General features: G+C 33.2%; 19 protein-coding genes across 31 annotated transcripts; 10 read left to right on the forward strand and 9 right to left on the reverse strand.

The window, feature by feature from the left end:
* Positions 1 to 1055: 1055 nt before the first annotated feature.
* On the reverse strand, positions 1056 to 53153 carry LOC144850547 (uncharacterized). 4 transcript variants are annotated; one of them, XM_078707834.1, is made up of 20 exons: positions 53055 to 53153; positions 51603 to 51680; positions 40571 to 40699; positions 16678 to 16963; positions 14589 to 14840; positions 14007 to 14125; positions 10910 to 10998; positions 10057 to 10086; positions 9522 to 9614; positions 8822 to 8926; positions 8312 to 8338; positions 7777 to 7800; positions 7043 to 7081; positions 6047 to 6148; positions 5439 to 5497; positions 5041 to 5153; positions 4305 to 4513; positions 3231 to 3543; positions 2446 to 2477; positions 1056 to 2165 (listed from the first exon to the last, which is right to left on the reverse strand). In XM_078707834.1, the coding sequence occupies exons 4-20, from the start codon at positions 16948 to 16950 to the stop codon at positions 2146 to 2148; spliced, it is 1899 nt and encodes a 632-aa protein (XP_078563960.1). In that variant the 5' UTR covers positions 16951 to 16963; positions 40571 to 40699; positions 51603 to 51680; positions 53055 to 53153; the 3' UTR covers positions 1056 to 2145. The 4 variants fall into 4 exon arrangements, with proteins under 4 accessions (XP_078563960.1, XP_078563959.1, XP_078563963.1 ...); XM_078707833.1 differs by lacking the exon at positions 53055 to 53153 and adding an exon at positions 52241 to 52367; XM_078707837.1 differs by lacking the exons at positions 40571 to 40699; positions 51603 to 51680; positions 53055 to 53153 and adding an exon at positions 31234 to 31349.
* LOC144850548 (uncharacterized) lies at positions 18624 to 49244 on the forward strand. Its single transcript, XM_078707838.1, has 17 exons — positions 18624 to 18746; positions 33858 to 34127; positions 37019 to 37264; positions 37481 to 37587; positions 37853 to 37941; positions 38730 to 38759; positions 39797 to 39889; positions 40203 to 40310; positions 40840 to 40866; positions 41236 to 41253; positions 45237 to 45338; positions 46509 to 46567; positions 47060 to 47172; positions 47692 to 47900; positions 48460 to 48682; positions 48964 to 48992; positions 49106 to 49244. The coding sequence occupies exons 2-17, from the start codon at positions 33873 to 33875 to the stop codon at positions 49165 to 49167; spliced, it is 1770 nt and encodes a 589-aa protein (XP_078563964.1). The 5' UTR covers positions 18624 to 18746; positions 33858 to 33872; the 3' UTR covers positions 49168 to 49244.
* LOC144850550 (L-methionine gamma-lyase-like) lies at positions 51075 to 60113 on the forward strand. 3 transcript variants are annotated; one of them, XM_078707842.1, is made up of 10 exons: positions 51075 to 51137; positions 53785 to 54027; positions 54612 to 54770; positions 55451 to 55585; positions 56332 to 56507; positions 56774 to 56885; positions 57392 to 57505; positions 58797 to 58931; positions 59264 to 59409; positions 59738 to 60113. In XM_078707842.1, exons 2-10 carry the CDS (start codon positions 53794 to 53796, stop codon positions 59799 to 59801), a joined length of 1275 nt encoding a protein of 424 aa, XP_078563968.1. In that variant the 5' UTR covers positions 51075 to 51137; positions 53785 to 53793; the 3' UTR covers positions 59802 to 60113. The 3 variants fall into 3 exon arrangements, with proteins under 3 accessions (XP_078563968.1, XP_078563967.1, XP_078563966.1); XM_078707841.1 differs by lacking the exon at positions 51075 to 51137 and adding an exon at positions 52074 to 52189; XM_078707840.1 differs by lacking the exon at positions 51075 to 51137 and adding an exon at positions 52718 to 52881.
* Positions 60114 to 62263: 2150 nt separating this feature from the next.
* LOC144850553 (glutathione peroxidase 2-like) lies at positions 62264 to 64347 on the forward strand. The gene is made up of 2 exons (XM_078707844.1): positions 62264 to 62903; positions 63641 to 64347. Exons 1-2 carry the CDS (start codon positions 62595 to 62597, stop codon positions 64133 to 64135), a joined length of 804 nt encoding a protein of 267 aa, XP_078563970.1. The 5' UTR covers positions 62264 to 62594; the 3' UTR covers positions 64136 to 64347.
* Positions 64301 to 76556, reverse strand: LOC144850549 (beta-catenin-like protein 1). The gene is made up of 12 exons (XM_078707839.1): positions 76416 to 76556; positions 75185 to 75340; positions 71313 to 71419; positions 70821 to 71058; positions 70334 to 70427; positions 69401 to 69565; positions 68930 to 68988; positions 68304 to 68452; positions 67493 to 67674; positions 67111 to 67289; positions 65913 to 66126; positions 64301 to 65444 (listed from the first exon to the last, which is right to left on the reverse strand). Exons 1-12 carry the CDS (start codon positions 76443 to 76445, stop codon positions 65356 to 65358), a joined length of 1662 nt encoding a protein of 553 aa, XP_078563965.1. The 5' UTR covers positions 76446 to 76556; the 3' UTR covers positions 64301 to 65355.
* A 73-nt stretch (positions 76557 to 76629) lies between these two features.
* On the forward strand, positions 76630 to 78651 carry LOC144850551 (STE20-related kinase adapter protein alpha-like). Its single transcript, XM_078707843.1, has one exon. The coding sequence runs from the start codon at positions 76777 to 76779 to the stop codon at positions 77821 to 77823; it is 1047 nt and encodes a 348-aa protein (XP_078563969.1). The 5' UTR covers positions 76630 to 76776; the 3' UTR covers positions 77824 to 78651.
* Positions 78652 to 78999: 348 nt separating this feature from the next.
* On the forward strand, positions 79000 to 84438 carry LOC144850546 (uncharacterized). The gene is made up of 5 exons (XM_078707832.1): positions 79000 to 79347; positions 79527 to 79750; positions 80038 to 80175; positions 80586 to 80788; positions 80928 to 84438. The coding sequence occupies exons 2-5, from the start codon at positions 79598 to 79600 to the stop codon at positions 83809 to 83811; spliced, it is 3378 nt and encodes a 1125-aa protein (XP_078563958.1). The 5' UTR covers positions 79000 to 79347; positions 79527 to 79597; the 3' UTR covers positions 83812 to 84438.
* Positions 84439 to 86454: 2016 nt separating this feature from the next.
* LOC144850199 (uncharacterized) lies at positions 86455 to 90891 on the reverse strand. The gene is made up of 2 exons (XM_078707431.1): positions 90757 to 90891; positions 86455 to 90342 (listed from the first exon to the last, which is right to left on the reverse strand). The coding sequence occupies exon 2, from the start codon at positions 90285 to 90287 to the stop codon at positions 88728 to 88730; it is 1560 nt and encodes a 519-aa protein (XP_078563557.1). The 5' UTR covers positions 90288 to 90342; positions 90757 to 90891; the 3' UTR covers positions 86455 to 88727.
* Positions 90892 to 90947: 56 nt separating this feature from the next.
* LOC144850057 (uncharacterized) lies at positions 90948 to 95481 on the forward strand. Its single transcript, XM_078707233.1, has 3 exons — positions 90948 to 91030; positions 94090 to 94500; positions 94970 to 95481. The coding sequence occupies exons 1-3, from the start codon at positions 91013 to 91015 to the stop codon at positions 95102 to 95104; spliced, it is 564 nt and encodes a 187-aa protein (XP_078563359.1). The 5' UTR covers positions 90948 to 91012; the 3' UTR covers positions 95105 to 95481.
* Positions 95482 to 96731: 1250 nt separating this feature from the next.
* LOC144850056 (exosome complex component RRP42-like) lies at positions 96732 to 99833 on the reverse strand. The gene is made up of 5 exons (XM_078707232.1): positions 99668 to 99833; positions 98734 to 99167; positions 97998 to 98121; positions 97264 to 97422; positions 96732 to 97114 (listed from the first exon to the last, which is right to left on the reverse strand). Exons 1-5 carry the CDS (start codon positions 99722 to 99724, stop codon positions 97010 to 97012), a joined length of 879 nt encoding a protein of 292 aa, XP_078563358.1. The 5' UTR covers positions 99725 to 99833; the 3' UTR covers positions 96732 to 97009.
* Positions 99834 to 99939: 106 nt separating this feature from the next.
* Positions 99940 to 106764, forward strand: LOC144850035 (palmitoyltransferase ZDHHC3-like). 3 transcript variants are annotated; one of them, XM_078707197.1, is made up of 8 exons: positions 99940 to 100019; positions 100556 to 100730; positions 101525 to 101710; positions 102042 to 102187; positions 102634 to 102709; positions 103244 to 103325; positions 103636 to 103772; positions 104209 to 106764. In XM_078707197.1, exons 1-8 carry the CDS (start codon positions 100015 to 100017, stop codon positions 104371 to 104373), a joined length of 972 nt encoding a protein of 323 aa, XP_078563323.1. In that variant the 5' UTR covers positions 99940 to 100014; the 3' UTR covers positions 104374 to 106764. The 3 variants fall into 3 exon arrangements, with proteins under 3 accessions (XP_078563323.1, XP_078563324.1, XP_078563325.1); XM_078707198.1 differs by having other exon boundaries at positions 99940 to 100016; XM_078707199.1 differs by having other exon boundaries at positions 99941 to 100007.
* A 1676-nt stretch (positions 106765 to 108440) lies between these two features.
* LOC144850405 (uncharacterized) lies at positions 108441 to 117331 on the reverse strand. The gene is made up of 7 exons (XM_078707677.1): positions 117175 to 117331; positions 112980 to 116108; positions 112485 to 112625; positions 111829 to 112069; positions 111143 to 111327; positions 110494 to 110599; positions 108441 to 110375 (listed from the first exon to the last, which is right to left on the reverse strand). Exons 2-7 carry the CDS (start codon positions 116082 to 116084, stop codon positions 110164 to 110166), a joined length of 3990 nt encoding a protein of 1329 aa, XP_078563803.1. The 5' UTR covers positions 116085 to 116108; positions 117175 to 117331; the 3' UTR covers positions 108441 to 110163.
* Positions 117332 to 117397: 66 nt separating this feature from the next.
* Positions 117398 to 158952, forward strand: LOC144850407 (membrane-bound transcription factor site-1 protease-like). 3 transcript variants are annotated; one of them, XM_078707679.1, is made up of 23 exons: positions 117415 to 117503; positions 118568 to 118627; positions 118722 to 119138; positions 119519 to 119673; positions 120392 to 120506; positions 148383 to 148501; positions 148733 to 148853; positions 149157 to 149377; positions 149474 to 149590; positions 149942 to 150009; positions 150674 to 150776; positions 150896 to 151047; positions 151182 to 151346; positions 151434 to 151530; positions 151746 to 151838; positions 152061 to 152198; positions 152427 to 152599; positions 152711 to 152826; positions 153173 to 153329; positions 153863 to 153987; positions 155347 to 155562; positions 155757 to 156006; positions 157003 to 158952. In XM_078707679.1, exons 3-23 carry the CDS (start codon positions 118928 to 118930, stop codon positions 157325 to 157327), a joined length of 3237 nt encoding a protein of 1078 aa, XP_078563805.1. In that variant the 5' UTR covers positions 117415 to 117503; positions 118568 to 118627; positions 118722 to 118927; the 3' UTR covers positions 157328 to 158952. The 3 variants fall into 3 exon arrangements, with proteins under 3 accessions (XP_078563804.1, XP_078563806.1, XP_078563805.1); XM_078707678.1 differs by lacking the exon at positions 118568 to 118627 and having other exon boundaries at positions 117398 to 117503; XM_078707680.1 differs by lacking the exon at positions 118568 to 118627 and having other exon boundaries at positions 117398 to 117503; positions 148386 to 148501.
* LOC144850425 (uncharacterized) lies at positions 124202 to 137663 on the reverse strand. Its single transcript, XM_078707701.1, has 6 exons — positions 130418 to 137663; positions 127034 to 127246; positions 126258 to 126392; positions 125787 to 125999; positions 125572 to 125624; positions 124202 to 124367 (listed from the first exon to the last, which is right to left on the reverse strand). Exons 1-6 carry the CDS (start codon positions 137498 to 137500, stop codon positions 124202 to 124204), a joined length of 7863 nt encoding a protein of 2620 aa, XP_078563827.1. The 5' UTR covers positions 137501 to 137663.
* Positions 158953 to 159883: 931 nt separating the features above from the next.
* On the reverse strand, positions 159884 to 166719 carry LOC144850408 (uncharacterized). Of its 2 annotated transcripts, XM_078707683.1 has the most exons (14): positions 166559 to 166719; positions 165288 to 165434; positions 164638 to 164874; positions 164307 to 164419; positions 163826 to 163917; positions 163558 to 163587; positions 163302 to 163397; positions 163036 to 163152; positions 162851 to 162946; positions 162564 to 162653; positions 162017 to 162127; positions 161589 to 161612; positions 161258 to 161281; positions 159884 to 160995 (listed from the first exon to the last, which is right to left on the reverse strand). In XM_078707683.1, exons 1-14 carry the CDS (start codon positions 166688 to 166690, stop codon positions 160895 to 160897), a joined length of 1410 nt encoding a protein of 469 aa, XP_078563809.1. In that variant the 5' UTR covers positions 166691 to 166719; the 3' UTR covers positions 159884 to 160894. The 2 variants fall into 2 exon arrangements, with proteins under 2 accessions (XP_078563809.1, XP_078563810.1); XM_078707684.1 differs by lacking the exon at positions 163558 to 163587 and having other exon boundaries at positions 163302 to 163423; positions 163822 to 163917.
* A 4841-nt stretch (positions 166720 to 171560) lies between these two features.
* LOC144850944 (putative leucine--tRNA ligase, mitochondrial) lies at positions 171561 to 181829 on the reverse strand. Its single transcript, XM_078708462.1, has 19 exons — positions 181761 to 181829; positions 181033 to 181160; positions 180788 to 180883; positions 180335 to 180463; positions 180160 to 180251; positions 179952 to 180012; positions 179395 to 179535; positions 179034 to 179126; positions 178734 to 178844; positions 178261 to 178435; positions 177622 to 177830; positions 177061 to 177225; positions 176561 to 176846; positions 175893 to 176066; positions 175253 to 175435; positions 174456 to 174607; positions 173526 to 173756; positions 172387 to 172464; positions 171561 to 172019 (listed from the first exon to the last, which is right to left on the reverse strand). The coding sequence occupies exons 2-19, from the start codon at positions 181138 to 181140 to the stop codon at positions 171840 to 171842; spliced, it is 2664 nt and encodes an 887-aa protein (XP_078564588.1). The 5' UTR covers positions 181141 to 181160; positions 181761 to 181829; the 3' UTR covers positions 171561 to 171839.
* Positions 181830 to 184295: 2466 nt separating this feature from the next.
* Positions 184296 to 188684, forward strand: LOC144849862 (large ribosomal subunit protein eL13-like). Its single transcript, XM_078706949.1, has 3 exons — positions 184296 to 184565; positions 186538 to 186711; positions 188402 to 188684. The coding sequence occupies exons 1-3, from the start codon at positions 184320 to 184322 to the stop codon at positions 188624 to 188626; spliced, it is 645 nt and encodes a 214-aa protein (XP_078563075.1). The 5' UTR covers positions 184296 to 184319; the 3' UTR covers positions 188627 to 188684.
* Positions 188685 to 192888: 4204 nt separating this feature from the next.
* Positions 192889 to 216043, reverse strand: LOC144850945 (uncharacterized). Its single transcript, XM_078708463.1, has 4 exons — positions 215262 to 216043; positions 196237 to 196620; positions 195184 to 195397; positions 192889 to 193164 (listed from the first exon to the last, which is right to left on the reverse strand). Exons 1-4 carry the CDS (start codon positions 215751 to 215753, stop codon positions 192986 to 192988), a joined length of 1269 nt encoding a protein of 422 aa, XP_078564589.1. The 5' UTR covers positions 215754 to 216043; the 3' UTR covers positions 192889 to 192985.
* Positions 196164 to 213274, forward strand: LOC144850947 (uncharacterized). 3 transcript variants are annotated; one of them, XM_078708465.1, is made up of 3 exons: positions 196164 to 196300; positions 211215 to 211649; positions 211983 to 213274. In XM_078708465.1, exons 2-3 carry the CDS (start codon positions 211241 to 211243, stop codon positions 212396 to 212398), a joined length of 825 nt encoding a protein of 274 aa, XP_078564591.1. In that variant the 5' UTR covers positions 196164 to 196300; positions 211215 to 211240; the 3' UTR covers positions 212399 to 213274. The 3 variants fall into 3 exon arrangements, with proteins under 3 accessions (XP_078564591.1, XP_078564592.1, XP_078564590.1); XM_078708466.1 differs by lacking the exon at positions 196164 to 196300 and adding an exon at positions 210265 to 210312; XM_078708464.1 differs by lacking the exon at positions 196164 to 196300 and adding an exon at positions 210539 to 210677.
* Positions 216044 to 217419: the final 1376 nt, after the last annotated feature.

The raw sequence follows: 217419 nt of genomic DNA on the forward strand, positions 1-217419 counted from the left end.
CATTGGTAAAAGTTTTGTAGAAGGCAAACTATATGGGATCCTAAGAAAAGGATGAATATTGGCAAAAAATATATATGACGGTGAATACAGGTGACAAACTTATCAAAGTAAAAGAGGACTCCCATAGAGATTCTTTGTCGTATCACATAGTCAGCTGGTACAGTACTGTATATAAGAACGTATGAGCATTTGGGGGTGAAATGAGGTATTGATTGCAGTACTTTTGCCAATTTGTTTCTGAACAAACTTGTTGGGATCACAAATCAGTCTGTTGAAGTTTGATGGATACAATAGTAGAGAACGAAGGAAGGTCAACTTACTATATTGCATGCATAATATATGCATTCAAGACAGCGCACTGATTAGAAATATTTCATTTGGCAGAGTTAGTTAATCACCATATTGTTGTAGGCATATCATTTTGTGTCATTTCAATCTAATTTAATTTAACTTACACACGTTTTAATAAGAAATTTAACCCTTTTTAAAAAAATGGCGGCCATTTTGAAATTCAAAATGGCCACCATTTTGTGTTAATAACCGTGTTGTTGTCATAGGCCTATCATTTTATGTGATTTCAATCAACGTCATAACTTGCACATGTTTTAATAAGAAATTTAATCCATTTTTTAAAAATGGCGGCCATTTTGAAATTCAAAATGTCAAAATACTAATTAATATAGGTTTATAATAATTTTTATATAGCAGAGAACCCATATAGCATTAATTTTAACTTAAAATATTATTCATAATGGGTGTTACTTTGTCCAATATGGTACATTTATTGGATATTTTACGTATTGGCGGCCATCTTGGATTTGACACCCTTAAGCTTTTTTAAAAAAATGGCAACATATTTTTTTTATTACTTTACATCCTAAAGACACTAAATCAGCTGGAATTTTGCTTTTAACAAAAAAATGACACGAAATTACATAGTGGCCTACACTACTATCGCAAGACGACTCGTTTTATCGGGATTGAACTATTGGCAGCACCGACGAGTAAAGACATTCGTCGAGCCTCGTCGTACGACTTTGTCTGAGTTAGCCCTAATCCTAATTACCCTTATACTTAGTATAACAATTATTGCTTCTGATTTTGTGTTAAGAACGTTTATAAAGTGAAATGTCTTATGTGTTACTGATAACAATTATTAGTAGTGTTGTATATAAAAATTTACTTTCACAAAAATGCAGACAATTAATACGTTTCTGTCACATTCACATATATATTTAAGAGTTAGTTTAGATTCATTCTTCCCTTATTAATCAATACTTATTAATTAATATTAATAATTAAATTAATAAATAAATAACAATACTTAATCTGTTATTCAATCTCACAATTTCCTTTCTCCCAATCTCCTAAAAAAATAATTACAGTTATAGGCACTAACAAAAAGCACTCTATAATATCCAATATATATATAGGCCTACCGTATATAGCTTTCCAATGGACGGAAACAGTAATAAAATACAATTGCATATTCTTATTCTATTTTCGAGATCTTATAATAATATTTTAAACAATTTAACAAAACATCTAACAATACACCATAGCGTTCCAATGAACGGAATAATAATAACCGAATTACTTAATAAGTTCTATCTTTTGCCGTATTTCCGCAGCCAAAAATTAACCGATAATGAACCGATACAAATTAACCGATAATGAACCGATACAAATTAACCGATAAACTGCCTGTGGAAACGGGGTTTAACCGATTCAACTCGAACAAAATTTTCCGATAATTATCTCATTCAAATCGAATAATTATCGGATAAATCTTTGACCTAAAGGACAAATCGTTGCGTTGTGATTGAGCTCTTGGTTGTTCGGTAATGTCTGATCATGCGCACTTTATATTTTTCATTAATTAGGCCTATCTGATTGGTTTAAAAATTAACCGATAATGTTGTTATGGCTGCCGCGGAGGCACGTCCTTTGACAAACGCACTTTAATACGTTAAAGTCAGAAAAAAAAACTGTTTTATTCTATTATCTTTAAATAGATCATATAATAGTATATAATTATATTATAATAAAAACATATAAAAATCTCAATACACCAATGCCATAAAATATATACGTTTAAAAGTTACTATATCGAATGTTTATCGTTAACCGATGATGTTATTCTTCCTAGGTTTCGGGTAGTGGTTCTGAAATTAAAAAAAATATGTTGAGTTTTGAATTAAATTAAACAACAGATCGAAAAAGCGGAACATTCACCTAACAATATATATATAAAGAAAACAATAAAGCAATTTGTATAGGCCTAGTTAACATAATGATAATATTGAAGTCGATAAAATGTGTGTAAAAAAGTTTAATTATAGAGAAAATTATTGTTTGTCTTTATTGTTTATATTTGGAGAAATCGAATTAGTAAAAGTGAATGGATGAAACATAATTTAGAATTACTACAAGTGCAAACCTTACCAGCGCTCCCAATTCTTCCCTTTTTATTATTCCTGTAAAAAAACACGATTAGGTTAGCAGATGGGCCAGAGAAACATGACATGTATAAATATCTGAATATAGACATTAAGCAAAATATTAAAAAAATAATGCTAGCATTATAACACACCTGAGTGTATCTTGTAATTCGATTAGTTAATTACGCATATGAGTTGTAACGGAAAAGTGATATCGTATGGTGATAATTAATGCACCTTTAGCTTTTTATCAATATTTTTCGCCCACGTATGGAAACAAAATATCGCAGATATATTGTGATAGTCCATAGGTTGTTCGTATCGTTACTAAGGAAGACAGATTGCCTTCTACATAAAAACAGTCCATGAACATGTTGAATTAAATCATATTCGTTTAATGGAGAGAATATTTCATTCTTTAAAACATTGACTATTCAGCAGCTCGGTTAAATATAACAATCGAATGAAATATTCAGCATTGTTACACTTACTAATACCTAACCACACTTACTGTTCATCAAGATATTGAATTTGTTATCAGTGACATTTAGCTATCTTTATTCAACAAGAATCTTCATCGACAGTAAACAATGCCATAGTTTCTGGCCAGTTTACATTTCACAATCCTCTCTGGACACATGGTCTATGTTTGGCCAGTCCACACCCAGCTTTGAGACAATGCTATTGTTTTTTTTTCAAAGCATATTGATCGAAACGTCGAGAAACTAAACGGTTCTTTTCAGAAATAATATACGTGGTGTACCGCAAACTTTATATCAACACACTTACTTAGTAATACACACTATTGCAACAATGACGATAACAATAAGAACAATGACACCAGCGATGATTCCGATTACGAGTGCTCCATTTTTGCCATCATCATCATCTTCTTCATCTTCTTCTTCTTTTTCTTCTTCTTCTACTTCTTCTTCTTTTTCTTCTTCTTCTACTTCTTCTTCTTTTTCTTCTTCTTCTACTTCTTCTTCAATAATGGTCACGTTGCCCTTCTTTATTTCACCAAGAGGCACTCCACATGCATGTGATATGTTCCCCTCATTAGCTACTACAATGGCTAAGAAAACATCTTGGTCCAAATACACTAATAAATGAAGAAAACAATAACATTGTGGATATTGTTATACTATTTCAGATAGAAATAAGCAAGAATTGTGTGAAAATAAAGTTTAACACAATTCTATTTTGAGAAATGAGAGGCCGTGGTCAATCGCTGTTCTCATATCTCCAATGACAAAATGGAAGTAAACAACATTGCTATAACACTGACATTACATTAGTGTTAATGTCTTCAAATGGCACGTTTAAATTAATGTTTAAATTGAATCGATATGAATAAAAAAAATGAAAGCACTCAGAAACTAAGTGAAGAACTTGGCAAAATATATCAGGGAAAATATTCGGAGAGAGAGAGTGTATATTATATATCCGATATTTATTTTTGGTCCATGTTAAAAGAATACAGATGGCGTACTATTTAATATCTCTGTATGAATATACAGGTTAGGTTAACATTTTTCATTTGTTTATTTGTGAAGTTATTAATGAACCGATTTTCTTTAATTTCAATTTAATTTCCTGTAAGTAAATACCTATTTACACCGCAAAATAGAACGATAACTGTAGGTGCTATCGTGCTAACATACAAACAAAGCAAGTACTGTACTTAGCTAACTTAAGTACTTTGCAAAATATAAATAAAAATAGAACGATAACTTTCAAAATTGTAGGTGCTATCGTGCTAAAACAAACAAAGCAAGTACTATTGCCTACTTAGCAAAATTCTATTGGAAAGCAAGAAGTATACTTGGCAAAATTGTATTTTGCCATTAAGTAAAAATTTACCCGTTACATCTCTCTTTACCCGTTGGAATATTAACATTATTTCTCGTCGTTTGCGCACATCGGTAGAGCTTGCGTCTGCGCATAGTTCATTGTCTTCTTTGGGAGTTACATAAATCATTACAAAGAATGAAACACTCGGATCATTTGATTGAGGATACCCATCTGCTACTTGAACATCTTCTGAACCAAGAAAGTTCAGATCTCCATCGCTATAAAAAATAATACATGAATACTAGCAAATGTATTTTATGCGACCTTTGCAATTTATAATATGACTTCCAAGAAAGACAATCTAACAACAATGCACAGAGCTCGACTTGCTAAAATAGGATCTTTAATCTTATATCTGGATGCTGCAAACAAATACCAACATTACTGCAACTATGTATATATTTTGATTGTGTCGCAGCCACCGATAAACCCTTTGATATCCAGAGCTCATCATCCTGTTGTTAGATTGTCTTGTTTCAAGAAAGCAATTAATAAATGGTCTCTAGAAATGGCAGAAGGGGTTTGTAACGTGATTGCAGATATATTGTCCCTTTCCACATTCTTAAAGGAATGATATAGAAATAAATGTACTGCGTATATTTAAGCTCATTTGTCTAAATTGATACCTCATCCACCATGAGACCTAAATGTTCAAAAAGCAAACTTAAAGTACCAGAAATATCAAAACAACTTAGTATTGATCCGATTATAGTCTGACTGGCCAAATAGCACTATGGACATTTACCTATTTTTGTCGCCACTGTTCGGACAACAAGTCGCATAATTTTCATCAATGTTGCAGTGGTCTTCAACCGCGACTTCGATAGCTGTTAAAAAATCTTCACGTAGGTCATCCCACTGCAAAGCAAGATATAAGTAAGTTAAGACGGTAAAAAGAAGCGGAGTAGACTGAGGGTTCAGGAATCGCTGTAGCATCAGTTAGGGCTGGCTGGGCGTCTAGGTGGTATAGTGCCTGAAGATTATACATCCACTTCTTAAATTGTTGGATGTTGTTTTTTAGGCTGACGCTAAACATAATTAATCCCACCTAGTTTACAAATTAATAAAAAAAAATTGGTTTTCGTTGTTGAGAAATATTAACTAATATTTGTTTACAATGTATAGTAATTTGAACACACTTACGTCTGATAAGGGAGTTTCAATATCAATGACAACCCCATTCTCAACCTGTTCTATAATTTCTGTAAACAAAAATTTTAAAGAGCCATGGAATACATGGACATGATTGATCGGTATCCTTATGTTTGATATACAGTTGAATGAAATTAGTTTTGTGTGTAAAATTGTTCGTCTAATTAAAACAACGGTTTGATTTAAAGATTTTAAAAACATAATCATATAATAATAATAAATATTCATTGTAGTATATACCATATTAATAGGGTATAGGGTCTATTATCAGGTAGGTAAGACGCCGCAAACCATAGCCACAAAACCGGCATAAATTAAAACATCTCCTCAACCATACTTCTGGTGGTTGAACAAGTCTTTTTTAAGGACTTTCGGAAGAGTAAGGGTATATGGTGCATCTCAATCCCTGTGGTTGTGGACAGACGACTGAGCGTCGTTAGATAGTAGCAGCATTCGACACGAATGTTCACTGCGTTTTGAGACCGTTATATGGTATAAAGTGCAATTAAAGATGAATCCGCTATTACATTATTCACGAACAAAAAGCTCAATCGGAGGCAAAATAATAATTTTGTAAAGACAGAATTTTCAAAACAAACCTTCACACAAGTTCCCTTGATATCCACTTTCACATACGCAGTCGCAAGCATCGTCGATTGTTCCACCATTGTGACACGGAACTGGACATACGTCAGGATCCGCTAAAAGCAAAGAACAACAGAAAGGATATCTAGTTTACGAGAATACAGTAATATTATATAAAGATATTTGTTTAGAAGTGCCCAACACAAATGATTACCAGTTGCTTGTCCTTCCGTAGTCATTGTAGAAGTTGTGGTATTGGTGTTAACTGCAACAAAACCATCACAAAATAAAAATAATTGATATTAATTGTGTATCTTTGTTTCTAAGAGGGGCAGTCGCGTGTGCAAATTTGAGTTCATGTTACCGACCGACCAAGCGACCGAAATAGTGAGCTAGCTATAGAGTCGTGTTGCTCGCGACTAAAATCGAGAGGCAAGACATGATTCAAATATTACAAATAAACGCCTCTCTTGAATAAACGCCACATACACAGGTGTGTCCCGGTTGTTACAATGTAGGCCTATTATTATATACAGATATTTTTAGAAAGTGGCCAATGATTACCAGTTGTTTGTAGAAGTTGTAGAATCTGTTGCAGTATTGGTGTGAGCTACAAAAAACCACCACAAAATAAAAATAATTGTTAGCATTTTCCTCTTCACCTAAGTTCGTCTGTTGTCAGAAGCTCGAAAACATAATAAGCAAAAACGGAGATCATTACAATTGGGCCAAAAGCCAATTTACACAAACGAACGGTAACGGTAAGCGGAAACCCGTGTAGAATCTGTATCCATCATCTGCTGAATGAACGGAAACCGCCCGTCCGCTCCTCTGGTCATAAGGAATAAAATAGATTCTATATTAATTTGTGTTAACGTTACCGCTCGTCTATGTAATTGGCCTTTAGAATGTCGCCTACAACGTACTATTTTCCAGTAGATTAATAAATCTGATTTCATTCTAAATAATAATTATATTGCTTTGTTTTCCAATTAATTAATAAGACTTACCAGTTTTACTTGCACTCGTTGTCGAAGATTGTTGATGACCTAAAAAAAACACAAACACAAAATGCTGGGTTAAGGAAGAGGCGCCGCAAACCATAGCTATAGGCCCACAATCGGCACAGGTCGAAGGAATTCTTCTTTATTCCCGGATAGGGACATTAAAGAACCTAGTTCGTCTTTCGGAAGAGCATCTCAGCTTAGCCCTGAACGGAACAATGAGCGCCGATTGGTGGCAGGACACAAAGGGACTCTTAGGGGCCGGGAGAAGAAAGTATGTGTCGTCCAGCCTGTACACAATTCAGCCAAGTAGGCTCCGAGTCACATGGCATTTTCCATGACCATCATTTAAGTTATTTTAAGTTCTCAATACCGATTATTCAGACGTACGGTATTACAGTACTTTACATACCGACACATTAAGATGGTTATTTTCCACACACAACACATGTTAATGTTTAAAAATAATTGTTTAAATAATAATTGAATCAGAATATTTAGGCGTGTTAACCAAGCCTTGTCAGTAGGCCTATGCACCCGATTCTTAGTGCTGTATCTTCAACATTTCTAGTAACAAGGCACATTCCGTAACACAGTATCATATGTGTATCTGCCTGCATGTTTCATGTCGGATTAGTCTCACGTAATGTGACATATACAGATACATCACCGAGAATCAGCTAAAATTTGGTTTAACTCAAGATCTGCTTATAATCGTAATTATACTGTTTGTCACATACCCGCAGTGGTGGCTATGTTTGCATCTGTAAAATAATAAATAATTATAATCAGTTCCATTTCTTGGCACTAATTTCGGTAACTAATCTTGTAATGAGAACATTCCAAAATCATGAACAATGAAGATTAATAAAATAAGATTTTAAATAAGATATTTTGCAGTTTAATAAAGTCATTTGAACTTCTGTCAAAAAAATAAATTTAAATATGCATTATTTACACTTATAAAAAGACGAAAAAACTCATTGGCTGCCAGTCAACTATTTGTTGGCTTTAAATTACAGTCACCGGCAAAGCTTAGCAATTCAGTTTAAGCCCGTACAACCATATAAATAATATACCACTGAACACAGTAAAACATTTCCGATTCAATACTACTACTTTTTCTATACTAACTATCACTGTCATTGTAAGGTTTATTTGTTGCTTTAAAAAAAGAATAGATAATAGTGCACAAAACCAGGAAATAGGGAATTTCACTCTACCCTGATAATACATTGATCCAACAACTTAATTTAAACAAAGAAAGACACTTACCACATACATTATCTGACGACGGACCATCTACAAACAAAATATAATAATAAAACAATTAAATCACTACAAAAATGTTAAATATTTAGCTACCATATTGTGTTTGAAACTTATCATTGATTTTTTTTTCTAATTTGACAACTTATGCAGTCGACAATCGTCGTCGTCGTCGTTATCGTTATAGTTATCATTATCATTATTCCACATACATATTGATGGTTATGCTTCTCTATATAAGTCGTCTGAATAGTTTTTTCTCATGATCAAAGATATTCAGGGGAAAACCCTAGTAAGGGGAACTTTTGTTTCCTTAATAGGAGTTCTACTGTATAGGCATAATGTTAGTAGGCCCGAGAATAACCTGAAAAGCATGCAACATGTCTCTTTCCGAGAAACTCGTCAGTTGTGTTGTGTTGCACTCATACTAATATCAGATGTAGTTAACCGTTCAACCCCTAAGCCCAAATTGCCACAGGTATACTAAAAACGACCACATGGTTCTCAAATACGTACCACATAAACCGCACATAAGATGACAACCTTCCATGACGTAATCAATATGACACTGTGCAGTATACCATCCAGCACCACAATAGGTACTGGTGTTTTCGCAAACATCTTAAAATACACAATCACAAACATTTATTAAAATCATATGATGTGGCAGTTTTCTAGAAAGTGTGTCTTAAGCTCTGTCTACACTATCAAACTTTATGTGACAAAGAAATGGGATGTGCCCATATATAGACATGATGATGTCATATCTCACTACCATATTTGAGCATATCACTACCATATTTGGGTACATCACACTTTGTTTGTCAAACTAGTTTGATAGTGTAGACCGAGCTTTAGGTCAGAAAAATTGTGTTTTTTAGAGACACGTGTTGCCTCGGTAGTTTGTATATTTGTTTGTAGGAGTATATTAAAAGCATTTAAAGAGGTAGAGGAGAGACTATCTTTCAAAAACATGTTCGTACTCCAGTCTGTTTGCACTTTTTTTCGGATGCCATGTTAAAACGGTTTTAAATATGTTAAATTCATATCCCTCCGGTGTTTTTCATACCATTATCTATACATTTACAGGTTGCAATCGATTGACAAGGCAGACGAAATAATGTAATGATAAGCATACTCTAATAAACCATCCAGCAAGATTAGTATGCCTAAAAGGGATTGAAACGTGAGGTAAATCATTTGTAGGCACACTTACCTGAACAATCAACTCCTGTGTATCCGACAAAACAACTACATCTACAGGTTGTAGTATTTAAGGTTCCACAATTGTGGCATTGTTGTCTACAAACTAAAAATAAAGAATGTGTGTTATTTCATATTACGATTTTGTAAACATAAAAAAGCAACTTAAACAAGGCAATGACCTGGTTTAGTAAGTAATAATAATATGATCATGTTTACGATACGTCAACAATTGCTGGAAAAGAAAATGGATTTTTCGTTCTGAATCATTTTTTTTATGTTTAGCAGAAAATGTTCGATATTGCACCAATATTTATTATGGAGGTCACCTGCTCTTGGTCCCCTGTTCACGCGCCTATTGCCATTATATTCTATTTAATATATAAATCTCTACAGCAAATTCACAAAAAGAATAAAGAAATTTCGCACTATGTTACGACAAACAAAATTCATTAATCATTATTATTATTATTAGTTTCTTTACATACAAACTAGAAATAAAAAAATATATAGGATAGCCATAAGTCAATCGTTATGATAAAACCTACCACATTCCTCGTCGTGATCGGAACATGGACCTATAAGATATAAATATTATAAATATTAACTTCATTAAAAATAATACTGGTGGATCGAAGTTAAAGGAACTTAGGTGCAGGCAGAACATTCTATCGGATCATAGAATAACATCTGTAAACCTACGCTAAAGTAATCAAACAAACAAATAAACAAACGCCCTCTTTCAACACTGTCTCTTGCCGCAGCCCGACAGAATTATTTTTTTCCTATCAGGTTAAGGCAGAAACTATAGAGGGCCTGAATCCACACATGAATATACATGATGTGACGGAAAACCCTGGAAATAGTTTTCACGCGGTAACCGAAAATGATCTCTCGTCGCTGCTTCTAGGGTAGCTGCTGCAAAACACCGACCATGTAGCCGCACCTACGTACGTATAGTAATAAAAATTGAGTGTAAATGAAATTGATTAAGAATTTGACACTAAAATTACATACATGTTTCATGTTAGTCTAACACTGTACTTTCAGACATAACATGAATTATTCCCTCTATATACATGGAAAATCGTTGTAACTGCGTATTCAAAAACAAAATAAACAAAAACAACGTTATTAAATGTATATGTTGCTTATGTTTCTGAAATATTTATTTTTTGGACATCCAACAATGTGCATATTAAATGAATTAATTAAAACTCACACACTTAGAATCAATTGTGATTTTACAGGTTTAATTATATCATATAATGTATCTCTCATAAGCGGTACTTTGACAACAAGTGTAACTTATAAACCTCCTAAAGCGGACATTGTTCAATACTTCATGCGTACGGGGGAGTCTATACTGTATGAATAAAAAAAAAAACGAGCAAAACATACGGCATGTGTTGTTGTAGCATTGTCCTGAACCAGAAGCACACTTCGTACATGGTGATCCAGCAATGTATGGCTGTCTTGGGTAGTTACCACTAAAAGCAACGAAAACAATTCAATGACATAATTAATTGTATTATTTATGTAAAGTATTGATTTGTATTATATGATATTTCTTTTGATAAAAACCAGTTTGGCCAATTAGCAGACAAAATATCAATCGATTCTCGTACGGATATGGATGTCAAACGACAGCACAGCTTGTAGTACCGTGTCTCCTGACGGCAATAGGCCCATGCCAATGCATCAAACACCAAACTTAACTTAACCTTACTCTCTAAATAATCTCTCACTATTCTAGTATCATGGGATGAAGATTGTTGTTAGAAGACGTGATACTGCTCCAGGATTTTTATCGTCGCTTGACTTGATTTCGCTCCTGTATCGGGGCTATAGGGTCTAGTTGAAAAGTGGATTATATTCATTGATACATGGCAGTCAATCAGCCAATTAAAGGAAGAGGAGGATGTCAAAATATTTACATCAACAAACTTCTTGAAAGTTGTAATCTATATTTTATTTATTATTATTATTCACATTAAAAACTTAATTTAACTGGTAAAAGGTGACACTGAATAAAGGTAAAAGGTAAAGGTATTAATACTGGTCCTAAAGCTTAACCGGAAATTCGGATTAGGCTTTCTATGGACCAACGGCAGCCAGCAGTGCAGCGCCTACCAGAGATCAGCACACCGGGAGAAGATCTCCTACTCTTTTCGAATAGTGTACCAAATGTTTTAACGTGAACTATATGTAGGCCTACACAGGAATCAAAAGCTTTACGTCCCATCCGAATATTATTGATGACAATATTATATTCTGACGTTTAATAATACTAATTTGTCTGATGAAACACAATCTCACGACACACAGATTTATTTATATGTTTACACGCTCTTTGATCTATCGGAGTTATACAGTTTCCAAAGTGGTTCAGTAGAGAAACATATATGAAATATATAACAATATAATAAAAATAATTCAAATACAACTAACAAAGTAATTAGTTATCCGCATCTTGTAATCGTCCTGTTTCTTTTTTTTTCTTTTTATTTATTCTTATTTCTTTCTCCTCCATTTTTGTGTCTCGTGTATCTCAAACACTTGTAAACATAAAATGTCATAACCTTGTCTGCATATGGACATTTACGTGAAGTTGCACACCTCTTATTTTTTAATAACGTCAAAGTTGCGCAACGTGACTTACGCGTGAATTTATGAATTTCAAGGATTGATCATTGCAATTGACACTTATAATATAAGCACATAGGCACTTATCATAATTATGTTGTTGCTGAGATCATTTCCTTCCGAAATTGCTATCTTAGTGTTTCATTTTGATACCTTCGTCATGTTAAAATTAAAAATAGGAATAAATGGCGGGTCCCGTTATTTCACCTATTCTACACTGTATGTAATATGAATACTGAAAATACTGTTTATACTGTATATACTATATGACACAAAATTGACAGAATTCAGCAATAACAACATATCATATTCTTCAGTTCAGGTCATAATGCTATAATCTTTTTCTGTGTGCAATTTTCCAACGTATGACGTGCACGTGGCGTTTGTCGTGCGGATAACTAACTCGTCAAAGTGACGAGTTCAAATCTAGTTTACATTAGTATACACACATTTACAAAAAGGTAACTATCTATATAATTATGTTGTTGCTGAGATCATTTCCTTCCGAAATTGCTATCTTAGTGTTTCATTTTGATACCTTCGTCATGTTAAAATTAAAAATAGGAATAAATGGCGGGTCCCGTTATTTCACCTATTCTACACTGTATGTAATATGTATACAGAAAATACTGAAAATACTGTTTATACTGTATATACTATATGACACAAAATTGACAGAATTCAGCAATAACAACATATCATATTCTTCAGTTCAGGTCATAATGCTATAATCTTTTTCTGTGTGCAATTTTCCAACGTATGACGTGCACGTGGCGTTTGTCGTGCGGATAACTAACTCGTCAAAGTGACGAGTTCAAATCTAGTTTACATTAGTATACACACATTTACAAAAAGGTAACTATCTACAAAACACAGTATATATATATACTTTTTCTCATTCTCACAGATTTCCTCATCTTTATCGTTTCAAATTAATTAATTAAATTTCAGTATATCACCGAGCGGTTTAGAATTAATGTTCTTTGCCTGTTGTGTTTATATATATAAAAGTATCTCTTCGGAGATCCCGCCTCGTGAATAAAAATACTGAAAGATGAGGGCGTATCAATTTGATCTCTGTTGCGCGTGCGTACAACTGAGGACTAGTGCTGTTCCGCCGTACCACGCCGAGAATGTTAAAGAGTCGCTATCCAATAGAGTTCGAACAATACCATGAAAGCCCCAGTGGTCTAATGGTTAGGACATCTGCATATCAAGCAGGCGGTCCGAGTTCGAGTCTCGGTTGGGGCGACTTTTTCTCATTCTCATTCTCACAGATTTCCTCATCTTTATCGTTTCAAATTAATTAATTAAATTTCAGTATATCACCGAGCGGTTTAGAATTAATGTTCTTTGCTTGTTGTGTTTATATATATATATCTATCTATATATAAATCCAAAGGCAAATTACTGAAAAAAATGACAATGCTGTGGGTATCAGTGGCTGGATCTCAATGAAGATACAAATAAAAAAGCGAAAAGCTAAATCAAAACGATAAAGTAAACAGCCAGAAAAGTTAGCAGAGCTTTCGGGCAACACTAGCCCTTCATCAGTGCAAGTGATATATATATATATATATATGGAATGAATTCAAAGTAAAAGATACTTAATCAGTAATATTTTGGATCGATTTTTTAAAAGTTGAAAGTGTCATAGATTTACAGTTTGTTTTTGTGTCATTTGAAAGTTTGTTCCATAATTTGGTTGATCGATCGATCGATATACGTCGGTGTTAACCAATCACAAGAACACGTACATCGTTTGTAACTCTGATACGATTCCGATCAGCTTAACTATATTCTATTCACTATTAATTTGGTATGCGTGTGGACACATCTTATGATTACTTACGGGTTTCCATAATTACACGTTATAAGCCACGCATTTGATGGACCTTCTTCTCCACCTTCAACGGTCTCACTGCAGAAATTTACACCACATCCTACTGCATAAGAATCATCCCAAACAACCTATACACAAACAGGTAGTAACATACACTTGGTGGTTTGAGGTAATGGGAGGGAATGTGGATGGAATGGAGGTGCAAGTTACCGAGCAAGGAATGGCAATACTAATTAAGTACAGTTCTTAAAATGTAATGCAAACATTGCGCAAAATGGCTGTTTAAAGGCATCGATATTTCGAGCGTTAATTAAATGTTAGGTGATCAGAAGGTTAATGTTGATTTTCCGCTATAACAATGTTGTATCTAGCTCCCTCTATAATGTCCTAATTTATGCCATGGTTAATTTCATAAATTATTCATGATTTCTAAATCAAAACAGGTCTAGAAAAAAAGGAATTTGTATGTTACCCATACCAAATGTACGTACACCCATACGCTAACTAAGGTCAACCTTTCTCTTTATAAGAATACTAGGAGAAGATTATAATGCCCTCCGTATATTATGTATGGAATTGTCTTAGGCCTACCTGGGTATAATGTCCACAAACGCCGCTACATGCCCTTGTCTCAAATGTATACTGGCTCACTTCATTGTACCAGGCCTGTGTTGCACCTATACCGTTGGGTGTTGGGTCGTTTGCCGTACCGCCGCCAAGCCACAGATTTTGTCCTAAAGTCGCGAAATCAGTCAGGGTTGTGTAGTTGTCTGGCTGTCCATGATCCCAAATGCACTTTTCAGACCATGTCTGAGCTATTGTCGCAAGATCTTCGTCCCAAACCTAATAATAAAATACATATCTGTGAAGGAATACGTATAGGGTATGTGTATTACACATTAGTCTAATGACTAATAACATTTTTAATTAAATATCTCTTTTAAAATTACCTCCACTTTCACTGTGTTATGATCAAAATGGCCAACAGTGCGGAGTAGTACAATTCACTAAAAATAAAAAAACTTGCTAATATTATCTGATTCTACAAAATCTAGATAACATCAAATTAATGTTGTAGTCATGTATTATTTAATTCTAGTGCTTTCCAATATTTTCCCAATTCATAAGAATAGGGAAGTTTAGTCTTCTCTGATAAGAAAAACAAATTAATCTGTAACTATCGTCCTATAATTACATCATTGCCTTATTAGGCCTACTTTAGATATTTGCGAGCATTGTGCATCACAGTTTGTATCTGTATCTTTACGTTTATCAATCCTGTGTGGCGGTTTTAAAGGAAAGTCATGTTTTTCTTGCTGCGATTTCTCTTACACACATTTTATTTATGTACATTAAATCAGATATTATTATTTAGAATTCATGCCTTTCCTAAGTCACATTGATTGTTATGTGTCTCCCTCTATCGGTAATTATCAAATATACTCAAAGTACCATGCCATCAAATTTATCCATACAATACATAATATTAATACCTTACTTCAAACACCTTAGACTAACATTTGAAAGTGTGAAGAACATTTTCGATTTCGAAAAATAGATTAATTTAGTTGTGGGTGGTTCTCAATGATCGGTGTAAAGCTCTGTCGCACTATCAAACTTTATGTGACAAATAAAATGTTCTGTGCCCATATATGGACATGATGATGTCATGCTACTACCATATTTGGGCATATCACTACCATATTTGGGCATATCACTACCATATTTGGGCACATCACAATTTTTTTGTCAAACTGTTTGCCGTCGTAGCTCTAGAATTTCCTTTTATTTTGTAAATATAAATACAAAAATCTCTAGTATAGCCATCATCGTCAATAACATAACATGGTAGTAACGATGTCCAAGCATTACACTTTGACATACATTATTATATAACAATTTTACAAAAGATACGTTATAAAGTGCAAAATACAGCGAGATTATGTAACAATGGCAACACAATATAATTACACAATTTCCATGACAACGGTGTAAACACAGTCAACGCATAACAAAAGAAAGGAAGGCAATCAATGTTATACAATATTTAGATATTGATCGTTTTAAGTGAAATATGAAAAGTTTATAAATTTAAAGATAAATTTAAGTGCTCTGAAACTGACAGCTAATTTATATATGGGAAAATGCAGAGAGCGACAGAGGGCGCGTTATTCAATATTTCGGCCCATATTGAATTTTATTAAGGTTATTAGGTTTTATTAAGAAAACATACAAAGGAAGTAATTATAAATTTGGAAAATGCTTCGTGTTCTTAACTTATTTTCTGTATCTTTATTAGTATACAGTATTTAATCCAAAGATAGAGGTTAAGTTCAGTGCTTAATGTTAGGTGCCAAACACTGCAGCTTGAGAAGACAGTTAAGAGTCTACATAAAATCAAGGATTGTGTATCTTCAGATCTGTGCGTGAAAGAAGCCGTCAGGAAGAGTAATATTCGAAATATTATAATCGTTTCTATTTTTTTTAAAACATTTGTTTGATAATAATGACATAAAGGGAGCATTACAAAAGTATATGAGTACCGAATGCAAGGAAAGTAATTGAATTTTAGACTGGTGGTGTTTGGTAGTAGTAGGAGTATTCGGGATGTGAAAGGAGTTTCTTTCATTGTAAAGCTAAAGAGGGGAGTGTGTAAACAGTAACTACTGTTACTACTTGCCATATACTGCATGTTGGCGGCTTCTGGATCCACACCACTCCTGAGTTCATTGTGTTTGTCCGCTATAGCTTGTTTCTGGTCACTTGTATAAACGCTGTTTACCCACCCGTCATCAGTATTCCGTTTCTGTCGAGAGTGAACCTGGTCGACTTTCAATTTACTCGTACCCACGTATGGATTACTATCAATCACTCCTGTTGGTGTGTATATGATATCTGCGTAGCAAACAGTGAACATGTACACGGCTAGCATGAATACACATTGGGCTCTCATCTTGACTATGAAACTTAAAGAAAGAAGACATTAAAAATATCAATAAAATGTACATCACGTATATAGGCTAAAATAAATTAGGTGTACTGTGGCACCAGCATCAGTGGGTAAGGGAGATGAGTCAACGTGAAGGCACTATTCTGTTGTCATATAAGAGTATTAAATCTGTTTATTTGCTTTTTCTTGCAGGCAACCGTATAGTCACGTCGGGTAACGTGCACTGGAGTCTATTAATTATCATAATTATAATCACTTTTCCGTTATATGTAGAACTGAGTGTTGACTAATTAACCAATCAAATTGCAAGGATAATATCATGTGTATTACAATTATGTACACGTTTTAATATCAACGTTTAAAACACGCGCGTAAAGTGCAAGTGTCTCGATTATGATAGCGAACACAACTAGTGTCAACAATTAGCACACACAAAAACAATATGATTATAATGTCATTATAAAATATTATCAGCAAAATGCTTTATCTTTATGACTATCGTGTCTAGTAATGAACTGAATCCACTAGTAGTGAGATACCGTAGTCTATTCTTAAATTCAGACTTACTTACGTAGATGATTAATAACATATAATAAACATAGGCCTACTCCAATAATATTTTTGTTTATTGGCATGGTAATACAATTTATTAAAGAAAAGGTCTCATTTGTATTTATGCTGTTTTATTCTTTAATTTGTAAAGGGGTTTAAAGAACCGATTATATAAATATATTCATTAACCCAGCTATATTGTATATTATTATTATTATTATTATTGTCTGCTTTTTGGCAATAAAAATGTATTGATTGAAAGTATACAGTACCTATCTACAGTGATATTGTGTTGTTACCTAGGTGACATAACAATAGTAATATTTCAACACGGATAGAATAATATTTATATAAAGCTTATGTATATAATTAATAAAAAGCCTATAAGCCTTAACTCGATCGTTAACAAAAATGCTCTGTGTTGTTAGTTATCACAATTTTTTTATTTACACAAACGTCTTTTTTTAAATCGTAATTTTTAAATTTTCGAGGTTCGAATCCAACTCCCGCCGCATTGCTTGTATCCTTAGGCAAGATACTTTAATTACGTTTGCCTCTCTCCATCCAGGTGTATAAATGGGAACCCGGTTAGATCAAGATTACTAGCTGCATTATGGGAGTATGTTTCCACACGTGTTTGATCAGGAAAAGAGGTTTCACAACATTTGGCGCTATATAAATCCAGGATACCACCATCATTCTCCGTTATTAATATTATTAATTAACAAGATAAGATCATATTGGCGATATCTTTTGCCGTGATTGGCTGATAGGATTGTACATAAGGGCGTGTGGCGCAGTGTGTTGGACGTTCGACTACTGATCGTGAGATCGAGGTTCGAATCCAACTCCCGCCGCATTGCTTGTATCCTTAGGCAAGATACTTTAATTACGTTTGCCTCTCTCCATCCAGGTGTATAAATGGGAACCCGGTTAGATCAAGATTACTAGCTGCATTATGGGAGTATGTTTCCATACGTGTTTGATCAGCGCTTAGAGGTTTCACAACATTTGGCGCTATATAAATCCAGGATATAATTATTATTATATTTAAGTATCTTTTTTTGTATTTCATAACAATGAGCAAATCGCCAATTAAGAATGGATAAACAAACTTAATTTATTATGTATCGTGCTTATAAATCATTGGAGGCTTAGGCAGTGGAGTTGAGTTACAACCCTGGCACCAGGTCAGGATCGAACCCTGGCACTAGGTCAGGATCGAACCCGGACCCTATGATTGGAAGGTAAGCACGTTAACCACCAAGCTACAGCTTCACTACATTGTTGTTATTTTCATAGCTCATTTTCGCTAATCTGGAACCTTAACTTTTAAACTATTTACTTTGAAAATGTATAAATCTTTACTGGTGATTAATATAGGCTCTTAGATAGCAATTTGTCTTATTGGTAAAAAGATACTTAAGTCGAGTAAGTAATAACATAAGTATTTTCTACAACATTTGGTAGAACTCCAGAATGTTATGAGTTTTTAAATGGTATGAAGAAAGTCTACACAATGGGAAACATAAAATAATCTAAGAAAAAAAAACCAGTAAAGATATATTTTTATATATTTTATATATATATTTTTTCCAATTTTTTGTTGAATATGCCATTTTAATGTCACGTAATAGTTTTACAGAAGTGAATAACTTTATTAAAACTGCAAAATAGCTTATTTAAAGTCTGATTTTATTAATCTTCATTTTTCATGTTTTGGGGAACAACATCTTTAAATAGAAATTTCTGTGTAATAGAATTATTATTGTTGAAATGAATGTGAAAACTATAATGAGTAAATGATGAATATCTCTCAGAAGACAACACAAGTTGTTTCCTATTGCATTTAGCTTAAGTAAGTATATTAATATTACAAGATCGCCTTTTTTAAGAGCATTTTTACTACAAATTATTATGAAATGAAAGTGAAATGAAATTCTTTGTTCACCTAAATAATCGCAAGGCAACTTTATAGCCTCAATCATTCTGTTATGATAAGTATCATGAAACAATCTGGGACAAGAGAACCCAAGTACGAGTACCCAACTATTAGTTGTGTTTAAAAATGATCTTTCAATTTTTGTTAGTTCCGCTAATAGTCTAATCAGATCATCAGACTGTTATTGCGTGACTACCATTGCCTCCTGGATACGTTTTTGTAAACTCAGTATAATGGCAAGCTGTTTTTATTCTCATTTTGTTACACAAGTTTGTTTGCTTGTTGACTGCACTTAGACTTAACCTTTGATGATAAAGGCTCACATCCGACAATAGGGCATACGCTGTCATGGTTAATTGAATTAGGTATGCTTCTAGAAATTATTACAAAATATGAAATGTGTGTCAGAAATTTAACACAGCATGAGTTAACATTCATGTATGAACGACTCAGTTTAGAGGATTGACCTTCGTCTGTGAAAACACGCATATACAGTAGGCGTGTAAACTAAGAAGTGTATTGTATAAACACAGCCTTTGAGAACAGTAGATGGCTGGGCCTCTTGTTTCACAATGTTATGGAAAGAAATATAAAACTAAAATAGTTACCGTATACAAAGTTATTTAGGCTTATATGATTATTTAAAAGCCAAATGAAAGATAATAGGGTGTCGGCGAGGCATTGATAACAGTAGTTAGTTTGGCCGTCATTTTCATTATGGAATGATATACAAATAGAAAACTAAATAGGCCTAAGCCTACACAAAGTTATTTATTTTAAAACGCCAAATGAACGACTATGTGAAGTTTGAGGCATTGAATTAGTTGGCTGAACCGTATTTTAAATGAAGTTATGAAAAGAAAACAAATTTAAAACAAAAGTATCTGCAATCAGAGGTTATATTTTATCAGACATTTAATGTTAATTAATATTTTATATCTATTTTATCTGTTCTACAATCTGTTTTTTTAAATGTGTTTTATATGTGACAAGCAAGACAATATTGAATAACTGAATTGGATTAAATAATTATACAAAGTTATTTATATTAATATTAAACCCAAAATAATGATTATTAGGATGTTTCGGTTGAGGCATTGAGAATATTAGTTGGATCGTGGATTCCATAATATTATGGAAAGAAATACAAATATAAACTAAAATAGTCTAATATAATTATTTTTTTTTAAATGGAAGATTATAGGAAGTTACAGTCGAGGTAGTGAAAACTGTAGTTGTGCCGTCGTTACATAAAGTTATTGAAAGAAAACAAATATAAAACTAAAATTTTAAACAAAGTAATACTATTATTATTATTTTTTAAATGAAAGATTATAGGAAGTTACAGTCGAGGTAGTGAAAACTGTAATTTTGCCGTCGTTACATAAAGTTATGGAAAGAAAACAAATATAAAACTAAAATAGTTAAACAAAGTAATACTATTATTATTTTTTAAATGGAAGATTATAGGAAGTTACAGTCGAGGTAGTGAAAACTGTAATTTTGCCGTCGTTTCATAAAGTTATGGAAAGAAAACAAATATAAAACTAAGTATTATATATATATATATATAAACACAGCAGGCAAAGAACATTAATTCTAAACCGCCCGGTGATATACTGAAATTTTTAATTAATTAATATATATATATATGTTATATTTTGTTTGAAGGTTTGCATGGCGAAATCGAATGTTGATATAAAGTTTGCGGTACACCACGTGTATTAGTTCTGAAAAGAACTGTTGAGTGTCTCGACGTTTCGATCAATATACTTTGATCGTCCTCAGGAGTGAGAATGCAGAGAGTCCAGAAAACTTGGAATATATATGTTGTAACGTAACATTTCATTTTTTATGTAAAATTTTACATTTTTGATCTTATCTTATTTCAACATATTTGTTTGATTAAACTACGGAAAGCTATTTTTAATCGGTCAATTTTACATGATTTCACCTTGTTTGATAAAGTTCCTAAAGCCCGTTTTCCAGTCGACGTTGAGTTACATTGAGTTTTTAAATAGTTAATGTTAAGAATAAATACTTTTTAAACGATCTCTTTTCTATAGTTGGTAAATGCATTCAATCTTATAAAAAATATTAATAAGGTGTTTTTTCAGCAAATTATCATTTCTTATTCTTATTATCTCCCTGAAAAATTTTTTTTTAATGTTTTGGTTTAATATACCATTATATTATTCAACACAAATTTGATTTAACATAATAATAATAAAAATAATATATACCTGAAAAAACTATACTTTAAAGCAAAGAAAAAAAAGTCAACTTGACTTTTGGTTGAATTTAACCACTTATTGTTTCTTTTTATAAGTGAAAAACATTGTTGGTTTTTTTCCCTCTTTTTTTCTACAGAAGTGATTACCTTGATTAAAAATGTCAATTTTATTATTCTTCAATTTCATGTTTTTAGGGACAATACATCTTTTAAGTGTAGCTCTGATAAATTAAGAAACTTGATATCTTGGTCATATAGAAACATATTTGGGACCTAATTTTTTTTTTCTTATCGTTTATTTTATTCGAACTTCATTTCCACACAGTTACAAAACATACGACTTTTTATGCTTAGAATAAACAAATTTTATGCAGGTAAATAAAATACCCCTGTAGTTCTTTTGAACAATTATTGTAGTTTCAAGGTCACCAGTTAGCAGGTAAATCACTTTATCTTATAGTTAGTTTGTTCACCGACCTATACATGTAATAGGTCAATGGTTTGATATTGAACTTCCCTTGAACTATATTTAAAATATAGTAAAAATTAAGTACTGTGGTAGTACAGGAGGAATACATAATTATATTTTATTTGTTGTATTTTGTTTGCAGACGGCCTCTTCGAGACGAGTGACTGGTGTAGCTGTATTTTATTAAATAAATACAAAAGAGAACTTTAGATTTGCTAAGACCGACGATAGATCAAGTACGATCAATTCATTATGCGCATGCGAGAAAGTTAAGATTTACTTTTTTACTCTATTCACAGTTTAGTGGTGTCATAGGTCCAGGCGACGACCGAAGATGCGTACCGTCGTAGGTCTTAAGTCGTCGACGTTAACATAAATCGGTTGCTCCCCCCTCCCATAATACACATAACTGGTTAAATATTTGTTTAAAGATGTATTTCCCCAAAAATATGAACATGAAGATTAATAAAATCATATTTTGAAAAATAAGCTATTTTGTAAGTTAAACACTTATGTAAAAAAAAACGAGATAAATAATAGAACAAGGCTACCGATGCTGTTGCCGAAACGTTTATGGTTTATCAAAAAGAAAACAATAATTTACTAATGCTGTTAACATACGATTTGATTTAAAATCTTTTTGTAAGGTGATACATAAGATCAGCAAATGAAAACATAATGCCAATTTACACAGAAGAGCGGAAATGGTAATAAAATATGTTATTCCTCCTCAACGCGAATCGGACGGGCGGTTTCCGCCCAGGATAGATACAGATTCTACGTGGGACAGTTTTCACTTCCGTAGAAAAAAACCTAAACTAATAATTTTCCATTTTTAAAAGGATAAAGTAAACCAAAACCCCATTGACTTCCAGTCAATTTGACTATTTTTTCGTTTAAAATTACATATATTTTTTTTCGATCCAATTCTTGGTCAAAGTGAATAACTATTATGTGACATTAAAATGACATTTCAAAAAAATTATTTTTTCAGAGGGAAAATATTATTTCTTTAATGTTCCAAATAAAATTCGCTATAGAAATTAGTACGATAAATTTTGATAATAATTTACTAAATAAAACGCGATAAGAAAATTAAGCAACCTACCTGAAACTGGATCTATTAGTATAATATTAATTTAAATACAAGCCGACAATAATTGTAATGGTTTGTTATCATCGAGGACGCTGTTATGACTACATGCAATACATCGAAGCTTAAAAAGTATCATTACACAATGTTACGCTTCATTGAGGATTATTGATAGCCTATACGCAATAGGGTAGCCTACATGTATTATAATATTAAAGATGTATTGTCCCTTGAAACACAAAAAAAATGAAGGTCAGAATATTCTAAATTTAAATTGGCCATATCAAAGTAATATTAAAGTTATTCACTTTAAGTCGAAAATTCGAGTCAAAAACAACAATTTTACGTAATTAACAGCTAAATTAACTTGATTACATTTCTTCTGGAAAATCATCGCGAGCGAAAGTAAACAAAGATTTCAAACCATGATTATACATTATGCATGATGCTAATTAGGATTGTTTACAACTCGTCACGGTTGAGAAGGTGTTTTCACACAGATCGCGAGGAAGTTTTATGATTATGCATACAGAGTAGCCAAATAAGCGCGTTGCATTATGAGATATGTTTTGATCGAAAACTTTGACTGGAAGTCAAAGTTATTTTTTGAACCAAAAAACGTCTGTATTTCAGTTAAATGATTTTTTTTTCGACTAATTTTTGGTGAAAGTTAATAACTATTATGATACTTCAAAATGACCCACTTTTTTTCGAAATCTTTTATTTTTTATTTTTTTGGAATTTGACAAAGGGACAATACATCTTTAATGTTATTTGATTTAAGAATGACGGCATAAGAATGATTTTCAAAGATGTATGTGTCCCCAAAAACCTGACAAATGAAGATTAAATCATACTTTGAATTGAAGTTTGATCACTAATGGTGAGTGAGATGTAACTGCCCCTCACCCTTTCTCTTTACATTCTCATTCATAGTTTGTTACTGAACTTAGACTTATCACTGTAAATAATGATCATCTCTGGAGAACTGTGGTGTTTCCTTTATTTCAAGCATGGAGTGTCGATCGTCTGCGCGTGCGCGTCGGGATCTCGGTTTACAGCGAACGTAATTAATATGAAATAAAATCATGTTCGCAGCAGAACTTTATGATTTCGTGGAAAAGTTGGCAAATTTGTGTTCAGTGCGTGCTTCTTCGTGGCGCTACTATAGAAGGCCGGCCGGTCTTGACTACTACGTATTTGTCGTAAGTTTAGTAAGTTTATTAAAATGAATTATTTTTGTTTCGAATGAGAGTAACTAGTTTAAACTTGGCATTCTTTTTAAAATTAATAATTAAAATGTCATATTATTTATTACAATACGACAAAAACACAATAATACTACTTATAGGCCTACTAACTAGGCCTCCTAGACCTAGCCTAGGCCTAGAGGTAGCTAGTTAGGCTAGCCTAGGCCTAGGCCTCCTAGGCGAGGCCCCCTCTAAAGGCCCGGTTTTAATTAGGCATAGGGCCTAGCCGGCCATGGCATACCACGTCCAGTTTGGGCTGGGTATTGGTGAAGTCGTCTTTTTTTCGCCGGTTGTAAAGATTCAGATGCAATTGCAAAATATTGATTATTATTATTATTATTAGTTTTTAAAATTAAAAAGGACACGCACGGCACGGATCGTATTAAACTTTACCATCGACGTCGTACGTACGTACATACGTACACCCCCAACCCGCACCCCACCCCCACACTTGTATTTGTAACTTATTGAAGACGGCGTGTCACGCCAATATCGGTCCAAATTTGGTCCGGCGGACCGATTTTAGCCGCCAAATTCAGTCCGGGCGGACCGATTTTGGCCGCCAAAATAGGTCCGGCCTGGATAAAACCGGTCCGGGTGGCAGGACTGCTTTTGGCCGCAAAATATGACCCGGCCTTGCTTAAATATGGTGCGCCAAATTGGTCGCAAATAAGAAAGAGTTTATTATAGTCACAATATGACCGCAATTTTACTGGTTTAAATGTTTATATTGATAAAAATTAACACGCGAGTGAGGTGTTGCTGTTACTGAGTATCCGAATGAAATATTCGTATCATCCCCCGTGCAGGATGAGCACAGTAATTATGGAGTATCCCAATTGTTGTTTTAGCACTCTGTACTACGGTATATCGACATATATAAACCAAACGAATTTTTAGCCCCAACCATGGTGGGGCTATGGTTGGGGCTGAGTTGCTGTGGACTCTCTACAGGCAATGTTTTGTTTATAGAACGATCATCCACCACTCTCCTGCACCCGTGAAACTGAACGTGTGAAAGTAGCTTTATGTAACGAATTACAAAAAATAAAGATCTAAAAAAATACATTCGGGTTATATGCGTGGTTATATGCTATTACATGATATAATAAAAGTATTGCGTTGGCCTTAGGTGTCATAATAAATCATAAAACAAAGCAGCGTATAATACTACAAATACAAAAGAAAGATGATGTTGAAATATATTGTATTGTAATAGTAATACCCCACATAGAGACAATAATAATAAATGTAGGACAGGTCAGGTCAGGTCATAAATAATATCAATTTTACTTATTTTGACATTTTAAAAATGTTGCAACTACATGTGTATAATAATAATTATTTAGTAACAATAATAATTGACTTTTTATTGTATATAATACAACGTCTATCTTCTACTATAGATAAACATTGTTATACGGAGCAACGAGCTTGTTTAATAGTAATAAGATAAAATTATAAAGTTTTTTAGCTATATAGTTCCCTGGGAATTGTTTGCAATACATCACTATGATGTGCTGTCATTTGTAGCATTGAGTGACTCCCATACATGCAATCAAGACAAGTATTTTAGTCGTTAATGGAACTGATCGTGTCGCAGAGACAGATAACCCATTTGATCTCCGAAGCTCAGCATTCTGTTATGATTCTACTATGTATTTCTCTTTTATTTTGCAGAATCTCATTCACCAGCTTACAATCTTTGTAAACAGCCTAGTTGCTGCTGTTCATATGCTTCTAATAATACGTTACAAACAATATCTAGGCCAACTGAACCTTCATATTGTAGGCCTACGTTATATTATAGAAAAAACTACAGTTAAAATATTAATACATAACAGCTATATTATTATGTAATAATTCGTTTACCGACATTTTTTTCGGTCTATAATATAGCGCCTCCAACGCGTGGATTGATTTTATTAGACGTGTTACTTTCTTTCGTGCTGAATGAAAACACACACAATGTTTTCACACAAACTTAACTAGATACAATAACACATCCACCGCCTATCGATATCTGTTAAAACGTGTTAATAAACAGTATGTTAGTAACATAATTTTATTTACTTTTGAGACGACTTGAAATCTGCATTTGCTCGTTAAATCGTTTGAAAAATAAGGTAGGCGCCAGATATGTTATTTTGCCATTTAAGATAATACTTAACAATATTTATATGCATTATGCATTTGAATAATTATTTATTGTTTGCTAGTGCAACTTTGTAAACAAATAAACACGTGTTTAGATAGAATAAGCAGATTTGTATGTGTTTTGTGTGTATTATTATGTTCTGATTATGTGTTGTATTACTAGCGGCAGTTATTTATTATAATATTATTAATAACCTCAAATCAAAGGTAGGTACGCACTATCGATGTGGGTGTTTTTTTTATCGAATTAATTATTATTGAAGTATTTTATTTTATTCATTGGAAGCGTTGTTACACAGGCTAACCCCATACGTTTAAACAGGTATGACAAGCCGCGTAAAAGTCTCTCCCTCTCTGCCTCAGCAAAAACACGGTATATATTCATATTACATTACATTGTTTACAGATATGACTGTGAGAATCCGATTTCTTAAAGCTATAAATCAAATTGATAAAGTAAAACAGCCATTTTTTCTCAATTACACGGTGTTATTAACAGAAAAACGCATTGATATGTTTCAATAAATTATAATATGAATATATAGGCCTATATAATATTTTATATATAGGCTAAACACAACAGGCTCAGAACATAATATGATATTATTATATTATAATTTATTGAAAATATGCGCCTTTCTGTTTGAATGGATTGTCTGTGCTAATCAAATAACACCGTGTCATTGACACACATTGGTAAAATAATTTCAAACACCAAAACGCAACAGTTCTCACTAAATGTGATACATTATTGATTTTACACGGTTTACACCCAACTATTCATACCTGATTAAACGTCCCGAGTAAAATACATCGACTGGGGTTAGCCTGTGTAACAACGCATCCCAAATTTACAGCGTAATATGAATGAAATAAAATACTTGAAATTTGATTTTAAAAATGCGCGCCCTCGTACGTAGATTTACGTGTGCTTTAGCCACTGACATGGCATTAACCAGTGACCGATCCAGAAATAGTGAGACTCTAAAATATTAAGAGCTTCTCGTGGTCAAGAAACCAGATTCTCGGGAAGTCGGATTTGAAATCCTTTCACGGACAGCAATAAATGAAGACAGAGAGACACTGCGCATAACACTAAATCGGAAAGCAATTTATCTACACACTTTATGTGACAAAAACATGTGATGTGCCCATATATGGACATAATGATGTCATATTACCACCATATGTGGGCACGTCACACTTTTTTGTCAAACTAGTTTGATAGTGTAGACAGAGCTTTAGATATGAAGTGCAGCTTTTGGAAGACTCCTCAACATTAATAATAGGCTATATTATAAGTAGGCCCAGCAGTACCAGAATTCACAAAAATGTTAATCTTCATAGTGGGGATCAAACTCTAAATCAAAAGTATTATAGAAATTCATTCTTCCTTTATAATATTTCAATACTTATGGTACTGTCTGATCGAGCGCGAACGAAATATCATACAAAAAGGAAAGGTGTTAATGAAAAATAGATCCTTCATTACCGTCAATTAATCGATTGTATTCATTGTATTGTCTGAATGGATCCGTTAATTTTCCGCTCAAAATTGTTTAATGCTGCAATTCATAAACTAGAATTTACACGGTCTGTTAACTATTGATCTGAATATAGTTTATTTACGATATATAATGACATTTGGTAGTCGACGTATATCGCCGCTTTATCCGATTACGACGCGGTCTTCTTCTAATTAAACACCTATGCCTATCCAATTATAAAGATCAATGAAGTTTTAAGTATCAGGCTACATCTAATCGGTTTCATTATTAACAAAATCCGTTGACATTGCAATTATGGTTAACACGAGGTCTACGGTACCGGTAGTAGAATATTGAACCTGCAACCGAATAATGAGAATTATATCTCATTTTTAAACCGTTATACGTTCATGAGTGATTCAACATTTTTGATTGCTTTTTTGTGTGTTTTCATTTGCTTTTTGAACGTGCCTGCTCCGTGTTGAACCATATAGAGAACACAATCTTTCAGGCCCTTTTATATTAATTTTTATCAATATTTGTAAGAGGGTTCGCCGCGCATCTCATTGCAGTTCTCATTGTATTGCAATAATGAGCATAAGCTGAGGCCTACTTAATTTAATAGCATCGAGTCATGTTACTTCATTATTCACGTATAAATAGCCCTTATTTTAGACGAAGCTAGCTTCTTGATAATGTGTTTGCCTACTTTAGATAGCTGACATTTATTAACACTGTACTTTAAGTTAGATTCGTCGGGGAGAAAACAAAAGATGAGAGTGTAGACGAAAAGAGGCAACACTGACATTGAACGCTAATAATAGAACACATAAGAAGGTGGTAGGCTTTATCCAATTTAGTTGTTAAATATAATCTATATAAGACTGCATAATTGTGTCAACGGTCCATTGGACGGACACTAACGGTAATTCACAAACATACAGTTAATTATTCAGTATGAATCTTATACAATTTGTTTTTCATATAACCAGGGAAGATTAAAAACGCTTCACTGATTTCGGGAGAGAGGTTAATATTTAAGGTTCAGATTGATATTCAGGAAAAATATTCAGGTTTAAATTGGAATTCGGGAAAAATAATCGGGTTTAGTGTAATGTAGTGATATAGATTTATAATTGAAAAATCAACCTTACTGTAGTATCACACAATTGGGTTTACCAATTTGCCCCAGTAAGTTCCAGTGAAGAAATTGTCCAGATGTTTTAATGTCCATTAGGCATAATTAAACCCCAAAAGAAAACAGTTGATTTGAGCTTATGATCTCTCCCATCGTAAAACTATTAGTTTTAAGCAGAGATTCGATAGGGCCAATCCATCATTGTAACCCCCCACCCCCAGATAAAAATCAATCACTCCCATCCAAACGTACCTGGACAGACTTAGGACCAATCATTAAGCTCACAGATGAATGACATATGCTGATGAACATAAGCCGATATATTCCCAAATTTGAGAATAGCCAAACACACCTTACAGAAACTTCTTCGAAGACACACCTCATAGACACTTCTTCGAAGAATACCTTACCGACACTTCCTCAGAAGCACATCTACAGCCACACCTCACTTACAGCATCACTTTGTTCCTGTTTCTGTATAATTGTATCGTATTGAGTATTATAACGTAGGTCGTGCCCACAGATGGTTCTCGAATACACACGGTAATTTCAGCGTGATCATTTATGTAGTCAACCAAACTTAGCACCCTGGGAATTACTTCCGAGAAAGAAACTTGTCACAAAATGAGTCCAATTTTTTTATTTGGACTCATTAACGAAATATTTGTTATAGTCCTATAAATAATATACCACTAAATACAGTAAAACATTTGCGATTTAATACTTTGTTAAAACTCTCACTGTCATAGTCAATTGAAATAGTAAAGTACATGTAACCATGGAGCTATAAAATTAGCTCCATGATGTAACGATACACCACTACGACGTTTATATATTGTTTAATTATTAATTACTACAAACGTTGAGAGGCAATTGTCAGTAATAAAGTTTATTATTTGTATATTATGTGTTTATAATCTAACAGTAGGGCCTACCCACACTCACAGTAATAAAGTTTATTTGTATATTTGTTTATTATATCTATCAGTACCAACACTCACAGTAAGAAATTTGCGATTCAAAATGGCGATCAAAAGTGGTTAATACCTATTTACAGTATTGTACAGCATTGCAATACTATGTTTATTCTCAAAGGGCCCACAAATTTACCTACTTGTGTTAAACCATGGAGGTAAGCCTATACCTCTATGGTTAAACCAAATAACTTGGAATGTTCCATTCATCACAAATCAATACATTTGTATAAACATATTAAACCTATCAAAATAGTACTTTTTTAAGAAAATCGGTCTGTCTTCAACATTATGATGATGTAAACCGGTTTTCAGCTATTAACAACAATTATCGTAGGAGGAGATAGGAAAATGCGAAGCATCCTCGTATTATTGTGAGTGGGTATTTTTCAAGATAGACATCCATTAGACAGTGTATACCACGATCGCAAAACACCCCTATTTGGGGCAAATCGCTGAACCCAAATTGTCAATAACTAATTATCTAACTCAATTTAATTAGTAAACAGGGTTACATCAGGTGGTTAAAATCAGTACCGAAAGTACGAACCAACTTTATATACCATCGAGTAAACATTCTAGAAGTAACGCGCGATTTACCGAATTTTGCCCTTACGTAAATTTATATATAGATTATTGAATAAACAACTGTGATATTCAATCAACCAAGCCAGTAGAGTCTTTAATACAGTAAAACCTCCACACATTATATTACATTAGATTGGAATTCGGGAAAGGTATTATTTACATTGGAATCCTGGAAAGATATTAGGTTCAGATTGGAATTCGGGAAACATTTAAGAATTATATCGGAATTCGGGAAATATTAAAAATCGAAGAACTATAATATGATACTATAGGCCCTAATAGGATTGTGTTTTTATGTTTATGCATTTGTATATTTTATAAAAGCTACGTATTTTGCATAGCTCTGGATTTTGTAAATAAAAATTACTAGGCCTGTTAAATTAAAAATAGTAATAATACTGACCTCTGGTTTTGAATTTTAATCAATTCTGATATAAAAACCTGTCAGATTTAAATGCCTGTACCGGTAACCATCAATTCTTGCAAAATAAAATAATAAATATCGACCAAGCAACAATCTTTTTCCCCGACGATTAGGCCTAGATAGATTCTTCCTAAACGTATATTACAAGCCTACAGGTACAACACGCAAAGCTTTGGTGTACCGCTACCGAATCCAAAATTGTATGATGTTTTGAAGATATCTCAATAATACTGTTACAAGGTCATAATAGAATGCGTCCTACTTTATGTACAGTAAAGAATCAGTCATGTAAAACCAAAAAATCATTTGTTCAAATACACACTAAACTTTAATTTGTTAACACAACTTAATTGGATTCGGACTAATATTCAGGTTATTTGGTTGTTGAAGTGTGGCAACTCTCTTAAACTCAGATTAACATATCATAAATATCAATGTAAATTCAAAATGAGGGCGTGATAATTGTGGAGATAACATTACTCAAACAAGTTTGAACATTTTAATTAAAGTATACCAGAGAAGAGTGCAATCACTCAATCCTTTATTGAACAAGATGTGTATATTTGACTTTTGACTCTTAATTATAGTTCACTCTGCTTCATAATTGGCATAGGCAAATTCATATTTCCAAATCGCAAACATGACATGTTTATATAAAACCTAATAATTCGATCTAGTTGTAATAATGGGACGAACATGTACCGTCATCATAAAATTGTATCTTAAAGGTTATAGTTAACAAAATCAGATACTGAACAAAACGATATACAATTGGGTATTTGTGCCATTTCTAAAAACATCTAATCCCATTAACCCCTAGAATGTACTAATTTTAAATCCAGGTCGTTCTCGAAATTCAAAGGGGTTGGGTAATGGTGCGTAAAAAAGCCAATTTTTATAATAATCTATAAATTTAAGTGGGTTGAATATACATAACTTTAGGCCTAATTTGACATTCACCGGCTTTGTCATGTGAACAATATATAGTTATTTTCCAATTGCTGCTATTTATAGACCTGTAGTACACACAGGAGTTGGGAGTCGAGTGGTTAGGACACTTGACTGTTGTCAGAGAGACCTGGGTTCAATTCCCGACAACTCCCAGTCTATTCAGCTGTAAATGAGTCCGGAAATGAGTTGAAAATACTGACATGTTGACCTACATCGACTTTTTTTTTTATTGTAATTGTAGTTTACTATATCATAATTTTTTTATATATTTCTTATGGATGCACCTTCCACTTGGTCGAGTGCCACTGTTGTAAAAGTGTAAACTCCAAATAAATTATTATTATTATTATTATTACTTAGGGAGGATAAGGCGGCGTGGAAAGTAACTGGCCACCCTACCACACAATGCCGAGGCTCAAGTAAAATGAGCTCCTAACAGCTCATTACCCTATGTTCAAAATTGAATACGGGACCGTACCTTTAGTAGTACACAACTATCAAATTGTGATTAACGCCTGTTTTTGTTTTTCGTTTGTTATACGCATGCGTAGGCCTATATCATATTCTAGGCTAATTTTTACAGTGTAAATCAGCCGATATCAGGCGTGAGTATTATATAATAACCTCGTGTTTATGTTTTATTACCTAATAACGATTAGAAAAAAGTACAACTAATGATATTATTGATCGTTTAGGTCGTAAAGAAATTATCGATTAAGTGATAATACTTGTAAAAATACCAGAACATTTTTTTTTTGTATTTTCTGTTCAGAAAGCTGTCCAAAAGAAAAGATGTTTTACCAAACCCTACCATAGTTTTACCCAATACTGAGTATTTTCTCAGTGGGATTTTGTTCTCAATGTTTGATGATAATTGTGGAATAAGTCAGATGCTGTATTTCCGCAGCATAACAGCAATTATGAGTGTTTCTCGGATAATAATAGTATCGGTTCTTTTTTTGACTGCGGAAATACGGCCAGAGTGGCGGAAATAGACAGCTACGAAGTTGTAACTGATACATATAACTGAAACATATAATATTAATTACCACGCTGTTCATTTTTGTCACTCAGTCACCGTTAATAAGTACCGCGGTAAAGGACAAAACGAACGCATCGATATTCCGGACAGAAGAAGATGGTCCGATATCCAATCGAACTATAATAACTGTCATAAACGATTAACGATCGAAGCTTGTCACAGGTACGACATCCTTGAGTTGGTCGGTTGGCTTTAAAAGGCTACTTTACGCATGCGCTTGGCAACCTATTGGCGATTAATAATTAGTGATATCGAGTAGGCCTAATGTGCATGCGAGAGTGAAGCAATTGTCCCAAATATCGGGTACACATTGGCTTGGTTACCTAATTCGCTGGTGGATGTGTAAATGCATGCTAGTTATAGCATTCAGTGGACTTTGATGACATATCGGTACGGTACGGTAGATTATTATAAATAGGCATGTACCATTCGGTACTGTATCTATAATTTGTACAGTATCATAAGAAAAACTATGTGATACAGAGTCACATATTTATCACATGATCATAAGCCTAACCTAACAACACATGCATATTATAATGGACATATTGCTGTTACTATTAACAACGAAGATTATTAATTTATTCTCTTCATTTATCTTTTTTTAAAGCTTTAGGTCAGAGCCATGAGAGCAGCACAGTGTGTAATCCCGTTGTTAGCGTGGATTTGTTGTAATAGCTACGCAAAAGAGATCATCTACACATCAGTAGGAGTGATAGACCCTAACCCATATGTTGGTACGCAACGAGCTAATGATACAGTTAACTCACGAAGAAGACGATCTACCGTATATTCAAACAGTGAAATACAAGCGATTTTGGACAAACATAATGAGTTGAGATCAGGAGTGAATCCGGAGGCATCGGATATGATATTTATGGCAAGTTTTGTTTTCAATTCACTATTTTTGCCATTCCTAATTCCTAGGGTATCAACGTACGGTACATGAGACGTTATAATAAAATTGAGTTTTTAAGTAACATTATTTGATTAAAGATGTATTGTCCCTTTGACTAATTCCAAAAAAATAAAAAATAACAGATTTCGAAAAAAGGTGGGTCATTTTGAAGTATCATAATAGTTATTAACTATCACCAAAAATTTTTCGAAAAAAAAATCATTTAACTGAAATACAGACGTTTTTTTGTTAAAAAAATAACTTTGACTTCCAGTCAAAGTTTTCGATCAAAACATATCCCATAATGAAACGCGCTTGTTTGGCTACTCTGTATGCATAATCATAAAACTTCCTCGCGATCTGTGTGAAAACACCTTCTCAATCGTGACGAGTTGTAAACAATCCTAATTAGCATCATGCATAATGCGTACTCGTGGTTTGAAATGTTTGTTTACTTTCGCTCGCGACGATTTTCCAGACAAATGTAATCAAACTAATTTACCTGTTAATTACGTAAACTTGTTGCTTTTGGCTTGAATTTTCGACTTAAAGTGAATATCTTTAATATTACTTTGATATGGCCAATTTAAATTTAGAATATTTTGACCTTCATTTTTTTGTGTTTCAAGGGACAATACATCTTTAATTTAATTTGATCTATTTAATTAATTTGGAATTTTTAAAAATGTTAAACGAATGCACACCAGACATTTACGGGTTATAAGAATCGATTATTGTTTGTTACCAAGGTAACTAACTGATAATTACTGCATACATAACATCAAATAAAAATAAAGGGATTAGGGTTGTACTAAAATTGGAGAATGCTCTCCGATTATCATCAATTCTGTTTTCTTTCAGAGTTGATAATCTTTCGTTATTCCATTTATTTAAGATAGGCCCGCAACATGATGTGATGGATGAGAATTCGGTGATAAAAAATGTCTTACTAAATATGAACACGTATTCCAATCAAATTATAAAGACATTTTTCTAAAAAAAATATTGTTTTAGAGTTAGGCCTATAGAGATTTATAATTCCACTAGACCTCCTATATGTTTCTTAATTGATGTTAACATACTTTTTAATTTACTTATTGATGCCAAAATAAGAAACTGCAAATGATCGCATTGCTTAGATCATTGATTTTTATTTAAAATTATTAAAAATCAATAGAACTAATATTTGTAAAATTGTATCAAACAAAAAGTCTGACATCGCGTGCTGATAATTGCATTTTTAATAAAAAATGTTTTTATTTAGATGTCCAGTGTATGCATTAAGTTTCTCTAATCATCTTCTCGTTGATGTAACTAAATTAGTTGCCTATGTTTCGTACTGAATGTATTGATTATTTCAGAAAAGTGTTATGATAAAGATTCACATGTTATTAAACTAATTGTAATTCTTTCAAACGTAGTATTAAGAAATATTTTACTGATTTACGGTAAATATATATTTTTGATACAATGTTTATTTTTAAAAATATGTATTTCTTTGCATGTATTTCTTTGTGGAGAGCCCGTGTCGACTGATATTTTGTTTTTATAACATTTAGGTAATTCTGCCTCATTGGTTTACATTGTTCTGTCACTATGTTTGTTTTTGTTTTCTATATGGCGAAATAAATGATATTGTTTAAGGTTAAGGACAATTTACAGAGACGAGCGGTCGGAAATAATATAGAATCTATCTATCTATATATTTCTTACCAACCATTTACACAAAGGGCAGATGAGCGGAAACTCACCAAGGATAGATACAAATTCTACGTGGGACAATCTACGCGCTTACCGTAACCACTCGTCTGTGTAAATGGGCCTTTAGGCTATAATAATTCGTTTAAACACTAACAATAGGATGATAGAATACTATATATTAAGTACTTTGAAACTATATGTTATGGAGCTAAGTTAATTGATCAGATGTTTGTTTAATCTTACGTAATTGTACTTGTACAATAAGTACATTTGTGAATAGACATGTTGCAAGTAATTCTCATGTGGGACTTGAACCTATTTCTAGCCATCAGCCAAAGCTCTGTGGTTTGGAGGTATGGACGCCGGGGCTTGAATCGGGAGATTACATGATACTGTACAGAGTATGACTGCCTAGTCAGCTAAATGACCAACGTATTGATTGCTCTTTTTTACTCTTTAGATCATTAGTATCAAAATCGATACATCAACACAGCTAATTGATACGGCAAACATCGTAGTATTGTTTCCGAAAAACCCCAACAAAATGTTTGTACTGCTACCTTATAACATAGTTGTATAAGGGCTGTAATCCTATAAAAACCGATAAATAATTCACCATCAGATTATCAACGCCTTTCTAATAGGGTAGCTTTGAAAACTCTATGTATTGATTTCGTCTGCAATTAATCAAATACTATTGGTCGTTGCAGAAAGCTCCTAATTAATTATTAAAGTGTTTGGCAATGGTATCATTTAATTAGGAAAATAATAGTCTCGTCTAACGTAGACTTACTCGGGCTTTAAGTTGTTTATAATATTAATCAAATATAAGAATTTGGGACTTTATTTATAATGAATAAATAATAGTTAAAAAAATCACAAAATTGCGCCAAATAAGCACTTCGAAAATATGGTATAAGACTTCTTTAAAAAAAGATTACTGTAATTGAAAAAAATACGAATGAGAGAGTTAGACATATAAATGAATTGGTAGTTAGTTTTCTAGATGTATGTATATTCTTTACTTTACCTACAGACACTTAATGAACTCTCGCACAACGCTTAACATTTTTTAAACTCTAAATACTGATTTTTGTAAACATGTTATTCAATTTATATTATTAATAAATTTCATTACATTTCACTTACATTCTTTAATTGTAAAAACATAGAAATGGGATGATGATTTGGCTACATTGGCTCAAGAGTGGTCGGACACTTGTACTTGGGATCACGGACAACCAGAGAGCGACACTACATCTGTATTTAACCCGATAGGGCAAAACCTATGGCTTGGCAGCGGTACTGCCGATGTCCAACCTGATGGAGTCGGTGCTACGCAGGCCTGGTACAATGAAGTGAGCATGTATACATACGAATCAAGGGCTTGTACCGGCGTTTGTGGACATTATACCCAGGTTAGAAAATCATAATGAAATTGAAAAGTATAGATAATAGGCCTACACATCTTTGATAAGAAAACTCAAAATTCATTCCAGGCGACGGTCCCAAAGGCGTCCTGATTGACCTAATTCACTTGCGGTACATGCGCTTACGTCCTTGCGTGGGAACCAAGTTTTAATGTAGTAGAATAATAATGACTAATATAGTTAGCGTTATTGTCTTGATTGCAGGTGGTTTGGGCTGACTCCTATGCAGTAGGCTGTGGTATAACATTCTGTTCGGAAACAAGCGAGGGGCAAACAAATGCCTGGTTACTTACGTGTAATTATGGGCCTGCGTAAGTTTATTTTTATTATTTGTTTCGAACAAAAAGTAACATTCGAAAATTGATTCGATATAGTCAACTATTACAAAATTCCTCACGTTGTTTGTATTAAGCTTTGTCTACATGATCAAACATTATGTGAAACAAAAATTGATTATTATTAATCCATTATATGGACACGTTGACGTCATGATTGAAGCACTACCATATTTGGGCATATCACACTTTTGTGATCATGTCAATGTTTTAACAGGACATTTTAATGTGATTTTTACAGAGGTAACTACCCGAGACATCCATACCTCAGTGGATCAAGCTGTACAGAGTGTTCCTCTGGATCAGGACAATGCTACAATAATCAATGCCGTATGTATAAGTAAATTAAGATGTTTTACTAAACACGTTTAGACCTAAACGCGTCAACGTACAATCAATGCCGTATGTAGGCCTATAAGTAAATTAAGATGGTTGACTAAACACGTTTAGATCTGAACACGTTTAGATCTAAATGTGTGACAAATGTGTGACGCTTGTATATCAATGCGTATAGAGTATTTGCACTTTCGAAAAGCTAAACATACAAAGGAAAACAGCGGATCTTTACGTTTAAAATAATCTGCTGTTTTTAGAGTGTATTAATATAACGATTGTAATCCATTGTGACATTACCATCATATTATTATTATTATTAATTATTTATGAATTTAAGCAGAGAGTCAACATTTAATTCTATTCAAATTATTTCAATAAATATAATGGATGTAATTTAAAAATAATCAGTATACCGACACGCTAAATATAGACGAAAAAACTAAAGTCAACAGCATTACCAAATACACTCTTCACTTCATTATCTAATCCTCTGTGACAGAAGTATGATGTGCCCACTTTATGTGACAGAAGTGCTATGTGCCCAAATATGGTAGTGATATGACGTCATCGTGTCTATATATGGGCACATCACAGGTTTTTTGCCACATAAAGTTTGATAGTGTGGCCGTGTTCATCAGTCACGGTATAGTCACAAAATAGTTTTCTTGAACACAGTGATGTTTAGGATTTCACCTAATTTAAGTCTATTTAAATCTATACACACTGAGGTTTATTAAATTGTGAGTGATTTGTTATTGAATTATTGTTTAATTTTGTTTCAGGTTCGTGTACAGAACACGAGGAAGCCTGTGGTATGTTAATTAAAAATATATTTATCAGTAGGAAAAATTGAAAATAAGAGGCCATATACATGGCTGCAGTCGCGTACTTAAATTTGAGTTAGTGTTTACCGACCCACCGACCGACAGAGTGAGCTGTAGAGTCGTGTTTTCACGCGACTAATGATGATGATGCTTTCTGTCTCGCTAATCAAAGCATATTTGTATGTTTACTTGTACTATTTATTTCGAACACGTACTCATCAAAAACACATTATTTTTTTATATTTTAAGGAAAACAATATATTACGGCCATTAGATTTAAAGCAAAAAGGAAAAAGCAAACATTTAAGAGATCGTACTTATATTATTAATTTGTTATTTCCAAGTTTAATAAAATAGCACCGTTTTATCCGGTTTTATGTTTAATTCTCTTCTGCTATTCGATCCTCTTCACATTTATGGCATTTATCTTTAATTTAGACATTGTAACTATCCATCTTTCTGAGATCATGTACAGTCTAGACCATTTTAATAGTATTTCCATGTATTTAATTTGAGTTGTCCTGCCATATAAATATAGAAGGTTCACTTGTAAAACAAACGTTAACAATTGTTTATATTCTTATAACCACCTATAGAAAAAAAACAGATAGCTCTAAAAATCGTACCCATCAAAAACGCATTACAAGCACTCATGTATATAATTATAATTATAATTGATTATAGACACACCTAAGTAGATTCTTGTCATTGATTGGACGATTGTGGGTCACATGATACAAAATAAATGTACTGTAGCACTCTCGAGAGTGCATTGAAATTGTCAAATTTTGCCTAATTAAATGGGGAGTATACAAATCGTGGAAGTGTAATTTGACCCGCTGCTTGATATGATGCTGTTTAAAGGCAAAATCATAGCTGTTCAATTATATTGGGAAAGTTCCACGGACCCAGCCTACTAAATAAAACTACTTTTTTTTCTCGGAAATATCAGTTTGACAATTGGATTATAATGTGGACCTTTAATTGAATGTAAACCTAATATTTTTATGATTCTTATTCGACAGTTTGCAATCAAGAATGTGCTAATTGCGGCACATTGAGTGAAACTCACTGCAACTGTACCTGTCCAGAAGGTTACATGGGGAAGGACTGCTCTGGTAAGTATACCATCCATCAAACTGTTAATGATCGGACCGAGAACTTTAATTCTTAATAACTCTAAAATTAGACCCTACCACTTCCAATTTGTAGTATAACATTAACTTAATATTCTCTATTTGCCCAATAAATCGTACTTTAAAGGTGAAAAAGTCAAGTAAACCGTAAGTCATTTTTCTGAAAGACAACCGCTGGTTAAATGTAACCGTTTATTGATAGATGATAGGTGGTAGATGGCATTTAAAAGTTATGACTTTAGTTTTTTGCTTTGCGGGACAATAAATGTTTAAAATTGTATTTTCTTTTTTAAAGAACTATGTGAAGACACTAATGCCTACTGTAATGCGGGATGGTATCCAGCGCAATGCGCTGGTTATGACTACGTACGAGAAGGATGTCCACTTATGTGTAACGAATGTAGTAAGTACACAGTATGTACAAATAAGCGATTTGTCCAATCACAAGCAATGGATTATTTGACTTTTCGCTTGTCATTGGTCAACTCGCGAATCACTAGGCGAATAGAAACATCCTTACAAAAAAAAGTTTCTATCTAAGTGAGTGTCTCTTATTTAATTTCTTATTGACTTAGGGCCTATTGTTTATATTTTAAGAAAACAATAAATTACGGCCACTAGGATTTAAAGAAAAAAAAAATAAAATTAAGAGATCGTACTTACTACAATATTAATTTGTTATTTCCAAGCTTAATAAAAAATAGCACCGTTCTCTTCTACTTTTCTTCTCCACAATTACGGCATTTATCTTGAATTTAGACATTGTAACGATCAACCAAATAGAAGGTTCACCTGTAAACAAACGTTAACAATTGTTTATTCTTAAAATCAATAAACATAACGAATTAATTTATTTGTAAGTCGGATAAATTACATAGAACACCGATAAAACAATAGATGTAATAACGTAATTAATTTATTAATTTTTGTAGGTGCATTGCCAGATGATTTTGTATGTGGTATGTATAATTGAGTCCTATCTTCCTTTTATCAATACTACTGTATGTAGGCCTTTTTCAAACATGTGCTAATTATTATTATTCACTTTCTTGCTGATGACATCGCGTTGTTAATTTCGTTCTATTCAACGGCAGTGCGTTGTCGTCCACTAACTTTAATTAGGAAATACGAAAATGAAATACGTCATCATCTTGTAATCATAATAATGATAATCAATGTTGAAATATTGACTTCTGACACGATGACGTCCAATTGATTGGAGTAAGAAGTAAATGGAAATAAATAATAAGTATTTAATGCTGTAAAATAATCAGATTCTACGAAATTACGATTCCAAAATAAATAATTTTTGTTTTTTATTTTAACAGAAGAAGAAGATGATAGTGGTGAGTATATATATATATTACAATGTTTTCAACACTTTATGTACAGGGTAACAATAACAATGGATTGTAATAACTCAGTAAAGATGAGGGCGTTGGTAATATTTGTTGGTGGTTGGTGTTGGTATGGTACGCTAATGGTGAATAAAGTCGCGACGATGAAGGAAGCCCCGACGACGATGGCTGTGGTATAGGAAACCTTACCGACATGGTTATGATTATAATATTAATATCGGAATTTGGCTTTGTGAGAAATGGGATAATAAATGGGGGAGGAAGACAGAGATGCTATTGACAGATACAAATTACGACCATTTGTTTCCTTAATTTTTCATTATTGTTAATGTTGTTTTTAAAACTTCAAACCTCAACCACATACAGTATTAATATTAATATATAGATATTACAATATAGTTTCCATTTTGCGAGCGCATGCGTTAATGTTATTTAATCTATAATGTTTGTGTTGCCAAAACGTCATGTTAGCTTCATTCATGTTTATGTAAAAAATATACATAGGTACAACGCAAGAATCAATTGAACCGATGTCCACTACTGTTTTAACCCAAGAACAACAAACAGCCTACTGGTGAATTGAATACACATCCCGTTTTTAACATAACACTAATTGATTTATTTGTTTAAGTTTTTTTTTTTTTTTTTTTTTAATTCATTATTTCTTGATTGTAAATTGCTTTTAATCGATCTTAAAATTCTAAACTTTTTCAAAAATCATCAAAGTATAATTGGTTGATTTAATAACGTTTGAACATTTAATTTAACTAAATTAGACATTTATTTTTCTTAATGTAAAACATTTCTTTTACTTAATAACACGTGAAACTTGTTTTTACTTAAAGATGTATTGTTCCCAAAACATGAAAAATTATGATTATTTATATCAGACTTCGAATATACAAAAAATGTTTTCACTTATAAAATGACAAAATAAATGGTTAAATTCAACCAAAAAACCCATTGGCTGGTAGCAAATTTGACCATTTTTTGCTTTAATTTACAGGTTTTTTTTCAGGTAAATACATTTTTTTTTCGATCCAACTTTTGGTAAAAGTGGATAACTATTATGTTACATTAAAATGGCATAAAATATTTAAAAAAATGTTAATTATTGAATTATTTTTTCAGGGGGACAATACATCTTACAATTTCTTTTAGTTAACTTGTCAACATTTCTTTTACTTAGCATGTAAACATTTCTTTTTATTTAAATAACATGTAAACATTTCTTTTACTTAACTTGTCAACATTTCTTTTACTTAACATGTCGACATTTCTTTTACTTAACATGTCAACATTTCTTTTACTTAACATGTCGACATTTCTTTTACTTAACATGTCGACATTTCTTTTACTTAACATGTCAACATTTCTTTTACTTAACATGTTGACATTTCTTTTACTTAACATGGCAACATTTCTTTTACTTGACATGTCAACATTTCTTTTACTTAACATGTTGACATTTCTTTTACTTAACATGGCAACATTTCTTTTACTTGACATGTCAACATTTCTTTTACTTAACATGTCGACATTTCTTTTACTTAACATGGCAACATTTCTTTTACTTGACATGTCAACATTTCTTTTACTTGACATGTCAACATTTCTTTTACTTAACATGTCAACATTTATTTTACTTAACATGTCAACATTTATTTTACTTAACATTTTAACATTTATTTTACTTAACATGTCAACATTTATTTTACTTAACATGTCAACATTTCTTTTACTTAACATGTCGACATTTTTTTTACTTAACATGTCAACATTTCTTTTACTTAACATGTCGACATTTCTTTTACTTAACATGTCGACATTTCTTTTACTTAACATGTCGACATTTATTTTACTTAACATGTCAACATTTCTTTTACTTAACATGTCTACATTTCTTTTACTTAACATGTCGACATTTCTTTTACTTAACATGTTAACATTTCTTTTACTTAACATGTCAACATTTCTTTTACTTAACATGTCAACATTTCTTTTACTTAACATGTCAACATTTATTTTACTTAACATGTCAACATTTATTTTACTTAACATTTTAACATTTATTTTACTTAACATGTCAACATTTATTTTACTTAACATGTCAACATTTCTTTTACTTAACATGTCGACATTTTTTTTACTTAACATGTCAACATTTCTTTTACTTAACATGTCGACATTTCTTTTACTTAACATGTCGACATTTCTTTTACTTAACATGTCGACATTTATTTTACTTAACATGTCAACATTTCTTTTACTTAACATGTCTACATTTCTTTTACTTAACATGTCAACATTTCTTTTACTTAACATGTTAACATTTCTTTTACTTAACATGTCAACATTTCTTTTACTTAACATGTCAACATTTCTTTTACTTAACATGTCAACATTTCTTTTACTTAACATGTCAACATTTATTTTACTTAACATGTCAACATTTCTTTTACTTAACATGTCAACATTTCTTTTACTTAACATTTCAACATTTCTTTTATTTAACATGTCAACATTTCGTTTACTTAACATGTCAACATTTCTTTTACTTAACATGTAAACATTTCTTTTACATAACATGTCCACAATTTCACTTAATAACATATACATATTCCGTGCTATTGTTTTTTTATTACTTAGGAATAAATATTAAATGGTGTCTAATAACACATTGTAATTATAACTTGGTTAGTTTAATCGTAATTTCATCTGTTTTTGAAGAAAAGTTCTACTTCTAACCTGGGCCCATACTTATATACTTTATGCCAATAAATGTTCAAGAATTGGGATTTTTACGTAATAACAAGAACATATTTTCTTTTGCAACATTTCTTTTGCTTACTAACATGTAAACATTTCTTTTAACTAATAACATGTAAACATTTCTTTTAACTAATAACATGTAAAAATGTCTTTTACTTTTCTTGTACTTATTAATAGCATAAACAGAGGAGGAATACAGAGATTATGCTGGCAGACACAAATTACCACAATGTATTTTCTTATTTTTTTCGCAGAAACATTGTTTCGAACGTCAAACTTCAACCATATAAATATTGATATACAGTATTATACTGTATTAAAACAATATGTATTACTATCAAGTTTCTATGCGAGCGCATGCGTTAATGTTGTTCTATGCTAAAGGTTTTTTGTTTCCAAATGCCATGTTTGTTTTATTTATGTTAAATATATACGCAGGTACAACTCAAGAATCAATTGAACCGATGTCAACCACTGGTTTAACCCAAGATCAACAGCCTACTGGTGAATTCATTACACATTCTGTGTATATTTGTTTACAGATTTTTTTCTTTAACACATGGTTTATAAGTTTATTTATATGGATGATATTTCCGAAATAAAATGAAATTGAATTGAAATTGATAACACCGATTTGTTTGATGTGTAAAGTGCTTGGCGATTGTTGATTATTCAGTTTACTTTTTGGTTTTGCTTTCTCTTTTTAATGTTTTTTTTTATTGACTGTGGACCCGTTCAGATTATTTACTCGGATAAGTTGGTTTCATGGACCAATTAATTGTTATGTATAGGTCACCAACTTACCTAGGTAAATAACTAAATCTCTATCTACACTTTCAAACTAGTTTGACAAAAAATGTGCCCAAATATGGTAGTAATTCTAATTAGCATCATGCATAATGCATACTCATGGTTTGAAATCTAATCCATATATGGACACATCACATTTTGTTCACATAAACTTAAGTTTGATAGTTTAGACAATATGTTGTATTGGTATGCATTTTTCATTGTATATGTTTATGAGAAAAATAAATTAAATGAAATTATGGTGTGATGTGTTAAATGATTAATTCGGTTTTTTCCTAAGTTTTTGTCTGAAGTTTGAATTAACATTTTTATCTCACATTTTCGTACAATAGTTCGCAAATTGGTTTTATTTCTGTAAAGTTGAGTATATTTATTTCATTTTTATGCAGAAGCTGCTGGCTGCAGTAATGAATGTGAAAACGGTGGGACTCTCAACAGCAAAACGTGTGGTTGCTCATGTACAAGTGAATATCAAGGCGATAATTGTGAAGGTACGATTAAATTGCTCATCGGTATCAAACTCTAATCCCAGAAGCGATTTTTTATGGACGTCTAAGGCTGTTCTTTTGTATGTCCAAGCTTGGACCTATAAACCTCATGGTCCGCTTATATTCTCTCTCAGGTTCGCGACCTGAAGTCCAACCATTGAGCTACACAGCTGGTTTCTTGTAGAAAACCATTGACAAAATGACTTGATCAATGTCCAATGGTTATATATCGCCCCTATAATGTCATAATGTATGCATAATCATTCAATTATTCATGATTTGTACTTCAGACGTCCAGAAAAATTAATTTCGCGACTCAGAATCAGATTTATGTTTCATACGCCCAGAAAAATAAACATCGCGCCCGATGATCGAAAATTAAACTCAAAGTAGGTCCTACCGGATATTTCATTATCCAGCTTTGGCAACTGTTCTTTCGGAATGGTAGGTTTCAATTTAATATAAAATGTCTGTCTCACATACAGGCCTAGCGTTGTACGAAAAAAGATATACATCAAAGTCCAAACTGTGGCGAATAAAAAACATGAAATTACTATAACGTAAAACAACCATAATCTAGGCTAACGTCTGGTCAACATTTTATCAGTATACACGGACCGAAACTATGGAACGAGCTCTGTAGAAATCACTTAGATATTCGTTAACAAAAATTATAAAATACTAAAAAAATATGTAAAAAGAGACATTTTATCGAATTACAGAACTTAAAATGCTTCACTCATAAAATATATATGCATATATTATGCGTTGTGTTGGTGTGTGTGAGTATACACACATAGCCTGTTTTATATTATATGTATTCATACTTTTGCTATAAAATATAAAGAAAGAATTCACATGTACTGGAAGTAATAAACTGAATATTTCCTTTTAAAGAAAAATAAATGTATAGATAATCATGTTAGAAAAACACTATTTATCGCTTTATGCTGATGAACAACTCTAAAATGTATATAGGAAATGTTTTTTTTTTATTTTATATTTATTATGTTGTGTTTATTGTTTTTTATGTAAAAGGGTCCTGCAAAAACAGAAGTGTAAACTTCTCTATGCAGGATCCTTGCCATCATTTATATTATGAAACTATATTTATAAACGATGAGTAAATAAATGTGAATTGAATTGAATAACATTACTTATTGTATCTTACAGAAAACGTAGAACAAGTTCAAAACGGTGTTCAAATCACTATCACTGCCGAGATATCAGCAGTGAGTAAACAACCCGTTGTATATTACATTATTAATCATGGGCGAAAATAATTACAGGCCTGTAAATTGTATAATAAGAAAAGCTTTTTCCAAAATGACATATGAAACATCAATATAGCTTGGTTCCCAGGACGCAGCGCAAGAAGTAATAATGTAGACGCAACACAATTGAGTTGACCAATCACAAGCGATGGATTATGCTAACTGTCGGTTTTCATTGGTCAACTCGCTTAAGTTGCGTCTACGTCCTTGCGTTGCGTCTCTAGTAGGAACCAAGCTTATTATACAATGAATCAGATTTACGTAAGATAAATTTGACGCGCAACGCAATCGCTAGGACGTAAGCGCAACAATGCAAGAAATTTGACCAATTCACAAGCGATGGATTATCCGATCATTGGTGGTCGCTTTATTACGTTGCGCTTAAGTCATTGCGTTGCGTCCGTAGTGGGAACCACGCCTAATGAAGGTTTTATTGTATTTTACTTTCAGTGGAGCAGTATTGAATCCAATTTGCTGGCCGCCGTTGAAACAGCTATTGACGAATATTGCAATTTAGACGAAAATTACCAAACCTGCTGTCCGTCTAGCGGATCCAAAACTGGGTAATGCCCGTGGGAAAACAACAGTGAAATGTCTATATTGTACCATGTGTTATTACCATTTTTAAAATGCTATCATACAACCCAATTAATACAAAACAATAAAAAAACATACCATGGCGTAATCATTAAAGATACATCGTCCCCTTAAAAAATAATTCTTAAAACATTTTTTGTTGAATATACCATTTTAATGTCACTTAATAATTATCCACTTTGACCAAAAATTGGATCGAAACAGAAATTATTTACCTGAATAAACTGCAATTTAATGCAAAAATAGTCAAATTGGCCCGCAGCCAATGGGTTTTTTGTTGAATTTAACCATTTATTTGTCATTTTATAAGTGAAAACATTATTTTTCCCGGTTTTTTTCTACAGAAATGATTTAAAACTTATTTTATTAAAACTACACAATAACGTATTCAAAATCTGATTTAATTAATCTTAATTGTTCGTGTTTTAGGGGGACAATACATCAATGTTATAACACAAAAGAAATCTTCTTGTTCTTCGTTTCAGAGATGGTTCGTACAACTACATAGATACAAACAACATCTACGTAGGGGATGGGTTTCCCGTAAGTATAGATCCAAGTTCATTCAACATTCTGATTTACGCTGTGCCAGAAATGGACAACGAACTGTGTTCAGCCGGGAGCTCCTCGGTTAATCGAAAACGACGAGATACTGACCGACTGCTTCACCAAAGAATAAAGAGAGATGTAGTAGGTTCGTATTTTTAGTATTTTTAAAATAATGTATGTATTGTAGGGGTTTACTGTACAAATCATAAGGAGGAATCAATCGACCTACCCAGAATCGTCACGTCAAATCAGTCTATAAACGACAGGACACAGAGATCCTTTGATCTTATGTCTGACTGCGACAAATATCAACAGTACTGTACTATGTACATATTCTCCGCGGCATGCGGTGTCTGTTAAAGCTTGATTCCCACTAGAACGCGGGTTGACCAATCACAAGCTTTGGATTATTCGAACTTTCGCTTGTCATTGGTCAACAACACGCTTGCGTTGCGTTACGTCCTTGCGTCTTGTCGCCAGTGGGAACCAAGCTTTAGGGGCGTGGAACTGATCGTGTCACAGCCACAGATAAACTTTCTGATCTCCGGAGCTCAGCATCCTGTTGTTAGATTGTCTTGGTCACGTCACCTCGACCTAAAGGAATAGAGCGAGGAAGTACGTCCAAATGTCCAGCGTGGACATAACAATATTAACAATATCTAACTCGCATGAGTCACCGATTATTATTTTTCTTAATTACGTAGTATATTTTGACCAAGACACCCTCCTAGCCGTTATTACGGATAGCGTCGATGATATTTCGGCAGCTATCGGCGTACCGGTAGAACAAGTACAGAGAGGATTAGTAATTGAGGAAGAAGAAGATGAAGATGGCGGCGGAATCTCCGACGGAGTTATAGCGGCGATCGTCATCGTGGTCATCGCCGTTATTGTCGCTGCATTCGGTGTAGTGTACCTTGTTTTCAGGTAAACCGAATGTCTATATTATGCTTTTCATTTGATAAAAAAGACCTCCCACGTACTATGCAGTTTACAATCATCGCCTGTAATAATTGATTTCAACCGCAGAGAACAAAAGCTTTAAACTTAGCCTAAGTTGTCTTAGGCCAATTGCTTTGTAGACAAACAACGAACTTTCGGATCTGACAAGCAATGAAGCGTTAAATTGCTGTATGGAATATAAATAGATGCTACGCAGCAGTCAATGCAAAATGAACTCATTTTTATTTATTGATTATATTTTTTAGGGAAAAGAAGTCGACAAAAGTTGAAAACGGTAATGAGATACATTGTTTTCTATTGTTTTTCAATTTATAGTGATAATTTATAAATCATCATCATCTTTATATTTTAATTAAATTGTACTGTATTTGTTTTCCTTTTTTCAAGTTCGAGTTTCGCAATCCAAAAACAAAATCGAGGATATGGAACAACAAGACGTCAATATTTAGCAACCAAGTTTCCAAGCTGTAACAATTGCATAATTGATTGTTTTCAACTATTCCGTCCAGTGTCTTATTATCTTCAGTATTAATAAAATAAAAAAAAAACATTTACGATAACTAGATAAATATGCATTTTTCTTACATAAAACACAAAAGGTTTTCATTTTAGAACTATAGAATGTCCAATCAAATGATCAATAATATCAAGACGATACAACGATTTTATTGCTCTTATTGATCATGACGTCATTTGAATGGATTTGTAAAATTATTATTTAAAAACCTCGAGGCCTAATTCATTTTCAACAATTAGGCCTAATAGTAAAATAGGACATTTTGCAATAAGAAAATGATTAGGTGTGACTTAGGCCTAATAGGAGAAATATCTCACTTTGGTAAATGTTATTTTTGCGGTTGGTGACTGGTGTGTTAATTACGTTTAGATCTAAACAGCATCCACCACAACCTAGAACCTCCTCCCCCACCCAACCTCGGACAAATGCTTAGCCTATTTCGACAAGCAATACAAGTTGTGTTACTTAAATTGTACTTGTAAATACATAATTATTTAATATTATATCAATGTATATAGTTTATAATTTATTTATTTTTAATTCTCATTATTTATATGCAAATAGTTACGTTTTAATTTTACGACGTTGAACATGGACATATTAGTTGTCATTGCGTTACGGCCACGCAGTGTACTGAACGTATCGACATAAATTGAAATACTAGATCTATGCAATCAAACGGAATGAAATGACGGTGTTTCTAGCCTGTTCAGTTGATACAAAGTTTTACGAAGCTCACTTGGTAGTATTGTATTTATTATTATTTACAGTAGAACCCATATTAAGGACTCATTCGGGACCCAACATGTCCTCTTAAAAGGATTATAAGGCCTAGGGTTGGTCCATATTGAGCCTTGTTTTTGTCCTCTAAATAGGAGTGTCCCCTAAATAGGGTTGTCTCAAAGGAGTTCTACAGATTTTTATTTAGGACGACAAATTACGTAGATAACACACGCAAATAATTGAATTTAAATATTTTGAATATTCATAAGCCTACTGTAGTGCTGTTGTTAAATAATTTGTTATTGTTTTCTAAATTCCAATAAAATCTACAGTTAGTAAGCGTAAAGTCTACACAACCTAGTCTGTTTATTGTTTTTCTTATGTAAGTGTAACATTTACGAGTAAAGCAAGAGATGTCAACTCAATTCTGATTGGTCGGTTAAAATGCTTACCTGTACAATTTTTCTCCATTCAGTTGACGTCTTTGCAATTACGCTTTCTGATTGGCTGACGCTTTTTACGATGAAACAGGATGGCTTCCACCGTAGTTTTTCGAATGAACGTTTCAACATTTTGTGAATATTTATGAATTGAATCGATATTTTTATCCATATATTTTTAAAAAAATAACAAAAAATATAATATTATGTACCATACAATGATAATTTTCGAATAGTTAGCTGTTATTGAGAGATAATAGCGAGTTTTGACAGAGTCTTGTCGCGTTGATCGGCGTCGCTACTTCATTGTTGATTTTCTCAAAATGAAGATTTCCTGAGCTAGAAAGTGACTCGTATGTTTTCATTAATAACTCTTCATATAATAAACCAATTTTAATAAACAACGCCTCATTTTAAAGCTTATTAAATATAGATTATGAATATATAAAATCAACAATGTACATATTAAATGAATTAATTAAAACTCACACATAACCTTAGAATCAATTGTGATTATACTGGTTTAATTATATCATAGCTAGGCCTACATATTAACGGATTCTGCCAAAAAAGGGAAAAAACAATTAATTCAGCAATGCGACAACAGCTGGATAGGCCTATATAGCTATCGTACGATGTTCGTACGCTGCCGCTCTTTACCAGCTAGGCCTACAAAACTAAGCCCAACTAAGCTGACCTAGAAACGTATACGAGAGAACTTTTGACGCGAGCTACTTAGGTATTGTTTTACTCTTTTTATCATAATTATTAACCTTTTAACGCACATTTGAGACAAGAAATGTTTATATATTATATGCATTATTTTTATAAAACGTCAAAAATTGCTGGTCAAGTAACTTTAACATCGAGAGAGAAAAAGAGTAACTCCGATCTGCACTGCACTGCTATGCATGAACGTGCATCAGACCATGAGGTATAAAATAATCAGACAGTGTGTTTTGTTAATCTCCTAACAAATTTCATCTCCATTTTCTGATATGATATATTTACACGAGAAGATCGGCTATACTCTCAACGTGTAAATACTAAAGCGTGGTTCCCATCGGAATCGACGACGCACGTGGAGGTGGCAAACACAACGATTGGAAGGATTTTCCTACGTTGCGTAAGTTGCGTCGCTAGTGGGAACCAAGCTGTATGGCCGGCTATATAAGATCTTTAATTTCATCTTCATTATATTTACCTTTTCCATCATGTCGTGGATCGAGTGCTGCTTAAAATTAAATTGTGGTTTCTGGAATATCCTTGACAGACTGTACCCCTAATAATAAAAGCGTATTGTAATTACTATTCACCATCAATAATATTGTGCTTTATAATATTGTTTTTTAGACCGATATAATATATTGCTAAGCACAGTATCTACTAATATTATTAGTAGATACTGTGCTTAGCAATGTTCAGGACCATGAGTGATATCACAAATCAGTAGGTGAACATCATCATGTCTCTCAACAGTTGAAACTGAACCAAATCCTAATTAACCTAATAATAATAATAATAATAATATGTCATCATTATTTGTATTATATGCCAATTTGAGTCAGTTATAATATAGGCTTCTTCATTCTCAATAATATATCAATAAATGTACACACTCTATGATGATGAGTGTTTACGCGCTCGCTCGAACCACCTATTGTATTGAACGGTGTGCATTCTTCCACAACCACACAGGTGTTTAGCCATTCTGTCTGCATGCTTACTAAGCTTAGAGTGTTACTTTCGGTCTTGTATCTTCTTGTATAAGACTAATATTTTACCGCACAAGTAACGGGATTTTACTATATTATTACTTACTTATATTACTTAAGTACTTACTTATGTCTATATTATACATCTTATTGTGCATGTATCTATCTAGGCCTATATAAGATACGTTAACGTCAGCAGAAACCATGGTATAATTCGCCCCTCCTTCCCGTCAATCTTGCATTGAAAAATGGCGCCGTCATAATAAATGGCGCCATCACCAATGTCGTGATAAAAACAATCTTTCTTATCCGGGGTAGGCCTACTGTACGTATAGGCCTACATTCGATAAAAATCCCACCAATCCTATGTGTACAATCATGTGAAAAAGAACATGAGAACAAAATGGAGTACGAGGAGTCAATTTGTTATTTACATTTTTTGTGCATTCCCATGTCTTATATTACGCTGTCAATATTGTGTTTCAATAAGCAATTTATGGATATGTGTAATTCAGGGTATACCTAGGCATAAAGCAGTAAACAAAATTTCCAAGGAAATTTCTTGGACTCGGATTTTAACCATAGCATAAATAAGCAAGGCTATTGATTGCCTTGAAATAAGTAAATCGCCCTCTTTTGTATGAACGGCATTCTATATATAACGCCTCATGGGTAGCTATCTTGATCATCATACAAATAAGTTTAGCCTACCATACTTGGCTTCCCGCACTACTACACAGCAAGCCTACTATTACTAACTATAGGACGGTAAGCGTTATTGTTTGTTTGTGAATAATTAATATAATATGTGACATTAAAATGGCATTTTCAACAAAAAATGTTTAATATATCTTTAACATTGAAAAGGGTCCTCTTCTGAATCTAGTAGGCTATCTCTTTTTGATGATCTGCCCCGGTCCGCATTATTTTTTATCAAATACCTTGTATCAACCGGATTTGCAATGCCAAACAGTTGGTCGACAGGCATAGACACCGGACTAATGATCTGGCGCTCTGGGTTCGATGCTCATCAACATCATCCGTATATTTGTTAATAGTTGAGAGAGATTATTTAGAAGGTTAAGTTATATCAGGGAAGAGTTAGATAGTTATTAACTCTTCCCTGGTTATATTTAGGAGGTATGTCAGCTATCCTGTAATTCTTTGTTATATAAATAATTAGGTTCATGAATTATTCATCCGTCATCTAACTCTGTGGGTTAATTACATTCTGTAGTTATCGGTTCATGAGAGGATATTCATAATCCTATCATTATCATTAAGCAGCTGATACAAATAGCGGAATGTATGCAGCTTGACACTAGTTGAAACTCATCTATAGCTCTATCTACACTATCAAACTAGTTTGACAAAAAAAGTGTGATGTTGCCAAATATGGTATATCCCCAAATATGGTAGTGATATGACATCATCATGTCCATTATATGGGCACATCACATTTTTTTGTCACATAAAGTTTGATATTGTAGACAAAGCTCTGTCTACACCATCACATATTATGTGACAAAACAAATGTGATGTGCCCATATATGGACATGATAATGCTATTACCACTACCATATTTGGGCATACCACTACCATATTTGGGCACATCACAAATAGTTTGATAGTGTAGACAGATTCACTGACAAGTTTTCACATTTTTTTCAGATACACAAAATGGCAGATAAGGATCAAAAGAAGTTTGGCTTTTTGAGTAACTACCCATTTTGTAGTCCAAGAAAATTGGAAAACACTCACGAATACGACGCAGACACGAAGCTTGATACGATTGCTGTAACTGCTCAATGCAAATTGGGGGATCAGAATCTGGCCAGCCCTGTAGTGCCATCAATAAGTCTATCGTCTACATTCAGAATTAACAATGTTGGCGAATATAAAAAGTGTGCAGAGGTACAGTGATACTATCGGTTACTTATTATTAATGTAAAACTTTGTTTCTGTTGAATAGGCCATTTTAATGTCATATGACTGTAAAACTGTACTTTAAAGGAAAATATAGTCAAACGGGAGACTGCCTGGACAGAAGTCAGTGGGTTTTTGGTTAAATATGTTTATTTTGTTTATTTTTATAGACGAAATCCTTGGGTGTTTTTTTTTTGGTAAAAGGGAATGAATTTAAAACTATAAAATGTTAAACCTATTCAATGTGTTATACATCTTTGGCTTTCGTGTTTTTGGAGGACAAAACCTGTAGCCTACACTTTTAAGATTGGTTCCCACTAGGACGCAACACAAGCGAATTGACCAATCATAAACGACAGTTCGAAAAATCCACCGGTTTTGATTGGTCAAGTAACTTGCGTTGCGGTTTACGTCGTTGTGTTGCGTCTCTAGTGTGAATCACGCATTGAAAAGGTAGTAAGCCCTAAAACGTACTAGGAGTTGTATATTGTACCTTATAGCTTGCACAAAATACTGTTAACAGGATATATTATGGCAGTGTACCAACATTGATTAATTTTAATTTCCCACAGGAAGGCTATATTTATGGTAGACTGGCAAATCACTCATGCGAATCTGCTGCTGAGGCTATCAACTTGCTGGAAGGGGGAACAGGGGCCTTAATATTCCCCAGCGGCATGTCTGCTATCACAACAACATTATTAACTCTGCTCCAAAAAGGGGACCACGTGGTAAGATATTTATACGTCGAAGTGTAAGCACGTGAAGCATGTGACAACAAAACAATATAGGCTATGTTTAAAGATATTGTCCCCTGAAAAAAAAAACCTTTTAAAAATGTTTTTGTTCAATATGCCATTTTATATAACACCTAAATAAATTCCTGTCATTTGATTGGACGATTGTGGATCACATGGCGTGCAATAGTATTATTGTATATGCCATTTTAATGTTATTTTCACTTAGACAAAAATTGATCGAAAAATTCCATTTTACATCTTTAATTGGAAGAGCTAGCTAGATAGGTTAATATACTTTTATTCAATGACCTAGTTAGTGTTGGAGCCTAACGCACGACCATTTCTACCCCACCCTCTAAAAAAAGCCTATACAATGGTTTTTTCAATTACATTGTCAGTTTAAAGTAATGATACACATAATATATAGTACATATTTATATATAAATCCAAAGGCAAATTACTGAAAATAATGACAATGCTGTGGGTATCAGTGGCTGGATCTCAATGGAGATAAGCAAACAGCTAAATCAAAACGATAAAGTAAAACAGCCAGAAAAAATAGCTGAGCTTTCGGGCCACATCAGTGCAATTTATATATAGTTATTTTTTTTATATTATTTTATATACAGTTATATATTTATCTAGAAATCACGATTCAATCTTTAATTCAGATATTTCCAGACCCGTTGTACTCTGGTACCTATAGGTTTGCTAAAGATATGCTGCACAAATACGGCATTGAAATATCAATTGTTGAAGCGGGTAACATTGAGGCTTATCGGAAGGAAATACGGCCCAATACAAAGGTGAGATTTAAAATTATTCACGAAAAAAGGAACTAGTAGACTCCGACCCCCTTATCAGTGGCACAGACTACTGCACCAGGCCTACCGTTTATTAATTTCTTTGGTAAACATGTGATATACTGCGTGAAATATCTTATGTGAGTCACGTTTGACCAGCACTTCTAAATGTGACAAAGCACATTATACGAATCCATTCGATGATAAATTACGATTGGAGTAGCTTTTCTAGACATTCATTATTACACCATGAATTTAAAAACCTCAAATTCTGAAATAGGTCTCTCAACGAAATCTTAAAGATATTGATTAAGATTATGAATATTCTAGAAGCTCATGCGTATCTTTCGGAAGAGGTTTACCGTGATTAAGGTCCATCTCATCGTGGACGAATGAACACCGTTTAGTCGCAGTTCGAAATGAATTGGCCCTTGGGAAAATGAAAGCTCTTATTATGTGTTAATATCTTTGTACAAAGCGAATTATCTTTATGAATTATGATATGTAAAGCACCACTCTAGGCCCATAAGCAACATTATATTACATTATTAATACGGTATCATCGCCTGTTGATTAGCATAATTTGTCGGCATTTCTTTACTATATCAGATGCATCCGTGGCTGAATGGATAGACTGATTCCTGATCCAGAATAACCCCACCCTATGTCCCCAAAAGCAAGTTATAAGCCTACCTAGTAATGTAAATGTAAACGCAAGGCATTACACGTATTGAACTAATGTTCCCCAGGTTCTGTATGGTGAGACGCCTACCAATCCTACGTTAACTATTCTTGATCTTGATGCTTTTGTTGAACTTGCAAAGAGCGTAGAAGGTGGTTCCCTGACAATAGTGGATGCAACGTTTGCAAGTCCCTATCTACAACAAACGTTAAAACATGGTGTGGACATATCAATTCATAGTTGGTAAGTTATACTTATACCATCTCTTTAGAGCAACGGCACAGTGGATTCTTCACACCATAATCGTATTATTTGAGAAATGCATAAAACCCACTGGAGGACGCATCATAACGACTAGTCAACGAAAGGTACCGTAAATTTGAATCGAAATCACGGTCTACGGAAAATGAAATGATTTTACAAAACAGCGTAAGCCGAAATAGACATCTCAATTTGATTTCATTTCTTCTTTTGATATCGTATATTTTGTTTCACATTTTACGTTATAGTACAAAGTATATTGGTGGACATAGCGACGTTATTGGAGGCTCAATTTGTACTTCAAATAAGCAATTGTATGAATACATTGCTGAACTACAACGGCAGATGGGTAACATACAGGTAAGTTGCCGTTCAATTGTTTTGTGTCATGGCGCTGTATAACTCGTTCGTTAAGCTCTGTCTACACTACCAAACTAGTTTGACACAAACAGTGTGATGTGCCCAAATATTGTAGGATATGACGCCATCGTGTTCATTATGGCCAGATCATTGCTGTTGTTGTCATATAATGTTTAATAGTGTAGGAAGAGTTTTACGCGTTATTTATAGAACATTCTGTAATGTATACCGGTATTAATGCAAATTTGGTATCTATAGTGTCCACAGCTGGTATCAGAATATGTAAGTAGGCCTACTTGTTAGGATGCCATCATAGGAGGTAAATTCGGAATGAAACTAATTTGTCGTTTTGTACTCGTACTGAAATCACAGAAAGGGTTTATTATAATATGTACCTTACTTAGCACTTACTATGTTTAATAGTTTGACATTTAACAAGTTGGCATGTGTCTAAATAAATTATTAAAAAATAAAAATAATAAATACTTATTTTATTTTTGTTAAAGTCTCCGTTCGATGCTTTCCTGATGCTACGAGGAATTCGAACACTTCCTTTGAGAATGGTGAAACACAGCCAGAATGCACTGACGATAGCACAGTACCTGGAACAACATCCGAAGGTATGTACTCGGGTATGGCAATGGAGAAACGAAACACAACGAGAATGCACTGGTGATAGCCCAGTATCTGGAACAACATCCGAAGGTAAGTACTCGGGTATGGCAATGGAGAAACGAAAAACACCGAGAATGCACTGGCGATAGCCCAGTATCTGGAACAACATCCGAAGGTAAGTACTCGGGTATGACAATGGGGAAACACAGCTAGAATGCACTGGCGATAGTCCAGTATCTGGAACAACATCCGAAGGTAAGTACTCGGGTATGGCAATGGAGAAACGAAACACAACGAGAATGCACTGGCGATAGCCCAGTATCTGGAACAACATCCGCCGAAGGTAAGTACTCGGGTATGGCAATGGAGAAACGAAACACAACGAGAATGCACTGGCGATAACCCAGTATCTGGAACAACATCCGAAGGTAAGTAGTCGGGTATGACTATGAGGAAACACAGCCACTGACCAGTACGCCAAGGATGGTGAAACACAATTAATAACCAATAGGCCTACTGACCAATACATACTGCGCTGAGAATGATCAGACACAATCAATGACCAATGCTGACCAATACATAGGCCTACTGCATTAATAATGATCAGACACAATCAATGACCAATGCTGACCAATACATACTGCATTGAGACTGGTGAAACGCACTAAATAATTGACCTGCACTAGGCTGAGAATTATGAGACATAGTCAATTACTAATACATACTGCGCAGTGAGGATTGTGAAACACAGTTTAGACCTTCATTACGCTGAGAATGGTGATGATGAAAAGACAGAATGCACTGGTGATGAACCAGTATCTGGATATCAAGATACGAACAGTACTGCATTAACAAAACAGACGCATTGTCCAGACAGATATGGCACCACGAGAAAAAAAAGATACCTATGAACACGGGCAGTGTACACTGGGCCTACGGTTTATAATCCTCATCCAAGAAGAAAGTCAGCCTCGAGTACCCATGCTGATATTGTTGACTTTTTAGTTACGGTAAACAGCGTTCTGCCTTGACCGCTCGGCCATTTTACTTTTAACACAACACATTTAATCATTTTTTAAAAGAAAAGATACACAACCAATGTTACAAAAATAGGCACTCATGGAACAGTGTTAGCAGGGTAGAATCTTTACCGGTAACAAAGATACATTGGCGCCATTTTTTAATAAAAGTTATAAAATATACAGTATAAATGGTAAACCCGAAGCTTCAATGCACGGTCATTTTGGTAATTCTGCGCATTGAAATGAATTATTGTCTAATGCATTGTTATTACAGATTAATCGGGTTTTCTACCCAGGCCTTGCTTCACATCCACAACATGAGATCGCAAAAAAACAGATGTCAGATTTCAGTGGTATGGTAGTTTTTGATGTGGCGGGAGGATTGGAAGCTGGCAAAACGTTGGTAGCGGTAATGCAGTTTTTTTCAATATTATGCTTGTTTGGACATTACGGGTACTTTCTAATCTGGCGTAAACTGTCAATATGTTCATGAAACGTGCAACTTCCTCAAGGCCTTACACGGACGAGCGGTAATATAGAATAGAAATGTTATTCCTTAAGACCATTTACACACAACGCGGCTTCAGCTCAGGATACTAATACAGATTCTACGTGGGACAAGCTACGCGGTTTTACGCTTACTGTTACTGCTCGTCTGTGTAAATTGGCCTATAACCGCACCAACATTTTAAAAATAAAAATTATTATACCAATAATTATGTTTTATTGTTGTGTCTCTAGAACGTGAAGCTAATCGTTTTGGCCGTGTCATTAGGAGGCCATGAGAGTCTGATTGAACACTCGGCATCGATGACGCATGGTGAGGAAATAATGTCGAAAAAAGAACGAGAGGACGGCGGGATTACGGATGGCATGATACGCCTCAGGTAAATAGATTTCGGGATAAAGTGGATGTATTGTAGTGCACAGTGTCAAAACTGTCTCTTTGTAAAGCGTGGTTCCTACTAGAACGCAACACTGCGACGTACTGACGCTGCCGATGACACGCTGCCGATGTGACCCTTAGGGGAGAAGAATGTTGTTGAAAAGGTGTAACATCTAAGTCCACAGCACTCTGATCTTCATGAAATAGCGCTATATAAATGTCGCATTACATTACAAACAAGACAATACTTCGTCATCATAAGCCCAACTACATATGTTAATAATAATCATTCCGATTGATATAGATATTATTATTTTTTCTTATTTCAGTGTTGGACTTGAGAATGCGAGCGACTTGATTAAGGATCTTGAACAAGCTCTAGCAAAAATGTAGTTTTGTTATCTAGCCGTAACTTTCTTTACAAAATATCTTTCGATATTCGTAGCATGTTCGAATGGAATTATTACTGTATTAGTTATTGTTGGAAAATAACCAAACGTTACCATGGAGGTAAAAAAAGATAAACATTTAAAAAATAAGTAAGCATTACCTTATATAAGGATCACTTATTTATTTAAAAATAGATACAATTAAGTATTTGTTATAATAAATTGAGTACTAACAACTTATTGTGATATATTTCACTTAATTATGTTTCAGACGATATAGTTAATTGTAAAATTGAAACATTAAACGGCTAAGTATGATAACATAACATATTGTTCCCAGTTATTGTATTTTGTGTCTTTTATGTGTAAACTGACTTTGGGGTTGTTGGGTCAACCGGCTCAGCTACGATTAAGTTCACCCTGGTCTCCTCAATTTCATTTTTTGTTATGTATATACTGAAATATACCGAATAAATAATGAAATGAAATTGATATTAGCGTTAACAAGGAAAATTACAATTGTACTAAAGGCAATGTAAAAACAGGATATTGGGAGCTGGCATGGGGAGGGGTTTGTTTTGGTTATTAGCAAATACATACAATGTTGTATTTGAATTGAAAACTTTTTTCCCACAAATCAATGGTAAACACAGATAATCGCTACACAAAAAACTCTTTATTCGCGCAAACGCACAGCATTCACGTACGCCAAAATATGAGCGCGAACGAAAAGATGACGCATGCTATCCTATGACCTGAAGACGTTTGAATTGTGCTGAATTGTGTCTATAGTGCAGCATAGGTTAGACTATAAGACCCACTTGTATGACATAACGTCATGAAAATGAAACTTGAACATTACAATTTAGGAACATTTGGAAGCATCAACGACCATTCATGCATGTGCGAAATAGATGAAAATCCTACTTCTAAATTCGATTGGCCACGTAGGCCTATAATGACGTCACAACACCTGATTGGCAAAAAGTGTATGAAATCATATCTAATTCAATCGTTTCCATGTTTTAAATGTGAGAGTAACCGTTTAAGGTGCGGGTATCTTTTGACAGTATACCGTACGGTAAGGCAATGTGAAAACAACGAATTCCAGAAAATTTTTAACATGCCCAGCATCGTCACTCTACGAGATTTCAAGCAAGGGGAAATCTTGCCATTCCAAAATACAAAAGTAATGTTGGTCAATTTTCTGTCCGATATTCTGGTGCTAATTCATGGAACGAGATACCAGAAAATATTAAACATGACTCTAAAATTATATTTAAACGGAAATTAAAGCAATTCTTACTTTAGTTATACAATTATTTATTTATCTTATTTATGAAAAAGTGTAGTAATATTTAAATTTTAAAATATATAAATGGGATTGTTTTAACTTATTAAGTTTTTATTTTTAGGGCTGTGTTAATGAAATTATTGACCATAGTTGTAAACATTTAACTAGTTAAGTATAATTTATGTAAAAGGGGCTGGACTTGATTAGTGTTTACACTATTTTCTAGCTCCTTCCTTATGTTTTAAAATGTAATATTATTTATCATTGTAAAACAAAATATTATTTGGAAAATAAAGTTGAAGTTGAAATATAACTTGAAAATAATAATTTACGAAGAATATGTCAGTCGGTTGGTCGGTAAACACTAACACAAATTTGAGCACGCGACTGCAGCCATGTATATGGCCTTGTTAATCGTATAATTACAATAATACTTTTTACTGTCGATTTAAATATAAACACAAACTGTATGCTAAACAACTTCGCTATGCAAACGTTCAAACAATAATCCACCATAAATAGCAAATGTATGTTGTTAAGGCGAGTTCTTTACACGGTTGTTGGGTTATCAAATATGCACTGGGCATTTCTTAAAAGTAAATATTATTAACACTATTGTGTAAAACCTTGAAAAAACTGTCAATGAAAATAAGAAGAACAAAACATGAATCTCAATACGCAGGCATGTGAAAGAGTTGCGGTTGCTGGGCTAGCCCCAGTGGTTATAGAAAACAAATTTAAACAGAATTAGCATTCAAATAACTAGATAAGACTGAAAACACTTCCACGAACAATCACTGCGCATGATTGTGATCTGAAGACATTTTGCTGGATTTAAACCCGTTTAATAATGACATTCATTCGGGACACGTGATAGAAGATGGGAATTAATTAGGCACATATATTACAAATGTATAGGTATATCATGTAGTGTTTGTGATGGAGATCATGATATGAACAAACCCGAATACCGCGTGAACGGTAGAGTATCAATGCCTAGTTGGAACAGAAAGAAGTCATTTTCAAATCGTGGTCAGATCTATGGATTTATGCAAGCAGATAAAGTTGTTGTAGAGCTGTAACAAAACATATATTTATACAACTTGGAAATACAGTTTAAAACATCTACAGTGATTTACTGTTACTTGCGTCGAAGTCGAAGTTAAATAATAAAGACATAGGAAGAAGAAAAAAAGAATCCGGATAATATGAACATTTGAAAATATCACCTAATTATTTAGCGCAGATGACCAAGCGGTCAATTTGTTTTAAATTACGATTAAATTGTATTTATTTGTGTCCGTGAACCTTTGAACAATATTTGTGTACTGTATTTATCTTTGAGGGATATTTAACTACCATCAGATATAGACCTAATAAGTTGTAGATCGTAGTAATAATAGTAATACTTAACAAGCGCTTAACCAAATGGATACTTAGAAATAATATGTCATGCCAGGATAATGATATTTTAATCACGTTTTAATACTAATCGGGTTTACAATGGCAGCCGAAAGAAAACGGCCATGGCAAACGGCTAGAGTAGCCACATTGGTATCCAAGAAACATTCGCAGAAAAAGTTAAACCACCAGGGCTCTGTTCTACCTGGGATACCTCGAAAGATAGAAGACAACTTTACACAGCCTAGGCCTGAACAACTGTTACCAGTACACGTTGTGCGATCTCTCTACGAACTTTCTGGTGTGATGTTGGACGGAAAGATAATGTCTTTTGCCAAGTTTGAAGGCAAGATGGTGTTATTAACAAATATTGCAAGTGCTGATAAACACTGTGTACGTGAACTAAATCAGGTAAATCATAGTTTACACAATATTAATATTGCGTGCACGATTTTAAATAACACTGTATTTCCACACGAATTCATAAATAACTGTTCATGCCAAAAATGTTGCATACCAATTATTATGTTATAGGTAGGCCTATTGATTAATTTGTGAATATACGTACTTATACTACTAGGTTCAACCATGAAGTAATGTCTTTTAAAAATGTATTGACTCAACCGATCCCCCCCTCCCCACCCAAAATATGAAACAAAACAATTTAAAGAATAAAATGAAAGTTTGAATAGGTCATATTGTGGTTTTAGTTATTCACTTTCACTTAGGCCTATAACAAATTAACAGAAGTAATTTTTTTTTAAAGACTAAACCGAACATTTAACAATAAACTATTATGTTAAATTAAAATGGCTTATTAAATTATAATATAAAAAAATATCAGGCGACATGTATCTTTAATTGTTTGTTCTAGTCTTACTGTTCCTTAATCGCTACTGTACTATTGGTTCTCAACAGCCCATAGCTCCCTTTAATTGTTTGTTCTAGTCTTACTGTTCCTTAATCGCTACTGTACTATTGGTTCTCAACAGCCCATAGCTCCCTTTAATTGTTTGTTCTAGTCTTACTGTTCCTTAATCGCTACTGTACTATTGGTTCTCAACAGCCCATAGCTCCCTTTTACAGTAACAAAAACAAAGTTTGCAATTATACATGAAATCTGATCATTATTTTTTGTTTTGTTGTAGCTTAATGAATTAGCTACCATGTATGGTAGTCGCGGTTTGACTATTCTGGCTTTTCCATGCAACCAATTCGGACACAATGAACCATATGAGAATGACGAGATCTTGAAGTGTCTTCAGTACGTCAGGCCCGGATGCAACTTCATTCCAAAATTCCAAGTAATGGCAAAATGTGACGTCAACGGAGGATTTGCAGACCCTATATTCGAATTTCTAAAACATCGTATGCCAGTCACTAGCGATAATTCGGAGAATCTCTTTCGAGAAAATCAAAATGACGTCACGTGGTCACCACTAAACAAATCTGACATTATGTGGAACTTTGAGAAGTTTTTAGTTGGACCGGATGGACTCCCAGTAAGGAGGTACACAGTTAGAACGAGAGCATCTGCCCTTGGCTATGACATAGAACTTCAAATTAAGCGAATAGCGAAAATGAAGATTGAAGGAAACAAGTTCTTTCACTATGAACCTCAAGACAAATCATATAAAGACTGAGTAGTTATAAAACGAACCAATAGGAGATCCGGTTATATACAGATTGGGTACTCAATTGTTAAATGAACCAATAGGAGATCTGGTTATATAAAGATTAAGCAGTTGATTGTAAAACTTGTTATACAAAGATTGGGTACTCGAAAAAATGAACCAATAGAAGATCTGTTTAAATTGAAAGTAAAATTACTTCATTCACACTGTAGTGCTGTGTGCATCTTCTCATAAAATACCTCAGATTGTACAACAAAACTTAAATATATATGGTACATAGTTAAATAATATGTCCGACAGCAACATACAAAATCTTTAATTATATTTAAAAAAAACAAATAGTTTGTTTAGCTTTTCGACTGATGTTAATTGTTGTTTTTCTTTCTTAAAAGACTATAAATAAATGTTCTTTTTGATTTTGTAAAAAAAAGTTTATCAAAACAGTATGCCTTTTTACATTTTGCTATTTTTAATTTTACTTTCTAGTTTTTTTTATCTTCAGAATAACCGCTTGTATTATTGGTGCATTGTTTCTATAGTAGTAGCAGAAGTAACACAATTTTTTTTCTCTGTAGTTGAGATGAAAAAACACCACTTTTCTGTAAATTCTCCGTATAATTTAACATTTTCCCTTAATGTGACGAAGGTGCTAAGCTATTTTTAGCTTTTAGAAAAAAAATGTAAAAACTCATTGCATGTGTAGATGATCACTGCATATACGCTTCAATTAAGTCGCATAAAATAAAAACAGCAGCATTTTCTCGGTTCTGTACCAAAATATTTTGCACGACTCTAAATGACCTGTGAAAACTAATGTATATACTGTACCTTAATTGCCGCGAACCATGGTTACATTACAATTTTTAGAAATGTTTTCAGGATTTTGGTATATTTTTACATACATTTCACGCAACAAGGGACATTATTAGACTACTACAGCCAGTTCATGTCCAAATTCAGTGCATCATATTTGCAGTGGCTTAACGCAGAGGCCAGAGATCCCGGTTTAGGACCGCTAAGTGGCCCTCAAACGTTGGAGGCCTTGGGTGTTTTTAGCCATTTTCTACATATTTTAATCCATGTTTTTTCCTCTGGGCACTGCTCAGGGGCCTCTATAAGCGCTGGGGCCCCTGGGTTTAGCCTGTGAGCGCTCATAGCCATTACGCCACTGGATATTTAGTGTCACATGTGCTGTAAAAATTATAAATCATTTACTCTGCAAATATTTCTTAGAATCTGTTGACAAGTTCCAATAATCTCTGTCGTTCTGCATCTCCATGTTCCTTGCTTTTTGCATCTCCAATATTACCAGCATACTCTGTCAAAAAGTTAAACACAGTGGAAAATATTACTTTTAAAGCCCTGTTCACATTGAACTTTAAAGAAACATGGTGGAAAATATCACACTGAACTTGAAAAAAAAAACAGTGGAAAATATTACTTAAAGCCATGTTCACACTGAATTTTAAAAAAGCAGTGGCAAATATTACTTAAAGCCCTGTTCACACTGAACTTGATAAAACAAAAAAAATTTAGGTAACTTTACTATACTTATACAAGGCCATCAGTAAATTTGTTCTCACTTGGATAATTTTATCCAGTTAGTTTTACCAAAATGTAACTTGAAGCGCATGGTGAAGGTCATGGGTTCCTGTGTGTAACCAATCAGAAGTCATGAATCTTTGACTCGTGCGAATATATGGAACACAGGCTTAAAGGTGAAAAATGCTTTAGCGACGCATTTTCCACAATGCACATGGGCATATACAACACTTGAAAAACATACCTCGAACAACATTTCTTACAGCCGTGATTGAACCCTTATGCATGTTGAGTAATTGTAAAATACGTTGTTTAATTGTTGACACACCGGATGAACACGATAATTCCAGCATTATATAATCAATAAGTTGCAGTGTGAATAACCCAGCATCCAATCGCCGTAAGTAATATTCATCCTCTTGATCATCGTCTATTATATCACCACCTTGCAGTCGTGCCTGGACAGGTGTTAAAATAACAGTGTTTAATATCCTATTGTAAATCACACATGTAATTGGCATTTCACACGTGCCAAGTCTTAGCAACACTGTTTACATATACTGTCCAGTCAAGCACTCAAAATAGCACAAATGCTTGGTTGGTTTTGATATAATATTCTTGATCTAATTCGAAAACAAAATTGTTATGTATATATATTCATTTTCTTTCCGATTTCATTCTTATACCATCCAAAATTTATAAATACATAAACACATTTTGTATATTATATATTATTTTTTTATTTATTTATATATATAAACAGGCACAAACATGAATTTTTAACTGCCCGGTGATATACTGAAATTTAATTAATTACTTTGAAATGATAAAAATGAGGAAATCTGTGTGAATGAGAAAAAGTCGCCCAACTGAGATTTGAACCCGGAAATTTATATTTTCCTTTTTTTTAAATGGCGGCCATGACTTAACGATTGGTTTCAATCTTATTTTGGTGACCTACCACACACTGTATAATCTTTGTAGTATATTTCTATTGGTTTAACTATTCAATATTATTTGTATACAATGTATGGTAAAGTAAAACAAACAAACCTGTATTAATTACCCTTCTTTACAGAAATTAACAAAACCAATGTTGATATTTTATATTGTTTTAATACAATTATACATGCAGTATTTACCCTAATAGATGAATTTTCTTGTATAATAGAAACAATGAATTACAAGAATAGAATGACCTAAATATTATTATTATTTATTCTTTAAACTGGGACGAAATTGTTCTCCCAGAGGTCCTATTGATATAGGTATATGATATCAGATCAGCACAACAGGAGACGATCCTCATATCTTTTTTTAATAGTTTACTTTATTGAGCACATGAGCAAAGTATATACACAGGACCAACATCTTTGCAGATGAGAACCACTGTTTCAACATGGTAAGGCCGTAATAATAAATGATTGAATATATGCACATACCTGTTTTTCTTTCTCGATCCTGTCATCAACATTCTGTACTCTTGTTAAGTATTTAAAGTGCAACTCCATTAGTCTATCCACTTTTGCATGATCATTTTCCACAAATTTATTGATAACTCGAAGTTTATTTGCCGCTGTGCAATGTTTTAACATTGAAGCAATAATTGAACCAACATGCTCTGTCAAAATAAGAATATTATAGAGATGGTTATTAAATACTACAGTATACAAATACTCGCCTTGCCAAGATAGGAACTTGTAACAGTCCTTTGATCTTAGGATTGGATTCTACAAATTTTGACTACTTGCGGTTTTACAGTACCAATTACATTATTTTTTGGTTTTGTGGCATGGAAATGATCATGTCGCAACCACTTCTTACCTTCATGGTCGTCTTCACTTATGCCACCTTTCTTGTGTTTTTTGTGTGTTTTCATAAACAATGGGAAGACACTACGCAGGCCTAAGATCTCAACAAATTTGTTACAATTCTCTGCTCCCTCGTCACCCGTCATAGCATGATCTAAAACCTTCAGGGCACTAAAACGTGACAATTTCTTCTCTCTGTAAACAAAAATAAATGTTTTGATGAAATTTTATATCGCGCCATATCCGCAACAACATTCATGGCACTGTTGACTTAGATGTTACATCTTTTCAACAACATTCTTCTCCTCTAAGGGTTGTGTCACCTGCTGCCAACTATGGGCGCCATTGCATCTGTTGACGACAGTGGCTGTGTGAGCTAATACACCCCCTACTTGTCTCAAAAGATGTACTAGGTTCTTTAAAGTGCATACATGCATTATTGCGTACACTGGGCCCACAATTTATAGCCCTTATCCGAGAAAATAAAGATAAAATGTAGAGTTATTTTAATTTTAACGGACTGACAAACATCTACTTCAATTTCCTTACTATGGTTAGATTTGAAGTCAGTATAACAAGGTAGAATGATAAACTCCTTAAATTTGTAATCATATTATTAAAAGATAAAAACAGTATTTTAATAACACAGGGTTGTTTTTTTTGTTGACATAGTCAAGGACTGCTAACAGTGGAACGATAATGTTCACCTAAATGGTGAAATATTCTAATTCAAAGTATTTAAATCTAAATAAAGACTGAGAAATAAAACCTTGTAAACTATTTTGAAATGAGAACAAGTGATAAACATATTAAAAATGACATACCTTAACATAAGGTTCATAAGCTGTACCCCTTCTCCCTTTAGGAACCTGCCACGGTTTGAAGGCAACATTAATGCAGAACACATGCAGTTAAACAGGTTCTCCATCATCTCTATCTCTTCAGTAGTAGTTGGATCATGTCTTTTGAAACCCTACAGAAACATATTATATAATTAGTTTAGTGCATGAAAGAATTACTCTATAAATTACACCTCTTTTACCTGCATCATGTCTGGATAAATTTCCACTTGACTCAGTAACTGTATTAGTCTCAACTCCACATTTATGATTGTGAACGAAACCATGCAGATGGAGCAAAACTACAGTTACTATACAATGTATACTTCTACTACTTTTAAGCGCTGTCTACATTATAAAACTAGTTTGACAAAGTATGATATACCCAAATATGGTAGTGATATTCCCAAATATGGTAGTAATATGACATCATCATGTCCATATATGGGCACATTTTTTTTGGTCTCATAAAATATGATAGTGTGGACAGATCTTTACTTTTTTTTGTTGATCCAATAGAACGAAAGTAGTAAAAATGTAATCAAAGGTTGTGAAACCATGAAAAACATGTCACAGCGCCCTCAATAGCTTATAATAGGGTAAGAACTTACTGCAAGACGTTGAAGTAAAGAATCGATTCCATTGACTTCACCTAGTAACTCACGGTTTTCTGAAATAAGAAAGTTACACCAAATTAAACACACAATGGTTACATAGAGCTATAGATATATTATAAAAACTAGATGGTAAACTCCAATGCAATCACAGATCAACAAGTGAGTCTAGAGTGAACATTGAGAGCTGCATCACATTGGCCAATCAGATACGCCAGTTTAAAGTAGCTCTCCGATAAACCTGTGTTGCAGCGTGTTCATCATATCATATATGGCCCTTGTAGGCAACCAAAATCTATCATCTTTTAAATATTTTATAAAAACTGTATTTGGAAAAGAATAATGTGTTCATCATCTGTCAAAAGGTAATGGTTTAATAATAAAGTGGCAAGCTTTTTCACTTAAGTAGTTCTTAACTATATTGACTTAAGTAGAAAGATTGATAAATGCCAGCCTCTCTGTCCATACCTGGTGTATCCTGCAATAGAATAGCTAGTATTTCACTACAGTAAAGTTTGTTAGCGTCAAAAGCTAACTTTGATTTGAGTCTTTTCAACAGCCACTGCATTAAGCCCTGTTGGCCGGCATCTACACACATCTCAGGGCGAAACTCTGTCATATTTTCAATAATACCTATAAAAAAAAGCGCTTTTAATTTTAAATTTGAATATTATTATATCATCATGATAGACATGCAAGGATGTAAGTGAAAACAATTTTATCATGAGACAGCCAGAGGGCAGAGGCTTATACCAAAATAATGAATAATTATTCTGACAATAAATCCATTTTGGGCAAAGATGCTATATAATTAGCTAGAGTCATAACTTCTATGTAATCTTTAAAAAAGTGATTCACCACAGAGAAAGACAATGTGATATGGCTGAATCACCATTTTGCTCTGTTGGTTCACTTAGTTGGTTCTCTAGCCTTTATATAAACTTATAAACTCTTCCATTTTTGTAAAGGTGCTGTATAATTAGTTAGAGTCTTAACTCCAATGTAATCAGCTTACAAAAGTGATTCACCATGGAGAAGGGTCATATATATATCACCATTTTCAGTGTCCCTTGCTCTGTTGGCATCACTTACTGTAGTTCTCTAGCCTATATAGTTTTGTCAAAGATGCTGTATAATTAACTAGAGTGTTAACTCCTATGTAATCACAGCTTTAAAAAAGTGATTCACCACAGAGAAAGACCATGCGATATGGCTGAATCTCAACTTTGCGGTGTCCTTACTCCGATGGCATCACTTAGTTCGCTATCTAGCTTTTATATAAACTCTTCCATTTTTGTCAAAGATGCTGTATAATTAACTGCATCACTATTTTGGTGTCCCTGCTCTGTTGGCATCACTTAGTTTGCTCTATAGCCTTTATATCAACTCTTTGATTTTTACCTAATGTGTTGTGAATGGCTTCTGATTCTTCTTTGAGATTGTCATCGAGTCTATCTAAATTTTGTACTAATGTTGCCACTATTTGATCTTCAAGCTGAAACAAAAATATATAGAATATTTTAAAATACTAACTGTACAAGTAATTGTAAAAACTAAATACAAAATAGCATAAAGAAAACGTTTACAATACATCTTACTACAATCCCAAATATAAACACACTATTTTTATAAACTTGAGCATCTTTTTAACCTACAAAAGTAGAGGAGCTGGATCTAACCAATAGGTAATACATCTAAGATTTTGTACAGACAGATTTTCTGTTGTTTTATTTTCTTAAAAAAAGTAAGGAGTTCAACTGCAGTAGAATAATGTTTATTACTCGTCTACACTATCAACTACCATATTTAAGCATATCACTACCATATTTGGGTGCATCACACTTCTTTGGTCAAACTTGTTTGATAGTGTAGACAGAGCTTTACTCACCAGTGCATCAACTAGAGCCTCTGCTGCTTCCTCACTTTCATTTAAAGTATCAACATCTGTGAGTTCTTGTAGAAGGTCTATGACAGCAATAGAAATGTCTGTATTGCCATGAGAAATGAGTCCAAGTAAAGATTTTACTGCATTCAGATCCACCAGGTAATGGTACAGGTTTGGGTTAGTGGCTATGACATGCATTTCTTGGATTGCATCATTTAGATCCACTTCAGATGTCATGAATCTGCAAGAAAATAAATAATATAACACAACACCACTTTTTGGTCAAAGTGGATAACTATTATGTGACATTAAAATGGTAATACTTTATACAACAAAACATGTTTAAGAATTATTTTTTCAGAGGGACTATACGTTATGAGTGTATGTATGTATTTAAAAACAATTTTAAATAAATTAATATCATATAAATATAGTAGCAACCATATACAGTTATACATATTGTTTTTAAGTTGCAATACATGATTGATTCCCTACTTTTCAGGCTGGTCTGGATATTTGATTCTCATTTCCTGGTTTTTGTAAACCTTTTTTTCAAATCTGAGTATAAGTTGTCTTAGGTCTGCCTCATCCATTGCAGGTCCCTAGATAAAAACAAGGTAAACAAAATACTTTTGGTTAAGCACATTTAAAAGAAATTAACTGTTTGTGGTTTACTCATCAGCCCAAAGTTATCAACCATTGAAATAAAATTATAAATCAGTATAAACCAGTTATCTTGCTTTGCTAGCTTAAACCAGTTATCTTGCTTTGCTTGCATAAACCAGTTATCTTGCTGTGCTTGCATAAACCAGTTATCTTGCTTTTCTTGCATACACCAGTTATCTTGCTTTTCTTGCATACACCAGTTATCTTGCTTTGCTTGCATAAACCAGTTATCTTGCTGTGCTTGCATACCAAACCAGTTATCTATGGGCGGCCATTAGGGCCAAAATAGACAAACGTTGCCGTACGAACAATTCCGCTCCCGTAAGGCAAACTAATGGCGTTAAAGACACAATTCCTCGAGTGACAAACAAATATTGCCGTACGGACACACAAACACATTGCCATATGAACAAATTGCCGTATGGTTAAATTGGCGTAAGGACAAACATTGGCGTAAGGACAAAAATTGGCGTAAGGACAAAAATTGCCGAAAGGACAAAATTGCCGAAAGGACAAAAATTGGCGTAAGGACAAAAATTGGCGTACGGTCTAACTAAATATAAACGTTGAGGGCAGCATAGTAATTTAAAACCACGTGACTGAAACCACTCTGTTGTGTGTCCAGTCCTGATGGGGAATAAAAACATAATCATGGAAGGCTTCTAGCCAACAATATAGGCCAGCCGACAATAAGCCAGCCCACTTTTATTTTTTCCAGCCAACAATAACTATGAAACACCGTTTGTGTATTTTTTACATTTTCTGTGTTACTTATGGTTTTTATGGTATTAAAAATGAAATATTTGTGAGAAAACGGCGGATTGCTCCTGGGAGTCACTTGCTGGGATTATACTAGGGTACCTCTTTAGTCGTCCAGTAAAAGTTGGAGTAGGCCTATGACCGCTGGTCCCGTTTACTCAGCCCTCATCTTTTAAATCTGAGTGTAACTCAATTACGATTTTTAATATTATAGTGAAATTTGATACTGTATTTGTGAGAAAACGGCGGATTGCTCCTGGGAGTTACTTGGTGGGATTATACTAGGGTACCTCCTTAGTCGTCCAGTATAAGTTAAAGTAGGACCGCTGGTCCCGTTTACTCAGCATTTATCTTTTAAATCTGAGTGTAACTCAATTACGATTTTTAGTATTTATCTTTTGAATTGTATACTGTATTTGTGAGAAAACGGCGGATTTAAAAGATGAGGGCTGAGTAAACGGGACCAGTGGTCATACTCTAACTTTCACTGGACGACTAAGGAGGTACCCTAGTATAATCCCACCAAGTGACTCCCAGGAGCAATCCGCCGTTTTCTCACAAATAGCCTACAGTATAAAATTTCACTATATATAAAAAATCGTAATTGAGTTACACTCAGATTTTTAAAAGATAAATGCTGAGTAAACGGGACCAGTGGTCATACTTTAACTTATACTGGACGACCAAGGAGGTACCCTAGTATAATGCCACCAAGTAACTCCCATGAGCATTCCGCCGTTTTCTCACAAATACAGTATCAAATTTCACTATAATATTAAAAATCATAATTGAGTTACACTTAGATTTAAAAGATGAAGGCTGAGTAAACGGGAACACTACAGCGGTCCTACTCTAACTTATACTGGACGACTAAGGGTACCCTAGTATAATCCCACCAAGTGACTCCCAGGAGCAATCCGCCGTTTTCTCACAAATATTTAATTTCTAATACCATAAAAACCATAAGTAACACTGAAAATGTAAAAAATACACAAACGGTGTTTCATAGTTATTGTTTTGGCTGGAAAAAATAAAAGTGGGAAGGCTTATTGTCGGCTGGCCTATATTGTTGGCCTTCCATGATTATGTTTTTATTCCTCATCAGGACTGGACACACAGAGTGGTTTCAGTCACGTGGTTTTAAATTACTATGCTGCCCTCAACGTTTATATTTAGTTAGACTGTACGCCAATTTTTGTCCTTTCGGCAATTTTGTCCTTTCGGCAATTTTTGTCCTTACGCCAATTTTTGTCCTTACGCCAATGTTTGTCCTTACGCCAATTTAACCATACGGCAATTTGTTCATATGGCAATGTGTTTGTGTGTCCGTACGGCAATATTTGTTTGTCACTCGAGGAATTATGTCTTTAACGCCATTAATTTGCCTTACGGGAGCGGAATTGTTCGTACGGCAACGTTTGTCTATTTTGGCCCTAATGGCCGCCCATAGTTATCTTGCTTTTCTTGCATAAACCAGTTATCTTGCTTTTCTTGCATACACCAGTTATCTTGCTTTTCTTGCATAAACCAGTTATCTTGCTGTGCTTGCATAAACCAGTTATCTTGCTTTGCTTGCATAAACCTGTTATCTTGCTTTTCTTGCATACACCAGTTATCTTGGTTTGCTTGCATAAACCAGTTATCTTGCTTTGCTTGCATAAACCTGTTATCTTGCTTTGATTGCATAAACCTGTTATCTTGCTTTGCTTGCATAAACCAGTTATCTTGCTTTTCTTGCATACACCAGTTATCTTGCTTTTCTTGCATACACCAGTTATCTTGCTTTGCTTGCATAAACCAGTTATCTTGCTGTGCTTGCATACCAAACCAGTTATCTTGCTTTTCTTGCATAAACCAGTTATCTTGCTTTTCTTGCATACACCAGTTATCTTGCTTTTCTTGCATAAACCAGTTATCTTGCTGTGCTTGCATAAACCAGTTATCTTGCTTTGCTTGCATAAACCTGTTATCTTGCTTTTCTTGCATACACCAGTTATCTTGGTTTGCTTGCATAAACCAGTTATCTTGCTTTGCTTGCATAAACCTGTTATCTTGCTTTGATTGCATAAACCTGTTATCTTGCTTTGCTTGCACAAACCAGTTATTCTGCTTTATTCTGCTTTGCTTGCATAAACCAGTTATTCTGCTTTGCTTGCATAAACCTGTTATCTTGCTTTGCTTGCATAAACCAGTTATTCTGCTTTGCTTGCATAAACCAGTTATTCTGCTTTGCTTGCATAAACCAGTTATTCTGCTTTGCTTGCATAAACCAGTTATTCTGCTTTGCTTGCATAAACCAGTTATCTTGCTTTGCTTGCATAAACCAGTTATCTTGCTTTGCTAGCTTAAACCAGTTATCCTGCTTTGCTTGCATAAACCTTTTATCTTGCTTTGCTAGCATAAACCATTAATCTGCCTTTGCTTGCACAAACCAGTTATCTTGCTTTGCTTGCACAAACCAGTTATCTTGCTTTGCTTGCATAAACCAGTTATCTTGCTTTGCTTGCATAAACCAGTTATCATGCTTTGCTTGCACAAACCAGTTATCTTGCTTTGCTTGCATAAACCAGTTATCATGCTTTGCTTGCACAAACCAGTTATTGCTTTGCTTGCATAAACCAGTTATCTTCCTTTGCTTGCACAAACCAGTTAAGTTATCTTGCTTTGCTTGCATAAACTAGTTATCTTCCTTTGCTTGCACAAACCAGTTAAATTATCTTGCTTTGCTTGCATAAACCAGTTATCTTCCTTTGCTTGCACAAACCAGTTAAATTATCTTGCTTTGCTTGCATAAACAAATTAAAAATAGATAAAGTACTGAAATTAGGCTGATCAGCCTGCTGTCAGAACATTAATTTACTGTTATATATTGTACTGTAATATATTCATTAAATTAAATAATTGATTTGTTTGAATGTTAAATATTTTAAATTTGTCCTTACATCGGGTTCTTGTTCCACCATGCGTAGTATCTTTTCTCTTTCTTCTTCTGTAAGTTCATTGCCGGTCACTTCACCGGCTGACCGCTTCAATTTTGATAATTTGTCAACAGATGTTTCATCATTTGTTGTTTTTCTTTTCAAGTCTGGCTTGTCAGGCTGTGATATAATTAAATATACATAATTTAATAACTAGAATATAATAAATAATACAGACTGTGAAAGTGAAACAGGTGTTTATCTAATGTAATGTAGATCTAATCGGATTCCCATCTATGATCTAGGACTAGGCCTAGCCTAGGCCTAATCTAGCCTAGGTAGGGCCGGTAACGGGACGATTCGGCCCTGAGACGATTCGGCCCGGGACGATTCGGCCCTGGGACGATTCGGCCCGGGACTATTCGGCCCGGGACGATTCGGCCCTGAGACGATTCGGCACACTTACATTTATCGGCTTTGATATGCATTTATAAGCATAAAATAAGCTTTTTTCCCCAAACTTTATTTTCAGAGAGACTATGGGGTAGCACTACTAGGGATAAAGATGCAATAAAGCAAACATTTTGAAAACATTGTCGAAAATAATCATTTTTTAGTCACGCGAACGATGTAAATAAGTTACGCCCTCTGTTGGCCGCTTGGCGAATGCACGAAATAAACAAGGTTTTCGAAGTAATAAATTGAATATAAAATTACGTTTTTTTAGTAATTTATTATATATATTATATCAACTTTGTCAATATCAATAAAATACGGATTGTTAAACACCTTTAAAAACTTGATAAATAAAAAAAAAATGAATATGAATTTGGTCTAAAGTGAGACGTTTCGGCCCACAAAGTGGGATGTTTCGGCCCAAAAGTGGGCCGAATCGTCCCACCAAAAGTGGGCCGAATAGTCCCGGGCCGAATCGTCTCAGGGCCGAATCGTCCCTGAACCGTAGGGCCTAGCCTAGCTAGCTAGGATACTTTAATAAATAACATGATGTCCGCCTGGTTTGGCAAAAAGAAAATTTCAATAATAAGGTCGATCGCGCAGCCCATACACGCGCTAGGCCAGGCCATCCAATCCAAACAACAATGCACATTCTTTTCTAACAGAAGCTGCAGACAAAGTCTTCTTCCCGCCGCGGACGATTCGATACAACATCGTCATCGAACACGGACCAGGTCCAGCTAAAACTAGCCTAGCAAATTTGTAAAAAAAATTGTATTTTTAGTACGAAAAAACTTACGTTAAAGCGTAGTAATTCTCCAACATCCATTGTTTGTAATTGTAGATGATTTTTATGATATGTAAATGCTCTTTATGATTTTCAATAAGAATTTAAAACTAAAAACATGCGATATAAATCACACGTACAAACAACAATCGCTCGACTTCTTTAATTTTCTAAAAAAAAATTATCACCGATAGAGGGCCTCCTCTGAAAATCCTGGATTATTTTTTCCAGGCCATCCTTTTTTAAAGAAGACTGTTTTGACCATGGTTATTTACCTGTTGAAATTTCTATTTTCTGAATTTTGAACTTAAAAGTAGCACTATTTGCAACATTAGATTTTCATCTTGCTATTAAACATAATTTTGGGGTTAATATGGTTGTCTACGAACCAGATGCCAGTCATTATAAATTGCTGTCAAACATTGGGCTAGGGCTCGGCCTAGCTAATGCAGTTTATGTAGCTCACCACACGCCATCGAGCACTTTTGTTGCCGTGCGGAAAACGAATTTAGATTCGGACACCACATCATTTACAAACTTGCAACATGAGTTTCATCAGAAGAGGCTTTTACAGCATGAACATCTTCTTACCTATCATTGCGCATTTGTAAGTGATCACGAATTATGGGAAGTTATGCCGCTTATGAATTACGGATCTGCGCAAGACATTGTTGCAGCAAACTTTCCGGATGGATTGGATGAAATTTCGATTGCGTACCTAATCCGTGATGTTCTTACAGCACTTGATTACATTCACAAGATGGGATTTATTCATCGCAGTATCAAAAGCAGTCACATTCTCCTGTCACAAAATGGTCATATTGTTGTAACTGGACTCAACACAGCAGTGAGCATGGTCAAGGATGGTCAGCGACTGCGAGCAATTCATGATTTTCCGAGCAAAGCTGTCAAAAACTTACAATGGCTTGCTCCAGAAATACTAGAGCAGAATTTACTTGGTTACGACACAAAAAGCGATATCTACAGTGTTGGAATTACAGCATGCGAACTAGCCAATGGCTGCATACCATTTTCAGATATGGTATCAACTAAAATGTTACTGGAGAAAATCAATGGCACCACACCAAAACTGTTGGATGCTACCACTCTTGGAGAGGAACAATTAATGTCCCAGGCTGATTCAGGTATAGGAAGTGGCACAGTTGGCAACCGCCCATCGTCAAGTAGAAACAGTTCAAACCCCTATACAAGAGTGTTTTCAGCGCAATTCCATCAATTTATTGACGTCTGTTTGCAGAGAGATCCTATGGAGAGGCCGAGTGCTGCCATGCTATTGGCTCATCCCTTTTTTAAGCAGGTTAAGAAACGAACAAGTGAATTAATAACCTCTATATTACAATATTTAAAACCAATAACAGACACAGAACAGCAACAGAAGGGGATTGATGGACAGTATTAAATTGCTCATTAAATAATCTCATTCAATGTTTAAACATAAAAAAATGATGGTCATATAGATTATTTAAATGTATTTCAGTATGTAATCTGCATTTTATTGACCTTTATTTAACTAAAACTATAATTTTCAAGCCTGTAGGGTGGCTTTTTCTTGAAATTTCCATTTCATATTAGCAGTGAAAGTATGGTAAATAATTAATGTCTAACTAGCCTAGCTCATGAGTGTTTGCCCTTTTTGTGGAAAAACGAACCCCAATGTAAAAATCTTATCTTGTTACAGGGTTGGTTTCAATTGCATTAAATGGATAAATTGTACTTGAATTAAGAAAAATGGTGAACCATGATAATGTCACTAATTTCAAGTAAAACTAGATGATAAACAAAGGGAATTTCCCTATGTTTGGTAGAGTTTAAAAAAATAATACTGTATGTAAAAATATATAAGAAATGTTTACAGAGGCACAGAGGTATTTTAGGAAAGGACATTATATATATTTTCTTAGCTGTTGCCTGATTGATAATAACCTAACATTAAAAAAAATGTCCTATACTCACTGAATATTCCATATTTTCAACTTACCTTCCAAAATGCATTCCACATTCATCAATGTGAATTTAAACTGAATTCAATTTCTTCTCCATACTAATTATTATTTAACAAATAGTTGTATAAACCTATGATAATAATATATTATAGAAAATATTATTAGTCAGTTATATATTATTGTCAAACAATAAATGTTAATAGAAATTTATGACTTCAATTTTAGAGTATAGTTTGATTATAAATATTAAATGTATTACATGTCAAAATGTAAATAGTCTATTGTTATATACACTGTATAATTGTTTTTCTTCCAAAGTCTAATGTCTGAATTTAGCCTAAATTAGGGAGTGGGATTACACTAGCATCTTCTGAAAGAGTAGAGGTAAATGCAGTGCTTATCATTGTGTTGTGTTGTGGTCAGATTTTTTTTTTCTTCTGGCCAGCAGTAGTTGGTGATTTTGTCTATTTTTACCTCTAAGGATAATATAATCAATCTATGATTCATCCTACATTTAATGTTATGTTTCGTTTTTTTTTTGTTATTTGGACTTTTGTATACTGTATATCTTGACTATGATATCTCCAGAATAACAGAGAAAAAACACAAAAAAACGCTATTTATTTTAGAATAAATGGTTAAAGGCGTTGGCGGCGTTCCATAGATATTATAATAAGCAAACAACACTGAAAACCTAGCTGCTAGGCCTAAACTAAACAGAATATTACGGTGCAAAATGTGAATATTTTGGAAAGAGAAGATCTAAGTTATAAACATAAAACAGATATATTATTATTTATTGAATTTCAGTAAAATTTAAGATGTAGTTGTACAATAATATCCATAAAAATAGTAACAAACCTAGGCCATTACGACGAGGATGTTTGGTTTAAGATAAAGTACGCGGAAGAAATCGTTTTTAGTTGCTGATGAGGTTTTCTTGATAGTCGGTTCGTTCTTTCTTCATTACGGTACAGTAGGTAAGATTTTTGTATATACAGTTAACATATTGTGGCAATGTGTTTAATCAAATATTGTAATAATAAGAAAAATAATGTCATGAGTGAAGTTCTATTGAAAATTAATTTATTAGGCTAATAATAATTATTATGAATATGAATTAAATTATTTTCATATCTATCTTTTTTTTTAACTACAGCACAATCATGGTTACAGGTTAAGAAGTCCCATACCAAATACTTAATACATACATGGCAAAAATTGATTACAATGGATGATGTTGAGGTCGTTATTCCTACTGTGGAGGAGCTGTCCCGTCAGCCTGAAAAAAATGTTCCTTGTCCTGAAGAAGGATGTGATATGATCTTTAAAACTCGTCCATCACTTCATATGCATGTTGTGAAAACCCATGGTTTGGTTCAGGTACAGTTACAACTGTTAGTAGGATTTCTGTAGTCTTGATAAAATATTTCTGTCTTCCTTTATGCGTCACATCAATTAATAAACCCACTCGTGTGCACATATTTCTGAGTGTCTGCAGAATGATCTTCAAATTTGACAGATATATAGTTTTGCACATCATGAAAACAGAAGTGTTTTTTGTAGTAATTATGGACATTCAGTAGTAATGTATTTGAGAATATAAAAGCAGCCTACTATATTTGCCTTTCTTATATGTAATGTACTGTAAATATCTTGTTTATATGCAGAACCAGTCAGAAAGTATTACATATGGACGTGGCGGAAAGAGAAAAAGCAGGGTCAAAGTATTTTACTGTCCAGTAGAAAATTGCTCGAGAAGTGTCACTTTGCAAAAGCCATTCAATCGAAGAAATTCTTTACGCCAGGTAAAGTATATTATTACTGCACTTGTTAGTCGAGTATTTTATTGTTTTACTTCTGTAACATATACATATTGCGAATATATTTTTTGTTTTCAATTGTCTGTACAAACAGACTATGCCTATTGGTTTTCCAGAAAAATAGACATTGGTGATGTAAGAAAAAGCTTATATAAAGTTCAGTGTTCTCACAATATAAAAATCAATTCTGGACAATTAAGCGAACTACCGAATTAATGATATGCTACAGTATATTAAATAAGGTCTATGTTTTTAATGGCTAGGCTTAACTATCACTTGCTTACACCATTTTTAATACCAATTTAAACCTGCTTCGGGAGAACACTATTATTAATTAGTTATACTGTAATTTTTTCTTTGTTAGCTTAAGTTCTTAACATTTATTTTTCTTTTAGCACTTCTTTGTTTGCCATGGAGAAAAGTCATTTGTGTGCTGTAAATGCGGACGTGGCTTTGGGACAGCAACAACACAAAAGAGACATGAGACTATATGTGGTCAGATTTTCCATTGCTCTTGTCAGTGCCCCTTCAAATCTAAGGAGTCCCTCCTAATGCATGCTAAAAGACAAGGACATATAGTCCCTGTGCAATATCAAAAGTAAGTATATCACCTTATACTAAAGATAATGCCTAAAATATTATTGCCCAAGCCTGAAATACGACGACATCTAGGGTCACTACTGGTAAGATATTATTTTATTTCATATATTTATAAAATTTTAAATTTGTTTTTATAGTTTGCAGTTACCAAAGAAACCAAAAACAACTAAAACCAACCACCAAGTGTTAATGAACGTTCTACCAAAGTGTGCCCAAAACCAAGTTAGTAGTTCAACACCAAAACTACAGTTTATCCTCCCAAAACCGAAAGTCCTGTGTGTATCCCAGGCAGCTTCATTGCATCCAAAAAACACCACATTAGTGACTGTCAACAATGGTATTATTACAGATATCAAAGAAATCATGCCTGTACAAACTCGGCATGCAAACTTCCCACAAACTGTCAATTTGGACATCAAAAACGTTTTTTCCAATGAACCCTCTGTAGAGAGGCCTCAGTTAAGTGATGCTCAAGCCCAGTGGAGTGCGATGGACACGGCGGACTGGCGGCAAGATAGTACCACAAGTACGCATTTGAACAATCAAGTTCTTCCTGAAATGTTGACAGTTGGAACAAACTTTCCTGGCATTGCCGAAACAGATGCTCACACTCAGACAAATATGCCAGCAAACGCAGATGTAAATTTTGCATCAGACATGAACCTTGGTAATAGCGTGAGTGATGCATTAGTGCAGACCATGCCATATTTTCGGGTAGAATCTGTTGCACCAGATTCATTAAATCCTAGTGGACAGAATATGGAGACTCAGACTTCCAGTGATCTGCTTGTTCAGGCAATGGTTTCTGCAATTCTGCAAAGACAGGATGTTAATCAAGATATAATAAATCAACATTCAGTAGTCGTAAGTCCACAAAACTATGTAAATCAACCATTGAATGTGACACCCAACAACTTTGTTGGTGCAAACTTGAACATACATCGTTGTACATCTTCAAGTATACATCCAATAACTGTGAGAGCTTCATCGGAGACGCAGACACAACGCCATTCAACTATGATAACTCAACCCAACTACGTCACAAGTTCACAATATGTACCTACAACCAATCAAGGAATTAATATCCCACAGACAAATCAAGTAGCTGTTGCTTCTTCATTAAGTAAACGAAAAAGATCATTTAAAAATATTTCATCTCTGAACTCAAAGGTGTCTTCTAATACCCAAACTACTATGAATTTGGAGAACACTGACCACTTATTAGGAGAGTATGATGAAAGAGTATTGAACTTGTCACAAGAATCAAGAAACGAATGTCATGACAAGTCCATTCGTACAATAACATCATCTCCCAGTTACTTAACAGGGTTAGAGCACCAGAGATCATGTTCTGCAGAAGCTCCACACAAATCCACAATACCTTTGAATATGGAAGAATGTCAAACTGAAAGAAACACAATAGGGATACAAGCAGAAAATGACATGCAACATGGAAACAATGAACAGAGTGGTTTTTCAACTATCGACTTGATGGATCCATTTCCAGATTTTGGTGATGTGTTTCTAGAAAGCATTGCTACCCAAACATATTCAAATGAACAACTTAGAAATTTCAATGATTTTTTGCACGAGTCTCCTCATAGCAATCTAGCGGACAATAGGGCGCCAGCTTCTCCTTTGCTAAAGAACATAATGGGGGAAAGTTTTGAAGATTTACTTCATACAGATTCTGGAAGTCAAACGGATGAATTTCAAGATTTCATTTTTGAAAACCAGTTCATAGAAAATACAGTCAAGTCTGTCACAACAAACTATAGTAGTGGTGATAATCAAGATAGTATTTCAATGAAAGAACATCCTTTAGATCAGGATGCTGTTTCTGTCCATGACGATGCACACAGTGAATGCACTAATAGCAGTGTTGAACAAGTTAAAGATATTTCAAAATCTGGAAAAGATAAACTATTAATGTCGGAAACCATGTCTAAGAATAACAGTGAAGTAGTTTCCAGTATTGTCTCAGATTTAGATAGAGCTACAGCAGCCCACACAGGTGCATATTTAAATAAAGCTGTTGTCTGCGATAAAGAGGGAGATAATGTAAATGAATATATTACTACAGATAAGATGAAATCTTATGTTCATCAGACGATTGAAAGAGGAGAAGTTGAGTTCAGTGATGTGGAAACACAAGCTGATATTTATCCTTTTAAACGAAGTAGACTTTGTAATGCTGAGAAGAGCCACAATGAAACGCAGACAAAGTTTAGTAACATTCCAATTACATCGTCCAATAATCCAATGACATCATCTAGTAGTGTTGCAATGACATCATCTGGTAGTGTTGCATTGACATCATCTAGTAGTGTTGCAATGACATCACCTGGTAGTGTTGCAATGACATCATCTGGTAGTGTTGCATTGACATCATCTAGTAGTGTTGCAATGAAATCACCTGGTAGTGTTGCAATGACATCATCTGGTAGTGTTGCATTGACATCATCTAGTAGTGTTGCAATGACATCACCTGGTAGTGTTGCAATGACATCATCTGGTAGTGTTGCATTGACATCATCTAGTAGTGTTGCAATGACATCACCTGGTAGTGTTGCAATGACATTATCTGGTAGTGTTGCAATGACATCTGGTAGTGTTAATCCAATTACATCATACAGTAGTAATCCAATTACATCATGTAATAGTAATCCAATTACATCATGTAATAGTAATCCAATTACATCATGTAATAGTAATCCAATTACATCATACAGTAGTAATCCAATTACATCATGTAATAGTAATCCAATTACATCATGTAATAGTAATCAAATACCATTACCTGCTGCCAATCATCGCAAAGTGACTACATCTGAATCTGTACACAATGCACATCGATCATCAACACAGAACCAGATAAGAGATGCCCCTACATACTGTAATGCCGAGATCCAAGCAGATATTATTGTAGTCAATCGAAACAAAGATGATGCCGCAAGCAGTGCTGGTACCACAAGTGTGGAGACACAGACTAGATGCGTAGATTGTGTAATTTATACGTAACGAATTATGGTTACCGTGTAAAACAGTTGCAAAATAGAATGGAAGTGGATATATACAATTAAGTACGATAAAACCGTTCACGTTGGGTGGTAGTGAGAGCTTTAAAAATATGAGCAATGGAATCTACGGTATTAATGCCGTACGTGTCGGGAGTAAAAATGTCCTTATGCTAGCTGTCTTTCTCCATTAGCTTTAAATAGCTATATACTGTAATATGAAAGAAAGACCAAAAATATATTTGTCATTAATTATAATAAACATTGCGCCACACTTATAATTTATGCGTTATATTTTCGTCAATGTGTGTAGAAAAAAAGATATGTTGCGAACTGTAGGCCCTAATATGATGAAAGAACGGTGAAACTACTGTAAACTGAAATTATTTAAAAAGCATACAAATATATGTAATAACATTTTGCTAGAATTATCAATGGATTTTCACTTTTGAACTGTTATAGTTATCTATATATATATATATAAAGTATATTTTAATAATTAAAATTCCTTCCATTTATGTTTAATTTAACTGAAATGTACTGTTACTGTGTGGTGCAGTCATGCTTAGTACATTGTTTTGTATATTGATAAACTCAGCATATAGCTTCATGGTCATGTGATAAAATAAAAATAGGCAGCAAAATGTTATTTTATGTACACCATTTCCGATGAATATTTTAGTTTAGTCGGTAAGTAGCGATTTTGAAGACAAAAAAGTTGGATGTAACGTCTAGGGCAATATAAAGAGGTGGACTAAAGCTCTGTCTACACTATCAAACCAGGGAGTTGTAATTAACAACTCCCTGATCAAACTACTCGGTGTACAGCAAAAGAACCTGTAATGACGTCATAAGACGGGATGTAATGTTACATACACGTCAATAACCTCGCTACCAAATACGGCTATATTCCGAAAAGTTACGTCACATAACCGGAAATGGCATAATTACGGTAAATTATGAAATCTCAAAGTGATTTTTTGCTATTTCCGGGAGCAGCAGTGACGTCACAATATCGATCATAAATATGTTTTACTGTATATATTCTTATTCTCCAAAAATGAAATGACATCAAACACGGCTATATTATTATTACGAAAATCGTTTGGCACCATCTTCGAGACGTCATATGGCTGTATCCGGTTTGAAATTTGAGAAATCTGTTGTATACCCATGCCAAATCCCAGCTCAATACTACAACGAATAAGGGAGGTAGTAATATGACGTCATCATGTCCATATTACGGGCACATCACGTATTTTTGTCACATAAAGTTTGATAGTCTTTGAAGTCGTCGTCGGCGCTCTAGTTTAACAATGGTCTTTGTGATGAAAACACAAAGTTTTTCTTTTGATTATATATATCCTATCGAACATGGAAATTACAATCTTTTTCCAAAACTAGTAATTTCCTGTTGCTGATGAGACAACTATTGATTCGGAAGTGTTTTTTGTAGGCTACAGATGCATCTAAACTGCAAATGCAATGTATATTTTGAAATATGCGCGCGTCAATATGCTGCGGTACATATAATTTTGTATTTGTGATGATAATGATTATTCTATATTATTTATACTTTTTTGTTTGTGGCATCACAGTTTATACTCGGGTAAATTTTGAGATTCATCTAAATGTATATAACAATGTAAAAATAAAAAAGCTATTTCAACATTAAACAGCGCGCCTCTAATTAAAAATAGTAAGATTGTAAGAAATCTCAGTTAAGTGCGTTGAGTTCGAGTCAGCGAAAGTCACTAACTTGTTAGCTACAGCTCGGTCGGTCGGTTGGTCGGTAAACGCATTAACTTGAGCACACGACTGCAGCCATGTATATGGCCTTGTTTATTACCATTTTCTACAGTAATAGGAACAGTTTTGCTTAGATTTATCAATGGATTTTCAATTCTTAATAGCAACAAGCCTATTGTATGGATTTCTTAATGTCGTATAAGAGAATTATAAGGGCGTATGATTATAATAGCCTCCGATGGCCATATTTGTCGGCATCCCATTCCTCCATCTCACCGGATCAATAATGTCTTTTCGTTCGTCTCCTTTCAATAGTCTTTCGTTCGTGCTTTGTTTGAATACGCAATGGATTAAGACGAGCTGAACAATGCTTGTTTATATTCTATTAATTATCCTTTTTTTACAATACATTATCGTAAATTATAAGTGCTTCACCATTCAGCTATTTCTGTTGATTCACCTCATCGTATCCGCTGACACTACCACCACCACCACTACCACCATCAGAGATGACATAACATCTCAAACATATTTTTCCTACTGTGTTATGGAACTAATGTAAGGGAGCAATATGGTTTATTCATAATGTGCAAACAGGTTTATTGCTTTTATGTAGAGATGTTGACAATTGAATATTTTAGCCACGAAATGGTTCCTCCATGTTTTAGCCAAGCAAACCAATTATATGGATGGCAGTGAACCGCATCATAAACGTATATATTTCTCCTTGTCTAGATATAACATAATAAACCAAGATTAAACACAATCAAAACGTTTTATGTTATGTGTATAGATTGTTATATTATCCTCCTTTATCGATTCAATATAAATAGTTTCTTTCCGTTTCCATGCCAATGAAAACACACACATCAATCGTAAACAACACTGAAGTCGAAAATAGTATATTAATAATTATATTTAATATCAATTCAATAAAATTCCAACGTTTTAAAGTCCATTTTGCAATATAAAATATAAAAATAACTTCATACATCCATCTGTAACAATAATTAACTCTTAAAAACGATAATTTTGTCTGGATCGGCCTACACACTGTTTTAATACCCAATAGATATACTTAACTATTAATGTTTATATTGGTTATCGAACACCGAATTTTAAAATATACAGTATGAAACATAACAATATTATACGATTTTTCTATGCTTTACGTATACACACACTCGGTTCAGGCATGGAAGAATAATTTATTGTAACAATACATCGGGAATTTAGAAAACTATAAACCGGGCGGATGGTCAGTGCTTTGGTAACGCGAGGTTTTTCAGATTCGACCAAATACTTTTTAAAAAGTAGGCCTACATCTCGATGAAAATATGCTATTTACTTTTTTAAGCTAATGCAGTCTCACTTTTCCAATTCACTATTTTTAATTGGTGTAGTAAGAATTGTTCCTAGCATTAACAAGGTGCAGCCATAGATTCACTGGAATGTAACATACAAAATATAAATAATAATAATAATTCAAAATGTTATAATAACAAAGCCAACAGCCATTAGGTCGCGTGCTACAATGCATAGTGATACCGGACCGACCGACAGACCGACCGAGATAGTGAACTATAGAGTCGCGTCCACGCGACTAAAAAGAAAACTGAAAATGCATATTTCCATAGAGGCATAAAATATTATACCTCCATGATATTTCCCACCCTTTTTTGCAACATTTGAAAAGTGATATTCACTTCCTTGTGTAACTCGAGCATTTTTAAAACATTAATTTAAGATCACATTTCGCACATTACAGTACTGCTCTGTACTACTAGACAATACATTCTTTATTTCACAAGAAGTTACCTACTGAGTGTATTGTTAAAATGTACATGTGACTACAATGAACACTGTGTATACAAGGTTTTATAGTGCCTTGTGGTAGTAGTTGTTAGGGAAACAGTACAGTATTTCTATAAACACCTATTTTTATATCATAAAGCTCTATCTACACTATCAAACTACAAAAAAGTGTGATGTGCCCAAATATGGTAGTGATATACCCATGGTAGTGATGACATCACATTTTTTTGTCACTTAAAAAAGTTTGATAGTGTAGACTATAATAATAAAGTATATCTACAGTATTATATGATTATATGCACACATCATCAGGAAATACTTTTATTCTGCTTTGATATAAACTGTTCTATACTATTGACGTTTGGTACATGTTGAAAATAAACTTGACATAGCCTGGAATTGAAGGATCATAGTTAGACATACTCTTTATGAAGTGGCGGATTCTTTTCCCACTCCTAATGCCCCCACCCACTTTCCTCAATAATTTGAATTTTTTTTATATACCATAAAATCATATTTGATCAACACACAATTCAATTTTGAATGTTAGATGTTCTTAATAGTATATCAATATCAATTGTAATAGTGTTACTACTATCGTATTTTTTTGTTATTTTGAAGCTACTTATTAAATAAAATATTTTATTTCACAGCCTCTAAATAACTAAGCAGTATTAGTATTGTTAAAATACTGTTCTACCTGAGTTTACATAAAGACTGCCCATGTGGTCTCTTATTACCAATCAATATTGATCTAGAGACATTTATTACAACCATACAATACAAGTAGATGAGGGTGGTAATTAATTGTATTGTATGCACTGTGAAGTATAATATACAGTTGTAGTATCTAAACCATGGAGAAATAATATTATTAAATAGATTATATTATATAACACCTAAATAAATTCCTGTCATTTGATTGGACGACTGTGGGTCACATGACATGCAATATAAGCCAGGTAATCTATAAGATATGGAGAAATAGTGCTGCAATGTATTAAATAGTACATAAGAATAAACCATAAATATATTGTATACTATCAATACAGTAAACTTTAAAATCTTTATAAATAATTGTAGATAAGTAAGATATAATATGCAAGGAATATTACTTATTGAATGGCCATTGAAATAAACTATTATGTTACACAATATAAAATATAAAACCACCATAACTGTGTAAAAACATTTATAATTATTTTTAGAATAAACTGTATTAGTAACTTAAATTATTACTTGGTTGAATAAATCGAATACAGTTGCAAACAAGAACTGAACTCTATATTTTTGCAATTTTTAGGAAGCATTGATTGAATTAATTCTCAAAGAACTCAAAGACATTATTTACACAACTTACAAAACACGATGGCTTAATACGGGAACACCAACCTTACGACCACTTATTCCTGGAAGAATCTCGGATGCTATGGCAGTTGCTGCGTCTCTTTCAAAGGCACCTCTGTGCAGGGAATGAAGAGAGTTTGCGGCATACTCGCTGGGCTTACCAAGACTAGCAAGTCTGTGAGGAGTTGTTGGTGTTTTTCTAGATGGCTTTGTATCTTTTGTAACCAATCTAGAAGATGTAGTACCTTTCAATTTTCGTAGATTTCCTGGTGACACAGACTTACCACTTATTCCTGAGTGTATAAAATTTTTATTTGGAGCATCTACTGTAGTGAAATACTGCTGCGGAGACTCTTTACTAACAGTTGACAACGCTGGGGGCGCTGATGACGGAGAAGAGTCAAATCGGCTGCCGTTTAAATGAACCATAATAATTTCATTATCATCCGAAACTCTTCTCATAGATGGAGTCAGTTTTTTCAGTGGATTTAGATCTTGCTGTGGTATTGTGTAGGCTGGAAATTTTTCAAAACTCCTACAAGCTAGATTTGATGTAGGCATGTTATCAGCGCTATGTCTTTCTGGAGTTTTCTTTATTCTTTTAACAACATTGTCCTTTTTTTCTTGAATGTCACAGGTCAGTGGATTCACAGATAGAACTTTATTGTTATCCCCCACACCGTCACGATTTATATCCATTTGTTTCTTTGATATGACTGTGACAAACGGTAACTGTGGATCTTCAAGTTTGGAGTTAAAATCGCCGCCTGCCCTTGCGACTTTGTTTGAGTTCAAATGGCAAGGCTGGGCATCCTGCAATGGTTGTATTTTTGTCATTGAAGACTGTTGCAAAACTAATGATTTATCATTTAAACTCTTCAAATCCGTTAGACTTTGTGAGACGCGCACAGGCATGTGATCAGACTTCTTCTGGTTGTGTTCCGACAATTGTGATATAAAATCTTGAATATTGGTTTTATTAAACTGCAGTGTTCCTTCTTTATTTAAATCTTTTGTTACTTGCCTGGAATCTTTCTTCATAAGTGTTTTTTCAAGATGTTCGCGAACTCTTTCGATATGTTCTACCAATTGCGGATCAGTTGCTCGTTTTTGGATGTTGGTATACATCCTTGTTGTATTGTGTCCCTGAAACTTCCACGCATAATCTGGATTATAGCGTGGATTATACCGATACGTCCCAGGCTCAATCTTGTTTCGCCATAATAATTCGTGATTAAGACCCTTTCTGTGGTTTTGTCTTTCTTTTTTATTCTCTTTATCCTGTCGTTTGTTTGATTTCTCTTCTTGTGGTGTAGAAGAAAGAGTTATATACTTAGGATTAGGCACAGTTGCCTTCCATCCATTCACTGCTTCTGCCCATTCTTGGCAATTGATAATCTGATGAAAGTAGTCCTCATTTTCACTAAATTGTAATAGCGTATTGATAACACTGCGTTCTTCACAGGCATCTTCCGGACAATTTTTTTGTTCCCATGGTAAAGGTGTTGCACTGAAGCTACATTTTTTGTTATACATATTTTTATTTGTTTTGTCATCAGACAGACCCATTTTGTTCAAGTTTATAAATTCAACAATGATTCGATGGCATTCCGCAGACAACCTCCTAAATAAAAAAAATAAAAACAGACAGTTGATTTGGCTAGTAGAGAGTAAAAATTAATAAATATCTGGCAGTCCAGTAGTGTAAAGATATTTTGTAGGTTAGTTAGGCTTAAAAATTGCCCTGTCTGTCTGGTGTGTAGTATAGTAGACAGATGTAGCCTAGTAGTAATAGTAGGCCTCTAGGTAGAAGTACGCCTAGGCCTACTCTAGCCCCCTCTCTATCTAGCTAGCTAGTAGGCCCTACTATCTAGCCAGTAAGCTAGCCTAGCCCCTAGGCCTAATAATAGGCCTAGGCCTAATCTATATACTGTAGACTTAGTAGTATTAAATAAGTAGCCTAGGTAGAGTGTAGGCTAGCCTACAAATCAAACTAAATATGTTCTTTTATAACAGAGGTTAATTTATATATACATACCTTATGTATTTTACTAGCCCATGTTGTCTATTTAGTGTGTATAATCAATATATTAGGAACCAAAATACATGGTTTTCTTAAAACATTTTCGCATTATTTTAGCTAAAAACAAATTATCACTTGGCAATCATCAATAACAACTAGTCTTTTATCCAGTCGTTTCACTCATCATATCATACGCCCTCTCTAGCCCTCGGCGTGAATCGTGTGTGCGCGCGAAGCGAATAAAAAACACGAAAGAGGGAAATTGGAAAAAATGGATGGTGTGTACGAGGTAATTTATTAGCGGTTAGGCTTGTAAATATTAGGGGTTGTTGAAAAATTATAAATTGAAGATAATAATAATATAGTACTGTACTAGCCTACCTATAGGCCTAGCTAGTAGTAGCCAGTAGGCTATGCTATGTAATGTATGTAGCTCCTAGGCCAGCAGGGAGGGTAGGCCTAGGCTATGCCTCCAACCAACAAACACACACGGACACATCATAGGATAGGCCCTATATCATAATCATTTAGATTAGGCTAGAGTAGAGGGGATAGCCTATCTATGGCTAACTAGCTAGGCCTAGGCTAGTAGCTAGGCCTAGGCTAGCCCCTAGTACTACTAGTTAGGCTAGGTAGTAGTGGCGCTACTGAAGTTTCGCACCACACTTTTATTTATATCTTCGATTTCTCACCTAACTAAATCTTTTCTCACGGGTGCAGGTCAAGTCGGCCCCAAACCGTCTCGGCCAAAGTCAAGTCGGCCCCAAGGCAACTCGGCCCCAAGGCAACTCGGCCTCAAGTCAACTCGGCCTCACGTCAACTCGGCCAAAAACTAATCGATCAACTCGGCCACAATAAAGTATGGAACGCAAAAAGTGCTTAATATTATTATGATTATTACTATCCACACTTTAAAAAAAATGAAGAAATAAGAAAAATACTCATATAAAAAAATGATCTCATTGCCATAGAAAAAATAATCGTACATATCGTTTTTGTTCATGATTTGCATTTTTAAAAAAGGGGAATCCCTCGGTCAGCGAAAATACGTAGCAGTTTTAGATATCGAAATAGCTGCCAAAGGCGCAGAGCTAGGGAGGCGCAGCTACGAATTGGTTTCAGATGTTGTCGCCTAATCAAATGCATACACTGAAAATTTCTACGCGTGATTCAACCATGGAGTTACCATTATTTTATACCTCAATGATTCAACCAAACAATCCTATTACACCTAATAAATGTCCTCGCATATCGGACATGTTTATTGAATTTTGACGCACGAATGAACATACGCGCCGACGTACGTGCATCATCATTATTGGGCCTATTTATTATCCAAATGTTCATTGTAATCATTAATAATAGCATGAATGCTTATCAATTGTTTGTTAGGCGCAATTTGTGCAATTTGAAATTTTATTAAACGTAAATAAAGGAAAGTTGGTGAAATCATTCTTATTTTTTTTTGTTAAATGTATTATTGTCTAAATATTAATATTCATTAAAAGTCAGAATTATTCATAGGTAAAAAAATGTGAAGAAATATCAATCCCCTTTCTTTGCACTTTTTCCGTTCCATACTTTAACAGGGCCGAGTTGACCGATTATTTTTTGGCCGAGTTGACTTGGGGACGAGTTGATTTGGGGCCAACTTGACTTTGGCCGAGACGGTTTAGGGCCGACTTGGATCGAAATCTTTCTCACACCCACATCAATTTCAATTTTGGGCCATTAATTATTAATTTAATATTATGTAATATGTTCACAATCATATGATGATTTAGCCACCGTTAAATTACCTTTATCACAATAAAAAATGCCTTTTCCTCGAATACTTCAATGTAGGCCTATGTTTTATTTTCTGTTTTTATTTTTAAACTCTAGGCCTAGGCCCTAGGTAGAGATATATTAGAGTGTTTTATAAAGAACCAGCTGTAAGTACATATCAAAACGGCGACGATATGAGTCCGTACATACAACATTTAATTTTTTTTAAACAATGCTGTTCACAGTTTTAAAAATCATAAACCATATTTCAATTTCAATATGTAAAACACATATCTAAAATTGTCTATCATCATAGCAAATATTGCTATCTCACTGTATTAAAAAATTGTAAATGATTTGTTTTAGTGAATGTATTGATTAGTTTAAATATAAAATTTATTGACAAAAAGTGAGATCAACATTTCGGTACCATCATAGAACCATTTTCAAGATCAAGTGAATACAAAACAATAATAATTATGTGCACAAAGCACCAAAGTTGGTGACAGGAAATGCTACTGAGGGCTAATTAAGTAATTAGCTCCTCCTACTGAGTTACATAAACAATTTAGCTTTGATGGAATCCGATTGTTTATTGAGTGTAGGTTTTAACTCTTTGATCCACAGCATCTCCTTAATTAGGTAAGTGAATTAATGATTCTGGGTTTCATTTCTTTTGGTTTTAAGGTGTCAGCTATCTTACGACTAGTAGATACTGGTAAAATATCATTTTCAATCTTCGCACTAAGTTGTTTAGTAACCGTGTTAGAACAAGTTAGTTATGTACCTGTATTTATCGAAATGAATGAATTATTGAAATTCAATACCTACCTTATTTAAATACCTTATTAATTTATATTATTGTTATAGTTTAAGAAATAAAGAAATAAATGTTACCTTGAACTTGAACTATATGTGATACTTAAATGTACTACTGTTATCTATTATATTTTGTATTTGTAACTGGAATAAAAATCTATTTCTTTATATACTTTCTGTATCTATAAAAATATTCAATATCCATGTGAATCGAGTGAAGGATACCTACAAATTATAGAGAAATATAAGAAAGAGCCATAATAGATAAGTCTGTATATACTGTATACTGTATTAACTTTGAACCTGCAATTAATTCTACAGCGTACAGGGCGTAGTTGATTTCCCTTTGTTGGGGCACAAACAAAACATAGAAGCTAGAACAAAAACAGCAGTATTTTAACAAATTAGCACACCAAATTAATGAATTGGACACCCCTATTTTCCCATTTTTTTATAATGATATAGTCGATACAGGTTAAAGTGGCCCGAAAACGGCACCTGATCCCCTAGCCCTACTAGCTCTAAGCTAGTAGTACTACTACTATATAGACCCTATATTTTTTTATATTAAGTTTAGCCTACTAGAACTACAGGCCTAGCCTACCTCTAGGCCTAATTATTAATAATAAAAGGGCACCTTATTATATAAAATTCAGATCCCCCATGAACACCCCTCCCCGCCCCCACCCCAAATATGGATCTGTCCCAGTACTGACTAAATAGGCTAAAATTAACTGTCAAAAAAATTCTTTCTTTTATTAGGTTGATTCAGTTTTAGATGTTAGGGTTACAAAAAAAGGAAAGAAATACCTTATTCAATGGAAAAACTATGACCACAGCAATGACTCATGGGAACCAGAGGAGTATCTTACAGACTGTCAGGAGGCCATTCAAACATTTTATGCCAAAAGGGAAAAAGAAAACAAAAAAGGGAAAACAGAACTATTCAGTAAGAAGACATTTAATAAAAAGGAAAAAACAATAACTGCAGTAACGGCAAAAAGCACAAGAAGAGTTGTGAAATTCACGAGTGAAACAGAAATAAGACCCACTCCATTAACCAGACGGTCAGTGAGGTTGCGGAAGATGAGTGAGAATGTACAGACATCAATGCCACAATCAGAAGAGCTTTCACAAATGACATCATCAAAGCATCAAGGAGGTACATCAAAGGTACTGTATTATATATCTCTATTTTAGTGTAAACAAATAACAATTTAATAATCTGATTGTTTTAAAACATACCAGGAACAATTAAGAGGAATATATCTACTGTAGAAAAATGATTTTTAATTCAGGTGATGTTTTTTTATATACAAGTCTACGTTTTGGCCATTCTTTGCAATATTACAATCATAAAAATGTGTTTGCTTTCGTTTATTGCTTATTATCAAGCAGTACAGCAGTAGTTCTAAAAAAAAAATTAGTTTTAGGTATTTCATAAAAATACCAACAATATGGCAACATATTAAAGGATCTTTCACCCATGTATTGGTCTGATGCACCACACGCATATCGAGTAAAAGTATATTGGCACGTGGGGGATCTTGAAAACAAAACAAGATTTTATTTGTCACTGAACCAGAGTTTAGTTAATGGTACATAATTACTGTTAGTTATAGAGTTTTGTTTTTTTTTGCAGGTATGTTCGAATACAAAGACGTGCCCTGTGAAGTATTTCTTTTATGTATTTTGTTTGATCATGATATTTGTTCTTGTTTTTCTGTCATTACCAACTGAGGTCAGTGATGAGCATCAAATAACATTTCAGAAATGAACACATAATTGTTGGGTAAAGCTCTGCCTACACTATCAAACTTTATGTGAAAAAAAAATTTGATGTGCCCATATATGGAAACAATGATGTCATATCTCTAACATATTTGGGCACATCACACCTTTTTTTGTCAAACTAGTTTAGATAGTGTATACAGAGCTTAAGAGATCATGTCAAAATCACTCTGACTGCAGTAACTAACATCTTTTTTTTTGCAATAAAGTATAATCTTATAATATAAGGATAATGATTTTAGTTATGAGGCAGTCACCGCAATAAACAGTAGTGTGCATATATCATTTTCCAAAAAAAGCTTACTAAATAATTGCATATAAACACAATATAGTATTTATATTAATAACTGCAGTAAAATAATTTTGACATGGTCCAAAAAATGGCCCACAAAAATTAAAAATTATAATAGTGCTTGGATTGAAGTAGGCAGCCTACTAAACCACTCAGGAACATAAAACAGTATTAATATATTAAACTAGGTGAAAAAATATGTGAATATTCAATATCTTTGAACTTTCTTGAATTTGCATAAAACCAATCAGAAACCAGAAGTGAAGTGGACTGAACTATTTCAAAGCTGAATATTTTTTTAAAAAGAAAGAAAAGATATAAAAATTTATTGATAAAAATCTCCCAAATCCAATTTAAAATGTTAGGTCCAAATTATAATAACACAATAATAGCCATAAAGTATATTACTTAATACAGTATATTTTTTTAAAATTTTTAATCAAACATTTAAGACCAAGTATTTTACTATTTTGTAAGTAAGAGAGATGCTAAAAATTAATGTTTTATCAATGCTATGTATTTGTTACAGTTTGTCTTTTTAATTTATTTTTTTTAATGTTACTTATGCAGGCATTAGGCTGGATGTGACATAATATAACATCCAGGGTTTTTAAGATTGTGTTTGTTTAGGGTGCTTCTACTAAAAGAAAGCCATATTAACCTTCTTCATGTTAGTGTTTAATAATTAAGTTTTTTTTAATGATAAAGACACTTATGTTTAATGGATGGGTGTATGATCGATTACTGTTAAAGTACCCTCGTTGGTGTACAATTACCTGGTTTTTATCAGTTGGCATACCCTGCTTTTACACCCACCCACTGCTTTTTGATTTAGAAGCCTAGAGTCTATTACGTGCCTGCTTACCTGGATAAACCCGACAGTAGCCCTTTTCCACGAATTATAACTATAATGCAACAGTATTTTTGCCCGGTTAGATCTACAAAACAGGGCAACGTTTTCCAAGGTATCTATCTTGGCCTCGGCTAGCTTTCTTCATGACTTGTCTTCACGACAGTACGAAAAGAAATAATGACTGTAACACGTGGGAGTGGTCCGACGAGCGGACTGTCACTCAGGAGGTGAACTACGGTAAAATTCTTCTTTTTGTAATTGTTTCGCACTTCGTGGAAAAGGGCTACTGTCAGGTTTATCCAGGCAAGCGGCACTTACAACACCATTTCTGGTTTGTGTAATTTTGCTACAGTGTAGTGTTTAACTAGTAATTTAATGTTTGGTAAAATTGTAAGCATTTTGATTTCATTTTGTAATACTGTATAAATGTGAAGATAATCATGAGAAATTCTGGTTATACTGTATAAGGTTTTATACTACTGTAGTGATATTGTCTTCCACATAATATTTAAACCAAGTGTATTGGATTTAATGTACAGTCAGCTATGGAGTAATAAACGTTTTTACTGTACTTATAAATAGTGTCCTCTCGCATTGTTTGTTTCATAAGCAAGATTATAGATATTATGCATATTTTAACCTGCAATCAAATCGATCCTTCTCAGCAATATATCCTATCATCACTTGACCTGCTATTCCTCATTGCAAACAATTTCACAGACAATTTGGTGCAATCGAACAATCTGTTATGCTAAGAAACCAACCTTCTCTACATTGTCTCCAGACTTTTCAATCTCCAACAAGGTATTTCTAAGTTTTGTATGCAGCAAGTCTGCAACACGTTTTCCACACTAACAAAATAAAATCGATAAAAGTTTAGCTCTCTACAATCTTCCCACTAGGCAAATCAACAGTGTTGATTTGTTGTACTTTACCAAGCAATATTTAACTCATAGCCATTACACCACTGGACCAATGCAAGACCAAAACAAGTACCCACCTGTATCATATCTGTTGTGCTGTCTGGATCTAGGCTTCCAGATCCTTTTTTAACGATTGATGTTATTTTACCAGTTTTCGGCATCATACTCATTATTACACAGGCTAGACTACAAGCCTCCTCTTCTATTGTCGCATCTATTATGTGTTTTTGATTTACCTAATTATAAAAAGCAAGGAATAAGATAAGAATTTTAAATTAATGGATCAGATAAAATGATAATAGGGAGAAGTGAAATACTGCTATTGGGATGCCTTCTGCGTCCAAAATTATAAGCTGTTTTGATTTACGAAACAAGATCTTATTTGCCACATGGGAATATACAAAAAAACTACATCGTGTTGCGTCCCTCCAGGTAATGACAAAGCCTGTTCCCTTGTGAATTGTTAAAGTGTTCTTGTACAGTATCCGCAAGCATACTCGGTCACATTTTCTTTTTCAAACTATTACTAATGGATTGAACGTCTGCATGGTTAAAAAAATGCATTCAACACACAAATTTATGGTGAGTAGAAATAGAACATCAGCCTTTTTCTGAAGATAGGATTGACTTCTTGCAAATACTGTAGCACCTTTTATTGTCGTCCTACATTAATAGTCATCAATCCATAGTAAAACAAAAAGTCTTTAGAAGTTGAGTTGAAAAAAATATCAGACACCGCAGCAACTTGACGACTCACTAGACAATAGCGTATGACGATTTTTTGTTTCTTTGTGAACTTATGATACTGTACCTTGTTTATTGTCACCAGTAGTGGCACCATATCTGTTTGAAATCTGTAGCAGTCATCTGGATCTTCAGATACATCCATCTCCTGGTTTCCCTCATCGTCCATCTGCACAGTCACCTTGGGAATTCTAACCAAAAGGAACCGTTTTATAATATTAAGTAATTAATATTTAAAACAAATTTTACATGGAAGGTCAACTTGTCACTCTGGACAATTTATTTCAAGAAATTAACCTAGATTTAACAACTATTGGTCGGGTGGTGTGCAGTAGCAGAATGTACTGAAGAGGTCAACATCCATGCCCTGTGTGCCCCTTAATCTCTGGGTTTAGTCAGTGAGCATTCATAGCCATCATGCCACTGGTGGTGTATAATATATGCTTTGATTTTATGCATTCCAGATTGTTGTACACAACATGCATGGGAAATGTAAAGGTTTAATTGATTTAGTCATGTATTAGACAGGAAATTGTTGATATAAGAACATAAGTTACATCATACCATGAAAAAATCGACACAGGTTCGAGGTTGTTCTCGACCATAGTTCATTGTGGACAGACGAATTAGCGCTGTTTGATGGCTGTTTGACACAGAGGGGCCCTTAGAGGAGATGAAAGCTGTGTCAACGCAGTGATTCTGCTAAACAGGTTATTTTTTTCATGCATTTTCATTTACATTAAAAGAAATGTTAATTGAAAATTTAGTAATTGAAAGTTTTATCAAGTTAAAGACAGTCCCACCTTGCATCAGCTAGGGCCGCTTTAATTCCCAGTGAAACCGCATCAAATAAGTTACCCCCACATTCTAGCACCACTACATCAATGTACAAGACCCAGCAGCATTCTCCAGACAAAATACACAAGTCCTTAAGGTTCAACGTCTTAGTACTACCATACATCCTTGCCATGGTAGTAGCAATCTCTGAAGCCAGGTCCTCTCCTCCTCTTCCATCAAATTTTGGAGAAGCTGTTGCAGAACAGTCAACGAAAAACTCTAAATAACCCTCATCAGGTAGGTTGGTTTTAGGAGTTCCCATCTCAGCTTTGATTCCTACAAGAATGTCAGTGTTTGAAAGCTTGAGTCTAGCTGACCCACTGCAGTTGGATACAAGACCACATTCCAACTCTATCAATCTGTAGGTTTCGCATTCTCGGCCATCACAGCGTAAATCATCCTACATTTCAAATAGAAATTTAAAAGAAAAAAAAGATGAGGATTTAATTGCTGTTTATAGGTTCCTGTTTTACAACATTTTTAATTGTGAGAATCACATCTGAGTCTTTGCTGCCAAAGTCAATACCATTCATTCATTTGGATCTAAAAATCTACTTTATACTACTACCACCTTATTTATTAGCAACCCCCCCCCCCCCCCCCAAACTGTTAAGGGGTGGGCCAGGGGTGTGGAGGTTTACTAATAAATAAGGTAGGGCCTAGTATAAAGTACGAGATTTTTAGATCCAAATAGGGAGTACTAGAACTAGACTAGAGATATATTCATTGTTAGTGTAAACATTTCGTAATACTGTACTGTAATAAATGTGATTATAGCTAGGCCTAGGCCTACACCGTCAACAATTAGGCAGCGGATACCAGACGTTTCTCCCGGTATCTGCTGACGCGAGAAACAAATGAGATTGCGGAGCAGAGCCTAGCATAAATGTTGTGGCATACCTGTATACCATGGATTATAAATGTCTTTTCAGCTTCACTTAACGATACGGATGCCATTTTATATGAAATATATTACAATTAATTTAAATTTGACATTTTACACAAATAAATCAGCAATATAAATTAAAGAGTGATCTCTAAACACAAACCATGTGTAAAAACAACGTTTGAGACCGACGATGGGAAAACGTGAGACGATTGGAGAATATTATATTGTTGATCGTTGCGGACTGCAAATTTCTAATTTTGAGTGGTAGCAATTATCCGGGAGTGAGATCATTGAAAAATCATAATCCGATGTTTTGTAGGACTTAAAAAGATAGTTTTTACTTGTTTCACGGTAAGTAATGTTGTTGAATATAATATTAAGTTTATGTTTACTATATACAATTCCTGATAAAAAAGATAAATTCATTTTAGATTATAATAAAAGGGTAATAATAAAGCAAACACTTTATTTCGTTTGCCCATCCCACTTCTCACATCACACACGACAGACCTCATTCACCAGTGATCAGGTACTTAAACTTTGTTTTTCCACCCCAGTGCTATTTTCCAAGTCGTTTCGTACCATTACATTTAAAAAAACCAGAATGGAACATATATTTCCAATGCTGCTGTATATAATACTGTATAAAATAGCCGGTTATTTTGACGTTTTCTAAATAAAGACTGTGTGTGTGTTACAGATAAAATTAAAATATGTGCGATTGGAAGGATTTGCGCAATTTCAAATTGCGCTACTCTCTCCGCCTTGTCTTCTCTTTTGTGTCTTGTAGCAACATGTACGTTTATGTTTACTATCCGCTGCATAATTGTGGATTGTATAGGCCTATGTTAACTGATGATAGTACTGAAGCATTTTATGTATTTTCTAATAAATAATAGGTTAAAGATGAATACAGCACTTCGGTTGCAACCTCTAAATCCAGAAGAGAGGGATGAATTGGCAAATGTGGAAAGTGCAGCTATCAAGAAGTTGATCGAAAAAAGAACTAACCAGTGCTGCAATTGCTGTGGAGTTACAAAGAAATTGGGAATTCGAGATAACTGGTTCGTACAGGTAATTATATAAATAACACTTATTTCAATAATACAGTAATAATAATAATATAAAGGCCAATTAACACAGACGAGCGGTAACGGTAATACAAATATAGAATCTATGTTATTCATTATGACCATTTACATACAACATGGAATGGACGGGTGGTTTCCGCTCAGCATAGTAAATACAGATTCTACGTGGGAAAAGCTATGCAGTTTTCCGCTTACCATTACCACTCGTCTGTGTAAATTGGCCTTACTATTATTTAATTGTTGAATAGAACTACATATATGCTGACATATCTTAATAAATATAGCTGCTAGTACATACATTTTTACGAAATTTCTAAACTAAATATATAAAATTCTATTAAACTTTTATTTTTATACAGTATTTAGAATCATGGACCTACATATAACATCTGTTCTACTTTTAGTAGACCTATCATTATAATATCATTATTATTGTTTATATAAACAAACATTGTTCGTACCCAGATCCCCCAAAACGTCTATACAGTAATTATATAGTATTAAAAAAGTTTCATATAAGCCATTTAACTTGTTTTCAAATCCATTAACATCAAGCAAGCAAGTATCAAGCAAGTAAGGAGTATTAATAAGGAAAAATAATACTATTATAAATAAAATTGTGTTAATATAATTAACAAACTATAATACTGTCACCATATGTTTTTGTTTCAAGTGGTTTGTTAAAATGAAATTTCCAAAATCAATTAATTTACCATGTACTGTGTTTTAATATATGATATGACAGACAATGTTAAAGAGACTAATTGCTATTTACAGGATCCATGTGGAATTGTATGTGTAGTGATTACATACCTGCTGATGTTCTATGGAGAGTTTGCAGTGATGCACGTCATTCTATTACCAATTGGATTCAATATTTATAGCATATCGCAAATGATCATATTTAACTTCTTCACCATCATGGCTTTCTTATCACACCTTAAAGCTATGATGACAGACCCGGTAAGTCCAAATTTTAAACAAATACAATCAAATTCAAACACACACAATTTCCCATACTGTACAAAATATAATAATACTGTATCTTAGTAATATTCTGTTATACAGTGTGACATGTTTGTCACATACTGTATCATTTTAATTTTACTGTTAAAATAATGTCAAAATCGATGTCACATGTTATACTGTATTTAGGAATTTCCCTATACAGTATATAGTATTTAAATTATGATTTGCCTAGATACACTAGATGAAGCACCATGAAGCATTTGCATACCTTTAATGATTATCCTAATGATTTGTCAATGGAGTCACTTTTATTGATTTTTTCCAGGGTGCTGTACCCCTAGGCAATGCCACGAGAGAAAAGTTAAATGATCTAGGTTTAAAAATTGGTCAAGTTGTGTATCGCTGTCCAAAATGTATTTGTATCAAGCCAGATAGAGCCCACCACTGTAGTATTTGTAGAAGGTGTATACGGTAAGTAACATTGCCAACCAGGCCTAAAGCTTTGTTTCCACTACTAGGACGTAACGCAAGGACATAAATGCAACGCAAGCGTGTTAACCAATGACAAGCGCCAGTTCGAATAATTGATCACCTGTGATTGGTCAATTCCCTTATGTTGCGTTATGTACTTGTGTTGTGTCTCTAGTGGGAACCTAGCCTAAGAAGATGATGTTTAAAAAAAAAAAAACAACCCTCAGCTTCCTAAATCGCATCACATGCCACGCCAAGCCAGTAAAATTAACCAACCAATCATGATTTGATTGATGCCCGTTCTCTACTCTAATTAAGGCTTTCATTATGACGTCACACTTGTTAACAGACTATATAATACTTACCTTATTATGCCTCATGTATCTAAACCTTTCTAAAATATGATTTTGTGCTTGCTTTTAAATTGAATTGTTTTAACATTACAGAAAAATGGACCATCACTGTCCTTGGGTTAACAACTGTGTTGGAGAAAACAATCAAAAGTATTTTGCATTATTTACAGTAAGTATGACACTGGCCTAAGCTACAAAAAAATGGTTCAAAAGTGGTCTTTTCCATTTTGTAACTTTTTTAAATGCAAAATATTTCCATGGAAGAGTTGAAATAAAGATTGAATGTTGAGGTGAAGCCAAGTTTAATAAAACAGTCAGGCTTTCAGTATAAAGGCAAGCCTGTAGTCAGGGGGATTAGTGGGGTTAGAAAGAACCCCCTTTTTCCAGAAGTGCTCTTTTCAAACAGAAACTATCGGCGAAGTGCTAGTAATTAGGCCTAACTCATGACAATATTTTTTCCAATCCTATACCTAGCCAGAAGACTTCTACTAGACTAGGCCTAAATTTAATTTTTCAGTTGCTTACACTTGTACTTGCCCCCTTTAAAGGGGCCCCTGTACAAATCCTGGCTGTGGGGTTGAAAGGCCTGTGTTGTTATGGTATCTCGACTTTTATTTATTAATGACGAAAGTTTCTTAGTTTACACCTACACTATATTTTCCTATTTTCTTGCTACACTATATTTTTCTGTTTTCTTGTATAGTTATATATAGCTCTGATGTCACTTCATGCAATATCTCTGGCAGTTACACATTTTGTTCTTTGTGTTAGAGCAAATTGGGCAGGTAATATGCAATTTTAAATGTCACAATAGTTATTCACTATGACCAAACACTGGATCGAAAAAGCAAAAAATAGTGAAATTGGCTTACAAAGGCAATGTTTTTTTTGGTTGCATTTAACCATTTATTTTGTCAAGTGAAAACATTTTTTTTCTGCAGAACTACAAAATGGCCTTTCAAAGACTGATTTTATTCATCTTCATTTTTCATGTTTTTGTGAGACAATACATATTTATCTAAAACTAGAGAGATTCCTGCAATGGAAGCAATAGAAAAATGATATGATAAAATGTAAATAATTTTTTTTTTATAGTGCCCACTTGTTCTACAATTTCTCCAGCATCTACCACTGTCTTCCTTATCGTTTTGGGATTTGAATCGTTACTCTTCGGCATTTTCACAATTATAATGTTCTCAACTCAACTTCATGCAATTTGCACTGATGAAACGGTAACAATCATTAATATTTTATATACTATTGATTTCTCCATTGATTATTGTTATATAATATATTTAAAAAAATTATAAATTACCAAAGATAAAATATACTTGAAACTCTATGTTTTTCATGAAATCATTTTTTTTTTTTTGTATAGTTTTTTAATTATATGTACTGTTAATGATAACTTGTGTAAATATTTTTGTAATAAGTAACGGCCTTGTGAAAAACACCAATATGGTGATAACCAAGTGTTGCATCCGTTTTTAAATAAAGTTGTTATTATTATTATTATTATTCTGCGGGGGTGGGGTGAGTAATGGAGTATGGAAATTGTACTAGGATGGTTTAAACTTCATTTGAACACCGCCAAAAGGGGAAGAGGATGATGAGAGTTGAACGTATCCATTGTCAGAATATAAATACTGTACTACTCTTGTATTGTAGGGTATTGAGCAGCTGAAGAGAGAGAAGGCAAAATGGGAAAAGAAAACTCGTTGTTTGGGAATGAAGGCCGTATTTGGAAGCCCAATGTCAATACACTGGTTTAATCCACTTGCTACGCCTAGAAATCATATTGGTAAAGAAGAGATATACATGTACAATGTATAGATTTATTAATATCATAAAGAGTGCTAATATGTTTATATCTTTGAGCTCTGTCTACACTATCAAACTAGTTTGATATCCCCAAATATGGTTGTGATATGCTTTATGGTAGTGATATGACATCACATTTTTTTGTCACATAAAGTTTGATAGTGTAGACAGAGCCTTACAGTAATTTAATGTAGCATATAATCAACAGACCATTGAGGTATAAAATACCTTTATTCAACCACAGTATAATAGAGAGTATAGTTGCTACCTTCTGGTAACTGCTGTTTCGTGTCTCTTCTTTTTCTGCGATTCCTGACTCCGAAACTGGTTGTATTTGTGTATGATCAGTTCAGTTCTGTCGGGTGCTATACTGTAGAATGTCAAATATTTTGACTGCTGAAAATGCAGTTTAGTATAGATATGCACTAGAAGTCAAATTCAATCATTTAGATGGATCAAAACAAAGAAAATTTCTCTAGGTGACTTTATGAACATCTTGTCAGAATAGTACCATGGAGATATACAGTAACATTCATTTTATACCGCCATGGGTTGAAACAACAACATCATTTTTATAGCATTACTGGACATTTTGTTGCAATTTAAATTACTAAAAAATAGATAAACATTGGACAATAATTAGTCATTTAAACTTATATTTCTATAAACATTTGATTTTTACTGATCTTTTTATTACAGGCCTTTTTTACAGTGATTTTGAAAAACAATTTAATTAAAAATGATTTAGAAAAACAATTTATTTAAAAATTTGTCTATAAATCTTTATTTTATAATATAAATTGTTTTTTTTTTTAACAAGGTGCCAATTTTTGAGGCACCCTAAATAATATAATTGACACTCTTTCTGTGTATAACCATGGTGAATATTTTTGCTCCTAAAATGCTAGTCAAATATATCAAGAATAGCCAATTTTGGGAGAAAAATAAAGTGACAGCAACTTTAATACATTCTAAGGTCAATGGTTAGTGATGGCAGGCAACTTTTATACAAACAGTAATAGTTATAGCAGTATTGGCACATAGTTTTATAGTCTTTTAAACCTTGATCGAAAACAAGTTGTTTTTATATGTTTTAGTGCACTTTTAATAGTGGTGCTTATTTTTTAAAGTAAAGTACTGTATAATACTGTGACCATCTTGATATACCTGTATCAACACAAAATCACAAATATATTATATCTCGTATCAAATTAAATATAATTGTGTAACTTATGTAGGTATGTATTTCATTATATTATAGTCTATAGAACAAAGAATTTAGTCAACATTGGCGATGGAGTTACATTTGGGTTTCACTTTAATGGTGTACTCGATCACATGGGATTTTCTAGGTCATATACGTAACGGTACAATCTTTTCTATAGGAAGTCTGTATTTTACCACATCATTATGGTACTGTATCCGGCTCTGAATTTCAAAGTTTATCAATTATACATACAAAATGTTAAATAGGGGTGTAGGTCTACAGTGTGTAAACCTTTTATTACTCTGGACAGAGATGTTTATATTTTATATGTTTTGTTGTTTCCCAATTCTCTGTACTGTATCTCCACACAGAGTATGGCATAAATCTGTAAGTGTCACATACTGTACTGTATGTATCAAATGTGGGGGTTGCCTGTATTATGTATTATGTTTAATATGGCTTATGTTATAGGTGTCCATTACAGAATTTGCCTATGATACTGGACATAATGTACATCGAGAATAGGCTAATTTCCACCTTGTTTACTGCTAATTGTTAATCTGTGACCTTTGTTTGTATCTTATATTATGTACATTGCATATCTATTGTTGGATTATAGTGGTGTGTTGTAGTCCAGTGTATTATTATTGTTTACAACACACCACTATAATATTACTGTGGTTTAATGATAGTTTTATTCACTGTATTATAGTTTTCAGTAATCATATATTGAATGTTTGTTATGTAAATTAATGGTGCAGTAGATGTGAGGACAATTTAAAGAATCCGTCACACAGCCATGTTGTTAATAAAGGTGAATAGTGGGCACACATAGGCTTTTTACAGCACAAATCTTTTATCATTATCTCCTACAATCATGATGCATTAATAGTATTTATGTAAAACTTAAATGTCTTTTCATATAACATGTTTCCCTCCAATTAAAGACCTTTAGTAGCTTTGATTGCTGATTGGAGGGAGACCTGTATTTTTATGTACCTTTTTTTTTCTCTCCTAATGTTAGATAATATTGAATACACATTTTTGTTGCTTGCCAAAATATGTATCATACATTCATACAGATGTAAACTCTACAATTGTTGCCAATACAATATACAACGTTTACATTTTGCTGTTTATATTCATGATAGGCTTCACTTTCAACTGAAAATAATAAGGTTTTTTTTTCAACTGTTTACGTTATTTTAGAATATTAGATGCTCATATAGTTTGACCAAGATAAATATTTTGTCCTCCATGGTTTTATTAATTTAAAAATCAATTTCTTGTATCCCAATATTGAACAAATTATTATTTAGAAATGAATATTTTGAGACTGTATTAAAGCTGAAGACCATAGTGTTTTGATGATAAAAATTAATTAATTCTGATTAAAATGTATGTATGTATATATTGTTGTATTGTCCTTATGAAAACATGAACAAATTATGGTGCATTGTCACTTATATTATCTCAATTATTGTTAAACCCTTTTGTACCACAGCACTTGGCACATCCCTATTATTTTTTACTCAAGATTCTGTAGATACATTATATTCCTAGTGTGGATAAATAAATTTAAATCAACAATTTGAAAGAATGTTGTCATGTTTTACTCAAGTTATTGTTTCAGTTTCAGTATTGTCACTTGGAAATTTTAATTTAAATATCGTAACAGATGCATTTTGAAAGGGTTACTGATGATTTAGGGTTGGTATTTCCATTATTAAAAAATGGGCCAGACCACTGGGGTCTGTCTAATTACCGAAATCAACCGGAATAACCAAAAACAATATAGACTGACCGAACCACTGACCAAATTGTTTGACCATGTTCCATAAATTATTTTTCCATGGTCTGACCATTGACAGATTAAGTTATTTCTCCATGTTCTGACCAGAGAGTCACGGTATAAACTCAATTTTAATTTGAGTAGTATAGTTATTTTTTTGGAGCTAAACTAGGCATGGTCATGTAAACATTTGGAAGAGGTAAGTTCCTATTTTCTTTATGAGTGTTGTCAAATGCAAAACAAAATATCAGAATGTGTGAGAAAATGTATTATATATATCACAATAATCATCAACATTATTCAACAAAGCACATTCATATATAATTTTGTTCATTTTCAATATTTTTTTCAGAGATTTGTAATCATAAATATCATAATTGCTGCTTTAAACAATATTTTCAAACTAAACATCAGTCTGTAAAGCTACTGTAGTGGCAGACACAGGAATCAACCATATTAAGTTGTGATTATGGTAATTAATATTCCTGGGGTTTCTGTACAACACTATCTGTCTGTATGACTTAGGCCTACTGACTGTTCCTCGGAGAAGTTCTCAGACATCTCCGCTTCAGCTCCTCCTTTAACGAGGATTTTCTTGTGATTTTCATTCCTTGCAATTTCTTTTAATTTTTCTAAATCTGTGTGTTTTAAATTTATATAAGTCACTGTCTGGTTAAATAGTTTCTTAAGCTGTCTACACTATCAAACTATTTTGATGTGTGATGTTCCCAAATATGGTAGTGATATGACATCATCATGTCCATATATGGGCACATCACATTTTTTGTCACAAGGTTTGATAGTGTAGACAGAGCTTTAAAATCATGGCTTATTGAGAAGTGTTTATCTTGGTCTTCGTTTAAATTGTTTGCAATTGTATTTATTAAAATCTGCTATAAGCTCAAATATGCAATGTTGGGTCTCGAGAATTCCCAAAATAGAATCATGGGGTCACTGCAAAAAAGGTTGCGGAACGCTGACATACAGTATCTGCTTCTTACCTAAGAGTATGCCTGTCTGTATGTGGAAACCACAATGTTGTATAAAGTATTAACCACAATACATGTTTTGTATAATCGCTATGCTATTTAATATTTAGGCATAATAAATAAAATTACAATAGTATAGTACATTTTCCACTTCTCTACACTGGTATTTTCCAATTGATTCAACAATTTCCCATAGGAACGTATAAAAACGTAAAACTAATTTATTACATAAAACATAACCAAACTTTTTTCTTCACACTTGATAACAAGTAATTTGTTACGACAAAAATGTAATAACATCTATCTACAGTATCTACTGTATAGTGCAGAAATTATGTTTTTATTATTTTAAACCAACTGCAAAATAATCAGAGAACCAGCAATCGCGTGACTAAATACATTAATCACCTATCACATTCATGGAGGAATTATTATGGGCCAATTAGATAGGCTAGTTTGATCATGAAATAGATACAGTGGCCATTTTGAATAATGCCTTTCCAGTTAACTGTCTATAGTTATATAATACAGTACTATGTTTTTACCTCTATCATTTTATGGATAAAGATTTCATTTAGCTTAATAACAATTATTGTAAATAATTGAACTTTATGCTATCTAGGTCATCAATTCACATGATAAATACAAAATACTGTATTCAAAACTCAATGGTAAAAAATAAAACCCATGCTAAGATGATTACAAAATTAATTATTGTTTGTTTTATTTAGTTTACATTACGTTGTACATTATAAACATTATCAGTGACTTTATAATTTTGTGAAGGGCTGAAATTAGCATTTTAAAATGAAAACAGAAAAGCTGACAATATATTAAAACAGTAAAACAATAGGATTTTACCATAACTACCTTTGTCAGTAATTTAATGAGAATCACATCATCAATTGTGACATTTTAGTCAAGTTTTCAAGCTCAACACAAACTTAGGAAACTGTTAAAGCAATTAAAATGAAAAAAACATGCACCAAAATCACTGCATTTGGAAAAATGAAATTTATGGCAAGATTTATAATTTAAAAAATTACAAGTACAAACTAGGTTGAGGAAGAACACAATACACCAGTTTTAAAATGTATTTTTTTAAATAATTAAATTCAAAGTTTATACTTTATATAACTGTGCAAAATAAGGAAATTTTGCATTTCATATAGCCTTCAAATTTACATACCAATGTTTAGATGTTTTTCCAGCTGTAGTTCTAATTGTTAGTAGAGAAATGAGTATACTGTAGTTATTATATTCCATTGACTATCCCAAAGGAAACTACTATATAATAATAATAAAATCCTCTTTTCAATATTGCGTTAAACTTCATAATTCATTAAAATAATCAAACAATGTTAAGTAAGTGACTGCACATACATGCATTAGAATTTACATTTCTGTGTTTGTGAAGATAGAAATAAAATTTTAGGTCAAAATGTGAATCAACAGTTTAACATTGCTGCTAACATTAACTCTTATCAATAGTTCACAAAGTATGTCATGTGAATAGGACCATAATGATGATTCACAAGGTATTTCATGTGAACAGGACCTTCGAAATGATGATTCACAAGGTAATTCATGTGAACAGGACCTTCATAATGATGATTCACAAGGTATTTCATGTGAATAGGACCTTCATAATGATGATTCACAAGCTATTAGAAGACTCATTATCAGAAGTATTCATTTCACTTCAAAGGTCAATCTTTAATGACCTGCATTGACCTTTTACATAACACACAGTTGATCCAATTCCTTATAATAAACAGCTATTCCTATTGTGTGTAGAACATAGGCTTCGTTCTTCACCTCAATGGTAACTCTGGAGCATTTTTTACTGCATCGTATGCCTTCTTGTCCTCTTTCTTAACACATAATGTGATTCCACCTTTATAACAGGCAGGTATCTGTACATGAGTAGTACGCCGTTGCTTGAGAGGCTTGTAATAGTACCGTCTACTATAATCTTCGTGGGGTTTCGGGGCACTTTGCTCTCTCATTACATTCACAACTTGCCCTGTAATGCAAAGAAATTTGATTTACATGTTTATGAATGCATCTGTTGTATTGAAAAGTGGTTGCACACAGTGGCGGATCCAGGATTATAGGGAATTAGGCATTGAAACAACACTTACCTAACACATTCATTTGTATCCACCTGGAATCATTATCAGGTGGTTGTTTCAGATCACCTAGCCTAGATCGCCTATCCCATCGGTTTACCACCTCCTCTCTGGCAACCTAAAGAAAACAGTTAAGTGGAACAATAATCAGTAAAGCTCTGTCTACACTATCAATAGTTTGTTAGTGTGATGTGCCCAAATACGGTAGTGATATGCTTAAATATGGTAATGACTCATCATCATGATGTCCATATATGGGCACATCACATTTTTTTGTCAGATAAAGTTTGGTAGTGTAGACAGAGCTTAAGATGAAAATATTTCTATTTGATTGACCGAAGAAAGAATAATGAATGGCCAATACGTTTCTCTGTGCCACTGGTAACTGTCTAAATTCTGAGTTTTGTTACCGGTCATAGCTTTGACGTTTGATTCCAGATGAAAGCTGCTGATTAATCGAATAAAGCTTAGAAATGAGTGTCTTGGGAGAATATTTTCATTTGTTAAAAGTCTTACCATTTTCTATATTAAATTCGGCTTGGCTTCACTCACTGAATACTGTCAATTTTTAAAGCTCACAAAATATTCTACACACTCAACTTATCACCATTCATTATTATGTGAGTGAAAAATTAATTAAGTTTTAAAATTCAATGCTTACTAATAATACTGAATCACTGCGTAATTGTGTCTCTATTTTGTTATAACTTAATGTTATGTTAGGTGTACACAAGTACACTTGATGCTCATCCAATCCGTAAATCATCTGATGGTGCCACTCATGAGGAATCGGACAATCAGAATCAATTCCAACTTGTGGATTGAAAGATGCAATTGGAACCACACCTGTAAAGAAATTAAAATGTTACTATACAATCTTCCAAGTAAAGTATAAGGCATTTACATGTATACTGAAATCGGTATATCACAGCAGGTGGGAAAATGAATGATTTCCAAATTAAAGTTTAACTCATTTAAAATTGCAATCCAATAACACAACTAAATTTTACATTTGTAAATTTATTAAACATTTCTCTTTTGTATATCTTGAAATATGTATATTTAAATGAATTGTCAACCATCATTTCTTTTCATTTTAATACCAATAACTAACATAAAGTGTTAATTAATTAATTAACCTGATGATGATCAAATAAAGATCGAAAAGTTTAAACATGGCTTGCCCCTCGATATTTTGATTAATGATGACCTATGACCTAAGCATTGTCTTGGTCTTCGTCTGAACATTGTGTTGAGAAATCAAGTAACAGTACAATGACTGTGTAACTTGACTGTAATTAGTTGTTAGAAAAGCTGCCTATTCTCATTATTCTTTGCTACCCTTACCTAATGATATCCATTCTTTTAGCCATTTGTAAAGATTAACACTCCTTTGTGGAAAAAAAGGAAAAAACCGTGAGAACATTTCATTATTTGAATGTTTGGATAAGGTAGCTATGATATCCTCAGGAACTCCAAAATGCTTGCGACTGGAAATAAGAAATTTTGGAACTGTTGAACAGTTCTCCTTGATGTATTGTGTTAAGTTCTGTTCATCCTTTATGTTTGGGTTGTATCCCAACGCCACCTGAAAATAAAGAAAACATCATTTATCCCCTGTTTATCTATTAAATATACTATATTACAACATTGTGATGAGACATTAGAGGAGTGATTGTCAGGATTACACTATTAATATTATTCTCATGGCAGAAGAAACATTCTTTTATTTGTACTTGTCTTACATAAAATAAATAAAAAATTATCTTAGTAATTTTGAAAAGGACTGAGAATGTTTAGGCCTAGCCTACAGGTAGTACTGTAGATGAAAAAAATTTGTTTGTTTGCTTGGTAGGATTGGCCAAAAAATTGTCATGAGTTAAGCCTAGTATTACTAGAACTTTTGCTGCTGGTCTCTAGTTTAAAAAGGGCACTTCAGGAAACAGGGGGTTCTTTTGAACACTATGAACCCCTGGCTATGGGCCTGTGCCTTCAATACTCACCAAAGCATTTCTCACAGCATTTGGTAGGTAAGGTAATGGTCCTTTATGACATTTTTGTATTCTCTCAGCCTTCCATGGTGTCCATATAAAGGCTGAGTTTTTTGGTAACTTCTCTACAGGTTTTGGTCTCTGTTTTTTAACCTAAAGTATTGCAAAAGTATAAAAATAATAAATTACTAAACTATTATCAATATTAATCAATACAAATGTTTACTAGTATTTCTCTTTCTATAGAAAACATTGTTCAATATTGGCCCACACACTATAGAACAAGTTAGGTTTGTTATTTTAACTGCAGGGGTTGATCCATGGAGGTAACTCCATAGTGATCCAGTGGGTAGCTCTAGTGCGTTCACTTTTCACCTCTTCACCTTTTGACATGAAATTATTAATACTATGCGATACCTATATTTGACAGACTATTAATAAAATATTAGCGCATAACCATTTAAAAAATTATAATTTCATCAATTTTAGCTCAAACTGTGAACTTACCCGTACAATATTATGGGTTAAAGTATTATCGTCTTTTCCTACACATTTAGTATTATTACAAATATTAATACAATCTTCAGGTAACTCGCTCTTAAGTTCATTATGTTGTACAAAAGAAGTCCTATTTGCCACATGTGCCGAAGCTGTATCTGATTGATGTATGTCTGTTAATTCATTAGAAGTGCCAAGAACATTCCTTGGATGTAAACCATCCCAAAGAGGTGCATCTGCATCATCTTTTTTCAATGCTAAAAGTCTGTCACGCAAAACATTCTCCTCAAGTTCAACTACACTTTCTGGAGATTCAATTTCTTCATCGTTTTGATTATGATTAAAATCTTCGCTATCTGGCATACATTCTCTGTCTGTATTACCAGGTTGATTTGCCTGACGTTTTCTTCGTACCACAAACTCATTATTTCTATCATTAACGTAACCTTCCAGATCACTTATTTGATCATCATTGGGTTCGTGTTCTCCTTTCAATAATGAGCGACGCCATACAATGAATGGCTGATCATGTTCTCTTTGTTGCTCCTCCTCATCCATTGTTTCTTCTCCAACATCCTCATTTTGTAAACTATGCCAAGTACTACAATTACTCTTTATACAAGGTTGTTGCTCGCTTTTATTACACGAAGAGGCTTCATTGGCTAATTGCTCTTCTTGGAAACACCAACATGCTCCTTCAGTTCCTGCAAAAGCAAGATCATCAACAGCAAAACTAGGATTGGATTCTATTACATCCGACAATTCTTCCTCACTGGCTATTAAATCTTCCTGTATTAGATCTCCTACAACAAAGTTACTAGGCCTCAGCGGCAATTCATCTTCTTCGTAATCTAATTCAAGGTCATCTTGTTCCTCCTCTCCAAACTCTGCCTGTAGTACTTCTTCAAAACGTAGTTCTTCCTGTCGACGTTCATCAAGTCTTCTCAACTGCAATGCCATTTGATCTTTTACCTCTTGCAAAAGAAGCCTTTCTTTGCTATGTTTTTCATCCTCTTGGTCATTATTAGATTGATCCCGAATACCACCAGTAGCCATACCAAAATATTGTCTCTGGTTTATAGATATGTTGTCATTTTTAATGGACATCATGCCATCTTCCGAAAGATGACAGTTCCGGACACCTTCTGACAGAAATGATGATGCACTGTTGCATGTGCTGCTAACGTTTGGATGATCTTCAGTACTTAAAAATGGGCTTGACTGATTATGGGAGACTGACGTGGAAAACATTTCATTAATACCCTTGTTTTTAGAATCCTTATACTCTCTATGCATGCTCTCCAAATGATGATTAAACCCATACTCTGTACCAGAGACATTAGACATGTCTTCTAGACTATTTTCATCATCAGTCCTATTAAAGGAATTAGGTTCAACATGTTCACCTTCTGAAATAGATTGCCTAAAAGAAGGTTGATGTGGCACCACCTGAAAAGAATTCATTGAAACTCTACCAAACGAGGCATGAGTTGCTTCCAAAGATATTGGCTGCTCATTCAACTTATTACAGTCATGACCAGTAGCTAATGATTGTCGACAAGGTCTGTGAGTATCAAGATGTTCAGAACACTCAGAAAAATCTCCAACAAAATTGGTACTATGTTGGAAGTCGGAATGATGTCTTAAAAGTTCATTAAAAGCTCCATCATTATTGCCATTCCTACATAAATTATCATTGTTAATCAATGTATAATTTTCTGGTAAATAATCAAGAAAAGACATAGAATTATTATCAATAAATCTTTCTTGTTCGTCTTCATCAAATTCTGGTGCTATTGTTTGTGGCATGTCCCAAACGTCAAGACAGCCATCATCATCTCCATCATCCATTGGTAGATTCTTAACCTCATCATTATTTGATTCATCTTCACGTTCGCTGACATCATCACAAACATCTGCCTCTAGTCCTTCATCACTGTCATCTGATGAATTCGCTCCTGGAACACAGGTTGGCGTCGCTCCTGATGATGTAAGCAAACGGTTTCCCATCTCTACATTCATAACCATATCACCAACAATATCAGATGATGATGATGACGATGAAGAAGAGTTATCCTGAGTTCCTGCATCAAGGTCACTATCAACATCATCACCCTTGTCCTCACAAACAACATTATTTTCTTGCTGCTCTGAAAAATGTTCAAGTAACAAGTTATTTAGTTCAACTTCAAGATCACTGTTTTTATGACTTTGTCTTTCATCAAAATCTTCAACTTCTCCTGAAATGACATTAAGAACTGATTCTGTAGCATCTGCACAACATCTACGATTTTCTTCTGAAACCGCATCAGAAGGATCTAAATTGTTCTGAAATATTTCTGAAGTTCTATATTCATTTAAATAATCCTGATTGACTACAGCATCTTCTTCCACAGAATGATGTCCATTTTGAACGAACTCTTCCCTAAAATCCTCATTTAAATGTTCGGAGGTATTGATGTCTTGTTGAGGCAACACATTTGATTGGAGTCTAAATGTATCTCTTCTTTCATGTGGTGTGCTCTGTGTATCAAATTGATTTTCATCAATTTCATAAGGCAAGGTATCTGGCAGAGATGTACAGTTGCTTAAATTACTATCAGAAGTGCCAATGTGGTTTATATGTTCATTCTTTGTTTGCACATCATTGTTAGAAGTTACATCTGCAGAGGTTACATGATCTGCAGAAGTTCCATTTGTCATTTGTGGCATTAACCTGTCTCTACTATTTATGTCTGTGAGAAGGAAGCCATTTAAATGTATGGGATGATGTGATTCATTATTGGACATATCTCCATTCAAGTGATCAACACACTCTGGATCAACATGATTTCTTGCAATATGCTGTTCATTTTCAAAATCAAATGGATAATCAGTTCTGGCTTGGGAAGGAATGGTATATGACGGCCTCTCATTCAGTGTCCTTTCAATGTTCCTGTAGCCTACATGAATTTGGCTTAGAAGGCTCATCCTTGTACCGTGCCAATCTTCAGAGTTGTTGTTTTCCATAAATTGAATTTGAATATGTTTCTTTTTTGTACCATTTGTTTGCGAGGATTCCGATAACTCATCTCTTATACCACCATTCTCTTCCATATCCTGTTGTGCTGCCATTTGAGTTTATTTCAAGATTTTGGTCTGTAATAATAATATTTTAAGAGTGAAGTATTGGCACAGTTTAGAAAGGATGATTTCATTTTAAAGAATTATATATTATGCACTTGTCAATTGTATGACCCACTATACGACCCCCGGGAGAGGTGCGTCATACCATTGAATACCATGACGCACCCGTGCGTAAAAAATGTGACTTACCTTTATGTGACCATGACGCACCCATTTTGACGCACTGTGACCATGTTGTTTATGATATGGTGGGTGGTAAAGTGACGGACATTTACACACCTTGTTCATTGATGTGATGTGACGTACCATCTAGGTTTTTTGACGCACCCCTGCGTCAGTAATTATTTGTAAATGACGCACCCATGACGCACCTCTCCCGGGGGTCGTATAGTGGGTCATACAATTGACAAGTGCATTAGGCTACAGTTATGCGAGGATTGTGATTGAATGAAATTTAATAATTATATTATAGGCTTAATAAATATATTACATGTTATGTGCAATTTGTTGAACACAAAATATAATAACACAAAACATTTTATCAAATAATTATAAAACTGAAATACTTCGTGCAGTTTGAAATTTTATGCGCAATTTGAATTGAGTATTTTGATTCAAATTGCATAATTGCAAATTGTGCAAATCGTTCAAATGCGCATAACATACAGGCCTTTTTCTTCCTCTTCCATCAACCTAGTGTGCGAGCATAAAACATTACATACATAGGGCCTATAGGCAGTATACTATCTATATAATAGCATCAATATGTGCACGAAAAACAAAGAACAATTAAATAATAATAAACGTTTAATTTTAGTTTATTGTACTAGGCCTAGAACCTAGCCTACTTTACTTAGTTTAGTGTATTAGAACATAGGCCTACGCGAACTTTTATCTACTACAACTTTCGTCAGGCAATCCAGGCCTCACTATTGGCCTAGCTAGGCTAGTATAGCCGCCAAAGCATTCAATTAAATGAGCGACTTTCATTATTTCCTGTATGGAACTTGGGCCTACCACACACTTCAGACTCCCTCCGATATCTATTTAAAAAATCCTAAAAACACAGTCTACTTACAATTTATGTGACATTTTTTAGAATCTCTATTGCTTCCTGATTAATTAATCACCAAAATATGACTTTTAAATCGCATTTAAACTATGTTTACATCTGTTTTTTATTGATATTTCTTAGGCCTCTTGCCTTTAATATTTACTACTGTACATGATTTTGTGATGATGACCTCCTGCTGACCTTTCACTAACAAACAAAATGCATCATGGGAATTCACAAGAAAAAAAAAACATGGAAAAAGAGAAAGTGAGGAACAATTAAGTGAAGAGTTTAAAAAATCGTTTTTTTATTCATAATAATTTAGACTTTTACACATTGTTATGATAATAAATGTAAGTTCAATACACAGATAAAGTATAGAAATGTTTCGCTGCCATAGGTATATTGGTTTTGTGTATAATATAGTTGAGTAAAACAAGACCCATCATCGGGCCAGCTTGCTTGCCTTGCTGGCCTAGCTAGGCTTAGGCTAGGCCTGAAACTGAGTCAGAGAGCATGCAGCAGGGTAGGGAGACAGGCGGGTCAGGTTTTATAGGAGGCCTGGCCTAGTACTATAGTATTGGTAGTAAAGTCAGCCTAGACCTCGTAGTGAAGTGAACCCAGCAAGTTAATGTATTTCGGTTTGACCGGAATATTATTTGCATATTTTGGAATTTATTTAACAACTTTATAATATAGGCCCTATACAGACTATCTTAAATCTACAGTATTATAATTTGCGAGTGGATTGCGTCTATATACAAACATTATAAGCTCTTAAAAATTACGTTCTTCTTTCACCAATCTCAATAGGCCTTTTTCACGAAATGGAAGACTTCTTCAATCGATGACAATGCTGTGCAGGGAACCGTACAGTACCAACAGAAATAACATAGCACTGCGAACAAGTCAATTCGTAATTCCTTAACGGACAGACTTTAATGGACAACATTTTTACTGTAAAATGTTTCTAAAATATTAGCCTATATCTCTGTATGTATTATTAAAAAAGAAATGTGTTGATTGCTTAAAATCTAATGGAAAAAAGATGATAAAACACAGTGTACAGTTTAATAAGCATATGCACCACAATAAAATGGTGTGGACAGTATGCCTTGATGCTTCAACACTGTTTCTTTTTTATGTTGGATTTTAGGCAATCAACAATTTTTTTTTTAATCATGGCCAATCTTTTAAGAACATTTTACAGTAATACCCTCCAAACATAGTGTCCTGAAATCCCCTTCAAACGCTATGTTATTTCTGTTGCACAGCATTGTTTGTCATTGATCAAAATGTCTTCCGTTTCCTCAAAAAGGCATATTGTTTTTCTAAATTTGTAATAAAATTCTGTTGTTTATCATGCCTAGAATCACCGATATTAGGCCTCATCAATGTAAAAATCATTTTTTTTTAGAGTGCTGTATGTAATGCATAGGTATGTTACAGGCCAGGATTGCCGAGTGTGTTTTAGTAGGTAGGATCCTTATATCACACTGTATTCATCAATGTTTTGCCATATTTCAATTTGTAGATTATTAATTTACTGTGAATGACATTATATTTTACAGATCTGTGGTTTAAACAATACTACAATTACACCATTAAATAATCCCTCGATGATCAGTAATAAAAATATACAATTTTAAAAACATTTTGTACATTAACATTGAGTGTACTGTATAGACATTGTGAAATGAAGAGGAGAAAAAGTACAATTTGTTTCAATAGGTAACACAAGGTTTTATAGATATAAACATTTAGGCTGAATTAGAACATGTATATGTTCAGCTCAACTTCTTTTGTGGTGCTATTTTTGATACTGTGGACTGGGACAATAGCAATAAAATTCAATAACGATGATGTTAGCCTCAATACATCTGATAGCGTTGACGTGTTGCAGTTTTTACCTTGCCTTAGTAATGTTACCACAGATGAAGATATACCAGAATTAAAAATAGAATTTTCATCAGAACATGTTGAACATGGTAGGTTTTATACAATATTCTCTTTATTTTCAAAAAAATACTGTAATACAATACAATGTATTAATTTAATACAAAAATATATTTATGTTTACACTACAGTTAATCAAAGCTTTAAAAAATATGAATAATATATCATCTTTAGGTCAAAACAATTTTTTCCATATCTCTAATATTTTTTCTTATCGTTTTTTCTTATATTACAGTAAATACAGTTAACTTTATTTAAAACTGTAACTTTGTTTATTTTGTACTTTAATAAGTAACTGTTTATCTATAAAACTCCCCACTTCCTCTGAAAAAAATAGTGATATTTAAGTTTCTATTATTTAAAAAATATGGCCGACAGTCCTATTCATTCTTTTCATTTATTTTTTCCAAAGAATATATTGTGATATTTGACAATTACTATTCATCAAAAAGTCGATATAACTACATAGAAGCAGCAATTAAAAAGTGTCCCCAAGTGGTAACATGGAGCATACTTAAAAGGGACAATCCTGCCACTCATTATCCTAGTGATTTTGATGTTTTAAAGGTAAGGGCTAATTTTTTTTAAACTTATAATTTCTCCATGGTTGCACAGTACACTTTTCAAATTCTTTACTAAGCATAAATCATTTAACTATATTATATTTGACACATTAAAAATAAAGATTGGATACAAATTTTTGGCCATTATGTAGTTTTAGTAAAGTTATTCACTTCCACTGTGAAACAAAAATACTGATTTTAGTTCTAAAAAATAAAACTAAAATATATTCAGAAACATTTACAGTACAATTATCTTCCATACTATTAAAAAAAAAATCACAAATGTGTTGACAAATATTCAACAAAAAACTTTGTAACAATTATTTTTTAAAGGTAAAAACTGTATCTTAAGTAGTTGTGTATTAAGACTTATAAATAAAATAAAATTGTTGTAATAATAATACGAAAAGATGAATACATTTGTTGCTACTGTAACTCTGAGTTAAGTTTGAAATCTCTCATACAGTAGGTTGCTTTTTAGGCTCTATTAAGCTTTATAAAGCTCTGTCTACACTATCAAAACTTATGTGACAAACAAAATGTGATGTGCCCATATATGGACACGATGATGTCATAATTACTATTAGGCATATCACTACTATATTTGGCCACACAGCACTTTTTTTCGTCAAACTAGTTTGATAGTGTAGACAGAGCTTTAAGTTTATCCGTGTTAATTGCATTTGAACTTATATTCTATTTTTTAATTCCCTTTGTTAAAGTTGGTAAATGATGATGACAAATCTTGGTTAGATCTGTTATTGGACCACCCAGCTGTAAAACGTGTAACACCACAACGCAAGGTTATAAGAGCACTAAAAACAGTTCATGAAACAGGTTAGCATGTTCTTTTCAAACAATTTTTAAAATCTTCTACATATTTTCCCTCCACATTATTACAGTAAGGCCACCACAAATATTATTATGTTTACCCAAGTGTAGTATTGAAAATCATGTTTGTTCAAATTTGTTAATTTCAACTAAAAATGTAATGCTAGATGATTAAATTGCTTGAGCAACACTTGTTAGTTGTTTTTCCAGCCTTTATCTACCTTCCCCAGCCTCACTCCTAGTCTCCCCTTCCCCACCTCTAGTCTCTCCACCCTCACCCCAGTCTCCCCTTTCCCACCCTCACCCTATTCTCCCTTCCCCACCCTCACTCCTAGTCTCCCCTTCCCCACTCTCACTCCTAGTCTCCCTTCCCCACCCTCACTCCTAATCTCCCCTTCCCAACCCTCACTCCTAGTCCCCCTTCCCCACACTCAAGTAAATTTAATAATGGTTGTTTTCTAAGCTTGATTTTCAATACTAGTATTCATTCTATAGGAACCCTTTGTGCACTGAATATAACAATATTGCCTGTAGCTATATTACTCAATACACATAATATTGATGTATAGTTCTATGGAACAATAGTAATTGTAATTCAATTCATGTCATCTGTTACTAAAATTATAATAACAAACTTACATAAAACCTATCTAAACTGAATACAATTGCAAGGATGCTTACTTTATCAAATGAAATGTTATTTTTCCCTTGCCAGCACCAATATCTAAGCTTTGTGATAAGAACTAATATAAAAAGCATGATTTTTATTTAAAACGTCAAAATTAAATTTACTATTTTTTACTAAAGTTACTGTGCTAGTGAAAGTTGTTAATCATGGATTGGATTAATTAATTAAATTAATTATTTGGTTGCATAAAATACAGAATGCATTGTGTATCATAGGTCAATTGGATACAAAATGATTAAAATGCTAATTTGAATGCCCAAATATGGAGTTGTCTTATTCATCCAACATACACAAGATTTGCTTTAAACCTACAGTGTACACATATAAGCTGCTTACATTGTATAGTATAATAAAACATTTGCTATACTAATTATTCGCAATCAATAATAGTAGTTATACTGTACATAATTAATAAACTAGCCTCATTATGTGAATGAATTATGTATTAATAATACTATTATATCCAAAGGCAGATTGACAATGAAATATATTGCCAGATATTTTGGGCAACACTAGATAGTATTACTAACCATTCCTTAGTGCAAGTATATACAATAATTATATGTAATGTATCTTGTAATTTTTTTTATTAGGTGATCATTTAGAATAAAATGATCACCTATTGTTATTGTATGAAATCTTTATTGGTTTTCCGCAACGAAGTTGCAGGAAAACCTCTTGTGATTGTACGAAATCATCATCATCATCATCATCTTTTTTTAGTTATCCGCATTCAGCGGATAACTCCTTGTAACTGTCCTGTTTCATCATCTTTTTTTTTTTCTGTATTATTCTTCTTTCTTTCTGTCATTTTTGTGCAGAGCGTATCTCTAAAACTTGTAAAGTTAACATTTCATAACTTTGTCAACATGTGGGCATTCACTTGAAGTTGTGCTTTTTTATTTTTGAATGACGTCAGAGTTGCGCAACATGACTTACGCGCGTTTTAACGAATTTCGCGTATTTAACATAAATCGAAAACCATATAACATTTTAAATTGAAACTTAGTAAAAGTTTAATTTATATCTTGCGCTAACTGACTGTGAAAAAAAAATGGCATGTTTCACACAAAGTTACGCGCGCACGCGCGTTTAAAATTTTAAAATGCGAAAAAATAATTTCTAATCAACTTTCTACGCGTTTCATGTTATTTTAAGCATGTCAAAAATTACCACGCGCGCGCATTTTTTTACGCGCGCGGTGCGCACGTAGCGTTGATAACATACTTTTCCCGCATGATCTATGTTTTTCAAGCCTTTTACAGTACTTTTACCAACTTTTAAACAATTTCGACTTAAAATTACGTCATACGAGCACGTCGAATTGGATAATTTGCGCGCGTTTTTGATGAAAAAGTTCAAAAATTCGTCAAAATGATGCATTTTTTTAAACCATCGTAGCTTCTAAACTAAACGGTAAAAATTATTTTTATTACATATTCTGGAAGTTAATGAGTTGTAGATATCGGATCATGCATTAATATGGTTAACCGGACATTGTGACGTCATCGTATGGCCACGCAAATCTAAAAAATAGGATTTTTGTATCTTTCGTCATAGCTTATCACATTTAATAGAGCGCATCTCCACTTATTCGTTGTCCATTTTCACCCCGGTTTTGATATTTTCTAGGTCAATCAACTATCTTTTGCATGAGTAAAAAATATTTTAATTTTATGACGTCATCATGTCTAAAAATGTAAATAACTTGGGTCACTTATTTTCGTCTTTACGGTAAATTTCAATATGTTATAGCTCGTAAGAATAAAACGTGATAATCATGATTAAAACGTTTTATAGAAGCTATTGGATTGTAGATACGAATTCATGTAAACATTTTGCCAATCGGATGTTGTGACGTCATCATATGGCCAGTTGAATAAAAAAAGTCGTATTTTTATATTTTGCGTAATAGTTCATCACATTTAAAAGGGCGCGCATTTATATTTTACGTATTCAAATTTCTTCTACACGTTAACATGTTGTTGCTGAGAAAATGTACTTCCGAAATTGCTCTCTTAGGTTTTCATTTTGATACCGTCGCCATGTTAAAAATTGGAATAAATGAAGGGTCCCCTTAATTTCACCTATTCTACACTGTAGATTATACTGTATTTACTGAAACGGAATTTGGTATAGCCCAAATCATATATATTTCTACCTATTTCTATAATGTAGCAGGCCAAATTAGACTAAGTTCTGATTGGCTAATTTACTGTGCGTTTAATGTAACTACACGCTAAGGGTAAACAACTAATAACCAGAGGGACCTGGCACTCTTCGTTTTGATATAATACTATATGACACAAAATAATCTTTTTATGTGTGCAAAATTCCAATATATGACGTGCACGTACCGTTCGTTTGACGAGTTCAAATCCCGTAATTTCACCTATGGTACAATGTATGTAGTATTTACATTATATACTGTGTATCCTATGGCACAACATAGACAACGTTCAGCACAAGCAACATATTTTCTTCAGGTCATAATGTTCATGTTATCGTCATGTTTCATTTTGTGAAAAACTTGAATAAAAGCGACACATTTTTGGTACATAATGTTTTAAAATTTGTAATGCATTTTTACATGATAGAGGGCGGCAAACAATAATTTGCTCGTATCAGAGCCATTCACTTGTGTTAGAAATCTGCTAACCTATAACATGTTATAGGTTAGCAGATTTCTAAAGATATTTGTTTTATATTCCATTTTCCTGTTGGTTTGTCCGTTGATCGTCTATCCTATCTGTCCACGTCTTTTTCATCTTTGAATATTATGCCAAATCGACGATGTTTGTTAATAATTACAAGAAATCTTTAGATTAACTTCATCTCATTTATTGTCTACCATATTACGTCTGTGACGAATTGTATAATGGTATAACGTATTAACAGTTTAAAAGAGTATAAAAAAAAAGTAAAAAATCAAAGTAACTTCTTTTAGACCAAATGAACGAACAACGTTATCCACACAACCTTGTTTTCCAAAATCACTTCTTTTATCAACGCATTATTCTTCTTCGTTAATAATGTCCAACGACATTATTTGTTTGTCCACTTTTGTGACCAGACACGTTAATGGGAATAGGTCCAAAATGTTGCCTGCCACTTCTTTCAAGATGTCTTTCTTACAAAAGTACTCGGTTTCATCTTCACTGAGAAGAACATATCCTGATCTGCACAAGAAATATGTAATAATTACAAAACAATCTGTTATTTTTAGAAAATACAAAAGCAAAAAAAAAATTAATCAACATTATTTTCTTCCCGAAAATGAATCAATTTCATTTTCTTCTTTTATAATTTGTGTATGAAACTGTACAAATTCGTTACCATGTCCATATGTCCACTAAAATAAAAAAAGAGGGAAATTGTATAATAAATATTATGAAAATATATTTAAAGAAATCAATACTAGAAGAAATGTGTTAAATTATAAGAAATATATATATATATATATATATATATATATATATATATATATATATATATAATAGAATAACATGTGTTTAAAAAAAACCCAAAAAATACAAAACATTAGTATGTATGTTAACAAATACAAAATATGTGTTTTTTTTTTTAAATAAGAAATGTTCAAAAAATATGTTATATGTGTATATAATATATATGTGGAAGAACAGTAGTTTTCTACTGAACAGGCTCCCCAATATAAAGAATAAAGAAGAAATAGTTAAAATAAAAAAGAAAACAATTCAAACAGAAAATATGTGTATGATGATGATACAAAAAAAAGAAGATTTTTAAAAGATTATTTAAAAAATGTAATGTAAGTGAAAATATGTTTATGCTATAAAATATATGTAAATGCAAAAACAAATGTATGTTAACGAATACAAAATATGTATGTTACTGGATAACTAGAAAAAAAAGCATGTAATAGGAGAAGAATACAAGCATAGTAATAATACAGAAAGTTTTAAAAAATAAAACATGTTGATAAATTATATTATGAGTTAATATAAAAGTAAAAACAATACAAGCAGAAAAATTTGTATGATGAAACAGGAACAAGATTTTTAAGATTATTAAAAAAATTTAATATAAGTCAAAGTATGTTTATTCTATAAAATATAGGTAAATGGAATAACATTAGTAGAAATGTATGCTGAAAATAAATTATGTATTTAGTTGAAAAATAAATTATAGATTTAAAAAAAAAGGTAGAGTGTTAAGAGATAATGGAAAAGAAGAACTAAAAAAGAAAGCAAATATGCATGATTAAAAACAAATGTTAATAGGATAAATATACACGTTAATGGATAATAATGGATGTATTTTTTATATATATATGTATTTATGGAAATAAAAGTGGGATGAACTTTCACATGCAGTAATGTGATAACGTTAAAGTATACGTACTCATCTTCATCTACACCGATGATGGTCACTTTTACCTTACATTCTTCTACGAACTAAAATAAACACACTTCCTGGTTATTTCAATAATTAAAGAAATAGGTAAACAGGTCTTCATTTGCATTGAACAAATTGTGACCACCTAAATAACATATTTTCTGACTAAACATTCATTATAATGACAATGAAAATCATAAAAAACCAAACAAAAACCTTACCTCCACCGTGGTTATATCAGTTGATTGTACACTTTTCACGTTGTTGAACATGTTAACCTCAACGTTTTTAACTATAATTTGCTTTCCAACACTTTCTTCATCAACTTGTGATGCACATTCATTCCATAGTTTGCATTTAATGCTGTTGCTTCCTCCATCCGAAATTCGGAAATCCAGTCGTTTCCATTTGGCATCAATCCTCATAGGGTATACCTGCAACATTCAAAACAACATTTATTTCACAACATATCTCTTAATTAACAGAACATCAATTTCCATGTCTTGCATGAGCATTCAACATCACACGATATTAGTCGTTAAATGACATGTCAGTACATGACAGTACAACAATACAGTTGTACCATTACTCCTAAAGGTCGATTCACAACCTTCAATCTAACTGACATTCAACATTATATAATTCATTTTGCTTCTCTATTAACCCTTGTAATGTATTTACAATTCAATTACCTCTTCCACAACTCCGGATACGGACGTTTTCCTCTTAACAGGTGAATCCATCACCGCCGCAATCGTTTCAGTCGCCGGATTCAAGAAATGTTCAACAACTTCATCTTGTACATGAAATTCTGACGTCTTGAACACCTATGCGAAAACAAAATTTACATTAATTTAAACCATAAACTGATATATCATTAATGCTGTATACTCACAATTAATTAACAAATCATTTTTACAAATGATAACAAAAAAACAAAAAAACATAATATAAGGATAACCAACCCCAACTAAATTATTGCCCCAATTCAAATTTAAGTTGAACACATTCCACTTGATATTCACACGTCCAAACCAATAATACAGATTTACTTTAATACTATCATTTATCGCTAGAATTACCGGGAAACCCAACATGTGAACTGAATTTTAATTCGTCATTTCCACATATTACTTTACTATTACTCTTTGTTCCCTAATGTACTACAATTTGTTATACGTATATATATATATAGTGATTGTTACCATTTCCAAAATTTGGATATGAAAATTACGGGGTCCAGATAAACATTAAACAAATAAACGGCAATTATATACATCGTTCCCAAAATAAAATACTAAAACCCAAATGATTGTTCAGTAATAGCCTGACTAAAGCACCAACAACAATAATATATTTCTGGGCCGAAAATGTTATGAACAAAATAATTATAATTATTAGGCCTAGTTTAACATTAACCATATTTATCATCATAGAAGAATTTCATAATAAAATTTAATTCGCTTACCTTTGACTTTTCATACATATTTACGTAATTTTTACACGGCTTCTTTGTCACTCCATGCCCAGTTATAACTACAAAAGTCCCTTTAATCACTTTTTCCCGCAACTTGTCTGGCATTGATGTATCGTAAATGTCCTGGGATTTGTCAATACAGTAACAGTTATATCGCACGCCATGACGTACAGGCTCTGTCAGGACATATAGCGACAACGACATCTGTACAATTTACAAAAACATACAGTATTAACAACCTTACATTCGTTAATCATTAAAAAAATACTATCAAACAACACAATTATTTCCACTTGCTTTTTAAAAAGCATACGCCTAATATCACAATGACATTTGTTTTAAAACATCATCATATATAGATTCATTACTTTTTACTACAATAACATTGACAAAAACATTATTATTCCGACACAATTATACAAAACTAATCTCATATTACTACAACATTGATTGTTAATCTTCATTATAAAACGATACATCATTCATTAAAAAGCATATTAAATTATTCTAACCCAACTATCAGAAATAGAACAACCGGTACCTTTAATATATGACATCAGTCAAAATATTTCTCTACAACTAAGACTAAAGTGATACAGTACAGTATAAAAAACTACACTTACCTTGAAAAGATTCTTTAAAAAACAAGACCTTCCTTATCAAACCAACAAACGTCCAATAATGCCATCACCATCCAGTTTCTCTTCATGTTATCCGAGTTTCGGTGGGGTCAAATATATGACCTTTACTTGTTGTTGTTATCGAAAACACTTGTTACACGTATTTTCAATAACAACAACAAGTAGTAGTAGTAGTAATCTATGGAACTTGTTTACAAGCACCACGTCTAGGGAACTGCCCTGGACTGTCCTGGATAGGTTGTTTACTCGCATACTCTCCTTACTAACAGAAGGAGAGAGAAAAACAGAGTGGCATGTAACAGTGACTTGTTGATTTTCCCCCTATAACAGCAGACGTGTTGTTTAGAGAGATACAGAATATTGTTGACCTATGTATTATGTACCGGACTGGACTGTACTGGAACGGATCATTAACATATATATATAACATTTATTTCCCACAAAGACAGGCTGATATATTTTCCAGAAGTCCATTATCACTCGCCCTGATCTTATTACGATTACAAAGGTATTGACCAAAATCAAAGATGACACCGTCAAATCAAACGTAAGCCTACTAAATAATTTAACAGCATCCAAAACCCACAGCCACAGGGTTCAAGCACCCCCATCCCCAACCATTTTTTAAGCAAATAATATATATAAAAAGATAAAACCAGATAAAAATGTACAAACATCCATTTACGTTTATTTCTTTAAGCAATTCACTTCAACAGAATTTCGGGTCAGTCTAATTACCGAAAACAACCGAAAAATAACCGAAAACAACCGAAAACAACCACAAACAAACGAAAACAACCGAAAACAAACCGAACACAAACCGAAAACAAATTTGTATAAATATTTTATTTTAATGTCGCTAAAACCACGTAGAGAGAAAACCGCGTGCGCAAAACCCAAGGAAAACATTACGAATTAGTAGTGTGCACAAAATACAACTCAAGATCGTACAAATTCAATGATATACACCTTAGACTACATTTACTTACATAAACTATAAACACATTTCGTTTTTAGCCTTTAGATTTTTAAAAGCATGATTTTACCTAACATTGCGTTTTTGTCAGGCTAAGTTAATTCTGAAGTGATTAAGGATAAAAACGTTATTTTATAACTCGACTACGGTAATTTAACTGAATAGTATTGTGAATTCTTTATCGTGAGCTTGTTTTAAGTATACTTTATAGTTCCTAATATTATCAATATCCTTAAAATGTAATTTTTGTATTATTATCTTTGAAAATCTATAATTAACTCATGAAGGTATATTATATTGATACCTCCATGAATAAATTGATCATGATTAACCATAATTAATTTAATTTCTATTGACTATGGGTTAACGTATTTCATAATTAATGTGAGTAAATGCGTTGGTTTCTGGGTCAAAAGACAAAAATCTAAATATTTTTATAGATTCTGTAAGTAAATGCGATGTTATCATTGATTGATTGTACGATTTTTAGTTGTATTTTGTGCACACCACCATTTCGTAGGGTCTTCCTTGGCTTTTGCGCTCTGTCATGATCTTAGCTCTAGAAACACCCATCAGTAGAGGGCGACATTAAATTACACAAATTACAAAAGTTAAAAAAAGACAATAGAATATTAAAAAGCGTTCAGTAAAAAAGTAAGCAGCAGAATAAAATTATGAACATTAAGAATAAAACAGTTAAGTTGATTTCGACCAGGATAGCCCAAAAAAACCAATTACCTAGGTTTATTTCCGTTGGGGTCCTGTAGTATTGTATTGCACACATACGCACACATATGTTTATATAGGTCCCTATATGTGTATTATGTATTATGTATATATTTATATTTATTTCTATCTTTTTACACATCTATATACTAATTAAAATGTTTAAAAACCTTAAAAAAATAATTTTGATTCAATGTTAATAAATGAGTAAATAATTATACAATAATTGTATTACACACAAACATTAAAAAGGTGAATGAATGAACAATCTGATTACTGTAACTATTATTAGTGATAATCTAATGTTAAATGATATTGAATAAAGGTGATGCATGCCACAAGAAGAAAAACACAAATGATGAGGCTACTCCTGCTTCAAATGCGCTTCTTTGAAATTATCTGTAATCTATGTAAAATTCTCGTATATTATATATAGCCTACATTCATTTTACTGGGTATTTATTTATAAAAAATAATTTGTCTTGTTTTTTTGTTTTTAGCTTCAAGTTCTTTTAAAAATTGTGTTTTATTTATCCAGTTCTACAGTTTTTAAAGTTCGTTGTTATGAATTTCTTTTATTGAAATTTTTTTGCCATATTTTTTCAAGCCCTTTTCCATAAAAGTAATACTAAAATATTACATAATAACAACATATCTAAGTATATATACAGATTATAATAACAATTTAATTTGAATGGCCTCATGGTAACTATAATAAATTGGAATCACTTCTGCCTGTATTGAATCAAGACCTTTGCTATAAACATGGTCAATCAACGTATTATTTTCAGTAGTAGAACTTGTAACATGTTGTTGATAACCATTCTGTGTCATTATATCATTCACTTTGGAAGGTTGTTTGAACAGATTTTCATTAAAGTCACCCATTATGATACATTTTGTACTTACTTTATGCAACTTTTTTAATACTTTCCTCAAAATTTGACAAAATTGTTTAATATCATAGCTCGGAGGTCTATAAATTACTGACACAGCAACTGAAATTGGACATGTTATTAAAAAGGAAATTACCTCTATATCGTCAATACCTATGTCTAACCTGCTTGTAAATTTGTTCTTGGTATAGACTGCAACTCCACCATGAGCCTGATTTTTTAATTTTAGAGTAAAATCATTTCTATTAGAATATGAGTCGTATCTTGCTTGGTGATACAATTTATACGGCTCTATACTTAAGTAAAAAAAATCATCATCCTTATTTAGCCATGTTTCAGTTAGACATATGATAGTAGAATTCATAAACAAATCATTGCACTGAAGATCAGCAAAATGTTGTTTAAGCCCTTGAATGTTATGTAACATTATTGAATAGTCAGAACCCGAATTAGTAACTTCTTTATCACATTGTATGTATGAATTCATCTTGTTTAAATATTCCTTAATATTTGGATCACAATAAATCAACTTGGAATTAACATGTTCAATGGTAAGTCCAGATATTGAGGTAACACGACTAAGTGCTACATATGCTTGTCCAGGCGCAAATGTATTTTTAAGGCAAACTAGTGCTTTATTCATTGTCATTCCTTGTACTTTATGAACTGTGCATGCATATGCTAATTTGAGGGGGAATTGCTTTCGGCTATATTTTTTTCCAATAGATTCTTGAAACATTTCAATTGCCTGAATACCAATGTCATTGTTATCAAATTTCACTTTAATTGATATTGGTTTAGCGTTTTGACTGGGCTTAATTATTTCTTCCACATGTCCCATACATCCATTTGTTAAGCCTTTTTTAACATCTACATTTTTAATCAACATCACTCTGGCATTAAGTGCAATCCACAGATAATTTAATAAATTAGTTTGACATGATTTCCGAGGTTTATCACAATGTTTGTCTTGTTTCTTGCTGTTTACTACAGTATCTTCTGCTTCAATGCATATAATATCTAAACATGTTTTATGCAACATTTTTTTATTCCATTCATTAACCTGCTTATTACATGGGTATATATGAACAGCATCGTCACATTGTTCACCTGTTTCACATGATTTTAAGATTGATAAATCTTTGTCAGGCAAACAATCATTTCTTTCTTTTGTGCGCAATTTGTTTAACAATACAGCAAATTCTTTATCTTCTTTTTGCCTCATGATTTCATCTAACTGCACTTTTTTAAAGTTATCTACCCATAATGAGTTTTCCAATGTGTTTTTATACAAAGAAGTGCCCCTTACAGGCGGTAACTGATAAAAATCACCAACAGCAATTATTGAAATATTACCAAATGCACTATCATTACGTACTTGCTTTATTTGCCGCAATCGTCCGTGGATGTACCAAAGTAACTTTTGATTTACCATTGATATTTCATCTATAATAACAATTTGCAATTGACCTAACTGATTACGAAGTGCACTTATTTTTTCTTCTCCAAGTGGTTGATATGGAAGTGAAATATGAATAGGAATAGACAAAGCACTATGAATGGTATGACCTTTAATATTATATGCTGCAATCCCCGTAGGAGCTAGTTTCAATATTGACATATCATCCGGATTTTCTAACATTTTTCCGAGAATACGTGTTGCTTCATTATAAATACAATTAACCAAATGGCTTTTTCCAGTGCCAGCGCCTCCAGTTATAAAAGTGTAAAACGATTCAGGTTGTTTGCCATTAACTTTATCTAAGCACCATTGCCTTGTCTTATAAAATATTTGTTTTTGTTGTTCATTTAAAGATCGAATCATTTTGTTCAGTACCGGTCTTGAAATACTAGATGAGTTACACTCTATTGTAGATGTTTCATTTTTTTTTAGACCAAAATCTGGAACAAAAAATTCATTTTCTTCATCATCAACGTCTACATTTGGCTTTGGATTCTCTAATCTTTCCTTTTCACTTTCCGGACATAATAGACCCCATGCATCTTCTTGTGGTCCAAATTTTGCTAAAACCCCTTCTGCATGTTTAATAGCATCTGCAGTTTTGTCATACTTTTCCATGTTTTTATCAACTATAACATTTACTTTTTCTAATTTACTGCCACATAATTTGACAGATCCTACCTCATAAAATTCTTGATACGTTTGAAATTTCGATGGTTTTAACTGTTTATCTGTTCGAAATGGCAGAAATAACTGCAATATACTCATAAAATATTTTTCAGATGCTGTATTCATTGGAAATCGAGGGTACCTTATTATAGCATTGTCAGTCCGTGTTCTTTTTTGAATAAATCCTAATTGTTTTTGTAATTGGAATACGTTCTTTCTTTGCACGTTTCCTTTCATTTCTGATGTACTTAACATTCTATAATAAGAGCAAAATGTTGCAAGACACATTGTATTAAATTCAGAACTATTTGGTCGAGCTTTGTATTTGTCGAGCTTATTTGGCAACCATGCACTTTGATTATCATCCACTTTGTTTTTAATTACGCTTAGTGGTAAACTCATTCTTACAGGATTAGGTCCTACTGGGATAAATTCAACTTTCCTTGAACATTCTTTCAATCTCAAGCCACAAACACGATAAACACTTTCTTGCGCAGATACTTCTCGATTGTTCATGTACACATGACCAAGTTTACTCAAGCTTTGTCTGGCATTTTCATTTCCTTCTTTCACTTCTGATGCTGCATGAGATAAAAGTAAGCCCATTTCCCGTTCAGATTTCGACATATATCCTATAACATACGTAACACATGCATATACACTGGTAATGTACTGAATATCCATATTAGCATTCCATGCTCTAAGTAAAGAAGGATTGTATTGATTTACCCACACATCTTGGGGGTTTCTCTTTAAAACAATCTTTTCTTCAGTAGTTATACAATTATTAGCATCCTCATATGCACTCTGAGTAATATTTAAACTTTGAAAAAGTTCCTTGGCGCTTTGATACGTTTCTTCATTTGTCAAAGCATTTTTTACCGAGGTTAATAATTCTTGCGCTTGTTTATTTGCATCACCATCATCATTATCATCATCATTGTTTGTATCCACAATTGTAGGTCTCATAACAAATGTTCTTTCAGAAGGCTGTCTCGGGAAGTTAAATCTGCAATTTGTTCCCTTTTTTTTACACGATTTCGAATGACGTTTACTGTGAATCTGCACACTGGTAACAATTTCATTCATTTCAGAATCCACAAATTGACGTGGCACAGAACAAGAAATATATTTGTCAATAAATTCAATAACTTTTTTATCTTCATCTTCATTAAAAACAGGAGCATTTTCGACCCATACCAACATATGAACATGTGGACTTCCTCTCATTTGAAATTCAATTCTGTAAAAATAATCTGTGACTTTACCAATAGGATGTGCTTCAGACAAAATAACTTTTTTCAAAAAAGTATGAAAGCGTTTGTCAAACATTCTGGCAACAGTCACTGGATTTGATTTTAGCAAATTACATTTGTCTGCCCATTCCAATTCATCAATGTTTCTTTTATCACCTGTTTGACTCAACAATGTCGTCATTATTTCTTTCCAACGTAAGTCAGCACTTGAGAATGAAAGAAAAAATGTTGGTTTTCCAATCTGTCTAACCATTGCTAATACATCTTTTTGTGTTGCTTGCCAGTAAGGTGGAGTTCCACGTATTTGTTTTAGAAATTTATAACCTTTATCAGATTTTAAAATCTCCTCAATTTTGTTTATGTTTTTTAAATCAGATACAGTTACTTTACTAAAATCATCCTTTTTACTTGACCCTTTTCGCAACGCTATGGAAATACTTGATAAAATTTGTTGAAGTTCATATATAGATTGGGCATAAAATATAAATTCTGTATTTTTTGCAAACCTATTATCTACATGCATTAATCTATTGTGTAAATATCGTCCAAGTGTTATCTTAACATCTCTTGTATCATGGAATGTTGGTTGACCTGTTGGAAATAGTGCTGGAAAAGATTTTGCTTCATTGTTTTCATTACTTAATAATGCAATAGGGCTATTATTTTCACATGGTGCACAACAAATTATATCACGAAAATATTCATCAACTAAATTTTGTCGCCTGTCAACAGGTTGTAGACTTGTATCAAACGCAACACCACATAATCGATCTTCTTCATCTTCTTCATTGTTTTCTACACATGTTTGTTGATTAGTAGTTGTACTTTCAATGTTTTCTCTAGACAAATAATTGTGCCAATTTTGATCAATTGCTACGTCAAAATACCATTTGTTATGATCTTGTAAATATTCAAGTGCTTCAATAACATTGGCTGTGTTAACAAATTTATATTTATAATAACCTTTGTACGACAATTTTCGCTTCAATTTTACGGATATTAACTGATCATCAGCCTCTGGTCTAGGCAGAATTTTTACAGTTTCAATAGTATTTGATGGTACGCATACAACTGGTCCATGTATTCCATGCTGTCCACCTTTAGGTAAATTCATTAATTTCATAAAAGGAATATTTAATCCAATCAGATGTTGCTCTAAATTATTTAAACATTTTAGCTCAGGAGGAATATCTTGTAGTTCTAAATTGTTTGAATTGGATTCTGCAGGGACTTTTCCTTTCAGCAATTTCTTGTGACATGTAAAACAAATCCATAATTTGCTTCTTGGTGAATTGGCAAATTGACAAGGATTATTACATTCATTGTTGCAGATATGTAAATATTTTTCATTTATACATGTCCTATACTCGTACTTAGCTTTCGTGCATTTGACAACTTGATTTTTGAATAACATTTTAAAGCATACGCAACAAACATATTCAGGACCATGAGATGTTGATTCTCTGAAGTTTTGCAAAACAAATTCAAAATTACGCTTTTCTCTCATCCACATTTTACGATATCTCATGTTTTTTTGTACAACATTTTTTCGGAAAAGTGAATCACCATGATATTTTTCGGTAAATCTTTGATTACAATTTTTTTTAAATTTTGGATCCCCGTGATATTTGTCGTTAAACTTTTTCTTACAGCTTTGACGAAATGTTGTGTTGCTATGATACTTTCCAGTAAACCTTTGCTTACAACTTTGACGAAATTTTAAATCAATACGATATTTCTCTCCTAATTTCCGCCTTACGTTTTGTCTGAATGTTGAATTATTGCGATACTTTGCTGCTAGTTTTTGACTCAGGTTTTGTCTGAATGTTGAATTATTGCGATACTTTGCTGCTAGTTTTTGACTCAGGTTTTGTCTAAATTGTAAATTATTCCTATACTTTTGTGCCATATTTTGTTTATTGTTTTGTTTAAAGTTTTGTCTAAATATTAAATCAGCATAATATCTATTTTTTCTTTTCTCTTTTAAATTTTGCCTAAACCTTTCATTAAATCTATAATTTTGCACACTTTTAGCTTTTTTAGTTGTTCGATAATCCAAATTAATGTTGTAATTTTGCTTCATCTTACTTCGTACTTTGAGATTATAATTGGGTTCACACCTGTACGCCTTCTGTTGTCTTTCTCGATTTTCCTTTCTTTTAGAAAATTTATAATTTTCATCAGCATATTTTATTTTCTTTGCCTCTTTAACTTTAAGTTTCTTTTCTTCTCTGTATACAGAATCATTTTGATATTTCTTTCGTTGTATTTCCGCTTTATTATGTTTCTCTACATTCGTCGTACTGTCATTTGAACGTTTTATCCTCATTCGCCATTTGTTTTCAAGTCGTTTATTTCTTTCAGTCGTTGTTTTATTATCTCTTATTGTCTTTATTTTGTTTGAACAACTTCCTTCAACATTTTTACTCCGTTTCTGTTTGGGTCCTTTATCATCTTCAAGTATTTCATGACTTATTTCTTTTCTTTTTCGTGTATTGTTATGTTTTGTCAAATTATTTTTCATAACACTAGGGTCTACACTTATTTCTGAGGAGCTATCCACATCATCACTATCCACAATTGTTATTGTTTCCGGAACATAATTTAAATTGACATCAACAGACTCCACTACATTGAAATGCACATTTCTGGTGTACAGAATATACATACCGTTGTCAGTTGTAACCTCATTAATTTTTCCAGGGTTTTTTGCAGAAAACATTTGCCAAGTCAAAAGCTGATCATTGAATGAATAAATATCTGTATTAAGCAAGTTTGCCATTGCACTTATTTCAGTATTCGAAGCCCATGTTCCATTATCCATTACTCTCTTTTTAATCACATATTCCATAACTGTTCTATATTCAACACTTAATGTACTACTAAACAAGTCATCAGTTTCCAATAAATGATTACCAATTGCTTTTCTTAAAATTAAATGATTATCTTCAGTCCCAGAAATAATGTATGAAATTGCACGATAAAAACAATTACCATCACCCGTAATATTCCTAATTTGACAAGGATGTCCAATATGACTTGTTCGATTAATACCACAATTTCTACCGGTATGTTCACAATTAATGCCAACTTTATGACACATACTTTTCCTTTGTGCTTCTAAGATTGGGACAAATTTAAAATTCTTGTCAGGTCTCTCTCCATACTGAACATTAACAATTTCAATTTCGTCATCAGTTTGACATCCATTACTTGTTGAAACATCATCTTTTGTATTACTATGTTTGTTGTCTTTAATTGTAGAATCAATATTGTTGTCAGGTAATGTTTTGCTACATTTAAACTGGGAAGATGTACCAGGTGCATCAACATCGCAATTTTCAGAGTTGTTTTGTTCACAATTATCATCTAATGTGACAGAAGAAGAGGAACATAAAAACATAGATTCATTTTGAACATTTACACCAGTCAGTTCAAACTCTGTTTCATGTAAATTACAATTCATTGATCTTGCTAACTTTAAACAATAACTGTATACACCTTGACAAGATGTACTATAAAGTAAAATGCTCTTTCCATGTTCACTAACACAACCAACACGATCTCTTGCATGTGGATCAAATATAAGGAAACCATTTACACGTTTAATAATAGCAAATGTACTTCTGTTAAAATTCATGAAACACGCATCATGTTGATGTAATTCTTGTTCAAGAGCTTGATTTAATGACAAGGCTCCATATTCAGCCATCATTTCAAGATTCCCATCTATTATGCCAAACACTGATTCTTTGGGAGATATTACAAATGTGCTATCTAACATATCCAATTTTTTCGGCAGTTCAGAAATCATCAGAAGATCCTCATTCATAGTGGAATCTTTTTGGATATAATAGTACAACTCATTTCCAAGTGTCAATATTGTGTCAAGATCATTTTTATAAAATTGATTTCCATTCCTCTTTGTTGAATAAACAATAGCTACAAGACTATTTGCAACACACTGTTTACCACGTGCATAGCCAAATCTAGAATGCCCTTGATTGAAACTACCCTGTGCTATAGTTACATTATTATCATAACTATATTTTTGAAATTCATTTCTAAGTGGTGTATTGTGCCTTATTGTTGAATTGGATGATTTTGAATATGTATTTTGTGGGGAAACTTTAATATCCATATCAATATCATATTGGTCGAATTCAGTGTCAGATTTAGTATTTGACTTTATTTTTTCAGTGGATGCTTTTTTCGATCCGTCATCAATTACCAATACTTCTTCTAATACTTCATTTTTCTCAAATTCACAACTTCCACGTGTTTGATTTTTATGATCTGTAACATCAAATTCACTATCATATGTTATACTAGTATCATTCATTTTGCTGATATTTAGTGATTTCACATCGTCTGTTACTGTGTTACCATTGTCTTCAGTACATTGCAATTTACAATTCTCATAATTTTCAATTTCTGATTTTTCATTTTTACCCATGTTTTCAATATTAATATTTTCACCACTCTTTTTCATTTTATCGTAATCATTTTTGCCACGATCTAAATTAAAATCCGCATTATCTTGTGATTCTTTGTTATCAGACTTTTTTCTTTTGGCAAAACGACCCTTGCTGTTTCGATAAAGTTTCGAATTAGAACCACCACCTGAGAGTTGTTGTATTCCGTTTGTTACTTCATTATTTTTCAAAACATCACATTTAACAGCACTTTCGTCATTTAATTTTTGTGAATTGCCTAGTACATTCGTTTTATCGTTTTCACTGTATTCGCTGTAAGCATTAAACATATTCCCTTTCGTTTTTGTATTATTTCTTCTTTCGAAAAAATCTTGTACACCTTTACCAATATATTTTACTCCTGGTTCTATAATTACACCATTTATAACTTGCTTTCTCTCTTTCTTATTTGATCTTTTTCTTTTTTTCCTGTTAGTCCTTTTCCTTGATCTCACCCTTATCCATTTACCACCAAGTAAATCTTCACTTCCTGTTTGGTGACATTTTGATTTGACATTATTCTTTCTTCTATTTTGTTGGTTGGTCTCAGAACATGTTTCTTCATTTTTCGTTAATTCCTGTAAGTCAGTGACACAGTCATGTTCTAAAATCATATACCTATTAAAATGGCTAGGAATACCTATTTCTCCCAACATGTTGCCAGCAAAATTACCATTCCCACACGTTGAACAAATCCAAATTACTCTGGAATCACATATTTTGTCTTCAAAACCATGTCTTGCACATGTTACATGAACATTTTTCATGCAGCAGTCACACGTTACATAATTGTCGTCTGCTTTCACTTCAACACTACATAGATCACATTTATCAAACTCTGAAGAGGGCGCTGTACCATAAGATAATATGTTTAGGATATCATCCACTATTCCTTTAAATTCAGTTGTATCCTTGATAAATTCACAATTAACATTACCTGTATCATCATTTTCCTTTTGCATAGTGCTTACGTCTTTGACATTTTCAGATGAACAGCATTCGTCAAGTAGGTCCAAGATTTCATCAATGACTGTTTTAAATTCAGTTGTTGTTGTACCCATAATTTCACTAATAACTTTACCGGCTGTATTGACAATATTTTGCTCTTTACTTGTAACTTCCTTGTTCACATACTTACATAAGCATATCATTAAGAAGATTGTTAACAACCAGATACAATTAACTACTATTATGAATTGCATTTCCATCACGTAAAATGTGTATAATAAATAAATCTACAAATGTATTCCAATTAATGAACTCCCAAAGTTTAATTGCAAGTTTTAATTACAAGTTTTTATTTCAAGTTTTAATCACAAGTTTTTATTTCAAGTTTTCAAGTTTTTATTTCACGTTTTCAAGTTTTGATTTCAAAATTTAAGGTTTTTCTAGTTTTAAAACAACACAAACTTCTCCTCACAGTTCGTGTTGTCAAATCTAAAAAAAGAAACAATAATTGTACGTTTTTACTTCAAGTTCTAATTACAAGTTTTTATTTCAAGTTTCCAACTTTTGATTTCAAGTTTTGATTTGAAGTTTTCAAGCAAAACCAACTTCTCCTCACAGATCCTTTTGTCAAATCTAAAAAAACAAACAATAATTGCACGTTATTATTTCAAGTTTTAATTTCAAGTTTCCAACTTCTGATTCACGTTTTGATTTCAACTTTTGATTCACGTTTTGATTTCAACTTTTGATTCACGTTTTGATTTCAACTTTTGATTCACGTTTTGATTTCAACTTTTGATTCACAAGTTTTCAAGTTTTGATTTCAAGTTTTCAAGTTTCAAAACAGTTTCCACACAGATCTTGTTGTCAAATCTAAAAAAAGAAAAAAAAGAAACACAAATTTCAATTTTAACATCATTAACATTTCCTGTGTAGTCTAATTTAATTAACACTAATGGAAGAAGGAATGGAAAGAGAGACAGAAGAGAGACCCATGCATCCTGTCCAATTTCCAGCTTTGTACAAAATTATTATTATTTAGAGAAAAACAATTATTTTCCTGACAAATTGGATGCCAGCCAGTTGATTTTTGATTGAATTTAACTATTTATTTTGTCATTTCATAAATGAAAACATTATTGTTTTCGATTTATATTAAAACTACAAAATAACCTATTCAAGGTCTGATTTAATTTATCTCAATTTTGCATGTTTTTGGGGGACAATAGAGTATCACGTTGCTGTCGTCACAATAACACACAACATATTATTAAGTGACTAACTTTTATTTACAAGCTAAACATTTTGTAAAGTAATGAAGATTTGGAAGTAACTTTCGGTTGAAAATGAGGTGCAATGCATCCTAACATAGAGAAATAGCAGTGTGCTCAGACCCAAACAAAATCTGTGAATGCTTGGGTTGTTACCTAGTAATAAGGAGATGTCACGTGGTATTGTGACGTCGGAACGTGATACTCTATACATATTTAATACTAGCACATCATATTCTACAAACACTTACAAAAGCAGCTGACAACAAGTGGACTTTTATAGTTTTCTAACAAAAACTTCTTTTGACAGTTGTTGACTGTTGTCAAATCTAAAAAAAACACAAATTTCAATTTCAACATCATTAACATATAGGGTTTCATCTTGCATTTCTTGTGTAGTCTAATTTAATTAACACTTCAACATCTATAAAAGGAGGAGGAATGGAAAGGGAGACAGAGGAGAGACCCATGCATCCTATCATTATCAAGTTTTATTTTCTTCAACAATTTCCAACTTTGTACAAAACCATTCTTATTTGGAGAGACAAACAACTATTTTCTAGAAAAAACTGTACATTTCAGCAAAGAATAACCAAATTGGAAGACACCCACTGGGTTTTTGGTTGAATTCAACCATTTATTTTGTAATTTCATTAAGAAGGCCCCATAAAAATGTGTTTATTATTTTATTACCCTATCCTACCCTTTTCTTATTTATTGCACTAGAAAAATACCTAAGTCTCATGTTCATAAAAATGAACACAACTCCGCAAAATTACGATCTTTAAAAAACTATAATGTAAATAACTATCTTGAAACACTTAACGATATCGATTGGTCTGTTGTCACTAATAATGTCGATGTAAATATCGCGTGGTTAACTCTTAAAGATATCATCATTAAGGTGATCGACTCAATAGCGCCAATAAAAAAAGTTAGACTTAAACAAAACATAGCACCCTGGTTTACCTCCGAAATTGCCGATGAAATCAAAGTAAGAGACACACTTTTAAAACAATTCAAGAAAGATAAATCTAATCTAGATATATACAAATATTATTGTGCCTCTAGGAACAAAGCTCAGCGGCTGATCAAAAAAGCTAAATCTAATTATTTTCTCAATAAGATTGATGAAAATAAAGACAACCCTAAAAAATTATGGAAAACCCTCAAACAGCTCGGATACGAGAAGAAATGTAAAACAAACACTAAAATCGTTCTCGATGACAATGGTAAACAAACTTTCTGTCCAAAAGGCGTTGCCTCTCGTTTTAATGAGTTTTTCACGAATGTTGCGTCAACACTCGTCAAAAAACTCCCAAAATGCATAGGTTTTTTCACCATGTCCACTAACGATCTTCTTAAATACTACGTGAAATTAAAAGGAAAAATGTTTAAGCTAGAGCCTGTTACCATAGAATTTGTTAAAACTCAACTCGAAAGCCTAAATGTAAACAAAAGCGTCGGTCTAGATAATATTCCCTCAAGATTCTTACGTGACGGTGCGATAATCTTGGCTGAACCGATAGCTCATATCATTAACCTTTCGTTTAAAACTAATTGTTTTCCTCATGATCTTAAAACTGCTAAAGTTACCCCTCTATTTAAGAAAAATACTAGAACAAATGTTGAGAATTATCGGCCGATTAGTATTCTGCCTACGGTATCCAAGATTCTTGAAAAATCTGTAGCTATACAAGTTGAAAGGTATCTTTCCAAAAATAATATACTTTATGCCTATCAATCCGGTTTTCGGCAGGCCCATTCAACTGAAAGCAACCTCATAAATCTCATCGACGGTTTAAAAAACAATAAGTCCAAAGGCCTTCTTACTGGAATGGTTCTAATTGACTTACAAAAAGCTTTCGATACCGTCGATCATGTGATTTTAATTAACAAGCTAAAATGCATGGGTTTTAAGTGTACTGACTGGTTTCAATCTTATCTCGCTAACCGCACACAAGTTGTCAGTGTGAATGGTACCTGCTCTGAACCTCTTATAGTTACTCATGGTGTACCGCAAGGTAGCATCTTGGGCCCTATTCTTTTTCTATGTTATTTAAATGATATTGCTTCTTGTATTGATTCTGATGTTCAATTATTGCTTTATGCTGATGATTCTACGATTCTGTATTCTCATCACGATGCCACCAAAATCGCTCATAAATTAAGTACTGTCCTAGCTAAGTGCCAGGACTGGTTAACTGAAAACAAATTATCTTTACATGTTGGCAAAACCGAAAGTATTATCTTTGGTAGCAGAGCGAAGCTTAACAAAGTAAAAGAGTTTTCTGTAGAATTAATGGGCCGTAGAATCAAAAGTACTAAGCAAGTTAAATATTTGGGTATTGATTTAGACCAATATGTATCATGTGATATCATTGCAACTAGTGTTATCAGTAAAGTTAAGTCAAGGTTGAAGTTTTTACATAGGCAAAGTTCGTGCTTGAATAAAAAATGTCGTAAACTATTAAGCACTGCTTTAATACAATGTACATTTGACTATTCTGCCTCGGCATGGTACGGCGGTGTCAATAAGAATCTTAAACATAAATTACAAACTGCCCAAAACAAGATGGCACGTTTCATTTTAAATGTTGGTCCGAGGTCTCACATAGGTGCCAAAGAGCTTTCCGATCTTGGGTTTCTTAATGTCAGCCTCAGAAATAAGTTTTTAAGATTAAATTATGTTCACAAAATTCGTTATAACTTTAATACGCCTTCTTTCCTTAAGGATAACTTTTTGTTAATTTCTGATCATCACAACCATTTCACCAGGGGTACAACATTTAATTTTGTCACTCCTAAGGCTACTGGCGTTAATGATACGACTTTTTATTTCTTAGGTATCCGTGACTGGAACAGGCTCCCCAATTCACTCAAATCAATACAAAATAATGCAACCTTCAAAATAAAACTTAAAGAATTTTTTAATAATGAACAGCTTGGTATTTCAGTTTAATTAAGCTATTTTTAATATTGTTTTTTTGATGTTTTCTTGTCTTGTATGTATTTTCTTGTTTTTTCATTTTTACTGAGTCACACTTAACGATAATTGTACTAGGCCCAACCACTCACTTTTCAGTCATTACGGATTGGACCCCATTGGAAATAAGTTTACTTTTTTGTCGACTTAATGGGTTATCCAGGTATTCTTTTTATACATTGTATATTTTAACTTTTATGTATGAATATCAAATAAAATCAATCAATCAATCCCCACCTCAAAACTGATGAGAGAGAAAGGTATTTTTTTCCTCTCCACCCACGGGTGTTTGCTGCTAAGTCTCGACAATTTCTAAAAATAGAAATTTCACTAAGCATGCTGTTGGCCTAGCCCTAAATAAGTTAGCCTTGCAAACTAGGTCTAGCCCCATGCAATGCTAAATTCCATGTTGTGTTAACCACACATCACATAGCGATGAATATGCTATTGAAGTCTCATTGAGACGATCCTTAACTTATTGCATCAAAAAAAATATCCTGGAATTTTCCAAAAGTGATGTGCTCGGGGGTGATAAAATAATAAATTTATAACAAATTTTATGGAGCCTAATGAAAACATTCTTGTTTTGATTTCGTTTCTACGCAAGTGATTAACTAAAACTACAAAATAACCTATTTAAAGTCCGATTTAATTTATCTAAATTTTACATATTTTTGGGGGACAATACAAATTTAAGACTAGCAAATCATATTCTACAAACACTCACAAAAGCAGTTGACAACAAGTAAACTTGGTTAATACACTATTGTGTATCTGATCCAACAGCTACAAGACAAAAATATAATATTATTATAAAAATCAATACAAATTGTGATCAAAACAGCCACAATATTTGTGACAATGACATAAGACAGGTGCGAAAGGGAACTTCGCCGACCTACACTACGACTACCCTAAACCTAGGCTACATACTATTGTAAGCTCGTTCAACGAGTCGTTGTTTCTTGAAGAACTTATACAACTAAAAACTAGGCCTAGGCAAGGGTAGTAGGCATAGAAGAAAATCTTGCTAAGTAGGAGGCTCAGCTAGCTAGGACCTCTAGTACTAGGCTATATTTATTATGCTGATGTTAGTTCCTTTTCACACCTGACTTGTATTTTGACTGCAAATTTGTTAACTAACTTTATCCTGACTACCACACCTATTTGTTACTTTTTATTATTTAATTTATGTGATTCTTCATCATAAAAGTACTAATTATAAGTCATGGTCATGAATAATATTCAGGATAAAGTTGTTTAACAAATTTGGAGTTAATATATAAGCCCAAGGCAACTAGCGCCATTATGCTTTTGCCTCCTACTACTACTACTACTACTACTACTACTACTACTACAGTACTGTACTACTACTAAACCTAGGCCTCCTGGGAGGGAATCCGGGACGACAGCTAGCTAGCCGGCCCTAGGCTAGCTAGGCTAGGCCTAGGCCTAGCTAGGGCCTAGGCCATTTCATTTTGATGGCAAACACAAAAACAATTCAATATTACAAATAAACAATCCAAATTAAACAAAAAATATCTTACCTATTTCTTACTATTATATTTAAACAAAATATGTTTCAAATTTTTTTAATATATTAATAATATTCGTTATAACGATATAAAATTGCTAGGCAATAATAAAAAACCAACATGGAGATGTAACCACGTTGTTGTTCTCTATGGCATGCAAATGCAATCGTCGCAAAAGTACCATAAATGCTGTAGGCAATTTGTAATGCTTTTTAAATGATAGAGGGCGGCAAACAATAATTTGCTGCTATCAGAGCCATTTCACCTCTATTAGAAATCTGCTAACCTATAACATGTTATAGGTTAGAATATCAATCACAATATAGCATAAAATCTTTTTTCTATGCGTATTTTTTAAGACACGTCTGTGGTGCGGATAACTAACTCGTCAAAGTGACGAGTTCAAGTCTAGTTTCATCTTCTTTCTTTCTGTATGATTTTTGTGTAACGCTTTTCTCTAAAACTTGCAAACATAACATTTTTTTAACTATGTTGACATTTTGACATTTATGTAACGTCGTCAAGCGAAGCTTTTCATGATGCTTACAATTGCGCAACGTGACGTACGCGCGATTTAACGATTTTCTCGTATTTAACATAGGTCAAAAACCAAATAACATTTTAAATTGAAACTTTGCACAAGTTTAATTTATATCATGCGCTAACTTTCTGTTGAACAAAAATTGCGTGTTTTACACAAAGTTACGCGCGCACGCGCATTTAAAATTTCAAAATGCGCAAAATTAATTTCTAATCAATTTTCTACGCGTTTCATGTCGTTTTAAGCATGTAAAAAATTCCCACGCGTGCGCAAATTTTTACGTGTGCGGTGCGCACGTAGCATTAAAAACATATTTTTTTCGCGTGATTTATGTTTTTCCAGCCTTTTCTAGTAATTTTACCAACTTTTAAACAATTTCGACTTAAAGTAACGTCATACGAGCACGTGGAATTGGACAATTTGCGCGAGTTTTTGTTGAAAAAGTTAAAAAATTCGTCAAAATTATGCCTTTTTTTAAACAGTCGTAATTTCTAAACTGCACGGTCAACTTTTTGTGGATGACATTTTCTGGAAGTTAATGAGTTGTAGATATCGGATCATGTATTAATATGGCTAACCGGACATTGTGACGTCATCGTATGGCCACGCTAATATAAAATTTAGGATTTTTGTATCTTTCGTCATAGCTCATCACATTTAATAGAGCGCATCTCCACTTATCCGTTTTCCATTTTCACCCAAATTTTGATATTGTCTAGGTCAATCAACTGTCTTTCGCATGAATTAGAAATATTTTAATTTTTTTGACGTCATCATTCCTAAAAATTTAAATTACGTGTGGCATTAATTTCATCTTTACAGTAAATTTTAATCTGTTATAGCTCGTAAGAATAAAATTTGATAATCATGGTTAAAACGTTTTATGGAAGCTATTGGATTGTAGATACGAAATCATGTGAAAATTTTGCCAATCGGATGTTGTGACGTCATCATATGGCCAGTTAAATGAAAAAAGTCGTATTTTCATCTTTTGCGTCATAATTCATTACATTTAAAAGAGCGCGCATCAATATTTCACGTATTCAAATTTCTTCTAGACGTTAATATGTTGTTGCTGAGATAATTTCCTTCCGAAATTGCTACCTTCGCATTTCATTTTAAAACCGTCAACATGTTAAAATTTGCAATAAATAGCGGGTCCCGTAATTTCACCTATTCTACACTGTGTGATATGGATACAGATTATACTGTGTATACTATATATGAATCGAAATAATAGAATTCAGCAATAACAACATATCATATTCTTCAGTTCAGGTCATAATGCCAACGTGAACACTTCCTTTTGTCCTCAACCTATCCCTTAATGTTAAAAGGTACGTCGTTACACGTTCATGTTGCACCACTTGCGCGGCGGAAAACCAAACTCGTCAAAGTGACGAGTTACATGTCTAGTTCTTTATTTCTCTCTGTACAGATTTTGTGTAACAATTATCTCAAAAAGTTGAATGTTGAAGATGACAAAATTTTCACAATATCTTTCAAATACTGTAACTTAATCCTAATAAGCTTTTCAGCGTGATCACTCAACCGTGACGTCATTTATACGCCATTTTGTTAAATCACATTATCAATCATATCGCCATAACTCTTTATCACATATCAATAAAATTCACAATACGTAAACTTCAGGTAAAAGGTAAATATATTAATCAATAAAAGGCACGCGCACGTAGGGTCATACGCGTGAAATCACGCGTTAAAAATTTAAAAAGCTCAAAATTAAGTTTTGATCAATTTAGAGCATGAATTAGGCTATTTGCGTGTTTCAAAAAATTACTGCGCAAAAATGCGTTTTTGCGCGCGCAATTCTTAAAAAGCGTAAAAATACGAATTTTTTGTAGAAATCGCATTCTACTCACCATCCTTAGTACATTCACCAAATTTGAGTCCGTTCCGACTTAAAATAACGCTATACGAGCATGTTAAAAATGACCAAATGCGCACATTAATTGCATAAAAGTGCTGAAAATGATGATAAATAAGGCATTTTTAAAATGAAAATAATTCTTCAGAATGCACGATGACCCCTAAGTTTTTTAACTTATTCGGGAAGCCATTGAGTTGTAGATATAAATGTATATACACATTAGACGTACAAAATGGTATTACGTCATCAAATGGCCACTTGAATTTAAAAATTAGGATTTTTTTCCGTTTTGTGTAGGTTATCACATTCAATAGAGCGCATCTCCGCTATTTGAGCTCGATTTTCTCACAAATTTCATTGTGTGCTTGCTTAATTATGTATCTTTCTCATAAGTTGTCAGTGGTTTCAATTTGATGACGTCATCACGCGTAAAAACTTGAATAACGTAGGTCGTGTAATTTCACCTTTGCCGTAAATTTGAATATCTTACAGCTCTTCAGAATTGAAGGTTACCTTGATGATTATAATTTATTATGAAAGCTGATGAAATATTCATATAAAAACCAAGCCTATCGGATGTTGTGACGTTAACATATGGCCAGATGAAGTTAAAAAGTAGTTTTTTCATCTTTTTCGTCAAAGTTATACAAATTTCAAAGAGCGCGCACAGCGCTTCTACGTGCCAGATTCTCTTCCAATTCTTATTATTTGCTCAATTCATTATCTTTCGAAATTGTCATCTTTGAGTTTATTTTGATAATTCCATCATACCAAAAATTAGAACATGATGTGTGTCCCGTAATTTCACCTATGCTACACACTTATATAGATATACAGTATATACTGTACATATTGTATATGGCATATAATAGGCACAACTCAGCACTATAAGCGTATGCATCATGTCATAGGATGGCGTACATCAACTTTTTACGATCGTATGTTAACGTACATGCATGTTTAAAAAGTGTTAATTTCATTAAAATGATAAAAATGATCACCTATAATTCGTCAAAGTGACGAATTAAATTCTAGTTCATTATTAATATTGCTATCTTTTGATGTAGAAGATGTTACAGATGAAGATGAAGATTTACAAGCAATCAAAGGAAAGCCATGTTTAGAAGGATGTTGGTCACAAAATTGGCGTTCATCTCGTCCCCTCAAACGAACCAGTTTAGCTTTGGTAGGCTTTTTTTATGTTTCTTTAAATAAAAAATATTATACTTTGTTTGAAGTGAATGAAAGGTTTATTTATATCCAAATGAAAACATTCTTATTCCATCTATTACTTATTGAAGTGTTAAGCTTAAATTAACTTATGTGTATTACTCAGGCAGGCTCCTGTCATTTTTTTAGGGTATTTGTAGTTTTTGTTTATATTACTGTGTTATCTTATTCTCTTTTTTTTCTCTAGAGCACTAGTGGATTCTGGCATGGAAACAACCGGCATTCGAGTCGTAGACTCTTGAGGGCGCTTCCAAGGCAAATCACTGGAGCATTGCATGCTGATGTTCTTTGGAATCTTGGCTATTCGGGTAAACTATATTTAAAACTTTGAATTTGAACTATTCCGTCAGATTGTTTTAATATAGACTTAAGTAGGTTTTGAAAGTATCTTAATAAGCTGAAGACCAACCAACTTTTAGGCATAGTTAGATAGGTTTTACTATTTAAAAATGTTTGAATTTAACCTGTAGTATTCACTCTGTTTTGTCATGTCATTACTGTTTTGAGTTATTATTACATTATATGCTATAATTCTATGAAAACTGTACATGTATTTTTGCATAGTGAAATATATTCAAATATCCTAAAAGTAACCTCATTATTTTCTACAGGCAAAGGTGTAAAGGTAGCTGTGTTCGATACTGGACTGGCTGAAAATCATCCGCATTTTAAAAAAGTAAAAGAAAGAACAAACTGGACCAATGAGAAAACATTGAATGATGGTTTGGGTCATGGTACATTTGTAGCTGGTGTCATCAGCAGTAATAAAGAGTGTCTTGGGTTCGCTCCTGATGCTGATCTCTTTATTTTTAGAGTCTTCACAAACAACCAGGTAAGGTTTAAACAAAAAGAAAGATGTGAATCAGCACTGGTTTAAACCCTATAGTGGGATATTTGAGCTTTGATTTTTCTCTATTTTTCATTGTAGGTTTCGTATACATCATGGTTCTTGGATGCATTTAATTACGCCATATTAAAGAAAATCAATGTTCTAAATTTAAGTATAGGAGGACCAGATTTTATGGACCATCCATTTGTTGACAAGGTGAATAATGTTTTAAATTTTTTCCATAAAATATATTAAAATCTATCTTAAGATGTTTTTGTATAGTACATAAATATAATGCAATATATCATAACAATACTAATTATTTATACAGTCAACTCTCCCAAAACTGCACACCTCTGAGCTGGTGCCAAATGTTTTGTCTGGTATTTGAGTAACTGAAATATCCAGAAAGATCTAAAGAGATTGAATGCAATGAATAATTTTTAAATTGCTAACTAATATAGTACATGCTTCATTTCCCAAATAACATTTTAATTGATACTTAAATAATAATTATATTGTACATTTGTTTTATTATAACTATTGTTGTGGTTTTTCTTGTTCAAGGTATGGGAACTTACAGCAAATAATGTTATTATGGTGTCCGCTATTGGAAATGATGGCCCTTTGTATGGGTAAGACTTCCATATTATTATTCAGTTTCAAGCTAATATTAAGGCATGTGCTGACTCTTTGACTTTATATCACCTTGGCATTGGACCAAGTAATTTCTTTTTCATTATTATCTATTTAAAACATATAAATAATTTTAAATTACACTGTCTGTGCACCAATTGTAATCAATGGTATATTTGTGTTTAAATTAAATTATCTGTGATGCCCATGGGATACAACTGTACAGTTCTGAAACAATGCCAATAAAGTGATATACAGTTCAAGTCAAGCTTATTTAAAAATGTCATTAACAAATCTAATACAGTAGAATCCTCCCATTGGTACAGCCCTATGTCCTAGAAACCAGCAAGATGACATAAATGTTTTAATCATACGGGCAAAACTTATTCTTGTCCCCAAGGTCCCATAATAGTGGTTCTATTGTGTTTTTTTTTTGGTTTGAAATATTTCTGTATATATTAGAAAAACCGTAACCGAATATTTTTATATACCATTCTTTAAAAGCTGTTTATATCATTTTTTAATGACATTGTTACTTACTTGGTAAAGAATTACTCGCACTGTGTTCACAAACTTCATGGATAATGTTTTATGTGTTTACAAATGTATACAAAATTAGAAAAAAAAAAAAAAAAATATTTGTTACATTCATTACTTTGACAGCACCCTTAACAACCCAGCAGATCAGATGGATGTGATTGGTGTTGGTGGTATCAATTTTGAGGATAGTATAGCAAAGTTCTCATCAAGAGGAATGACAACCTGGGTAAGTAAACAAAACAGAAGAGCATAATTATTTACTTAATACTATCACAGTGTGAAACACCTTTAACGAAGCATCATTGGAAAAGCCTCATATTAACTTTTCTTATAATTATGATTCAGGAACTACCAGGCGGTTATGGTCGTGTGAAACCAGACATTGTTACCTACGGTTCTGCAGTACGTGGCTCTGGTCTCAAGAGTGGTTGCCGTACATTGTCGGGTACATCTGTTGCCTCACCAGTAGTAGCAGGCGCCGTCACACTGCTTGCAAGGTAAGTATATTAAAACAGTTATTACTGTTTTGTGTCAGTTGTCTTTTTATCTTATTTACAAATTATTCAAAGTATCACTTTGAAAACTTAACATTTTGGAAGTTTTTGGTGACAAAGTTTTTTTACATTTCTAGTGCTGTTATTGAAAAAGGCAACGTATTGAATCCGGCTAGTATGAAGCAGGCCCTCATGGCATCGGCCAGACGTCTCCCAACAGCTAACATCTTTGAACAAGGCATGGGCAAATTAGATCTTGTACGAGCCCACCAGATACTTAGCAATTACAAACCGCAAGCAAGGTAAAGTTGTATATCAATCATATATATTGGTAGATTGTAATTCTCAAAATACATTACCTTGGTTATTATTTAGTGTTTTTCTTTCAGTTTAAGTCCAAGCTACATTGATTTCACTGAGTGTCCGTACATGTGGCCTTACTGCTCGCAACCTATCTACCATGGAGGCATGCCATCAGTTGTTAATGTAAGTAAGATTTAGATTTTTTGAATATTAAATCCTGGCTACTTTAAAGCCTACTTTCAAATGCTGTTAATTGATACACCTACTTTGTTCCGCCCACTGCCCTAAGTGAACGGAACCGATTTCAACCTCCCAACATCTGAGGAAACTTCCCTTCACATAAATATTTACTATAATAACAACTATTATTTTATTCAATTTATTTATTCAATTTCCAGGTGACTATTTTGAATGGTATGGGAGTTTCTGGACGGATCATCGACAAGCCTGTTTGGCATCCGTATACACCCCAAAATGGCAACTACATCGAAGTAAGTTTTCAGATATATTATTATATATACAGTATTAGCTATTGGCTATTATACAAGGGTTAGTTTACAGCTTTACTTTACTAAGCTTTCTTACTTTTTTAATGACCTATCTTTCGAGATTGATTCATGATGGAAACAGCAGATAAATTTGCATACAAACTTACTTTTAGAATATTTTGTGTGTGCTATGAAACAGATGATGAATGATATTCTGTCTTGTAGGTTGCTATATCCCATTCATCACTACTGTGGCCATGGTCTGGCTTTCTTGCTGTATCTTTGACTGTTTCAAAGGATGCTGCTGGCTGGGGAGGCATTGCACAGGGTAGGATTACCCTCACTGTCGAGTCTCCACCTCAGGTACTGTATTCGTCCAAGATTGGTAATATAAGTTGAGAAGTGTTTTTAGTTTTCTTTTTTATATAATTATATATGTATAAAAATATAAATCTTATTTTTGTAAATGGTAATTTTAACATAGAGACTGAAATGATTCCGTCACTGTCACCCCTGCTAGACATATACGAATTTAGTAAAAAGCAATTTTACACTCTATTTTTCTTCAAAATATTTTTTTTTTCTTTCCAGAATGGTGAAGATGCTCCCAGACAGTCTCGTTTGAAATTGCCAATAAAGGTTAAGATAGTGCCAACACCTCCACGAAGCCGAAGGATACTCTGGGATCAGTATCACAATCTCAGATACCCTCCTGGATACTTCCCACGGGACAATCTACGAATGAAAAATGATCCATTAGATTGGTAAGTCAGTCTGTCTAAAGTATATAACTATAACTAAACATGTAATGAATATACATACAGTAATGAATATACATACGACAATGATTACTGATTCTATGTTGTATTTTATAGGAATGGTGATCATATACACACAAATTTTAAAGATATGTACGTACATTTACGCAATGCAGGCTTCTTTGTTGAGGTTCTTGGAAAGCCATTCACATGTTTTGATGCAAAGCAATATGGTAGGTAGTAAATAATGAAACTTTCATTCATTTATTCCCCTCTGTGTCTTCCATATTAACATATAAAATTGATAGTATACCACTGTTTTTATACACTTCAGTCAATTCTGAAGTTAGATTGGGCTGTTTGTATGGCTAAAACTGAGTGCCAAAGAACTGGCCAAGGCCAGAATTGGCTAGAAACCATACAGAGTTTTTCGATGGAACAGACAATCATCCTCGAAATGAAGAAAGCCGTTTTGATTGACTATCGTATTGTTACAGGACGCCGTCTCAATAGAGTATGATTTACACATTCATTCTGCAAATTAATAGTAGATTCATTATGTGTATATTTCAATTTTAGGTACATTACTGATAGCAGACGCAGAGGAAGAATACTTTCCAGAAGAAATAACTAAATTAAGACGTGATGTTGAGAATGGCTTATCAGTCGTAGTATTGGCAGACTGGTACAATGTATCTGTTATGAAAAAAGTTAAATTTTATGATGAAAATACAAGGTAAGTCTATTTACCAAACTTATTTTCAAATTATATTTTAAGCAAATTGGGAAATTAGGAATATTTGTCATATTTTTCACTAAAATAACTTTGTTAGTAGTAGTTTGTATTTTACAGCAAGAAAACGTTTATTTTCATTGTACTTTCATAACTGTACGTTCACACTTTGTGTGTACCAGTCAAGTCCTTTTGAATGAAGTGAACATATTAAAGTAATAATAATAATATCACAATAGGAATACATGTTACACAGTTGTAGCTGTTGGATAAAACCAAGGCAATCTAACAACAGGACACTGAGCTCGCCTTGCCAATATACGAACTCGTAACAGTCTTTTGATCTTATGTCTGGCTGCGACAAATACCAACAGTACTGTATACTATGTACATATTCTCTCTGGCGCATGGTATCTTTTAAAGGGTGTGGAACTGATTGTGTCGCAGCCACAAATAAACCCTTTGATCTCCAAAACTTAGCCTTGCTTGGATCAAACAGTGTTTGACCTTTCTAATGTTCACCTGATTATTTTTAGGCAATGGTGGATGCCGGATACAGGTGGTAGCAACATTCCTGCCTTGAATGATCTGTTAGCTCCGTTAGGAATGGCCTTCAGTGATAATGTGTATGAAGGAATGTATTCAATTGGAGACCACCAAAGTAAGTGTTTCTTATTATCGTAACAAATCTAAACTGTTAACCCTTTCACTGCGGAGCATTATTCCCACCTCTGTGCGTAATATATATTTAAGAAAAACATAAGGTATTTTAATAAATTGCAAAAAAATACTAATTGAGATAATTGTGTAATTATTTTTGTGGTGTGTGATGGGCAAAGGGTTAGTCTACAGTTAGGTATAAAAAAAAAAGTCATTTGCATATTGATGACGTCATGTGACGTCATTACATGTATTTTGGATTTCGTGTTTTTTATCGAATCAATAATAAAAACTATATTTTCTATAAGAAATTCTTATGGAATATGTTTTTCCAACTGGATATTGATGAAGATATGTATAACAAATAAAAATATAAAAAAAAATTGAATTATTTTGATTGTTTTATAAAAATTATGCACAAATCAAAGTTTTGGGGCAAAATCGTGAAAATAATGACATTTTCCAAAAATTCACTATAGTACAAAAACCAGCTATTGTTTCAGAATTTTTTTTTTTGTGTGTTGTGATAAACACAATGTTGCCCTATTGGGGCTGGTAAATTTTGGTTACTTTCAAAATGGCCGCCATTACGCTACTCAAAACAACTTTCCAAGATAGAATACTATTATATATACTATACTATATATAATATAACTATAGAGGGCGCACGATTTTCAAGACGATAATACAACTATAGAGGGCCGTTTTTTTTTGCTGGAAACATTTTTTAATGACTTGCAAAAATATTCAAGTTCATCGAACAAATATAGAGGGTGCTTTATATTATAGGCAAATACGATTAAATCATTGTTTTGCCCATACCCGGTATTACCGTGTATACGTATTTCAACGACGTCTGTTTATACCCGGTAGTACCGGGTATACGCAGTGAAAGAGTTAAGGGTAATTTCTGTAAGTAATTTTACTTAAAATAGCCCAAAATGATCAATTGATACTTTCTCTTAAATTAAATTATAAGCTTCATCGTCATCATAATCATCAACATCATAATCATCAACATCATCATCATCATCATCATACATCATACATCATCAACATACATCATACATCATCATCATACATCATCATCATCATACTCATCATCATACATCATATTCATACATCATCATACATCATCATTGTACATCATCATCATACGTCATCATCAAACATCATCATCATACATCATCATCATACATCATCATCATCATACATCATCATACATCATACATCATCATTGACTACTGTCAACCTGTATCCAAAGGCAAAGGCCTCTCCCTAACCATTCTATTTTTCTATGAGGATCTATCTCTAAACAACAATATCAATTTACTAAATATTTTCTTCATTTTCCTTATAGCTCACTTTGCATCAGGCACTTCTATAGCAAAGTTCCCAAGCGATGGCCTCATCATCGGTCGTTCCCTGAAGAACCAAGGACATGAGGTGCTAACAGGTGAAACCAAGACACAAGATGATATTCCTATTCTAGGCCTACACCAACAAAACCCTACATCAGGACGTGTTGTGCTCTATGGGGATTCTAATTGTGTTGACAGCAGTCATTTGCAAAAAGGTATATTATTGTTAGATGCGAAGGAAAACAGGCAGTAAAAGTATGTTACAGAAGGTTCACATGAGCAAGTTTTTGTTAAGTAATGTATTATTCAGTAATTTGTGGTTCAGTTTATTCTGCACATATGTATACATAATGTATACACACATTTATAATTTTAATTATGAAATAATTTAAAATTTCATTTTCTTCAGAATGTTTCTGGTTGCTTGAAATGTTGCTACAATACACGTCCTTTAGTAATTTGCCAATTGATCTCAGTGATGAGTCAACAATAAGTCTACCCCCTTCAGGACAGTTACCTGAACGCATGGAAGGCAATCACCTGCATAGGTACTCAAAGGTACTGGACAGCCACTTAGGGGAGCCAAAGCCTAGGCCACTACCTGCTTGCCCTCACTTGGCCTGGGCTAAAGGGGAACCGTTGAACATATCGGCACCAAGGTAAGTGTCCATAACAATACAGTACAAGGTATGCATACTGCTTTATTAGGGTAGCTCTTTACAGGGTATAAGAACGTAACATGCCTACCTTAGATGCATTGTTAGAGTTTTTTAGGGTTAGGTGCTACATCAGAGATGCAGTATTAGAATGAACAGGTTCTTAAGATATAAGCAATTAATGTCTACTCCAGATTGCATTATTAGGGTATGCTGGTTCTAAGGTCTTTAGCATGTAGCGTGTGTACCCCAGATATGTATTATTTGGGTATGCAGGTTTTAAGGACATAATTAGCATATACAAGTGTGTGTACCCCAGATATGCATTATTAGGGTATGCCGATTTTAAGGTCATTAGCATGTAATGTGTGTACCCCAGATATGTATTATTTTGGTATGCAGGTTGTAAGGTAATTAGCATAGTGTGTGTACCCCAGATATGTATTATTTGGGTATGCAGGTTGTAAGGTCATTAGCATAGTGTGTGTACCCCAGATATGTATTATTAGGGTATGCCGATTTTAAGGTCATTAACATTATAGTGTATGTACCCCAGATATGTATTATTAGGGTATGCCGGTTCTAAGAACATTTGCATATAGTGTTGTATATCCCAGATATGTATTATTTGGGTATGCAGGTAAGGACATTAGCATATAGTGTGCATATCCCAGATATGTATTATTTTGGTATGCAGGTAAGGACATTAGCATATAGTGTACATACCCCAGATATGTATTATTAGGGTATGCAGGTTCTAAGGACATTAGCATATAGTGTGCGTACCCCAGATATGTATTATTAAGGTACATGCTGGTTCTAAGGACAAGCTTGTAGCGTGTGTATCCTAGATATGTATTATTGAGGTACATGCCGGTTCTAAGAACATTTGCATATAGTGTGTGTACCCCAGATATGCATTATTAGGGTAGCAGTCCTACCTGAGACTTTTAACATTTTTTAAAAAATAAAATGAATGTTTTTTTTTTGTATTTCAAGTAATCTATACCAACATCAGAAATTGCTATCTGTTATGGATGCAGGGCCTATGGTTGTGAAACAACCTAACGTCCAGCAGCGTAGCGGCATTGCAGTTGAAAGAGTCGATGACTGGGAACTACCACCAGGCATGAGTCACTCAAACCAATTGGACAACTCCAATGCCTATCCTTTAATTGCATTCTTCAGTACTGTATTAGTACTTGTATTCTTCTTCGTTCATGTACACAAGAGGAAAACGAGGCCAAAGCGACGAAAAGGACCACGGCTGAAACGCTTCACTAGGTTACAAGAACGCTTTTATGGCAAGTTTCCAAGTGTGTAATAAAACTCTCGATAATAATAATTAATACATGTAAATAAATAATAACTAGTATTTTTTTTTTACTTCTTTTAATATTTATTTAAGGATTTTGTAAATGTATCTTTTATAAGATAAATGTGCCAATATGAATTAAATTTTTTATACTGTTTTTCATTTCTCGAACATAATGTTAAAAAATTGTATGTAAAAAAAATATTATGTAATATTTTTTTTAATACTTGAATTATAAACCTATTGTTGAATTGATTCAAGATCATGGTAATATTTATATTGTTTTTCCAGTAGTCTTGCCTTCCTGTTTCATGTTTATATTCATTACATTGAAATATTGTCTCACAATGTCTGTCATATTGCAAATCGAAATAACTATTACGAAGGCTTTTTATTGGAAATATATTGATAATAAAATCAACCAGGTTTTTTTTTTCTCGTACACAATGTTGATTAACCACAGTGAAAATGAATGAATGAATTAATAATTAATATATAGTGTATTTCAATATTCATTGACATTACAATTTTTTTTAAATAGCTCAGCTACAAAACTACACACAGAACCGCACTTTTCACAGTCAACTGTGCATGTAAAATATTTTTTCTATCGGTACAGTTGACCGCATGTCTAATGAAAAGCAAAAAGAAAATGCGAATATTTTATCATCATTTCATAGTCCGGATGTAATCCTTCAACAACAATCATTTCTTTGCTTGAATAATTTTATTTCTAATAAGATTAGATTTAATATTGATGCTGCATTGTATGTATGATATTCAATACACATTTTATATCGTTAAGGTCTCTACACTACAGGGGAATCCCAGTTCGGACCTTATTCAAAATGGAGAAGGTATACTTTGTTAACCTTTTTATATTCAATTGTTTGTATGTGTTCAGATTAAATTTGAGCTTTCATATTTTGTTTGTAAATAGTGTGTATAACAAATTATGTATTTGTTATGATTAGTAATATATTTCATTTACCCAATTTCATATTTTCAATTCAATGTACAGTATATGTCAAATTTATAGTTTAGATTTTTGAATAAGTGACGTCATTTCGTGTACCAAGAATATCAAGAATAATCTACTAAGGCACCCAAAGATCCAATGATGGTGAGATATTTCTATAAGTGAGATATTTCTATTTTCACTTAAGTCAATAAATAGTTAAGGATTTCACATTTGTAAGAAGTGCAGAAGTACAATACAATAAAATAGAAAGATTGCAAGTCAAGGGAAAGTGAACAAATTAACTGTAACGTCATCAACCATTTAACAAAAGTTATCTGATTTGGTTTAATCAGGAAATACTGGATTTTCATAAATATTAATACAGTACAATTCATATACAGTTTAATATGAATACCGTAATATATAAAATGCAAATTCGGGCGTTGTAGTGTAATGAGGTACAGCAAATGAATATGTCCTCCCTTTAGTAGGTTTTAATTTTAATGTAATTTTGTATGAATATTTGTATTTTATTTTATGTGAATTCTTTCCTTATTTTTAATTGTGTAGGCCTACATTATAGGGTCTACATGATTCACAATTATGACAATTTTGGTGAAAATACAAATTTATTGAGTTTCATTGTCGAAATATTAAATGCTATAAAAATATATATTTTTTATACAATTCACAGTTTTTATTTCAAAGCCGCGTCGTGTAATACGATAAACCGTTCAACGTAGATCTATTCTTACATTTTTTGAACAACGAATTTTTCAAAAACCACACGATCATCGCGTATTTTACACAATTATCTCGTTTTATACACGACTATCGCGTCTTTTACACGAACGTCTATCGCGTCTATTTTTTTCCATATCAATAATCCTCTTTTAGGGAGCATTTACCTTTTAAAAATGTGTCTGTCACATAGCACTTGCTCCTCATTTATTTATTCTTTTGTGTTTTTATCGATTTTGGTCGAGTTCTACAATCGTTAGTTATCATCAGGAGCACATTTGGTTCCATAAATTTCAATATCGTCTTTTAGCAAGCATTAATCTTTTTTCAAATGTGTCTATTGTAGCACTTTTTACTCAAAGTTATTTTTGTGTTTTCATCGATTTCTGTAGTCTTTTCGACGAGTTCTACGATTGTTAGATATTTTCAGTAGGCAGACGATTATCGACTTATCATCGCGCGTCTTCACGACCGATTATCATATTTTGAGTGTGTCTTCGTCATTTAGGGTTTTCGAGTAATTTATGATATTGATTCCATATTGTAATGCCTCTCTTAGCAAGTATGTGTCTATTTTTATAAATGTGTCTGTTGCATAGAACTTGGTCCTCATTTATTTTTCTGTATTCATCGATTTTGTAGTCATTTCGTCGAGTTCTACGATCGTTAGTGGGTAATTAACGCCTGTCAATTATGTTCCATGTTCATTGTAAACACTTACAACAGTCAACCGACTAACCTGACTTTTTTTTATATACCTTGCGTCACATTGTACTAATTATAGGTCAATATTTAAAATCTAGTAGCTTTTCTCTCTCTAATTACAGTTTTTCAGACATCACAAAACTTATCAAGTACAATACACAAACATATTATTTTAATGGGTTATCATCATAAAGACATACAATGTACATATCAGAGAATACATTACCCCATAAGTACCGTGACTTGTGAAAATCTTGCACAAATATAAACGAAAACAATTTTTTGAGAGCTAATTATGACATCATACGAAGATGAGGCGATAATGATCTGTTAGTTCCTTCTTATTTGATATCGTACTAATTACAACAATCTAAGTCGGTTACTTTATTCAACCCGTAAATAGAAGTGCAAAGGTTTAATATCGGGATTAGGAACAACTACAGTAAGCCTATACTAGTATCAAAGTGTGATATTGTACCGTAGATCTACTCTTCCTTGAAAATACATACTAGTACGTTTTTGAAATTAAACCATTTTCTCTGAAATTTATTCTATATATACAAATATATAGCAGGCCTATACAAACATAAACAGAAAACTAAATATAGCTAAAATACAGATTTATACACAATATAAATTTACCGCATCAAGAAAATTATAGAATGTTCTAAAGCTCTGTCTACACTATAAAACTGTATGTGACAAAAAATGTTATGTGCCCATGCACACAATGTCAAATCACTACCACATTTTGGTACATATTACACTTTTTGTTATAGTCTATACAGGGAATAACAATTAGGCCTATAATAGGAACTTTTAAAAACCAAATAATTATCATACGGCTTTTGTGTCAATCTTTTGATAAACATTTTCTTTAGGCTTATACAATTATATTTGGAAATGAAATCAGTTCTTTGATGCTTTGATAAATATATTTTCTTCCCCATTTCAGCAACAATAACCATCGACATTTTGGTCCACTTTATTACATTTATTTTAAAAATATACACATTGGTACTAACTACACATTCCACAAATCCTTACGGAAACATGTATAATGAGATCTGTTTTCCGTACTCTACATTAAACTCGCTTGACCATAAATACATGGCAATATTCTTGTTTGAACATTTTTTAACATTCAGCCTGAGAACAATTTGGTCTTCTCAGCACTTTTTGCACGTCTTTGGACACTTGTTGTAGGCGTAGTCTGAAATGCTGCAGTAACTGTTGCCGAAGAACATGCATACATCGCTGTCCTTGCATTCTATGCAGAGAAGAAATCGTATGATCAACGTAAAAGCATAACAATATTTAGTAATTGTAATATTAGTAATCATATGATGAGTACATTTGTATAGCGTAACTTCATTTTATTTCTTTTTGTTTTTAAACAGTTGTAACAGCAAACCTATACGATTCCATCTTTTTTCTTATATCTATTTTCAATTTTCAAAGGTATAGGGCCTACATTAACTGTAGATGCAATCCTGCTTTATAAAAGTTAGATAATACTGTACAGTACTTACTATTTTTTGATAATTTTGAAATTTCTGTAAAAAAAGTAATAATCAATCATGTTTTTTACGTTATAAACGTTTAATGTTACGTTACTTGTGCAAGAAAGTATCATCACGACAGGATTACATTTCCTGCTTAGGACACGAGATGTGTGTTATTAGCAGAGTTAGGCCTACTATTTGGTATTATGTTGTGGTCAACAGCAAAGACTAGTCCATTAGATAGGACATTATTACAAGGTTTAAATGAGCTAGGTAGACCCTGTTTTGCATTTAAGACATTTTGCACCAGAATTGTATTGCATACTACACCTACACTACCCACATATTAAGTACTTACTTGTTTTCTGTTGTTTAGAAATATCTGTGAAAGAAAGGAAAAATGGGTTATTATAAACTAGACTAGACAGTCGTTGTCTCATGAATATTGGAGTGGAACTGTGGGTAATGTTCTTGTCATCCAATCCAGAGTTCAATGTTGTAACTCTCGACTGTTTCTACAAAGCCTCAAATGAGACATCATATTGTATACGTCTTATAATTTGCGAGTTTCTCTCTTTTGGATGCGTATGGGTGAAAAATAATAGTGAAACAATTTGTTCGTATTCTGTTGGTTTACTGTAGCAGCTAATTATTGGTTGCCTGTGATTCAATTTTCTTTTACATTGTTTATTGTGTTTCTATTGTTTTTGGTTAGTTGCTTGTTTGTTGTTTTGTTGATCATTTGAATCCTCCTGTGATTGCACATTTATATTATCGTTTTCTTACCGCACAATGAACACATTGCTGGACAGTTTTCAGGTACATACGGGTATTCGTCATTACACCAGTCTGGGAACCAGCCAGTCCAGCAAGTCGAGTCTTTATTTTCACACACTCCTGAGCAAAAGAAAGTATATAATAAAACATAATAACAATCAAAAAGTAATCTGACCGTTCACAGAAGCAACAATAACTGTATAGAGAGTTTAAATAGTAATACACCCTTGTGTAAATGTCTGCCTATACTATCAAACTTTATGTGACAAAATAGTGATGTGCCCATATGGACACAATGATGTTATCAACACTAGACCTACCCTATTTGAGCCATCTCACGTTTTTATCAAACTAGTTTGTTAGTGTAAACAGAGCTTTAGGCAGATGCATTAAAAAATATATTTGTGTGTCTATAATTGATCTTTCCTCTTTTTATTTTGTTGTAACTTAAGAGTTTGTTATAATATGTTAAAATAATTATTACAACAAGGTCTACTAAGTTATGCAAGGCCTGGTCAACCTCTAACGAGTTTCTAAATGGGCCTATTTTACTTACCATTACAGTCCGGTCCAAACGATCCGCCTGGACATTCACATTGACATGTCTTCCTGTTTACAGACCCCTTACCACAATCCAAATTACATTCTAAAATAAGAAATAGAAGTAGTAAAAATACTGTACATCAAAGGTAGGCAGAGATAATGTGCTTTTCTTGGTCTTGTCTAGTTAGATCAGGTTTTATGTTTTTTCATCGGAGGTTAGATTGGATGGTAAGTCATTGTTTCGACTTTTCTAGTAATCATTTCCATTCATCACCAAACCTAAGTGCTTACAATACATACCTGAGCAAGTTTTACCAGTCCAGTCTGCTTTGCATTTACATTTGCAAGTCTTTGGGTCTCTTACACCGCCGTTCTCACAAGGAGTGTTTTCACATTCTGTTCAATAGAAAAGCATAAACGTTTATGTCAAAAAGGTTAACTTGCATGTGTAAGCTAATAAAAAACGAATATCCTATTGTACTTACGGCATAGCCCACAAAGGGCGGGGCATAAAGATTCTACAGGCACATTGTCATCTTTCTTGAAACACCACTGCTGTGGCCATCCGTTAGCACATCTGTCGTCAAAGTTTCCGCAAGTATCTATAAAAACAAAATTTGGTTTATTTAGTTAACTGGAGTATATAGGAATAGGAATATATGGAATATTTTTCGTTATTTCATATAACACAACGCCAAAAAAAGAGTAATTAAGAATTATTTTTTTTTAGTTTTAAATATCATACAAGTACCTGAGCATGTAGCCCCCATGAAGCCGTTTTGGCAAGTGCAGGAACAATCACGTCTGTTAAAACTACCTCCATTCTCGCACTTCTTGATGGCACACTCTAAAGAATAGAAACATAAACTAGAACTAAGCTAGATTGGCGACGTCTTACTGATAATCATGTCTTGGTACGTAGTCTTTCTTGCAGATTCCATCCTTATTTTATATTTACTCAACCATTTTTTTTCTCTTTTAAATAGGCTAATATGATTGTTACTTACCACAGTCATTTTGTGAGCGATCACATGTACCTGAAAATAAGAAATACAAAGTAGTAATTGTAAATACACTAGTAGAGACAACTTTAAGTTCACACCTTTATAAGTTTATGTTTGACTGATACTAAAATATATGTTAAAATTATGTATAGAATAGTAGTAGGCCTATAGTATTATTTAAAGTAGATTATGTTGCATCCACTAATGCACAATTTCGGTCCTTGCCGACCTGTTTCTCTTTTTTTTTTTGGTTGAATGCATTAAAACTTACTGCATAATCCATTGCGACACGTTCCCTTGCCCGATGCACATTCTGAGCACTGATCACCGATCTTATAAGGACGCATGCCTCGTATGTTTCCACTGCAATTAATAAGAATAGATAGCTTGTTATGGCGGGCCCTTCAAACCTGTACACTATTATACACCTATGCTACTATTTGTGTTATAATGTATTGCAACATTCGCATGCACATAATCGCAGTCGTAGCTTCTTGTTAAGCCCGCACGGTTTCCAATGGGTTTCCTGGCTAAACAACTCTAATTTCAACAACCCTGTATTTTTTGTTATGACAGTTTGGAAAAAAAGTCTCCTGGAGAGGCCACATAGCCGTTAAGGCTAGTGGCTAGGCGGCCTTCCAATAAAATATCATACTAGTAGCCGAGCATCTAAACCACCAACCTACAGCTCTGGATTCTTCAATATTATGTAAAAACAGTGGTGTAATTAAAAGAGATCAGATTATCCTTACGTTGGTCCATAGTTGCAAACTAAGTATTTAGCTTCCTGCTTCTTTCCTGAGTTTTCAAGTTTCTTGCATACATTAACACCACACCCAACGTACTTGCTCTGGGCCCATGCTAGCTGTAAAACAAGCAGTCTATATTGTTATCTATCCATATTGCATATAAATGTTCTTCCTTGAATCTATTTAGAGGACACAATGTTTTAACACAACGGCTATAGTTCTATGAGAGGAAGTTTGTTTCTAAAGATGTCCCTTTAATGCAGTAGCTCACAATAATTATTTGCAAAAAGAACAATGAATAATTCATTATTGTAGGCCTAAATGGGTATCGTACCTGTGTGTAATGTCCACAAACTTTTCCCTTTGCACACGTGTTATCAGCCAGATTCCAATGAGGCTTCTCCCACCTAACCCACCAACTTGCCAATAATTCCGCTTTAATCTTTTTAGTTCCAAATGCCAAATTCTGACCAACTGTTGGGTATGGTGAAGTATTTGGTGGGTTACCGTGCTCCCATACACAATTATCTGCCCACTTTTGAGCCATCTCAGCTAATGAGTTGTCCCATACCTGTAAAATACATTACCAATACCATATTATTTACTACGATTGATATTTAATTGATACACGATAGGTCTCCACATCATTTTATGTCTTCACAGAATATGTACTGTTTATGATCAAATCCTATTCTTTTTTAAAGTTATTTTTATTCAGTATTATGCATATATGATTTACTATATTTTGTAGGTCCAACGTTTAAAACACAGCTTTTTGTGTAGTATCGTTTTCTAATATTATATGTATTTTAACATTTAAAATGTCTGGAAAGAATAATTAAATTGTTTTTAGGCTAACTAACAAGAAAAGGTATTACTGTACTTATTGTAAGATGTCAGCAGGTTTGTTAGGAATGCTAGTTGTGATTTTTTTTTATTACTATTAATGTTCTTTATTGTTGTCGAAAAAATTCATATTATTACCATTTCTTCCATATCTGAGGCAGGACCATCAGCCATAGCTCTGTATTTATTATGAATATTCAGCAAAGCCTGTTGTGTTTTACTAGATAGACCTCTTCGTTTCTTTGATGATCGTCGTCGCTTAACTACATCGCCTCCAACGTCACCCTTGAACAAACATAAAATGATTGATATAAAATGATATGAATCCTATTGGTAAACAAACACAATGATAGACAAATGATATATTAAATTAAATTAAGTCCTCCGAGAAAAAAATCCGTGCAAACTGTGTAGTTCATGTAAGGAAATAGCATATGCCTACTCGTTCTAATTGCCTTGATTTTACATAATATCAGCATTTAAGTCAGTCAAAACAAGGAAAGGGCGATATTGTAATCACTCGGTTAACAACGGCATTTGCCTAATTAAACCAACTTCTGTATTTAGATATTTAGACACTTCAACTAATAGCATTTCTTCAATACTCGTGTTCATAACCGGTAAACATTCAGTAAAATAGTAGCGATGATTTAAATTTATTTCAACAATAACCAAATATGGTCACATGGCATTATCAATCATATATATCTATCAGGTCAGTTTTAAATTAGGTTAATTAGACTATGCATTATGTATTACCTAATTGGATTACTGTATACCGTAATGATTAGTATCTAAAAAGTAGATCTTCTCTCACTCACTATATTTTGTATGAAAAACAGATTCATTTTCCTCTATAATTTAGCGTAAAGGCGGTCCCTAAATGCAAAGTAAGGAAACCTTTGTACTGTATTCCATCAGGAAGAGTAATATTACAAATTTACTCTTTCCTAATTCCACAATTGCAAATTAATGACAAAAGCCATGCGATGAAACATTACAAGCGATAAAGCTTGCATGAAGTTTCAGAGTATCATGACTTTATGTTGGCACCAGGAGCTACATTTATCAAATCATCTAAACTTTGTTTTAAATCAAGATCTTAGAGAAGGAAGTCCTACTCCTTATAAAAAAAGTAGTTTATGTATTGTATGTAGTGATAATAAAGCCTCGACGTTTTCCCTTAATTACTTCTTAACTGTCTTTACTTAAACCAGTACAAGACTCTAAATAAAAAAAATATGCAGCGCTTTGGTTTGTTTTTTTTTTTTTTGTTGGAAAAAGCACTTTATAAATCAATGCCTATAGTATAGTATAGCCAGCACAAGACTCTAAATAAAAAAAATAAGCACCAGCATTAAACGTATAAACTGTGATCAACTAATAAAATAATATTTGAAATAACTTACAAATTCGACATTATCAGTTAGCATTGTCCGTATATCTTCATTTCTTTTTGCTAGATTTTTCTCTAAAATGTCTTCTTCTGCAAAAACGCATAAAGCGCAAATAAATAAAACTTGAAAATGTAATCCTAGCATGTTGCGTTATTAATATTAGCTTCAAGATGAAAACCTGCGTTATGATGCAGGTAGGTATAATAATGTTTCTTTTATGTCGAAGTCAACTGCTAAGATAAGTTATGATTGGTCTACCCGTTTTGAAGAACCTCAACAGTGTGACGTTTTACTCTGACGTCATATTGGTACTTTAGATTCCCACTGATTTTTATAGTTCTGCAATTTCTTTTATATCTTGTGTTATTTTTGTAAATGGGGTGGTCATAATTTGTCACGATAGTTTACTCAATTTGCTTTACCCCTTTTACTGTAATTGGAGTGAAGTGTAGGCCTTATAGTGGCCGTTAACCCCTTTTTCTTTCTTCTGAGAACTGTGGTTCTGAAAATAAAATTGTCTAAACAGAAAATGTATAACTTCCAGGGCTTAAATATTTCCTTTTCTATTTTTGTTTCATTTATTTCTACCACGGTCAATGACGTTAAATGACTTCTTTGCTACTTGTAACTAGTTAAATTATTACCATATTTAATTTTCTAATAGGCCTAAATATATTAAAGCTCATGTGATCCTCGTGTTAAGGCAATATTCATGCAGGTTAATAATATAAAATAAATTTATTATTGTTTGATTCGTCAAAATGTGTGTTTTTTTCTTCTCTTTAGTAGCAGTAGATATCAAATTTAACTCCATAAGAAAAAAAAAGCTGTACCTGTATGTACACTTTTTACAACTGTTTGAATAACGATAAATCTGTAGTTTTGAAGAAAAGGTAATATTCAATTTAACTTAGGCTACCATATGAAAATAGAAAGTTTAGCAAGAAAATCAAGCTCTTTTTTTTTCTAAGAAAACGGTTTATTTTTGTTTTGCGAAGAAAAACCTGAATGATTTCAATTTCACTGTTAATTTTTACAGATGTTTTATTTTGGGTACTTTCGTTTTACAGTTAACAATGTCTCAGTCACTACATTGTAAAATCCAAATAAAATCAAAAATGTCAAAACACAGTACAAACAGTGTCAACCAGCGAAACAACCAATTCTGTGCCTCTCTCAGGGTCTTGGCTACTCAACTAGCAATATTCTTAGTGTTGGTGCAAATTGATATTTTAGGATATTGTAGGTTTTTATTGTGGAAGTTGTTGTATAATATTTGGAATACTTAGAAGGAGTATAAATAAAATAATATTATACAGGTTATTGTTTAATAAGAGTTGACTTGAGAGTAGTATAGGCCTACACTACTCAATGTGGGTAATGACATGCGTGGATAAGTGGCCTATTTACGCTTCAGTAACAATGACGTAATTGTGTTTTCCTTATTTTCAATTTGCAAATTAAAAATCAATTGTAGATTCAAGATTTAGTTAATTTTGCAGGTTTCACAGTTCCGGGCAAACAAGAAACTCTTCATGTTAGTATAGTGTTTTTTCTTACAAGATATTGCCTCTTAGAGAATACATTATTGCTATTAAACATTTGTTAAAACATATGTTTGTCAAATGTTCAAAATGTTATGAATGTTCTCATTTTATTTTTTTCTGAAATCTCAATAGACACATTTATTTCTAGTGGAGTACTTTCATGAAATGTTGATTTGTTAGATTAAAAGATAGACCTATCGGAGAGCAGGTCGAATTTGAGATATAAACAGTTCCTAAAATTATGTGTTTTAACGTGATTCATGCATTCTCCTTTTCACTGTTCCCTGGTATCATTGATGAGAATACTGAGGTAATTTTAATCCAATACTACTTAAACTGGTCTGAACAATCCTTAACAAGAAAGCAGCTCGCCTAACGCACGAAGTTTAGATGTTACAGACTGCAAATCAAACATTTGTTTAAACAAATTTAAATTTTACAAAAATTATATTTTCAGCCTAATGGTAAAACAACTGATTTAGTTAGAAAGTTCATGTATCCCATAGGGTATCCCATTAGTGCCCCCCAACAACACAACTTGGAAAAGTCAAACGGTCAGTAGCCTCTATCGTCGATAAGTGACTGTCCTCTGGGAAACCTTTCCTAATCTAGTAATCTATAGCGTTATCTATAAAAATCCATTCACAATTTAATTTTTTTTTTGTTTCAATTCAAAGGAAACCCAGATATAATGAAATGCTTAATACAAAGCGGACGTTACCACCTTCCTACAATCAGAATGTATCTACAACCAGGGCACCACCTGTAAACTAAATCAAAATAACGTATGCAAGCTAGCTTCATCACGCGCGCGTATCGCGTATTAGGCATATAGGCCTACAATTCAATCACATGATAAATTGTTATTTTCTCATTGGACTTTGGACCTAGGCATGCCGCATTTCGTAGAAAGATAGGTCTAGTTACTATTTCAGAGTGCGTACTAAAGTTCAGATTGTATTTTACAATATTTCGTTTCTCGAAATTAGATTTCTTTCCTCATAAAAATACTTTACAGTATTTTCTTCTTACCACGACGGGTTAAGTTTTTTCTTAATGTAAACAACTGATTCTTTGAATAACCTATTAATCCAACTAAGGGGGACGTGGGGGATTTAACTCCTTTTAACAAAAGTGCAATAGATTCTAGAGGTTACCGTGCCAACTTTGTCGACGTCGGTACATTCGTTATGACAATATAGCAGTGCGACATAGAATTGTGTGTGCAATTTATTTAATCACCCCTCCCCCGCTAATTTTTCAACTGCTAGCGTGCACACCTCTTACTAAAGATTTTGAAGAAAATAAATATTATACAATACAGAATTTAACACCATCACCATCTTCTTTCAGGTGAAATGTTTTGTTTTTCGAATGCATAATTAACATCATCGTCTTCATTAACTATGCCTATTAACATTAATCAGTATTACTAACATTAGTAACAATCTTAAATCGTCATCTTCATAGCTTTATCATATCATAACTACACCAAGATAGTTGAAATCAGCATTATTCTTTTTTATTTTATCACCAAGTTCTATCATTTATTTATTGACAAGTTAAGTTCAAAACATAAATTAAGTACAGTTGTATACATTATACTCTCTATGCATTATTATGTAATGATGGCAATTTATAAATCGTAACTGCCCCAGCAAGTGACGTAATAGAAAAGTCGTTATGATCGTCACTTTGCTTACGTCACATGTATATATTTTAAAAATATCAATGGCGTGTATGTATTAAAAATTTAACAACATAGTTTGTTAAGGCTTGGTAAATATACCTCATAAGAGTAAACCTAAAACAAAAGTAAACATCATGTTTATTAAGAATAAAAACCACATTGATTTTATTTGGAAGTTCCAAACATTTTTTTTCAGATGATTATGATTCGCGATAACATTGCTGAGAAATCGAGCATTATGTATACACACTTTAAATTTCAATAACGGTACCAGTATGTGTGCTCTCCCTATTGTGGATGCTACGAAGTCATTGTGTTTCATGTGTCATGGTCAGAAGTATTAAAAAAACATTTATTCGTCCTCTTTTTGTGTCCCTATATTGCAATGCTACAGTAATGTCTAGAGTATAAGTTTTATATGTTCTGATAATTAAAGTTATCGTACTGCCAAGCGTTAAGAAAAAGCCTGCAAAATGTTTAAAAAACATAAACAATGGAACTGAAATATTGACAAGAGCTTTTCAAACAATATTTTGTTAATGCCTCATTATTTTATGGCAATTACCAATGATAAATTCGGAAAAGACGATTAAACAGTGTGTTCTCAAAATGGGAATTACGCGTAATGGCCATAATTACAAATACTGTGATGGTTGAATTTATGAGCGATGTAAAATTAAACACCAACACCCGCTTACTTCCGTCTTAAAAATCTAGGACAACGTTGATGTCAAATGTAAATGAATGTCATGGAATAGAAATGTCAACATACTCAAAACATTAGGTTAAGCTGAGCTTAGATTTATGTACTATTCTAGTAATTAGGCTCATTTGCGCGACATTAAAAACTTAGTTTTGGGGAAAACATTTTTAAAACGTGACTATCATGCTTAAGATTTATTTACTGTTTGGGCAGATCGATTTATTTGGCGACCTTAAAACAGGCTTAACATTCGGGAAAACATCTTCAAAATGTGTTATAATTGCACTAAACAAGTGATGACGTCTTTTATGTTCTGTATCTACACGTTTTGGCTTCTTGGAAGTCTGTTCTGTTTTCTTGTTTTCAGTTATTATAAATCGAATGTCGGCCTAGTTATATTTTTCTATATATTCATAATTGCTACCAATTGGTTGACTTTATTGTATTTCCATTTAAACGTTCAAACAGCATTTAATATATTATTTTTATCAAACGAGAATATTTTCATAAATACTGACATTTCATTTTTTCTTGTACATCAGGTGTTGTAAATCAGTAGCAGACGTAATAAAACAGTTTGTAGGCCTATCTGATATGAAATGCCATTTTACATTATTTCTGTCACTGGCATTTAGACGGGGTAAGACCTGTGCACTTAAGTACAAACTGTCGTCTACTTAGCTGAGTTCACAAGGTAATTAGGTGGCCAAGAAACACCATGCAAATAAACTTAAGATTACTAGATGGAATTATCCATAGTAATGGCCATTATCTTAAAAACAGGTTTAATTCTTCGGATCGATGATTTTGGTTATTACAACATAACACTTGTATATAACAACGACATAAATATAAATCAGCAACAGAACAAAGTGCGTTAATGTACTATGATATTTAAGTTTTGTTTTACACGGTATAGTTAAACTTATTAGTTCTGCTGGCTGTGGACAGATCTTTTTAACTTTTTCCGCATTTCATTGTTCCCCTTCTTTAAGTCTTTTTTTATTAAGGGAATTTATTGGCACGAATCGAAATACAGTTGAATCCAAAAAAAATTCGTATTGACTTTTGACAACAAAATTGTTGTGCTTTATATATAATATTAAGCTTTATTCGAAGTGGTTTTAAAAACATTTCTAAACACTGTGTTTTTTAGATGAGAAAACTACACAGATTTTGACTGACTCATTTCACTTAGAACAGTAAAGTATTACGCCAAACCTAGCCTACTTGAAACTAAGATATTTAAAATAATCTAATAGATCATGTATCGACTACTAGCTGAAGATTCTTCATGTTATTGAAAAGTCCCCCAAATAGACAATTTCAAATGTTACATCACATTGGCACTATCTAACTTACAAATATCATACTTCTGTAATTTACTTTTGATGTGAACACTACTTTTGTAAAGGTTCTTCCATTTAAATATGACTTCCCTAAATCACTCTCGTCTACGAGCTTTTGAATTTCGTCTTGGTTATCTCGAAGATGTCTTGGGACCATTACATACCCTTTAGTGTTGTGATTAACCTGTAAAGAATTATTATACTACATTTATTTATGTTGCTGTTTTTCTTGCCATATTTATTGCTTTTCATTAGTGCAATAAAAACAATAAAAAAAAAGAAATATTCACAATAAATTATTATAAAATACATTTCCTTATTTCAGTGTTAGTATAGTAATAATAATAATTACTAATACAAATTTTCCTGTAATTAAAAACTGCAATGAGTGACCACTATAAACACAACCTAAAGTTGGTCCTAAATAATTGTAATTAATAATTGCAATTAAAGACTTAACAAAACAGGTTTAGCACTAAAGTGGTCTCTAATTGGAGGGATACAAGCACACCTGAATTTAATGTCTATATATTATTTACATGATAACATACCTTTATAAACACTTTTATCATATCTTCAGCAGAATATTCTTCTAGTACAGGCCAATTTTGTTCTAACACAGTTTTATCCTAAAAATAATCCACACCGTCGTAAAATTATAAACAATAATAATAATGATACAAATCTCACTATCAACACTTCCCCCTCTCCCACCCCAATTAGAGACACAAAAAAAAGAAGATAGATCCCACCTACAGTAATACCCCATTTAAGGGGGCACCGTTGGGAACAAAATTGTCCTTTTAATATCTTGTTCATTTCACAGGTCCCCTTAATTAAAGCCCCCTTCCCTACGTTTTTTAGATCTAATTTAAGATCACAAACTATATTTAATGTAAAAATAATACTATATGGTCCTATTGCGATAACTTTTTTCGTCTTTAAACGGTTAAAATGGTGAAAAATAAGTCGATTCTAATAATTATAGCGGCCCGCTATAAATCCCAAAATGCATTGCGCGCGGATTGATATTTTTGTTTTTCACCTGTAATTCGCCCACTTTTCGATCGATCGTGAGGCCAAAACAAATGGAAGACTCCTAACTTTTCAGCGAAAATACCGGGTTTTCCCCAATTTGTATCAACGGAGTCTGGCAAAAATAGAAAGACAATTAATGCAGCAACTATACAACGTCAGGCTAGGTATATAGCTAGCGTACGATGTTCGTACGTTACCGATGTTTACCAGCTAGGCCTACAAAACTAAGCCTAGCTAGGCTAGGCCTAAGACCGTCCACGAGAGGTCGATCGCTGCGAGCTACTTAGGTAGTGCATTGTTTCTCACTTTTTATCATAATTTACCATAAAACGTACATTTAAGACAAGGAATGACATGGTTTAATGTTTTTAAAGTGATATATATGTATTATTTTCCAAAAAACGTCCAAAATTGCAGGGAAGGGGTCTTTAAGAATGTCCACTAATTCAGACTGTCCCAATGGAGGTGTTCCAATGTATTCAGAAAAATCTGTCATGGTTCCAAAGCAAATTTGCTTTATGCAAATCATGAAAAAGATTGATAAAATTTAATTTAAACGTAAATCTGAACAAAATGGAGAAAGAGAATTACATAGTAATTTCAGGGGAGTATGCTTAATTATAATGTTAATACCAAATGTAAATTTTCTTACCCATTGGTATTTACTAGAAGGCTCAGCGACACTTGCTAGGCCCTGCCACATCTCAGATGCAATGTGTGGGGCCATCGGGGCCAGCATAATACATAGACTAGCCAAAGCATCCTCATATTCAACACTCGACATTGCGACTGTGTCTGGAACTGATCCTAGAACTTTAGTTAGGGTTATTAATCTTGTGATGGCAACACTAAGCATATAGTTGTTAATGTACTGCTTACTAACCTAAAGATAAAGCAATGTTTAATTGTATATATGTTTTCTTTCTATCTATTAAAACAAACACACCTAAGTGATTAAGTAAGCCCATCAGTGTAAGGCCAATATTGTTGAATATGAAAATATAGTGACATTTTCTATGCAGTCTATCCACAGTTATATATGTCTATGCAGTGATTTCAAACAATATGGGCAGCAGCCTACAGCATACGCTGGTGGTGGAGGAAGGTTGGGGAGTTTGCATTGGGGCTTTTCATGCTCTGGGCCTCTTGGGTTTAGTGAGGGGTAGGGGAAGCTTCTACTGAAATACTGTACTGATACAGTATACGCAACAATGTAACAGCAGCTAATATCGAAATATCTCAATATTGTGTATACGTTTAAAAAGTATAACTACCACTATGCAATCTGATCATGTGCAGTTACTACCCAATTCAAAATTATTAATGAGAAATTGTCGAGATACACTGGTTCACACACTGTTTGGGCGTGGGTGGCTTTACAGTCTATATAGCGTACATAGTGATCTTAAGGGAAGAACCATTAACCATTAACTTTAAAATTCTATAAAGGCAAGGATATTTTTTACACTTAGATAAATAATTAATCAAAGTGAAAACTCCATAGAGATTTAAATACTCAGATCACTTACAACATTTAAAAATAGAAAATTAAGTGGGATATAATTATTCATTACAACATTACCTCTTTTATAGCAGTATTCTTTTTTTTAAATATTTGTAAATCTTTATCCTTATCCACACTATCATTTGATTTAGAATCATCTTTCTTTAATTTAATGTGTCTAGATATCAGTTGCCACATCTTATTCTTCCAACGTATTATGCCGACAATTGCTGGAAATAAAACAATTGTTTCAATGTGACTAAACTGTTAGTATAGTAATTATAATTGTTTAAAGGTTTGCCCACAATCATTTAATCAAAAGATTGTCATTTGATTGGAGGGTTGTGGGTCACATGATATTAAATAAAGAGTGCAGTGTTGCGAGTACCGCAATTTTGTTTTGCGCATTCATTTTTGTTGCACAGGTGAGTGAGCAACCATGCGCAACAGAAGTCAGCCGTTGACTGATCACGTTTGATCAACCTGTAGTGTACGAGGTCTATATTAATTGTTCTAATTGTAAAATATACAATATAATCATTATCATCCCATCATAATTATGTTGAGGGGGTACTCCAACAAAAAATAACAACCATTTAGTGTGAATTCTATACTCCATTATATTGTTTGTAAGTTAACAGTAAAGTTTCTAAGTAGTGCAGTTATAGCTGGGTGGTTAACGTGATTGCCTTCCAATCCTAATGTCCAGAGTTATATCCTGACAAGGGTCATAACTCACAACTCTTTTAAGTCCTCTACCTAAGCCTCCAATGAGACTTAGTTTATAAGCATGATAAATTCTAAAAAGTTTATCCATCCTGTAATTGGCAAAGCTATTAGATAAAATAAAATAATTAAACTGGAGTTAAACTTACAATCAACATTCCACATCATATTACGTTGAGGGGGTACTCCACTTAAAATGAACAGCCTCATTGTGTCAATTCCATGCTCGGCTATTGCATCAATTGGATCCACTCCATTGTGTTTAGATTTACTCATTTTTTCAAATTTTATTATAAGTTTCTCTTTCGATACTTTTTCTACAGGTTCATTCCCTTTGAAAAATATTATACAATTAATCTTTAGTCTTCTTAAACATAATAGCATTGATAGACTGGTGAATTTTGGAAATACATTAATCATACATTATTTTATATAGATGGTTTATGTCATGAATTTGAATATCTGACATGTGGTTATGAATACACGATTGGTATTGTAAAAATGGCTCTTTTATGATGTCACAGTTGAGTGATCACACTGAAAAGTTTCTCATGGCCAGATTTTAATATGAGGAACATACCAGGGAGTTGCTAATTAACAACTCCCTGAACATACTGGGAAAATTTGAAAATATTTGAAATTCAACTTTTTGAAATATAAATTTGTACAGAAAGAAACAAATAGGAATGAAGAGAAATTTTGTACAAAAATATAACTTAATAATATAATATATATAACATATTTGTAAGTTTTAAATCAGATAAAATAACATAAAAACTGCAAACAAACCTGAAAAATCGATTTCTTGTTTTGTAAGGTACTGTCCTGTTGATGGTAGCATATAGCTAGGCCCCATGACTAGACCGTGTACCAACAGGCGTTTGAATGGTTCTTTATGCTCAATTAAGCCTTGGCTGTACAAGAAATGACTGATGAACCTGGCCTTCAGAAGATGCAAGATTGCTTAAAAAGTATTCAAATAGTGTAGAAATAAAAAGTGTATAAAATAAATTAGCTTGAAAAGTTAGTCATCAGTGCAAGCTCGGTGGTCTATAGGTATGAACGTCAGGCTAGTGATCTGGAGGTCGTGGGTTCGAATCCCACACCCGAGAATTCTCAATGTATAAAGTACAAATTATGTCAGAGTAGGGAAAAACATCTGACCAATGTAAAATAATTATTACATATTGCTAATTTTTCTGGCTGTTTTACTTTATTGCTTTGATTTAGCTTTTTGCTTATTTTTTTTATTCAGCCACTGATACCCACAGCATTGTCACTATTTTCAATAATTTGCCTTTGGATTTATATTGTATAAATTGTATATTAGAAAATGCACTATGATGTAACCTCTGTCAATATTATTTGTCAACTTCTGTTTTCATTAACTGACTGCTTAGAATTGTTACTTCTATTATGTCATAATACGTCAACACATACAGTACAACACATCTTACCATGCTCCTCTCCTCCGATGTATAAATCAACAGGCATTAGGCTATTGGCTGTTTCCCTATTGAATTCCTCTTGGTCATTATGTGGGTCTGTAAACCGTAGATAATACCAGGAAGAATCCACAAACGTGTCCATCGTGTCTATCTCTCGTTGAGATGGTTCACCGCATTTAGGACATGTGGTGTTGTACCACTCTGGTACTTGCTGCAAAGCTGATTTTCCTTTGCCGGTCAGTGTGGCAAGTTTTGGTAGCTCAACTGGTAGCTGATCAATTGGTACCGGTACAGCCTACAGAAGAACCAATAGCTTTTCATAGTATGATTTAGATTGTATATACTGTAGTACATATTGTAATAATAATATGCTTGGCATGTTAAATTTATTTTATCACCAATTTCTACCCCATCTCAGAATTGTCCATTATAGTGAGAAACCATTTTTAAGTCTTGCACACTATTATTTTTGTAAAATGTAAAATACAATTTAAATAGTCTTTCTGTACCTTACACTTCTTGCAATGAATGATGGGTATTGGTGCTCCCCAGTACCGTTGTCGTGAAATCAACCAATCACACTGCCTTTGGCTGGTCATGTGACCTCCAATACCTTGCTCTCTGGCTTTTTGCATGACCGCTTCCTTTGCCTCGGCTCGATTCATCCCTGTGAACTAAATGAAAATAATCAACATATTGAGTACATACAGTGTAAAAAACAATTGAGCGAAACATAAGTACTAGATGTGCACAAATATGGTACTGAAATGCCCAAATATAGTAGTGATATGACATCATCATGACCATATATCACATTTTTATCACATAAAGTTTGATATGGACTAGCAATAGTTATAATTTTACAAGTGGTCTAAAAAAGAATGTAAATATAACAGTGGATAATTCAGCACATCTGGAATATAACACTATTAATTGGTGATGGCTTGTTTTCCATGCCCTGCCATGATTCCTCTACCAACAAGTAAATAATTATCCCAGCAAATTTTACTGCAAATCTTGAAGTTTCTTTAAAATTATTATCAATGAACTTCATATTTTTAAAAATATACCTCTTCAGAATTTATTAGCCTATTGTTCTTGTCAATCACAATAGTAGAATTGAATCCATGCTGATTGGCAAATACTTGGTCTTCTTCAAACACACTTGGTATGCCTGCATACTGCTCAACATATTTAGGGAAGGAATGCGTAACGGATGCAATCAGAGGGATCGGTTGCTTAGTGAATGGGTGAATGGCAGATACACCAAGTGGGATATCTTAGAATAAAAAAACGATCAATAAAAACATTGAGTTAAAAAATAATGCCTTTGCAAATACACAGAGGGCAGTACTGAGTGGGAGGCTTTGTACCTTGGAAAGGTACTTTTAGGCAACTAGCTCAGTTTTTTTCTATGCAGTCGTACCTTAATTCTGTACAGTGACAAAATAGCTACTATGAAATGTTAATGTTTAAGCGTGAAGTACCCTGTCAAAGTATGGAAGGCTTAAGAAGACATAAATACTATGTTAGCGTAGATTATAGAATCATTGCCATGGCTCATCAACCTACTGTAAATAGTTATGAGCCAGCTACTTTTGGCTTGTTTTCATTTTTTTTTTCAGTGAAGTACTGTGGAGAGAAAAAACTATCATCAACCACTATCAGCAAAGGGAGTGTATTTTTGGGGAATAAAAGGTTTAACTTACCTAATTGTTTTGAGTCAATTTCATCTAGTGCATTTCTCACATCTGGTTGAACACTTTGCAGTAAACTTTCAGATTTAAGAAGTGTGTGAGTTGGAGAAATAAGTATATATGAAATGCCAAATATCAGCTCTGGATTGCTGACATATACTGGAAGGTCTGTGTCAATGCCGGGTAACTGCTCATAAAAAAATAAACATTAAACATGAATGTAATGGAAGCAACAACCTTTATTATTAATTATATAACAGCTAAATAAATTCCTGTCATTTGATTGGATGATTGTGAGTCACATTGCATGCAATAGTATACAATATTTAACAACTGTGTAATAGTACTTTTTTTTGTTTTTCATGTACGAAAAAAAATCTATATTTACTCAAGCTTCGTCTTGTGAAAATATGATTCCATCTTTCACTGAATGAAATTATTCATAAACATTCATTATTTGTAAATTAATTTATAAATGTGTCTACCTGGAGAGTAAAGCTAATTGAACATCCACTGCAATCACCAATGAAATGTGCTTGTGCACTTTTAATACTATCCGGCCAATCCTTCAATTCTTCCAAACCATCTAACAAAGACTAAGACACAGTATACAATAAAATAGTTCCAGATTATTTCAATATCACACAGAAAGGTGAAAAGGGGGTTTTGGTAGTTGTTCTCTAGAGTAAATACTTTCCTTAATATTGAGGTAATAAATTGTTTCACCACAAGTATTTGAAAAATTATGTATTTATAAAAGTGAGAGTAAATCAAACAGTGATTACCTTTGAATATTGTGTCATCTTCAAATACCATTGCTGCAATACTTTCTGTTCTACTTTAGCACCAGACCTCCATGAACAACCATCCTCATCAACCTTCAATCAAACATAGACTTATAATGGACATAACCAACACATTTAAAAATCTATTGCAAAAAAGTGAATTGTACCTGTAAAATTCAGACTTTTGAATTTACAGCATTTTCTTGCAATTGTATCAACTAACTTTTATGAAAAATCAAGCCAAAAGGTCAGTAATAATATTCCAGTTACAGTGGAAACCAAAATAATTCTTTCTCAACATTTTCAGGTACAAAACAAGAACTTATGTACAATATGACATATGATGTGCTTCTCTACTGACCTGTTCATTAGCTAATACTGTTTGATCAACTGGATCCCAGTTAACAAGTCCTTCTTTCTGATAGGCTAGGCCAGCTTCAAAGAGACGGACAAAGATGCTCTGCGTCCATCGATAGTAATCAGGCTTACACGTTGTAACCTCCTGTTTAGATACAATCATATCCGTTTTTAATACTGTATACAGAGGCAGATACAGTGGTGCTCACACCTTTTGGAAACTAAAACAAAATTATAAACTAATATTTGATCTATTTTTTACAGACTATTAACATTAAATATTAATGGTGTACTGTTTAAAAAATGATGGATCTGCCACTGGGGTACTTTTGTCTATGCAGTAAAAATGGAATTTGGTACATTTTCATCAGTGAAAAGCCCTCTATTTAAGAGTCTCTTAAATGAATAAACTGGGTAGTGGCTTCCATTGCCTAATTTATCTAATGTGTATGGAAAATCAGGAAAGAGTGAATCTAAATTAATCGTATACCTCGAACTATTACAGTACATGTGTACATGTAGATATACAAACTGTCAAACAGATAATATTTAATGACATACCCTTTCCCAATTAAAACACATACTAAGACTCTTCAGCTGATTTTTCATATGATCTATATTGCTGGGAAAGAAATAAAAACAATGAGACATACAATACAGTTGATACCATGATTGTTAAATTTTTCAATATGAATTTCATCAACTAATACGCTTTTTTAAACACAAGCATATAATGTACAATGTATTATTGCCAACCACATACTCTTACCTAAATGTCCAGTCATCAGGCCGTAGACCTCTTTCAATTGCCGCATTTTCGGCTGGTAACCCAAAACTGTCCCATCCCATTGGATGTAGCACCTAAAATATTAAACATATTCATATTAATAAACTTGGAAAAAAAATGTACTGGACTTTACAATGCAAAGAAAATAACTTGTTACCTGTTTACCATTCATACGGTAAAAGTGTGCCATTGTATCACTAATTGTGTAAACCCGCACATGACCCATATGCAGCTTTCCCGATGGATATGGGAACATTGATAGCACATAATACTTGGGCTTCTTGTCCTGAAACAGAATTAATAATGGAATAAATATAAAACATGCATCCTTCTTAAACTGACATTCTACAATTTAAAAAATATAAACAAATTTGTTTGCACATTATCATCTTAATGATGAATTTTTATGACTTTTCTACACAAAATTCGACTTTTCCATTACTTTTGGCATGACAAGTTAAAACTTCACAAAAAAGCAAAATAATTGCATAAGTTTCAAATTAAGCTTTTGGAAGAACAGTCGGTAGGCAGTTAGAAACAAAAACTAGCTGTAGGTACCTGAAGCTAGTATAACATTACTTTAGTTTACAATTATGTCAATATAACTAACATTTTCGTTTACTGTCAATGTGTCATTGTATTTTTGTAGCCTTGTTTTCCATGTTTCTTCAACTTCATTTCGTATCTTAATGCTGAAATTATCTACCTGAAAAACAAACAAGAAATAAAACAAAATGAATATGAATATGAATGAATATAAAAAGAACTCTTGAGTTACTCAACGTTTCAATCAATATGCTTTCATCACCCTCAATACTGTAATTAGTCCTATATGGTAATTATAAATGTTTATACCCATTTTCCTGTTAGACTGTAAATTGATCTTTTAATGGTATTAAAACATCTGGCACAATGACTTCTGCTCAGATACTTTAATTTATCTGACTGCAATAAAACCATCATTTGTAGAATGTTTTCACTTTCTGTATCAAAAGAAATTAAACCATTATTTATTATTTAAAATATTACCTTTTGTAGTTAATAATATAAGACATCTCCAGTGGTTGGTCACCTAGGTCGGACATAAATAGGTCTGACCTAAGAGTTGGTGGGTTACTATTAAATACTAATAGATAGTTAATACTGTTATGTTAGAATAGATGTACTGTCATTTATGAATATGGTTTTCATATATTTTGAAAAAACATTTAATTTGTGAAAAGATTGAATGTGAACATGAACTAGATCGCATCGCCGGCCAGGTCTAGCTAGGACCTACTCTACGACAGAGGACCATTTTGTAGGGTGGGTGGCAGGCTAGTTACTTAAGTACTGTAGTAGGTCTAAACTAAACGCAGTGGCCTAGCTGCTGCTACTACTAGTACTACTCTACTACTTCTTTCCTATATATAGGCCTAGGCTAGGAGCTAGGCCTAGCTAGTAGGCTAGGCTAGTTTTAGTTAGGCGGAATGTACCAGGGCCTACTATTTATCGATTTTGACAATAATTAATTAGATTATGTCACTTTAATCCTGATGCATTTGATTATATTTGGTAAATTGTTAATACAATACACTGCGTACCGCACGTTTTTATATGTAATTTTCAAATATGTTCATGTTCCCATGTTTTCATCCTACACATGGGCGCCGCCATGTTTAGGCTCTAACATAATATATTCTTTCTTTCTATACAAATTTATTGTCTTAGTTTTAAACGTTTATAACACAATATATACTTAGAAATAATTATTTTTTATGATATTTAACATTTATTATTGAATAAAGATTTACAATTTAAAATTGCTTGTTAGATTGTAATTTTATTTTTATGTTCACATAAATGACCTACCCACAATTCTTCTTAATCTACTTCCTCTTTTAACTTTACGGCCTAAAGGTTATTATCGTGATTTTATATTGGTCCTGAAATCTTAGATTTTCTTACATTCATATACATAATCATGTGCTAAAAATAGGTTTAGCTCATTTGATATATATTGTAGAATACATGTTGAGCTTTATTTTTTTATTATATAATTTTTGTACGTGAAAATCATTTGTTACTCGTTTGTGTTTTTTGGTTACACTGTACTGTGGAAAGGGATTATATGGAGTGAGGAAATCCATACTCGCCAGCTCTGGGTATTCCTGGCCATAAGGCCGGGCTTGGAGACCTGCTCGATAAATAGTATATAAGTTAGACCTAGCCTACTAAATAAGACTTATGTATGCATGCGTGTGCCGGCCTAGTCTTACTTTTACACTAGCCTAAGCCTGCACTCAATGGAAGGTAATTTGAATAGAAAATGTACAGTACTTTAGTTTTGTTTACCACTACACTAGCCTAGGTCCAGACTGAGTCTAGTGTAGCCCTCGCTAGTGCTGTTCTAGTCTAGGCCTAGTGCAGTGAGGGTATTTTCAGATCAGATCTGATCCATATTTTAATATACTTGCAGAGCTAGCCTAAGGCTAAGCCTAGGGTAGGTGTACCAATTTGCGGTTAGTGAAAGGTCAAATCATTATTACGTTAAATGTGTTATAGTTGTAAGTGAATACAACAATTGTCAATAATTAATAATAATAATAATAGTTCATTCTTATATAGCGCATACAAGCAAGCTCTCTAAACGCTGAACATTATTACCCCAGTAATTTTTTGGATCAAACACGTATGGAAACATACTCCCATAATGCAGCTAGTAGTAGTAATCAGCGCAAAGTTGTGTCTTGATCTAACCGAGTACCCATTTATACACCTGGGTGGAGAGAGGCAAACGTAAGTAAAGTATCTTGCCTAAGGATACAAGGAATAATGTATATCCTTTATTAAAATACATAAAAAAATAAATAATGGCCACTTAATTAATAATAATTTGTTAAATACTAAGGACGACTGATGTACCAAACAGCGGTAACTGTGCACCAGTTTGCGGTAATGCTTTTAATTGATACGCCGCTCGAGTTTGGTCACGTGACCGAGAATGTTCAACTTCGTTCGTAGTGTTTAAAAGCATAAATAAAACAAACAATTCATATTTAATATTTAATTCTTGTTTATTATGTTTAATATTAATTGAAAATATGTTTACATTTACATATTTAATGTGAAAATAATGAAAAAATATTAATTAAAAACCAACCTACCGCTAATTGGATCATGCCACATGGCTGGTCCAATTAGTGGGTTTTTCTTCTACATCCCATAATAGTAAGACAATCATACAATGGACTAGTCCATGAGGTATTTTATTTATTGAGGTATTGTGAAATTCAGTTTGTAGGTATATCACGTCACCATGTGACTTGCCTACATGTAAGTGGAGGGTACCCCCTTTCTTCAGTTCGCGCTAAAACGTGAAATTTTCCACATGGGGTCAAGAGGTCATTCATTGTTTTGATGGCTAGCGATGAAATAGCTTGGGGAATTATAAAATAAACGATTGTAACTTTGAAAGAATATATTAAAGGTACTACTAACATAAAAAATAAATAATAGTTGTGAATAAATAATAAATTACATTAATTAATAAATGAATTAACCGCTAATTGGTACATCTACCCTAGTGCTAGGTCGAAATAATGTTAGTACCTTTTAGTAAAATATACTGTAGAGTATAACTGCATTCATTATTTGTTATCGCCATGACTAAAGGTACGGTACCGTATCCTTAATTCTAAACACTATGTAAGCATTGATGTTAATCCAGTAGGTTATGGAAATAGTTTTCTGCAAGCCAGCTGTGTGGCGTGGTGGGTTTGTGGTTTTCACGTTGCGGGATCGATTCTCTGCTTGACGATTTTTTTTTATATAAGTGATTATTTAGAGGTTAGGTTTTTAATATTTAGGACGAGTTTTAATATTTAGGACATTACAAGTTTTATTATTTAGGACGAGTTTTATTATTTAGGAACGAGCTTTATATTTAGGAATGCAATTTTACCGTACCTTTAGCAAACGGAAGTTAGGATACGGTATCGTATCTTTAGCCACGATATTATATTTGATGACCAGCGTAATAGTTCATGATGTTTAATTATGTATTGGTTTATTTTGGTTTAATACTGTAATATTATATTTATATTTACTGTATTACAATAAAATATATCGCGCATTGATTATGTTTCTTAAATTATTTACAGATGGCTAAAAAAAGGAATAATGTCATTCCAAACATCCACTTGCGTAAGGACTGGGCTAACAGGGTGAAAACTTGGTTTAACCAGCCTGCACGTAAACAACGTCGTCACAACAACAGAATCAAGAAGGCTAAGGTTGTTGCACCAAGACCAGCTGCTGGCCCCTTGAGACCTGCAGTACGATGTCCTACTTTCAAATATCACACAAAAGTAAGGACTGGCCGAGGATTTTCACTTGAAGAACTTAAGGTAAGCACAACAAATGCAAACCAGTAAATGTACCTTGTTCATATTCATTAAACCATTTGAGTTGTGCTGTAAAACATTGGTTAATATTAATATTCAACCAACCATATTTCCATGGGGGAGTTGCCGCATTTACAGGCTGGGCTCGCACTGGCCGATCGCCAAGTCGCCATGGGCGAAAACGTTTCCAGATTGGCGAAAAATAAAACGGCTACTTTAGCCATTTTGGCTATGACATATGATAAAATAGATAATAAAATAATCATTTTGGCGAAAGCATAAAGTTCAACTAAAAGGTCCATTTGTCGATCTTCAAACATTTATTTTGTTCGTTATATCATGTTGTTTACTTCAAGCTCCATTTTCGTCAACTTGTTTCGTTGTACCAGGCGTCTCTTTGTTTTTTCAATATGATGGAGATAGCAGCGGTAGACTGCACAGAGAAACAGACGTTACACGACACATGGATGATGGAGTCTACCCAAACTATCACGTGTTGCGCTGCACAAACGATCGACGACTCGACAGCCGACGGTCGGCTATTTACCGGGATTGTCTATTTTTCGATAAGGGTGTTCTTTTCAGATTAAAAAAAACATAGTATCTTCAATGAATGATCTTATCGAAATCAATATTCATGCGTTATGCATTTTAGGCTCCAATAATGTAGTTTCATATTTTACCCTTAATAAAGTTTCCTCGTGCGTGCAGTGCGTCAGTAGAGTAAACAAAACAACATTCGGGAAATGGTAGAGTCTAACGGGGATTTAGCTAAACACACACGTGCATTTATTGCGGACTATATAAACGGCGCGGCTTCTGTGTTGTTGGGTAATAAATAATCGATCGAGCCGGGATGGTATAAATTTCTCCCCCGACAGAAACGCCTTTTCCCTGTGCTTTGGCCTATATTATCTGCACGTTCAACAACGATACGAGTGTTCGTTTGCTAGAAATATTTTTAGCATATAGGCCTACGACGTACCGTCGTACATAATTTTGTAGGCCTAGGCGTGCGCTACTGCACTTTCGCACCTCTTGAGCATACCCAATTTAAAAACATTCACCCGCTGCGCGGCGGTGGGTGACCGTGAAAGTCTTAGGATTTTCGCGTGTTACGGAAGCCACCAGCCAAGCGTAAAAAACAAAAATAACATAGCGTTCAGGGGATTTCAGAAAACTGTAAAATGTTTCTTATTAAATTGATAACTGTATGAATGCTGTATGATTAAAAACAATTTGAACAATTGTTTTGATCATATAAAATACAACAATTATTTTTTTAAATCAAATATACACAGTGATGGCTCTCTTTCCCCAAATGCCTTACAAAAACGTTCAGGGAACAGTGTATAGACCTATTGACATAGATAAATTAACTAAAACGTTTTTACCATTATATTTCAACAATTTTTAATTTTGGCTAATGACCGATTCATTTGGCTAAATAAAAAAATTGGACTTTAGCCATTTTGGCTATCGATAAACTGATTTGACTAAAAAAAATATTTTGACTTTCGCCAAATGGCTAAACAAAATAAAATGTTAGTGCTACCCCAGACAGGGTATATTTTCGTGTGTCTGGTAGCACAAGTGTTTTATTTATGGGTATATTTTTTAGTTAAAAGTCTCCTCCGTCCCATTTAAAAAGTCACGATTCAAATCATCACGAAATTTTAGCTATACAGAAGGCTAAGCCCATTGATAAAGAGGTCCTACCTTTGAATCAATGATAACTACATGCCAATGTTATAGCAAATCCTGTCGCGAACTAGTACAAGTATCGCGCCCTCTCTGGCGTGGCCTTTTTCCTGTCATCTTTGTAGTTCATAGTATTTGTCAGTAAAACAGGTAGAACAAGTGACCCCATCGCATCCAATTATGATTTCTAACATCCTGTTACCTCTTCAGTGCAAAAGTCCAAAAAGTGTGTGCATATACCCTTTTTATTTAACCACCAAATGTTTCTTGACAGGCTGCAGGAATCTACAAGAAGTCTGCTCGTTCTTTAGGAATTTCTGTAGATCACAGAAGACGAAACAAGTCTGTAGAAGGTCTGCAAGCCAACGTACAACGCCTTAAGGAATATAGATCTAAATTGATCGTTTTCCCAAGGAAGGCTGGAGTTACCAAGAAGGGAGACAGTGAGGTTAGTATACGGCTATACAATTTCTGCATTTTTACTACAGTTATACAGTAGAACCTCTGTTTTACGTTCCCTAGATTTTACGTTCCCTAGATTTTACGTATGCATAAAATGATCAATGACGTCATCATTTTTAGTAATTTATTACATAAATAGTGTTATTTTCTTGCATTGAGGTTGCAATTTAACAACAAACCACTAACCCAAGGCTGTGAGACAAGCTACACAAGTGCACTTCTCCTACAGCAGCGACTGTTTTTAGTGATAGAAAATACAAGAACATGGATTTTTTATTTATAATAATTTTTTTAACATCGCACAGCCTGCATGTACTTTCTAGTTAGGCTTAACAGACTTCTTATTTTGCAAAAAAAGGGCCCTTAGAATTATTTGTAAAGTTCATTTTCGGCATCCATCTCTACCTCTATTTGCTTACACTAAAATTCTGCAGATTTCAGATCTATACAAAAAGAATGTTGCAACTCTAATGTACCAATTCCAAAACAATTAGTTGCCTCAGTTAGTATTAGCTCATTTAAACATAATATTCATGCTTTTTTTGTCAGTACAGTCGACACCGCCTAAGTCGAATCTAATGGGACTGGTATAACAATTTGAGTTATGCAAACTTCGACTTACAGATTTGTTTAAAAAAATGCTAGGCCTAGACCTAGGTTCACTCACTAGCCGCGCTATGGCTAGGCATAGTAGACCCTGTCGCAATCGCGGCCCACATGATAGGCCTTCTTGAATTGAGTTTACTTAGCTAGCTAGCTAGGCCTAATAAATGCTAAGCCTCCTTTATCGGCAATGACAAACTGTATTTTGTTTATTGTTTAAGCCGTAACAATAAGAAAACGTATAATAAATACAATTCGGTTCTTATTCAAAATCAGTATCCATTGTTTATTGCCATCGGTCTAGCACAAAATGGGTACCCACAAAACGCCGCTTAAGTTCTCAACTAAAACAACTCGCAGATAATACTAGCGCGAGTTATACGACGCCGCCTATGCTATACAACACATTAAAATTAATGTTAAAAGCCATGGCTGTTTGAGGAACTCTGCTGTGTGAGACAGCTACACACATGCATCCCCCTACAGCAGCGACTGTTTTTATTGATAGAAAATACAAGAACATTGATATTTTAATTTATACTTTATTTAAACATCGCACAGCCTGTATACTGTACTTTTTTAGTTAGGCCTCACCTCTTGCTAGGCCTGCTAGCCTGGCCTAGATCAGTCTAGGCAAGGCCTAGCTAGTGAGTGACCACCTGCATGCTGACAGTAAAGTAGGAAAACACGGCAGCCTTTTTAGCTACGATCTACGTATTTTAGGGTCAATTTAAGGTCAACCTGGATTTTACGAATCCCATGTTTGACGCACGCCTTTCGGTCCGTACCGTACGTAAAATGAAGGTTCTACTGTATATGTCAACCTCTGCCCCATACCTTAATTTGTATCAGTTTATGTGTAATAAGTTGCCTTCAGTATCAACTGGCAAATTATGTACATTGTAATATATTTAATTATGAATTTATTTGACATAATTAATGTACTGTAAACATTTGTCATAGAAAATCTAATATTAATAGCTCAATAGTGTGCTTTTCAATCATTTTTTTTTTGTAACTGTTAAGCAGTTTATTGTTTTGTATATACCACCATATTCATACTTTTTTTTTAGGAGGCTGATCTGAAGATTGCCACACAACTTGATGGCCCAGTTATGCCCATAAAAGAAACTTTCACACGAGAGAAGCGACGTGCTGTCACCGAGGATGAGAAGAAACACAGCGTGTACCAATCACTAAGAATGGCAAGATCCAACGCAAAGCTGCACGGAATCAGGGCTAAACGTGCTAAAGCAAAGGCAGAAGCTGAGGCAGAGAAACAAACGAAGAAGAAGTAAACTCGTGTATTTGTAAATTTTATGCTTCACTCAAAATAAACCTGCAAATTGGAAAGAACAGACTTATCAAGTTGAGTTTTATTTAATTGTACTGTATTTTTATTATGTTGTAGTACTGTTTCAGTGTTTCAAAGAGAATCAAAACGTGTTATCTTTTAAAACGAAAATACCTTTTCAGCAGTTAAAGTTCAGGTTAAAAATACAAAAACATTATAAATATGTTCAGTTTAAAATTAAAGTGTTATAGAATGTTGTTCAATATTTTCTGGTAGCTGCAAGAATGTATCTACTGTATGTCTTTGTGTCCAGGTAGATAAAGTACAAGCATGCAACTTTTAGTATTTCCAACCATATAAATGTAAGGAAAGAGGGCTTATTCAATCAATAATGTAATCATCGTAGAGAGGTAGAAATTGATTGGATTGTGTTTAGAATGAATTGGAACGATACTCTAAGAATGCTTGAAAGAAAAGAGATGGAAGAGAAGAACTCAGCAAGAAGAAAGTAACAAGTCTGGGTGCAGAGGCGACGACTGCAGTCCAAGTCAGAATTAATATAATAGGCTGTTATCTTTGTGGTCCAATAGCTTGATCTCAGACCTAATATCTTTTATTGTATTGGTTCAACAGTTCAAATTTAAATACTTTTTAAAAAATATTTTTTTGTTGTATTTCTGTAGAGTAAGAAAGAGACGGAATACAGTATTATCCACACATTTACAAATTATTTTGTAGCCACTACCTGCTAATCGCTATTTGTTAAAAGCATATTCTAACGTTTTTTCTGTATACACATTTTTAACTAAACAGCTTTTGTCCACAAGATCTTTTTATTAATGCAAATTGTACACATTCATCATCAACGTCTGGTAGGTTTTATGCATAAAAAATGGCATATGGAATAAACCATTTGCATAATCGCAGTGTTATGCTCATGGACATCCACAAACTTGTTCTCGTCACATGTTCACATTGACCAAACATAGTTGAACAGGTAAATTTCAATGAACATTTTTCATTGTGTCGAATAAGCAAAGTCATTTATGAAGACGAGAATCTGCTGAAAACAAACCAAACATTAAAACGGTTCAATATGCTGTTGTTAAATTATGAAACAATGGTCAAGATCAATACTAATAATTGCAAGCAACAGTAAGTGACCATTACTCGTATACAAATATTCATTGGAGTTCATGAAAGATTGTACCAAAATAGTTCATTTTATAATTATTTCCACTTCTTTGTCTGGGCAATGACCTACACATTAATACCTGAAGCACTGTTTGATTGCTATCGTCTTATTAATTTTTTTTTCTTTAGTATAGTAAGCATTTATTCGATGATCTTACGTCAATAGGCCTATATTTTAAGCATTCATTATATCTGACCATGGATAAAATAAGTATTTATTTTATTCATGATCCGACTTCTATCGACCTTAACGAATTTCACATCGATACTAAATACACGCAAATTCGGATACTTTAATTCATTTACGATGTTTTATGAAAGCATAGATTACTAGATTATTGCATCGCACAGAATAAGGTAATTAAACACAAAAAAAGTTGTCTACAAACATATTGCTTTTATAATATATTAATAGAAATTGTATAGAGAAATGTAATCACAGTTTTACCAAGGCAATCTAAAAACTTGTGCTATAGGAACTCGTAACATTCCTTTGATCTTATGTCTGGCTTTGGCAAATTGGACTGATCTTGTCGCAGCCACAGATAAACCCTTTGATCTCCGGAGCTCAGCATCATGTTAGATTGCTCTGGTTTTTACTAAGGTTTCAGTCTGTGCTGGTGCGTTTTTTACACAATTCATTTAAGCTTGAGAACAAAATATAATTGATATTAATATGTGAAGTTTGAAAGTAAATATGACGCTTTACATCGTGTAATTAGTAGGCCTCCTACACGCGCCTATGTCTACACGTTTTAATTTAATCCAAAAACGTCCACTTAAAATGATTTCTCCTACTTGGATTAGTTGATGAGGCCGGCAATAACAACGCGTATTTATTCTTTAAACGCTACATACAAAATTCATCTACTACTAATGGAATATTTTGGCTTTACGTGGACTTTGTTATTTATCTTACATACTCATAATAATGAAAATGATTTACAAACATTTGAAATATTTTTTTTTTATTAAGCAATAATATAAATCTCAAGTAAACATCCCGTTTTGCGGACAAATATCAAACAACATTTAAGTATGCTTTGATCCGTCAAATATGTTAACTATGGCAACAGGAATAACAATGAATAAACATTTTACACAAGCATTATTTCAAATAGCACCACTGGGCCTACTTAGTCTGACAATCCATCTTTGATGAGATTTACTGAAAATCTGAAACACATATCATGAGATTAAGGAACAATATAACCTTATGTTCAACTACTTGGGTTGTAACAAATAAGAAAGAAATGACCAACATGAAATGAAGATTTTACAACAATATGATGAATCGAGAACAACAAATTATTAAGAGATAGGCTTAATTAGGCCCCTATTTGTAAATATCCAATGTTCCTAAAAGGAACACTCGAATATCAACATCAACAGGTAAACTAAAAACTTACGCTAATGAAAAAAAAAAAGATTTTACTCAATGCAATCTTCTCGTAGCTCTTATTATCGGTCCACATTTTTAGACAAAAATACTACGTCACGAAATTTGACATATCACCAGGTGAATGTATAGATATCTAAAAATGAACATGTCTTATACTGGCTAATATTTTGAAGAAATTGAAATGTCAAAGTTTAAACATACAGCTAACCTTCTACAAAAAGGTCATGTAAAAATCAGAACTCGACAATGTTGTAACAAAATAATAAAGATTTAGGGACAGTCATTTTGTATCTACAATTAAAGCTTGTTTATAACATATACATTATACAGTACAACATTTAACTAATGTGTTGTTAACGGAAAATTACATTCTTTAAAAAGTTTCAAATACATCGATAAATTTTTATATTGAACCAAATAAAGAAGAATAATAATAAAATACATGTTCAAACGACAACGTGTGCTTACAAACAAGCTTAAATAGGTGGTTTTTTTTCGTAAGAACAAATATTTATAAAGTAATTTTACCGTTTCATACTATTTCAAAATATATCACAATTATCAAATCCAAACATTATACAATATTGCACCATGGGATTGTAAAATATAGGCTATATATCAAAGATATATTGTGAAAATGTGCAAAAAACGATCTTGTCAAACTATAATTAGAACAAATATATACTATTTTTGGTAATAAACAACACTGGAATGCTATTTTATCTATCTTTACATAAAATATAACATTGAAATATAACGTTGCCTTTAGCCAGTCTCTCATAGCGTAATGTAAAGTATAAAGATTCGGCAAATCGCCTGCTGATTTAGTGGACATTATACGGTACATATGCCTACATTAGTACGCCAAAAGGCGTATTTCAATATAAGCGTAAGCGGGTCATCAAATTATTAATTGTGCATAAAAAAAATGTAGACATGTTTACCGTTATACTATTTCTTAGTGATATGAGCATGTCAATTTTTCATAACCATGACGTGATTTGAATTGTGAAGCAGTATTACATGTAGGATCGAATACTAATAATATGTCTAACGTGCATTGTTCACCATTGACTAATCATAACTATAGGTACTTCTTAATTGCATGACGTCACCTTCTTGCTTTGTAGGTCTGGTGTTCGACGTCACGTCGTACAATCGAAATTTGCAATTTATGTGTAACACGTCATTTTATACGTCATCGTGTAAAATCTTATTGACATTACCGTATAACAGAACGAACGTCTTCTACATAAAGCTTGGTTCCCACTAGGACGCAACGCAAGCTGCGCATAGTCACAATTTTATTTGACCAGTTTGTAGACTGTGACATAAACAATTAATAGTAGTTGCCGTATGCTAATTAGTTTAGTTTAATTGTTTTGAACGTCCCAATTCTTGTGTTGAATTTGTGTGTAAAGTTAAACTCATGTAACCCCAAGTTCTAATGAATCTAAAAACATTGTATTCCTTATTGTCATGCTTTTTAAAATCATCTGACTGGATCTAAATGTTTTCAAAGAGTTAGTTTAAACTCTTTCAAAAAATAGAACACACTAGAACAACACAAACATAGGCCTAAACACTGTATTGTTTACACCCTCCTCTCCCCAACACTCACCACTTGCTCCTGCATTAGTGAGACTTATAATAGACTATATAGTATAGTTTATAAAATTATACAAATATTGTACTAAGAGTTCATACGTAACAAAATAATACTCTCCTAAAAATAGTTGATAATACAAATATTGTGATCAGAAACGTTTATCCGTGTATCGGTATGGACAGTCCATTCCGAAGGAACTCATCTACGACTTTTTGCGAATGACGTACTTTCTGCGTGAGTGTTTCAATAAGCAAGTCTTTTTTGTTGGCCATGGTTATATCTGTTATAAACTGGTGTATACTCTCTAAACCTCGGAATCCCATATTTACTTCAAACCCTGTAAAAGAAAAGAAATAATAACAATAACAAATTGCAGATACCGACAGAGGGCGCCCTTTTAAATATTCCCACACATAACCAATATAGATAACTCGAGATTTTAGCTTGGAAATTAATAGATGGTACAATCTATTTACAAAACAAATTCAGGACGATAACTTGGAAATTTTTGTAATATCAAAATAAAGCATTTTGCCAGGAGCTAATATAGTAATTTGAATAATAATATTATAATAATATAATATAACAATTTATATAGCGCACATATCCACTAAAAGTGCTCAAGGCGCTAATCACAACACTGTTTATGCTTCATTATTACCATATGCCTCAGCAAAAAGGTATGATTTTAATGATTTTTTAAAAGAATTAATACAGGTGATTTCAGAAGCACCGCGTATATTAGTGTCCATGTTTTAGTCAAAAAGTCTTCTCGGAAAATGCACAAACTATACTGTAGTGTTAGTATTAATTCCAAAGTTGATGGTCGACACATAATTACAATTGTTTGTCATTGGAATGAACTCTAAACAAAATACTGTACACAGTAGTGTTTCATTCATTGATGTATGATTCTGATGTTTCAGCTGAACTTTTGACTATGAAAACGCATTTATTATAGATTTTTATCTGATACTTGCCGTTTTAATGCGCTTATTGTATTTGAAAGTAAATCTTATTAAAATCTTTAGCATTTAACCCATTAATCTAACTTATAACCTTCTTACACGCTAAAACAAAGCCATATATCATCTTTAGATAGGTAGGGTACATCTGCATAGGAGATATATACATAACGTAAACAAGGCATAGGCGCAAGTAGGAAAAAAGTACTCGTCAAAAGAAATAATTGAATTAGACATTGCATTATCCTCAGTAAATTGACATTCACAATAACAGATTATCAATATTTATCTTAATAACTCTTGTTTTCAATCATCTTTGTCCATAAAATTAATTTAACTTTAATGTAACTCTATTCAAGAAAAGTATTATTGTATTTATTTGACCACAGTTTGTTTTATGTATATTAGGCCTATTTTTAGTTGAAGATAATGTTATAATGAGATATACGTAATATATATCTGTGTCGGTGATCATTTTGTTTGTGCATGTATATATCACTGTTAAAAGTTAATTACAGTTTTTGAACTGTAGCCTACATGTTCATCCAACAACCATTTTACAAATAAGCGAGTTCGTACTTATTCTTTGGTGGCGCTAGCAAAATATTTAACTGAGCATGCGTTTTGAGTTCAAATTCACCCGCGTTAGACAGCTGTTGTTTTTTTTCGAAAAAGGTCGAGCCTTGTCATCAATCCTATGAATCTAAAGGTAAAATACCAAGTAATATTATTTTTTATAAACTAAATTACAATGTATGGCCTTATTAGTTGGGGTTTATAGAGTTGGTGTTTTTAATAGGACGAATTTTGTCAGAACTCTGATCAGATTGCGCCGTAATTGCCTTACCAGTAGGCCTATAATAGACATAAGTAACGCTAAATAGAAAGGCTGCGAATGACGTTTAATTGTCAAAGATAATTATAGACGTCGTGTATTTAGCCATACAGTAGTGTTTTCGGCAGAGTTCTCACTCATCGGACCGGCCTTTAGTAATACAGTTATGCCTATTAATATAGTATTATATGTTTGGTTAAAAACGGGCCGTTTATTTAGAAGCCATTCAAAAGCCATAGTCATTTAGGCCTATAGGTAATATATACTCGGGTATTGTTTCTGGGGAGGTTTTGCTAATAATATGTTTTATGGAATGATTATGCATAGGGCAACATTTCCTGTTGTAAGAAAATAATAACGCGTAAGTATGTACGTGTGACAAAATAATTTCCGTTATCATTAAATGTTCACAACAAATATATGTCCAGTGCCCATTTAAAAACTTAATTGCAACCAGCTATACCCATGGGAGCGCGACCTGTGTGAGATAGCCTATATCATGGCGATTGTACAGTACCTACCAGATCCAGATAGGTCTACATAATAATTCACTCACCTGTATGAAAGTTAATAGTGCGCGTCGCGTCGCCCTCAACAGACACGATTAGATTTTCGTCTTCAATAAGAGCTACGTTTTCTCTTCTGTACGACAGTTTGATTTCCGTCATACGTCGACTGCAGTGCATACTAATTGCCTCCATATCTGAAATTTTCTTCTCGTGTTTTGTTCTGTAGCTATTGAAAGATTCTTGAAAGATATGTCGTATGACCTGTAAAGAGATGTTAATTTTCATTATTATTTTTTGATTTTATTGCATTGTTCTTGTTTTTAAACGAATCTTATTATTATTCTCGAAAGAAGTAAACTCCACCTGTACTTTACATAATTTTTGTTTCATCGATTTCGTATTATGTACATTGTTGTTGAGTTCCGTCTTCAGTATGCTAAACTAACTAAATACCTGCATTGAAACTTACAGAGGCCTACAGTAACAATAAAAACAATCATTTTATCGGCCATAGGCGCGCCAACGCATGATTCTCCGTTATCTACTTCAGTATCATGATAAGTTTTTGTTATACAGTATCAGTATTAACTCTTTGTTCATCCCTCATGGGGCAATTAACAAGAGAAGGAGATGGATTACATCAGCTTACAATAAAAAGTATACAAATTTCAACATCTATGTGTACATAATAGTATATTTTCAACATATGAATACATTATTATCTTATAAATATACATTATTTTAGGATTTAAAGAATGTCATATGTCACTGGTTTAAAAGACAGTGCATTTACAAATCATGATTCTTTTATAAATATGATATATATAGTGAAAAGAAAATAGGCCTATAGGTATCATTACGGAAAGTACCAGCAATCTAGAAATTGTCAATTTTATCTATAATTGTTTTCTGTGTAGGCTTATTGTTTTAAAAATATGTATTGTAGATTTCTAAAAAGTGTTTTAAGCCATTCCATATTTGTGGCGCCTGTGGCTGTTACGACTGTGTTCCATTTTTCATCAGATCTATGAAAAGTGAATAGAAAGAGATGCACAGATACAAACCGATTGATGATTGATGAAGTGGATTATAATACTTACTGATGAATCGGAGGTAATCCTTAATTGTCGAAGAACGTTTGATCCATTCTTTGGACAAGACAAGGTAAGGTATCGATGTCGGTATGTTCCAAATATTTTGAACCTAAACGTAGGCTTACTCAGTTCTGGCTGGCGATACTCTGAACCAAACGCTGATAAGTCTAGCTTAAAGTTATGTTTTGAAGTCTCTGGGACGGCAACGTGTTTGTGGTACATTCTGTCCAGGCTAGCCATAGCACCATATGCATTGCAAGAGCAAAGGATGTATTCGTCGCTGAGACCTAGCAGTGACGCCGTGTCTCCGCGTACACCGTCGCAGACAACTATCAAACCAAGTTTCTTATTTTGATTCTTGGAAATACTGCGCATAATTTCACCTGTAAACTGAAGGAAATATTGCAATTAAGCGAAAATCTTTTTGTAAAACGTAAAAATCAATCATACACCAATATATAGTAATTACAAATTACTATATAATTATTTTCGTCACTAACAATACCTTTCCAGATCGGTACTTGTTTTTGTACAGTTGTATTCCATGGAGGTTCATGCAATTATTTTTTGCTAGATAAGTTGTAGTAATAGTATTACTATATATTATATAAGTAGTAATAATAATAGTTGGTATGTCATATACACCCACTTTGTTGAAAAATGACGGCGATTGCGCCCCATAGGTGCAAGCTATGTGCCAATTAGCATTTCTTTGAAAAGGCCATTTCTGGTCACACACTTTTATTCAAATATGAAAGCAAAAACTATTAATATTCTTGAACGCTATGCATTATTTATTTACCTAGTGGGCATTAATGTCTGTTATGTGGTGTTTGATAAGTGTGATCTCTACTACATTACCTATGAAATTGACTCGATAGGTAATATAATAGAGATCATATTACCTAATGTTGTCAATCTCTATCCATATACTCAGACGTAAAATATAGTGTTTATCTTTCATTTTATATTTCTACAATTGTTATATGGACTTCTTTTATTTACGAAACAAAGTTACTAAATGGATATAACAGCTTTAAAGAAAACATCAGCGATTTACATACAATTCGTTAATAAAAAGTGTGTAGCACCTATACAGAATTCGATGTAAAAATAAATCTTTGTAAATGGATAAACACGTACCGGTAATGAGTTTGTAACGTACTTTCTTGAGACAAATCAATGAATTCATATCGAAGCAACAATAGGAATAATATCGAAGACGTAGCGTCTTCCTGTTTACATTAATAATCACTATACAATGAAGTGGCAGGAAATTTGACTTCATAAAATCGTCATCAGAATTTTGCCTACGTTAAATAATGTCCAATCCAATATGACGCGTGTCCTAGATTTATGGCGATTCAGAGCATTGGCGTATACTATTATTACTCAACACATAATTATTATATGTGTTGATTTATATATACTGTAATTTGTTTTATTTTAGATAATGTCAACCTCTCTCCTAACGCTCTTTGTATCTTTATGTACGCTGTTGTATGTTTTTAGTCGCGTGCAACACGACTCTACAGCTCACTATATCGGTCGGTCGGTCGGTTGGTTGGTAAACACTAACTTGAACACGCGACTGCAGCCATGTATATGGTCTGTTTTACATTGGAACACACGAGTATCGCGTTACTTTCAAACTCTCGCTCTGTTGTGATCTAAAATATAAGTTATGTATAGTTAGGTGAAGAAGAAGGTTTAGGTCTAATACTACGTAAGCTAAACAATAATTAATCGGTGCTGAAGCCGGAAAAATGTTGACACATTTAATACTCGAAATTCATTACTTGCAGCATAAGAGGCTTTTGTTCTTTGGGAAACAGTGAAGAAAGCTCCCAGAATTAACCTTCCACGGTCCAAAGTTGGTACACAGCCCCCATTAGATTTTTCAGACGTTTAATTCACTTTCACTTCTCTTCCCAAAGACACCTTCAATACCAAAGTGTTTTTTCCCAACCAGAGGCCGTATTCACCAATCACACTTAAGTGAGATATTTCACTTAACTTAATAATTTCTTTTTCTTTTTTTTATTTCCCTTATTGTATTTACTTATGAGAGTTTTTAAGTGTTTCCCTTAGTCTAAGCGTGCATGGTGAACACGGCCACAGCTTCCGCTCAATCTCTCAAGCAATGTTTTGTATTCGTTGATTGGAGAGAATATTCATTCGTAGAAAGAATGACTATTACACCCGGCTCCGCCTCGTTAAATAAAGCAGGCAGTCAATATTTCAACTCATGAACAATCCTCATCATCTAACTCATAAACATTCATTATGTTTATAATATACAACAGGTGTATACGAAAATAATTCCGAAGTTCGATAACAAAGATGTTATTGATCAAAAAAATTAAATTGCTTTTCAATTTACCATAAAGCATACATGGTTATTCATTTTAGAATAGTGATACCATGACTGAATTTGTATTAATCAACAATTTAACTACCGGTATGTAGGCCTAGAATTCTGAATCAATCTTAAACTAAAACATACGACTCCATTCTCACACATTAGCCACGTACGTCATTTAGTACGAAATACGATTTTAATTATACCAAATCGGGCAATTATGTGCATTTTCTTTAGGAATAAGTGGTGTGGTACCATTATAAGAAATTAGAATTGTAATTTCAAATATTGCGGCCTACTCTATATATTAATAATACTTTAACCGAATTTATGTTGATTACAATTTGAGTAGTTGGAATATTGAACATGAAATCATTTAATTTTTGTAGACGCGTCTTCCAAAAACGCACGTGCCATGTACACTCGTTACGAACATTCCTAATTCTTAGTGTTTTTAATCCGTGACAATTCTTTTGTTTATTCCATTAGTCCTATCATTGATCATTAATAAGTAGTATTATTTATAAATACGAACATTTAATTTTTGTTCTTTATACTTGTGGACATGTCAAGGTCTTCAAGAAAAATCATCTTCAGGAAATCAATTAACTAATTATTAGTGTTTGTTGCCAATTAGCCCTTACGCCGACTATTAATCTCAGTATTGTTTTTTAATATGTATGATGTGTTTAATTAACTACCGATATTTTGTATCAACCAAAAAACACTACACTCGAAATTAGGATTTTATTTTTATTAAGTCACACCGTTGAAGTAGTCCTAATTACAAACTAATAAAACTAGTACCGTGCGTATTTGAAAAAAAAAATGACAACAATTACGTCACGAGAGTTTATAAGGTAACCTGCTTATAAAGTAATCGCCACGTACATTTTTTACTGTAAAGCCCTGGATATTATTGGCTTGGCTAAAGTAATCCACATTCTTCAATTCTGAAGGTAATAATTTGTCAGAGTTGATTACTGAACATGAATATTTTCAATGAAATTTGTGGGGATAAAGTAGGTCATTTAAAACACCATCAAGATTCATTAGTACATTCAGCGAGTCCAGTTAACGATGGGTATTATTCTCGATTACCCAATTTCACCAGAGTTAGGACCGACCAATTGCATTAATCTTGGACGGAAAATAAGAAATTATCGCAATAAATCTTATTCCGGATAATGTTTAGTTTGCATGATGTTTGATCAATCTTAAAGCATTTATCTTCTTTAGGACATTAATCTTCTTTACGACATTATTCTGTCGACTCATTTATTCATTCGGTATTAAATCAGTGTTGTTATCTTTAAAAACGTGTCGTACCTTAATTTACCATTTTTCATTATATTAATAACCCATAATGGTTTGTTTTATGACGAGTAGAACGGGAGTGTAGGTGGAATCATTTATCAAAACATTCCACGAGCACTGACTTTAAAGTGGAGCTCCACCCAGAAAATTGCTATTTTTCATACATTTCAACTATTCTTTAAAAATATCATCCCTCATACTTCATATTTTTTTGACATTTTTTTCAATGAGTATGATTTTCTTGAAAATCACGCCTTTTTGCGTTTTGGGGGGATACCTTGTAATTTCCTATTCTTTTACATGCAAAAGGGGGGTATATTTGAATATTCCTAAAAAATTAATTTCTTCACTAAAAAAAAAATGTAAAATGTTTTTATATGTAATTTTTCCAGATCTTTTTATTTCTGGTATTGTTATTGCGTATACATTGCGCAATTTCGCGTAAATAGACACTTTCCCCCGTTGGGTCCAATTGGGTTTTTTACTTTGCTAGGGAGTATGATCACGTGACATATTCTCACGACATTTTTCACACTGCAGCTGGCGATCTGTTATTGTCGCGATGTTATTTTTGACGGGCGAAAAGTATATTAAAACATTCTGGATGTGACCCTATCATGTTTCACAGTGTAATAAGTGATTATGAGATTATTACTAAAATGTCAAATTTAACGAGATTTGAGAAAGACGTGGCTATATATTCAATAAAGCTAGGCCTAGGCCTACTAGAGTCTAGGTATGTAACGATGCTGCTTGGCCTCTAGCTGGCTGCCTGATAGCCTTACAGCAGTGAAGTTTGTTATGGCACCCAATCTCGGCCTACCAATGGGCCATGATAGGGTGCCTGAATAGTTGCTTTTCAGTCAGACATAAGCTTCCACATCTGTTACTATTCTTTACTATTCTGAGCAATACCAGTCTTGTTTTGTAGAGAATTTTGTGTTTTACAATTCTTAATGTGCGAGAAAACCCAGGAACGATAAATGGGACGAAACGACCAAGCATTTTCGAACCCATGACTACAGTCCTACCTAGACATGAATTCAAGCCTAGCTAGCTAGGCTGAGCAGACGATTTAGCTAGGCCTAGCTTAAAATTAATAAGCAATTTGATTAAGATTATTATGCTGTTATTGTGCAGTGCAAATCATGATGTTACATGTAAATTTTTATCGGAAATATTACTTGGGCCTAAACAAATCGTATTAATTGTGTGTATAAACAGGGAGTTGTAAAAATTATTTTACAACTCCCTGGTGGTATAAAATTGATTCGCCATTTTCCAACACATAATTTACCAAAGGGGAGACATTTCACCAACGCGTTCACCGGCGACTAAAACGCGTCAGTCGCTAAGTGTAACGCGTTTTGCGACGTATTGTAAACTAATAACCCCTAAGTTCCTGAAAAAGTGTAATGTAGTAAAAAACACTATTTTCTGACCGATTTTTTAGAAATTAGTTTTTGGAAAATATTGCCATATCTTTCCTGTTTTTTGTATGTAATCACTTTCAATTAAACATACTTAAACATAATATAAGCTGAGAAAGTCTGAGTGTAGCTCCACTTTAAAGTCAACAGTAAAATAAAAAGATTAGAAGATATTGTGACATTTAACAGAGAAGACTGAATTTATTATTATGGACAGCCCCTATTATGCACAATATTGCGCCCTCCATTCTATTACGGAAGCCCATATTATGTACATATGGACAATTAGCTCCTCCTCTCTTTCTGTTTTTTTTTTTAAGTGTAAAGTCAATAATAAAACCAAGCAAAAATGATTGCAGAGAAGAGGGAGATGGTTAAATCACATCATACAGCCACTTTGGGTTGTTTTTTTTTGCACCTTTAATACTGATAAGAAAAAAAAACTAAAGTAAGATCTCCTTTGGAATCAATCAGGTAAGTACACTGCCACATTAATGTCGCCTCAAGTGCACATTATATCTTTTAATCCAGACCGGTTTGTAATCAGAGTAATCCATGGATTATGATTAATATTTGTAGTGGCAACGAAGAGCTTAGAATGTTATGATGAATTGGGAAATGATTTAAAACATACCGACAATACCCATCCAAGCCATGTAATGTAAATCTTTAAATTTTCTAGACTTTTCCCGTTGAGAGAATAACTTCTAAATATTAATCTCATTGTCATATGTAGTACACAATGTAAACACATAAACAGGCAATCTTGCAGATAATTAATCATTGTCTATTATGGCTCCCGGTAATAAATGGCATACTACCTGTCATAATAACTAGAAAAATATGAAGTGGATGTTTATGTAAGTATAGTGATTACTCAATAGAGTGATAATCATTTAAAAAACGCATTAATATATTTTGTAAGCCCGTGGATTTTCTTGAATAGTTCTGTGCGCATGCGTCAGTAACGTGTTCTTTTTTCCTTTTTTTTAAAATCAAAAGTTGAATGCTTATTTGGTAATATGTTTAATTTTACATTACAGACCGGCGGACTTTGTAAACGTTGCGTCCTACTGTACAACCGAGAATAATCATAAATTGATTTCCAAACTTTCATAGCATAACGTCCCAAACTGGAAGTTGTTTTATTAAGTTTATTTTAATGTTATTATTAATTCGTACATTAATACAATGTTATAGTCGGTACATTAGTCTTTTGATAATGTGGAAGAAAATTACTCGGATTTGTTTTTGTGTTTCTTGCACTTTGCGCACTCAATGTCACGTAGCTAGGTGATGGATAACCAATAACCTCTATTCATCTTCAAGTACACTTTTCCATACTCAGTATACTTAGACTGAGTGGCTATAGACTTTGATTAGTACAAAAGATTGGCCGGTTCTCATATACTATTTTCCATTACTGTAAACATAATGAGACCGGCATTTTTGTACGACCGTACGTCGTATACATTATCCGTATAATAAGTATAATTGACGCCGCGCGTGACTATTCACACTGTAAAAGAAGTGGTGTCTATCGTTTACGGCGGCCGATTTTGTTGGCGGTGGTGAACAATGATTCCACAGAAAGGTAATTACGGCCGCGGTAACTTTCCGTTTGAGATATCTTTATTCGAAATAAAAATTATAGGATTATGTTCTTTAAATGTCATTATTTTAACGCTTTATTGATTTATGAATATTTCATTTAAATATAGGCCTATGGTCACATGATTTTTTTTTCTGTTTCATGTCTTAAAGATGTATTGTCCCCCTGAAAAAATAATTCTTAAAACATGCCATTTTATTGTCACATAACAATTATCCACTTTGACCAAAATTGTATTTATCTGAAAAAATGTAATTTAAAGCAAAAAATAGTCAAATTGGCTGCCAGCCAATGGGTTTTTGGTTGAATTTATTTTGTCATTCCCTCCTCCTTTTTTTTAGGGAAGTAATTAACTTTATTAAAACTACAAATAACCTATTCAAAGTAATATTTAATTAATCTTCATTTTTTCATGTTTTTGCGTGACAATACATATTTCAAGAACTATATTTGACCAATTAAACGATCGCGAGACAAACATTAGATAAAACTTAGTTATTTGTGAATAATATAATTACGTCATAACTGTTTAAATACGTAACAATATGGGTACCCATAATAAAAGTACGAATTAATGTCGTCACTATGTGGTTAGATCTCGGAACGGCATATTGTGTGCTGTAGATATTGTGGCGTCCTGTTGTATTGATGTCACGTTAAGTTCCGGTTATTGTATGATAAATATTATTTAATAAAGATTTTACAATCATACATGAGTAATGATATGGATGCGCCGTTAGCTTTTTACGTACCTTGTAATAAAATGAACCCTAGTAAAACTTGATGCAAAATGTATGCGTTATTCAACAATCTCACATGTTATGGAGTCACGTGTGTGAACGAGTGAAATGAATAAATCATAACATTTAAAGCTTACGTGTGTTTTAGTAATAAAAGCTAGACATTAAATTTTAAAACAATGAATCAGTATAGTTGCCATGATTGTCAATAAATGTGATTTGATTTTCAATATAAATTGTGGAGGTAAACGGTTTTTTAAAACAAACTTTTAAAAAAAGTGGCAAATTTGTACTCTTCCCTGGTTATGCATTTGGTATTTGAACTTGTTTTAACAACCGATTATACCACAGTTTCATGTATAGGGACTATAAACTTCGGGGCTGTTTTCTGTCAAGTGACTGTAACAGGACTTTCCATACAACACTGATTGATGGTTTTAGATGATTTTTTTCTCGATGTTAAATATTATTTGTAATAATGTTATTAATCACAGAAGATTTATTTTTATTTTGAAAACTCACACAACGGTCGTTAATTAAACGTGTACGGTATTTGTACTGGTAGAGTTAGGCCTTGTACCTGATTCTCTGTTGGAATGTCGAATCGATTATCTCTGATTAATATGTATTATTCCAGCAAATTAATTTGCATTGACGTTCCACATATTATTGATCGTTCTACAGACAAGACTGTGACAAATCAATGAAACTAATATCACACCCGCCCCATAGCTGATAGATATTCAGTGATGATACACTGAATGTATGGATGCGATTGTGCTAGGCCTATCGCGTTGGATTCATTTCCTCTTTTCTAGACAGTTTTGAAAATGTTGGTGGTTGCAGTACATTACTGGCTGGTTAATATTATCTTCATAGTATTATTCTCGTTTTCACATTGTTCAGGTAAGGTCATTTGAATTGTTCAGTTTTACCAAGCCTATTGTTCATAAGCCTATATGTTTAGAACAGCTCTTTTCTGGAGGTCGTTCTAAAGCAAAATGCTATCCTAAAGACGGTTTTAATAATACGTAAATTACACACACACACACACATATTATAGATATCTATCTATTATTTCCTCTGTATTATAATATGATATACTGTATACTATATCCGGTATCAACAATTAGAGAGAATTGTCAATGTCGTCTCCTTATTTTGTATTAGTGTACTGTAGAACTACGTATACTGTATTTTTAAATATTATTGTTTATTTGTTAAAGCCATGGGTAAACAAATCATTTTCCTCCTAGTTAGGGCCTTTTAGTACGTAAGGCGGTGGCTCCACGAATTTTAAATAATGTAGGAGCCACTAGGCCTAAACATTTTAAGATGTAAAATTGTATTGACCTAATAATTTATCTTCTGCCTTGCAATTTTTGTCAAAATTTACGGGGAGTTAGGTGTCCCCCTACCTGCATCCTGGATCAGCCTAGGCCTACATGCACAGTGTTCATAATACAAGTAAGCCTACATTGCAACTATTATTGATTGATTTATTGCAGAAACAAATTGTCAACAGTACCGAACAGGTACATTAGGAAAATACAAATATCCGATGAAACAATTAGCAGCGGAGGTAACCAGTTTTAATTTCAGAGTGCAAGTAATGAAATACGCTTATATTATGTTGTCACCAGTTGCAAGAGACTCAAATAGTCAGTATGAGATTGCTATTGGCAACTCAGAAAAAGTCAACACGGCTGCCATTCGAAGATGTCAAGACTGTAAAGATAGAGAGTCCGTCACCACTCCATACAAGTTACTTGATTTCAACGAATTTAAGCAGTTTTGGATATCATTTAAATATGGAAAGATAGAAATAGGCCGGTATAATGAAACGGCGTTTATGTCATGGACGGACCAATATCCACTAGATATTCAATATATAGGAATTGCAACGGGGAGGCTTGAGGGGGATTTTATATTCTGCGATCTGAGTAAGTATATTTGTTATCATTGTTTTACAGATAAAATATCGTATGATATTAAATGTAGAACAAAACGTTTAGTAAATAGTAATAATAATGTAAATCTATTTTTAAATACACAGAATTTGAAACTAACTCACAGGTGCCAGTGGAAGGAGTATTCGTATTATGCATATTTATCTTGCCAGTAACAGCTTTGTTGATAAGATCTTACTTAAAAAAACTAAAAAGGAAGATAAAGGAAACAATTAATGCAGGCGACGATTCCGATTCCTTTGACAATTTTTATAATACAACAGGTGGGATAGATAATCCCAGCATACAAACTCCAGATCCCGACCCACCGTCTTACGACAAATGTATGGAAAAAAACGGAGAGAGATTGCAGCAATCATTGGAGGAAGAAGGACAATCGTCATCACGTGATTCTGAGCCTCCGCCGAGCTATGAAACAGCTATGGCGAACTGTTTATATGATATGAATTGTGATACTGAATCCAATAAAAGCGATATTGCTATCGGTATGTGGGATAGACACAGTGTGAACGACAATGAAGACTTGGAAACATTCGTATAGCATAAGCGATTGTGGCGTTACGTGGCGTGTGGTTATAATTTGCATACATATCAGGTGGCCTCAGTAAATCAAGTGGTATAACATAAAAAAGACCCGGATTCAATTCCCGATAAGAAGACAGCCAGTCAAAAAATTAAAATATATACTAGGGAGGATATGCGGCATAGGAAGGAGTTGGTCACCCTACCATAACGCACAGCTCATAATAACTGCTAGTTTACAACAGGACTCGTCTTTAACTGTTTAGTGCCTAAATCACGGCTTCTATGTGATATTGTAATGTAATGCTAAAGCACATTCATGCATTATGTTAATTTCATAATCAATAACCATGCAGCACATTTGACAAAGATGGATACAATATTTAACTGAAATGTGTTATGTAAATTTGTATTATAAATGCTTGGCAGACAATTATTTATTTATGAGTAATTGGATCATCGATCTGAATTGCTGCAATATTTATTTTTTATACTTAGACATAACAATAGTTTTACCCTTGAATTCCTGGTAATAAGGGTTCGTGATTTCGGGTCAAAATTAGGAATAAGAGATCAAAAGATACTTTTAGTAATGTACTTTTTTATATTAGGCATGGCACGCCTAGAGGTTTATCTAAATGTCGAGCGGGGTTGGTAATAGCATGCATGGCGCTCCTATTACTGGACAAAAAATCCCCCACCTCTCATATGGCTAGAGCCTATATCGGACAACAAGCGCCCTCCAGTGGACAGAAAACACCCTATAATAATGGATGGATTTCACCAACCATAAGAGAAAAGGTTGATGCTGTTCATTGTTTTGTATAATTTATTATGTAAATTATGTATGTATACATGTGACAGGCAGAGCAAAATACATAATATATTGTATATTGTAATTTGCATTTAAAACAGAAAGAGACAAGAAAACTCATATCCGAACCCGGATATGTAAATACCATTGTATTGTATTAAGGCAATATGTATTAAAGTGTCAATATTATATAAATTTAATACCAGTGTCTAATAAAAAGAATACATCACTTTTGAAAACATGTCATGTGTTTATTATAAATCAAACTCACTATGCTCTGAACCGTGTCAATGTGAGAATGTCAGGTCAAGGGTCAGTTGGTCTATTGTTTCCGGTCACTTTAGGACAACAAAAAAATAATTACACCAAATATTAACAAATTTAGTCATTAGTTCAAATATAAATATATACGTCTTGCATAATTTGAGCCCAATATTCCGATTTTATGCCCATTGGTTACCGAAAGTTGAGAATATCAGGTCAAGGGTCAATACTGTGGTTTCCGGTCACTTTAGGACAAAATACTTCATGTCCTTAACAATTTAAGCACAATCGCATGTCTCTACTACAAGTAGTTATCAAGATATGAGCATACTCAATAGGGTCAAAGGTCACAATTACGGAAATTGGGATTCCGGTTGTTTTCTGACAACATTTTGTATTAGATATAGATATAGACCATATTTTAGTTTTGGCCGCCATTTTGAAAATGCCCCAAATATGGTCGTAGCCAACAATTTTTTTTGTAGCTACAGTGATTTTTCGAGTATATATGCCATATAGTGAACACATATGCACAATTTTAAAACTTTGTCATCCTTGCAACGATTCTGACTATTGGTCCACGGTTCGAATCACACCGTGCGTTCCAACTTGCTGGCTGTATGTATGTGTAGCGCACCGCACCGTCTTTCGGATGAGACGTTACGCCGTTGGTCTCGTGTGCAACATGGCTCATACAATAAAGAACGCAGTACACTCTTCGAAAAAGTATTGTCTACCGGTGTACTGCCCAATTAACCATCGTAAAGTCTATGGATAGTGAATTATAAAAAAATAACGGAAATTCTCCCCTTTCTTATCATCAACTTTTATTATTAATATTAATACTATCGTCTGCATGTTGTCAATTTTATTCCCACAATATACTCTCTAATATTAGTAGTTTTGAATTTCTGAAAAAGGGGGTTTCTTTGTTCCTTATTGTTAATTCATACCTTTTTTTATCTGCAACATTAAACATCAATGTTTATGGTTATCAATGGCTTTACAATTATAAGAATAAGGGATTCATAATGATGTCTTCCATTTATAATGTTTTAACTGTGTTAATAATTAATTTGGTGGTGGGAAAACACAATGTGTATGCAAACAAAACGATATAGCAAATTCTAGTCTTTATCTGTTTTATACAGGTGCAAAAATTTAGACAGTTTTAGAAATAAAAATGGTATGTATATCGAGTGTGGGAAGACCTAGTGTAAGTAGACGATGTAGTGCGTTTTTCCAATGGGTGAATTCGTTTATCGTCTTAACCAAGCCAGGTCTAATAACTGATAAATGAGTAGGCCTAATACTAGAAATTCTATCAGTGTTAATCTTGCTACGGGGTATATTATACAATAGTATTGTGGTTATACGTGGAATTGTGTCCGATAATAATAAACCAATGGGCGAATCTAACAAAACATTAAATACATTATGAATAAATAGTAGTAGAGAAGAAAAGGACGTAATACGTTGAATACGTTGTCTTTCATTGACGAAATAACATTAGTGAACACGCTTGTCCATTAGTTCTTTAAAAATATTTTTTTAATGAATATTTTTTAAGCACTTGAAGAGTAAAATGACCTACAGGTAAAATATATTGAAAGGAAGATTAACCTTTGGTACAGGTGTCATGCGATTTTCTAAATGATCAGGAATCACACAGGATTAATACACATACACGTACGCACTGGTGTGAATCCATCAATACTTAAGACTGCATTTACACATACATCTCACCCACTAATCTCAATCTAAACCGTCTGACATTTGATTTAACGCGTATAAGTTAAATATAAAATCCATCGCGTACATTGTTACGATACTTGTTTGATTACGAAATTTGTTACAAGATACGGGGCGCCATTTGGGACAAAGGTGCGTCAAATATTTGTTATTTCACTTTCAGACTTGAACAATTGTCTATGATAATTATGTCTTTGATAGAGTTGAGTTAGGTTACATCATAGTATGTAATAAAATATGTAAACAAAATCAACGAAATTCCGATTTATAGTATTTGTCACAATAGACAAAACGTCGTTTACTTCTCGTTATACTTGATAACCGTCCTCAATATTGAGTCATGTCGTCATTGCCTAGTATCAGTTGCTTTTGATATGCATTACTTGCCTTTATGTGCTTCATATTTATTTCTTAGTTTTTTAATTTTTTTAAAAATTATTTATTATTTTTCATATACACGGCGGTTAAATAGATAAATATCTCAATTAGCATAGCCGAGGGCGATACCTTTAGATGCTCTCCTCTACGACTAGGAGGATCCTGAAATTCATCGTGAACAGAGTCGCTTATGTCTGGATCATACTGCATATCCGATGGTAACCCGTTCCTAATGCTTGGTTCCTACTAGAGACGCAACACAAGGACGTAACGCAACGTAAGTGGTGGATTATTCAAACTGTCGCTTGTCATTGGTCAACACGCTTGCGTTGCGTTTACGTCCTTGCATTGCGTCCTAGTGGAAACCAAGCTTAACGTTTAATTATGGAGTGTTTACTTCATACACGTCAAACCCGGATGAAATATATTTCGCACGTGTAAACTTATGCCTCACTCCTCATAATGGTGAATTGAAAAGAATTCGGTAAATCACAATTTACCAATGAAATGCTGATAGATCCATTAGGTTTCTTAGCACAAACACAAAGTGGTCCTTTTAGGAGATTACGTCATAAAATCTACATCCAAACCTTTTAGGCATGAAACGGTCACACTATCCTGAACTCATAAATACTTCTAAACTACGTATTAACATTGCATTGCCTCAAGCCTAGACAAGGTTACACATTATCATAATATACTTTAAACCTGACTTAACTTCTGATCTTTGATGTAATTGAGAGCGATTAGTATCAGTGACGTTATTAATTTAGATAAATGCTGTTCATTAGACAGTATTTTCTTTCAGAATTACGTCAGTCAACTGTTTAGAATTATTAGGATAATTTTCAGCGGGAAGAAAACGGATGGGAACGATCATGGAGTCTGTCCAGACCATATCATTTACGTATTTAAACTATTGTAAGTTCAATCCAGTGTTATTATATGCGTAACAGGCTCATAGTTGAAGTTTCTAAATATTGATTTCTATATTATTCAAAACAAGAAATGCCGTCATGATTCACGAGGTTTAAATTGATTCTATTATGTTATTCATGAATATGCATACCGATCTATTGAATCGATGCAGTTAGTTTACTCCACCTACATTTTAATACATATTATCAATTGCTGCATTAATATAACAAACACAGAAGGGTATATACATGGAATACATCTACAAAACATGACTAGGCCTACATTGAGTCTACTGATGAGTCCTGGACATATATGTCTGCTTTGTTTTATTTGCTTTACCACCTTATTTTCTTTGTCACGCAGCTCAGGTTAGTAAGCTAGATAATCTCTTATAACTGTGAATACTCTAGGCCTAGACTAGACTTTTACTATAATTGCACAATTTCTAGGCCTACTGATTATCACCGTACAAAGACCTTTCAATCTGTGGAATACTTTAGTCCAAACCGTGCACAAACTTTCAAGTCATACCTGGCTTTCCTTCTAAGTGGTTGTTATTTCAGAACTATAATTTGTCCTTTTTTTCCAAATTTTTCCTTTCAACTTGTGTGTAATTGTTTTTTTTTTGTGTGTTGTTTGTAGCGAACGAACCAAGACCACTTAATCCAAACTTATATGTAGATTTAAAATGTCCCCCAGATCGGAGCCGCTTCAACTCTAGTTTCAAGTATTAGTACATATTTTGAATTGAAGGTTGTAACGGCCTTTTTTAATCCTAGAGTAACAACTGTTCCGATATGTAGACCTATCCCTGCATGTTGTAATAAGTATATATTTATTATGAAATACAAGTTTAACAGTACCACGGTAGAAATTGTTTACAAATATCATTGATCTTTACATAGAGTGCAACAGTTACAAAACAGGTATAATGGGCAAGTATAAATACCCCATGGATAAGTTAGACGATCAAGATGACATACACTTTCATTTTAAAGTCAAAGTTATGAAAAACGCCTACATCACATTGTCTCCTGTGGCACATGACACTACGAATCAGTATGAGATTGCCATCGGGAACTCAGAACAAGCTAACACACTCGCAATAAGAAGGTGTCGCCAATGTGAAGACGAGAAGTCAATAACAACGCGTTACCGGTTACTTGAGGCCAACGAATACAAAGAGTTCTGGGTGAAATTGAAATCAGGAAGATTAGAATTTGGTCACTTTAATGGAACTACATTGTTGTCCTGGACAGACATGTATCCATTTGATACGCTATATGTTGGAATTGCAACTGGTGCTGGTTTATCTGGAGACTTTGTCTTTTGTAATAATAGTAAGTATGCCCCAACGCAAGTAATCTGGCAGGTTTGAGCATGGGGAGTTGAGCATAGGTAAACCTTTTCTGAAAAAAAATCTAGGTATTGCGTCTTTTTCAACTCTCCAATTTTCTCCACCAATCCTACTCCCATGGACGATGTAAGGCGCGCAATACCATGTATAAAACTCAGGTCTGTTTGTTCTTTTACTTCACCACCATGTTCTTTAAATCCGTGTTGACACCTCCTAGAAAATTATTTCTATCATTACTTCTTCAATGTCGTTCTCATTTTACCTTTCAGTAATACGCATGCTCAAACATCACTATTTTCTGTTTTTTCTCCTACAGAACAAGCTATAACGAACGATAATTCTATGGAAGGAATGTTTGGTTTATTTGCTTTTTTTCTTCTGCCGATTCTTATGTTTTTAAGATTTCTTTGGAAGAAAATATCAAGACAATTATTTAAAAACTTGGATGACACAGAATCCATTGACAACTTTATAGCTACTAGAGGAATACACAATCAAACATTGTCTTTGGAACTAGATCCCCCCTCTTATGAAAAATGTATGGAGGGTGGAAGGAACGCGAGGTCGGCTGAGGAAGGCACTTCTTCGTCAGATAATGAGCCTCCACCGAGTTATGAATCAGTAATGGCAAAGTACCTAATAAAAATTAGCATTGGTGATGAACAATATGATTTTAAACAACACCGCCATACGGGTATCACAAGTTCCAGTGACGTAGAAACGTATATCTAAACGTATTACTTTTGTTTGTGTAATCGATCGTGTTTCAGGTTTCGGATGTAACAAGACGAAAAAGTGCGCGTGTTTAAAAGCAAACACTGCTATTTCCAGGAAAGATTTTACACATCCACTAATTAATGTGTAATTTAATTGCCCTATTGTTTTACATATGTATATTTAACAACATTTTGTAAAAACATTACTTGACTTTTGAAGTAAATAAAATAAAACTTGAAACAGAGCTTGATCGTAGGCCCTACATTTTGGACACGTACGATAGTAATACATTAATAATCGCTGGAAATGACAGTTTTAAGAGATGTAAATTTGAACAACATGCGAGACATTAAACATCCTAATGTTTTTCATCCATCTGCTTTTCTAACTAGGTCTACTCATTAACCTACATTGGATTATCTAAAACCTGCACAATTCTAAGAAAATTAAAGCTTTAAACACATTGAGTGTATTCTTGTGGTTTATTGTGATAATGAAATTTATAATAATGTATGTTCTATGTAAAAGGTAAAGTTTGCACTGCTACAGCTCACAGCTCAACACTACAAAATGATATGACCTTTCCATCTTTCATTCATGCAAAAAAAATGTGCCTTTAACAACGTGATTATGCAATTATACGTTTTTCTATTAATTTGAGATCAGTTTGCGAGAATTTCGCAGCATTTAATCAACTTCGAAATGTTTAATTAAGCTACTTTTACGAACGTTGGCACACGTTCTAATTGTGTATATTACAATAGGCCTAATAATAGAATAGCACAATACAAATGATTAGGAAACGTACACAAAATAGAAGCATTATTAATACGTGAAATGACTGGTAACGAACCAAGAAATCCTTTTGACGTGTATAATGCGTAATGAAATATTAGGATTGTATTTGTATTAACAGTTAATAAAGCTTGTAATCGAATATTAAAAATCAATCATTGGGCTAAGCATTCTCATTCTAGGCCTACTTTGATGCTAATTTGTCATAATTTCAATGAAGTATCAGGGGTGTACAAACACCTTTATTGCGTGACGCCTTCGGGATCCAATTAAAAGGGGAGGCCGTACTGTTTATAAAACATGCTTGTACCGATCGTTCGTTTAACGGGAAAGTTTCTTTAATACCGGTGTCCATCCCGAAGCGCAGCATCGGTACGATAATTTGCGTTTAGAGTAAATGGTATAAAATCAGGGGAATATTGATTAAGGTCTGAACCTAACCAAATATTATTCTATCTTTATTGTTATTGTTGACAGGAGTAGGATGGAAAAAAACTCTGGGTAGACAAGACATCGTTGTTGAGGACTGAACACACCGTCTGGAATACTAAACCCCCTCGGCCGTACCACCGTGTGCACTTAATACTGTATACATACCCCCTCCCTCCTCAATTATCTAACTTGTCGGTCGACATTAAAATTCCTCTAGTTATGTTCAATTATGCTTGCCTATACATACAAACAATGTTGTACACTATATTAATAAGCGAGATTTTTCGTTATGTGTGCGCTCGTAATACTAGGCCTATAGTTACCTGTCAATTTTAAAAGTTTGAAAACGAAACGAAAATTGAGCTTGATATTAAAATGCCTCACATCTTGACATAGAAGCATTAATATGCCTGCACTTTATTTGAGTTAATAAGACCATTTGAACCATGGCCTGATGATGAATTAGGATGATTAAATGTACTGATTGATCTAAACGTACTAACACACCAATCATAATCACTTCAATACCTTATTCCTTTTTCTCGTGAACTCACTGATTGATTCACTGACCTTTCGTGATATGTTGTGTCATTAAATTTTCACTAATTATTAACTATTCATTATATTCACAGTATAACGTCTCACTCAGCTGAACCGTCATAGACCGAGATGATTATGTTAGGATATCATTAGACCTTGTGCAATATTTAGCAACATGGTTCAACTATAAATTATAGGCCCATGGTTGAACCGTTCTCGATTTTGATATTTTGATTACGTAAGCCTAATAAGTTGTAACAGAGTCCACGTACGTTTTTCTATGCATTTATTACGTAACAGCCCTTCAGTTAGCAATGACATATAATAAAAGTGGCTGGTCATGTGTACAGCCCTAACCCTATAACCCTCACTCATCTTAACTGTCCTTGGCTGCGACAATAGCCATATACCATTGATATTATCATACCTTAATATGCACTCCTAACTAGTATCAACAATACAGTTTAGATTTTCAGTTGATGTAATTTGGTATAAAAGATAATGGTTTTTATGCATTTGCGATGCATTCTCCTATCATGTATAAAACAGACCAACGCAAATGGTATTGGAAATAATTAGGCAGGTGACGCGTTACCTGTAAATAAACGCTGGGTTTACGGTAACATAAATACAATTTTGGTTGGTGACGATGTTATGAATTGAACACAGTAACCATTTTCGTGTCACTATAGTCAACATTTTATTTTGAAGTGACATTTTATTGAAGTAAAATTTTATTTTTAAGGGTATTATCACAACATTTAGGCTTGGTAAGTCTTGGTAACTACAGTACCAGTGTTGGGCCTAGCCTACTTAAGACGCTTCTAGAGAACGGGGCTGTTAAAATTGACCAATTTCCACCTGAATCTGTATCTCCACAATGGCATTATCTTCCAGTATAATAGACAATTCAATTCTATACAATGTTACATATAAATAACATGTGGCTCCTGTAATATGTTAAGGTGAGGGTTTAGTTAGGCTTATGGCATACAAGCATATCACAAATTAATGATACATGTGTGACTTTGTATTCCTACTAGAAAAAAGATACGTCAGTACCGAAAATCCAGTAAAGATTAATGTCCATCAAAACAATGAACTGTCTTACCTTGCATCCAAATTTGATCTCCAAATTTGCATCCAACTTCTTAAGTATTTCCAATAGGTGTTCCTGGAAAGTGCCTACACGTGTGTAAAATCGATCGTTTTGCCAACATCCTTCAATAGCGTTAAAATCAATCATTAATGACTTTAAAAAGTGAATCGACCGTTTATCTAAAGAAATTTGCTGCGGTCGTACAAACAGATTCTGTTTAGGTTTACTTTCATATAGTGTTATTTTAGATATTCTGCTGTGCTGGGCAGCTATTATAGCAGTCGTTAGCCCGATAGGCCCAGATCCAACAATAATTAGGTCCAACTTTCTATTCCGTTTCTTTATGTATTCGTAAGTTGATTTGGTGGCAATAAAACAGCAGACGACAACGACGGTGACAATAGCTGTCTCTGGGAAGTGTGAACTCAGGTCGTCTGCTACTGCCATCATTCCTTGTCGTTCAATGCACTCAGTTAAAATGTTTGCTGTCTGTTCAGACGACATGTTACATGAAACCGTATATCTCTACGATATAATATCTGCTAATGCTGCCTGGTTGTTCAGCATCGCAGATAGCTAATGAAGTGAGTAAACTTGTGATCCGTGGTGGTCTGGCATTTAGCGAAAATAAAATCTAGCTCGCATAGACTAATATGCATCCTATCGAGTGTATCATTAACACGCACTTGTAAGCTTTAGCAACAGTCGATATTAAGTGAAATCATGAAGGTTTGAAAGATTGTAAACACCTTACGCTCGTTAATTTCCTCGAATCGTACGCATGTAAATTCTCGTCAGCATGTAAATTCTCGTCAACACGCGATTGTTTTAATAATCATTCCTCGGATGAAGACCGCACTTAAAGCATTGTTCCAAGATCAACAGGCTATTAGTATTAGAGATATCCTGGTTTGTTTTCCACCAAAACAATTTCTATAATAACTGATCACTGAAAGAAAAATAGTATATTCTGAAAACATATTCTCTCTGCAGATTAAACACAATACACAATACACTACATACTTGTGACGAAAATATGTAATGTTATCTAAATTCATGTATCAAGTTTTTCCGAAGTGAGCTAACTTTTGTTCCTGTTGTGACGGCATCATACAAAATGTATTTTGAGCTGCAATGCGATAACAATAATGTTATATCTCAACATTTCTAACAAATAACCAACTTGTTCTCAGATTTTTAGATGTGCATGGAGACATGCCGCGACGAAACGATCTCGTCATGACCGATATTTTACCTATAGGCCTACTTCATTTATTTTTAACTTCATCGCTGCAGGATTGCTCTACATCGCCTGATGTATCGGGTCACAAACACTATTGAATAACGGTGAGAATTTAATCTGTAAACTTAATATAAAATCATATTTGACATAGTGGATTTGTTCGCTTGCTTTGATAAACACGATGCGGTAATTCTTTCAAATGCAGCGCACAATAAGCCTTTCAAAGGATTACTTACCTCATACAGCTTAGTAATAAGCAAGAGATATTTGATTTCCTCATAATACATAGGCTAACTTGTTTATGTAGACCTAATAATGTGTAATTTTAACTGTTTAAATTGCGCATTGCTTATATTAAATACATTTTAACATCCTCCTGAGACAAATTGTAACCAATTGACAACACATTACGGCTAATGAATTTAAGTGCAGTATGCTAATTTGAACTAATAACAACTTAAATGAATTATGACAACATTACGTGATAATCAAGCCATCAATACATTTGTGCTATATAGGGTAATATTTAACAGATAGTTGAGCTCTCTTCTGATATAAAACAAGGCCATACACATGGCTGCAGTCGCGTGCTCAAATTTGAGTTAGTGTTTACCGACCGACCAACCGACCGACATAGTGAGCTGTAGAGTCGCGTTTACACGCGCACGCGACTACAAACCTTTGCGAAGAGATGCAGCAATTACTATATAAGTGTACTTCGCTTTGGAGGCAACGCATATTGTTTGCGCACATCGTCGACGTAAAATCTGTGTCGAGTTGAATACGTCCATCCCCGCATCAATGAATATTACGTAACTCTAATAGTTCTGGGTCCTATATCGCTATAAATCGATAGCTCCCTAATAATAATGCAACCACGGTGACTACCCGACATGACAGTGTTTTGCTCATTATAGTATGACGAAA

This window comes from Antedon bifida, chromosome 8 (genome assembly GCF_963402885.1).
Source record: "Antedon bifida chromosome 8, ecAntBifi1.1, whole genome shotgun sequence".
Taxonomy (NCBI): Eukaryota; Metazoa; Echinodermata; class Crinoidea; order Comatulida; family Antedonidae; genus Antedon; species Antedon bifida.

Bases quoted from the DNA above. Each gene is read 5' to 3' on its own strand.
- LOC144850547 (XM_078707834.1), bottom strand. From the start codon at position 16,950: ATGAGAGCCCAATGTGTATTCATGCTAGCCGTGTACATGTTCACTGTT. The intron at 8,339-8,821 runs GTACGTATTTGA...TTTTGTTTGTAG, and splicing joins TCTTATGTGCGGTTTATGTG to ATGGTCCGTCGTCAGATAAT. The intron at 5,154-5,438 runs GTAAGTGTGTTC...CTTGCTTTGCAG, and splicing joins TTGAAACTCCCTTATCAGAC to TGGGATGACCTACGTGAAGA.
- LOC144850548 (XM_078707838.1), top strand. From the start codon at position 33,873: ATGAGAGCAGCACAGTGTGTAATCCCGTTGTTAGCGTGGATTTGTTGT. The intron at 34,128-37,018 runs GCAAGTTTTGTT...GTAAAAACATAG, and splicing joins CATCGGATATGATATTTATG to AAATGGGATGATGATTTGGC. The intron at 48,683-48,963 runs GTAAACCGAATG...TATATTTTTTAG, and splicing joins GTAGTGTACCTTGTTTTCAG to GGAAAAGAAGTCGACAAAAG.
- LOC144850550 (XM_078707842.1), top strand. From the start codon at position 53,794: ATGGCAGATAAGGATCAAAAGAAGTTTGGCTTTTTGAGTAACTACCCA. The intron at 54,028-54,611 runs GTACAGTGATAC...AATTTCCCACAG, and splicing joins AATATAAAAAGTGTGCAGAG to GAAGGCTATATTTATGGTAG. The intron at 58,932-59,263 runs GTAATGCAGTTT...TTGTGTCTCTAG, and splicing joins CTGGCAAAACGTTGGTAGCG to AACGTGAAGCTAATCGTTTT.
- LOC144850553 (XM_078707844.1), top strand. From the start codon at position 62,595: ATGGCAGCCGAAAGAAAACGGCCATGGCAAACGGCTAGAGTAGCCACA. The intron at 62,904-63,640 runs GTAAATCATAGT...GTTTTGTTGTAG, and splicing joins GTGTACGTGAACTAAATCAG to CTTAATGAATTAGCTACCAT.
- LOC144850549 (XM_078707839.1), bottom strand. From the start codon at position 76,445: ATGGATGTTGGAGAATTACTACGCTTTAAC. The intron at 71,059-71,312 runs GTAGGGAATCAA...ATTTTCTTGCAG, and splicing joins TATCCAGACCAGCCTGAAAA to ATTCATGACATCTGAAGTGG. The intron at 67,675-68,303 runs GTATGTCATTTT...TTTTGTTTACAG, and splicing joins CTTATGAACCTTATGTTAAG to AGAGAAGAAATTGTCACGTT.
- LOC144850551 (XM_078707843.1), top strand. From the start codon at position 76,777: ATGGTTGTCTACGAACCAGATGCCAGTCATTATAAATTGCTGTCAAAC.
- LOC144850546 (XM_078707832.1), top strand. From the start codon at position 79,598: ATGGATGATGTTGAGGTCGTTATTCCTACTGTGGAGGAGCTGTCCCGT. The intron at 79,751-80,037 runs GTACAGTTACAA...GTTTATATGCAG, and splicing joins AAACCCATGGTTTGGTTCAG to AACCAGTCAGAAAGTATTAC. The intron at 80,176-80,585 runs GTAAAGTATATT...TTTTTCTTTTAG, and splicing joins GAAGAAATTCTTTACGCCAG to CACTTCTTTGTTTGCCATGG.
- LOC144850199 (XM_078707431.1), bottom strand. From the start codon at position 90,287: ATGGGTCTGTCTGATGACAAAACAAATAAAAATATGTATAACAAAAAA.
- LOC144850057 (XM_078707233.1), top strand. The intron at 94,501-94,969 runs GTACTGTATTAT...TTTTTTTTGCAG, and splicing joins ATCAAGGAGGTACATCAAAG to GTATGTTCGAATACAAAGAC.
- LOC144850056 (XM_078707232.1), bottom strand. From the start codon at position 99,724: ATGGCATCCGTATCGTTAAGTGAAGCTGAAAAGACATTTATAATCCAT. The intron at 99,168-99,667 runs GTATGCCACAAC...TTTGAAATGTAG, and splicing joins TTATAATCCATGGTATACAG to GATGATTTACGCTGTGATGG. The intron at 97,115-97,263 runs GTGGGTACTTGT...TTATTTTGTTAG, and splicing joins GCACAACAGATATGATACAG to TGTGGAAAACGTGTTGCAGA.
- LOC144850035 (XM_078707197.1), top strand. The intron at 103,326-103,635 runs GTAATATGCAAT...TTTTTTTTATAG, and splicing joins TGTTAGAGCAAATTGGGCAG to TGCCCACTTGTTCTACAATT. The intron at 103,773-104,208 runs GTAACAATCATT...CTTGTATTGTAG, and splicing joins CAATTTGCACTGATGAAACG to GGTATTGAGCAGCTGAAGAG.
- LOC144850405 (XM_078707677.1), bottom strand. From the start codon at position 116,084: ATGGCAGCACAACAGGATATGGAAGAGAATGGTGGTATAAGAGATGAG. The intron at 112,626-112,979 runs GTAAGTTCACAG...GCAATACTTTAG, and splicing joins TAACCCATAATATTGTACGG to GTTAAAAAACAGAGACCAAA. The intron at 111,328-111,828 runs GTAAGGGTAGCA...ATTTCTTTACAG, and splicing joins AAAAGAATGGATATCATTAG to GTGTGGTTCCAATTGCATCT.
- LOC144850407 (XM_078707678.1), top strand. From the start codon at position 118,928: ATGTATATGTTCAGCTCAACTTCTTTTGTGGTGCTATTTTTGATACTG. The intron at 120,507-148,382 runs GTTAGCATGTTC...CTTTTGATGTAG, and splicing joins AAAAACAGTTCATGAAACAG to AAGATGTTACAGATGAAGAT. The intron at 148,502-148,732 runs GTAGGCTTTTTT...TTTTTTCTCTAG, and splicing joins AACGAACCAGTTTAGCTTTG to AGCACTAGTGGATTCTGGCA.
- LOC144850425 (XM_078707701.1), bottom strand. From the start codon at position 137,500: ATGAATGAGGATCTTCTGATGATTTCTGAACTGCCGAAAAAATTGGAT. The intron at 127,247-130,417 runs GTAATTTCCTTT...TAAATTGTACAG, and splicing joins TAGGTATTGACGATATAGAG to ATGTCGTTGTCGCTATATGT. The intron at 125,625-125,786 runs GTAAGGTTTTTG...TGTTTATTTTAG, and splicing joins CTGATATAACCACGGTGGAG to TTCGTAGAAGAATGTAAGGT.
- LOC144850408 (XM_078707683.1), bottom strand. From the start codon at position 166,690: ATGCTAGGATTACATTTTCAAGTTTTATTTATTTGCGCTTTATGCGTT. The intron at 163,398-163,557 runs GTAAGTAACAAT...TCTATTCTTTAG, and splicing joins TCGCTCACAAAATGACTGTG to AGTGTGCCATCAAGAAGTGC. The intron at 160,996-161,257 runs GTAAGTACTGTA...TTCTCTGCATAG, and splicing joins TTCAAAATTATCAAAAAATA to AATGCAAGGACAGCGATGTA.
- LOC144850944 (XM_078708462.1), bottom strand. From the start codon at position 181,140: ATGATGGTTTTATTGCAGTCAGATAAATTAAAGTATCTGAGCAGAAGT. The intron at 177,831-178,260 runs GTAAGTTAAACC...TTTTATTCTAAG, and splicing joins AATTGACTCAAAACAATTAG to ATATCCCACTTGGTGTATCT. The intron at 176,067-176,560 runs GTAAGATGTGTT...ATACTTTTTAAG, and splicing joins CATCGGAGGAGAGGAGCATG to CAATCTTGCATCTTCTGAAG.
- LOC144849862 (XM_078706949.1), top strand. From the start codon at position 184,320: ATGGCTAAAAAAAGGAATAATGTCATTCCAAACATCCACTTGCGTAAG. The intron at 184,566-186,537 runs GTAAGCACAACA...GTTTCTTGACAG, and splicing joins TTTCACTTGAAGAACTTAAG to GCTGCAGGAATCTACAAGAA. The intron at 186,712-188,401 runs GTTAGTATACGG...CTTTTTTTTTAG, and splicing joins CCAAGAAGGGAGACAGTGAG to GAGGCTGATCTGAAGATTGC.
- LOC144850947 (XM_078708464.1), top strand. From the start codon at position 210,578: ATGACTAGGCCTACATTGAGTCTACTGATGAGTCCTGGACATATATGT. The intron at 210,678-211,214 runs GTTAGTAAGCTA...ATCTTTACATAG, and splicing joins TTCTTTGTCACGCAGCTCAG to AGTGCAACAGTTACAAAACA. The intron at 211,650-211,982 runs GTAAGTATGCCC...TTTCTCCTACAG, and splicing joins CTTTGTCTTTTGTAATAATA to AACAAGCTATAACGAACGAT.
- LOC144850945 (XM_078708463.1), bottom strand. From the start codon at position 215,753: ATGTCGTCTGAACAGACAGCAAACATTTTAACTGAGTGCATTGAACGA. The intron at 195,398-196,236 runs GTAAGTATTATA...ATCTCTTTACAG, and splicing joins GGATTACCTCCGATTCATCA to GTCATACGACATATCTTTCA. The intron at 193,165-195,183 runs GTGAGTGAATTA...TTTCTTTTACAG, and splicing joins CACTATTAACTTTCATACAG to GGTTTGAAGTAAATATGGGA.